The 288,358-nt window shown below is 42.3% G+C and overlaps 1 protein-coding gene across 2 annotated transcripts; it reads right to left on the minus strand.

The window, feature by feature from the left end:
* Nucleotides 1–814: 814 nt before the first annotated feature.
* Nucleotides 815–117,304, minus strand: CASTOR2 (cytosolic arginine sensor for mTORC1 subunit 2). Of its 2 annotated transcripts, XM_062506877.1 has the most exons (9): nucleotides 116,560–117,304; nucleotides 55,540–55,610; nucleotides 11,475–11,668; nucleotides 10,561–10,693; nucleotides 9,146–9,269; nucleotides 8,451–8,561; nucleotides 7,020–7,102; nucleotides 4,849–4,943; nucleotides 815–886 (listed from the first exon to the last, which is right to left on the minus strand). In XM_062506877.1, the coding sequence occupies exons 1-9, from the start codon at nucleotides 116,670–116,672 to the stop codon at nucleotides 821–823; spliced, it is 990 nt and encodes a 329-aa protein (XP_062362861.1). In that variant the 5' UTR covers nucleotides 116,673–117,304; the 3' UTR covers nucleotides 815–820. The 2 variants fall into 2 exon arrangements, with proteins under 2 accessions (XP_062362861.1, XP_062362862.1); XM_062506878.1 differs by lacking the exons at nucleotides 55,540–55,610; nucleotides 116,560–117,304 and adding an exon at nucleotides 14,817–14,875.
* Between the last annotated feature and the right edge of the window lie 171,054 nt (nucleotides 117,305–288,358).

Genomic DNA, 288,358 nt, shown 5'->3' on the forward strand with positions numbered 1-288,358 from the left:
GGATATGGCAGGAGAATAATGGAAGTAATGAGAAAGTAACTGGAAAAAATTGACCAAAACCAGACAAGCTTCAATGCAGACTCAAGTCTGGGTGACACCACCTGCCAGGAGCTGGCCAGAGCTGAGCTCCCCGTGCCCAGGCTTTCTCAGAGCAGCCAGCCTTTGACTGCAGGGAGAAAGAAAAAGGGGAACTGTCCAACAACTGGATATTTTCCCCTTTTCCATCACCAACCTGTTCTGTCAGGGGAAACAGGCCCCCATAGCATCCTCACTCAACAAAGGCAGTGATGGACAGCCCTCAGGAAGTCTGATGTCAGGAGACAAACCAGTACAATGCCATGTCTTTTCTGTTTAGTTCCAGATTTCATTTTCTTTCTGGTTTTCAGGGCTCTCTGAGCCAGTGGCTTGTCCATCTGCTCTTGGCCCATCCCACTGCTCCTGGCAGTGTGCCCACAGCCATCCCTGCTGCCAAGGGGTGTCCCTGGGCAGCTCCTTCCACACTGATAGCACAGCCAGGGTACACTTCACTGCAGAGCTGAGCATCAGGAAACCATAGGAAACCCTTCCTCCTGCCCCTCATTCATAAATTTAATAAAATAACAATAATAATAATAATAATAATAATAATAATAATAATAATAATAATAGTAACAAAGGCTTATTGGAGCCATTTCTGCTCAACTTTCCACAGTCTCTTTTCATGTCACTCTCTGTAATCAGATTTTTCAAGAAATACTGTGAGAAAAAAAGAATAATAATAATAATAATTATTATTATTATTAGGATAATAAAAAGCATCTGGAACCAGCTCAGAAGATTTCTAATGTTTTTCAGCTTGACTGACTTGGAGTGCATTGACCACACCATTTATATTTTCTTCAGGTACCTGCAAGAAAACAAAAAGAAAGGTCATGTTCCAGGAAAAGGGATGACAAGGAATAGAGAGGAAGGAGACGAAGCCAGAGCAGTCCCAAGGAGTCAGACACTTTGCTGCTTTTTGCTTACACCAGAAGTTCACTGAGAAAGGGCTCCATGTACAAGGACACCCCTGTTCACCCATGGTACCCCCAGAGCAAACACTGTAAGCCAGATGCAGATGGTTTGTTGTGGAATGATGGGTGCTGGTGGGGAGCCAACTGTGTTGGGGTTTCTCTTTCTCTCTCCTCTTCCTCTCCCCTCCTTTCCCTTCCTATTGCTGGTAAAGCACTTGCATGCCAGGAGCTCACTCATACAAGGTGTCTGTGCTGATGGATTTATGTGGCTGCCTAAGGGCTCCATGAGGCTCTCAGGGCCACCCTCCAGGTTTGGAACCTGTAAGTGTGGAGGGGAAGACCGTGGTGGGTGACAGGACAACACACCCATCTAAAGAGGAAGAGAGCTACCAGTCTGTGATGCATACATCTGGGCTTTCTTATCCAGTCTTGTGAGGAGACTTAACAATAGAAGTCCCTATTATTCATGGGTGTCTTTTCAAGCTTACTGCAAGAAAAACCTCTTGTAACAGAAGATGCAAAAAATCTCAGTGACTGTCATTGGCAGAAAAGGACATCAAAAGTAAAGTTACATCTGGCAGAAAAAGTACATCTGACCTCTACATAAACTCCAAGACACTGGCAGCTCTTGAAGAGTGGAAAGAGGACTGAGGGAAAAAATTGTCTGTAAGTTGCTGCAAGAAGTCAAAATAATTCATGTGAAGTAAACTGAAGAAGGAACTGTCTCCTCTACAAGGTATTTAAGGCCAAGAGTACAATACCTGAATTCACTGGACACTCTCAAGAGCTCAGACAGTGGAAATACAACTGGTTGTTCTGTAAGACTTTTAATTAAACTGAGGAAAAATCCCATGAGAAATAACAAGAAAAATGTTCAATTTTCCAATAGGAAGATGGAATAATAACAGCAGTCAACTCTGATGATGTGTGAACAAAAGTCCTTTGGAAAGGAAGAAAATAACCTTAAAACAAGCCTCCAGCAAACTCTTCTGCTTTAGAAGGAGAACTCCAGGATGCCTCCACCATAGGGAACAGGAGTTTGAGACAGGACTCTCCACTGCCTCCCCTTCATAATTTTTCTCAGTACACTGAACACTGCAGTGGAAGAAGCTGTTTGATTCTTTTCCTCTACATAAGATAACAAGAAAAGCCGTAGGAGTCAATTTTTGAAACCCCACTCCTCTAGTCAGCCCCAGCAATGCTCAGTGGTGTGGTCTCTTCATGTATGATGTATGCTTCATCAGCACTGGACAGAAGCAGGAGGAAGCAGCACTGCCAGCTCTGGCCTGCTGGCTTTGAGCTGCACAGACCCATCTCCTCCATGAAACACAATGGTCCTTCATTCTCTCCAAAACGGCACAGAAATCAGCCCACAAATGTTTTGGCAGGGTTTTCTCCAGGACAGATGTGCAAACAGTTTTGATTTGTAGGACCCATCCTGGTTTGACACCAGTGGAGGAGTCCTCCCCCTCCCTGCCCCTTGGAAATGCCCCTTGTCCCAGGGCAGCTGGTGCACCGTGTTCACTTCTCAGGTAGTGTGCAGATCAAAGCGCTGACCATGAAGGAAGAAGCAAAGCTCCAAATTCCATCCCAGACACAGCTCCAGCCTCTTCAGAAGCAAAATGCTGAGCAAGACACCTGTGAACATGAGGCAGCAAGAGCAGAGTACCTGGAAAGGCAACTCTTCTTCCTTGCTCTCTCTGGACCCAGCTGGTAACCATGACTCTCTCCAGCCCAACCCTACATCACCCAGGGGAGATGCCAAGGACCTGGAGGTTCCCATCTCAACACTGTCTCCCAAAGGGATTTTGTCTCAAGCACAAGTCCTGATTACCAGGGCAAACATCTCCAGCTACAACATGGCAGGAACACCTGAGTATTACACCCAGGTCAAATAAAAATCAAGCAACAAAAGCCACCTTAAGATGCACAGGAGAAAAAAAGATCAGATGAAAGGAACAACAGGTTTTTATACAGTACTCTAAATTGTTGATAACAGGTACTGAATTACCTTAACTAAAGAAAGAGAGAATTTAGGGGTTCAAGATACACTTAGCCCCTGAGAAATGTCACTAGAAGTCAAGGTATCTGGGTAGCAAAGTTAGGGAAAACATGACAAAATCTAGGTCAGGGTCTTGGCCAACGAAACCACCCTAGAGCCAACAAGCATCCAGCCCACCCAGAGCAAAGCCAGGCAAAAACTGCACCTTCCAAAGGGTGGAAGGGTTTGATAACCAGAACAGCACTGTCTAGGTGAAAAGGCTTTTAAAACAAGACATAAAGAAAATGGTAAGTAGCCAAGAAAAACAGTGAAATACTGCTCTGAGTAAGGAAGACCTGCAGAACTGCATGAGCCAGCTGCTCAGAGGCAGGATCTGTGGGGCCTGCAGGATGAGGCACTCTGAGAAGGTGGAGCTGCCTGCAGAGTCATGGCAATTATATGGCTAAATTTCCAGCTACATATCTATTTTAACTGATAGGGCTGAGCTCTCCAAGATATGGCTTGACATGTAGAAGCACTCTGCACCTTCTGCTTTCCACAAAAGTGCACACCTGGGGCCACACAATGGGCAGAAATGTGAGGCAAAGCTAACAGTATTGATTTTTAAATGGTGTTTTATTAGCTTATCTTATCAGCACAGTTAATATAAAAAAAAAATGAGACAAACATATATAACACTTTGACCTTTGCTATCTGAAAAAATATTTACTTTTACTCTTTACACACATGACCTATCAGCTGTGAATGGTTCACACCAACCGTGAAAAAACAAAGTAATTAAAAAACACCCCAAACCTGCTTTGATCTCACTAGAGCTTTTACAGGTTAAAAGTAGGACCTGAACAGTGAATTTGCAAGTGATGGAAAGAGAGGTATAATGCAATAAAGGGCACATTTAAGAAAAAAAATAATAGCATAAAGCAGTTGACTCCCTCCTTCAGGACCAGGGAAATGGGTTCCAAGACAAATGCCATTCCATTTGTGGCTACAGGCACAGCATTTTCCCTTTTTAGGGGGATTCCTCATTTTTAAGAGTGTCTTCTTCACAAAGGAAGAGCAGAGGCAGGCCTAGAAAGTAAAATAACCATCAGTATAGAAAACGAAGAGAACTCTCCAAGGATGGCAAGACTCTCGTGTTGATGATTGTGCTGCAACTGCTTATGGGCACTCATGAAAGCAAACATGGGAACAACCTTATCTGCTCCAAAATCACCTTCTCTTGCTGTGCTGGCAATTATTGCTTGTTTATCAAAAAATAGGAAGATGCAGGGACAGCAGAGCTAATAGAGTCTCAGAAAGCAAAGGTTAGGACAATGCAGACTCCAAGAGATGAAGGCAGGGGTCAGCTACTGGTAGACTGTCCAAAAAGTTCCCAACACACAAAGGCACCTGTGATGACCCACCCTTAAGGGGAAGGAAGCACCTAAGGAAGCATCTTCCCCTTAGGGGTGGGTTGTCACAGCACCTGCCTGAGAGTCTGGAGCCTGCAACTATTTTTGGAGGCAAATGGAAAGGTTTGTGGCTGTTTCTAAAAAGAAGATACAGATGCAGTGGAAGAAGCTGCTCAGGGAGGTTGTGAGGTCTCCACTGCTGCAGGTCTTTAAGGACTGAGACCAGCCTCTTTTGAGAACAACACTCACTAACACAGCTGTGCTTTGGGTAGGGCCAGGCTTGGTTCAGGAGCCTCTCACCCAGGGCACTGACAGCCAGGAGGCTGAGGACAGGAGTTTGCTGGGCTACACTGGAGCCAAGGCACTCCAGTGAGCTATCTGGATGAGAAGTGACATTCTCATAATGAGTTTTTTCCTAAGGAAAAGATCTCCCCTACACCAAAGAAGCTGTATTTGTACTCACCAAGGCGTGATCAAACTTAAAAGTACTGATGTAGTAGGCTGGGATGTCGGCCGCGGCCAAAGGCTCAGAAATCTGAGCGACAATTCCACATTCATCTGTGGGGAGATAAAAAATCAAACACTGTCTGGAGGGCTTGCAGAAGTCTCAGAGCTCACCAGCTCCATGCCTACATATGGAGAAGTTTGTCGTCACAAACTCCAATCAGAAGGAATAAAATGTATTCTTTCTCACAGAATGAAGGTTTTGGGCCACAACAATACATTGCACATTTAGTTTTACTACTTTCTTTTTGCTACAGGGAAACACACATTCTCCAAAGGCATAAAACCATTAGAACTGGAATGATTTAGAGGTCTAAAGAAATGCCCTGAATGATGTCCAAGAAGAAAGATGTCCAAAGTCCAGACCCATACATCCTTAACATCCATTTTTTTCTATTATTGAACGCTTGGCTCTGCAACTCTTTCAGAGGAGGTGCTGACCCATTAGTCAGCCCGGACACATGGTTCCTAGGCTGCAGCCCACCACAGCCCCTGAAACAGGATTTCATACCAATTTCACCACAGAATCATCATCAAATGTTAAGGGGTTAAAGTGGACCTTAAAGATCCTCTGATCCCAACCCCTATGCCATGGGCCAGAACACCTCCCACTAGATCAGGGTGCTCCAAGCCATATCCAGCCTAGCTCTGAACACTGTCAGGGCTGGGACATCCACAGCCTCCCTGGGCAACCTGGGCCACAGTCTCAGCACCCTCACAGGGAAGAATTTCTTCCTAATAGCTGATCTAAATTTCCCCTCTTTTACTTAGTACCCATTCCCCCTGGTCTGTCACTCCAGCTCCTGATGCAAAGTCCCTCTCTGGCTGCCCTGTAGCCCGTTCAGACCTGACAGGTGCTGTGAGCTCTCCACACAACCTTCTCTTCTCCAGGCTGAACAGCCCCAGCTCTCTCAGCCTGCCTCCACAGGGGAGGTGCTCCAGTCCTGTCATCAGCTTCATGACCCCCTCTGGACTTGCTCCACCATTTGCATGCACTTCTCATACTGGGGACACAGAACTGTGTGCAGGGCTCCAGCTGGGCTCTCACAAGAGCACAGCAGAAAAGCAGAATCACCTCCTTCAACCTGCTGACCATGATCCCTTGGATGCAGCCCGGGATTCAATTGGCCATGTGGGCTATTTGCTTGGCTTTCTGGGCTTTAAATGAAATTTCAATGGTTCATCTGTCTTGTTTGTTGCAGATCAATGATATGCTGTGATCACTGATTCAAATTCAACATTTGAACTTGATTTTAAATTAACATATTTAAACATCAGATATTTAGGGGCCAGGTCGATGTCCTGATGTGATGCAGTGACATATGCAATGACATATCAGACCATTTCTACATCTTTGCCTCAAAGATGTGTAAAGAGAAGGTACACGAAGATTTCCTTCTTGCTCCTTTTGGTGGTCTAATGTAGAAGTTGCAATTAAATACAAAAATTGGCCCAATGTTTTTCAGAAATATTCTTGAAGCTTGTATTTTGTAACTGGTTCAGAGCCCACAGGAAGGAGCCATTGCATCTCCTGAAGATCAAGGTTTTGTTGCGGTATTCAGATCAGACCCTTAAAATTGCAGGGGACATAGAAATAATAAGAACACTCCTGCAGACATGAAGCACTTGTTCTGTGCTACTTAGGACCAATATTCTTTTGAGTACAGAGAACATGTGCAGGACTGAATGTGAAACACATCTGTGAACAAGACTTCCACTTGGACTGCTATAAATCTATAAAATGTCTACCAGAATCACAGAATTACCCAAGCACTGCACTGGAGTATGACAGTGCTTTCTGACTACTGATTTCAGTAATCTACAATGAATTTCCATGCCAGCTTTTAGCCCAGTTTTTCTTTTTAACCAGAACCCCAGCTGTAGCCACCTCCAAAGTCCAGCAGAGGAATGCAATGGAGCTGGAACTGTTGAGCATGTAGCACTTTCAGTATATTCAGAAATCAAACTTAATAGCATTCAGGCTTTTATTTGAAAATCTGAGCTCACAAAGTCATGTTAAGCTGCTGGCTCTTAAAAAGTATCAGCCTCAGATGGATTTTTCCATACCCCTTGAAGGCCCTGAGGTCACTGACTGCCTGCACACCAACTGATCCTCCAAATGTTACTTACCAAAGCCAAGAGGCTGCCCACCAATCCGCACCATCTTCCAGAGCTCGCCAGATGCACTTGTAAACAACAAATTATTAGGAAATCTGTAAAAAAAAAAAAAAACAATTAAAACACAGCAGTGCATCAGATTCTGTCTGTGGGGGATCTGCTCTTCCTGCATCCTTGAGTGTTTGAAGCCAGCAATAACGGGGCAGTAGCTTGGGCAAACTGGGAAAACTCAAGGCAGGTGGGGTAGATGCACCTGCCTGGCCCTCCAGGTATCCTATGGAAAATCAGCATCTGCTGCTGGAGGTGGGCATAGGTACCCAGAGAGGCACAGGAAAAAATTCTAAGCAACAGGCTGTGTCCCAGCTTTACAAATGTTGAGACTGTGAAGGTTTGATTTGAGCTGCATTTGGAAACACCTTGGGATGGAATATATTTCCATACCTGCTCCCAGGAATGTGAATGGTAACCACTGGTTTTGTGTCTGAACACCATCAGTGCTTTTTTCCATACCATCCTGGGAGACCCCTGGCACCACTGCAGAGGTCTCTATTTCTTAGCAGGTGAAAGGACACTGGAGGCTAAGAGAGATGCCCAAGGTCAAGCAGGCAGCCTGTGAGAGAAGAATTGCCCCCCATATTTCCCACACCTCCAGCCCTCCAGCTCCTCTTAAGATACACAAAGGTTTACTCCAATAAGGTCAAAGAAATTTTCAAGAGGGCAATTTACTAATTTGAAAAACAAGTCCCTGGGGCAGGGGACTTGCCCCCAAGAACCAAAGCCAAACCTCACTGTATGTCAAAAGCAAATCTAAGCACTGCTGAGTACAGCATCCCTCTAGGCTCCAGCCCTCAGAGCCTCCCCTGCTGCACAGCTGCAGAAGCACAGACACACACACAGAGGCTGACTGCTCACCAGTTCACTCCTTCCTTGCTAGACAAACAAGTCACGGGCTCCTGCTGCACAGTGGTGACTTGGGACATCATCATCATAACAAGACCCTCCACCAAGCCCATCCGTGTCCAAAAGCAAAGCACGAGGACCCCATCACTGATATCCCCACCCTGATTTTGGCCTTTAGCAGGAAAACTCCAAACACCTACACCAGGTTTTCCTTTTGGCTTTTGCTCTTAGAAGCACAGCTGATGAACAACAGAATAAAAATGCCAAAATCACTTTGTTCCAGTATTCCTCTTTTGAAAGTGAGATAACCCTACATCACATTGATTTGTGATTTCACTGAGGGCTTGGACAGACCAGTCCCAAATTTAGACACTGAAACTAAAATGGCAGATTTTACTCAGAAAAGTGACAGCGTGTACAGGCCCATGACACCCATACAAAGACAGTCCAAATACTTAACACGGAGGAGTCTAAGCTGCTTCCTGCTCCTTTCAGAACATCCCTTTTTTTTGAGGTACAGGTTACTCTAAGACCAAAGCTCACCTCTGCTGTGTCTGGACATCCATGACCAGGGAGATGTAACCCTCAATGAGAGAAAAGGAGAAAAAGCGAATGTGTCCAGAGTCTTCGTTGCCCACCACTGAGTCCTTTACTCTGAAGAAACAGAAGAGAACTACATTAACTGCAGCTGGGAGAGCACAAGAAAGGGTTTTTAAAGCACATATACCAAGTGAAACCAGAAATGTTCTTACATTGACCTAGGGAAGTGACACTGAGTCCTCTTGTATTATACTAATTTGATTTTTTTAATTTGCAGGTGGAAAACTATCCAGTCCCCACAACTGACAAAACTCTCCATCCCTGCCTCAAGGTCCCCTCACAAGAGGCTGTGAGCCAGGAGCCACAGGGACCAAGGGGCAGCAATCCAGCCACCTGTACATGCTCCATCTCTGTGTAGATATGCAGCACACTGACCACATGGCTGCTCTTACCTTCACTCTGAAAAAGCTCAGCTTTCCAAAGCCAGCAGATGTTTTTGGGCACCCTCAATCACCTGTTTGGCTTCCACCTGTCAGGACAACCCCCTTGAGCCTGTGAAACCTCCCTCCCTCAGTGCAGAGCACTGGAGCAGCACAAGGCCACAGCAGATCCCCGGGTGCTCCAGAGGAGCCGTGGGGTCTGTGCCTGCAGACACTGGGCACACCTCTCCTGGAAGCCCATCTCCCTGCAGGACCTACCCATTGGAGTAAAACATGACATCCATGAGGAGTGTAGCAACAGTGGGAAGGGTATCTGGATCCAGGCTGGTGACGCAGAACATATTACTTGGACTGGAAAGAGGATGAATGACAGGCCTCTGAACTGAAAGAGACACCACAGACACACACAGCTGTGAAGCCACATCTGCAGCAGGCTCCTGTCCCATCAGCTCTGTTTATCCATGCACTGGCAATGGTCACAGGGAAAGCTGCCAGTATTTGTAAGGCAGTGTCTCATTGCTGAAGCCCTGTTGGCTCTCAGACAGGGAGTGAGGACTGTGGATAATGTGCTCCTGTGCTGGTCTCCCTAAGGTATGGGGTGGTATTACCCTGAATACCCTGCCCAGCTCTCTGCTCCGAGGGGCCTCCAGGCCATTTAGTGCATCCACATGAGACAAGGGGCAAGCTAAAGGAGGTGCCAAGAGAAACTGAAAAGTAGAAAAAAATGCAGGCTTCTACCATTAAAAGGCAGGGCTAAGGAAGGCATTTCTCCAGCTGTGGTTGTTGGCAGTCCATCCTCTTTTCCCTCGTTTCTGGGGACCTATTTTGCCATAATATCTTGAAAAATTAAAACCCAGCTGCTATGCAGTACTTTGTCTAACAGATTGCAGCCAGTGGCTTTTTAGGATTTAGCATCCAGCTTTTAGGCATGCAACCAATAAAGCAACACAGCAAACTGCATACTGGTGCATTATCAACATGTGCTTCACTGTGCCCTTTCTTGATGCTTTTTTTCTTTAAGACTCATTTTCTTAAACAAGGTGATTGTTAGCTCTTGAGTGATGAAACTCAGTGCCACTTCATAATAACTGATCCCTGTGTTTGGTTATGGGCAAAAAATTACATGTCTGTAGGTAAACATATGTATATAAGTTATTACTTTTCCTGATTGTGCCCTTTGGCTTGATACTTGTTTTTCTAGCCTGCAAACATCCTAAGGTTCTGTACAGCCCTGGGCTCATTGTGGCCTTGATCCTCACTAGCACTGAAATGTGAAAGTTGAAAAACAATCTTCTCTGTGCATCACTGCAATATTTAAACAATCTTTTAGAGAAGCCCTTTCCCTTTGGAACATTGAAACATGGAAATACGGGGTGCATACAACATTATTTTTGCAACTGCAACAAACTATAACATTCTGTCCTACCAAAGGCATGTCTTCTCTAGAAAAACTGGCATTAAAAGGTCAAAATTTAGCCAAACTTACCAGGACTGCTTAGAAAGTTAAGAACCTACTCAAATCCCTGGTTGCACTGGGATAGGCTTGTAAGATTATAATCTTACAATAGGACAAATATTCTCCCAAATGTTGAAGGAAGCTAGGAGGCAGGACTTCCACACCATGTGTCAGGGAGAACAAATCCCTGGCAAGCTGAGCCTGTGCTGGTCCTTACCTAGTTTTGGTTTGACAAATCCATTTGTTACCCCAAAGTCATCGGCAGCCACTGTCTCCCCGTTCACTACTCTGAGGATGGTGAACTCGGCAGCCAGCGTGTGCATCACGAAGGGCAGGTCTCGCTCACGCACCTGAAGGGGACAACAGGATTATCTGGTGGTGGTATGCACCAGACAAAAATATTATATGACAAAATATTGCAGTGGAGGGTACATATTCGTAGCACACAGCAAAGTGGACACGACTTCTGCTTGAGCCATGGGTAGTTACCATCTAGGTGTATCTTAAGAGAAGCACTCTTGGTGATATCACTGTGAGTATCAGTAGGATTAAGCACCAGAGTGCTTTTATGACTGTAAAAAGATGGTGGAGATTTCTAAGTGGGAGATGCTTCACCTCTTTTTCCAGCATTCCTTCAAAAACTCAGCACTGCCTGTACTTTAGTCTTGTTTCCTCAGGAAATAAGGCTACGTTGTGTGCATGCACACACACGTGTGTGTGAGACAGAAAAAGTCTGTCTAAAAAAGTCTGTCTGTCTACACCCAAAACAACTTTGGAGCCTCTTGGCCATCACCAGCCAACCTGACAGCAGACACTATATTCCTCTAACTTTCAGAAAACCAGTGAGTCTGAGTGATGGTGGGAATTGTTACCAGTGTCTCCATTTCAGAAGAGACTGTAGTGTGGGCTCAGCACCCTCATTAGACACCAGACAACCCACCAACAACAAATGATTCATCCCATAGCGAAAGCTCCTGAGATGTTAGAGGGCCTAACTACAAGGAACAGAGAGCTCTGGGGAAAGCAGACTTTGGTACTTCTGTCACTTCCAGACAACTTGTTCCCAGAATTGCTCAAATGAACTTCCATTTGGCGGCAATAACTCTGCCTGGTCCCCTCGTGTCCTCTTACCAAGATGAAGTCCGTCTGATAGGTGGAGAGCATAAACACTGAGATGTTTTGGTCAGCTAGGGGTGCTATGACTGACTTGGCAATTTTGGTCACTCCGATGGGCTGGGAGCTGGAGAAACCACCTCCACCAGACACCACGTTGAGGGCAAGCCATGTTGCATCGGCCACGCTCAAGTGTTCCGAGGAAGGAAGCTCTGCAGAGACAGAAGAGGAGGACAGAAGTTTGTTTTAGAGGCAGAGAGAGCCATGTGCCATACTGTGTGCCAGAATGTGCTTAGCACAGAGCTCAGTGCAAGGAGTGAGATGAGCCCCCTTATCCCGACCTCCTGGGCTTCCAATGCTGCTCCCCAGGCTCACAGTGTGACACTCTTTCGTGTATGGATTGCATCAATTTCCATGGCAGGATTCACACAGATTGTCAAGGACAACACAGGGAGCTGCTGGCGACTCAGCAATTCACTTGGATGCCAGTGACCAGTTCTGTGACTTTCCCAAGTAGAAACAGCCTGTGGTGGTTGTCCTGGTTACAAAAGGAGAGTGCCAATGTGGGTGTAAACAAACTGTGTATAGAATATATCCCCTCTACATCACTCCTGACAAATTGTTAATTATAGACCGTTTGCAGGAGCTGCCCATCCCACACCGGACACCCCAGGCTACAAGCTGGGTGTTAAGAGAAGAGGCAAACCCTTGGAGGCAGGGTGGTGTTTCTTCTCCACACCAAGGACCCGGCTGCCATAACTGCCCCCGGGGAAGCAGCAGCACAGTCACACCCGGGTGGTAATCTCTGAAATGGGTAATCTCTGCTAATGGGCCTTAATGGGCATCACCAGAATAGGAGCTGTAACTTCGATGAAGAACCCCCCAAAATATCCTGTGGCTCACACTATATGACATCATTCCACTGTGAAACTCCCCGCCCTGGGGGAGGTACTGAGCATTCCTGCCTGAACCTGGGTGTATATAATCTCTACGCCTCCACCACCACCACTGGGTGGATCCAGAGGAGGACCAGAACTTCCACAGGACCAGGGCTTTTGACTGCAACCATCACTTCAACAGGACGGTGATCAGCACCCTGACCAACAGGGTGCCAGGCTGTACTCTGTGCCAGTCTTCTGTGTACCACTGCATTTATTGCAATCTTTCTATTAAATTATAACTCCAACCTGAAATGTCTCTCAAGATAATTCTGTGGGGATTCTCCTGATGGTTTGCTTTCAAAGCAGGACAGTGGTCTTGGACTTAAATCTCTATCCTACAATTTCTCCAAATATTTAACTCAAGCTGTTCTGGACTGTTTTGTTTCTGTTTTTCCACTCTAATCTAAACCCAGATTTTGTACTCTTGGACTGGAGATGGAGGCTGACAGAGCAGCCTGGGGACTATCCCTAGTCTTTGAAGATGCAGAGCAGGCACCCTATGCATCTGTGGGCTCCTGCCTCCATCTCTAAAGCATAACAGCCACAGAGCTCTGAAGGGATGGATGGTGTAACACATATACTAGGGATCACAAAGTAAGCACTTACTAAGATAATGCAAATTACTTTGGAAATGGAAAATACTAAGAACAATCCCATTCCACTTGCCTCTAATCTGTTCTGGTTAAGTAATTAAAAATCTGCAGCTAAACCCTTTAATACGAATTATTAATGAATACATAAATTATTATTATGTTTTAAAAAGCCCTTAATGTATTAACAGAAAACCAGATGTGGACTCTGGAATGAAGGCATCCACTGCTCTAGGATTCTCTGGATTTTCGACTTTTGTTTGGCAAATTATAGAAACAAACAGTTCAGATGCAGACTGACAAATGCACAATCCCAGCTAAATCTACATGGCATAAAGAACCTGATCTCAGATGCAGATCCAGGCAGGAAGGGCACAGCAGATGTGCCAGGGAAGGCTTACACACCTAGTTCAGAGGTGAGATGCAGCCCAGGAGTCAGAAAGCATGAAGCCCAGCATCACTGCTCTTGCCATCAGCACTCTGGCACTTCAGGCAAGTGCTTGCATGTCTCCATGTCCACACTCCTGGCTCCTCCATGCAGGATCCCTTCTTTCTCCTTCAGTGAGACCTTTAGGAGTTGTTTCTGTACAGCTCCAGACACCGTGTAATAAATTCCTAACCTCACCCTCTCCAAATTCTCAGGCACCAATTCCTTGAGACACTGACAGCACTGAAAACCCAAAATTATCTGAACAACAAACACATTTGGCTCTCTTCAATAACCTCAATTGTGTGGAGCATGAAAACAACCCATAGTATACACACGGCAAACAGTGGGGACACTGAGGGTTCTGCTTCTGCATTTTGATTTTCATAAGCCAAAGTATTCTGGGTTTTTTTTGTAAGAGTTTACATGGAATGAAAACTAGACACCAGGGAGAGGGGGTAATTTTGTGCATTAATCAACAGCGTGTTATGTCAGAGAGACCTGTGCAAGTTGCTTGAAGCAAATTATTGCAGCAAAATACCATTTTCTAATCAGCCCTTTGCACCTCCATACCCAAGCTTCCTGCATCACGTGGCATGGAGAAGCTAGAGCTGAAGACAACTGCTGCTGAGCTACATATATTTCAGGGTCCTGTTCTTAACTACTGATCCCACCTGCAGCAGGCACATCCCAAGTGTGCCCAAGTCCACCAATAACTCACTACTGGCAGTGAGATCACAGCTCATTTCCTGCTCTATAAACAGAGTAGAGGATATTCCTGCTTTGTACAGGTGATAAGGATGGCAGTTCATTAAATACCAGTTTAAACACAATTTTGGGTCAGGGATGTGATGGAAGATGCAGTATTTCATGGTGGACAGAGGCATTATCCCACCTCACTCCAGCAGCAGCTGCGTTGGGTGAGCTGCCCCAAGAAGACCTCATCAAGCTCTTCCTCAGGGGGAAGGAAGGCTGATTTGCTCATTACACTTGTAATTACTCAGAAGTGTTAATAATGTCTGGGTTTATGTGTTTAACAGGCCCTATGAATTGTGACAAGGGCCATTGCATTTGCTTAAGTAACCTGCTTCTCATGATTCAATTAACTTGGAAAAATATATAGGAAGTGATTGAAATACCAATTTTGGACACTCTTTCCACTAGGCAGCCAGACAGAAAAGTACAGTCCAAATTTTAATGAAGGCTGAAGGCTCAACAAATTCATGTAAATAGTGTTAAATAAGCCACATGGGATGGTGATTTGCCCAGGAAGTTGTTGAATGCTATAAACCCAAAGAGAGCCATAACCACCAGTTGCAACAGCACAGACTTGATGAGGCAGAATAAGGTAATAAATAAAGAGCAAAAATAAGGAATTGCCCACATTCCAGTACCAACTCACCATTGCCACTTTTGCCACAGAACAGAGCTCCAGGCCCCCACAGCTTCAGCATTGCCACATCCTTTGTCCTTCCATCAGGCAGAAATCTCTCTGCTGGGCTCTCAGGATCCTCTGCTTTATCAGAGTGCAGTCACTCCCACTTCTGATCATGGGGGACATCTCAACTCTGGCTGAGAAAGACCTCTAAAAGGTCAGAGATTTGGACTTTGTTTATTATAATCAGGGTTTTCGTTTTGACCTTTCACTGGGATGAAGTCTTAAGATTTTTCTGGTTTTGCTGTGTAAGGCTTTGCAGGGTTGTTAGAGAAGGCACCAGGAGCAGTTCAGCTGCCTGCAGGCTCTGTAACCATCATTTGCTGCCCAACATGACAACTACCACAGTCTGGAAGAGCAGGCTTCCAGACTCAAGCTGTCATTCCATCCATGGTCTCTGGCATAGAACACCACCAGCCTCAACAAGATGTGATCATTGTGATGGTCCAGGATGAATTTTCCAGCTGGATGCCAAGTACTGGTGGGCTCCAAAAGCCTGTGGGGCTGCTCTCCATTGGTACATGTATCAAACTAATGCCAGTCCCTGTGCAAACCAAACCCAGCCAACATGAAAATAACATTTAGGGTGTTTAGAACATTGAGAACATTTTAAGAACTGCTTATTCACAGCAGAGGTGATTTACAAGGTGTGAAGTCTGTCCAGACCCTCACTGGCAGCCCCAGCTGAAGCACAGCAGCCTCCCCAGCACGCCCTCCTGAGATGTGAGGTGGTGAGTATCATATTGGCCATAACTGGCTCCAAGCTCCAATAATCAATACCATTTCCAAGGAGGACAACAAACATTGGCTGAAACCCAAATACGAGTGAACTGCTGCTGCTGGAGCACTATGCAATGCTGTAAGTACCGTGAGCTGCTGCTCCATGTGACTCTCCTAAAATATCCTTGGGAGGATGCTGGGATAATGATGAGATTCCAGCTCATGGGTCTTTGCAAGCAGCCAAGGAAGTCACAGAAAGCAGGGAAGGAAGATCTCCTAGTTTACAACCCTGACCCAGAGTCAGTCTAGTCTGCACAACATTAGAAAAACAACATTCTTTCTGCCTACATTTCCTACCCTGAAGACTCCTCAGTGTCAAACACCCTGCATAGCAGGAGGCACAGCACTGGGAGAGAGCCCTATCTCTCCAAAAGAACACTGGAAAATGTGCAAAATGCTCTGAGAAAAGGCAAGACCACCAGAACCTTTTTCCTTTTCTGTACCTCATTTAAATGGGCTCATGTTTCTCATGGAAAGATTATAGCTAAGGGGGAAATAACTGGAAAATGCACAGCTCCACAACAGAAATGCATTTCACCTACCCACACTGATAGCTGGGTGAGTCCTGTTTTACACACTGCTAACTCCCTTCCCCCCACAAAGACACTTCATGAGCTGTTACCTGTGGACTCTTCCAACTTTATGGCAATCAGACACCTCTCAGCTTCTGTAGATTAATTATCAATTTATAGTAGTGCTTGGAGAGAAATGAAGACCCTAAGCTGGTTTCCTCCTTTAGTGTGGTATGCTGGATCATCTCCTAAGCACTTATCTTCACTCAGTGTACAAACTTTTCCATTAGAGTGGAGTGCTCTGAGTGATGTGCTGCTCCCTGGTTTCCTCTGGTACTCTGAATGAACTAACTGCTTATTTGATTCATCATTATGAGACTTACATTTGCAGACACAGTTAACTCCAAATATTAAAAAATAATTAAATTAAGAAATATTGTGGACTTTCTGACCAGTGTTCTGGCTTTAGAAACTTTACATTGTACTTATTTCACCTTTTATAGCTTCCCTCTGGAAAAATGGCAGGTAGAGTCTGGCTTGCACTAAAAAGATAAAGAAGACTCCTGCAATAACAGGATCCCAATTGTAAGTCATTAAAAAGTGCTGCTAACTGCAAAAGTCATGATAAACTGGGAAAGCTGTTGCCCAGTGCTGGCAAGTGGCAACATAGTTTAAGTGTACACATGTATTTAATAGGATCTTTACGTTTAGTAAAGGGTTCTCCCCACTGCCCACATAGCTCTGCAGTTTTAAAATCCCATCTTAAAAAGAAGTGAGGGATTATCTGAGGTTGTAGAGCCTGATCCAAAACCTAGGCATCTTTCCAACTTCTCTGTCATGCTGGAGGAGCTGGAGAGGCCCCAGGGTGCAGCCATGGTTCTGCCCTGCAGAGTGAGCCATGCCCCAACCACCAGCAGGGAGCTGGGATGCCCAGGGCTCACTGCCAGCACCCAACTGCTGTGTTCCCCCTGACACCTGCATGAAACACACAGAGTGTTTTATCTCTGCTCCCGAAACATTCCAGGAAGCTTTGTTCTTGCAGGCACTGTGGAAACTGGCCACATGAGCTCAAAATCCTGAGGGGAGAGTGAGTGGAACACCTGAATCTCATTTCTTTTGAGAAATCAGGTAAAGTGAATATTCCTTTAATGCTGTACAATGGACTACTCCGTTTCTCACTTTCACACAAAGCTGTGTGAAAGGGGTTAAAGCAGGATAAAGATATTTATTTATTTATCTATCAGTTTTCACAGTGTGCTAAAATGGAGAAAGAGCTCTAAAGCTGGCTCTAATGGCTAGCTTTGTGTGTACTGGTCCTTACTAGTCTGGAAGTACAGAAATTTTTCCTGCAGAATGCTTTGCTCTGCTGCATGGACAAGCCAGTGATCCAGCACTGTGCTTCTTCCACAGGAGCCCACCAGGGCAGCAAGAAACTTCCTGGGGATGTTACACTGCAAATCATGACTTTTCAGAGGATGCAAATAGCCTCTCTTTTGTCCTCAAAACACAGGCTGCCAGCTTTACTCTTAATAACTGTGAGCAAAGATTTTTGCTGCAACATAAATTCTAAGTAAGCTGTCGTGGGCAGCTTGCAGCAGAGAGAGGCGGCTGCCAGGTGGAAAGTACTTGGTGTGAGTTTGATCTGAGTGCCACAGAGCACTGAGGCAAGGGACATCTAAGCACAAGAACCAAGCAAGATGAAAGCCCATCACTAAGCTCTGAACACAATTATTAGGTCTAAAAGGTTGTTGCTTATGTGCACAGGAGGAGAAAGTAAATCCCACAGTTCAAATCCAGCTGAAATCATCTCACATGCCAACAAGGTTGAGATCATCCTGGGGAGAAGTCAGCAAACCCATGACCAAGCAGCTTCTGCTATTTTTTCCATTTATGCTGTTTGGTCAGCTGTCGCCTTCCTCAGAGGACAATACTGGAGGTGATCAGAGAATCAGAATGGTTTGGGTGGGAAGGGACTTTGACAAGCCATCTAGTGCAACCTTCCTGCCACGGGTAGGGATGTCTTCAACCAGAGCAGTTTGCTCCAAGCTCCATCCAACTAAACCTTGAATGTGTCCAGGGATGGGGCATCCATCACCTCTCTGGGCAGCCAGAGAGGCTGTGCCAGAGGCAGGGATAGAAGTTAGCCCTGCAAACACAACTTGGGACATGAGGAGTGCAGTGCCTCCAGCACCACGTCTCTGCCTGCAGCATTCTTGGGCTTAGGCTCACCCACATGAGCCAGCAGCAAGATACCCAGGGCATGGCAGGGATTTTTAAAGCTCCACATGTTCATTAGATAACAAGTGCTACCAGCAAATGTGACAGCAGGTTTCTCCAAGATCACAGCAACAGGGACAGGAGACAAGGGAGTCCTCTAAGGCCTTTGCTGGAGGGAAAGACAAACACAGTCTTTATTTTATAAAAAATCAGTAGACTCAAACTTTAATTTCTTCATCTTTTATTGCTCCTTGTGCATCTCAGATTTGCTCCTGATGCACCTGGGCATCTGCCCAGGCATTTCTGCAGGACTGGACTGACAGCCAGGGAACCTTGCCACCTCTAACTGTATGCTTCTGTGTTTCTGACACTTTCTGCTAACAGAGCATGCAAAACTGAGAGGGTTTTTTTATTCCAAATACCCTCAACAGGGAAGCTGTGAAACCTGTCATCTCATTTGCAGATTTAGTATTATCCCACTCACACAACTGTCAAAAGAACATTAGGTCCATAAACTCACACACTCTGTAGTGAGGATGTAACAGTTTGACGTTTTATGTATCTGGCCTCAATGTTTCTGTGCCTCAGTTTCCTACCCATAAAGTGGGTACAAAGCCTCTATTACTTCTAAACTTTGTTCTCAAGAACCACCTGACCTGTTCAGCAGAGGTTTATATACATCTCACAACTGAAGCATTTGACAGCTAATGCAAGGCTGCATGGAAAATTCCTGCACAAATATTTGAATGTCTAAAAACAGGTTAGAATGGGAGGGACTGGGAAGTTTTGTTCTGACCTCTCTGAGAATCTTTTCTTTGTCTCTGAGGGACGAAGCTGTTCATGCTAGTTCTATTCCAGGGATAATCAGGTAGGTTTGAAAAGCAAAGGTCTCTTAATTCCACTATCAAGACCATAAAACACAGACAAACAGATGGAGGAAAGAAATAAAATGAAACAAGAAGTAAGCAAACAAGAATTACACTCTAGGTAAAAGCAAGCACCCTGAGCCTGTCAAAGTCCCACTCTGTGAGCACTGAGCTGCTGTCTCAGAGCATCCAGTACAGACCAGCTCTCCCCAAACTCACGTCTCCTAGGAGTGTTCCCAAAGCAATTTCAAGGAGTGCATCTTCCCTCACTTCTTGCATGACATTTATCTTGTACTAGTCCTTGTCTGCTGTTACGGATTTTCTTTCAATTTATGGAGTAGTTAACTCAAAAGGCTCAAAAAGGCTCAATAAAAACTCAAAATATATGGATTTATACTAGAATGAGTGAACATATCAAATGCAATTTTCTCATGTTGTCCTGACAATTCAATACAAGCTCTAGCCATATAATTACCTCAATTTTCAGCTGTTCATTTGAATAGGACAGGTTACATACACAGGGAATTACTCATGTGATTCTGGGTCCTATGTCCATTTAATGGAAACCACTGTTACTAGTCACACAAGGGAATCCCCTAAGCCCATTACTGGAGAGAAATGATAATCATTCATCCCCCTTTATTTTATAAAAATTAGTGCACTCAAAAATTTCCTTCTAAGAGCACTGAGGTCACCCAGGTGTTTTTTCAAGCCCTGTTCTCAAAGAGAGAGAAATTACTCCTAACTAGATACATCAAGGGATTTAATACTGGATATTTACAGCCAACTCAGGAGCTACAGCAGACACTACATCAGCTCAGCCATCTTCACTGAAGCTTCACTGTTCATGTAAACAATCTGCAGGGGCAAGTGAATATTCTGAAACAGATGGAAACTTTTAATGCAAAGTGCCTACTTTTCCTAAACTGTCCCAGCCACTATCCTCCGGATCACTATTTCTGCAGCTACTATGATCCAGCAGCTCCTGGGCAAGGCCTTTATAAAAAATTTAGGGAAGGGAGACTACACTGCTGTAAAGCTTCTCCACTGTTATACATCTGCCCACATATCTGCATGAGATAGGAAAGTCTGACAAAAAAGCACTGGACATTCAAAGATGGAGAAGTCTGTATTTTTACCACTAATGGTACAATTACAAAGACATCCCAGGCACAACATCTATGCCCTGGGATGATGGAGGACAACAGCATGGCATTGCTTCTCTTTACCTATCTGGGACTACTTTCCCAGTAGATGCTAAAGGATCCTTACCTCTGCTGGCAAGGACACACAGCCTTCATAGATTTTGAGGAATGAGGTAGATCCTGAGGTGTGGCACTGTCTTAGAAAGTTTAATAGCTAGTCTGCCAAAAGCAGCAGAAGTGGGAATGTATTTATGCTAGTTCCAGAGCTGGCAAAGGAGCATGTGCTGATTAAAATATTTTTTTCTTCTCAGCGTGTCCTCAACTATGTTTATACAGAGCAGAGATGACGCCATGTGGCTAACTGATCTATTTACACCTCTGGAGTCCCCTGCTCATCCCCATCCCTGTTTCTCAGTGAAGGGTGCAGACATGAATTTGGGCCACTTCCAGCAATCAATATGCCTGGCACACCATTGGGACTGGACAAACTAGCACCTAATATAAGCTGGACTTTCACCTAATATAAAGTGTTCAGGATCTCTCTACTGCCTGAATACAGGCAAGCAGAGGAAACTGAAAAGCCCATTTCTGGAGAACTAAAATACAGTGAATGTTATTGCTGGAGCCTGTTGTGAAAGCAAAAAGCAACAATAGCCAGAGTAATACTCTCTGCTGCTCTTGCTGACTGTAAGAAGCAGAGGCAAGAAATGCACTGCGTTCATAAATGCACTATTTCTGTGCAGCTTTTTTCTCTTTCTTCCAGTATTTTTTATATTCCTTGCCCAGCTGGCTTCTGGCTTGATGTTTAAGCAGAGCTGCAGGCTGTTTCACAGGTGCCTTGTCCCTGCCAGACAGACACTATCCATGTGCAGGAATGTTGGGGCAGTGGCAACAGCTGCAAATTGATATTGTGAGTCCATCACAGTGGTCTGGCCCCACAAGATATGACTTACCTGTCTTATTCTGTCACTAGCTTGTGAGCATATCACATCCTCTCCCATAACTGTGCTTCCTTTTCACATTAAATATTTGGTTGCCAGAGTCCTTCTCTCTTGCACTAAATAAGTATGTGAACTATTGAGCATCGTGGCTCCTGGGTGTTACAGTAACAGCATCAAAATAAAGTTCAGGAGGTGCGATCTGGCCAGCCACCCTAGTGTACTTAAAGGAAACAGATCTGATTTACTTGTGTTCTGGTATTTCCATTTCATGCCGTTTTCCCAAAGCCTCCTGTGTCTACAGCAGGGTGGCACCTCAGAGCCATCCCCAGCAGTGCTGGTGACAGTGAGGGGTCCATGCCTCTCCTACCCCTCTGAAGTGGGAAACCAGCAATGGCTGCAGAAATCCAAGTAGTTGCTTTTTCTTCATTAAGCTCCAACCTAAACCCAAAACAAATGACTCCTTTGGTCTTCAACCTGGACAGCAGTTGGATTAAAGAAAAGCCAGGATTTCACAAGTGGAAAGGAATGTGTTTGCAATGCAAGTTTCCCTTGCAGGAAAGATATTCAGCCATGTGAAACACAATATATTTCCTTTAAAATCAGCATATATTCCTCCAGACTTCAGCTTCCCCACCTTCAAGCAAAGAATTAGCATCCCTGTGTTGACTTGACAAAGGGCTGAACTCAACAACCACCACAGCTGCACTGCTATAGGCAGAGGCCAGAAACACCACCTAGAATCTCTGCCTATCCTGCACTAACCTAATACCCAAGCAGTGGCATGTTCTTCTACAGATCTACCAGACCTGCTACAGCTAAAGCTGCTTCACCAGAGGCACCCAGTACAAATCTCTGAAGACCCACAAGATCTCACGTGTCTGCTCCTTTCCCTTCCCCAGCTCAAGTATTCAGTACCCGATGAGCATATGCATGAGGTTTTGCAGAGATCTTGCTGCTATTGTAATTTTCTCCTGGCCTTGTGGAAGCCTTCTGGACTGCCTGTGGTCTTTCAGTTGGGACTGACATGAAGGTTGCAGCAAGCAGAAAAGTCAGGTGAAGCTGTGTCCTGGGTGGGTACACAAGACTGCTGTTCCTGTGTTCTGCCACAATGAGAGTCCTGTGTCAATCCTGGGTCACATCCAGAACCATGGGCAGGCCTCAGGCAGGGAAATGAATAAGGAATGCCATTTTTAACAGTCATTAACTTTATGTGAAAACACCATGTTTTGCTAGATGCCTGCCTACCTTTGTTCCAGTTAAAGGATGTGGAGCAGAAATCTTCCCTCCTGGAGATGTTCTGGATACACAACACTCATTCACCACACTGAGTCACACCAGAGGCAATTCCAATACTGCCCAATGACAGATGTCCATTACAGGTCCATTTATCAGGTGTTCCCATCTTGCTCTGAGACCACTGAATGGATCCATAGCATTACCCAAATAATTACATCAGTTTAAAAGGGACTTTCAGGACATATTTGCATGTCTTTGGACAAATCTCAGAGAAATCTGGGAGTGCTGGCTACCCAACCCATCACCACTACAAGAATTACTGTTGTCTTCCTGTCATCTGAGCCCATCTTCATAAAAAAACAAGACCCTTCTCAGCTGCCAGCTGTGCAGGCCAGCTGAGCTCTGATGTGTTCCCATCCCCCGATTATGCCAGGCATGCAGGTGACCTGGGGTGGTGCTGGGAAAAGGATTGACAGCAGCTCAGTTTCCACTTTATGAGATGTCTTTCTACTCCCCTTTTCCTACTCTATCTGTGAATTTGTGGATGGACAGAGGGGATATTTAGTAGTGTTTGAAATGAGAAAATCTTCCTTTGGCTAAGGTGCCAAACTAATCCCAAGGTGTCACAAATCTGTCATTTTTGAAAAGCCAAGCATACAGCTGTAAGGGCTGCACACACTCACTCAGGCAGATCCTCCCTTTCTATGGATGAAGTCCTTAAAGCAATGGCTGAGTCACTCCAGCCAGCACCCCTTCAAAGCCCTGGTGTGAGAGATGTTAGCAGGAGTGAACCTTCCTCTCCTGCCAAAGCAACAGCTCTGCCAGAGGGACAGGATCCACCAGTCAGCCTGGAAAGAGGCAAAGACTGCAAATAATGCCAAGGACTCCTTCTCCCATCCCACCCCTCGGCCTGGTTACATGCCACCTTAGAGCTGTCCTTCCCTTCTGACTCAGCCTGCAGCATTTCATCCAAAAGGGTCTGAGGCACAGGCAGCTTATCTGAGTCTGTGAAGGGGCTGCTTTTCTGGAGGGAGATAGGTGTTACATTTTTCAAAATCTGCTTATGATTCAGGGGGAGACAACTGCTACTCGTTTCTACTTACATGCACACATCACCTGCAGACAAGACTGCCTCCAGAAATGGGATAGCAAAGCTCATCCCACCCCTGCTCTGGAGGGGTTCACACAGGGTGCAGCCTTGCCAGCACCACAGGTGCTCCCTTTAGCCCCATCCTGCTCTCTACCAGTGCTGCCACACCAGCCTTACCCTGGGTGAGATAAACCACCACTGATTTTATTCAAAAATGAGAAAACAAGTCTTCCAGGTAAACAGAACCAGTGCATACAAGCTGGAGAGAGAAATGAATGCAGATGAGGTTTTTTTTACCTCACCTCCTCCTACCAGTGCAGCAGTTGGCAATATTACATCATCCCACACCCCCACCCCTCGGATCAAACCCTGCAAAGGCACAGCTTCTGCTGAGGCTGCTGGAAGCAATAGACAGGAAAATTAACTCTCTGCTGTGCAGGATGCACTTCCCAGGGGCCAGTAGTGACACAGTGCTGGATTTTGTGGTCAGCTGTTAAAGACGGGGATGTCTGAATCCTCAGAGATGTGCAACCCCAGCAACCTCTGCCTCCAAGTATTTATCTAGCTGAACAAGTATTTTTATAACTGGGCAAAGAGTCTGACTTGCTCCCAGTCTGTCCCAAATGCAGGACTAAAGATGGGCAAAGAAGCCACCTGATAGCTCAGGGACTAGGCTAACAGTTTTGATAGAGGGACACAGTATGAGCAAGCAGGATTATCAATTTCCACCCACAGACTTCAATTACACAGAACTGGGTACTGTTAGTGTCAGTTTTCTCCAGCCCCACGTGGCCTTACACAGCAGCTGCTGGCTGAGGCAGAGGCACATCTTATGGAGAGCAACACAAAAGCTTTTCTTTGCAGGAAATTAAAAAGCAAGGAAACAAACATCAGCACTTGCGCAAGCCCCAGTCTGGCTCAGACAGAAAATTACCTTGAGACTGTTTGTGTTCCAGATCAATGGATCAGCTGCAGTGCGGGGCAATTAGCACCTTGAAATTATTCAGCAAGCCGAGGGGTGGGAATTTTAAGGGAGATGGTGAGGAAAGGGTGAGAGCAAGTAGCAATAATAATACATTTTTCTGGACAGAAACATCAATGCCTGGTGCTGGCTGAGCCCAAGCTACAGTGTAAGTGCTCGCTGTTGGATGCTTTTGCAACCAGGAAAATGGGGGAGAGAGGGAGCTGGAGGGGCTGAGACTACATCCTGGGAATGGGTATATGGCCTGGACATGGAATGCAGAGCTCTTTTTCTGTCTGCAAGTAAAGATATCTCCCTAGTTACACTATAAGCCTATTTTCTGCTGTACCTAGCACTCCAAGCAAGGCAAAAGTACCCTGTAAACAGATCCTCCCTAAGTGAGGTGGGAGGGCACAAGGTGCAAACTGGCCACTCAACACTTCAGGCAGGCACCAGCTTGGTTAGGGCTGCATCCAGGTCTGTGACCAGGCTCAGGACCAGCTCCCTTCAGAGCAGTGAGCATCCTCACAGGGGCTGAGTGGCCATCTCCAATCATGGTCTTCAGCAGCACACATCCCTTTGTCATTTGGGATGTTATGAAGACACTGGTCTGATTATTCCGGCCGCTGCTCGGAGCAGGAAGATCTCATTCTTTCCTACGTGCTGACAGAGTGCTCACATATATGCAGCATGCCTTACTGTTGCTCTCAGGGAAGGATGGAGGGGGGAAGAAGGGATGATGGTGGCTGGCTCCAGTGTAATCTCTTTGACAGCTCTTCTTCACACCAATCACATCTCCAAACATCCAGGAGAAATGAGACAACCACAGGGACAAACAGGAATCCCCTCCTCTTCATGTGCTGGGGAAGCACATGTGGCCTTTGCTACAGGACATGGTGGCTTTGTCCACTGCTCCTGACCGTGACCTCATAAAACAGTCAGATATGAGAGACACAGCCAGGATTAAAGCAACTGCATGAGAAAACCCTTCTCCTTTCCAACAGGTCTCCATGTTTCTATTATTAATCCAGGATGAAAAGCATCTCTACACAAATAGTTTTCTGTTTTTCAGTTTTCTATTATTACTATGTCTGCATCTAATCTGAGACCAAGGCAAGCTACTGCAAAAGAGTTTGAGGCACTGATGCTCTTCACACTTTGAAATCATGCTAATCTGATAAGGCACTGAGAGAATTATGCAAGCAAACAAAGCTGGAGCTGATGAAGGACCATGAGAGATAGAGCACACCAGGTATTTAGTGCTGGGAGAGGGGAAGGCAGGAGCAGTGCCGAGCACAGCTCCCCACAGCCCAGTGCCAGAGCTGTGGTGAGGATTGCAGAGCAGCTGGCATGGGGAGGGAAGGCAAGGCAGCCTGCCCCAGCCCCTGAGCACTGCAGCCCGTGACAAGGAACGCTACATGGCAGGATGCGAGCGCTGCTGCTCACAGCTAGAATCTGAACATTAACATTTCATCACAGCACTTCCTTCGTCAGGATACAGAGAGATGGAGGTGGAGCACAGGCTAGAAACCACGGATAAAACCAACCAGGACAGAAGAGTTAGGTGAAAATGAAGCAAACAGGACACACAAGGATTTCTTCTTGCCTCTGCATAGTTGGATGAGACTTGGCAAAACCCAAGTCCTCTCTGCATTGCCTATGGATAACTTTGGTGCTCCTGAGACAGCCAGGCTTTTGAGTAATCCAGTGCTAAGTGCCACTGAAACACCACCATTACTAAGAATTAAAAATGAGATGCTTTCAACACCAAGAAGTGTATTTGGAGGCAGGCAGTTCACCCAAACAAGGTTATGATGGTTCAGGCTCAGGATTTTACGTCTTTCTTTCCACCCTGGGATCAGTGCAAACAGTCTTTGAAGAAACAGACCCAAAATCCACTCATGTCAAGATGGTTCTGAAGTAGAAATGTATTTTTCCCCTATTTCTCCAGAAAAGCCAAGATAAATACAAATATGGAAAGGGCCTGACACTGGAAAGCAGGAGCCTTCATTGGAATGGAAAACATGACCCCTTCCGTCAGAACGACATAACCTTGAAATTCAGGAGCTCTCAGGCAAAGATGCGAGACGAGGAATGGCAGCTCCTTCCTAGCACGTGTAACAAGGCCAGCAAAGAGCAGCAGCAGCAGCACAAGAGCAGCAGAACCCAGCGCAGCCTCGTCCCGCTGCGCGCAGAGGGCGCTTTGCCCTCGGCTGCAGTTCCGGGCACGGCCGGCAGGGGCGCTGCCGGCTCCCGGCGGGCAGGGCGGGTGCGAGGGTTCCCCGCGCCGGCAGGGGGCGCCGTGCGCAGCTCGGGCACCGCACGGTAATGGCGGCTCGGCCGAGATGGGAAGGGACGGAGGAGAGGCCTCGCTCCACAAACCCCCCCCCCGGGGCAGCCGATTCCCCGTGCCCCAGCGGGAACCTCGGAGCGGCCGAGCTCACCCCGGGCAGCGAGCAAGAGGCGTCGGGAACTCGGCGGCTGCGGCTGTAACCGCGTGCCGCCCGGGCGGGCGGGGAACGCGGGCCGCGGCGGAGCGAAATCTCGGAGCGGCGGCGGAAAAAACGGCGGGGGCCGAGCAGCGGCAGCCCGGCTCCCGAACAGGGCCGGGAGAGGCTCCCCGGGAGGGGAAAGGAGCTCGGGGATCCCGGGCTTCCCCTGAGGCACCCCAGCAGATGGTGAAAGTCCCTTTTCGAGGGAGGCAGGGTGTTAGTAAGGTCCCCGTGCAATGGCCGCTCTTACGAGCGGAGCTGCGCTCACGGTAGAAGAAAGACAGAGCACAGAACCCGCAGTGCTGGGGAACTCTCCCCACAGTGACCGCAGCCTGTCTCCCCTGGGAATGCTGAGAGAACAGGAGCAGGCCAGGAGCTGCATCCAGCCCCGTTTTTAACCCAGTCCAATTCTCCCAGTATCTCTGTCCTTCCAGGAGAAAATCCACAGGTAAGTAGGCAGGCAGCCACACCTTTCCTGGGAAAACTTCTGTCTCTCCTAAGTACCTGGTCGTTATTGTCTCTTAGCAACAAAAAAAATTGGAGAAAATTCTCTAAGAGAAAGAAACAAAAGGAGAACTTCTAAACCCCAACACCCACACAGACCTCGAACAAGTACTTTATTGCATAGGTGAAAATACCCTGCAAAAGCAGTTTTGTTCAGGGGAATGGCAGTGGTAAAGAACCTGACAACTTATTTGTGGGATATTAGTGATAAAACCAAAATATAAGAAGGAAAGCAGAATGGTTTAAGGGAAACCTCGTAAATATAAGAAGCAGTTGTGTTGTGGTAGTCTACTAGCACACAAACATGTAACATACTTGTGTGCATCACTAGACATGCTCCTCTAGAGAAGACGTAAGCACACAGCTATGCTCTCTCCTCCTGACCAGCCCCATTTTCAGGGAGTAGCTGGCTCGTAGGACAGACAGTTTGTCTTCAGGCCACACATGTGAGTTGGCATCAGAAACATTTGTCCCCTTTCTGACCCTAGCAAATTGGTTCATTCTATTTATGCAATTTTGATCTGTAACCCACAATGTGAGTTTCTGGCACTGCTGCTGGAAGGTCAGGGAAGGATCACAGAAAAGCAAGTCCCAGGCACAGAGCATTCACAGAGCATAATCCATCAGCTCCCTCCACCAGGAATTTGCTATGTTTTGAATTCAAAAAACCCACTCAGGTATTCATGCCAAGATGGCACACTGGCGGCCCAGAGCTGACGGAACAGCACAGGAAGGAACCCACGTTCAGACAGGGCAGCCAGCCTTACAGAGATGCTCAAGAGCTACAAGAGCTGTGAGGAGCTCTTGTGAGGCGATGGGGAGTGGGATGGGGTGAGATGGAAAAGGCAGATTCATGCATGAAGGAAAACACTCTTGAGAAGGGCTTTGCTCCTGCCTGGCACTAAGCACACTGCTGAGCAGCATGTTTAACAGCACCCCTGCCAGGAGCAGGACAAAGTGCCTACAGACCTGATAGGGAGCTAAGAACCATTTCCTGTATTTCCTTCTCCCTCCAAGGACCGTAAGATATTTCAAAACTTGGACTCTTCTTCCATGAGGTGCCAGTGAACTGATGATTTCTGGAACTGTTTTGCTGAAGGATTCAGTGGGAAAGTCCAGGGTATGTACCAGAAGACAGGAGGTTCAGCCAGGAGGATAACTTTGGTCCTGAGCCATTATGAAATAAATTAGATAATGTTGAGGAACAAGAGACAAATACATGAGAAAGAGCCACGAAAATCAACAGTATAGGGAAAAATACACTAGATGATGCTACCAAATGTACATTCTCTTCAAGATCTCCCAGGTAAACTCAAATATACATGTTGGATAGCCAAGAAGATGCTGTGGGAGAAGGTGGAGGAGAGCTACAGGGATGGGTTTTCAAACAATAGAAGAGCACCAAACTAGAAGAGATGGCACTTAAGAGTTTCCAGCAGTGGTATTTCTAAAGACTTAATCCCCAAATGTCTGAAGAAAATGAATACAGGGGCCCAGAGCTTCCCCTTGCACAAGGTAGACATATGTTTAAAGAAGCAATAGCAGAGAAGAGCTGGGTTGTATATTCCCCACTGGAGACAAACCATGGCATTCTGTTTTTCAGTGTTTAGGTTTAAAAAAAATCTCCCAAACATGACACTTAATCTCACTAGGCAGTACCAGGGGATTTTATTATTACAATTATTTCATCACAGGATCAGCTCTCCTGCAGCTTCACAGCCCATGGTGAAGGACTGCCTTCCCTGGAAAGGGATGATCTCCACAGGATAAAGGCATTTTGGAGTAGGCACACACCTCCCAATCTTCTCTAAGCACACTATTTACTGAACACACACAAGTGACAAGACCTAAGTATGATGGCGATTTTCCCTGGATGGTTAACAGCATCTTCTCCCCTCTGGAGGCCCATCTCCAGGCTGTGCTGGATATAAACAACCAGGTGCTCCTCTGGCCGTAGTGGGTGAAACATCATCACTCACCCACTCACATTCTGGCACGTGAATAAACTTCCTGCAGTTTGTGTTTCTCAGTAACCCTGCAATAGTAGTCATGGTGACAAAACTGGGGTCCTTGGCAACACACCAATGATGCTGCAAATCTACTATGACTAATCCTAAAAGCTTAATTTACAGAAGTCATTTAAATGCCTAAAGATATGCAGGTCACTGCAGGGGGTGATTTAATGGCTATGGAATATTTGGTGGCAAAACAGGAGAAACAGCCAGGGCATCTTCTGGCCATAAAATTACATGGACTTTTAATGCAAGATGTAGACTAAAGACATTTAAAGGAAAGCACAATTTAAATACAGGCACAGTAACAAACCCAGCTGATTTCCAGTCAAAGAGCTGGTCAGAGCTTCCAGATGAAACTGTTTTAAGGAACAATCTCACGCAACAATAGCACTGATACAGAATACTCCCTGGTTCATTTCTGCCTATTCAGAATGCAATGAATGCTTTCCTCAACACATCTTGCCCATAAGCATGTAATACCATGATGCAGCAGAGCCAGCTCCCCGTTAAAAGCACACTGAGGACCTCCAGTGCTCTGGTTTTGAGCTTTCCAAGGACAGCCAATGGTCCAGCATCTGCTCCGTGCTGCCTGCCCCTGTGCGTTTCCCACAGGGAACACATGCAGGACAGTGGATCTTGTTCCCTATTCAGCGTTTCAGACCTCCAGCTTTTTAGTGTTAAAAGATTTATGGTCATGTCTTCAATTAAAATGCTGCTGTTGTCACCAAGGGAAGTAGACCAAAGTGAGTGTATTGCTCTAACTGTGCTTGGCTGGCCCAGAAAGGCAGCAGTAAATCCACTACCTCTTTTTTCCACAGCTTTTACATTTTTCTTCTCCAACTGTCTGCCACCTGTGTTCCAAAACACAAGGAAATTGAGAGTGGTTTCTATTCACACACACCTCAGTAAAAAGCTTTTGTATAGACTCTCTCCCTGTCTTCATACAAATAAAGGAATAAGCACTGTACACCATTATTTTACCCCACAGAAAGCAAATCATGCTGGCCTGAGTCTGTAGAGTCCTAAATCTATCAGAGTGCTAAACAATTATGGCTCACCTAACTTGCTGTGATTTTGATCAAGCATCCACATCACTCAGCAACAATTACCAGAGACAAGCATCAACACACAACCAAGTTAAAACATCTGACCCCATATGATACAACTTCTACGTCCTGATCCACTACTTTAACCCAGTACCCATGCCCTACATAGGCATCTTGCAGCAGAAAGGCTTCCTGCATGTGACCAGGAGCTAGGATGTGAAACACATTCATGTGGCAGAAACTAGGCTGCTTCAGTTAAAAGCAAGCAGACAAAAACACTTGTTGGATAAAATCTTAGTTCTACTTGCAAGGATTTCCCCCTTATTAAAACTTGACACAACATAACTGCCCTTGTCATTGCAGCTGACATGTAGCCAGTGCATGCACAAAGCACCCTTCATTCCCTTCATTAGTTTGTCAACATTTCTGTTCCTGCAGAAGAAATCGAGTTTAACTAGGAGTTACATGCACTCCTGCTTCATTCTGTTGCTCTGTTCATTCTGGAATAATGCAATAACAACAGCAATAACTACGATAGGTACTAACGACTTCTTCTGCACCTTCAAGAACAAATTGTATCACTTGATGTACATGATGCTTGTGTGGATGCAATCACAAGATGCTTCTTGCCTAAATTAATGCAAAACAAATACTCAAAGTCTTGAAGACAGACTAAACCTTTGCTCTTCTGAAAAACAAAACCCCTTGCTGATCCCTTTTGGGGATTGAAACAGTGATTCCAGAGGGCTTGGACAGTTCTCTCCTCACCTGTTATACCTGCAATGGAGCCATTAGTCTCCTTGACCACTGTTCATTAACAGGATGCATCTACTGTAGCAACAAACCTGAATATTGATTTATGCCATTGCACAGTCTTAGTGCTTAGGTACATAACAGTACCGTGACTTCTCAATAATGAAGAACAGAAATGGCAATGCTTTACATCAACTACAGCACAGGATGGGAACCTAAACCCTGCTTTCTCAATCCCTCTGTGTGAAGTTACTTCAACCACAGCTCAGCTTCATCTCTGGTGATAACATGTCTACTACTCTCCCCCAGCACTATCACAAAGCTTCAATTAAAGCGCTCACACAATTCTGTGATACATCATGTTATTCACAATATTGTAAGGCTCTGTGCAGACTGAAGTCCTGGATATACTTTTTTTTCTCATAGATTTTTCAGCCAGCACTATCTAGACTTCTGTTGTCCAAATCCAGAAACCTCGCTGGGTCCCTATCAGTGATGCAGCTCACTGCTGATGTCTGGGTCACCTCCCTGCTGCTCCTCCTTGGGTCACTTTCAGCAGCCTGTCATGTTCCCTTGTATCAAGGGGACCACATCTGTCACACCCACCCTGTGCATGGCATCATAGCTGATGTCTGCTTCCCTCCCTGGAGAGGCTGCTGCTGCCCTCGAGCCCTGGCCAAGGCACTTCCATTGTGCAGCACTGCTCAACCTGGGCTGCCCACTCTGCTTCTGGAAATGGTACTCCAGGTTCTGCACAGCCATGTCGATGCTCTGCTTCAGAGAGGAAGAGCAAACCATGGTCTGCATCACACCGGGGCCAGCTGTGGGTATCTCGGGGTGCCCATTTCTGCAGTTGTAGCTGGACTGAGCATTTGGGCATGATGGCAGGTCCTGTTGGCAGTTCAAGGGGAAGCTTAAGGATGGAAAAGGCAAGGTACTTTTAGCTGCAGCTCAGCTACAGGAAAACAACCTCCTGTAAAACATTACCTACGAAGCTGTCAAGTTTTCAATGTCTGCTGCAAAATCTAATCCCTGCTACGCTTTACACCCAGCATTTGCCATAGATATTTAAAGCTTAGCTGAACAAAGCATTAGGAGAGAAGCCCTATGGACCAATGGCGTGGTCAGTGGGGTGTGCAGAGAGGTGACCTGAAGAGGGATTTACCATTTCTAAAACTCCAGTTAGAAGAAAAAAATCAAGAGTGGACAAGAAGAGGGATAAAAGACAGAATGGGTTGCTGTGCTTCCTAGGTGACTTGTCAGCTCTTCTCAGCATCTGCAGAAGGGGTTGAATCCAGAACCAGAAACCCTGGGATGATGCAAGTTAAATGCTTCAATGAATTGGAAGTTATCTTCCAGTATATTTTTAGTTGGCACCAACAGACATTACATAATGGCTATTATATAACAGCACTACAGCTACAAATACTGTCTTTTTGGGCTTTTTGTTTGGTTCTTTTTGTCTCACCCTCTTTTTCTTCTAGATCTTATCCTTAGTGGAGGATTGATCAATAAATGCACTTCCCATCAAATGAGGCAGGCAAATCCTTAAGAGAAAAAACAAATGGAGTAAAAATATTGCCACTAAACCTGTGAGTGCTTCTCTCTTGCCCAACCTTAAACAGAATTAACTATTCCCAGAATAGAAATTCCACTAAGGCTTCCCTGAAGATTAAAGGGACAAGCTGTGATTCTGTGCAGACACTAAATTTCTCAATACTGTTTTTTCTCTATCTCACAGTCATAGTTCAGAAGACAAAAATAAGAGGGTGGGGGAGAAGCACTACGTAAGAGATGCTTAGGAAAAACTGAAGGTTTTTTTTTTATCTGCTGGTAAGATCATTGCTTGTTGGTGCTCCTTTAAAATCTTCCTTGGCATATTTTTATCTTTTCTTCTTAACAGCCATACTGGCAGAGCAACAAAGAGTTCTGCTTCCAGACTACATGCTACATAAAAAAGAGAAGAAAGTTTCCAGAAGCTAGAAATATTTCCTTTCCAACACTTCCTATCTCTGAACCTATAAAGAGAGCCAAAGCAGGCACACTGCCTCTGAATACAGAAATAAAATCAGTTCAGTGGCACACAACAAGCTCCCATATCATATCGCCCTACCAGCTTCTGTAATTCCAGCACAGAACTTTCCTGACAAACACAGCACTCCCAGGACTCCTGCCTTTCTCATGCTGGTCCTCTAAAACAAATGAGATGATTCCAGGAAGAGTAAGAGACATAATCTGACAAATAATCTCTTCTTTGCTAGCAAGCTGCTCCCTTCTGTTTCTCTCTTCCATCTCCCTGAACCTGGAAATGCCAGTCATGCTCTCCTGACCTATAAATAAACCAAACCCTGGACTACCTAGATGGGAAGGCAGAGTGCTGTGCACTTCACTGGTGTCATACATAGGAACAGAAACAACCCTGGGAGAGCGGAGAAAGAAAAACACAAATGCAGCTACTTGGAGAGCACGGTGTAAGCTCAGGGAGAGACTTCTTGGCTTTAAAAGCCATTGCAGCACAGAGCAGACCCCACTACTCACAACAATGCTCTGAAGGTAACAATTGCAGCCTGGTGTGGAAGCACAGCCTGGCAGGGCTGCTCCTGTGAACACGAGCAAAAACCCAAGAAAGCAGGACAAAGAGGAAGCAAAGACATGAAAATGAGTTAGCTGGCATGACAGTGTTAGGTCTGGACTAAAGTAGTGCAGTTAGGGGAGAAGGAATAGCATACAAAAACTTAATGAATGTACTAAGAGATATTATTGCAAGGGGAATACTGCCTTGTTTTATGGGCTTCTGCCACCTAGGTATTATGATCTTTAACCATTAACCTCAGGAAGAGGAAATTTGACAGAAAAGCTGGATTGAGAAGTTTTGAGCTGTGAAGGCATGAATACATGAGACTTGTTCTGCAAGTAGTCCATGCTAACCACAAAGAATACAGTCCATTTGTCATTCAGGACTGAAAATATTAAGAGAAACAAGTGTCAAAAGCAGTAGGTTTACTTGCATTTGTCATAGATTTCTCCTCAACACAAACCGCTTAGGGATTTTACAATAAGTGATCACTGAGGTAACTGTACTCCACTGAATAACTGTAGCAATGAAAAATAGCAAAGACACATTCATCTGAGACAAAGGTTCATGCTTCTCAGCGGAAAGACTCCTAGCTCATTTCAAAGCTCCTCTCTGCTGAGCCTCCAGGCCCAGGTGCTTGGGATAAAGGCCCTTGATATGGCAGCAGTGGTGTTGCTGCTGAGTGCCCTTCTCAAGATCAAAGCTCTGCAGGCAAACACAGCCCAACTGCTAAATCCCTTGTTAATGAACCCTTCGGCATGGCTGTACTTAGACAGCAGTAGCTTCCTCGGCATGTATGCAAAGCAGGGGGAAAAGGCATCCTCAGGAATCCTCAGCTGAACAGATGGAGGGGCACTGTTTATCCAACACAACACCGCCTGCAGTTGCTGCTGCAGCACTGGTGCCAGAGTCACAGCAAACAGCCTGTCCCCAAACAGGGCAGCCACAATGGGAGCACGCCTGGGGGGTTTTCCTGCCTGGGGGAAAGAAAAGGATGTTTAATTTAAAAGGAAGGGAGCAGCATACAGATTGTGTGAACTTGTAAAAATCATGTTTCGCTCTGACATACTCAAATTTTTGGCCAAGGGAAACCGGCTGGACTTTGCAAGGCCATCTCAGTGGACCCAAACATGCATTCCCGTTCCCACCCAGCCTCTCTGCACATACCTTTGCGACAGCCTGACATACCAAACCTCTCTCCTGGGAGAGCAGCAGGGTTATCCCTCATAGCCTTGAGGCATAATGCACTGAGGTTCAGTTCCATGATGTTTCTGAGCTCTTTGGTTTCTTACTTTTAAGAGACTTCCAGGGAAGTGCATACAACGGGATTGTGAAGAATCCTACTAACCAGCTGCATGTCCAAGCACGAGCCTCTGCAAACATGCTGCTGCTGCTGTGCAAAAAAAAAAAGCCAACTCCACTGTAAAGATTGTTCCGCTGGATTTAAGATGGAATTAAAACATATTTAACACATATAAGTAATATGTATTAAATTTAAGAATAAAGTCTCAGATCAGCAAAATATGAACCATTACTCAAACAGACACTGTGAACAACTTCACTGTGAAATCCCTAGTGATTAGCTATGGGCCCTCAGCCAAGGAGGCCTGTGAGCTCTGTTTCACTGACATGTTTTTTTAAACAACCTCCAGCAATGAGGAGCTCCATTTGGGGCACAGAATACCAGCTTTGGGGGCTGGGACCAGTGTCTGCCACAGATCATCTTGCAAAGCATCTCACTGGATCCCAGTTTTCCATCTGAAAGATTATGCCCTGCTCCTAATTCCTACCTAGCTTTTAAAGCAGAATCTGCAGGGCATAACCACTTCCTTCCTATACTCTCACAGTGCACTTCTGTCCCTGTTTGGTGATGAGAGCTGTGTACATCTGTAATATACACCACGAAGACAAAAAACGCCACAGTCAAAAGATCTTCAGGTAAAATACAGCCAATCTATGGCAGTTAGCCCTATCATTCCAAATTGTATTTAATGCATTCTCTGAAATCACCCAGCAATAGAGAGCCTGCAGCCTCTTTAACAGCCTATTGATTACACGTATTGCACAATCCATGGTGCAAAGTGCCAGAAGGCTCTCTCAGACTGCATTAACATCGCCTGCCACTCCAGGTATGCCGAAATCCGCCTGGGCTAGGTAAAGACAGTCGACATTTCGTCAACCTAGTGGCCTCTACCTACTTGTGCTGAGTACGTTATGTATTAACTTCTCTGTTTGCAAATTGCCCAGAATGCTCCAGAGACAAGAGTTTACACTGGTAACAAACACAGAATTAAGCTGACAGCATTTAAAAATAAGTAAAATGTTGCTTTCCATTCAAATTAGGGGGAATAAATGATTATTTACAAGCAAAGAACTTCTCCCACAGAGTGTTTACTCTATCCTGGAATGCATCAAAAGGTATCTGCATTACTGCAGATCCTCATCAACAGAAATGTAAATGTTTAGAAAGAGGGAGAAACAGAGGAACAAGAGGATCCTTTTCTTCCAACCCAAACCATTATATAATGGAAAATAACACCAGTTAAAAGGTTTTCCAGATTGGTCTGTATGAAAGAACATGGGCAAGCAGTGTTCATCTAAACTCTGCACTTAAAAGGTGCAAAACCCCTGCAGCATGGGGGCCAGGACAGGGGCCCTGCTGGAGTAGGCTGCCCAGTGCTGGCCCCAGTGGGAGCCCAGCAAACCAACCACTGCTCGCTGGGAGCAGGCAGCAAATGCACTTCTCTGTTCTGTCAGAGCCACCACCTCCCTCCCTGACAGTGACCCTGGGGGTTCAACCCCACAGTCACTTCTGCAGCTTCGCCAGATCCTCAAGCACAAGAAGGCACAGCCCAAAAGATGGCTGGAAGGGCCAATTCTTGAGCCAGAAGCATCACTGTGGCTTGGCTCCTACCTGCCCACCCTGCAGCACGTACCAGATGGGGAAAAGAAAACTCTGCAGAGGAAGGTGAGGTGCTAATTATATCGAGAAAAAAAAAAGAGCAATCAGAAAAGCAGCATCAAGATGTTCAGCATGCCTCACCAAGTGAGAGTGGGTTGATAAAACATGCAGTTTGGTTTTAAATGCTTGCACAATGGAAGCTTTTAATCTAAGTTTTTATTGATCACTTGCACCAAATGGAGCAGAAATAGCCATACTCCAAAGGGCCCTGCACTTGTTCCCAAGAGGTGTTTCTTGCCCCCCATGAGTTTACACTTCCATCCAACCCAGAGAGACCAAAGATATAAATAAAAATGCATTCTGGCTGCTTTCAGGAGCTGAGAAGCAAATAGAGCAAAGAAGATAAGTAGAAACAAGAGTAGTTTAAATTCATTTCTGCAGACATAATCCAAGAAGTGTGAAGTGAAACTCCACTGTACATTGCAGGCAATCAAAAGCAAAAGTCAGTCCCATGACAGGGCTTAGCAGAATCTCGGCACAAGTTCTCAAGCAAAGAACCAAAACATGTATCTGCAGAATAAACACAAGTTCTGAAAGAACTGACTGAGAGAGATGATGGATGTCCCAGTGAAGGAGGTTTACAAAGTGATGCAGATTAACACCCTGCTCCCCAGCTTTTCCCCCTCTTTCCAAGCTGATCAATCTATGGGCAGACAGGCACACATCTTGTCAGGGACTGAAATGGTTCATGCCTTTGACATTGTTATCAAGGAGTTTTGCCCATTATAGCAAAAACGGTATGAAGATGCTACAACAACGAAAGCCTCCTTGAAGATGCCTGACTGGAACTTTGGACTGTGAGTTAAGCCACCTAGATAAGATAAAGGGGATACTATTGTTCAATCATCTCAGGTCTAGGGAGAGACAAACAAGACCGAGGGAAATGAATGTATCCACAAGAAAGCTAAGCCCAGCAGCTGCACTGAGAATCATCTCTGGCTGGGTTTGGGGTGGGGGGAAGACCACAACCCACAGAAGCCAGGTTTATACAGCCTCTCCCTGAAATGAGGGGGGAGAAGGAGGATTCGGGTACGTGACATAACCTGTGGTCAGTGGCACCGAACCCCCATTTTCCTTACACAAACTGGCCCAGCTGTGGAACCCCCAACCCCACAGGCCACATCCACAGGATAATCAAGTGAGAGGCAGGTGAGGGGGTGTCATAATACATCAAAGACACCCCAAAGCACTCCCCAGACTCATTCCTGAGGCTTTGCACCACAGGTCTGCATGTGATGCAAATGATGCAAAAGAGTCTGCTGCAAGAGATAGGGCCCCATGCTGGGGGATGTACCAGGGCATTCCCACCTTGAATAAACTGATTAATCCATTGGACTCTATGCTTTTCGGGGGACCTTCACCACCAAGAAGACCAGCTGGAGTGGATCAATGGAACATTGTTGAGATCCATGGAATGGTGATATTTTCTTTATTCTGTCTTCCTTTCTGTCCCCCCACCTCTTTTCTACTTATTTCTCTTCCATTTTCTCTTTTTCTCTCTTTCATATTTACTATTAAATAAAAGCCTTTATCTGATGTAATATTAAATAAAAATACTACTGACCTTGGCATATGGTCTTGTTTGGGCAGAGGCATTTCTAATAACTTTAAAACTGGATCATGACACAGCCCCAGCAGCAACCTCACACCTCAGCATGCCTTTAGCTTAGACTCTTTGCTTCAGGCTGTCCTTCCCAACTCTGTTCCCAAAGTGCTGCCTTGACACAGCTAACCTCTAATTTGTAAGAATTAGAACCAGACCTCCAGATCTGGGGTCCTAGAAATGAAAGGATAGATAACTTTTTCAGCTCTGCTGTGCCCCACTGTTGTTGTGAAATGCCATGGGACAGCATGGTATGAAAGAAAGCATAGAAGAGAAGCATCTTGCAGAACAAAGCTGTTGTGTTTGTACTGGACTCATATGACCTCTTCCTTAGAGTAAACAAATCTAGACCTCTGAACCAGACACAGTTGGAGATGACTCTCCACTCCCAGAACCCCCAACTGATCCTAAAGATGAAAGAGAGCAAGAAAACACTAAAGATGGGGTTGTTGCAGCCCAATATCTCCCAAGTGTGCCATAGATGGTCCTTCAAACATGTAAAAGCAATCTGGACTTGAGTTAATCATCAATGAACTACTTATTTGTTTGTTGAGCTTATATAATTTCCCTATATATATATGCCCTTGATGAAAAGGGTGATCCTTCTTCTCAGTATAGCTGGACATTACCTGTACATTTTCTCCATAGGATCAGTTTACTGCAGATCCCATGACAGCCTGGAATTTAGGAGCTATTACCTATGCTTGAAAAGCAGTACATTCATCATCGGTCAGGGATTGTGCTCCACAGTACTGGTCAGTCCCCAGGGGAAAAACTCATCCTGCAACTGCTGCAAACCAAGTAAAGTGCTAATGCAGGTGCCCCAGCCTCAATGAAGGTTAAAGATCCATTTAGCACCTGGTGCTGAAAATGGTGGTTCCTTGCTGACAACTCACAAATCATCATCCTGCAGCCTGCTTTACTCAACCACTCCGGCAGGGTAACTGAGGATTTATTTTACACACGAAAATGTTTAAAGTGGTGCAATATTGAGTGCTCTGCAGGTGGGAGGCTGCCAAACAGAGGTTGTCACAGGCAGGGACACAATCCAATTTATCATGAAACCAGTATTTCTATTCCTGCAATTTATTTAGTCTCCAGCTTCCCACAGTGGGAAGGACAGGTCTGTCTGCAGCCCCAGACACATTCACCACTGAGCCAGGTGCCACATCAGTACCAGAGCTCTGGACACTGTAACAGAGCTCAAAGCAGCACTCTAATGATGCAACTGAATGCCTCATGAGGCACATACAAGAGGAAGTAAATTGGCACAGGCAAACTGAGCTTTTTAATAACCACAGGCACTTTTAGTAATAGTTAAACAAAATGTTCAGAAACAAAACCAGTACAACTACCTTCTTGGGCACTGAAAGCTGTTGTCTTCCCTGACACTAGATCTATCCCCTCATCCTACCAGACTGTCTGTATCTCCATCACTGCTGCTCTCACAGATCTGTCCCCTACAATCTCAGGCTAACTATTCACACCTTTCTTCTGCTTCTTCTGAAGAGGTAGGGTAACACCAGGGTCAGAAACCACCCCTGCTTCTGAGCACCCCCAAGGATCTCTGTTCCCAACTGCACCGTTGAGGCCTCCCCCACAACCAGGGGTACAGCATCCTCTGCCAGCATGAGCTACACTACAGACTGCAAAAAACCCACCAGACTTGATGTCACTCCTGACACTGTGGCTGAAAAACTCTAAGGGTACACAAACCTCCACCTGGGCTGAATTGCTTTAATGAGGTTAAGGTACCTTCTCACACAAAGCCACCTCTGCTGCCAAGGCAGGAGAGGACTAGAGCTCTCCAAAAAAAGAAATTATGAATATTTTGCAGTATTTCCTTCCAAGCTACTCCTGAGAACACTTAAACAGAAAAAAAAACCAACCAAACAAACAAAAAAAAAACCACACAAAACCCCCAACAACAAGAAAAAATCCCCAACAAAACAAAACAAACAAAAAACCAACAAAAAACTAACAACAACAACAACAAAAAACTTGAAGAAAGCAATGGCATAAGCTCCTCCCAGGTTACTGAATCTCACAGAGATTTAGTCAAACACCATGGGCATTTTACTGGGAAACAGCTGTCAAAGTTACCAGAAAGCTGAACTGTCAGCCCCACCTAGAGCAAATGTTAAACTTTTGCTGACACAGTTCAATATCTTGCAAAACAAATTGTTCCAAGTGAACTGTGCCATTAATGTGTGTGATTCTCCAGTTGTACAGGCTATAAACGTAGAAGATATATTAGAAGTAAGGGTAGAAAATAGCTTTAGCAAAATATTTTTCAGACTATTAGTTGGCAGAATTTTCTACACAATTTCACTCTTGCATTTCTGAGTACAAATGCCTTCTCCTTATTAAGTGCTTCCCAACCTGCTAAGCATGATGTGTTTTCAGTGGTTGCATTACTCATGCAAAGTATATCAATGACTCCAGCTCCTACTCCACTATTTCACCCAACTGGAGAAGATTAGGTCAAATTAGGCTTATATTGACAAGCAGCTGCCTTGTTTCACTCACCTCAAAGGAAAAAAGGCCAAATCAGTCTTACTCTCTAATCCACAAGTAGCCCAAGTGTTAGAATTGAAGAAATAAGCTGGGAGAAAAACAGCAGATTATTGCATATCTATCCACTATAGAAATTATATTATTGCCACTATTTGGCAGCTGAACTTAGTCACATAGATCAGTAATGAAGCCCTTTTCTGTATGGGAAATTGGTCACATTAAGCCTCTCTGCCTTCTGCTCATCTTGGCAATAAGGACCTTCTGCATTTTTGTTCAAACCTTTCTTGTCACCTAGAACCTCTGAGCTGCAATAGCCACTTAGAAAAGAAGTACTTGGTAATCACGTAAGAGCCTTTCAGATTTTTGCTTCCTGGACCACATGACTATCATTCTTTATGCTGTGGCAGAGGCTAGTAGACCTAGTCACAGACCAGAGACCAGCTACCTTGAGCTCACTGCAGGAAAAAAAAAAAGAAACAGAAAAATTCAAACCCATGTAAAGCAGCAGATGAAAAGCAGTATTTAACTCTTTTCCTTTACCCAATTTTCCACTGAGTGCTTCAAAGCATCACCTTTCCATCTTCAAACAAGGAAGCAGAGTGCACCCTATGCCAGGAGCCTAACTAATCAAAACAGACAACAAAAGTGTCCCAGTCTAAAAGAGTCCATCATAAGCCTACTGAACTCAAGCACAGGAATCTCTATAGAACAGGCTGTTTTTTCCACAGTAAATTTCCCTCCAGAAACTTCTTAGCTGAAGCAACTTTTTAAAGCAGCTGGGTAAGGACTGAGAATTAGTGACAAATACCATCTGAAACCCTGCAGAGCTCTGCAATGAGTACCCAGCACATGCCTTGTGTCCAGCTCCAAATCCAGTGTTCTGCACTGCCAGCAGAACATAACACCCTGTGTCACAGAGCCCAGGTGAGACCAATGCACCCAGGGAGACTCCTAAGTGGAGAAGACATCTGCCCATGCCCTCCTCCTCCCCACTGAGAAGAGCCAGCCTCATCCAACTGCCTGCCTTTCTACTGGGGAGAGCAGGAATCTTTTGGATATTTAAGCCATGTTCAGCACACAAGAGGCTTGCTAAAATCCAGCTCAATAAGCTTAAAATGAAGCAGGTGCAAATGCCTTAAAGATGCAGCCATTATTCCACAAGGAGCTATTAAACCTCCTGTTCTCAAGAGGATTTTCCTTTGGTGTCAGTGAAGTACACTCTGTGGTTCCTTTGAACTTCAGGTTTATGAGATACACCAATTGCACTTCTGAAAGCAAACTGGTTTCAGTTTGTGGTTTCCTTTCATCCAAATGGGTGGTAATCTGAGATAACCTGGGAAGCTTTCATGGATTGTCCTTGATTCTTGGATACATAAATACAGTTCCTTGGAAAGAAAGGTACATACAAACCACTAAAATCAGGAACATTGTGGCATGCTGGGAGCACTCATCTAGGTCAATAATTTGTTTATACAAATTCTAAAAATGAATTCTTGAGGGAAAATTATATGTACTCTGTTTAGAGCATGAAAAGCCACGGTAAACATCCATCAGAGCAGGCACTCCTGTCTGCTGCAAACAGCATAGAGCTTGTTTAAGAGGCTACTTTATTTTTTTCCACTGGCTAAAATGCAAGAACAGGCATCCATCAGATGGTCCATACAAATTTTCATCCCACTTCTACAAAAGCTCAATTCTAACTTCTTAATAGAAACAAAATAAAACACCTAATTCACCTGAGGATTTCAGCAGTACAACAACAGTACTCAAGAGGTCAGGATACAACCTGTCATCTGGCTCCTGAAGATTCCCTGCTCTGCTGGGCTTGCCACACTAATGGATGTCAGTGCCTGTGTGTGAGCTGCTTTTTAAACTCACCAGCTACAGAAAAACTTGGTTTGGTCCTGGCAGCTATAGCAAAAATCCAATATACTTTTCAGTTTTAAGGTAGAGTTTAAGGGCAGGTTTCTGAAAAAGAAGAGCTAAAAATAATGCTTTCTCTCCCTGAATAAATATATACATATACAAATATAGGTATCTACAGCAACATACACAGTCTATATGTGTGTGTGTGTGTGTATATATATATACACATATATATATATACACATTATATATATATACATTGGCAACTCCTAAGCATACAAGTTCAGCTCAAAGAGTTTCAGTAAATAAACATCTCAACCAAGTCCAGCACAGAAGAGATAAACAACTGTGAAATAAATACCTCGGAGATACAGTTACTTTAGCAGGGCTCCAGAGACTAACAGTTACTTAGTGCTTGCAATCTTCTCAGCAATGTGAAAGACACAAAAATAAAGAAATCAGGTCTCTGGGGACCCTCCAAGGGCTTGTCAGCCACAATGCCAGTGCTGCTGACACTGCCAATCCTGGAAAAGTCATCTCTCACATTTTATCAACCTCTTCAATTTAATGTACTCCAAAACCAACTCAAACAATAAATGTGACTGTGGAGATACAGTTCTTTCCAAGTGTAAAAATTCAATAAATGTGGAAGTTGGCAAGTTGGAACTGAAGAGGAGTTGGTAAATCCTGCAAAATAAACATTAGAGTGTTTTGGTAGAACACGGTGATGGAAATCCTAGAGAGAGCAAACCCAAAAGAAAAATGGGCAAGTAAAACAGGAAACATGTTTACCACTGTGCCTAGATGGTCTTCAGAAATCTTGGAGAAGGATTATGAAGGAAAATAAACCTGAGTTTTTATGCCACTCTGAAGGAAGCTAATTACATCTCTGAAGAAGCATGTTGCATCTTACACCTAACTTTGATTGTAGTCAGGATTTAGGATTTATATACTGTATGATTCAAACTCATAAGCACATTCATAGAGAGAGGTAGGGGGAAAGAGAGAGGGAGGTATGAACTCAAGCATATGGTAATTATTTTGATTTGTCTTCTGGGGATGAAGTATTCTTATTTTAGAATTTTATTCTTTTCTATCACAAGAAAATCAACTGGATTTTTTCTGTTAAGAGTACTATAGCTGTAATACAACTGTCAGATATAGGATTTTAAAGGAAGATGCATTGTGAAACAGCTCATCAAAAGGCAGAATTTGTCTTAGAAAGCAAAGATCTTCTGCTGGACTTTTAAGAAAAATAACAGTTAGTAGTCAGTTCTCAATGGAGGGACATTTGCAGGATAACCTGGCACCAACCTTTGTTATTTTGTATTTTTATTATGACTCTGTTTATTCTCTTTCCTAAGAGTCCTGGAGATACTGTGGATAGTTCTTTGAGAAACAAGTTGATGCTCAAAGATCATTACGAACTGTTGGGAGAACTGAGTCAAACCACAGATATCATCATGCTGCAGTGCAAACAGACAACACCTGAAACCCAATGAAATTATCATGCTGACAGAGGATGTCATGGAGACCAAAAGAATGAAGAGTCTTTTATAAAGGGTCAGACAACTCTGGTGGATTGCTGTACTGGTAGCTATTAAATTTGGTAATCCAGATTTAACCTGTAATTTAGTGGGGAAAGAAGAATAAAAACTTCCAGCTCATCTCCTGTCCCTGCTGATCTTACACACAGGACAGCCCATGGACACTGCTCATACAGCCACAAGCCAGTCTGGGCCAACATCCACAGCTCCTTCAGAGAGACCAGCATCTCAAAAGAACTGGGTAAGGCCAGATTATTACAGAGAATAATTTTTCACTGTTATTTACACTGCAGTTGATGCAGTAATCTCTCTTTCATTGTATTATGGTATCTGAGCAGGATCAGTCACCCGAAAGCAAATGGCTATAGAGAATCCATACAGAAACCTTCTGAAGAGCCCCTGGTCAGTGGTACAGGACATGATGCAAATAGTGCTCAGCTTGAAGGAAGGGATATGAAAGGAGGGATAAACTCTAACTGCAGCTCAGCAAACACATAATTAAAGTTGCAAAACTTTTAAGAAGGCATTTGATTTATCAAAGGTGCAATTCTGCATCATGGTTATATGAAGAGGATCTCAAACAAAAAACTTGAAAGTCCTGCAATGGTAAGAAGTAGTTTAGGAATTGTCAGAATTGTGAGCTCTGGAAAAGAATTAAAATAGGGAGCAAAACAGCAGAACAAAATTACCTATTTTCTTTTCCATTCAAGACTTCATGGGATGTATAAGTATTGAAGGAGGTGTCAGACCTCCCAAAAGCCACTTTTTGCTGTCACAGGAGGGAATTTAGAGATCATCAATTCATACAGCCCAAAGCATAAACCTTCCACAAGCACAGATCATGTCAGGATCTAATCAAGATAACCTGATGCTAACACCTTTCTAAACTGAATGAATGATTTAGAAGAATAGCTGACTTGTAGGTTTATTTATATCACTGCCTGATTCTGTACTAAGTGCATGAGCCATAAAAGCAACACCTTGGCAGCTATGCAGTGCAATAGAACACCCAAGAAGCTTCAACCCTCAGCTACAGGTAAATCTCACCTGCTTTCTTCACCCTGGAATGCTCTGTAGCCTCAGCTATGCAAGTCATGATCATCCTGCTGTGCTGATAAAACATATTTGTGGAAGGTGGCTCCAGCTGAAAGGCAGATTTAGGGATGACACAGTCCAAAACAATGAGAGGTGGTTGAAGCTTAGGGGCAGAGGAGCAGACATGCCTTTAGTGTTACTCACTGGGGATCACAAGAGAGACACAGTTCTGCCAAAGGAAGCTGGAAGTCCAACTTGCTCGACTTTCTCATCTCCAAGCTGCATACAAAACATCAGTGTCATGGTCAAAATGAAACATTCTACCATTTTAGGCACATTGCCTAATTAGAAACCATTGTTATCTGAGAACACTGTTTTTGCAGCTGTCAGGAAATTAAATAACCCAAGGGTAACTTGGAATTAAATAAAGCTGTACAAACACATAGCCCAGCTCTGAAATCCTGACTCTGACAAGCATCCCCTCTGCTTTCCAAGGGACTCAACATTTAACTAGGGCATGCAACTATCATTTCCAATCAGGCCATAGGATAACAAACACTGGTCCTTCTTGAGGGACTGATGCTGAACTTGCAAATCCATGTATCAGAGGGCTGCCTTCTCTCCACTAAAAGCAGCAGCACCTCCTGAGGAAAGAGGTCCATTACAAGTGTCTACTAAGAGATCAATCAAGGACTGATTAAAGGAAATGCTTATACAGAAATCCCAGCTTTCATCTCACTTCTCCTCTTACAATCCTTGTTACTTGAAACTTTGTCAGCAATCTAAACGCTAAGCTGGTTATACTTTTACACTGACTTTTTAAGAAGTAAACAAAAAGGAGAAATGCATTTCCAATGAGATTGGTGCAGTCTGTGAAATGCACAAAAATGTCCACTTGGAAGATCTGTTTCTGGTGGCCTCCCTTCTTAGCTTTCTACTTGTAATTTCTGTTGCGAGAAACAAAAAACTCAGACTAATATCAAAGTCTGAGTTTAAGAGAAAGAGTCAAAGCTCTTGCCAGGCCAGACACTGACCCAGCAATAAAAGCTATTGCACAGGAAAGTCAAGTCTATGTGCAAAAGCTGTTACAGTGTGTCAACACAACTCCCACCCGGCCATGAACACAAAGGCATGACAGACCCACTAGGGACCATGTCGAGGATCCGGAGGAAATGACATTTTTCAGTAGTGTCTTAGAGCTGATATTCAGGTCGTTGCAACACAGTGGTAAATAAAGTCTGATTTTGAAGCGCAGATAAGTAGATGCCAAGTTTGGGCTTCCAGTTAAGGCAAAATCTGATTTGTCCTACAAAGTATGTATGAGACCTGTAACTAGTAATTTTGTCTCCTTTTTATCAGTTTCCTCATATGTGGGAGAAAATAATTCTTACCATACAGAGGTCACATAAGAGAGGAAGTATGAATACACTCCAGAAACAAAACATCATTATTATGTTTGGCTAAAAATGTGGAACATGGTAAGGTAGATTCCAAAAATAATCATTATGTCCACTCTCACTGGAGAGCTGGGTTGGGAAGACAAATCCAGGTTAGGCTCTGGTCAGTTTTCAGGAAATCAGGCTGCTCTCTTTCTTCCTCTTCACAGGATAGCACACCACTAACAATGAGCAAACCTGGAAAATTAAAACCGGATTCAATCTCCAAAAGCTGACGTTTGCTCATGAGAATAAAGAAGGGAGCAAAAATTAGCTTTTTCCTTTATTGACAAGCAGTGAAGACTAAAAGTTTGGCTCAAGAAGTGTCCAGAGCATTGCTGTGGGTACGTTTGTCCTGTGCAGGATTGCTTCCTGAGAGCAGGGACCTTGATACCATCTCTGTGCTGTGATCAAGAGCTAGGTCCTTCCCACCCTGTCACCCATGGCTTTTTGTTCCCAGCCAGGAAAGCACTGCCATGGGCAGCCTCTCCTCACCCTGCTTCATGAGCAAATGGGATCCACAGCCCAAAAGAACAGAGGATTTTGTCTCTGACAGTCCAGTAACAGGAACTGCAGAAATCAGCACATTTCCCACTTCCTGACAAAACTTCCCCTGTGTTTCAAAAACTCCTGGCAAAGGCTTTGCTCTCAGACTCTGCAAGCCAGGGGTGGGGAGGACCTAGCCCAGACAGTCGAAGGCAATGTTGCCAGCTCTGGTTGCTGCCAGCAAGGGGACACAGGTAGTGCACTCCACTGAAAAGCCAAACCCACAGAAATAAAAGAACATCCAAAGAAGAACCAATGCAGCTGGACTAATTTACAATTCCTCATTACATTTACAATTCCTTTTGCATTTTCAAACAAAATAGCAAGAAAACCACAACTTTTCTTCTTCTTTTTTTAATTTTTTTTTTTAAAAAACAGCATTACAGACAAGATTTCACTGGACTGACAGAGTACAGCAAATAATTACATTTCAAACAAGACTTGAAGATGGAGCCACTAAATTCCTAACTGTATGACTGTAACCTTGATGTTGTGAATCTTAATCTTGTGCAAGACTGAATCTAACATAGGATATTTTAAAAAGATTATGTAACTTTCCTCAAAGAGGGTATTTTTTTCCCACCATAATCTCCAATCTGTTTCACTGCAGACCTGATTTGTTCTTTAGGCTGCAAGTGCACCCATTGTAAAAGGCAATCCCGAGGGACAGAAACTCCCTCAATTATTATTATTTACAATGGCCCTTGCCTGTTACATTATCAAAGCATTTCCACATGTTTACTAATTAATCTTTACAAAACCCGTTATGAGGTGATTTAATTGGATTATCCCCGTTTCTAAGATGAGGAAACTGAGACACAATGAGAGACTTGTCTAAGGTCAAACAGAAAAGCCTACAGCAGACCTAGGAACTTCACTACAGTGCTCTGGTTCCCTGTGCCTTCACCCTGCCTCTGCAACAGCAAAGCTGGTCCTTGAGAAAAGTTTACTTGCCCCTGGAGAAGCCCCTCCACAAACCCAAGATGACTGTGACTGTCAGCCCAAAAGCCTGAAGATGATGATGGTTGGACACTGTGTCACCATCAGCTTAATAATTAATGCAAAGAAAAAAACATCTCCCTTTGTTTTAACTGCACAAGAATTAGCTCAAAGCATCCAGCAAATTCTCCTCAAAAGAGAACTGTAAGTTTGGAGTCATGCACACACAGTCTGCATTTCTAGAGTCAGACAGAAGGATTTCAAATTATTCTAATGAAAACCAAACAACTAGACATATTGCACCAGGATTATGAGTTACTCTCATACCCTCATCCATCAGTAGCTCTGGAGATTTTGTACCTAGAAAGCTGGAAAAGACTGATCACTGGCACCAGTAGAAAATAAAGTTGGTGAAATTTTTGGGCACAAAACCTGCAACCTCTGCTGGAGAGTCTCTGTCTGGGTACAGATAGGATTTAAGTTTGTTTGGTTTTCCAATCTCGTTTGATCAGGAGAATCCTCCAAGCCTGTCAGGAACAAAAATTTTCTCACCTTGCTGAATGACTGCTGATCCTTGGGAAACCTGAGGCATTTCCTACACTCATGAGAACATCTGGTGAATCTACTCAGTGACCAACCCTGTGGAGTGCTGCACACTGGAATTTTGCAATGATTACCATAAAAGAGATGTTTTCTCTGTTTGCAGATGATGAGGATACTGGTTTTTTTCCATGGGTTACTGAAGATTCCATTTCTAAACTGAGGCCACAGCATTTATGAGATGCCAAGGCAGGGGAAATCCACTTCCTTATCCAGGTCATGAACTTGAGAAAAGCATGGCTTAAACTTAAGCGAGCAAAGATTGGGAACTGATGGTTGAATGTTTTCAGCCATTGGAAAAGGGACCCATTTTTCTGCTGGTACCACTGATTCCTGAGTTTGTGTTTCACTTCTCAGCCTGTGACAGGGCAACAGCACTTACCCATCTCTCACAAGGTGCTCCATATAACATTCACTTAAAAAGTAGGGAAAGATGACAGAGTCTTACCAGACTTACAATATATAAATGCTTCAAAAGGTCTTAGAGCATGTGTTCAGCCTTGGTCCTTCCTTGCACATTTAGCAGCCTGGCATGTCTCCTCACAGCTGGCAGACTATAGCCAGCTCCAGTACAAACAAGGCAAGCCACCCTCTCCTCTCAAGCCCACTCTTCAGAAAAAAACAGAAATGCACCAGTGGAAGAACAAGCAGATGATCAAATGCTCTCCAGTGAAAAAAAAAAATAAATAAGGAGGACTGCCATTTTTCTGTTGAGCTGCATCCTGATCTTAGAGAGCAACATAAAAATTCAAATAATTGTTCCATTGTTTCAGTCAGAAAAGCTGTGTAGGTCCTGCATTTATGAGAGGGGTTGATAAAAATGAGCCCTGGTATCTATCTGCTAATTTATCTTGGACTTTGGAAAGTACTAGGAAGCAACCAAGATATAATAAATTTAAAGGAAGAAATCATGGCCAGTCAAGTGGTTCAGGAAGAGAAGTCTTGGCTTTCTCACCACTGGCTGTGAAATAAAAATAGATATCAATACACACCCATCTGCTGGAGGAAACAGTGAAAAATATGTATTACTTATGCAGTACTTCTTTAAATAGCAGAAATGAGCAGAAAAACTGAACCAAAAGACTTTATGTGGCAGGTTACAAACATAAGGAATAATATATGCTGTCAAAATTTGCAAACCCACTCACATACAAGCTCAAAGAAGTGCTCCTTTCCCCATGTGATGCAAAGCAGACCTTGGAACATTATATATTTCTCATTTTCCTCCCTTCCCCCAAAAGCTTTAACCATCAAACCCTACTGCCTCTTGGGAGGGGGCAGAAATCCCATGTAATCACAGACTCCCAAAATATTTATTGATCTATATCAGCAGAGATGCATTGCAGGAAAAGCCTTCCTAACCAAGCACATATTTCTAGTTAGGCAATAGTCAAATCTCCAAATTTTAATTTGAATTTAGGTCATTAATACCACATTACTTAAAAACCCAAAAATCCCAGACAAAGCATACTCTAGCCAATACAGAGATCAGAAGAGAGTGATTGTACAAGTGTTTAGTAGAGAAAAACATGTTCTGCCTAGCAACCACAGGCACTCCTGGCCATCCAGGGGAGGAATCTAGCACTGCAAATGTCAGCAAGCAGCTTATGCCACTGTGCCTCAGATACAAAGGTCTACTCATTGGGCAATTAAATATTAAAGAAAAAATAGATATTGAAGGAATATTCACAAAACCAGATGTAACTACTAGTTTGCTTCCCTCTGTATCTTTAAATAATGATTGCTCCTACCTGGATGGGTTCTGTGCTTGGACACATTTATAAGCTATTTTCTTACACAGTTTATATACAGGAAAAGAGAGAGGACACTGAAAGAACTGAAGCGTTTTGATGTTACTGAAATAGGAACTCAATGTGTTACTAAAGTATATGATGGTCCTGAATCCAAGGTCAGACAGGGTTGTCTGAGGATGACAGTTATCAAAACAAAGCACTGCCTGCAAGATTTTTTTTTAAATTTTTATCCTTTTCTTATTAGAATGAAAATTTTTCTGCCACTGTAACTAGGTGAGATTATTCAAATAGCTCCATTATTTTTAATGTACTGGACAATTTACTGTGAAGTATGAGCTGAGACTAAGAATTTCCTCCTAGCAAATGGGTCCATGAATGGACTTCTGGCCTTAGAGAAATTGCAAGCAGACAAAGAAGGTTTAAGGAAAGACTATCACACCCATCTTGCAGATGAATCTCAGTGTGAGGAGACCAAGAGTCTTGCTCTGTGTTCACAAAGTAGATCTGCACCTCAGAAGGACGTTTCTCACTGCTGCTTCAGTACTGAAATGAAATGGCTTTTCCTTTCTGATTCTGATCCAGAAGAGATCAGCCAGGACCTAAGGTCTGCTGACTGCAATAATCTACATGAAATGGGCATAGGAGAAAGAAGACCAGACTACATGAAGGTGATATGTTTCCCTCATCCCAAATTTCCCTGAACCTAGAATATGCACACTTACCAGTTTGAAAATCACAGTGATTCACTCCTCCCTTTACCCTAGCACTTGATTTCTTTTTCCCTTCTTCAACATCTTCAAAGTTCACTGTATACATGAAAGACTGCATGCAAGGGACACCAACCAAGTGCCGAGGTGGAGAAGCCAGGAACGTCACCTTGAAAACGTTAGCAACACGTTGCTTTACAATAATCCACCTTCAGGACAGCTTCACCTGCGTGACAGACTGTCCCAGGTCACATTTATGTGGTGCACATAAACAGGGTTTCCAAGATGATGGCCACCTCCAGGTGTGATGGCATGTGTTTCCTTTCAGTGAGTAAAAGCCAAAAGCTTTGATGAACTCAGACTGCTGGGACCAGCAAGACCACAGGCTAGAAGCTGTGTTCATGCAGCTGCCCAGAGCTGCAAGTCTGTCCTTGCTGCACTCTGAAAAAGGAACAGACTACATAGAGAACACAGGGGCTATGGCATTTCTGCACATGCACAAACAGCTCCTGCTCTCAGCCAAGCTTTGGAAAAAAGCAAACCAGCCAACAATTACTCCTGTATTTCAGGGAGCAGCAGCCACTCCACCTTTCTGCCATTGGCTGACTGTGCAGCAGAGGGATAAATGCCAGGACCTTGCATGGCTATCCAAGCACCCCACTAGCTGAGACATTTGTCTTTATGCAGGAGGGCCATGGCCAAACTTTTCCTGATAGCTCATCCCAGTATCAGCCAGGAAAAGAGCTTTCTGTGCACAGTTCCCTGTGTTACTTCCTGAATAAAATTATTCCTTGTTAGCAGGCCAAAGCCCAAGAAACAGCCACTGGAACAAACAAAGTTCTGTGCAAATATAATCCCTAGCTCGCCACCAATTAAAGCCAAGAATTAGTCTGTAGCTGCTCCCTTTCAGCATGATGAATGCTTAAACAGGTTACAGCTTTGCACTGTGGACATTTTCTGGGGAGAATAAATAACTTCTTTACCAGCCCGACCCACTGCTCTCAGTGGAACAAGACTAGGGATTATTTTTTGACAAAAATAGTTAAGAATGATTACTGTATGTCAGTATGTTTTAAGTGTTAACCTCAAGGATTGATGGAAGTGCTGGTATTTCTTCAGCCTGCTCTTTTCTAATCAGCAGCATTTGTGATGTAGAGGAGAAAGGGCCTGGCTAACATGGTAGATGCCAGCTAACAGGACAAGCTTCTCATTGCTGCTGCAGCAAAAATTCATACAGGTGCCTGAGAAAGAAAGGTTCTCATTTTCCACACAGAAAACCCTGTCCTTCAGAGACTTATATTGAGTTTGTTAGAAACCACAAGAAAAAAAGTTACCTGGAAAGAAAAAGGAAGTAATTTTCTGTTGGACTTGCCATCTGAACTGCTCATCAAAGGTGCAGATTTACCCTGCAATTCTTCAGCTGAATTTGGCACTTCAGTACTCAGGACAAGAGGCAGCTGATGCACAACTGGTGGTTTTGTAAGAAGGTGGGATGCTGCAGCTCAGAGATTTTGAATCTGTTCATATGCTGATGAAGCCCATGTGCTGATTACAGGCTATACAATGGAAAAGTGAAGTTTCTCTTCCTGAGACATTTCTAGCTAGGCTGTCACTTCTCCTGGACTTCTCCAGACGACGAAAAACTTAGACCACACTAACTGAGGAGCAGGGATGGAACTACACAGAGTTAACCCTGAGATGAAGCTGTGGACGTGGTGACAACAATTCAGAAAGAACACAGGCTGCACACAAACCCAAAGGATATGGAGACTGTGGTAGGAGAATTAGCAGGATGTGGTGTATATAGGTCTCACCAGCAGATCATCACTTACAAGGGAAAGCACAGAAAATGTGATGAAGCCAGCAGGTCAGTGACTACTATCCACACTGGGTTTTGCACCTGGCTTCCACAGCAAGCTGTAGCAGAGGATGATAATCCCTCCTTCCCATGCACTTCCTGGAAGCTGATCTTTTCTCCTGCAAAGTCCTGTTTTAGCATCCCAACTACACACGGTGTATTTGAAAAAAACAGGGTTGTTTCATGCCCAAACCACAGCCACAGGAAGGTACACAGGCACTGTGACTTTCAGCACTAAGTTCAGGAGGCAGAGAGAGCCAAGGTAACAGAAGACCCAAACAGAGAGGACTGCTGCTTTGAATTGCAGCAGTACTGCCTGGGTCACAGAGATAACCTGGGCACCAGTGGGACATGCAGCTTCTTGGGGACAGTGGTCATGCCAGACCTGGGATTTGCTCTGAGCACAACCAATGGCACACAGTGCAACGGTCCCTCAGTATGGACAAACAAGAAAACTGCTTGAGCTCACCTTTGTTTCAAGCTGATCTAATTTGCAGAGAGATAAACAGCAGTGTGGCTGCTGGAGACTGTACAGGGACTGGTGCAATTCAACTTGCCACCAGTGACTGAACTGAAAAATTTGTGTCATGCCAACTGGGCAGAGAAACAAGTGCCATGGATGTCAGATAGACATGATGCTGGAGATGAGCATGCCCCTGGCATATCCCACCTGAACCCATAGGTTCAGTGACACAAACTCCCTCCTAAAGAATGAAAATCTCTGGGTTTCTTGCTCTGCCATGTGCTGTGCCCCTTGGAAAATAACCCAGAAACTTTCTCCTCCTTTAATGAGCCTTCACTTAAAACAAAGCTCTTAGGGGGAGGTTCTGAATCCTACTGTTACGGCAAAACCAAATTAGAATTGATTTTCCTCAGTTGCCACTGATAACAAAAAAGCTGATACTGACAATAGTAGTAAAATTCTTGTGCATATGCCTCTTAAAAAAATACAAGGGCCACTCTGGGAGCAGAACGCTATGTCACCTCTTCTGGGATCAAAAGTACATGGCAAAGACTTTCAATCAAACCTCAAAACTCCCAAATTATAAACAGATACAGCTGTAAAGTTCCACTCAGCATTCTCAGCCTAGCAATTGATTTACTAAAATCTTCAGGTACCGCTCTACTGGTCTAAAAATGTAGCTTGTTCTATCACATGTTTGTGAGTATTCCTGAAGTAGAAAAGGGCCAGCTTCAGCAAGGCTACTGATCATAAAAGTCTGTATTAAATAAAGATGGTGTAGTTTCGAATTTTCTCCTTGTGGCTTGGACATTACAAAACCATTGAATATTACAGTGTCACAAGAAGGTTCTCAAGAGTTAATCCCTATTCAGGAATGAAATCCTCTTTTTTTCATATTTCAGTGAATTTTCTCTGACTTCAAAATGTGTAGATTTTAATTCCAAACACAGAAAGAATGAATAAACAAAAATAATAATAGCTGCCTAACACTTCCTCATTCCCCCACCTCAATAACACAAACAAAACCTCCACACATGATAAGTTATTACACACTATTTCCATCTACAAAGTCAAACCATTCTCTACACCAGCTCTTGCACAATGCCAAGAACCTGCAGCTTTCAAGCACATGCCAACCACTTTCTGTGACACTCAACCAACTCCACCTTTGACCCTTTCAGCCACCTCAGGCAAAGATGGCACACTTAGTACAGGGAGAGCTGGGTGTAAGAAAGGGGGATCAATCACAGCTTATGGTGATGAGCCAAAGGAGCCGAACCACAACTCCACAGCCTTGTGCTGGCTGCAGAGATGATACAAACTATTAATGTTCAAGTGCTGCTTCCAGAGGGAGAGGTTGACAGCAGCTGGAAATGCAAGATGTGGTAGGTATACTTACAGAGGCGTGGGGACTCCGCTCATTTTAATGCAATAGTACGCAGATGGTTTTGCTTTTTCAAACCTGCTTAAACTACTCTTTAAGACTCGTGTGTGATCCCCTCCCAGCATTCAAATATATTCATATTCCATGTCTGAACTGCCTTGTACAGCACGGCAGCAGAGACAGCATGCTGAAGTGATCAAAGCACCTCTCAGAGCTATACTACCAGCCCTGACAAACAGACTTGTATTACAAACATTTTGGTTTACAGTCTCAGTGAGATGACACGTTTTCCTTGTCCACCCCCATGCTGGATACCAAAGTGGCACATGCTGGCACTTACCTAGGAAGCCCTCTTCATCCACAATGATGGTGTAGTCCTCAGGGGTTTCTGTGAGGCTGAAGAACTTGCACCTGGCAAAGGCAAACAGCAGGAGAACATGATTAGCACCTGGACTGAGCAGAGCCTCATCTTCCACCTAAAATGGAAGTCCTTTCCTGTCCAAGCTGTGCTGAAGGAAAGAGTCACAGTCTGATGTTTATGGAGAGGCCTGAGGCATTAACAGACCTGGATTTTATTTCTGGGCAGCTCATACTGTGTGACCCATATTCCCTGCTGCCTGCCTGTGCACAATGAAGCTGGTAAAACTCTTACTATTTTTTTACTTAGTTCTTCGTTACTTTTCTTAATTACCATATCCCTTAAGGCTTCCCATCACATCCAGGACCTGCTGTGTTGCATGGACAGAGCAAAAAACTGTGCTCACTGACTGCTCACTCCAAAACCATTTCCACAGTTCATGCATACACTTTTCTGCCCACTGAAGTTTCTTGCTTTATCAAGGTTTGACATCCACCCTCTAAACCAAGCCCTCTTCTTGCTCCTTCAGAGGCTTTTGCCACCAGCAGACAGCATCCCAATTTCCTGTGCTGGTCCTCTTCCCTTTCTGGGGTGCTCCTGGTGAAGAAGAGTGGTAGCAGCCATCAAACCAGTGGACACAAAGCTGAGCTTCCCCCTCACCCCTGAGCCCCTGTGGCCTCTGTTCTGCTCCATCTTCTGCCATCACAGGTCACTAGCAGTGCAGCACCCCCAGCTTGCTCACCATCTAACACAATGTCACCTCTAACAGGAGATACAAATCAAATGTGACATGGGATTCTTCCACTGCAGACACACAAACAAAAAATCTTCAGCCTTAAGGCTTAACACCACATAGAATTGAAAAGGGCTTTTTTTCCCCTGACACACCAACATATGTACATAAACATCTACTGAAAAAAACCCAACTTCTATCTAGCTGGTCCCCAGCAATGGCAGGAAGGTTAGCATGACATTTTGCAAGCTCATGTTCACCTTCAGCAGAACATCAGCACAGTGCTGGTCAGCATCCTCAGGCTCAACACTCACTCACAGGCTCCCAGACCCTCCAGGAGAATGCCAGAGCACATAGACTGACTGTGTTTGTTTGCCTAAGACCAGGAGAAATTTTTCCCTGTAAATTGGGTGCAGCAGGAAGAGCATGTGTCTTTAAGAACCAAAGAGCAGGATTTCACAGTTACACTACAATACTCTCAAATTTACTTGAGACAACCTACAGAAAATAATTTAAATACTGGAAATAGAGAGATTGTTCTTCATGCTCCCAAATTTCACAGCATCTTCACAGAGTAATTTCTGCATAAAGAACAGTTCAGCAGGATTCAAGAACCAGGGACTACCAAGGCTTCTCAGCACTGCTGAGAATCTGGGTCCAAAAGTCTTCAAGAGTTCTGAAAGTCTGGAACTCCATACTGGTGGCTCAAGACATCAAAAAATGAAAGCATTCACTTCGTAAAGAATCAGATGAAAACCTGGCTTCAGCATCCTTTTGACTGGTTGAAAAGAACAAACATAGCAACTATCCCCTCCAAAAGCAACAGGGAGAAAAATGAGATGGATGCTGCCCTCCTCATCACCTCATCAGAAAACTGAGAGGAAACAACACACAGTTCAATTAGTGGTCTGCCATGTAACCAGCAGGATTTCATGGACATGGAAAGCATCTGACAACCAGCCTGTAGAGACCTGTCCTGCTTTCCTGGAAGCATCCATCACGACAATCAAGGATAACACTCCCTCCTAGCACAGACTCGTCATTATAAAATACAGACGTGGCCCCACCACAATAGAAACCACAACTTAATTATTTTGTGTCATTGGTAATAGTTGCTGTGACAGCCACATTTACCAACTCAACTCTCTCCAGGAATAGTGCCAAAAGAAGCAGAAAATAGCAGCAGCTCATTTTTTTACTGTCACTTCTAAGCTGCACGAGGCTGCTACCAGTGCAAGGGGTAATACAAGGTGGGCAAAAAGGACTTCTGGGATGTTGGTTCAGGTGAGTTCCAGGAGGCAGAAGTATTTGTTACAGTGGATGAATTCCTTAGAGAAGTTACTGAAATAAAACTCTGCTACTACTGCCTGACTGAGTCACATGCATGCTGACTAGGGAGAAACTAGAGGTCCTAAAGGAGAAAACATTAATATTAAAAACCTAACCTTTCGTCATCTGTGATGGCATTTATGGAAGAATTTTTTACTAGAACAGTAATATGTATCTGTGTGCACATGATGACCCTAGCAGAAGAAGGTTTGTGACAGATGCCAGTTTCTGGGCACACATCTAAATATGCTGATATTTAAGGGATATGTACACATCAAATCACATAATTACTGCCTCAGAACTCATGCAAAAACCTCATAGCTCTATATACCATCTCAAAGTTCAATCCCCAACTCAGTGTAAAAGGTCAGGACCACAGAGCCATCTGAATTTAAAAGCGAAGTCTTTCACCAGCACAGAGATCAGTGGTTCTTTGGTATACATTCACTTAGTTCAAGCCAATGATGCATTCTTTTCCCAGAAGAAATCTAAACATGAAAAACTGGAATTGCAAACCTTGTGTGATAGGAGAAAGGAACTCCATGTCAACTCCCTCTCCCATATTACACTACATTTGCCTCTTCCATTCAAGTTATTTCAATAATTTCTGTTTCCTCTTAAACCAGTTTTCAATAAGCTGAATGCCAACAGCATCTTCTATTATCACACTAAAGCCAAGAAAGGAAAAGAATTGCCCTCTAATAATTTTGAGACAACAGGCAAACAGTATTTCTCTAAGTACATGTGGAAACTGTGCATGTAGGAAGACTGTATTTTTAGTTTCCTAATAGCCAAACCTTGGATGGATTATTTTGGATTTCTGCCTTCTCAGTGTTTAAGCACATTTCCACTTAAGCACTGTTGCTGACTTCGAGTGCCTGACAACATATGCCTTTTTCTGGCAATGCCACAAATGTAGACCAATCTATTATTAGATTAGATCTTTGGAACTGCAAAGCTTACTCTGTGTATGGAAGAAATACTCAAGCTTGCACAGAGCAGGAGAGTGCCTATGGGATGCAGTAACAGCATCATTTCAGTTTGCAAACAGTACTCCAGTCTCCATGGGAGAAGTGAGCAGTAAAGTGGAGTGGCTGGCTGTGCTTGCAGGTCCACACCAGAAGTGTCTCCTCCAGACATTTGGTCTTCTAGGTCTGCTGAGATCACAACAGTGGTAATACTGGGATGCATGTGTCTCTTTTATTTGTTCTGGGTTGCACACAGAGCACAAGTTTCTGGGAATCTTCTGTGGATCATTTAAAAGTTCAGTACAGACAATGGTCTCCTTAAAGACCACAAATCCTACTTTGCTATTTATCAAGAAATTGCTTAATTAATTGTTATCTCAGTAGGGTGAAGTGCTGAAAAACTGTTTGCCCTATGGAAAAGATTAATTCCAGAAGCATGTGGGCAGCTGGTCTCCCCTCATGTAGGAAACCATGGGCAAATGCCACTCAAGGCAGTCAAATGTGAAGTCTGGAAGTAACACAGAAGTTTGCAAAGAAGCAACTGAACTGAATAGAAATTTAGAAGCAGCAGCAGCAAGTTCATCTGTGTGAATATGAAAGACATAACTTGTTGGGATTTATTCCAGGCTGTCTTCTCATTTTAGATGAGGAGGGATTTGTACACTTCACTCTGTATGTTATCATGACAACATATATTCTTATTACAGAATAAGACTTATGCTAATTATCTAATTATTGGTGATCTTTTGTGCAGTTTATAGACAATGACAAGAGGAAGATTCAATACAACATCGTGTGAGACATATTTGGAAAGCAGTAAAGGACACCTGTGCTGTTAATGATGTGGAGGCTGTACAGGACTACTGAAGGGTGAAGCAAGGCCTGCTGAGCACTCCCCCCCTTGCTCTCCAGTTATCTCTCTCTTTTTTTAAAAACAAACAAACAAACAAATAAACAAACAAACAAAAACCAAAAAAACCCCAAGACTGTCAACAAAAATTGCCAGTTACACTGTTAACTCCAGAAACTCAGATCGAATGCCTTGCTCCATTCTGGTCCTCCTGGCCAGCCTATGACAACTTCCATTTGTGATACAGATCTAAGCCATCCCTGCTGAGAAGCATAGGGATATAAAACCAAAATAAACCTCATCATATTCACATTTATTGTGCTAATGGGAATTAAATGAGCATCTCAGGCACGCAGCTCATGTTTTATTGCTGTTGTTCCTCCAGCATTTTTTTAAGCAACATATCAGAAGCAGCAGTGTCTCGGTGCAACATCACCCCAGGACAAGCAGCAGAGCAAGAGCAAAAAGCTCTAAATCCCTAAATTTCATCCAAAATTATAGAAAATATTTTAATGAAACTACATCTGATGCATTGTACAGTGCTGCCTAGATAACTGTATAAGTGCACATCACTTCTTAAAGTCCTTTAATATGTTCCTCTTGGTTTGACCCCCCCCCACCCCCAAAATCTTTAACAATATCATTTACACATTTATCATTGTTAATGACAGGAAAGCAATTTTTAAAATCTCCACAGAGAGTCAATGACTGTTTACATTGAAATGGCAAGAGCTCTTTGCTTTGGGAGAGAATGCTGTAATCAAATCTCTGAAGGGGAAGTTGGAATAGGAAATGAAAAAGAGGTTTAGTCTGTGTGCAATGGCAAAGAGTATTCATTTATTACCTAACAATTAACTAATTGATCCAGACACACCTTTTCCTCTTCTCTCATTGCTAGCCCTCTCTGCCAGCATTCTTGGAGGCCCCTCTATTGTGAGTCAATTTATTCACACATGAGATGCAAAAGCAATTATTTCCATTTGAACGAGCCCATCATTTATTTAAGCAGAAGGTAACTGTGCTTTGAAAACTTTTTCTGTACAGCAGTAATAATAACCCCTGACCACTGTCAGAGCTGAACTAATTTTCAGCACAAGAGAGAAGTGGAGTACAATATGGCATTTTCCTTAACCACAAAATTCTCTTCTACAACCCAAAATCCAAACTGAGAAACAAGTTACAGATGTGGGTGTAGGTCCTAAGGTTTACAGCTGAAAATAAAGTATGCTCTAATGTACAACAAAGGCTTGTGAACACATCATACCACCTGGATTCTGAAGGATTATCCTATCAGAGCAATGCAAACACTGAGAAAAGGAGTAAGTCCTGTTCCCTTTCCCCTTCCAAATCAGGCATTATACTATCACTCCTTTAATGCCCTCTGCTGCAGAACATTGACTTTTAAATCCTACCAACACTACAATACAACTGAGTTTCCATCAAATGCAATGCTGCTGTACATCCAAACTCATCTATTTGGGGTTCATAGTATCTATTATTGTGATCAGCCAAAAACCACCATTATTTTGTGGACAGCAATGAGAAACAGATTGCAGAGCACATCCTTTTTATTTCAAAGGGAGCGGCCCATGCTCAATGCACTGGGGGTAAGAGGTTCTTACAATATTGCTCCAAGATACAAAAGGAGGAAGAAACAGAAAATTTGTTGTGGACTAGAATGAACTTGTTTTCCTACAGGAATCATGAACACAATTTTCCCAGCATAGGACATAAAAGTTCTCCCACAAATTTCTAAAATATATTTCCAGTGCTCAGTATAGAAAGTTAGATGTACAAGAAATATTTGCAGCTTCAGTGCAGGCAGTGATTGAGAACATGTGTGCCTGGGGAATTAAAGGGGGAGGAGATTCAGCAAGCCATGCTCCATTGGAATGGAGAGGCAGGAGAAGAACATTTCAGGCCTCATCATTTTCAAAGAGCCTCCATTTGCAAGCAGACCCAACATCCCACATCAGTCTGAGGAGGAACGCTGTGAGGCTGCATGTCAACCCCAGATTTAATGCACGTTAACAATTTAAGAGCCTGAATAAAAACTTAAAAACCAGAGTTTCACCAACTTTTCTTTAAGTTCAGAGAGAAGCTTTAGCTTCTTGTACAACTAAAGACACCTTTACAGCAAAAGCAGCCTCTGACTGTTCTCATTCTCCTAGGCTCTGCTTTTGGCTCCTGCTCAAGATGGATACAACCCAGCCCAGTGATATTTAGTATTTCTGCACATTCTAGCTCATATTACATACAAAACAGTGTTGCAAATGTGCCTGTACCCAGCTTTCCATAAACCTGTAGTTAACCAAATCTACAACTCTCAAGAGGCACCAAAACAAAGCTTCATTTACCTCCTTCACTAATGAAGTAAAAGGAAGCTCCTCTTGTGCCAATTCCTTCTTTCTGGATAAAGATCCCTATATATATGAGCAAAGTAGAAAATGCATTTCAAGAATTTTAAGGTTTTTAAAGTCAGTCAATACTGACCATCCACAAAGTTTTAGCCCTGAAAATGTCAGATGGTATTATTTTTAACAGCACTCCTCCAAAACACTCACTCTAAATTGGTCTCTTCACACTGCAAAGGAAAAGCCCATAGTAAAGACAGAAGCATAAAACTTCTTCCCAGGCCTACCAGACCCAAGGAAAACATGAGATATTATTCAGCAAGTCAGGATTACATGGCTCAGATGGAATTCTGCAGTTTTGGAATATTGTTCCTAAAATCCAGCTGCCAAGTCAACACCCAAAACAAAAGCCAGAGCTCCTGAAGAAGCATGTATGTCATAAATGACAAAGCAGTGTGGGTCACTGTTTGGGTCAGAACCAATGTCATGGCCAGCACCATCCCACAGATGTTTCTTGTTGGTCCCTCACTCTGAAGGAACACACCAGTCACTCCACAGGACTGAGCTTTGCTGGGTCTGGCTCTGACTCCTGCAGGACCACCAGTGTGAGAGATGCCACATGAACTCAAAAGCAGCTCAAATCAGGGCCTCAAATCAATGCTCCCAAAGTCTCCAGAAGTTAATGGAGTTACCCATTGCCTTGCCATGTTATGACATTTAGGATAAGTTTTCTGGCTGAGGTAAGTGGCTGCAGTGCCTTCATATTTGGCTTTTGATCCTCTCAGAGTTTCAGCATAAGAACTCTTGTGCTCTCTGTGCAGCACTCAGCACAATGAAGTGTAGACATTTCTAGAGAGCAAAGTGTGCTTTAGGAACTTTGTAAGGCTGTTCAGCTTGCTCGGTGATGAGAAAACAGGTGTTTAGAACCAAGGATTCATAAGCTCAATTTCCAAAAAGCCTGGTGAGTGGATAATAAGATGGCAGGTGAAATACAAAGTCACTAAATGGAAATTAATGCATACAGGGGATAAATAAATTAAGTTCTGAATGAAGAATGACAGGCTCCAAACGAGCTAGTACCAGTAAAGAAGAAGATGCGGGAGTCTTCATGGCTGTTCTCCAAAAGGGTCAAGGCTTTCAAAGATGCTGAAAGAACTAGGATAAAATCAGGCAGGGAAGTGAGGCCAACTCATTGCTCTAAAGCAAAAAACTCAGCACATTCTCATCTGCCAAATACTTCATTATCAACCATCCCAAGCTACCAAACAGGCTGGAATTCAGGTGGAAGAAACACAGATAAGGTGTCAGTGGTGATCCAAGGTGTGGAAAACTATGCAGATGAGAACTGTCCAACTGTGGGATTATGGGAGGAATTTCTATGGCCAAGGTGGTTTAAGAATAAGTCACTGTTTCACAGTGTGAGAAAGTGGGGGATACAATGAAGTGATCTGATAACACAAAGTTTTCCATTCAAAAACCAGCATGACTGTGTGCCTGCATGAGAGGGATGGCCAGATAACAACACAAAAGCCAAGATGCACAAGGAAGAGATGGATTCAAGGAAGAATTAGAAGATCTTAAAGATAATCGCCAACTCCAGCCATTCTGGGATTCTAAGATGAGTTCACCAGTGAACATGGTACCTCTGATGGTATCTTCCCTTTAGGACATCTCTTGAATTCTGGCTCTGGGAGGATGCTGCAGGGTACATACACTGAACTCATTTTACATCCCTGAGCAGCCCAATCAGTGCTACAGGAGACATGGTGCTGGGAAAGATGGTTCTTGGGTTTGACCACTTTGCATTCCAAAGGACTGCCCAGCTCAAAGCACAGGTACGGCAGGAAGATACAGCATGAAATAAAATCCTGCTGGTCTCAAGCCTTTTTTTTTCCCCCCTCAGATGTTTTATTACTGCAGGGAGTACCTGTGCAATCTGACAACCTCTGACACCTACTATTGGTCAGGTAACTGGCCTCAGGGTCAAACAGCCCCAAACACATGCAGACACAGAGCAAAGCCCTCTCAATTGTTATTTCACCCTCTTGGCCCTTCTAGGCAAGGATCCTAGAGGGACTCTTCATACTGAGCTGCCACTCTGGGAAGAATGTGTCAGCCCCTTCCCAGGGTGGGGAAGAAAGAATTAGTAACAATAATCTGAGCTGGTTGTCTGGCTAAGAGGCTGCTACCTTAGACACAACCACAGAGAATTCCATGCTTCAAATCCTGATTCTCATATTTGTACCTTTGAGCCTGTACATCAAGGATGGGTAAAGGATGAGTGTGAGGTTAAAGCCAGGTAAAGCCTGTTATCATCACACATCTTCTGGCATAGATATCAGTTATCCAATGCATTTATAACACTTGGACAACTTTTCCACAAGCAGAGGTAGCATGAAACTAAGATAGTTCAAAGTGAGACCCTGAGGGAACAGACAACATCTATTTCCACTCATCTTCGACTGGACAGGTATTTTGGAAGTTAACAGAAATGTGATGCCCCGGCAGATTTTAATACTTTAACTAGCAGATTTTCCCTTGCCTTATGCTCTTTCATTTAAAGCATAAATGAATCAAGTGCAGCTCCATTTAAAATACCACTTCTCATGAAATTCTAATCCCCATTTAATTTTATGTCTTACTGCATTACCTGCATTATCACAGAGAAGGGGAGAATGAGAAGAGAGAAGAGATGCTTCAGTAACCAACAGAGTCCCTAAACACATTCTCTGGAAACAGCCAAAGACTGCAAAATGACCAGGGCTTACAAAGGCCCAGCAGGTTGTAATAATGTATTTATATCCTTTCCTCACCAAGTGCTGTGCTGGCTAAGTATTGAAATAGATTGAGAAAATTAAAGCAACAAAATAACAGGTGTCAAAGATTTACAGAAAATTAAAATTGTGAAATCAATAGCTAAGATTTAAAAACTACAACAAAACAACACAATCTTCCTCTTGTAAAAGCTTGGGGAAGAACAGATATTCTCAGAACAATATAAAGCTGATTATCAAACGACACCTCCAAAGTATGAGAATTTAATGAGTAATGGTCTTGGATCTTCTGTGTGCAGCTATGTTGAGGCCCACCAAAACCAAATAAGGGTAATGCAGGGCAATGCCAACACCCCATCCTTCCATGCCTGGAAATGCTCTGACTTCATTTTTCCTCCCAATCAGCAAGGGGCCAAGTGGACACAACAGGAAATATGCTGTCAGATGTTGGTTTTAATATTCATCAATAAAGAAGTTGAAACTGTCAGATGACTCAAAAAAACCAGAAGATAAGACACTTCCAGACATGTCCAGCACTGTGACACCTGTGTGCTCATGCCACACTGCCTGGGCTGAAAAGCCAAAGGGGATGTTCCCCTGCTGTGGAAAAATACAACCAGCTCAGGCACCCAAGAGTTCAAGCATTCAACATCAACAGTGTCCAGCTTGAAAAGAAAACAAGTAAAAACTTCAGTAAGCTGAGTTTACCATGTAAAAGGTTCTTCTGTCACCTCAATTCTGTACTTTATAACTGAATTATTTTAGCAATATGGGACTCCAGGATAAGAGACCTGTGTAAAATGTAAGAATCTACAGATCTAAGGGAAAACACTGCCTTGAGAATTGAGGGATATGGTTGACGTATGTTAACAATCTGTTTCCACTGAAGTCAGGATCTGAAACACTCTTTACACATCAGGGTTCTCATTCATTGCCTTGTATGAGTCCTTTCTCTCACTCTTAGTTCAAAACCCATCAAAGCATGATCATAGGAAAAAAACTTATTTATTGATTCATCTGGGTGAACACCCTAAATTTTGTTTAATGCTTCATAAAGACTCCAGTGAAAAGTTTGTTTTACTGACAAACCACAATCAGAGTAAATGACAAAACTTCAGATGAGATGCAGTCCTGGACTTTGGGTAGTGTAAGGCACAATGCAAAATGCAAACTCACAGCCTGACTCACCTAGTATAACACTCTCATCTCCAGAGCCAGCAAATACCAGTGATTAGCAGCACAGAATGACAGAATGGTTTGGCTTGGAAGAAACCTTCAAATCTCTTCTCTCTCAGTTTAAAACCACTCCCTCTCATCCTATCCCTATCTGCCCATGGAAAAAACCACCTCTATTTTATAAGCCCCTTTAAGCACTGGAAGAGGCTCTGAGCTCTCCCTGGAGCCTTCTCTTCTCCAGGTGAGCACCCTGAGCTCTGCCAGCCCAGCTCCAGAGCAGGGGCTCCAGCCCTGGGAGCATCTCCATGACCTCCTCTGGACTCACTCCAACAACTCCATATCCCCAGACCCGGACACAGTACTCCAGGCACTCACATGAGACAGGGAGAATCCTTGACCTGCTCCTTTCTTGATTCAGCCTAGGATGTGCTTGGCTTTCTGGGCTGCATCTGCACATCATTGGCTCATGCCCAGCTTTTCATCCACTCTAAGTCCTTCTCCACAGGGCTTCTCTCAGTGAGTTCTCCCTGTCTCATCGTCAGAAAGTTCTGTCTTAAAAATATATTTTGGTCACAGAAAACACTTGAACAACCTACAAAAACATAAAAACTACTTAAAATGTTGAACTAAGACAATAACAGATGGAATAAGAACTAAAGAACACCAATTCTTTAGATGGGCTGTGAGTGGACCTGACAGGGAGGTGAAAAGACTCTTCAGCACAATTCCACCTAGCTTCTGTTTGCTGCTTTTCACAAGACCTCAAAGCACTTTCTAAAGAAAGTCATTATCTATATCAGGTTTTATTGCATCTCATCTTTACAGGACAGAGCACAAAAGTAGAAGTTCACTCTGGCCTCACACAGCCCAGATGGGTCTTAACAGTCACTGCTCTTCCACTAAGTTCTCTGGTAGAATAAACAGTTTGGAACAGTTAAAGAGTATTTTTAAACTGTTCTGAGGATAGAGGGAGCACAGCCTTCAGCAGTATATGAGACTATGCTTTCAAGCAAACATTTGGCTTTTTTCACTGCACAAAACAACAGAAGCAAACCCACCAGGTATTGCCTGCACTCCCATTGCAGTGAAAGAGCAGTGAGGAGAGACAAGCACAGGCCCGCAGGACAGCAGGATCACAGTACCCTGCCAGCTTCATCCACAGATCAATCCAAGCAACAGCAGAAAACTGGCAAAGGAAATAATAAGATCATAAGATTCAGTCCTGTAGAGAGGATGAATATGAATAAGACTTTTGTAGCATAACTAGGGATCTACACCTAATTTGGTCTGACATGATGCACAGGTCTCCAGCAGGATCTCACTCCCAGCAATCAGAGTCTCCAGCAGCAGTTCCAGGAGGCTTCTGCAAACAGCTGCTGCCTGAGCTTCTGTCCCAGACAGCACTTGGAGGATTTGTATGAAAACTGTCTGAAACCAGTCCTTCACTGTCAGGGGGAACAGAGAGTGCAGGACAGCCTGGGAAAGATTGGATCTCTTATTTCAATATAGACAACTTCAGTATTATACATATATATAATATATATTATAATACATATTATATATTAAAATATTATCTATATATGTATGTATGTACACGTATGTATATATGAATATATAACCTTCTGCTGAGTCCAAGGCTTTATTGTCAAGCTTATGCTTGGAGATACAGTCTGCAGGCTTTGTTCTGGCAGAAATAATTCACTAAGTCACCATTTTTTTTTCCTGCTGACATTTATCAGTAAATAAACAACATGGGGGGTTTTGAACAAGGAGTGAGGGGGTGAAAACTGCTCAAAGAACAGAAGACAATCATAAATGATCCTGTGATCTTCAAAGCTCTTAGGAATTAAGAGGGGGAGCAACAGACAAGGTATTAGGAAATCCAGGGGTTATTGCATAAGGTCTCCTTCAGTCAGTGCCAAGACTCAAATCTCACTGGAAGGTCAGGAGCTAAAAAGCCTTCTCCACTGGGTTATGACAGAGTGCCCAGTGGCCAAGCTGAGAGTCTCCTTTGTTATTCCAGTGCATTATCACAGACAAGACCTCAGGCTCCAGTATTGTCCATCTTAGTCCAAATCTCAAGTGTTTGCTATTACTCTTGATGCAGCATATCTCAATACACAATCCTAGTCTGTTTGCCCCCACTCTGATGCCCCTTCTCCCACTGCTTAAGCTCTGCTGAACAGCCCTTCCTTCCTCACCACATTCCCTGTGGGGATGGGAAGTTGCACAATGATGGAGCTGCTAAGGAAGGTGAGCTGACACAGTTCAGATACAATGTCCTTGGGGCATGCACTATCTGTAAAGCTCAGCAGGAGCCTGTTCCATAATTAAACACATCTGATCTTGTGACAGTAAGAGAGATATCAAATTGGAACATAACAATACGATGATTAAACTTCAGGTGTGGTACAGGTCACAGTAGTGTGGCGGTGATGAATGTGACACCAGGGGTATTTTGGAGGGATAAAGTAACTTATTTTCACATATCTGTACAATTAAAATTTCCTTCAGTAGTAACACAAGAACATAATTAAATGTTTCTGTGTTAAACCACATCCTATTTTCCCCTCTAAGTTATTTCTAAAACCACTTACACAGAGCTTCATAAAGGCCTGCTGAAGGCATCAACCAAGCTTCCTAATGCAGAATGACTGATTTCTCTGGTCCTCAAGAATACATCTCTACCTCAAAGAACTGAATAAATTCAAGAGAAGGGAGTTACCATTCATGTGCCAGAAAGCTCTTTGCCTTTTTGCTCCACTGCTAGAAGAAGCAGTTCCATGAGTTGCAGAATGATCCTTTTATGTACAAAGCAGTCAAATCCTATCACATCAAATTGCCCAAAGAGCATTTTGCACCGTAAACTGCGATTTCAGCCATGGATTTAGGTGCTATTTCCTATGAGTGTGGGGTCAAGAGTCTGGTCCATGATGGAGCAGAGACAACAGTGACAGGAATGTCTTTTGCACTGCTGATCACAATGACATGAATGTTTTGGGAATGTGAATTTTTAATTTCTGTCTTCCCTGTAACTATATTCCCCTGGTTAACCTCAGTACAGGGTTCAGATGCCCAGGAGGCATTTGGAGAAATTGTCAGTGAGCAGCTGAAGCATGATCCAGGGTCACACGCCAAGGTGTCCCTCCAGTGATGTGGTGACTGCCAAGAGTGGCGAACTGGCTCTGAGCCAGGGAGCTGCTAGCAGGGAGGTGGGCCAAGCCATGAGTCACTGAAGCTGCCTGGAATGGAAGAAGAGCAGTGACCTACTGAAGAAACTAAGATATTATTAGGATGAGAAGACTACTTGGTTTTTTTGGCTATTCAATTGCTCAGCAACAAGTGAAACAGGGAAGAGATGATCACTCTCTTGCAAAGACAGAGCAAAGAAGATCTGAGAAAACAGTGCCAACAGATCTCCTATTCTGGGGCCTGTTTCAAAGTGGAAGGCAGTTTCAATGCAAACACACTATGCCACTTGTTCTTTTCATGTACGTTTTTGACCTATTGCCTAATTTCTGTTAAATGTCAGAGTTACAGATTTCAAAGGTACCAAACTCAAGGTTCACTGAAATGGGTGTGCTATATAGAAGAGGAAAGCCTGCCTGCTAAAGCTGTAGGGAAAAGGCCATAATGCAAGCACAAACCTTATTAGATAGCAAGGAAGCACAGGATGAACTAGGTTTGGAGAAGACCTTTGAGATCACCAAGTCCAACCCACGACCTAAGGCCTCCTCATCAACTAAACCATGGCACCGAGTGCCATGTCCAGTCTTTTTTAAACTCGTCCAGGGATGGTGACTCCACCACCTCCCTGGGCAGAGGATTCCAGCACCCGGTCACTCTTTCAGTGAAGAATTTTTTCCAGATGTCTAATCTAAATTTCCCCTGGTGCAGGTTAAGGCTGTGTCCTCTCATTCTGTCAGGGGTTGCCTGGAAGAAGAGACCGACCCCCACCTGATCACATCCACCTTTCAGGGAGCTGTAGAGAGGGATAAGGTCTCCCTGACCCTTCCTTTTTCCAGGCTGAACAAGCCCAGCTCCCTCAGTTGTTCCTCACAGGGTTGTGTTCCAAGCCCCTCACCAGCCTCGTTGCCTCCCCTGGGCGCGTTCGAGCGTCTCAACGTCCTTCCTAAACTGAGGGGCCAGGACTGGGCACAGCACTCAAGGTGTGGCCTCACCAGTGCCAGCTACAGGGGAAGAATGACCTCCCTGCTCCTGCTGGCCACACCATTCTGGCCTTCCTGGCCACAGGGCACACTGCTGCCTCGTGTTCAGTCAGCTCTTCAGTACCCCCAGGTCCCTTTCTGCCTGGCACTCTGTCCCCAGCCTGCAGCACTGCAGGGGTTGTTGTGGCCAAAGTGCAGGACTTGGCACGTGGACTTGTTAAACTTCATGTTGTTGGACTCATCCCATCTATCCAGCCTGTGCAGAATCCACAAGACACATGTCCAAATCACAGGAAACCTCAGAGCTCACACCATGCTAGATTCCAGAGAATCTCACTAGAGGAGAAAGCAAGAGCAAACCAGCTTTAATAGTCTGGCTGCTCATTTTCAACAGAGAAGTACAGCCTGGGCAGGCTTTGTGAGCCAGAATGCTGTCTGGTTTAGAAATCCCACATAAAGCTGTGGTGTTTTGTTATTGTCTGGAGAGGCTGGGAAACCCAATAGTGAGTGCCTCCAGCCAAGGGAAGAGCACATGGATGGCTGTACTGGATGGATGTACATGGTGGAAGAGAGCTGGTACAGAGCATGAGCTGGGGACCACCCTAAAAGGGAATCAGACCTGACCCAAACACAGCAGCCATGTATCAGGAGCCCAGATGTCCATGTGAGAAAGACTGGCATGGCTGAGGGGCATCTCTGGCAAAGGACATGGCTTGGCCAACTCTCCTGCCCTGCCAGGTCACAGCAGGCCTTGCTTTGCTCCTAGAGCTCCTCATTCATTCTGGAAAAACCTTTCCTCTGCTAAGAACCAGGGACACTTAAAGCCAGCTCTATGATTTTGGAGGAAAGAAAGCAAGCAAGAAAGAAAGCAAGTATGAGTTTTTGAAGGTTGAGGACTGCCAAACTTTCATTAAAGGAGTCCTAAAGTTTTCAGTTACTTCAACATCTGCCTGTATAAATAGAACATTTTTCTCAAAGTCAACAGTGGTCTGTTTTTATCTTCACTATCCTTTGATGTCTTTGCCCAGAGGGCTGGAAATGCTACTTAGCAGCATCACAACGAAAGTGTAGCAGGATTTTCTGCATCAATAGCTGATGACTCAGGAATCTGATACAATTCAGCCTTCACTTTTGGCTGTTTCTGTTAACCTGGATTTTCAGCACTCTGCAAAACCTGTACAGAATGCTCAGTATCTTCTCCTAGGAAATGGCCATCTGTTAGTCCTGACACAGCTCAACTAATTTCAGGTTTCAGCACTGTGTATTAGCTGTAAGGCAGCAGGCAAACAAGGCTTGAGGAGAACCTCCTGGAAATCACACTGGGGAATGGCACATCTTGCTCATTGATGTAAGGGGAAAACTGACTTAGAGCTGCTGCTTCTGCCTCACTGATAGCAGGACTTTTCTACCATCACCTGCCAGCCAGAAAACTTCCACACAAAAATTCAGTACCCCACCTTTCAAAGGTAGGCAGGATTGATTACTGTGAGGTTTCTAAAACACCCCTGCTTCAAGAGAAGTGGAAAAGGAGTCAGGCACTTCAGTACCTCTCAAAACCCATATGGGGAGCCAAAATGAACTGAGCTCCTTCACACCTGGGTGCCAAGTCTCATCCTGTAAGTGAAGGGAACTTCTGCTTTCTATCCAAGGTGCCACTGTACCATGGGATCTCTTCCTCAGAAAGATGAGAAAGGACTTCACTGGAGCTGTTATAATTTCTAGACCCAGTGAATCCCTGAGCAGAGGCAGTAGGTGAGGGAAGCTTCATCTAAGCAGTCCTTGCTTTCATGAAAGTTAAATATATTTGATAAAGTCTGAGTAAACCACAGATCATTCATGTTGAGTTAATCTCATTAAGGCACAGCTCCAGTTCTTTTCTAAGTTGGTAGGAGGCAGAAGACACATGAAATCAAAATGGGCTCATGGTGCCAAACGCTTTCATGTTACACATGGAACAATGTCATCCTGCACTAATTTGTGCTATGGTTTCTTATTCATTCCTCTGCATTGGTTTCTGATATATTCAAGATGGACTAAATGCTAAATAGAAGTTATGAAGCTGACTAACAGTTTTGGTTTGTAGCTTATTTAAAGACATGACCGAATCTAGTACTGTTAGTTTTCGCTCAGCACTCATGTTCATCATAAACAATTCCACTCCAGAGAAGGTGAGACAGGTAAGGAAAATTTCACTCATCTTCCTAAGAAAAGAATTTACTTCTGTCTTAGATAAACTTATTTAAAACCTTCTATGTAAATTCACATCTGCACCACTACAAAGATCCATCAAACTAATGCAAGATTTAGAATTTTCTTGCTTTTACTAGTCTCACAACCTTTGTATCCAACCAGCCATTTGGTAAAACCCTGATTGCCAAGAAAGGGCACTCTCTGCACCACTTATGGGCAGTTTTGCAAAGTCAAGCCTTTAGGAGTTACATGTACAATTGATCATGAGGAATCAGCCAAATGAGTCTCACTGGTTTATCCTGTTACTCTGCTGGCTTTGGAGAGGACAGAACTTACACAGCTTTAAGGTATTTATACAGAAAAACCCTAACAATAAAAGGAGACATCAGACACAAGGAACCTTGAAGAAGAGAAAATATTTTTGCTTAGTAAAGGACATGCTTCACTCCCTTGGATCACACAGGTGCTGCAAGATCAATCTGCTTTGTCAACAGAGGTCAGCATTCCCTTTTACTACCCTATGCAACAACACACATTTATTTCAGGTTTCACTTAGAGTGGCTTATCTTTTAAGCTGTGTCCCACAGCAGTTTCACCAACACTAATCCTCCAAAGATGGGTTTTGAGGGCTAAAAGGAGACATTGTCCTGGCTGATCTCTGTCTTACACACCCTCAGATTTTGACATCAAGTCCAAAACTTCCATATAAAGCAGAACCTCAAGTGTGGGAAAGCAACTGCACATACAGGTGCTGAGTTCTCTGGAACAAAGTCCTGTGGCTTTAGTGAGGAAAAAAGGGTCAAAGAATGTATTCCTCCATTTTAAGATGTTTTAGTGTGTGAGAGAGCTCTTGTTCTCAAGAGGTAAATGTAAAGGGCAGCCTTATTGCCTTGGGAAAAGGTCAGCTCCTCTACTCTAAGAAAACACCCCACAAAATAGGAATGCAGCACTTGCTCTTGCTTTTCTGCCCAGCTTTATGTCTATGACTGGAAAGGTTTTTGTCTCTTAAGCATAGGAACAGGCAAATTACTACATTCAATTCCTGCCTAGGTAAGTACAGCATGTCTGAGAAAGCTGGAGTGAAAACTGAAGCAGCCACAGGAGTAGAAGTGTGCATGTAGGTGCTCATGGTCATTCAAACTGCCAGGATGAGCCTGGATCTTCACCTGCAAGTAATGGAAGAAATCTAATGGAAATGGCAGCACTGGGACTTGGGGCTCCTAGATGCAGCTTATAGCTTCAACATGCATTTAATGCAGTATTTTGGGCTGTCTGCCATCCATTTTTTCAAGTGAGAAATCCAAGTACCAAAAAAACCCGGTATCAACATCTCAGGTACCTCTGGGCTTACCAGCTGTGGGTAAGCAATGTAAATTCACAGGCAAGTCTTTCACCTAGCATCAGTAAATGAGTGAATTTATTTTATTTTTTAGATGATAATTGATGATATGATCAATAAAAATGGCAAAGTACTAAAATAATGGAGAAAAGCCAGAAAACATAAAATATATGCAATTTGTGGTAACACACTATTGGCTCTGCTGCTACTACTACACCTTGGGTAGTAGTTTCTGACAACCTATCTATTCAAGGCTTTAATTTAATTTTCATGAAATTTTCAATCATCCTTAAAGTTCGATAAAATGAAGTGCACCAAAGGCAAGACATGGGGAAAGTGATAAGAGATAAAGAGAGAAGTGTTCAACAGTGGGCAGATGAGAGCTCATCTACACGCTCTAAATATTCACATACCTGTCCCTGAAGATGCAACTTCTTTATGTTCATCTGCCATTTAACTGGAAGATGTAGAATACTTCCATTCAAACACAAGCAGTTGCCAGTGCATATTAATGAATATTAGCACTTACAGCATGCTATAATACTGTCAAAAAGGGTAGCTTTGCAACTTGCTGATTTCCATGACTTTGGATCACAGAGGTAGATGGGTTTGTGCACATATTATTCAGCTGTCCAAAGAGAAAGAACAAACAACCCATTATGTCCATCTGAGAAAGAAAAAAAATCTGCTGTGGCAAAGACAAATCCATTTTTAGTGATACTGCAGGGACACTGGTGATTACAAATGCTTGATTCTGGCTTCAATTTGTGGGGTGGGAAGATTAAACGTGCTCTGCCATTTAATAAACTTTACACTAAGCTCTGCTTTTCTCTGCCTCACTCTTTTATCAAAAGAATGAAACCACTTATCAGATATTTCCAGGCATGCTTCAAATATTATTACCAACTTAAATAATATCAGTTGCCTCAGCTGCTAGAGAAAGATATAAAAGGTGAGAGAGACATAGGTCAGAAGCCCACAGTTTGGACCAAATACTGTCACCAACTTAACTCCTGTTACAAACACAAAGGTAAGATTACATATAAACAGTCATATTTTAGGCATCAGACACTTCCAACACACAGAGAAGAAGCACAGCCTTGGTGTATTATTAAACAAGAACCAAGTCCAAAGATATCCAGTTAATCATAGAGACTGCTGGCATTTTATTCACATTCCGTAGTGTATTCAGACACCTTCCATCCTGCCCCAACAACTCAGAAATTGCTGGCACAGAAATGAGGAAGCAGCAGTGAAAGCAGTGCTCCCCACTCTGCTTCCACCAAACGCCAGCAATTTGCTGTTGTGCCATGCTATCAGATTTGTATGGTTTTCTGATTATCAAATTACTGCCTTGATGCTGATGTATCTAAAAACAGATGAAGTTTTTATGTAATCACATGCCATTTAAAAAAAGAAGAAAAAGCCCTTTTTAAATGAAGCAGCTCAGCTAGACTTCACAGGTGTGGAGAAGGGTCCTGAAGCATTACTCCACAACTCAAAACCAGGATGGCAATTTCTGTGTGCATTGTGGAGAAAATTGCTTCTTGTTTGTATTCAACTAGAATCAAGTCTGGTTCAAAAGCCCTAATTCTTATCTGACACCAAAAAGAAAAAATTTACTGAAAGAGCAAGGAGAGGAGAGAGCAAAAGTTAATATATCCCCATGGAACAATTAACCCATTCCTGTGCTTGAGCACCCATGAGAATTTCCATGTTCATAGCTCTGCTTTTATTGTTTACCAAATAATTCCTAGAGGGACTATTCAATTAGCAGTGAAGATTCTGGAAAAGCGCTTGAAGATATTTTTTTCTTTTAAATGACCTGAAGGTCTATGAAGAAGATGACTCTCTTGATGGAAGGAACAGATCTCCACGAGCTGAAGTATTTCCCTAGGTAAGAGAAGACTGATGTGCAGGCCAGCTCACAGCTGCATGTGCTGAAAAAAGCCTGCAGAGAGAAATATGCACTTGTGTGCAAAAAGCAGAACAATGGCCAGAAAAACAAACAAGAAGGGGAGAAGAGATAATGGCAGTGGATGCAGTAAGTAGTTACAAGTATATTCAGTTATGTCTCTAAAATTTAACTATTGCATTTTGGAATAGGAATTATAATGCTCTATTGTACCTCAGTGTAGCGTCAGACTTAGCCTCCACACTGAGAATCATTGTCTTGTCCTCCAATACATCCAATTGTCCACCACTCAGCTTTCAAAAGAAGAGGAAAATAAGGCATATATTGTGGCATTTTTAAAGATACTGCTGCTTCAGAACAACCCCTATGATGTTATCAAGTGCTCACCTGTACACTTTCTGTCTTTCTTCGTACAGAAACGCCAGGAGCAGGCAGTGCTCTCTAAAACTCCAGGTTTCCTGCTAGCCCCATCTTGCTGATATTTGACACTGTGGTGGCAAACATGACAGTCCCAGCAGGGCAGTACCAAAGCAGTCTCCAGGTAAAAAACCCTATTGCTTTTTACAGTGAGAAAGGTTCACTGACCTGCAAGATCAGAACTGCCCCACTCCCTGATAACAACATGTTTTCTGCAGATCTGTGAATTCAACAGGGAAAGTCCTGTCTGACACAGGGGACCAGAATCTGGGAGTCTCTCCCTGTTCCCTATTGCAAACTCAATCAGAACAGTCCTTGCAGGATCTTACAAAGGTAAGAAAGGATACATTCTTAGCAACTTTATTGTGCATATGGAGAGCAAGATTTTTGGGACAAATGAGAAGATGATTAGGCCATTGTGGAGGTGGGGTGTTGTATTTTAGGAATGGTATTCTCCAATTTAGTGTTCCCACTGAAACACTCCAAACCATGCACTGTTTGCTCACACCTCTCCCCCAGTCCTGCAGGGGTCTGGAGAGAAGAATTGGAGGCACAATACAGGGACTAAGATAATGAAAATCTACTGAAAACAGCAGTGAAGTAAGGAAATGAACAGTAACAGCAACAATATTAATAACAATATTAATAACAGGGTATAAGGGAGGTGAATGCTTCACCTGCAATTTGGTCCCCACACAGAGCCTAGCAATACCTGACCCCCAGAGAACCCCTTCCGCCTCCCCGACAGTGGTGAGGTGCTATTCCAATAACCTCCAGGTGCTGACCATGCCCCCTCCTCCCTACTGCAAAAATTAACCCTGTCCTGGCCAGAAGTGGCACATGGGGGTAAATCAGAAGCAAAACCTTGTGATTCACTGGGCTGGAACAATGCCATCAAATAAGATCAATGCAACACCAAGCTACCAGCCAGCTACACTCAGCTCCCAAGCATCAAATCACCATGAGTGATTTAACACCACTGTGAGTTTGCACTGGCTGATTTGCTACTCTAAGAATTGCTATGAAGAAAGAGTTAATTTCCCACAACATTTATGGCTATCATGAACTTCTTCCTCCATCCTGCTTAATTTGTTGCTATTTATTTATATTCCTTTGCTATGGAAATTCAGGCCAGTATTTTCAACTTCACTGCCAAGAGGCAGTCATCTACATCTGCTTGCAAGTCCTTCAGCAGTTTCCAAACTGCTGAGCTACTGGTAATTCCTGTTGCAAGCAGCTGGAACTGCAATTGCTCAGCACCTCTGTAGAGAACAACCTACTCAGTGTTTCAGTGCTAACTCAGTGGTAATTTGAACATTCACACATTAGAATTTTATTCCTGATTTCAAACATTCCAGTAGATAAAACCGCTGCAACCCAGGAATGGTTGGCCAGGAATCACCTGGTTATCAACATTCCCAAATAACCCTGTGCATAGAATGGAACAGAGGAGCAGTTCACTGTGTTCATGTCCCTGGCCTCCCAGGGCTCACCCTAAACATGATTTAACTGTAGTGTTATTCTAAAAGGTGCAACAGATCTCCCTGTAACTGGCAGGGAGATCTTACTTTACAGAGGAAAAAGCTACTTAACAAGCCCTTCCCTCCACCCCCAATCATCTCTGAGTATTTAATTAATTTTTTTCCTGTACCTCAGATGTGGAAATCAAGTCTAAGTTACAAAGTAATCAGAAAACTTCAAGGTATTGCATACCCCCCTCGAAATTTCTTCTCTGCTCTGCACAGACCCAGAAGACAGTTTTGCTAGTGTGGTTAAAGCAGTAGCCTCAAACAAAACACATTTCTAAAATCCATCTTACTCTGTGATTGCAGCTACAGCAGACACACAACAGTTGGATCTTTTGAGATGATAAGAATCTGGGCAGTCTGTAGCATCCCCAAGCCTGGAATACAATGTGTTTATATGGTCATTAGAACAGAAATACCTTATTCTCTGAACTGCCCTTGATGCACTTACTCTTACAAGACTCAAGGGAGAGACTTCCTCCACTCTGTTTTACAGATCAAAATTGAGAACTCAAAGCCACCTACAGTATTATTCTAGGTTTTCTTGTGTGATCTCAGGCCAGTCTCTGCTCTGTGAGCTCCCTTTCACATCTGCCTCAGAAAAAAAGGTCTGAGAAGACTGGCATGACACCACCAAAAAGCACAGAAGCTCTGGTGCAAACTGAACAGGCTGAGCCTAGTCAAGGATGGGTTTGACAAAGTGGAGCAGCACAATCGCCAGAAAACAATCAGAAGATGTGGAAGTTTAATTAAAAGGCAGAGACACCACACTGCAGAGAAGCATGTATGCATGTACTGCTGGGCTCAGCCCCTGCTAACAGCCTGGCTTTTTCAGAGATGCCAGACAATGAGGGAAGCAGCAAGGACCAATTCAGTCAAACCAGAGAATAATTCTTATAATCCTTCAAAAGTCCAATTTACATAAAAAAAGAACAAACTCTCACATACACAGTATGTGCAACACAGCAACCTTTCCCCCAAGCCTGAAACTCGGACTACGGAGCAGAACGGAACGCACTGACAGTGTTCATCCTTCTGCCCTCCCCGCTTCCAGGGGCCAGAGTGAACACTGAGTACCTCAAGCCCACTAGTGAAAGAATTAAAGCAAGAGCCCAGACCTCTGTAACAGGTCCTTCCCCACATGCTCACCTTTCACAGCTAAAGTCACTGGTTTAAGGAACAAGAGTGCCAAAAGCATGAAAATCCAGGTTAAGCACTATCATGCATAGGAAAAGAGAGTGGCTGCGTTTCCATGGGGACAGCGGTGCGTGCACTGTGAGCAGCGTAGATGAGGCAGCACAAGGAGCACACACTCGTCCCGGACAGCACCACAGCCAGCACACCTAAAATCCAGGACAGCCACACTGTGACAGACGGCAGATCTCCCTCCAGCCTCTAATGTCCAGACAGCATTTTCCGCAGAGCAGGAGCTGGTGAAGGTTCCTGCTAGCTCATATCTTCAGATCAGACCAGCAATGCTTTGACTCCTCCCCGGATTTGCTGGTTATAGAAATCCCAGTGGAGGAGGCCTGCCACATCTAAGAAGTACAAGTGCCCTGACTCCTCCCTCTCAGTTCTAGAGTGCCAGAAAGCATCGCTGGGCCTCACAACTTACAGGTTAGGAGGGAAGGTAAATCACGGGGGCTGACAGGGGGACGTGGTGCAGGGCCCTGTGGCACACGTGAAGAGCCCAGGGCTGTGCAGGAAAGGGGGATGTAGCAGGGGACCAAGTGCTGCTTGCAGAGGACTCTGCCTTGCAAAGCACTGCTTTTTGGCTAAGCCCTCCACACTAAGCTGGGGGAAGACCCCAGATCAAGATGACACCTACAGAACCAGCAGGCAAACCTACAGAGCTGAAAAGTCCTGTGGCGAGAAAAAGCAAGCGAGTTTCTTGCTGACCATAAAGCCTGACAGGGCTGCAAGGCAGCAGCCATCTCCCAGCAACAGGAGCATCCCCAGAGCAGTCATTAAAACCTTCTGTACTATATTAGACCTCAGGTGTCTGTTCATGCTCAAAAGTAGAATAAAGGACTGCAGTAAAATCAATAAAAATAGAAAACTTTTCTACCAACTGAAATACTTAGAGGCCACTTCTGCATATGTTTATGTCAATGAACTTGGGCATGCTGAACAGCCTGGGGTGGGGATTGGGGGCTGGCCCCTCACACAGCTGCACAGTTGTGCTAATTCCTTTATGAAAGTGAACGAGCCATTTACAGGCAACCCAAATGCACACAGAAACAGCAAAAGCATGAAGCTATAGAGGGCCTGATGAAATTAAACTCTCCAATGAATTTCAATTCTATTCCTTCAACTTAATAAATGGCAAGCTGAAACTACAGAAAGAAACAAAGTCATTTGACTGGTCATTGAAGTACATTTCTATGGCTTATGTAATTATAACCCCATGGCAAAGCTGCACCATTTGAAGTACTGTTTAAAAAAAGGAAAGAAATTAAAACCCAACCAATTACTGCATGCCAGCCCAAAGATTTCAGCACAAGGCTCTATGTTGGAAAATACCCTGCAATCATCAGAGCAGGGAATAATTTGTGTCTGTTGTTGCCAGGGAAAAGGGGGCTCCAAATGCAGACACCTTGGCCTCCCGCCCCTTCCCCAAAAACAATGCAGCATCATGCACCAGGCTGTTTCCATCCCTTCCTGACACTCAGCAATTCAGGACATGCACTGTCTGCAAATGGATTTTACAAATACATCTTCACATCTCCCTGAAGCAAATAGGTGTAAATTATCCTTAACTTCATCACTTTCATCTTCCCACATGAAAACAGGTGTAAAACCTACTTCCAGAGACCAGATCAGAGTCAGGTTTAACATTATTCTAGATGCCACATCTGAGCTCAACTCAGACATCCCACCCCTTCATCCCATATCTGTTCCACAGAGTACAATGCTCCTAACCATAGTGCTGCACTTCAGCCACTGGAAATGGAAATGAGAAGCAGCTGCCAAGTAAATTCAAGGGCTCCTGAACTGGGACAGTGACCGTGGAAACAGTCATGAGACTTTATTATTTTGGTCAATTTAAGAAACAAAGCAGTCTTTACTGCAGAATTGGAAGAATAATAAATTATTAAAAGAATTCTGAAATTTCTAGCCTGAGATCCAAAAGACCGTTTAATCAATTAGTCCAGGTCTCTTTTAGTGCCAGTATCACACTGGAACTGGGTCTCAGGAGATGGAGGATAAAGGACGCTAGACAAGAAAATTTCTCAAGACCTTTTTCTGATGCTCTCCCACACTGGGCACCTAGCAGGTTCCTGTGAAACCAGCACACCCAGAATTCCTCAGAAACAGATGTGGGAAAACTACAGAACACATACTGACACACAACAGGCAATTTAGGACCAGGAATCAGGAGAGCATCACCTACCCAGAACTGCCCAAGCATTCATTTTGGGGGCACTTTTCACTATGGCAGACCCCAATCCTCAGGGAAGCCCTCTTCACAAATTCCTGGTCATTTGCCAGGTAGTTCCTGACACAGAATTTTTTTCTCTGTGTGTGTGTGTGTGTGTGTGTATGTGTGTGTGTGTGCTCCCTTTCAGGGTGTTATCTAGTGACTAACTCCAAACAACCTACAACCTTTTGGTGAACTGAAGGCAAAGGCCACACAGCTCTACCCCAGCTGGCAACAGGCCTTTGCTGACACACAGCCAAGGCAGCAGGTGGGTGTCAGCTGCAGAGCCAGCACTTACCACTCTCCTTCTCAGACTACAGCTGCTGAGCAGTAAATATCAGCATAATTATAAAGAAGGAGAAAACACACAAATAAATATAACCAACCAGGGACATCAGCAACACTACAAGAACCCTGTCCTGAAGGCAGCTGCCTTCTTGGCTTGCTGCTGATGCTCTAAGGCTGGAGGATTACAACCTGGCAAACTGAGAGAAGTGCCCGACATGTATACAAAGCCATAACTGTACCACTAGCAACCTTCTTATCTAGACAGACTCAGCAGGAAAGGGTAAAGATAGAAGCACATTTATCCTGCTTTGCAGATGGGAAAAGGAGTCACAGAAAGTAAGGCAAAAAATACCAGTATATGGCTTCAAGATTTTCACTGCCTAAAGAAGGGCTGTTGCTCTTAAAATCTGTGAAGCAGCTGTGGCATTACTGAAACTAAACTGCAGAAACCTAGCCTCAGCTCAAAGACTAACCCAACCCCTCCCCCCTTACAACTTACTTGTGAGTCCTTGTTTATAGCCCAAAGACAAAGCCCAGCTGTTGCCACCACCATTTCTCCATTCAGTCCAGACAAGTTCCTTGTGCCAAGGCTGCTGCTCCCTCCAGGAAGGCTACACAGACACCTGTAACTTCACACAGGTTTGTTTCCACTAAGTACATCTACTACTGTGGAACTAAAAATTTAACAAGAGAGAAAACAGGAGTCCAAGTTCTCATCCCAGGGAATACTAGAAGTGTCTCACTTTTTGGTGGTGGGCAGAGCGCAGCAGCAGAGCCTGGCACCATCCCCCAGGCTGCTGCTGGGAGCAGAGGGGATGCTGCACTCCAGACTGTGCCAGGGACTCTTCCTCCTGTGCTGAAAGAAATCATGGGCATGACAGAGCCACAGGCATCTCAGTGCTGCCTTTCCACCTCCAAATCAGTATTTAAAGCTACCATGGGAGAAAATGGCTACTTTTTGGTGCTGAATTGTTTAGTTATGGCAATAAATCCCAGCTGAGCCACAGAGAAGACACAAAGAGAGCAATTTTTCCTACCTGTGTAGTAACTGAACCATGTAATTCCCACTCCCCCCGCCCTCATAGACATGTTGTTACGTATTTAAGCAATGTTGCTACAGTCAGTGATTATGTCTCAAATACAGTATTTGTTTCTACTGGGGCACTTCCAAAAGCTGCACTGCAATCCACTCTGATTGGAACACCACGAACTACTCTGTGATTCGATGCACATGGCCTGTTTTCCCCTTGCACAGTCTGCAGGCCCTGCAGAGCAGCAGATCAGAAGGCTGCACGCCGCTTTGAAGGGCTGTGCATTAAGCATAACTGCAACAGACTGCCTGGTCAGGGAAACAGATAACATAACACCATAGCAAAGGGAAGGGATCACTTCTTAAAATTATCTAGATGCCACTCAGTCAGTCAGAGACTTCCAGCTGTCATCTGTGATACTTCTGTCTGCTTACACTTCACACCACCTCACTGTCCCCAGTAATAATACAACAGCACAGTAACTCCAGCTTTCTTGCAATTTGATCTATAAAAAAGCAGCTGGCCTCCTTCCCCTCTCCCAGCATTGGGAAATCTTACATGGTTTTTATCAAGCAAGTTGGCACTATGTAGCTCTTAACACCAGTTCTAACCATACCTCTCAAAACATTAATGTCAATATCTGTCACTATCCTAGAGTGATTTATGATGCTTGTATCCCCAATCATCTCTTCTGTTTATGCTGGATATTAAGTTCTACACCTTTAAAAGTGGTTCTGAGGGCAAAGGGTGGGAAAAGAAGCACGGTTTGTTTTCAGAAACTGCACTTGCTTCCCTGCATTCCTTCTCACCAACTGTGTTGTCTGCAGCACAGACAGCGGGGGAGAGCTCTCCTTTGCTTTTAGTTTTTGGGTTTTTTTAGCTAGCTGAGGCAGAGAAGCTCCCCATACTGTGGCTTTTCTTTTTCTTAGAACTGATCAGCCCTGCTCTGGACTGAAAACCCAGAAAAACACCAGGAGCTCACATCTGAGGTCCACCAGGGCCTGGGATGCAGCGTTTTCCAGTGCAGAAGGGACTGACAGAGACTGAGTGAGGTGAGCTACACCCCACAACAAGGACTTTCTGAGTTTACCATCTCTTCAGAACAGTGAGAGGTTTTATTATTTAATATTACTCATTTTTATGCTTGTAAATACTCTGCTTGTTAAATAAACAGGTTTTTCCCACTTTTCTCTAAGGAAATCTTTTCCTGAAACAATTGGGGGAACCAGAGGGGCGCCTGAATCTGCTTTCTAGAGGAACCCCTTTGGAAGTTTCCTTCCAAATTTGCCCTAAACCAGGACACTCACCTATCCTTCAGCCTGCCCTGCAAAACAAATAATGAACAAGCTTTCTTTAGCTTCTTTGGAATTTTTGGGAGCTATTAACCATAAATTTAAGACACCACCTACTTACATACTTTGCTTGAATGTGTTTGGCTCACGTGGAGGGAGAGGAATCATACTCAGTAGCCCCTGAATACAGCATCATCAAATAAGAGTAGACGTCCCACTTGCAAGCAAAATAGGAGCAGGCCAACATGGAAGATTCTTGATCACAAACTGATCCTTATCCCCTTCTTCTCCTCTGAAATGGTGCTTGTAAACCAGATCATTGAAGGCACCCCTTTTGGAAACCTCATCCTGTATTTCAGCAGGTCTCTCTGAGTCTGTCAACATGCATGGGATGCAAGAACAGTGGTTGTGTCTCAGCCCTACACTTTACTGCCATCAGACTGGGAGACAGAATAAAAGCCAACAGGAAGCAGGACAGAGCAAAAGGAAAATCTTGCAGCAAGCAAGGCATGAGGCATAGGATTAACCTAAAGCCAGCTGTGATTTTTGGAAGTAATGAAGAAAGAGTAGATTTCAGTACCAAAGTGTCTGGCTATGGCTGAGCTCTGACCCAGACCTTCATGCTCTCTGAAAATCTTAATGCTTACTCTGAAGGAGGAGGGAACCCTATACAACTGCAAGATTAAGTGAATACGTCTCATTTTCTCAGATTTTGTCACATTTTCATTTCTTGCTGTGTAGCCTCCTTTTTCCAGCACTTTCAAATCTCCTTGGATTAAGCTTTTCCTCAGACAGTTTGCCCTGGTTCTGGCCAAGATGGGGTCAATTTTTGCAGTAGCCAGGAGGGGGCATGGCCAGGACTCCGGGTTACTCTATACCATCCCACGTCATTGCCAGGGGCTGGAGGGAAGGGAGTCTTGTGGCAGAGGACTCTGTTGCCAGGGTTTTCCACGTGAATCGTGTGTCTCCGTTGTATCCTCTGTCACTACTGATGTTGCTGTTACAGTTCATTTTCTTATCTCATTGCTGTTTCCAGTAAAGCATTCTTATCTCAACCTGATCTTTACCTTTGATGCCTCCAGTTCTCCTCTCAATTACAACGAAGGGAAGGAGAAGGGGGTGAGCCAGCCAGTGGGAGCATGGTTTAAAGAGTCTCAGTGGGAGCCCTACACTGAGAAATACCATTTCCAAACCATGAAAATTTTACCCCATATTCTACACTAACACTAAGACTGCTGGAAGAGCCAAGGATCCTCCTTTCAAGTCTCCTAAAAGCTGCAGCATGCTAAGAAAACCTAGGTTTCCTCCCCACACTTTGGGTCCCATGCATTCTGGAAAGGAAAGGGCCAAGCACTGTTCTCTGGTCTGACTCCCCTACACTGGAACAGACTCGTTGAAGGGACCTCAGTCACTGTATGGTCCACACCAGACTGCACAGGCCTGGCAGGAAGAGTCAAGTACAGGGTGTTCTGCAGTAGCTTTGACCACCCTTAAGTTCATCCATTGCCTTGTTTTTAAAAATAGAGAACTTCTTGTTGTACTGGTGAAGAAATAGTTTATTATTTTTGGAATGTTTTTTCCAGGAAATGTATATTTAGGCTTTAATATAACTTTAAAAGTGGGCTGAGAGTACATCAGGGAGTAAGAATGAGTTGAGCTAATGGCTTGCTGTATTAGGTCTGGCTGAGATGGAGCTCATTTTCCCACAGCAGCCCTCCCAGCGCTGTGCTGTGCACTGGGAGGTGGGCAGGGGTTGATGACACACCAGGCTTTTGGCTGCCCAGCACACTGGCACAGCATCAATGCTGTCTCCTCAACAGTCCCCCGAACAAGGCAAGGTCCTGGGGGTGACACAACCAGGCCAGCTGTTCCAAATTAATCAAAGGGATATTCCAGAACATAGAACATTAGCTCAGATATAAAAGCTAAGAAAAGGAGGGGGGGACATTCATTATTTAAGATGTTTGTGTTTCCGAGCTACCACCATGTGTACTGAAGCCCTGCTTCCCCAGAAGGGCCCAGAAAGTGCTTGCTGATGCAAAGTAGGGAATAAAACTGATTTTACTCTTTGCTTTTGCACATGCACACTTTTGCTTTAGTAAACTGCCTTATCTCAACCTTTGAGTTGTTTTGCACCTTATTTTCTCTTCCCTGCCCAGCTGGGAAGGTGAGGAATAGAGCAGCTAGATGGGTGCTTTGTGTCGGCCAAGGTCAACCCACCACATTTGCTCAGACCCAGCCTCTGCTTTCTGTGCTGTTTATTGTGGGAATAAGCTGCTCCTACAGCACAAGTGAGCATCAGACCATTTAACTTGTACACATCATCTTTTCCCTGCATTTCACACACAAGCATTCTGGGATTTGTACATGGCTGTAATAAGAGGGAAGTCATCAATACCCTCTCTCTCCCTGATCCTCAAGGAATATTTACCCAGCTTTCAGATAAATGAGGCAAGACAGCATTGTCTTGTTCCCAGAACCAACTCCCCTCTATCAGGTGTTAGACACATTTTCTAAAAAAACCAACTATAGTGTGTTAAAGCACTTCATTTAATTAAAAACAATCCTCACAGTTATCACAAAGGTAAAAGTAATTCCATGTTTTTGTTAAACCCTGAAAATAGAATTGAATCTTGTGAGGTCAGTCTGTGCAGAGTGCTTTATTTTTAAAGGATACTTATGGCCATTTGAATTGGCTTTTTGAGTCACAAGTGATCCTGTAAATAACTATCAAATTCATCTGGACACAGATAAAGGTCAATGTAGAAAGCTTATTTTCATTGTTAAAAACTGGAAAAATGAATCATCGGTATTTTGAATATCAATGAAAAAGACAAAACGCAGAAAAATTCTAATATCTTCCATCCTCCAGGGCCTGTCTCTTCTCCAGCTTTACAAACAAAACCTTAAGTAAATACCTGGCTCCTTGCATGAGCATGACAGAACAAATCCACTGCCTTTTACAAAATGTGGATAAATTATTGATACAATCCAGAGGTGCCCCAAACTCTCACTTGTGAGCTCTCCCCACAACACAAAGATGCTGGGCCATATTCTCCCCCCGGCCAGCAGGAGTAGCCTTCAGTGTCCCACTGAAGCCTGACTGCAGATTGTCAGTGATCTCTGTGCTTCTCCAACAGGTAGTTCATAAAGACCTGTCAGGCACATCAACTGCTGGCTATGGGAAACTGAATGGAAAAGACAGAAACCCCAACAAAATAAAAGAACAGAAGAAAAATATGGAAGGAATTTGGTAGTAAGACATCTTCATTTAAAATTAAGTGCGGTAGAATAAGCCATCACCATGACTTTTTTTAACTTAACTGCTTTTTTCTTTTGGTTTCCTTCATGAGGCTTTCAAAGAAAAAGCAACATACAGCTTAACTTTTCCAAGACTAGGCTTTAGTTCCAACTCTCTTAGGAAGACACATAAGAAGTTGCTCATAGGAACAAAACAGAAAAACCAGAACCAAACCAAATCACTCATTTTTTGGCATTCAGATAATAGAAATGCTCTAGGGAGATTAAAAAAACCCCAAAAAATCACACCCTTCATTTTTTCACTAATGTGCCCCTGTGTAATAAGGTAAAGTCCACTGCTCTGGGCAGCTTTTACTCATTTCATTTTTACTGTTATAGTTTGATGATAAAATAAATTTTTCTCAAAGAAATATGAACTTGGATCACTAAAGCCAACATAATTTTTACCACTAAATTCAACAAAAGCAAGATTTAGGCCATGGTGCAGAGCATATCTATGTCCAGTTATTTTGAGAACATAAATTAACATTGAAGCATCCATCTGGCATAGCAGATTGTTTGGTGTACTTCATCCCCTGCTAATTAATGATTAGCTCTACTAGGTAACAAGAGAGTTTCCCACCAGGTTTTCCAGTTTCAGAGGATGGGGAGGGCAAACTGCCTGACTGCAGACTTGACCAGTAAGGGCTCATACTGATCTCAGTCCTTTGAAAATACCATCAATGAAACTGGATTCACTGCAGTAGGCAGCAAATTCCTTGGTGAGAGATATTTTTGAGAGTTGGTTTAATTTATGGGTTAAAAACTGTCTTTTTGTGAAAGATTTGGAGGTGTCAAAACTCTTCTGATTTGAAAATGTGGAGAAAAAGAAAAGAACCAACAAATTCCACAGATCCCCAGCAGCAAGCCCACAAAACAGCATAGGCTGAGCACACTGATTCCCAGTCTGGGTCCCTTGGACCAGATCACCTGGCAGCAGAGAACTGAGCCACTCAAGGCAGTGATGGCAGCCAGGCACTTTACCCCAGCCCTCTTCTGATGAAGCAATGCTTGAGGGACCTTCTCAGGGCCTTCTGCTTTAAAGCTCACCCTCATCCCCAAAGATAAGCTCACAAGAGTAACACTTGGGATGGAGGAAGGTGGCTCATGCTGCAAGTGCAGAGTGATCACACCTCAGGGGCACAGGATGGGCAAGGACATTCCAGTGTCAGCCTCACTTCTTATCCCAGCTACCAAGAAAACTTGCCAAAAGCTGAAAACAGAGTTCCATTACTCTGAAAATGCAGACAGCTCAAGAGATTTGTTTGATAAACCTTTGTATGCAACATGCCTTTGGAAGTACTTCAATAGGAAACAAAAAAGAAGCTAAACTGCTGAAGCTCACATGCCAGTGTATTTCCTGCAGTTTTGCTGGATTTAACCACTGCTAGATGTTCATCTGCAGGTTTTACCAAGTGCAAACTTGTGCTGCAGCAGGAGCAAACACAGCCGTGGGGAAGATGAAGAAGAGTAGAGCAGAACTTCCCTGCCCCGACTCACTGAGTGCCCGTCTTCACCTGCACTCACAGGGCCTGGGCCCACACTGGAGCTTTTCCAACACACACAGGAAGTCAAAAGTGCTTGTGTCAGGAGCTGGGGATTTAACTTACTTGAGACACTAACAATAAGGAAATTATTGCACATGAAAAGGCTCTTTAAGCTTTTTTTTTATCTCAGTTCAGCAAGGTAAAGGGATATAATGATTTTATTCCTCTGTCTGAACTGGCTTGTTTACATAAGCTAACAAATGAAAATTCAAAACAAGCTTGAGGATTAACAATTTTTCATCAAAATCCACCCGTGTTTTGTAATTTAACCCTGGACAGCAACTCCACCCCACACAGCTGCTTGCTTCCTCCACCACAGTGGGAAGGGAAGGGAATTGGAAGGGTAAAAGACAAAACTTGTGGGCTGAGATAAAAACAGTTTAATAATGAAAGCAAAAGCCACATGGACAAGAAAAGCAAACCAAATCAAGGAATTAATTCCCACTTCCCATCCTAGCAAATGTTTGGGCATCCCCAGGACAGCAGGGTTCCATCCCCTGTAGAGGTGACTTGGATTACCAGTGACAAATGCCATCACTCTGAATGTCCACCCCTCACTTCTTCCCCCTGCTCTGTGTGCTGAGCATGACACCACATGGTCTGGGATAGCTCTGGGTCCAGCTGTCCTGGCTGTGTCCTCCCCAAGTCCCTGTGCCCCCCCAGCCTCCTCTCTGGTGGGGAGAGGAGCAGAAAAGGCCTTGGCTCTGTACAAACACTGCTGAGAGGTAATGGAAACATCCCTGAGTTTCCAGCAGAAATCTAAAACAGGGTCCTATGCTGGCTGCTGTGAAGAAAATTAATCATATCCCACCACACCACATCATAAAAACATTCCAAATACATTTTTTAGGAAGTACAGCGTTCACAGAAACTACCTTTCCAAATTACATTTATCTCCTCATCAAAACTGCATGCTGAGACAGGTCTTAGTGATCTGCACAGTGCTTTAGGGCAGGGACCATCTCTCCCAAATCAGGCCTGAAGTTCCTTATCACACAGCAATGAGGTACAACAACAAACAAAACCCCAAATCAGCAAGACACACAAAACCCACCAAACAAAACAAAAACCAACCAACAAAAAAAAAAAAAAAAAAAAAAAAAACAAACCAAAAAAACAACAAACCCCTAACAACTCTCCAGAACCCCACAAATCAAGTGATCTGGAAAAATCACTTACAAGCCAATGAGATACTTGTCAAAATAGGAAGTTGATTACATACTGTAGTAATGAAATAAGCAGCCCAGTTCTTTGTCACAGGGCTCCCAATTCATTGCATAGGATCTGACTGCTGAGAGGGCATGTAGACAACTGTTCATTTTTGAGAAAAAGAAGCTGCTCTCTGTACCTATTTATTAAATATCCGATGTCAAAAACCAAGGACTTTTAGTCCCTGGGATCACCACAAAGCTGCCTCAGCCAACAGAGAATCTGTATAGTGCAGGATGTGGAAAGAAGTACTATTTGGCTTATATGTTCACAGATAACAGACAAATGAATTTTGAGACTCTCCTGAGTGTGAACTCTGTTCTCATGAGTGTGAACTCATGGCAAGGAGCCATTCTGATACGTGGATTGTGGTCAGCCTGGCCTCTCACAAGGAAAACAAGGCACCTATACTCATACTGGGTCAGGATCTTGAGCTTCCCACCTCTAACAGGAACCAAAACCTGAAGTACAAGGGAGAGGATTCATATTGTGTGTGCTGGCCAGCCACCAAATCAGGGATGTGATGCAGAAGCTGCCGGAAGGACTGAGTGTAACTTTTAAATAAATGCCTGTCACAAGGAAAACAACTGCAAAACAAAATGCCTTCATCACCCCACCCTCCTGCCTGTGCTCAGCCACTGAGGTATGCTGAACCTCAGCTGAGCACAGGTCTCCAGTCAAGTGATCCTTGGCCACGAAGTGAAGCCTCATGAATGACCAAACACTACTAGCACAAAACAACGGCCCAAATTTGCCTTCAACCCCAAGTATAAAGACAGAAAATAAAGCTTATGTGGCCTCAGTACCATCCTAACTCCTGGGCTCTGTTTTCTCCCCTGCTCACACTCCCCCAGCAAACACCAGGCAATTCAAGCTCTTCTGTGCTGTCACACAGCAGCACCACAGTTCAGAGGAGCATGACATGGGGAAAAGATCAGTCACTGCTACAAAGGGATGCAAACTATGGCTCGACTTATGCTGAGGCCGAACAAGCCTCCTGTGACTGCCAGACAAAACCTCCTGGAAGACAGAAATACAAAGATCAAGGTCAGGAAAAAAAGAAATTAAGTGTTGTAGAAGGGAGCTCCAAAGCTCCAAGTGCCCAAGCAGCTCCAAAGTGCCCCTGAATAAAACCTGCACATGTATCACACGTGCATGTGTCTGCTGGCTGGAGAAGATCCTGGTGCTGGTCAGAAGACCACAGAAGCCAGCCCAGCACGTGGCACTTACAGAAGGTGACCACTGGGCAACCCTGTCCATTATGCTGAAGGGCTCAACCTGGGAGCTCTTCCAAAGGGATTTCATGGAAGTTAATTGTTGATGGCACTGTAGAACTGCTGTAATACAAAGGTGTGCAGCCATTTACCCATTCAAGCACCAGCCAAAATGATAGGAGCAGTTATAATCCTTCAACTGTACAGGCTCAAAACTTGCAAAAATGGCTTTTTCAAAGGCAGAAAAAGAGGCTCCTTTCTCCATCATTTATTTAAATGCTGTTTCAGTTCCTTCTGCTCGTTAACCAGGGTCTGCCACTGTTCTTCCAAGAAGAGTTTCCAACAGATGCCCTTTGTTACTGAATCAAAGTGTTGCTCACCGTATTGATCCCATATCATAACTACATACCTCCAGTCTCCCATGCAGGAAATTCCAGACTTTGTCAAAAATTGGCTTGAGACAAGAAATGAAAGCTCTTTATATTCAGATGTCACATAAGTCTTGCGACCACTTTTTAATTAGCCATGAATATTTTGTTTAAATCTCTATTGTATGAGAACCACACCTTGATTATTTCTATCTCAAAGTCAATTAAACAATGCTTCTCTGGTATCCAAAGCCCCCATACCAGTTTTCTTCAGAGCTACATTCACACCTAGAGTTTAAATCAAAATGTTTTGGGCAGTGGAGAAAACAATGGGAAGCAGCTTGAGAAAAGGAAGAACTTTTTTCTGCAAAGGCATGGAATCACACTCAGATGAGTAATTTCCATAAAGCTAGAGAGGTCAGGAGCTCTAAGGTACTGCAGCTTTGAGGCAAACCTCTCCACTCATTTAGCCTTCTGCATAATCCTGAACTATCACTCATTGCAACATGATTAACAAAGCAATTATATTTTCTCCAAATCTCTACCTCAAATAACGTGATTATACAAGACAAAACTAATCAAATAAACAAACAAAAAACTAAACAAATAAATAAGCAAGCTTAGGCTTGTTTGCAGACAAATTTAAACTGAAAGCCTGGACACTAAGCACAGAAAGAAGTTTGCTTTTTAAAACCAGTCTTCCTGTTTCTTCGGGCCCAGCCTCATGAGGATTTTGGCTGTTTGGTTTGGCTATTTTGGCTATGCAGCACGTTGGTGCTGAAAATGTAATATCCAGCCAGCACCTACCTCATGCAGGTGTTCTGCAGCTTAACCACTCTTCATGAAATGCTGCTGTTCCTTTGACAATTATTTCTATTCAGAGGTTTTGGTAACACCACTTCTAAAACAGCTGGCCAGCTAGGAGAGGCCTGAGCAGTGTTTTCTCTGACTGTGCCTGGCTATTGTGCAGCACTGACCTTACACACTTGGACGAGTAACTCCAACCACCCCAGTACACCACATTCTTTCCATCTGGCCCCTGGCAAGCCCCTGATTGTTGAGCTGATGCCATCAGCACTTGTCCACGTTGTGCTGTGCTGTTTTTCTTCTTATCACACCTTTCTTCTTAAAAGCATAAACCAGCTTTTACAACCTGAATGGCCAAATATGGAGGAACTCCAAACCAGAAGTTTCCCATGCAGATCTCTCAGCACATGCCTACATTTCAGAGTTGTCTCCAACACAAGTGACACTATGCAATTACACTTGTGAAGTCAGGAGCAGCTGTTCCAGTGGTGCTCAGGGGCAATGCTGGTCCTTCACTGAGAATTTGGGTAGATCTGCTCTTCAGAAGTGCAACCAAAACCCAAAACCTTGGCTGAGAGTCATCCGAGAAGCCCTAAACTGGCTCAATCACTAAGTTAGATCTTTTCCCACTGTTCAGCTGAAGACACAGTCAGACACTCATCAAGCTTTAAAAACCAGTAATTTCTGTATCTTTTCTTTAAATTTCCAGCTTAAGACTGTCAAGGTACCTATGACATTGTGATTCCACTTGCAATAAAATTCAGGACTGATGATTTGTTTTACAGTCACTAATCCTGTGACATGAGTCTTTCTTAAAGCTTACAGAAACAATCATATGTATGTTAGGCACTTGAATAGAAAAAGAAAAATTAACACAATGCCTGTGTAACTGAAGAAGCTTACATTGGAACATAAATAAAACTAGCTCTATTTTTAAAAAATCTATATATTGTCTATATTAAGAATTTCAAAATTAACTGCATTTTTTTGACAATGTATGTATAGTTGATTTGAGTGAAAAATGCCGATTTTGTAATTTTTTAATGTATGAAAAATAGGCACAGGTGTGTGCAGACTGTAAAAATCACCCTTGGTACAAAGCTTGTAGGCACACAGCATTATTGTTTTTTAATATATTCTTTATGTATCTTGTCAAAAAAATCTTGAGAAATATCATAAGCACTTTCAAAAAGTTAAGATCTCTGTAAAATATTTATGGAATTGTAATCCCTCTATTTCAAGTATTTAAAATGGCTTAGATAGCCACAATTTTACACTCTGTCAGAGAGATTTAAAATTCATTTGAATTTCTGTTATTTGTGAGCATATAAGCAAAACAGTACTTCATTCCCACATCCTGCACTATACAACATTCTTCTTGGCCTGAGGCAGCTTTGTGGTGATCCCAGGGACAAAAAGGTGTTTTTTGTGATGCTCTACAGAGTTTAGTTGTTAATAAAGTAGGTTTGTTTGCTTTCTTGCCTTTGAATCCCACACGACCATCTTCAGAAGAATCACCTGACTTTCCTTCTGCCAAAGGGGTCATGGCCAGATGAGAGATTTGGGGAGCACTTCCCCAGTCCCTACTGATAACTTGCATCCCAGATTTATCAAGTCACTTAAGCATCTACCTAGCTAATAACATTTAAATGAGTGACTAATGTGCTTGAAGTTTTGCATGGCCTGAGGCAGCCTGATGAACTGGCCATGCTGACCCTTGAGCAAAACCAACCATCTGACTAAAAACAAGCTTTTATAAAAGCAAACCTTCCTGCCAAGACTGTTGGTTACAATGAGGCATTCCCAAACTATCTGGGATTTACACTGCACTGTGGAGTACTGCATTTTCTAATGCAGGGCTCCAATCCTTACTGCCTAGACCATGCAGAAATTTTATATAAAAGTTTAACAACAACTGATTTAATCAGAAGGGAAATATTATTCCTTTCAGCTTTGTCAGTCTTCTGTTACATGAGTGAACCCAAGAGCTGGTGCTCCCTTGGTTGTACTAAGTGGCACTTGGTAAGGAGCAATAACCTTTTTCTTCCCATGCTGCACAGCAGGCTGCCTTTAGGTTGGAATCTCTGTGAAACACTATCACACTTACACTGAAAATTCTACTAGAGCTCTGAAGTTTCTTGATGTAGTTTCTCCCTCTCTTATCAAATTAATGCAAGAGAGAACATGAAGGGAGAAATAGATAGGGAGAAAATATACAGTTTAATTATCTAGAAGGTAACGGATAATCAAAGCAAGTCACAAGGCTGAAACAAGACAAATACATACTTTTATATAAACAATAAATATCCATACCATAGCCCTAATTACTGAACATCCTGATGCACAGGTTAAATTGTAACTGCAAAATTATACCCAGTGAGGAACAACCAACCAAATAGAAAATTGTGTCCACACAGACAGAGCTGTGGAGCTTAGAGCTTAGCTCCTAATGTTTTGTTGTCATTACACTATGAAGAATAAATTCAAATCTAGGGACTTACCAAACACTTCTAGGCAGTTAAAATTTTTCCTTGCTTTTCTCTTTTTGAAAGATTAAGTCCCATGCTTTCTTACTGACGGGATGCCAGAAGGAAGTAATTAGCCTTCATATCGTGGCTGAAAACAAAGCCCTAAATCACACAATGCTCTAGTGTCAAGAGAAGGAGATTAACACAAAATGTCCAAAAAATTGCTTTATGGCTGGAACCTTAGTAAAACTAATGGAAAAAAACCTAGCAGTGTAGAAAGGAGTCAAAGAGCCTCTATTAGTTTTTGGGCTGCTTTAATAAAAATACTTAAGTCAGCCAGTGCACAACTTAGCCAACACTGGGCTATGTTTAAGTTCATCTTGAGATGCCAGTCCAGTGCAGTACTTGGAGAAGCACAGCAAAAGTTTTTTTCCTGGCTCCTTTCATGATGCCAGTTTTGCTGGGGATGAGCTTTCCTGCTCTTTTGTGGTGAGAAGTACCCAGGGCTGCTACCTTCTCGACCAAGGAGGTAGGAAGAAAACTGAAAGCTCACAATTAGTTCCAAGTCCTCTCAAGACAAGCAAACCAGCCAACTTACCCCAAAACTTAACCCATGCCTTGCCTGCAGTGGTACTGGTGCCCTCAGGCAGAACTGCAGCAAACAAGTTCCTTCAGACAGCTTCCCCTTCAGGGCAGAAGGGCTCTAGCAACGGAGAGGGAGAGAGTAGACAGGAAAACAAGAGACCACATACTTTCAGGAAGAGAAAACACATTTGGATAAGTATTAGAACAATATGAGGAAAATCTCTTTAAAGTACAGGAGACTGGTGGACAAGTGTTCCAAATCACAACCATGCAGTGAATGCTAAGGACAGTATGATAGATGGTATTGCTCTTGTCATCGTCATCATCATCGTCATCATCATCATCATCATCACCATCTGGGGTGGGAGGGACCCACCCAGCCCTAGTGCATCAATCTCAGTGAACACAGCACTGGGGTGGGACATGGGCATTCCTCGGGGGACTTGCACGAGGACCAGGAGTTACTAGCACTGGTGGCAGCTCCAGTCCACTGCCTCAAATGCAGACAGAGACAACAGGAAACTGTAAAGCTGGAGAGATACCAACCAACTGATATGCATATTTAAAATTACAGGCATATAGCTCCCAAAAAACTAGAAGCTTCTGACTATGGGCTACCTGTACTCTTCGCACCATTGCCCCTCCAGCTCCCAGAAATCATTTGCTGTGGGAGACAGGATAATATTTTCATTCACTCAAGAGAGAGGAAAGGAGAATGTTGTCCCAGCCCAAGTGGCACGAAAGGTAATAGTTCTGCTCTTCTGTCTCTTATTTTAACTAAATAAATTATTTATTCAGCAAGGCATGCCTACTTTTAAGCCCTATTTGTCAAGTATCTGTGAGCTCTGGGACAGCACTGTCCCTTCACAGGCAAAAGCACTACACTAAAATATTACGTACCTAAAAAATCCCCTACCAAGCTCTGTGTTTTCAGAACTAAGTTTACAAAGAGACTAGCCTTTCTGTAATATTATCAAGAATTCAACTGGCACAAAAATCTAGTTGTGTTTTCTTCAAGCTGATCTCCCCTCAAAAGCCTACTAACGGATTTCTGCTGACAGCTCTATAGATTAATCCACCTCTGTCCCTGCAGCAAGCAAATAAAGCCTTACACAAATCAGTAGAGCAAGATGCTGCACTCAGCAGATACCAGAACTGCACATGCTACAAAATACAGCACAGCCAAATGTAAAGGCAAGGAGGCTGCAGATTAAAGTACCTGTTTGTTATGCCCTTTTATCTTACAAGGTACTCCTGAAATTAACTCCTAGCCCAGAATGTTTTTCACACCATTTCATTTTCAGATTGCAGCTCAGATTATTTTGAAGCAAAAGTACCACAGAAAAATGAGCACTGCCATTCACCTTACAAAAGGGTGGGAAATTAATTTAAGGTCAAAAAAAGCAGAGGTCTCTGTAAGTATTAATTTCCATCTCGCAGAATTTATCAACAGTCATAGAATTCCTCAATTTCTAGCTGTGCCAGTAGCATAAAGAGAGAAATGCAGCAGCACTTACCCTGGCACACAAAGCAATTGAGCAAGGTCCACGCTACATTGACCCTGCCATCTGGACAGTGCAGAGGCACTTCCAGCATTATCCTGTATAATCATGTAAAATTGTATTCTGATGAGAGAGGCCAAAAATCCTGTGCTTCAGAGATCCAGCTCATAACAGCAATCAATCAATCTCCCTTTATGGATGCAAGATCACACACATCACAAAGTGATGCCCACGTCACTGCTTCATAAACATGAAAAAATTATCACAGTTTCTTGTATATTTTTCAATTCACCAGCTCTCTGGAGTGCAAGAAAAGGAGAAGTTAAGCTGATCCTCTGTCCCCAGTGAAAAACAGAAAGGACTTTGTTGGGGACTGCTGCATGTGCAGGATTAGGCCTGAACGATTTGCCAAAGGCCTTACAACAAATTGGTTGCTGAGCTAAGAATAGAAGCTAGGAATCCTGGTTCCTGGTGCTGTAGTTGCTACACAACCCCTGCCTTCCCCCGAAGAGGGCACTTGGGCACACAACTGGACCTGGATGTAGCAAAAGGACACAGTGCCCTTGTGAGGCTTCACTCAGGAATCTTCCCCCAGCTGAAATGCAAGAGCCCTGTGCTGGAAACGATTAAACAGCTTCAGCTCCTGCTTCAGCATTACACACCAGTGTTATCAGCTTCCTTCCTTATGCCAGGAATGCTGCAGGAATTTGCCTCTGGAGACTAAAGAGAAAGAAGAATGAAAAAGATGATTGTGTGTCTGTGTTTGTGTGTGTGTGAGTGAGTGTGAAAGAACAGGAGGGAGAGAGAAAGAGAGAAGATTAAAGGCTTTGTCATTATATAATTTAACCTTCTGAAAACAGATTTAGTAATCCTGTATCAAGACTCTGACTTTGGTGTGAGTTTTATCATGGCATTGATCTTGCCCACAGTCCTACCACGTATGTTGCAAATTCCCAGCCTGCACTCCAGCTCCTTGCACAGTCTCTGCCCCAAGAAGTCTGCTCAGCTACATCTGACAACTTCAGTGCTCCAGCAGCAAAGGCTTTAGCCAGCTGAGAACTTCTTTGAAACAACACATTTTGGGAAGAACCAAATACCTCCAAGGCCTGAGATACAAAAGATGAAGGACTCAAAATTAGATTCCCTCAACAACAAAAATATTTACAACCATCTCCCACACAACCTGACATAACAAGGCTCTCTCTACAGGGCTTGAGGGAGCCAGTAGAACAGTTATGGTATGTAGAAACAAGTACAAGACAAAGAATGAGTGGCAACAGACTGAGGTACAGAATCAGTACAGAATCAGTACAGAATCAGTACAGAATCTGCAGACTCCTTCAAAAGGCAGCGAGCTGGAGACAGTCAGTGATGGAACCAAAACTGTAATCTGAAAATGAGTAACTACAATCCCCAAAATCCCAAGCAGTTAGTTTATTTAAAGACTAACTACTCGGACCAAGAAAACCAGGTTAATTTTGAAAGAAAATTACCAAGGGACATTATGGGGTTCTAAGAAAGCCAGCAACGAACCAGTTAACTGGAATATCAGATAATTCCTCAGAAGCCAGTCTCCCACAAAGACACTTCCCAATTTGGATGCAGGTATTACATTCACTAGTTCGGTGCCATGTAACTATATGACACTGATTTTCTATAATGAATCAAGGAGGAAACATGCTCCCAGCCAGTAATCTACAGACTGGGGAGGCCAGAAACATTTCAGGAGCAGGCTCCTTGTGGTCATATGAACACATGGGTAAAAATACCAAAAGTAATGTTACAGAGCTTGTTGCTTCAAATCTGTCAATATACAAACCTGGACTGAAGCTTACTACTGGTTTAATAGCAGTGTTAGACATAGTGAAGGTATGAAGCTAAGGTGAAGCAGTTTTGACAGAATTTCTGGGAAGCTCCAGTGCCAGGGCACTCACTCTGTGGGGAAGGACGTTACCTTCATGGGAATCAACTCTCACAATGTCAAAGTAATAATTTTGAGCTAAGGTGAATAAATGGCAGGGAAGGGAAGGGAATCTTTTAGATTAAATAATAGGCAAGCTTTCATCACAGCAGAAATTCAACAGCATGCCAAGGTTTCCAAGCAAATCACTGCTGACCTGTCCAAAGAAAAGCTGAAGTATAATTTACTGGATTTCTGTAAAATAAGTTTCATTTTTGGCTGGGGCTACAAAGAGCAAAGCTACAACTGCTGTGGAGTTTCAGCTGGTGTGTGAGGCTTCATTCTAGAGCTGTGTGAACACTGGGCAGCATCTTCTACTTGAAGAACTGAAATGTACTGGAAAAAGCAAGTAACACCTGAATCTACCAACAGGTAGGTATACAGTCTGACATTTCCAAATACATTAATGTCAGTGTGGCCACTGCTTGTGACTGACTAAGGATTTCTCCTGTCACATGATAGGCTTCACTTGCTCACTGTCTATAAAAAAACATGTAGTATTGGGCCATGCTCCTGTTAACTTCTTCCTCAACTGAGAGTATTGCCTGGATTACAGTGAGCCTGTATCATTGCCAACTGCAATACAATCATACAGGTACCCAAAAAAAGGACAAAATGAGGCTCCAAAATGACCTGAAACTCATTTGAATCTTTATCAAATCTCTGCCTCCAAAACAAGGCAAACATTTGGCTAAGATAAAATGACTGGATGATTTTACCACAATTATTTGAGCAGTAGCAAAGTTCAGACTTTCCTGCTCCAAACAATGGCAGTGTAAAGAGGTCAACAGCACTGTCACCTGCACCAAAGGAATCAATCTCTTCACCTGGGCTTAAACAACAGATATCTAGAGAAGATGTTTATTTCCATTAAAAAACAAACAAACAAACAAACAAACAAACTCACTCAACCCAAAATTTACCTGCAGGTTTTTTTAGACCCTTGCACCCTTTCTGCCCTGCATCCTCACCCTCCCAGCATGGCAGTCCACTATTGCTGAGCAGTCTGAGAGCTGTTCTGAGGCTATCCTCCTCCGTGTGAGGTATCACAATTTCCTCCTGAGCAGCACAGACAGCTGTACAAGTATCAATGAAAAAGCCTAATGAAGGTGCAGACTCATGGTTTAAATGGAGTAAAAACTTCTCTTTGGCTAGACTCCCAGGGCAAAGGAGGTCCCATGCCAGTTACACTCCTAACCATCATTTTCATGCCTGAGAAACCAAATAATTTCTTCTTAAACCTCTCAATCAAGAGTCTGGTGGATAGCTGTTCTTTGAAATGACAGCACATGGATTTTTTTCTTCAACAAACCAGCACTGAACAAATCTCACAGCCACATAGGCAGCAATAAAAGAGGAAGAGGTAGCAGAGCAAGGCTTAGCAACCATCAAACCAAGTACTAGCATCTTCACACTCACACTTCACAACAAACAATAGCTTCAAACCACGGTGGAGCTGCTCTTGCAAAAAATGGGAGCACTGTAAGCAACAGTTAGCCAGGAGAACAAAGGAATGGAAGAGCCTTGGTAAAATAAAAGTTAAAGCAGCAGAAACCATATATATGAGTCTAGAATGTGATGCTGGGGAAAGAACCACCAGTAATCCTGTCACTTGCTGATTTTCCCAGGCTGAGAAACCAACAACAAAATGCCATGTTGCTTCCAGTCTGCTCGTCTAGATCCAAATGGAATGCTTTGTCCTCTTAGTGTGGGACTTTCAGTATTCACACATTTCACCACAGATAATCAAGACCTGGCTTAAATATAACATGAACTGTCCAAGGATCCCAGTGCATGGTACACCAAGCAAAACAGGCTATTTTCCCAGAAACCATAAGCATACTGATGGCCAATTTGCATGAACAGGGTTTTACAGAAACATTCCTTCTAATGTGAAGGAATATTTCAGCCTGGGCTCTAACTCATCAGCATCAACACAGAGAAACTTGCTGACTTTGCTGTGCAGAGAACTGGGTTATCAGGGCATCCCAAGCAGATTTGTAACAAAATCATTGCCTTGGATATTGGCATTTCTACTCTTGTATCTGTAGACAGGGCAAAGAAAGACCATAATTACCAAGACAGACATATTTCAAAACAAACAGTAACGTAAATCATTGAACAGTCATTGTGTTATGTTAAAGAACAGGTTGGCATTGTTTAATAGGAGGTTTTAGGCTTTCCAATTCAATTATATTCAATTCTATTTTTTCATCTGGCAATGCTTTTCAACTTTGTACAGTGCAAAATACAGTGAACTGGTACAACCTTGGAGTTTGGGCTGAATGCCACTTGTTGGCCCTACAACAAATGAAGCCAATAAAACAGGACTGACTTGCAACCTGAACAATTGTTTTTAAAGATGGTAAACTCCTAGAGAAGAGGAAAATATTCCCATGGAAAAGAGAAAGCCACACCTGTAAGATTCAGGTATTTCCTTATTACAGAACTTACCTTGGGGACATGAGATACCGACTCAGCATTTTTTTCACTTCTTGCTGCCAAAAATAGGTGATGTATTTGAAGTAGATGCAAAGGTTAGTCTCTGTAGAGATCACATGTAACAACCTTATCTTTTCTGTTTATTAACAAAGGCTGGATCTACATTTTTCAATACAATATACAAACACCTATATAATTTGAGCTATACTATTACTATAATTGACAAAAATAGGTGTTTTCTCATATGGTTCAGAGATCTCACAGTCAGACAGCATCTTCTCAAAACATGAAAGATGACACTTCATCAGACATAGATGTGCCAGGCAATAAATCTTGGAGCACTTCTGCTCATTTTAATTCTAGTCGTCACTGATCAAGAGACACAATTGTCTTTCCAAGACAAGACACAGGAGAGATGAAAACAAAACCACAAAAATGCTCCAGGTTTCATTTAAATCCTGGTGTACTTGTTCTGGTCTAGTACAAACAGCCGACCCCAGAGTCTGCACAATTCCTGAGATCAGGAGACACCATGCCACAGCTGCCTGCACTATTCGGAAGAGCAAGGAGGCACATTTTAATAGAATCACCATTTCAGTCCTAAGCATGGAACAGGTTGGAGATCTGCTCACGTGACTTGCATGTCTGTGCACTCCTGACCACAAAAAGGTGTCCCAACAGGTTTGGTACTTTGCACCATCCTAGCATCTGCCATATCAATGTCTGCAAATGAAGCTGTGGTCATTCTTCCTTCCAAATAGTCCAAGGCTCCTTCAGTGCTGACAGCTCAGAGCTCACAGATAACCCTCTGGTGAGAAGGCAGAACACATTCAGCACGATGTAATGCTTGCTGGGATCAGGACTCAAACTAGTCTGCTTCTCCTTCCCGTTCTACAGCTCCCTGTGTGGCTCTAGTAAATCATACTATCTCCCTGTGCCTAAATTCCACATTTGTCTAGGAGGGATAATCACTCTTCACTACTAAAGAGGGGCATTCCCAGCCTACACTCACTAGTGATTGACAGGAGCCCAGATACTACTGACAAGCACCCAAAAAAAAAAAAAAAAAAAAAAAAAAAAAAAAAAAAAAATCACCCCTCTGCCACAAATGTTTTATGAAAACAAATGTTCCTTAAAAAGCAGGTCTCAGATGCAGTTCCTAGTAGTTACAACAAAAAACCCCCACAATTTACATAGACTGTATCTATCTAAAAATATCCCAACACAATTTGACAATGTCCTTTCAACCAGACATTTTAAAAAATCTACAGGCACACTTGCATATGACAAAGATAATGACAAAACAAGAGAAGAAAAAAGGTAGGCAATATTGTTCCTTCTAGCTTAAAAAAAAAAAATAAATTATAGTGCACTCAGTTTGCTGGTTTAATAGGTGATGTGATGGGTCCTTAGTTCATCTTGGGATAATTTAAGAACAGAATGATTAGCAGTGTATGATGACAGTGATCACTAGCTGGTTCCTGGAGAGCTGATAAGTTATTAAGCTAAACAATGGATTGCTATTATGAGCAAGTCACTGCACTAACTGTAATTTCCTTGAAAGCTGAGTGGTGCATGATTATACTTGTCCACTCAGACTGCCTGCTGGCAGCTCTATATTCTTCTATTGTTCTGAACTGTAGAGTCTTCCCAGCGCCCAGGATACAGCCATAGAAAAATGTATTCTTCATATTCAGGCTTCATTGTGGCAGCTGTCATCTGAAGGACAGTGGAAGAGAGACATTGTTCTGATGCACAACTATTAGAGCTCCTAAAAACATGTGTTTTTATTTGCCAGCAGGAGCTACCTCCACTTTCTACCTGAGGCAATTTCCATTTCAAGAGAACTCTGACTTTGGAATGACACATGTATACAGCTACAGACATATTGTACACATGTTCATATTTATGTGGTTTTATGTGTATTTAAAAGCCCCACCTACATATAAGTAAATTCCTGGTGGTTTTCTTTGTGAGTTTTAGGAAGATTGCTGTTGCTACTGGAAGCTCATATGGACATCTTCCAACTCACCTTGCTCTCTTGAGGTACAAATAGAGACAACAGAGAACACCTCCATTAATGAGCCTACATAAACTAGGAAGAAAAAAACCACAAAAGAAAGCAGCAGCTGGATGACAAGGACATCTAAGTGGCTAATACACACATGGACTGAAAACAAGGGCTTCTTCTGTCCTGCTAACAAATGGTAGTCCTAGCGGTGAAGACGATGCAGGACCTGGAAAACAAGAGTGAGGTCCTAGTGCAGAGCTGCTGAGTGAGATGGGGAAGGCACCCACCTTCCTGTGTGCCTCAGTTTCTTCCTCTGCAAAGCAAGCCAGCAGGCTCTGCCCAGCTCCCAGAGGCACGTTATACTGGGTGACCTCTGAGCACTGGGGGCCTGGGACTGCAGGACCACAGCTGAGGCAGCACAGAGGCCAGCTGCTGCTGGAGACATGGAGTGAAGCCAGCCTCTGGCCTAGCTGGCTATGGGAAGAGACAAGAACAGAGATCCCCGTTTTTGATCCCCTATACTAATTCTCATAAATATAAATATATCTTCACTCTTGCCCACATGAGCAGCTACACTAAGCCTTTCCTTTCCTTCCCTTTGGTGCATTTTTACTTTACTCCTGTCCTAAATGTTACCAGCTAGTCTGAGCAGGAGGCAAAATTTTTAAAGCCCTTAAGCGTCTTCTCCTTGAACAGCAACAGCCACTTTGGAGTCCAAGCCCTGTTGGTTTCCAATGAGCCTTGGGGTACCCAAGTGTTTGCTTTTTATTAATGGGACTCGGGTGATTCTGAAAGTATTATCATGTACCTCACATTGATTTGATATAAAGTGAACATTAAGTGGGAAGAAAACCTGACAATGAGAAAATTTGACGAGTGCTTAAAAGGTAGGTCCTAATTAATTTTAAACTTTGTTTTATGTAAGGCTCATTTAAGGCACACATGAAATTTTTTCATTGTCCTTTTTTGCTGTGCTGATCCTGCTAGGAATATATAACCAGGAGTATGTTTTAACAGACCAAGGAAAAAGTACAAGTACTGGTCTATTTTGAATCCAGAAACTGTTCCTGTCACTGAATTTTTTCAAATCCAAGTGAAAGAGAAAAATTATTACTGTAAAAACACGAAGTGAGAAAATGTAATAGTTAAAATGGAATACTAGTAACCAGTACAGAGAAAGCCTCCCCTATCGTTCTGAAGAAAGGTTAACACCATTGCTAGTCACACACCTTATACCTATATAAATAAATAGCTTTTTCTCCCTACAAGATATAATCACCTGACCATTCATTCTCCTGAGTAAAGAAAGGCTAACAAGTCAAACATTTCCACTCCAAGTGTGAATTAACCAGCCCACAGCCACACTACTCCAACTGTGAATCTGCACCATAAACATAAACAAAATGAGGCGGCTTCAAAGTGTAGGGGGTCTGACATTTGTTTTTTTCTCTCCTGGACTTGGAACACACACAAGCAACTTCCAGAACACTGGAGGTGGAAACTATTGGATCAGGGACAGGAATTTCATCAACTGCTTTGCTATGATGCTCCAAGTACACCTTAAGGTACCCACCCAGTAGAGACTGTACCTAAAGATAGATCCATTCTATGTAGTGTGGCCATCCACACACACATCTCTAAGAAAAGCACATGATTATGGTAGTGGGAAATCTCAAAAACATAAACAGCAATAACCTGCCATGTAAGGCTATCAAAAATGGATTAACAGCCAATTATTCACCAGTTTAAATAATTCCTCAATGCTTTACTATAAACATAGAAGTAAATTAATTTCAAACGTATACTTATGTACACCTCAGGACGCAAATTCTACATGAAGCATATAATTTATACATGCACATATTATTTAGCATTTCTGACTTTGTTCCTCTTTTTTTCCCTCCCCAAATAGTTAGGTCGTTATCACCTTTATAATGAGATATCCATTCAAAACACACTGCTTCACAAGTTCATTAAAAACCAATAGGTAACTGCATTGTTTCAGGACTACTTCATATTTAAATCACTGCCTAAAATTACAATTCAACTACCATCTGAATGAACAAAGCCATTCAAATGGGTACAGAACACATTAATTTACATCTACATTAATCATTCTGGCCTGATTTCACAATCCTGTGCTAACAAGAAGTATTTCTGGCCTGTCACAGCATAAGAGCTACCAGAGGACAGCTCAGGGATTCCATGCAAACCCTTGCCTTATAAACTTACCCCTCCCTCAGACACGAGGCTTTCCCTACATAGAGATACAGAGCACTTGTCCTGGGATCAAACCTCCACAGACCCTGGAATACAGCACTGGGATGGGTAATGAGATAAGGCATAAAGCCAACAGCATGACTGTATGTACAGGAATTATAAGAACACTCAGAAATGCTTGGAGTAACTTGATACCAATAGGAAGAAAACAGAGAAAAATACTTCCTTACAGTAAGGCTCCATCACATGACCACTCTTACAGTGGATTTTCAGAAACTGCACAATAACCAAAGCACAACATTTACTGCAGGGCATGCAGCACACAATACTGCACATTAAAGTTAAACTAATTCACATTTGGACTTCATGTCATTCTAACACTTCCTCTTACTTAGGTCAAGGACACAAATGAAACTTCTGTGTAGAGGACTTGGGTAGAAGTAGCTTCATTAGTCTTGTGCATCTATCCAGCATCATTACAAATTGTAATTAAGTTGTCTGCAGCAGCACAGAAGTGAGTACATGCCCTTTCCCAAGGCAAGCTTTGCTTTTTACCAAGCTAGGGAATTTTTTTTGGCATCTAGTTTGTTTCAGCTAGTTTTTCACAGTTTAAAGGCAATAAGCAGTTTCACCTGAAATGCTCACGAAGCAGCACAAAGGACCAATGAACTACTGCAGTAAACAGTCTCTCACTCATACCAGCAGTTCTCTTCACAACCAAGAGGTTGCACAGTTTCACTTTAGAGTTAAAAACCACTTTGTCGTGCTGAGACATTAAATCACACATTATAATGCTACGTGGAAAGTAATGCCAAATGGAGCAAAGCATTACAATGTCAACAGGGTCAACATGTGAACACAGCAGAGAGCAAAGCTCCATGCATGGCTTTAAGCACAAGTTCCCAATGGACAAATCCTGAGCAAGCTGCTTGAGTAGCCTCTGCCATGAGCTGGGGGGGTGGGCTACATGGTCTTCAGAGATCCTTCTTGACCTCATCCATTCTGTGAAGATTTGCTATTTTCTAAGTTTGTGACAATGCACCAGGCTTGGACTGAAAACCGCACAAAAAGGCTTGAGGCTCCACTGCAGCATTAACCCTTAGTTCCACATGAGGCTCCAGGGCAGTCATGAGCCATCCATGCTCATTCACAAGGCCAGCTCTGGCCTTTATCACTTCCCTTCATCTTTCTCCCCATTAAGCCATAAAGCATGGTCTGGTCATGCCAAATTCTTGTTTACTTTTTTTGTGTTTAGCTGGCATCACACTGGTGTGGTGAAGTAGTTTCTGGCAGTCACCAACATGTTGTTATACCGTATGCCAGGAATATTGACAAGAAAACAATCACTGAAAAACAAAATCTGTCTCAAAAATTATGCTCTGTTCCTTAGGAATCCAGTTGTTCTGCACATCTGTACCTACTGTTACCTTGTCTGTAATGCAGGTAACTACATCCATTTTATTTTCCATAATGAAGTATTGATTTCGTTTGCAAAAAAATTGCTATTGCCACTCTACATTGCTGGCATTTTACCTGAAGAAAAATCTCTTAACAAACACAATCTATGTCAATTTGTTACCACTTAATTTGTGAGATGGAGCTACTGCAAAGCACATAGTCCCAGCACTCCCAGCAGAAAAGCATTCACCAAGTAGACCTACCTGCAGTAAGCTCAAGAGAGACTGAGCCACAAGTGTGTGGTTTCACACCTCGCTGGCTCAGCAGATACAAAACAAACTACACACAATAAACCCCTGCTTGGTTTACAAAAAAGCCAAATGGGTAATAATATGCAACTCACAACACATCAACTCAGTACATCAGAACTTGCCTGAAATCTATTCTTGCAGCAGTGAAAGGCCAATCCTAACACCAACCTTCTGCAACCAAGTAGTTTGAATATGAAAACAATTAAGAGCACAATTTTATTTTAACCTTTGCTCATCTGATATAAAGGCACCTGAAATCCAAACATTTTTGCAGTGACAATATTATTTTAGGTGTGAGATAATTTAAACAACATTTATCAAAATATGTTTGCTGCTCCAAGCTCCAAAGCAAATTAAACAAGTCAGCTGAGGAGGAATCACTGATAAAGCCACTGTAACCAGTCCACTTATGCAATACACCAGATTTTGACAGCATATTATCTTCCACAAGATGGATGAATATTTTCCTCATTTCAAATTACTCAGTTTCGTTCCAAATGATCACTAGTTAATTCCAGGTTGGAAACAAATTTGGAACTGAAAAGGGAAGTAAACTTGATTTTCTTCTTCCTGTCTGCAAATAAGAAGTAGGTGTGGAAGGCTGAGACCTCCCAGCTCCAATGTTTTGCCAAGAACAGTCTCAAGTCACCGTTGGCTTCATTTGTTTAGTACAGGTCATGTTACACTGCTTAATTATAAACACAAAATAAGCTGAGATTATTTTTCCTAAATACTTAGTACATTTAATAGTGTGTAGTAATTTAAAAAGAGCAAATGAAATAGTTTGCTTTCCATGTTACAAACTCTGCTTTCCAACCAAAAGCAGCTTGAAAAAGATCACAACTGAAAGACTAATCACATGATAAATTATCCATAATTTTCTTAAAAAAAAGCACAAAATTAAAGTCTAAGTAAATCTATGTAAATGTATACAGTTGCTTAGATGCATACAGAGTATATTCTCAATATTAAGAGCTACCTTTTTTTCCTTCCTGCCAAGACTACATTTACTTGCAAGTGAGTGCCTTAGAGGTTATCAAGGGAAGAACTTTCTTTAGGAGAAGAAATAAAAGCTACAGATGTTAAGCAAGATTAACATGGACCATTTCAGTATAGGTCTCAGCCTTAGCAACTTCTACCAACTCACCCTCTAAAAACACACATGGCATAAGAAAGGGCTGAGTACCATCTTTTAACCACAGAACTAGGATAAATAGTCAGATATTGCCAAAAACAGTGCGTATCATTACCCAGCTTCTCCTCATGTAACATTCTTAAAAACTGAAGAAGACAGGAAGAGTCACACAAACATTTTTAACTTTTCCACCCATGTCAAAACTTTCCCTTGTCAGGTTCAGAAATTCCCCCAGTATCAACTTTTTAAATTCATCTATATGAATACTTTGCATAAGACTTAAAAGTTGCATTTTACTCCTAAATAGGCACATCTTATGCCATCTCTAGTATCCTCTATAATAAGATCACTACAACTTCACAAGAAAAGAAGATGAACTTCCCCTTTACAGCCACATCTCAGTCAAACATACATTCAAACTGCTGAGAGGGTTTGATTCCTATTTTATAATCAATTTGTATTGAAAGAATTTGGGTCAAATACATCTTACCATCAATAACAGGCTATATCCCTCTACAATTACTGGCCAATGACTAGCACAAGTACTGTAAAAACATTTATTCCATCACATCACCAAACATTAAGTGGACCACAGGATTTCAAAAAAATCACTTTGCCTGCCCAGGCATCCCCACAAAAGCATACCTCAGAGGTCCTCAAAAGATTAGTGAATGGTTTTCTGCCACCAAGCAAACTTGCCACTTCTCTCTTCTACATGCCAACTCTGTGCCAAAGAGCAGCTCTGGTATCTGCTGGGAGATCTGGTATCTCTGGTATTACTGCTGGGAGCTTCCTAAAGCAGGCTGCAGATCAGAAGTAGGCTTTTTATTTTAATCTCTAGTAAGCCACATTTAACAGACCAAAGTAAGGTTTTTCTGGTTGGTGAGAAAGTTTAGGTGCTTACTGCATTTCTTCGGATGTGAAAATAAAACATTAATAACTAGTACATATTTTTTTATTATATATCAGACCACAAAAATGAGATCAGATTCTCCGTTTCAATGGTCAGCACAGTAAAACTTTGTGTAGTATATCTGGGCTTGTATAGTCATATTTAATCAATCTTAATTTCTTTTGTGCTATAATAGAACATTTTTGCCTATTGTTTTCTTTCTTAACAAATATATCTGATCTACACAAAACTAAGCTGAGCTGAGGGAGAGGAAAAGAGATCTTTTTACTTTTAAATGATAACAGCAGCTCAGAAGCCTTGGTCTGCTTATTCTGAACTATAATTAATGGAGATATTCCCTCACATTGCTGTTGGATAATTCTTCCTTTACCAGCCTTCAGTTACCAGAAAATCAGAGCTGGAGTTTACTCTTGAGTTGGCAGTAAACAAAAGAACAAACCTATACTGTTTCTGCCCTTGTCCAAATATATTAAAACTCTAACATGAAGGATGATTAAGATGTGTGTTGGATAAATGAGGTGTGCTAAACAGAATTTTTTAAAAAAAGTCAATGGAAAGACTTGCATGTTTATAGAGAACAACCAAGGCACTGTCAAAGAATTCAGCCATCAAATAGAGCCAAATTTAAGTTATAATTCAGTAGAGGGGTAGACTGTGGATTCAAACTACTGTGTTAATGAACAATTCAGCTGTTACTTCTAGATGACAAATGCACAGTGTTCATACTTTCCCTTAACAGACCTGTACTGGCCCTACTGCTGAAGCATACCAGTACCAGCTTGCAGGAAGAGCCATCTAACTTATTTTTAATTTAAATACTGACTTTCACCTCAAGATAATAATAAAAAATATTCATCTCAGGGGATTTTTAATGAGTTACATGGCAAAAGATGAATATTTTTCCTATTTTCTATTTCTCAGCTGAACATGAACAGGCACCATTGATGTTTCTTTTATATAACTGATGTTGTGCCTTATCCACAGGTGATGCATCTCATCTATGTGACAGCTTTCCCAATGAACTGAAATGTGGGGAAAAAGGATAAACAGCTATCCCACTACAAACTACAGGCAAACATCTGTTTATTTTTAAAGTACAATATTTAAACCAACATTTCTCCAGCACATAGTGCTGCCCAACATTACACTCTGCCTTTGATCCAGTACTTCCATTCCACCTTTTGAATCTCATTTAGTTTCTAAGCACTCCTATCAGTTTCTGACTTGGCATCAGCCTCAGCCTGATGAGACCACATGGTAGGTTGAGGACTGACTGCATGACAGAACTGCTAGGCAAAGAAAGAGAAAAATCAGGCAGTGCCCCACTGGTAAGCCATGTGCCAGAAGCAGAAAATAAAAGGGAAAAAATAACATTTGTAGACAAACAGTAAGAGACCATTGGGAAGGAAAATTGTTCCTTCCAATGTTTAACATGTTAAATGCTGCAGAGTGCTCTCATAGTCCAGCAGCAGCTGAAACACTCAGCAGCCTTGAACACAAACTGATGACATCCACAATTAAAGAGCTTATACATTTGCTTAGCCCAGACAAGTAAATTCTGTTCTCTCCACCTACTCAGCTGATTCTCACGAGCTCTACTCATCCCGAACATCCACCAGCATGTTCTGCACCATAAATGCCCATGGTGACACAAACAGGGCAGCAGAGTGCTCTGGGGAAGGGCAGGCAGGCAGCTTTAGCCATGAGTCTTCCCATCTCTGCAGCCTCCTGTGGTGTCAGGACATCAGCACTCAGTCCTTCTGTAACAGATGGTCACCCAATCAGACTGAAAAAGAAGTCCTCAAATCTCAGATATCACATACATATACACACCCAGAAAGCAAAATAAAATACTAAAGGCATTTGGGAGTCTTTGTCTCAACAAAAAAAAACACAAGCAGTGTGTTTTAGATGAGCAGATACGATCCTAAAACTGGCAAAAACCTTTGTGGTCTTCCAAGGATGCATGGGATGGCAGAAGCCATGAGACACAGAAAAAAAAAAAGAAAAGGAAAGGTTTCAACTATAGGAGTAACTTGCCTTTGCCAGATAATCATCCAGTGTTGCAGGCCGATCTGCTTCTCATATAAGGGCATAAACAACATGTGTTTGTCTGAGTTCATACCAAAGGAAACACACTGCTGATCTCAATGTCCTCAAATGATGCATGGATACATTTTAAGCACTTGTTTGTCCTATTATATTCTGAAGTCCAAAATAGACATTTTATTACAGTATCTCCAATTTCAGGACATGTATACAGTAAACAAGTGATCAGGGAATGAGAAACACTTATATTAATAGCAACAGCATGCTGTTCATAAGTCAATTATTACTAAGCAAAATGGACAGATTACCAAAAATACCACCACAAACTTAAAGACAATAAACCTAGTTTTATTTTTTGCTCAAAACTTAAAGAAAATCCAACTTAATCTGTACATTTTATCACCATTCACTTCTTGCTATGTTTTTATTGGAATGAATATTTTTAAGGATGTCTCCACACTAAGAATACCTTCTTCCTCCAAGCATCCCATTGTAGTAGCTGCACGACAGGCAGAATCAAACCCGAAGCAGAGCCCAGCATGGCTACACCATCCCATCTAGCTTGTCTGGAAAGTACCCAATTCACATGGACAGCTGTCTGTATGTAATGCCAAACCTGTAAGCATGCAGTGTCTGTAATTCTGTGACAAGTCACCAATAGACATTAACTGGAGCATCTTGAAAAAGAACCCAGAGTGACAGATGCTTTTGGAATGACTGTCTTCAACATTTCAAGTGACCAGGGTCTCATCCTTTACACATGCAGAATTTTTTCCTTCTCTTCAGCATTCAGAAATAATGACCATCTCAAACCAAAGAGTATCAAAAAAACCCTCAGAGATTTTAAAATTTGTCATGTTAGACACATGACCTACAATTACTTTAACTGCCCAGGTCTGTGAGCAAACTAACTGCTCAGCTTTATTCTAGTTATAATTTAATAGCTTTACAGTTTAAATAATACCTTTTTCCCTCAACTACTTCACTGCTTACCACCAAGTCTTTATATTAGATACTGGAATAGACAGGAAAGATTACTTGTTAGCACTGACTCCAGATGTTCAGGGGCCTACTAAAGCATTATCCAGAAATCAGGCTAACTGCATTACACAGACCTAATGCTTTGAAGAACCCTGACCCCACTTTATTCTCCTGGACTCTTCATATATTTTTATATACTCTCAAAAGACAAGGGTAGGTTCACCTTCCTACTATCTACTGCATGCACTGGTGGCTCAATTGCAAGCATTATCCTAAAGTTTCCTCCATTCAGATTTAATTCTGGTGCACTAAAAGGAATCACAGAACATGCTGAGTTGGAAAGGACCCACGAGGGTCACTGAGTCCAACTCGTGGCCCTGCACAGGACATCCCCAAGAGTCACACCCTGTGCCCGAGTATTGTCCAAACACTCCTTGAGCTCTGTCAGCCTTGGTGCTGTGAGCACTGCCCTGGGGAGCTGTCCCAGTGCCCAGACACCCTCTGGGGAAAGAACCTGTTCCTAACATCCAGCCTTAACCTCCCTCCCCTGGCACAGCTTCGGGCCATTCCCTGGGCTCCTGGCCCTGCTCACACAAAGCAGAGATCAGTGCCTGCCCCTCCTCTTCCCCTCACCAGGGAGGTGCAGACTGCAATGAGTCTCCCCTCGGTCTCCCCTTCTCCAGCTGAGCAGACCGAGTGCCCTCAGCAGCTCCTCAGCTTCCCCCCAGGGCCCTTCACTGCCCTCATGGCCTCCTTTGGACACTCTCTAGCAGTTCAATCTCTTGTTTATGCTGTGGTGCCCAAAGCTGCCAACAACACCGCAGGTGAGGCCGCCCCAGAGCAGAGCAGAGCAGAGCAGAGCAGAGCAGAGCAGGACAATTCCCTCCCTGGCCCCACTGGCAATTCTGTCCTGGTGCCCCCAGCACAGGGATGTCCCTCCTGGCTCCAGGGCACTGCTGGCTCAGATCCTGCTGGCCATCGACCAGGACCCCCAGTCACACCCCCTTTGTGTGGTGCTGCTTTCCAGCATCTCCTTCCCCAGCCTGTGCACACATCCAGGGCTGCCCCATCCCAGGTGCAGAACCCAGCACTTTTCCTTGTTGGATGCAGCTACAAAGTAATTTGCACTTAGGAAAAAAAAACATCCAGATAGCAATGTAGCAAAAGAGTATGTGTTTCAAGTCCTCCAGCAGGTTACTTGTGGCACCTCTGCCGGTATCTTGAGACAGTTTAACCAAGGAAGCAGAAATGCTTAGTTTTGGTGTGAGCAAAGGTGCTCAGTTTGCAGCACAGCGGGAGATGAAGGCAGGAATTTTCAGATGAGCACAGTTCTCTGCCCCAGAGAACTAGCACTTACAGAGGCACATAAAAAGAAAAATAATGTAATGGTGAAGCCACACACAGTTCTCATATTTACTTGCATAAACACACCGCACAACTTCTGAGTAAGTGAGAATCCTTGGCACCAAGGAACATTCACATCAGACACAGAGACACAGTATGCTGAGCTGGAAGGGACTCACAAGGATTGCTGAGTCCAACTCTTAGCTGAATGGCTAGTACAAGGACTGCATCCCCAACCCTGGAGCTAATAGCACCATGCCCTAACCAACATAACCAATAAAACACCAGAATGGTGATGACAGCAACAGCAAAAACGTTAGACACATGCAAATCTTCAGCATGCAACCAAAAAAGACATGGATCACTCCTCCACTGGGGTGCCTGGCAGAGCCTGCTGAAATCAGTAGGCCTGCACTGACAAAAGCAGAACACCAAGAGCGCAGTCCTCAGTGTAACTGCTTAGCAGTTCCACTATTATTCATTCCTAGATGATCTCTCTTAATGCAACTTTGCATAAAATACCTCACGCCTAACTTAAAGTTATGATTAACAGTATTTTTCTTTCAGCTCAGTTCAGCCCACTATTTCATTCACTATTGGTCTCACCACTATATTAGCTGCTGTCTTGCTTCTGGCCATCAGAGTAGTCTCAAAATTGCTGTTCTCTGTACAACAAAACTTTGCTATTGTAACAGAAGCTAAATTAAAACACTTGTGTCATGAACAAGGGCAAGAGTGTGAGAGAGTGGCAAAAGGCCTAATAAAAAGGGAGATTTGTTACTTTTCCTTTCCAAGATGATTAAGAAAAAATGTGCAAGATTTTAGAAAAACTGTTCCAGCCCTTTTCCCTGATGTGTGACAACATGAAAGAGACCCTCTAAATCACTGCTCACAGGAGGCTATGTAAAAACCTTAGTTTCTTGCATGACTAACATCAGAACACTGATGATGTCATTGTCACCCCTTTGGATCACATCTGTCCTACAAATCATTATTTCTTACTGGAAGCCTTGCAGTACCAGTAAAACTCTGTTTAAGGTCTCACTGGGAAAAATGTAGGTGATGTAGTAACTGGTATCTTTGCTATCTCATCAGAAAAGATTAGCAGGGATGTGGACCATCTCACTCTTTCATTCCCCTGAGGGGTTCTTTGCAGATGGGGTGTGTGGGAGAGGACATTTGTCTTGCAACCCTATAAAAAGTTGTTGACTTTTAGGCATATTCACTTTTTAAAGGAGGAGGAAAGAGAAACAGTGGGGTCATAAATTTATAGAGTTACATCACCCAGAGACCCTCATCTTTCTTATACATATGGTGTTCATCCAAGATCTTTGGGGCAGGAACCTTGTTTGCCACAGGGCATGCAAAAGCACACAGGAGAAAGTGTTTCAGTGCTGTCAGTTGTCTCAAGAATGACACCAACAAGCTTCCCTTGCATCTCTACTGTCTGCAAAAATAACAAAATGAACAAAAGGGAAATAAGGAGAAGTTTCTCATGCCAACAAATCATTCCACAAACATCTGTTGTTCCTGATCAGCGAGGTTCCATGGAAGGTAAGGAAAGAGTGATAATCAGGGTGTATATGTTAAAAGACAACACAGCAACCAGAGACAATACAAAACTGTCAGGTGCTGCACCCAAATGCTGGACAAGGGATCAAACCCCAAAGGGGTTATCTTACTGCCCTGACCCTTTCACAGCTCTCCAACACTGAAAATGTGAAATGTAATGTGAACCAAAAAGACAACAGGACTATCCCTGATGTTTTAAAAATAAAGAAATAAAAATAATAATCTCAAACAAACAGAAAAAGCCCCATGAAACTCCAGGCTATGCATGAAGAGTGACAGATTAAAGACTTCATTGTTGACAGTAAGAGTGATGTTTTAAGCATGGGAGAGGAAGCAACAAGACCTTCAAAAAATCAGCAGCAACTCTCAATTTCAATGAAACAACACATAAAAATAGAAGGTTAAGACTGAGGGCCCTTTAATGCCCTGTGGAGTATTCAGGGACAGCAGTAAACAAGGTGCTGATATACTTTACACTGAAAACAATGTTAGTGGCAAGCCAAATGGGACGAGCCCCAAATCAGAGTGGAAATTTCAAGGCATGAAGTTTAAGATAAAGGGCTGTAATCAAATTACACCACAAATGGGTCCATTCATCTGTAAGCATTTTATTAGAGAACATTGAATTACAGTTGGAAATGAATTAATTTGCTTTCTATTTCTTAAATATCTATTCATTATTTTCCTATTGCCAAAGAAAATTTCCCACCTTAATAGAAGACTGAATCTGGGGAGAAAACTGAAATACTAATTATCAGGCAGGAAAAACAAGAAAAGTTCGAATTGTGTTATTTACATTCCCATTCCTCTTTCTGAATAGCGTGAAGTCAACAAACAAAGTGAAGACAGAAGAATCTGCAGTTGCAATTCAAGTTGTTTTGTGCAAAAGGCCTAGCACCTTACATACATCAAATAAACTGGCTGTAGTATTTTCTTTCCTCACCTTAATAAAAAAATAAAAGTAGTAATTCTCACAGTGCCTTCAGTGCCTTCCACTATGTTTTTCTTTTTCCCGAAAGCTATTACAATCCAGATTACTTAATACCACAATTTTTAAGAGCAAGGCAAGCATTGCCCCTCATCCTGCCCCAGTTTGGCAGCACTGGCAAAGCACCTTTTAAACAAACCCGCCCGTGCAGGACCCGCTCTTTTTGTAAGCGCTGTAAGGAGCAACAATCCGGGTGGGGGGAAAAATATAACACCCAAAACCCAATAAAAACCAGAGAGAGCGAGAGAGGGAAAAAACCCCCACCACTCCTCCTCGTCCTCGGGCTGCTGTTGTTGCCTTTGTTGTCCGGCGGCCGCCCCGAGCCCGCAGCCGGGCCGGGCCGGGCCGGGCCGGGCCCCTCGGCCCCCGCCTGCTCCACGGCCGGACAGAGGGCAGAGCTCTGAGGGCTGTCCCGAACCGCACGGGACACGCTGGACTCCAGCGCTGATCCTCACCACCATCATCTCCCAGCCTTGGGATGAGCCTAGGGAAGCGCAGGTGTTGCCTCAGCCCCCAAATACCCTGCAGGGCGTCCCCTCCTCGCCCAGACTTCTTGCAAGGAGGGTGCCATCACCCACCCCAGCACCCTGCCCCTGTGCAGCAAGGAGGGTGACCCCCACCCCAACACTGCCCCCTTGCAAGGAGGGGTGTCCTCCATCCCAGGACCTCGATTTATTTTTTTTTTTTTTCCGCCCAGGAGGAGAGCACCCATCAGTCCACCCCCTTTCCAAGGAGGTTGCCCTGCTCACTTGCAAGGCAGATGCCCTCCACCCCAGCCCCTCTGGGAGGAGGAGGGTGCCCTGCCGGCACCCAGTCCCCTTGCAGCAAGGAGGATACGGCCCCAACACTCTGTCCCCTCCAAGGAGGACGCCCCCAAACCCCCGCTGCCCCATCCCCAGCACCTACCTCGTCTTAGAGGACAGAAAAGCAAGTTTGATTAATCCATAGGTAAACAACTGGATGCTCTCCTTGGCTATGCTAGCCACTCTGAGCCTGTGCTCTAGGATGTGCAGTTCCATCTTTTCCTCTTTCTCATTTGTAGTTCATCTATCCCTGGGGTTTATGTTGTGTTTTTGAATGGGGAGGGGGAGGGGGGGCTGTTATTGTCGGTGCCTTTTTTTTTTTTTTCTTTTTTTTTTCTTTTTTTCCCTCCCTCCCCGGTTCCGTCTGTCCCTTCCCGGCTCCGGAGGGGCGGGATCAGAGGATGAAGGAGCAGAGGGTGTAAAAGTTGGAGCGGCGGGGAGGCCAGCGGGGCGCGGAGCAGCGGAGCCCGGAGTGCCGAGCAGCTGGTGCTCGCTGGAACAAACAACTTGCCACTCAAGCCCGCCCGGCGCGCATGCGCCGCGCCCCGGAGCATGCCGGGCCTTGGAGTCCGCGCGCCCGCCCTCAGCGGCCGCTCCCAACACTCGCCGAAATAAAAAAAAAAAAAAAAAAAATTAATAACAAACACCAAAGAGGGCATTAAAACGGGAATGAGCGCCCAGCCGCTTAGGGTGGTGTTTTGGTTTGTTTCGTTTTCTTTGCACCTATCGGTGTGCTGGAAAATCTTTCACAACCCGAGGACTAGCAGGAAGGAGAACTTTGGAAGTTTTAACAGCAGGGAAATACTAAAATCTTACCTTGTTCGTTGCTTCGTGCAGCAGATGGGGAATCCTTGTCCATTCCTCTGTCGGCAAAAATAATGTGGAAAAAAAAGTTCGCTCTGCATGTGAGTGTTGCAGAGGTAAAATCCCAGCTGTCAAGAGCATAAAGCAGGCCCTGTACAGAGTGTGCTGTAATGCTGGAAGGGAGAATGGTCTGGGTGGAAGGGGGAATGGTCTGGGTGGAAGGGAGAATGGTCTGGGTGGAAGGGAGAATGGTCTGGGTGGAAGGGGGAATGGGCTGGATGGAAGGGGAAATGGTCTGGGTGGAAGGGGAAATGGTCTGGGTGGAAGGGGAAAGGGGCTGGAAGGGAGAGGGAATGGCTGGGTGGAAGGGGGAATGGGCTGTTTGTCCCCATTCCTACTCCACACCTCAGCATAAGGAGGTTGAACAGAGGTAGGAGGGGATGGGCCCCAAACCAGCACAGCAGCAGTGGGACTGCTCTGGCAGTGCCACACAACAGGATCCATGCTACGCTGGCTGTGAGCACCAACCCCGCTGACACCATGCTGGCCAGCACAGCATTTCAATTCAGTCTTGGGGTATTCATAAATCAGGCAATGAAACTGATTCAGGTTCTGTACAAGGGTCCCTCTGACTTCAGATCACACTGGTTCTGCCACGAACGCACCACCAGTGCCTAGTCACTATGGCCCTTTTCACCAAAAGATTTTAAATAAGCTTTATAAAGACCATCAGGAGAAACCTTTCTGTTCTGCACAGAGAAACTGAGCCATGGAATGTGTACAAGATGAGATGTCAGCCAGCCAAGCCCCACTCCAAGTGACTCCTCTCCCCTATAGAGCAAGAAGAACTGCTTAACTTACAAGTGAAGTTTTTTAGGGTCTGTCTTGTTGCGGAAATCTCTTGTCTGGAGACAAGCTTCCAAAACTAGGATTTTCAAGTTCTTTCTGTTCTGTTCTGTTAATTCCGATGGAACTGCTGTATTTTTCCCCTGGACATGTGTGTTCTTCCTCTATCTGTGGCCATACTCCTGAAAGGCTCTCTAAATTTTGTTATATCTAAAAAGGAAACACTTGAAATTAGAGGGGTTCATATTGATAGTTTGTCAAAATAATTTACAGGAAATGTAACCAACATAAAGTATCAAATCTCTACTCCATTTTTAAAAAGCCTTTAAAAACTAGTTTTCCTTCATGGTCTCACAGTTCAGATGACTCTAGGTGTTGCATTTTAGGAAGCTGAAGAGGAGTTTTAATCTGCTTCCACTACAAGTTGAAAGTCTTGGACTTCAAAGCTCTGAATGTGTCTGTGCCCAGCTACAAAAAATGCCTGCACCTGTATCTATAAATCACAGAGATACTTGTGTTCCTCTGAGGCAACGCAGACCATGGAGTCCAGGAGGAAGCAACCAGGGACAAAATATACACACACCATCTTGGTAGCTGGGATCTTCCAGAAGAAATCGGACAAATGTAGCCTGAATCATTTCTAGGAAATGCTGCAAAACTTTCTTCTTTTAAGATATGTTTCCATCATAATCAGGACACCATTCACCATATCAACTCTTCCCCTTCCCACTTAGAAAAAAACGTTGCCCCCCAGCAGAGCTTTCTCAACCCAGAGTCCAGACACTCCAGGAAGGCCACTCACCAGAGACTTTGTTCTGCCTGCAGGGAAGGAGAAAAGGAGGCCCTGAGTCAGTCATCTGTATTTACTAAAAAACAATAAAAAAAAAAAGAAGAATCAAGCAAACAAGCAAAAAAAAAAAAAAAATCCCCCACCCTAGCCTGAAAAACACAAAAATACTTCTTTATTTTGTGAGTTTACATCTGGTGCTCTCCAAAACTGCAATGTCTTTTCTGTGCCTCTTCATCTGCTACAATCTTCCAAGTCTTCCAAAAAAGGCCTAAAGGCCTTTGAACTAGAAACACTGACTTCATGGCTATTGTGAACCTTCACATAGTTGACTGTAGGAAGCAGTAGGAAAACATAAAGCCCTACCAACACTCACTAAAATTTTCTATGCATGAAAAATATGTCTAGCTCAGCACAGGCAAATTTTTGAAGAGCAGGCAACCTGGCAATTAGCCAAAATACTAATAAGAGCCCCCTCCTCCAGCTGACATTAGTATTCAAATCTCTCTCTCCCTTGTTGCCAGGTACATCTGGGAGATTCTACGCAGGGAGCAGCCTAGAATATGTTGTTAGTATACATAACATACTATTGTATTTTTTGATTAGTCAAATTTCAAATTTTCCTTATTTTTGCAGCTTGGGAGGACTTAGTTGGCCCAGCCCAGCCACAGAGCAAGGACCTGTTGTGCAAGATGATGTAAGTGCCCCTTTTTACTAAAACCAAAACTCATTCCCTGCCCATGCAGCTTGCAGTAGCAGTAACCACAGCACATGCTGGGCAGGCAGAACACAGGAATGGGGAGCTCAGACAAGAACACAGGCAGAGGGGATAGCAGCAAAACAAATCTCACCAGGTTCTTGGAGTCATCTCCTGCCTGGTGAGTAGAGCACTTATGAGCTGTCATAAGCAGATGAGATTTCTAAGTGCTCTGGGTCAGATACCACCCATAACACCAAGCAGAATTTGGGGGTTGAAGCCTTGAGGCCAGAGGTGCTGGGGTTTCTCCAGTAAAAAAACAGAGACTGTGCTTCTGTGCAACAGGGACTTCTCAGATATCTTGTTTTCTGCTCATGATCACAAGGACCTTCTAATCGATGAGCAGTGCAAGTGCCATCTCCAGCTTGCCCTGGAGCACAGCTTATCTGGAAGTGAGGTTCTCAGAAGGAAAGGATTATTTTATGAAAAATTTGAGTTCAAGGAGACGGTCTGCATTTTTGCCTTGAATGTTTCTCTCAGTGGCAACCAAGGTACATTTCACCAAGAGTTGTCTGGGAGACTCTGCTCTTCTGAGTCTGAATTTTGTCTGAGAGCAGAATTTCTCATAAAGCACACTGAAGTTCACCACCCAAGTGTCTGCATGCAATTTGCATCAAAACCACACTGAAACACTCAACAACAATCAGTTTCGGCAACCAGAAATTGAAAATATGTAGGAATGGTTTAGGTGAAAGGAATGTAACTACACACTGTGACAAACTGTTCATGAAGATCAGCACTACACACAGAGGAAAAGTAAAGGAGAATTTCTAATCACACGAGTCATCATGTTTTTATGCAGTTGCTACAAACTACAGCAGATATTTCAGTATTATTTTATTGAGATGGTGGAAATTTGTGCTTAAATCATTTGGAGACTTTTCTGATATAATGAAAAAGCCCCAAATTATCTTATTTAGTTCTCACAGATGAAGGTATGGTAGCCTTTTCCAGATGGAATTTAACATGCAGTATCTAACTTTTTGGCAATTAAACCTAATTTTTAAAAATAAATAGAATTTAGATTAAATTATTTTTCATGATTTATATGACAGTACACTGCTGCAAATCTAACGTTGTTGGTAGAATTACGCTCTTCTTTCAGAAAGATCTGAAGTTCAACAGCATCTTGACCCCTGACTAGAGCTTGTAACATCTGCTAAGACCTAAAACAGTAGAAAATAAAAGCCTAATGTGAATGACGTAATGGCAATACCCTAGATAAATATGCCCAAGGCAAGATGAATCCAGTGTCACAGTTGTTTGTACTAGCGTTTGCTTTTCTTCAGGAGACAGAACATATTAAGTTCTTAGCACATCTGTAGCTCTAGTGTGAAAGCAGGGTCAGTGTGCATTTCTGGGGTCCCTTTCAGACCCAGTACAAAAGGGATATAACAATTTGTTCCAGCTCCTAAGCTGTATTTTGAGTGCAGACTGTTCAAAGGTTTGAGAACTGGAGGTACCTTCAGGTCAGTTGCTGATTTTGACCAAAAAGGCAGGCACAACATTTCTTAGCAGCCTCAACCGGTTTGCTCTGAGATGGAAGTTACTAAGTAACTATAATTATCTGGGAACTCCTTGCTTTAGTTAAACAGGCCTTTTTGACCCAGGGACCTTAATGCTTCTTTAGACAAACAGGTAAACAAAGGCACAGAAAGGCAGGCAACGATCCGAGGTCACACCATTAGTTATTATCATTTTGGAAGTGCAATTGATAGGCCAGTGCTTGAGCACGAGACCACTACAAAGTTTCTGAGGCAGACAGATAGGATGGGTTTACAAGACACTTATACTTCAGTGACAGTGAATCTCTTAAGGCAAAAAAATCAGTTATTCAAGAACAATCATGTGTAATATATTAAAATGACAATAAAAATTTTTAAAGGAGGGGGGAAGCTTCCCAAGTGATAGCTTCTGAGCTTGCTTGTGGAAAACTACTCATTTATTTAATAGAAAAGAGCCATTTATTTCAGACTAATTTCCTTCTAGCAACAAGAGACCTTTCAAAACTTGATTGCAGTTAATATACCAGTGTTTCAAAGCATTTTATTCAACTATCAAATAAGAGAATGAAGACTAATTTACTGTTGAGGTACGAAGTGGGCTGAGTAGCTCAGACACTTCGTGCTTCCAGGGTAGCAGGGGTGTGGATGAGCCTGTGCTGTGCATCAGCTCCTTGGAGAGGCCAGGTCCTGTGGGAGAGCTGAGGGAGCCACAGCAGCCAAAGAATGTGCAGAGGCAGCTCCTCCCGTGCACAGAGCCACATTTCCCCTAACCTGACCAGCAGCAGAGAGCTCCATGAAACATTCACACCCCACCTTGCTAATGGAGATTGTCCAACTCAACAGCGTGGTCAGGGAGGACAAAATGTCACAACTCCCCCGCTCTTGTTCTGTGCTGTGGTGATAGCTCACAGCTACTGCCCTAGAAGAGCAGAAAACAATGGGACTCCCAGTACTGGCCTGGGGAAAGGAAGCTTTGGCACTTGTAAGCAGTGTCACATAGCCTCTGGATAGAAGGGAAGAAATTGCATGTACCTGTTATGTGTAGCTGGACATAGCAACTCCCAGATTCAGGACTCACTCACTGCAAAGTACCTTGCCAAAACTCATGTACCATAAAATGGCAGGTTTGTACTGCCACCCTCTAAGGTAAGCAATATTTACTCAACTTCTGCCTGTGAGAAGCCAAGCATAAATATTTGGTCTTGGTATTTTTATTCAATTCCTCCTTCTCTTAACTAATGTCTGGCAAAGCTTGTCCCCAGTCCTTGGAGATTACTTGGATACAGCCATTCCTATGAAGCCCTCATTTTCATTTAGCTCCTAGGTGCATCAAGAAGCCGAACCTTGACTTTACTGGAAACATTTAAAGTCTAGAAGGTAAAATGATTGTTAACAGAAGGAGGAAAAGTAGTGCGTGTGTTGCTGACCTAAAACATCACACAAGATAAAAGCTGGTAGTTTCCTAGGTAAGATGCTGATCCTGCTGGTTGAGCAGGTGAACTACTTACAGCTATTTGCTGCAATAAGCATTATTGAAACAGACCCAGTCCAGCTCATTTTCTCTACACAATTCCAGATGAAATTACTAAGGTCATGTTCACTTTATGAATGCTGACAATCATTGTTGATACAAAACTGAGAAAGCATGGCTCAGGATGTGGGAAAGACAACTTCACAGCTACTAGGAGGTGTTAAAGATGACCTCATCTTCTCATTTAGTTCTGATACTGAAATAAGCAGTGGAAGAAAACACTCCCTCCCCCCCTCCCAGCCCCAGACTGCCAGCCTCCTGAAGATCAACACATCTGCAAATACATTCTGCAAACCTCAGGGAAGAAAGCCAGATTGCAGCCTGCCTTATCTCTTCTGACTGGCTGAATGTATTTCAGGCCTCAAGCATCACATGACTGTACATAACATATGAATACAATAACTAACATGGCTTTTATAACACATCAGCAGGGATCAGCAGTGTTGAACAAACACCCTTATTTGCAAAAGCACCTTCCCAGCCCATGAAACAGGTGACCTTGTCTCCCAAGGGTTACACTCCAGAGTTAATGATCCACATATTAAGGATCTGAAATTTATCCACAGCTCCCCTCTTAACTGCTCCATTTTGCACCAAGTCAAATAAACACTGTCACTGCTCTATAGAAACACAGTGCTGTAAGAGAGGCCAGAGTTCAGGAGGCATTGGACAGTACATTTTCTGCAAGAAGGCATCTGCTGGTGGGGACAAGATCTCATGAGAAAGCACAGATCAGCATCTTGTTGAATGTCCTTTGTTGTACCTCCCACTGAGGAACACAGTGTGTATCAAACCTTCTACTCTGTGACCAGGTAGGGGTCCACAATGGCCTGGGGACTCCTAAAGACCAGTCCAACCTATAAACCATTAGTATTTTCAAGAAACAGGTTTATACACACTGGAAAGATCTGATTGTACAGGACAGAATCCTTTATGCTCTGCTGGATCACAGGATTCACAAGATTTATTTCTGCATGAAAAACCATATGGAAAAATCCCATGTATATGAAAAAATCCCCTTGCCTCTTGCATTCTCAACTACATCCCATATCTTGATGGTGAGAAGCCTTATTTGTTCTATATTTATAGAATAACCTAATGTGCACAGAAGACAGTACACTTCTGACCAGACTACACTTCCTTTACAACTGGTGTGGCTAAATTGAGCTCACAGGGTCTTGTCACTGCTATCTGAAGACCCCCAGAATCTGTCAGTCAATATAACCTCTGGATAAATCCTGTGCACTTTTGACTTTGTGGGCCTGGAACACCATGCTCTTTCCTTGCCAGGGAGGTTTTGGCTGTGGCAGTGCATTTACTGCTGTTGAAGCTGGGTTTAGCTGTTGCAGCCTGCCCTAAGAGATTAATTCCTACACATTTGCTGTGCTAGTCAAAGCTTTTGTCTGGCCACAGGACAGACAGGGAGCTCCTGTGGTAGAAGTTCAACAAAGAAGAGGAAACTGAACATTTTAAATCCACTCTATGGCCTGCCCTCGTTTAAGAGAAGCTGAGGCAAACAGGCAGGAATCACAGTTAGGCAAGGTGGGTTTGCTCGGACAAAGTAGGGCCCGTTGGTCGTTTGTCTGTAAAAGACAGCAAGCCTGAGCCAGCATGTCCAGGTCTCTCTTGGCAGAAATTCTAACAGGGAAGCAATCTAGTCTGTCTAACCACCTCCATTTCCTCCAGCACTTTATCAATATCCATTTACTCCTGTTTGTCTTCTTCAGCACGGTCTTTTTAAGATGATTGCTTTGATACAAATGAACCCTCCTGCAGCAATTTAGAAAATAAAACCCAGTTCTCACAGATTCTAACATGGGATCTTCCTTTAAATATCTCAACCCTTTTGATTCCAGACGGCAAATTCCAGCAAATACTTGAAAATACTCTTCTCCTCTTGCTTCTCATACCAACATTAAGTTTTTAAACCATTGTTATCCCTTGAAAACAGGCTACAGCAGCATGGACAACTGTTCTCATGCACTTCATGAAGTTTAGTAGTAGACACAGACTAAGACCAAAATGGAGGATATACTAAAGAGACACGAAAACAACAAAACAATTAGGAAATGTACACATATTTGCATATGTGCAGACCTACTCAAGACCTACTTGAGAATCATGTATGATAGTTTCAGGTTCCAATTTGCAAATGCAAGAATCCTAGAAATGTCATATCTATCAACAGGATACCTCCACAGAGAACTAGAAATCTGTTTTCACATCATCAGATTGTGTGTTCCACCATGGTGACATAGAAATACTTTATACTTGGATAATACAGTTTATTTGTAGGTTCATAGATGCTGCAAGGGAGGAGTTGCTGAAACAAATTCAGCAGTGAACATAATGAGTTGTAGAACTGGACCATCTTGCCTTGAATCCTGTTTCACACAGTAATTCATGGCAGAATGTAAGAATAGAAGATTTTTGTAGCCTCTCCTGCTGCACCCAGTCTAGCGTCTAACATGTAGAAAAGCTCACATTCTTTAAAACATTCAGACTTTATTTAAAGAGCAAAATTTTAGTAGTAATAATCTGAGTGCCCTGAAGAACTAAAACTGAATTGAAGAACAAAGTCTGTTAGACAGCAGAGGAAAAAACACTGAAATGTTTTAAAATGGAATATTACAAACACTGAAAACAGTCTAAAGAAATGGGACATCAAGACACACAGGGAAGCAAATAGAAGGAGGCAGCTGCACTTATCTGTGAAGAAAGTTTGCTTTATAAGAAACAATTCACTGCTAGGTTAAATCATGGCTTTCCTCTGCCACTGGCCACAATAAAAAACAACAGCAACAGCATGAAGAATTGTAGCTTTAGAGATCAAAGGAGAAATTCAGGCATACTGTTGTATAATATGGTCACACATATCCACTTTACAACTGTTTTCTCTCCCCCTGTTATAACTACCCATATCTTTGTCTTGGGAGCTGAGAGGTTGGACTAGTGCTTATAAAACAGGCTGTTTTCAAAGTCCCATTGCTGCCTGTATCAGCCAGCATGTAACACACTTCTTTACACTCAGAGGCACTTTTCAAATCTCAGTTTTGATTACTTCAAGGCTGTGTTTCACACTATGCTGTTACTTATTTTAATGAACACTGCCTACTCCATCATTTGGTTCAAACTGGGAGATCTTTGGAGCTGTTATGCTACACACAAATACAGGATGATACAGCAAAGTAACCTAAATGGAATGAGGCCAAACAACATGTAATCATGTCTAACAAGGAGGGAGGGCAGAAAGTGCAGAGGGGGATGGGTGGGGAGAAGTGAGATGCAATAAATCCTTGTGAAGAAAACCCATGCTTCTTACTGTACCTGAGACCTGGCAACTAAACAGGAGGACAGCTCTGGCTGAAGAGGAGGCAATCGGGTGGATGGATGGTGAAAGCCATTTACTGCATTGGCAACTGATTTTTTTCTAGTGGCCTGTTTTCACAAGGGTAAAAACATAGTTCTAGAGAAAAACCTCTGCAATAAATAGTTCTTAATTATTTTTTTCATTGCCATTCATGACTTACAGAAAGCAGAAAAGGGAAAAAAAGTATAGTTGCACTAAGAAGACTGTCTCCAGACAGTTACCTGTTTCCTAATCTGCTTGTTACCTGACGACTAAGCCTTCTCAGTTTTTGCATTAACTAGAGTCTTTTTTACCTCTCTTCCCATAAAACTCATATTAATTTCATACTCTTTAAGTGGAGTGAGCAGGCAGTGATTTTATGATGTGCTTCTTGGGCAGAGCTGGAAACAGGATAAACTTCTGAGGCAGAAATAACACAAAATTTGTTTCCAAGTTTGCAGAACAAATAGATGAATTCAAGGGAAGACAATATGGTCACAAGAATATTTTACTGCCTGAGCTAAATAACAGAAAGTTGTCTGCACTGAAGTAATTTGTCCCAAGGGGAAATGATAATGGTAATTAATGAAGAAACATTAAACAGTATTTGTTTAACTCAGGAATGTGCAAAGAGAAAGAAGAGCAGGAGATGATGAAGCCTAAGGAAGAGCTGAAGTCCAAAAGGTTTTTACCCCTTCCTCATAACAAACCTCAGTCATGGAAGCACTTTATCTTGTTCTCCGAATTCTTGGACATGAACCTCTAACTAAGCATACCAGAACTCCCCCTACTGAGGAGCCATCACAACCACAACGAAATGCTTGGGGAATTTCTTTGGCAAAAGACTTCTCTGTTGGAAAGTGCTGATTGGTTGAAAACAAAGCTTTCTGTGGAAAACTGTCATCTTCAACAAAATATTAGCTGGAAGATGTTCCTCTGCTCACAGTACAATTGCTTGGCAAGACCAGGCAGATCTAGCATCCCTCCTGGGGTCCTGCTGCCCCAGCCACACACTGCATGGACAGACAGACAGACAGACAGACAGACAAGCACAACCCAGAAAGGGCAGCTTCTTTAGTGCAGAAAGCCAGATTTAGAAGAAGTGTTTGAACCTGGCCCTTCCCACTGGGCTGCTATTATATGGGAAGGGAATTGGTTCCTATAGCAGTCTCTTTCTCCAAAAGGAAGGCCTTTGTTCTTTTTTTTCAAGAAAAGAGCAAACAGAAAGACAAAAGTCATCCAACTTTTCATAAAACAGCACTCAGTTTCCACTCTTTAATTTTAACACAAATGATACCATTGCACTCACACTAAGGATTGATAATTATTTTAGCTAAAGAAAACTGAACAAGGGCAAGATCTTGCAAACCTTGTGATAGCACTACATTTTGAAAGATTAAGCAGAAGACTTAAAATTAAGGAAACCCTCCATTGCTCTCTACCTCCCCAGCCTGAGACTGGATCTCCTTGTGTGCAACATTTTGTTGTCAGCACCGTTTCAACACATCAGTGGAACAAGGTGCAAGCTGGGCTTCTTTCTAGGGAAACAGTGTTTTCTGATGATGCTTAAAAGACCTAAAAAGTCTGTCTAAAGTGCCAGATACTCCTTTTAAATGATGTGGCTACAACAAGAGTTTGTTTCCAATAATATAACTACAGGATTTTTTTTTTCTTTTAAACTCAGAGCAAAGACAGAAAGGCTCTTTCTGGTTCTTAAATCTTTCATAAGCAACTGCATTGTTGAAATCTGTTCCCAAAGATCTCAGACAATATGTATGCCAAGGACTTTTAAAGCACAGCTCGGCTACTTGGCTAATTCTTAGTGAGCTCAGCCTGGGTGTGTGCTTGTCCATGCTCATGGCTGCACTGGAGCTGTTGCTGTTGGGGCCCAGGGCTGAGAAGCTCAGTGTGCTGCACTGTGGTGCCTCTGCTCAAGGCAGGTAATGAATGTTTCACTGTGGTTATCCTGAGTCTGAAAAGGACTGTGCCCCCTCCTGATTCTGTATTGCCAAGGCAGCACTTTCATAGAGCTTCATGTCCTATCAAACTTAGAAAGAATTACCTTTCGAGTATATATATGTGTATGTGTATGTGTGTATATATATATATATATATATATGCTACCAAAGAAGACACAATTTAAAAATATTTTTGGTTGATTTTGCCATGGAAACAGGATATAGACAAAGTCTTACAGACATTACTTGCTGGAATACAGCTGAGTGTAAATTAATTGAGATGCCATGCAACAAAGAAGGCCTGTCCACAAAATAGCCACAGGCACCTTGACCCAAATCTAAAGTTAGGAGTAATAGCTGAACCACAGCCATTTCAAACACCATGACATTATCTCACCTTAAGTGCTTTTGCTGGTCCAAAATAAGGTTTATTTGTGGATCAGTATTTTGTGACTGACATTTTTATGTACCTCATTTTCAGTTGTGGCAATGACTGTTGTGACAACAAGTGATAATGCCTTGTCCTTCAGAGTTTGCTGATGTATAAGCTACTCTAGAGGCAATTGCCCAGGGGGAAAGTAGCAATGAGCCGTGCAGTAGCCATAGGGAGAGCATTGAGAAGAGTCAGAGCATGCTGCTGTGCCACCAATCTTCTCAGCAATTGGAAAAAGAAAGGTTGGCAGAGATACTTGGTCCCCAGCGGTGTTTCCTGTCAGGTTTTTGAGCTGTAAAACTCAAGGGCTAGAAAAAGCAAAAAAGCCCCAAGAGCCACTTGGTGAGAAGAAGGGGCTCTTTGCCAAAGCATGGGTAAATGTAAATCTGCTGTGACCAAAAGAGTAAATAATACAGAGATTGCCACCATGTCGCAGTGTCTATTATCATAGTGACTTCCAGCATCCACATCACCACTTCTGACTGATAAGGTGACCATGATTCCATCAGCAACGTGTACACACCCTGTTTGGTACTGTCACAGATGTAAAAAGGTAGAGGGAGAAAGGGAATAGCAAACCTATCACCCCAAATAGCATAAAGAAATTATTTTCCTATAATATAGATGCTGAATGTCAGTTTCATGCCAATCACTGGTTTTTAATATTTTTTAAATTGCTTCACAAGTCTTTTTCATGCAAATGCTAAGTGTTCCAATTGCTTAGCAAATCCAGTCTAAATATGTAAAGACTTTGTAGGAAATTGTGCCTTGCTTACAGCTTTTGACTAATGGTAGGAGAAAGATCCATAATAAAATCTTGTAAGACTTAGCTCAGTCAGAATTCGAAATCAGATTTTGGCACACTTGTCATCTCTGTATTTAGACTCTTTGACACAGATTTACAGCTTTTAAATCTGTTTCTCCCCAACTTTCAGTCTAAACATTTCCTTGGATACACAAAAATATCCACAGCAAATTAAAATACATGCATCGACTAGCTGATCACAGAAGACTTCATCTGGTAGGCAAGAAGAATATTCCTGTTACACTGCTGTTGACAAATCCAGAAGCAAAGATTCTTTATGAGAAAGATATGTTGCTAGCAGTGTGGGCTTGCCAGAAACTCAAATTCTGTGAACACAAATGGCTTGATACTAAGGAAAAATAGTTTAGGCCACTATTGGAAAGCTGAAGTGTTGCTTTTCTTCTTTTTTATCACTCAAAAGAGAAAAGAAAAAAGAACTTCTAGTCAGGAGTCTTTGCTGTAAGTTATAAGAAATTATTACAAGGAATTTTTTGTTACTTTGGTTTTGTTCTGTTTGTTTTTGTTTGTTGGTTGGTTTTTGGTTGGTTGGTTGGGTTTGTTTAGTTTCTCCTTTATATGTTATCTATCTGGAGAGAATGGCATGGATAAAGTGTTGAAAAAATAGAATGCAGGCTGCCTCCCATAGTCTGTATATTACATCTGTTTTTATCTGCTGCAGCAGCAAGAGGAATGAATTCAGGCAGCCAGGATGATATCACTGTCACTTCTATGGTACAATCACTTCTGTGCAAGTCCCTCTTTGAAAGCAGGTACAACTCCACCAGACTTCACTGGACAGCACTAATTTACACCAGCTCTGAGTTTGAGGCTTGTTCTCTAACTACCAGTCTGCTGTGTGGAAACAATGATAGGAGGTTTAAAGAAAAGACCAATGATTTTCTGTAGTCATTTCAGATTTTCTTGTACTGTGCTTTTCCAATTTACAGATGACTTGCTTATTAACCCAGTTTGCCCTTATGGTATCACAAATAATCGAGGTGCTGTTTCCTGCTCTGCTAATCTACTACTGTGTGCAAAAGCTGCATCTGCAATTAGATGACAAAACCAGATTTACTGGTTTTTTTTTTTAGCAGCAAGCAAGCCTTAGTATTGACCCTGCAATCTTTACCAAATTGGAATTCCCATGGAATTTTGATTGAGGTGTGCAAGATTCAACTTTAAAGTTCATACAAGAGCAGAAACATAGCGAGGACAAACATGAGTGGGGACAGTCATAGTCCTGAGAAAGCTAAAATGTAACATCATATATTAATGCAAGGATATCAGGAATTAAAGTCCTCCTACAAAGAGCAGGAATTAACTATTATTTTGTTTTGTTCATTTATTTTCGACTAGGTATTTCCCCATGCTTTTACTATTTTAGAATATAATGAGAAACACTCTTCCAAGCCTATATGTATGTGATATTTCAAAAATATTTTCCCAGTGAAAATTAGAACAAAAATATCAACTTCATTGTTTCATTGTGACTATTAATTTTGTCTTTTTTCTTTCAGTTTAAGCTCCCATTTATGTGTTTCAAATACTACAAATTATAAAATAATTGTTCAAAGCAGATGTTTCAATGTCAAAACCTTTCCTGTAAAAATCATTGTAAAAGAAAATTTGATAGGATAGGCTCAGGACAAGCTTTCCCCTGAAAAAAAAATTTGAACGAATTATCATTTTACAGCACAGAAATTTTGATAAGAAATCTGTGATTAATTCCTTTCAATAACCTCTCAGGAAGGAAAATCCTTTTATTATCTGTAAGCCTGGAATTGCTATGTAAGTGTGCTGAAGAGTGCTAGAGACAGGGGACAGGTGTGTACTCAAAGCCACCTGAGTACTTCTCCTTCTTGACTCACTCTGCAAACCTCAAAGGAAGCACAGAGAGTGTTCCTTTCCAAATGACAATGCAACAGTGCAATCCCCATGCCCTTGACAAATCAATTCAGAACAAAGCAGGCTGCTTCATTTTCTCTTCTGGCTCCAATATTCTTTTGAATGCTCTTCAACAAGACAAGAAGAGTACATTAAGTGGCTTTCCCCATTCCACATTATCCTGTTCTGCGTGTGCATTGATGATACATGCCCATAAGTTAAATTCTTTCCTTAGAGCATGCCTGTATATGAAGTTGTGTTCTTCAAGAATGGGAGCAGGAAGTGCATTCTGAATCTTGAGATTCTCCTCATCAATGGAGTGTGCTGCCATTCTAGCACTAAGCTGCCATAAAAATAATAGCTTGATTACATTTTCATGATGAGAAATTTCCACTAAAACTGATTCAGTAATGCATTATACTATTTTCTATGCTTATGCCAATTACCTGGAAACTTGTAAAATTGTAAACTTTTGTGTAAGAGAATAAGCCAGACCTAATTGCAATGTCCAAGTGTCAGCCCTGCATTTTCGTTTCTTCCCTCCCTATCCCTGCAAATTTCAAATCCATAACCAGTGCCCTAATATAAGACTTATTATTCCCTCCTGCATTTATATTTTTGTTGGAACCCTATATCTTTTGTCTATCTTAAGTACTGGTTCCTATTGTCTTTTAGCAAATTGTTACCCTCTTTTCAACAAATGGGAAAAAAATTCCCTGAGAGAAAGAAACAAAAGGAGAAAACCTAATCCCCAACAAAAGTTTTGCATGATCAGATGAAACTAAGATGAACATATTTAAAAGGTTCATCTCTGTAATTTAAGTAAAAAAATATCCAAGTTACCTTTCAGACCTTATGTTTATCACTTCTATTAACCTGTGAGGAGATAACTTTCTTTCTTGCACAGCTAGCATACCTTATAAACAAGGTTCCTTTCAGCTCTAGAGCTAGAACTGACATGGGCTACATGTTGTACTCTGCTGTTCATTAGAAAGAGAAGGGAAGAAAAGCATGCATGACTCCATGAAATGAACACATCAGACACATAAGGCCACAGACTACAGCAGGAATACAGTTGCTTCCATGATCTGCTATGTTTTGCCTTAGAAAGCATGTTAGGAACACACTTAAGGAAATGCTACGTGCCCACTCCTGTTGAATGTATATGTTTAGCATTTCTTAGGGACAGGCCTTAAAGACTATAGTTTCTATAAAGGAGCAATGGAAAATCAGTTATTTAGTTTCTTCAACCACAATAAAATTAATTACTGTTTCTAACACCAGTCATACTGGAGCATGTCAGATTCTCCCCTCTCTTTTATTGGGCAAAATCCAACCCCAAAAAACTAAACAAAGACCAGCTTGTGGTGATTCCTACAAAAAGTAACAAGATACTGCTGAAGTTAAAAGCATTTGTTTTCCTGGATAACAATGCAGGTTTTTTCTACTGATGTTAATGTAATTGACTGTTGTGGGTCAAATGTAGCCTTCCAGGAAGTGTGTCTGTTTTGGAAAGGTGTGAGTGGAGATGGGGATGGATCAGCAGAGATGCTGTGCAAGGCAAACACTCAGCTTTGTTCGAATAGCAGCAGAAGAAGGCTTCAGTGAGACTAAGAACCACAGGTTTGGTGTCTTTTTGACATGAATATTTATGCACAAATACCTTTCTTTTGAGACAGATGTCAGCATTTGCCTGCAGAGGGTCACCATGGGTTTTCTCCCAACCCAACTGGATTTGCTGAATACTCACAAGTAGTTAAGAAAAAGATAAGGTAACAGTGGAGCTCTATAAATCCAAGGCCATTTGCCAATCATTCATTCCATTGCTTCCAATCTTGCCTCTCCTCCCATTTGCCTGGGGCCTCAGGCTCATTTCATCAAATACTGAAACGCAATAATCTTGACCAAGAAGGGAGGAGTTAATTCTATTGCTGAAAAGACCATGTGAATAAAAATCACACAAAGAAACCCAGCTAATTGGAAAGCTGAAGAACAAATACCTTTCCTTTCCCTTCCTGCGAAAACAATATATCCCACCATGTTCTACCAACAAAAAAACAACATTGACCAAAGCCAGTGTTCCCAGGGAAACGCTTTGCTCCAGGCACTGCCAACCAGGTTACATCCCTATCTCTGCAGGCAGTTTCACCTCATTGCCAAGGGTAATACTGTCTTTGTAAGTGATGGACACAAGATCTGGGCAAATGCAATATCTGGTTTTAAAAATTCCTCTGTAGACATTATATAAATGACAAATGTGAAAACAAAATATATGTCCTACCAACCTCATGAAAGCTATATTTAAAAGGAAATACAGAACTCTGGCATTGTATTTATGATGCTGGCTAAATCTACTAGGCACTCTCAAGGCCAAGTTATAATCCTGGGACCAGTATTTAGCTCCCAGAGCACAAAGTACAAAGTTGTGGCCAGGCAAGCTCACACAGCCAGCAGCAAAAGAGGAAATGCAGCAGCAGTACTGCCAGTGCTTTGCAGAGGCACGGGAAGGTCAGTGTTCCACAGATATGCTCTACACATAGACATGTGTGCATGCACTTGCCAGGAGTTTGTTCCCTCCCCTGACGTGCTACATGTTGTACATGTACATGTTGTTTTGTACATACAACCCTCTGTTTTCTGATGGCAAGCCTTAAGGAAGTACCATTGGAATAAGCTCCCTGGACATGCGTGAAATTGTTTGACTTGTCCATATTCTACTTTTTCAAGCTTTGACACAGAAGTTTCGCTTCCAGAATAAAAAACAAAGGGGGCTAAGACATAGGGAACTGATTTGGACCCCTGTTTTAGTTGTCAGCACACTGTTAATACCTATATCTTATGCTGCAGAGACTTGTTTCTGTCACTTTCTATAAGAAAAACAATATTTAAGTTGACATGAAATTCCCTATGTCATTGACAATCTCATAGTAGTGGAATCAGGTGGACTTTCGCTGTTTCATCTCTATTCAGTTGTTTGCTTTGTAATCAGTCTATTTTTAAAATTAGAATAATCTCTCATGGATATTTGGCTGTGTCTGAGTGCCGCACATGAATTAACCTTCAAATGTGCAAATGTAACAGCCTGCAATGATTGCAGTCATCTTTCATTACAGACCCTTTTACACAAATATATTTTTTCCACGTAGGATAAGCTTCCCTAAAATTTGCAAAACCAATACCACAGGCATCAAAGGAAGGAGGCACCAGAGGCAGAAACCAAGAATCAAGGTGAGCCCTATCTGTCAGCCCAAGGCAGGGACAATGTAACTATCCTCACTGTCCTCCCTTGAACCCAGCCAGGGGTGCCATCTCTGCACTGGCCCCTGAGCAGATGCACATCACCCCTCAGCACCTGAGCTTGAGCTGCCATTACAAACTGCTTTGTTTCCAGCTATGGCTCAGGATTCCCACATAAGTGGTTCTCCTGCCATGCCAAAGGATTAGCAGCAGCATCTGGCCAAGAAGTGATACATACAACTAAGAGAGGTGATATCCAAAACTCTGACAGTAATAGTCATCTGCTTCCCCCTCTGTAAGAGTGTTTAAGCACATGCTCACTATTCTTAAAGCCTTCCTGATATTAGAGGGACTCGGCATGTGCTTGAAGAGTGCCAAACACATGAATTGAAGCACCTGCCTAAAGTGGTCAGATGAACTGTAACCTCCAGAAACTGAAGAGCTGTTTTAGAAGGTGGCCATGAAAGACAAGTATTTTCCAGAAGGCTTAACATAACCCTGTCAAAAATAGGATGCTTGGGGGTCACTGTAAATGCACCATAAACCCTGGATTTACTGGGATCATATTTCATTAGAAATCAGGGTGTATGTGCAGCAAAGGAAATACAGTAGAATGTTCATAGAATTTAAATAATATTTTCTGTTATCTAATACAAAATATTTTTAGATTTCATGCTTCATCACAGTTTTTACTTTTTGTTTTAAAATGTGATTACTTACTGCTTGTAAAAAGGATTCATAACACATTTTAATTGGTACTCAGGCATACACTTTGGTTTTGATTCTTTCCCCAACATGCAATAGAAATACATATTAAAGTCTCAAAATAGGTGATGAAATCTTCTTCATGGCAATTAACGGCTTTAGAGACCGTTTCATCAACGTATTCTCCAATAAACTGATTAACATATTTTTTAAAAGGCAGAAACTGTTTCCTCTCTGGAATCTGGGAAAGAAGTTCTGTTCTCCTACCTAAATGTACTAAAGTGATGGAACACTGCTATCTCATCTTCTAGACACAAATAGCACAGCCATATTCTCTGGTGGGCCTGTCCCCAGTTTGTTTTTATTTCATTTAAAACAGAAAGCTGGAATTTGTTCTGGTTTACACAAACTGCAGAAGATTCTCAGATATATGTTCTCTTCAGGACAAGAGTAAAGTTTATTCAGGGTCTATCCCAGAATTATCAGCCAGACACATCACTGCCTGCGAGCCCATCTCAGATTCAGGCATAGCTCCAGAAGCCTGAGACTATTTTTGCCATCTGCAATGCTTGTCACACACTGGCAGCTGAGAAGTGCCTACACTGCTGCTTCCTCCACTGGAGGTTTGGAAGCAATACAGAGGGAACAGAAGGGAGCACTAAGAACATTTTGTATTCTTGTGTTTATGCTATGCAGAATAACAGGCTGTTTAGTGGTTTGTTTCAGGCACCTGCAAAGCAATTATCCTTGAGCTAGTTCAGGTTCTCACATCTCTGTGAGTAGATCACCCCTGTATTGATAGACTGACAGTGACTGCTGGCACTAAAATGAGCAGGCTGTATAGCCAGTGTCTGCTGACCTAACAATTTTTTCTAAGTTTACAAATAACAATATCAGCAGGCATTTCTGAAAGGGTTTGTGGGCCTCAGTGATACTAAAATATTTTGTTACACTGACCTTGGGGCTAGAAACACCACCCATGTTTAACTTAAAAGACTGAATTAAGAAGGAAAACAAACGATTTCTCCTGTAACATGCCAAACAGCAAGAGGACAGATTGCTTATTGACTTTCTTTTGCTCTCTGTCTTTCAAAACACAGGTGCATGTCATGTGTGTCTGTCCCATTGCTCTGTACCTTGTTTAAGCAGGGGCCACCCTGACACCCTCTTTCTGGTGGTCAGAAACAGTCAACAGCAAAGTAGACCATGGGATTCCACAGCCCCATTCTGCTATTCCTGACCATGCACTGTGAAACTTTATTGGGAAAATGCCCATTTGCTCTCCACTTGGCTGAGTAACCTCTTATTCTAAAAAAAAAAAAAAAAAAAAAAAAAAAAAAAGAGCAAGCTGAATACTCAGACAACCTAATATCTTAGTAAATTATATTAAAATACTTTGTTTTCAGTCCCTAAACTGAAGCTTAAGCATAGCAAATGAAGCTCAAGGTTTTAAGTTCAGTATTTTGTGCAAAGGAACTGCACTGAAGAGTAAAGAGAGAAACATTGTATTCCCAAGGCTCTCCCTCTCCAACAGGGTATTGAAAGAAAGTAGCACCCATTTTCAGTGTAAGAATCAGCTGCCCTTTCAAATGCATGCATTCTACAAAGACTGCAATAACCAGCTTGGTATTTGGTCCAAAGGGCATCAATGGGCAGCATCATTTTGTGCCCCAGGAGTGACAGTGGGGAAGGCTTTAGGGTTGCTGAATTAATTAAGGTTGGCTGGCTAAATAGACTAATGCCACTTTCCTGGCTTTGACAGGGCTGCTGACTGATGCTGACTGCTAGACATACTACTTTGCAAAACAGAGCTGCAATAGACTTCTTGCTTTTGGCTCAAGGCCACGGATGTGAAGATTTTCATGGGATGTGTTGTATGAATCTATCTGACCATTCTCAATCTATTCACGCTAGCATTCAGGCACTGAGAGTAAATTACATGAGTAAATTACAGGTTGATGATAGCTTAAATTGGTTGGGACAGCTCTTAGGAGATTGGGGGGTTAGTGGCTGGATAAGGAACTTGGTTAAAGTAGCCATTTATGCTTTGTGTGTTATTTTGTGCATACATGTTGTAGTGCCTTGTATTTTGCAATACTTACAGAGACTGATCAATAAATCAATAAAGAAAATTTTATTGGTACAAAAGGAAGGGGGACATGTGGGAAAACAAATGGGAGATGGAACAGAGAGCACAGCAGAACAAGATATTATGGCCTTGGTGGGTTATAAGTCCTGGAACAGGAACTTGTAGATATAAAAAAGTAGAGCATATGCAGCTAGGGAGGTCTTTGAAATGATGTGGTTTTATAAGGATGCCAAGTAGTGCAAACAATAGGCTATCTGTGGTGAGAAATTTTCGCTAGAAGCTGTAGCCCTGGAACTGTAACAGTATGTAAGGCTGAACTGTGAGAACAATAAATGACTTCAATGACTTCAATACCCTGTACTTCTATGCTTGGACTTCAAATGCTCTGTCCTCAATAAACAACTCCAACTTTTGCTTCTTTTTGCTCGGGCTTTGGCTCTTTGCTTGGATTACTTTTTGCACCCCTTCCTTTGGAGTCCCATCTCTCAGTCACTGGCACTTACCTGCCAGTGCTTCCTCCTCCTTATCAGGTGTTTACAGACAACAATAGTATGATAGGGAAACTGCTGCTTGTGCTGCATTAGAAAACAAAAAGCAGCATGGATGTGTACAAACACAACTCAACCCCGCCAAGCTCCAGGTCTTCATCTGCTTGTATGATAAAAAAGAAGGTAATCAATAATGAATACTGAATATATCAATCAAGAACCAACTGGGAATACATTTACCTAAACCTTCACATTTAAATTGTTCTCTTGTCAGAATACACACCTACAGAAGACTTGATTAGCTCCCACTCCAAAAAGGGCAATACAGCCTTTCAATACCTTTTCAGTTAATGAGCACAGGTTACAAAAATACTTTAAATATTATTCAACCATGAGATGCTTCCCTTTTTCCAATTTGTAGACCCTACTTGTCAAAGAAGAGGTCACACATCACTTAGAAAGGAAATATAGTTCCCAGAATGATGATAATTGAAAAAAACACAATCTGCACATGCAACTTCAACCACATTTCAATGTATGACCACCTAAAATCTCAGAAACAACATACATAGAAAGTCAATGTATTGGGTTTGCATTTGGTGGCGGGGAGTTACAGGGCTGGTTTCTGTGAGAAGCTGCTGGAAGCTTCCCCGTGTCCAACAGCCAATGTCATCTGTCTCGAAGATGAGCCTGCCACTGGCCAAGGTCAAAGCCATCAGTGACAGTGGCAACACCTCTGGGATAACATAGCGAAGAAAGAAAAGAGAAAGTTATTGAGCAGTTGTACCTGCAGCCAGAGGGGACAGGAGTGAGAAGGTGTGTGAGGAGCAGCACACCCAGGGCAGTGCAGGAGGAGGGGCAGGAGCTGCTCCAGGTGCCAGAGCTGAGATTCCCCTGCAGCCCACGGCGCAGCCATGGAGAGGCAGCTGTGCCCCTGCAGCAGGGAGGGCACGGGGTGCACAGATCCACCCACAGCCCTTGGAGGAGCCCACCAGAGCAGGGAGATGCCTGGAGGAGGCTGTGAGCCCCTGGGAAGCCCGTGCTGGAGCAGGGGCCGTGCATCCATGGAGAAAGGTTTCCTGGTAGGACTCGTGACCTTGTGAGGGAGCCACACGGGAACAGGCTGTGCCTGAAGGACTGCGCTCCTTGAAAGCAGACCCAAGTTGGAGTAGCTAGTGAAGAGCTGTTGCCTGTGGGATGGACTCGCCTTGGAGAAGTTCATGGAGAGCTGTCTCCCATGGGAGGGACCCCACGCTGGAGCAGGAGGACTCTGACTCCGCTCCCTGAGAAACAGCAGAAACAACCTGTGATGAACTGACCATAATTCTCACTGCCATCTCCCTGAGCTGCTGGGGGAGGAGGTAGAGCTGGGAAGGAGGAAGCAGGGCAGAGAAAGTATTTTTAAGGTTTGTTTTACTTCTCATTCTCCTGCTCTGATGTTGATCAGTATTAAATTCAATTGATTTCCTCAGGTCACTGCCCTTGACAGTGATCAGTGAGTGATCTCTCCCTGTCCATACCTCAATTCACATTTGTTATATTTTCTCTCCCCTGTTCAGTTGTTGGGGGGAGTGATAGAGTGACTTTGGTATCTGGCTTTCAGCCAGGGTCAACCTACACAGTTAATAATGTCTTATTGTTACCTGTCTGCAGCTGCTTCTCTTTGCTCTGATGATGGAAGGTGGGGTCTACAAGTACCTTAACAACATTTGCCTAAAAAGTTATCTCATTATTCTCGACAAGCATGCTGTGCATGGCTGGTGTAGAGCTGTTCCTGGGCCCAGGGCAGGCAGCAGAGCTTGTCAGTGTGTGTGCTGCATCCCACTGCAATGGCTTTAGCAGAGCTGATCTCTGCATGTGCCTGCCCTGACCCCAGACCCTGTTCCAGCTCTAGGGTTTCCAGGCTGTGCTGCACTGCACAGTACAGCCCAACCTCTGCACTTCCAACATCAAAGCTGAGCTGAACCACTCCCAGACTGCTGACCACTGCCTGGAACCAGAGTTTTAAAAACAATGTGCATTTGAATAGGTTTTTGGTGTTCTCTTGTATCCCAGAGTTCAGCAGCTCCCTTAGGTGCTACTTTTAACACCAGCAGGAAATTAAACTCCAAATAAGCCAGTCCCCTTCCCCCTGCTCCTTCCAGCAAGGAATAGGAAATAAAGGAGACACCATGGGTTGAGATGGCAATTTACTAAAAGCTCAAATTAATGGAGTAAGACATGCATTAAAAACGCAATAACAACAGCCATATTAATGGCAAAAGTATATGGAAATAGAGATGTTTTGCCCACAAAAAGTTGTTCACCACTGGCAACAAATACAAGACAGAAGCTTCCTGTAGATCACAGTTATGTAGTTTCCACTGGCAAAGGCAATGTGGGGACCACTTCTGCCTTCTGTGCCACACGATCACTGGGAAACAAAGACAATATGATGGGGGAGCTCCCATAGTTAATGTGTCCCACATGCCCAGCCTAAACCCCAAAAAATTACAAGGACAAACAAATGCCTTGGAAGCTGGGCCATCAGGGCAGTGGGCTTGCAGCTGGGACTCAGTTCTGCACAGGTGCCTGTCTCAGTGTTTTCATCACTTCACTGTGCTGTAGGTTGATCCTGGAGGTTGCTGCTTCCCCCTTCTCACCACTCAGCTGCACTTCCCTCGGCTTGGTTTGCCTGGGTTTGGCAGAGCTTCTTTCTTCTTGGCTCAGTGAGCTCAGCTGAGTGGGGGTCACCAGTCCATCCCTGCTGGCAACTGCCCCTCTGGAGCTGTCAGTTCTGTCACAGCACAAGCTGGCTTGTAGCTGGGCAATTAATTTGGCCATTGATAAGAAATCCAGTTTGGTCAGCCTGGTTGGATAAATAAGCCCCTAGGTGAACAATGATAGGATATATTCAAACCCAAACAGGGACTTCACCCAATGAAGCATGAGACACTTCCCATTTTCCCTGCCCAAACTACACCCCAATGATGTGGGTGGTGTAGAATAAACAGCTTGGCCACACTGGCCTGATGCTGAACTGTACCATCCTTTTCTGCAAACAGGACACCTCACCTGTTGAAGATGAAGCATGCTGGAAAACTATTGAATTTTATAGCAACTGATGAAATAATGTTAGAAGAGTAGCCTCCTCAGGTGCCCTGACCAGCTTCATTACTATGTTTTACTCTGTGTAGAGACTGACAGCCAAGCATGTATAAATTACTGGGATCTTTGTGGGCAGACCTCCCTGATCTGCAGTATACAAGACATGGTCCAGAATACCTTCATTTTCAGTTCCAAGTTTGATGTGAGGGAGATTTGCTATAAAAGTATAGTGTACTTCAATGTATTTCTGTTAGAAATACTGGGTTCAGTTCTTTGCTTCTGATAGGAAGATCCAGTGCCTAGAGCTAAGCTACATCCTCACACTAAATGGCCTCCTGAAGACCTGAGAGTGTCTTTAACTCCTCACTGCTGGCTGAAATTCAAGGGAACCCAGCCTGACAGAAGCTGATGACTACCCTGTAATCTCTGTGTCAACTGGTATCACATAAGTCATTACAATTTATTCATCTTACTGTCCACATGCTTTGGGATGAAAAAATTTCCACCATTTCTCTGGGACAGAAATGGTTAAAGTTACAGGGATCACAGCATGACCCACATCTTTTGGGGACAATTCATACAAAGGATGGCTGTGCATATTTGAGCATTCCCCCCAGTTTTATCCAGTTATAGCAACTGATGAAATGTTTGCTACTGTACCCCATGATACCACTCAATAGGAGTTAAAGATTATATTCAAATAGTTGTTCATGAATTTATGACAATAACTGAAATGGGAAAGCGTAAGTTGTCTTTCTTGCAATGGAAATCTGTGTTATTTCTGTTAGAGCTTACTGGTTTGGATCCAGAATTTAATTTCTTTTCTACTGAAGCAAATCAATTTTAAGCACTAAGGTATTTTGATGTATTCATTTATGTCTGATTTATTTGTATAAACATGACAAATTTAAATTCTAAACACCTTCAACCCTTCACCCCTCTAATGGTAATTAATTCACAGTGTGTTCCAGTACCACTCAGTGCAGGCTTAATCAGATCATCAGCAGTGGATGTCAACCACAACATCTGTGACATTTGCATCAGACCAGAAGGAGTGTGCTGCTGTATGAAACCACTCTCATGACACAGTTAATTTTGAGATTGTAAATAGCCATGCTGCTTAGAAAACAGGATTACATTAAGTATTCTATTAGTGCACTTAATCCATAACTGAAATAATATTCATTACCCTTATCCCATTGTAAGAAACAAATGTTTTATTTAAGCTCAGAATGACCTATCTGAACAGGACCTATGTAGTTACATTATAAAACTGAAGTCTGTAATGCAAAAGATAAGTTGGAGCTTGTAACACAACAAAATTGTGCATCAGCTAGGACACTGCTGTGTCAGAGGTGCCACCATTTTGCCAGCGTTGCTCCTTTGCAGGTGGCAAGGATAAAATTGTGATTTTTTCATTTAAGTACTGTGCTGTGGTCTGTATTGGAGAGGTCCAACCACTATGCCTTCCCTGGATATATCTGAGCAAAGCATTAACTTTTCAGACCACTGACTGCTGGTATTTCCACAATATCTGTGTTGCAGCCATGGTTTTGGCTCAAACTCCAGAAGTGAACTGGAGGACTCCAGACTACAACAACGAGTGCCGACAGCTCCAGTGCAGAGCCAAGCTCCTGTCTTGAGTGGCTGTCAGAACACATATGCTTTGTGTGTGTGCTAGAGGATGGGCTTGAACAGAAACGCTGTGTTTTCCTGCAGACACAAAGGCTGTCTGTAGGCCCTGTCAGAACCACTTCTTCTGGACTGGACACAGCTGCAGGTCTTTGCCAGTGAGCACTCTCTGGAAGTGTGGGGCTGGTGTCTGCCTTCACCTGAAGTGAGCACAGGACGCTCACTGGGGCTGCAGTGCTGTGCTGAGGAGCTGCAGCTGTGTGTGCACTTACCTGACTCGAGACTTTTCCTATTGCTATGGTGCCCAAAGAGGCTGCCTAGAACAGAGGCTAGACAGGAATAAAGGAGTAAAATTAAAGGAATAAAGTAGATACTTGTTAAAAGGCCTTCAAAGGATACACCTTGGGCAGTACAAGAGCCTGGCTGTGGCTCCACCATGGACCCAAGGTGGATTCCAAGTCACAAGTTCTCACACTTTTATAAATTTTGGTCCATTTCTATCTTGGGGTTCATTGTCCAGTTCCAGCTCCAGGTTCTGCAGTCCCATCTCCCCCATTGCTCTCCTCAGTTCCCTGCTGGTTGCACTTTTTTGGGGCTGAAGCTGCAGGGGTGTCCTTGGTTCTGGGGCTGGACAAGGATTGTTTTGTGTGACTGAGCTGTGAGGAGAACTTGAAACACTTTGTATGGAGGTCAGAGTTATACATGAAAGCAGTACAGAATCTGGAAAATTTGAAAGCTAAAATTTAAGGCATCAGCTAGACCTAATTTGGAATAACAAAGAGGAATTAAATTTGTTAACAAAGTATTAAAAGTTTTCTATGTCTGGAAGTATTTTAACAGCCCTCATGTACTTAGGTCACTTGAGACAGTCTTGCTGGAACAAAATGAAGCTCTACATTTTTCACTCTGCTCTGGAGAAGTGAAAATGGGTTTGTACTGGGGAGAGGTATGCACATTTGTGTCCCTTAGGGGGTAGCCACAGCATGACAGATTGGGTGTTTACTTTCTGTTCTCACTGATTCAGAGTAGACTTTTTTCATCCTGCATAATTCCAAATGATGAGGTAGGGACTAAAATGAGAATTGCCCTGGTCAGTACACCCTGATTCATCTTGCCCAACTTCACTTGCCTGAATTCTGTTTAGAGGACACTGAGGATAGTGGAGGGGGAGGGGGGGGGATGGTGGGTGGTGGAAAGGAATAAAAAAATAATGATGAATTACCAGAAAATAATGATGAATTACCAGACCAGGTAAAAAGATAGGAGTAACAAATCTGAGGTAAACTAACTACTGGTTGGTACAGATCTTTTAAATATACATAAACTCTTACTGAATGACAGTGTCTAGCACAGAACAGGGAAGAGAAATGGAGGGGAGGTAAACATCAAACAATTCTGTAACAGTTTCTAGGTTTAGGGTTGTTTGGTGTTTTTGTATAGTTCTAAGAAAACAAAAGCAGCAGAGCAGCCCAGAATCTTCTTTGGATATGGAACATACCTGACTGTGGCCAATCTTTTGGTCAGATAAGACAAACCAAATTGTACATAAGGGGATGGCCAAGTCTGTGAAGCTTTCTTTGACAATGAATAGAGGAGCTTTCAGGTTTTCTTTTCTGACAGTGAAAGATTTTTTGAGGCAAGAACCATAGTGGACAGCCATAAAACTATATATTTTTTATATACTTTTCAATGTCTGTTCGGAGTGAAGAAAATCTGGACACTCTCTTGTTGCAGACCTTTAAAGTGGTTAAGAAATGAAAGTCTCTGTCTCTCTGAGAAAGTTTCCTTTATTTTCTGGTTCACTAGTAGTATTATTTTTTATCTCTGGCATAGCACTTTTTAATGATTTTAAATATGTGAAAACATGTTTGCTTTTTTGACAAAGTTATATATTTTATATTAGTACTCACTGCTGTGGGACAACAATGACTCATATACTTTTAAAATTAGTTTTTAGTCACAATTTATCTCTCTTTAAACATCTTTCTCAGAGACCAGTGTAGCAAAAATCCCTCCATAAGAATATGACTTTATTCAAAATGTGCTTGAGCATGGAAACAAATAAACTTTGCCAGACCAGCAGTTCTTGTAATGTAAGTTGTAGTGTTTAATGGCTTAAATGTTTCAGCCAGAATCAAACCTTCTGATTACTGTCAATAAAAAGTAATTGTGTGGGCTGCTTGCCTCTGGTTGAGCAGGTCAATGACAGCCAGACCACCTTGTAGGCACTTGTGATGAGCTTCCTCTCATAAATAAAAAACCTGTGTGATCTGTACCACTGATTAGTGATGATCAAGGAAAGTACCAAATCATTGGTGCCTTTTGGTTATGGGGGACTGGGGTGACCTGGCCCTGTGGATGCTGTGCCTGCAGCAGTCCTTGGCTCTGGGAATTGGGGTGACCTGGCCCTGTGGATGCTGTGCCTGCAGCAGTCCTTGGCTCTGGGAATTGGGGTGACCTGGCCCTGTGGATGCTGTGCCTGCAGCAGTCCTTGGCTCTGGGAATTGGGGTGACCTGGCCCTGTGGATGCTGTGCCTGCAGCAGTCCTTGGCTCTGGGAATTGGGGTGACCTGGCCCTGTGGATGCTGTGCCTGCAGCAGTCCTTGGCTCTGGGAATTGGGGTGACCTGGCCCTGTGGATGCTGTGCCTGCAGCAGTCCTTGGCTCTGGGAATTGGGGTGACCTGGCCCTGTGGATGCTGTGCCTGCAGCAGTCCTTCGCTGGACTGGGAGCCCTGGACTTCTGCTCTGGCTGTGCCCTAGGCTGTGGAAGGCAGTGGAGCCAGCTCAGTGCTTTGGGCTGGGCACTCTGGTGAAAGGCAAAGCTGGCCCTTTGCAGGGAGTAGGGGCTTTGCTCACCCTCTGTCCTGAATGTGCCAATACTAGTATCCATTCTGGTTTTGCGGTTTATAAAGTTTAAGACAAAAATAAACCCCTTGATTGCAGACATCCCTTGTAGCACAAGATGGCAGCAATGCTCTATTATTTTGCATTCACCCTCCTGCTGCTGAACAGATGAAGTTGCAGAAGCAGAATGCAAAGCTGAGATTTTTACCTTGGATGTTACTTTATCTCCCCCTTCCCCCAACTCCTATTTTTCCCTGATATATGGGAGTGGGTGGGGTGGAATGGAATGAGAAGTGTTTGTGCCCTGAGTTTCAATCGGGGGTCTCCTACCTCAAGAACACAGAGAATGGAATCAATTAGAGGTTGGTGCTGCAGGGAAATGGCAGGGAGTAAGTCCGTAGTGTTGGTTAAATTGTGCTCACTAACCCTACTACCACTGCAAAGCCTGTGCTAATGGCAGGGCCCATAGAGCCACCCAGGATAGCACTGTAGATCTAGCACAGGTTGAGATCTAAGAATAAAGTCACGCTCCAATACCCAGTCACACTACAATAAAGAGCTAATTCTCTGTTACTTACTGCTCAAAATTATGTTTTTCTTTGCTGAACTGTCCAGAAACCTTCAGAAGTGGATATTGAACTTCTCATAACCTTTTCTCAAGACTGGCACCATGTTGACAACAAACACATCATTTTCAGCTGATGAAAGTTCCAGCAGTTTTTATTATCCTTGTGGCTGTGTTCTCTGTTTCACTTCTAGGGTGGTATCAGTGTGCCTGAAAGTCATATAGGACAGGTGTGGGAAGGATTGCCATGAATGCCTTTGACCTTTCAATCTCTGTTCTGTGTCTCCTTCACTGCTCTGCAGGACTCATAGTAAAGGACTCAGTTGTCCTTTATTCCTCACACAAACGTTAAGTGCCCCTTTTGCTGCAGTTTGGATGCGGTGTGCCATCGCTGTGGTGTGGGACGTGCTGTAGTTGGTTCAGAAGCCTCCGGAGCGTGTGGATTCCCCCGAAGGGCAGGCAGTGGGCTGTGTGTGCTGAAGCCACCAGTGCTGTCGGTGCAGGTCGGGCTCTCCTGCCGGGCTCTCCCGGGCTCCCCGAGGGATTCCAGCCTGGATCCCGGCAGGTGTCACTCCTGGCTGGCTGCAGGAGCCCTGTGTGACCCTGCCTCGCTGCCTCAAGAGCTGCTTTTCCTTGCTGTGCTGCTCTGACCCTGCCTCACTGAGCTGTCCTGTGTTTTGGTGCAAAGTTCTGCCTTGGCTGCATGTATTATGGGATGGAGACAGGATGGTGTTCCCATGTCCGAGTGTGCGACATGAACCTGCCCAGCATTCCTGCCTCTGGGGAACACTAATTCAGTACAGATTGTGGATATAGCTGTTTCAGATGCAAACCCACAGTTAAAAAATGTCTGTGATTTCCCTGTAGCTGCACTTTTAGAGTAAGCAACTACATTTCTGCCGCTGTTTTGGTGCACTGGTAACAACTCGAAGCATTTCAATATGCAACACCTTCCAAATGTGCAAATGATGTCACCCTCATCCTTCTGGGTGGCACATATTGAGGATTAGAACTTGGATTTCTTGTCTTGGGTGTTATTTTCACTAAGTATTAGCCAAACCTGCCTTGTCTAGTTAGTGACAGTTTTTTGACTAAAACACAGATGAAAAATTGCCCCTTGTCCTGCTGTGTTCTACAGATCTTTACAGCTGTATGGGTGTGAGGGACATCTGGGTTATGGGGTGATGTTACAGCCATACTATGGAAGGACCAGAGACTTATTGGACTCTGGTTAATTTTGGAATAATATCTTTCTCATAACTGATTTTTGTTACCGTTGTTGGGTTTTTTGTTTGGGTTTTTGTTTGTTTGTGTTTTTGTTTTTGTTTTTGTGCTCTTAGGATTTTCTAGGTTCTGAGGAAGTGGCACTTTTTTACCAGCTTATCTCTACATTGTTTAGTACAGATTAATGTATGGTTTGACCAAAGATGATATTATTGTCAATGATAATGTGTTGTTGATTAATATAAAAGGCTACATGGGTATTTTTGACATATATAAATGCATCCATGTGTGTTTTTCTATACAGTAGGAAAGTCATATCATTGCTCAGAAAAGCACACTGTAGCTATTAAACACATGCTAAATCTCAGAGTTTCCATTAATTTAATATACCATGAGTAGCTGGAGAATAGACTGTACAAACAAGAGATGCCTGCCGTAAGTGAAATTAGCATTCAGGATCTCATGTGTTTTGTATCATTTCCTTGCCTTGACTCCAGCTTAAAAGTATTGAAGTTCTTTTTGATGAAGTCTCTCAAGTTGCTTTTTTGCTTCCCCTCCAAATACTTTTGCAAATTATTAGCTTCCAGATTGATAGCATGGTCCACCTAGTGCCAAGTGAAATGGAAAAATGAGATTCTCCAAGGTGTTGGAGTAGTTTGTGCTACGTGTGCATGGCATTCTTTGGTATGCAGTCTGACTTGAGCAGGTTCCTGAAAAGAAGACCCTACTCAGATCTTTGTTTTTTGGACCAAGACCTGTTTGGGTGGTCTGAATCAACAGTTTGGAACTGCAAAGCAGAGAAGTGTTCATTGGGGTGTGCTGACCCTCAGCACGAGCTATGGCTTCCCTGGAACCACAGATCAGGCTGGCTCCCTTTCTTTGGAGCAAAGGCATCAGGGCTGTGTCTGTGCCTTCAAAGGAGAGTCAGACTGCAGTGGGCTCTGGAGAGAGCAGAATGTGCCTGCAGCAGAAAATGGGGAATGTAGATAGAGAGGAAAGCACTTCTGATTGCTCTAGGGAATGTGTAGCCACGTTGTTGGCTTGTTATTGTCTTGTCTTTTGCTTTATTGTTTTCTAACTGGTCAGATTAAATGAGTTAACCTCGTAGATGAACCATATGCTAAGAAATATAAGTGCTTGGGGCTATCACTACGCCTTTGTTTCTTTGTGAGGGCATACCCTGGGAAATCAGTGCTCCAGGAATCTTCAGGCATGTGTGTGGCCCTTTGTACCTAGCACTGTCATTAGATTGAGCCTTTTAGGTCTGAAAGGCATCACAGTAACTCTGTTTCGTGTTGTGCATTTGACAGGTGGGACATTTTCTCTCATCCCTGCCATGAACTGCGAGTGTTACTTCCTAAAATGCTTGCACCATTCATTGAAGACATAATTACTGAGCATGTTGTTTTAGATAGACATCTTTGGTACATGCACTGTCAGGGCAAGACAAACTGTTCATTCAGACCTAAGCATCCCTTCCACCAAAATAATTAAACTCTAGAATGCATATCACAACTGTGGCATCAGCCAGCAATGTCAAAATCTGCTGCATAGCAGTGGGTAAACTGTTCTTTTCTCTTGTGACTTGCACTTGTGCTCTCTCCCCATTTCCCTTTTTCTTGGTGGAGGCTTAGAGCTGGCTACTTGTCAAATGCTATAATGTGAAGTTAATCATGTGGCTTGGGGAGAATGACACATTGACACTTTTCATAATAATTGCTTCTTACACTGGAAACCTGCTGCTGTTTTGATGGAAATAATGTGATGTGACTGTGACAATACAGTCCCAAAGCCTGCAGACTGAAAATTTTAGCCCAGTTTTAGTTGAAAAGTATGTTTTTTAATCTTTATGACACTCATCATTGATGACTACATATGGAAATTAAAGGAATCCCTAGAAATTTCTCCTAGTTGTTTCCAAATATCTGTAGGTGTTTGTTGAATGGCTTTATGGATAAGGATTACTTTTACGTCTTTGCAGCAATAAGTGCTAGAAATGCCCTTTGAGAGGAATAGATTTTGGTTTTGGAGAGTTCAAATAGCAAAGTCTGTACTACAAATCACTCTTTTCAGTTCTGATGCTATGCTAGTGTGGGCAGCAAAGAAATTTTGGAGGCTTTTACCTTGCAGGAAAATGTATGACCAGTCCAAGTGGAAGGAAAAGTCATGTAAAAGTTAGTCTGTAGGGAGAAAAATCTAGAGTAGCTCTTCATCCTATAAGCAAAACTATTGATGTAAATAACAGTCATTAAAGTTAGAGCTGGATGAGGAATATTTATTGATAGCATTTTTTACCCACATCAAACATCAAAGACTGGACAATAAGTACACTTTTAGTGAGACACATAACTATTCTGTGAATGGATGAATATGGTCAACTATATTACCTTTCCTATTTATTTGGAATTAATGCTTCTGCATGTCCTCCCCCCCCCCCCCCAATAATACTAAGATGAACATACATCTGCCAAATCTATAATGTCTCTAATGGCCACTTGATCTTTTGAATTTCAGATCCTGTGATCTTGGAACATGCTGCTGGTTGAAGCTGAAGGTGCTGATTATAATTTTTTTTTTCTTCCCTTCATTCAGCCCTTGGATGGAACAGATAAAACTGCTATGATTCTACAGGAGATTCACTGCTGAGATCTCAGCATCAAGACAGTGCAAGTTCTGCTTAATTACATTCTAAAGGGAATGCATCTTTTTGCATCTTTCCTTTTGATGACAGTTATTCTAAGAAATCATTAAAAAAGGCATTTCTTGAAGACTGTGGAAAGGCAGGTAGGCAGTACTGCAGAAGTAGTCTTTGCCTATTGTATTTAAAAGATGATCCCAGAAATCTTATCATGTAACTTTATCAAGAGATGGATTTAAAATCCCTCAGGTTCCTTGTGTTTTGTTAGTGGTGGCAGATCCAGTGATGCCAGAAAAGACAACTCATGGGACTGAAATAGGTTATTAAACCACAGTCTGCTTTTAGAAAATGTAAAGTACAGGCACTTGAGTGTAATTTAGGCTGTGTGAGTATGGCCTTCAGAGGGACCTCTGCATAGAAGAAGTAACTTTTTTAACCTGCATCATACTAAGATTAGTTATGCCAAATGTCACTAAGAAATACAAATCCAGGGATCACTTTACAGTAGCCTAGTTCTGGATTCTCTGTGTCTGACTGAAGAAGACCTGGAAGGTAATTCACTGCTACAATTGATTCATTTCGACTTTTGCCAGTCACTGTGTTACTCTGCTTTCAGTTTTCAGTAGAAATTGAACTTTCTTTTCTTTTTGTTAGCTTTGTGTGAGGTACCTTAAAAGAATGATTTTCTTTGAGGCAGACAAACAGGGCTGCAAGTCATTTTCAAAACTGTAGTTATTTACATCTAGAGTTCTTATCTTCTTGTAGGAATACTCATAGATACTGTGGTTGACAAATTTTTTTCCTCCCAAAGCAGCAGTTTTTATCTTTCTGAGCTGTACCCAATTCTGCCTCACCTTTCCTGAGAGCCCTTCCATTGTTATGTGCTATGTGTTATGTGTTACGTGTTATATGTTATATGTTATGTTATGTTATGTTATGTTATGTTATGTTATGTTATGTTATGTTACATTATATTATGTTACATTACATTATATTACACTACACATAAATATATATTTCATTATTTTAGATTAATTAATGTTGAAAAAGATCACTAAGATCATGAAGTTCAACTGTTATTTCCACTCTTTCATGTTTCAATGAGTGTAAAGCCATTGAAGACTGAAACTGGTACATATCCAAAATAAAACCCCTACTGTTGTTGATGATTAAATACCAGATAAGTAGATATTAGATTTCAGAATTTATAAGTTGTAGTTCAAAGAATGCAATAACTATAATATATAATGCTATATCCCCTATTTTCCAGCTTAAAGAGTTAGACTGAAATGAGCACTTTGCTGCTACATAGGATCTTTTTTCTGGTGTGATGATTTATAACTCTCAATAGCTTTCTGTGTTTAGACACAGCATTTTGAAGTGCAATGCCAGCTTTTCTTCAATCTCTTTTATCTTAGGGAAAGATACCTGTTATTTACTGCTCACTGTCACTGTCACTTGCAGTTATCACAAATTGCTATTCACTGAATTACTGCAGGACTATAGGTAGATTATTCAAGCACCTATTCACAGGTTTGTGTACTTATGCCCTTGTCTTCTAGAGCAGGTGTGTATGCTGATTCTTAACCTGCAGCCTTGATTTTGCTGCCAGTGGCAAGAAAATGGTATGTCTGGAATCTGGCAAGGATAAGTTATATATCCTTGTGCATGTCTGCTTTTCATCCTTTGAGAAAACAAGAGCTCATCTGTGATGGCTCATGACATCTTTGTTGTTCAGGGCTATGAAGTGATCTGAGCATCAGGGAATTTGGATGCTGTAAAGCTCCTCTTTGTTTTGTTTGACCCATGTGTTGGAGACACAGTTATATAGGTTGAAAGTGGCCATCTGCAATGTGACATAGAGGGAAGCATCCAGCAGAAATGGCCACAGTCATGAAAGGTGTCTGCATTTCCTCACTCTAACTTAAAACCTGGTGATTCTTTGTGGTGACTTGATAGCAGTCCAGCATACCTCTTCCTCTTTCCAAAGATTTGTTCTTGTCTTTCTTGAAGGTGACTGTTTCTGAAAGATGTAAACTGTGTTTGTAGTCTATACAATATTCGTTTTGCAACTCCCACTGGATTTTTACAGTGCAGTTTCTTTGCAATTACAGTTTCCTGGCTATTGTGTGTCTTAATTCCACCTGCAGTTAAGTATCTGTCCAATTCAGCATGAAGCTTCATGGCACCTTGTGTTCAGTGTGAGTTTGTTCATGTACAGGTGTGGTCAGGGGTTGTCTTGTGTATGATGTCAGATGCTAGCACAGGGATGAGGTATTAGAGGTGATTTTGAGGGTGTTCTGAAGAAGAGTAGTTGGCACTTCATGAAGACAGAGGTTTGTTAAGGTGTTTGACTATTGACATGAGAGGATCTGATAGTCCCTAGATGGGTGTCACCCCATGAATTTCATCCCCATTAAAATCTGAAGGACAATAAATATTCTTTCTCTGTAGAGACTGTAGATCTTTACTCTCAGCAATATGAATGTGGACTTGCTTTGTAAAAGAGCTCTGCTTTTCTTCCTCATACAAGACTAAAGGAAAAAGTGTTTTAAAAGGATAAACAGAGGCCAATGATCTCTTAGTGTAGTTCTGGTTAACATTGTCTGCCAGTTTTTCTCAAATGTATCATCACTTCCTCATTTTAGAAAAACTCTTCAGATCTGAACAGCAATGCAGATGAAACAGAGACCATTTAATACAGAAATCTGATAGTTTTCATAAATTTTACTGCTTCCAGAATCCATAATAACAAAATATGGTCCACAAGACCATACAACTCACCTATTTTTCATCTCTTTTTGTGTCTCTGTTTCTATAATAACCTGGTTTTGATATACTGTATTCAATACTTCAGTATTTAAGACAGTCACTTTATTATTATTACTGAGCAACTGTACTCTAGAGGGTTTCTCTGATGTAGTACATCTTGCTCAGTCTGTTAAACCAAGACCTTCAGAATGCCTAACCACAGTAATCACATCATTTTTTCATCCCTACTTCCAATCTTTAGTTAGTGACTCCTACCATACATCATCACCATACATCCTCATTTGAGCAGTCCAATTTACATACTGTTGTGATCACACTGAAACTTCTAATAAATTTCCCTCGGTGGCAGAGATCTATGCAAATTATGGCTGTGTCTAAAACTGCCATCTTAATACCTTTGAACATGTCATCTTCCTGGAGTTTATTACTCAAGTTTTACCAGTGCCCTGTAACTGATGTCCTGCCCGAGTGACATCTTTGAAAACACTGTGAACTTTCCATTGCCTGTGGTGACACTGCAGGTACTTGCAGTCCTTTAGGTCTTATGCAAGCAAACTGAAAATTACTCTTCAAGTGTGATGTACAAGGTGCTGATCACTTTCTTCCGTGCCTTCATAAACCTTTACAGGAGAGAGCTTTTGCTTTTGTTGTGGATTTTATTACACAGACTCTCTTGGAGCACCATATCATTTACAAATCATTTATGAATAAGGTGACATGAGGCTGGTAACTGGTCACTAGTGGGATTTCACAGGTCTCTGTCAGGCCCAGAGCACTTCAGCATCTTCATAAATAACTTGGACACAGGACTTGAAGTGACACAAAGGACATTCATAGATGATAAGAAACTGGGAGGAGATGCTGACTCCCTCAAAGTCAGAGAAGCCCTGCAGAGAGACCTTGACAAAGTAGGGGGCTGGGCAATCACCCACCATAAGAAGTTTAACAAGGAAAAGTGCTGGGTTCTGCACCTGGGATGGGGCAGCCCTGGATGTGTGCACAGGCTGGGGAAGGAGATGCTGGAAAGCAGCACCACACAAAGGGGGGTGTGACTGGGGGGTCCTGGTCGATGGCCAGCAGGATCTGAGCCAGCAGTGCCCTGGAGCCAGGAGGGACATCCCTGTGCTGGGGGCACCAGGACAGAATTGCCAGTGGGGCCAGGGAGGGAATTGTCCTGCTCTGCTCTGCTCTGCTCTGCTCTGGGGCGGCCTCACCTGCGGTGTTGTTGGCAGCTTTGGGCACCACAGCATAAACAAGAGATTGAACTGCTAGAGAGTGTCCAAAGGAGGCCATGAGGGCAGTGAAGGGCCCTGGGGGGAAGCTGAGGAGCTGCTGAGGGCACTCGGTCTGCTCAGCTGGAGAAGGGGAGACCGAGGGGAGACTCATTGCAGTCTGCACCTCCCTGGTGAGGGGAAGAGGAGGGGCAGGCACTGATCTCTGCTTTGTGTGAGCAGGGCCAGGAGCCCAGGGAATGGCCCGAAGCTGTGCCAGGGGAGGGAGGTTAAGGCTGGATGTTAGGAACAGGTTCTTTCCCCAGAGGGTGTCTGGGCACTGGGACAGCTCCCCAGGGCAGTGCTCACAGCACCAAGGCTGACAGAGCTCAAGGAGTGTTTGGACAATACTCGGGCACAGGGTGTGACTCTTGGGGATGTCCTGTGCAGGGCCACGAGTTGGACTTTGATGACCCTTCTGAGTCTGTTTCAACTTGAGATATTCTGTAATGATGTGTGATCCAAGCACTTGTCAGTGAGATTATAGTCTGGCCTTTTTTAATTTTTATTTTTACTTTTTTAAATTTAATTTTTAATTTTTTTTCTTTAACAACTTTTGCGATTCAATATCTATATATTGTGTATGAAAGGTAGTGGAAATACTGGTGATGGGGGAAATAACTGGATCCATATGGAAGAACTGAAGTGCTATTTAGATTAAAATTTTCTTTAGCTAGTGAGGGAGATGCTAGTAGATTATGACTCAGGACTGAAAGCTGCTGAAACTGTGTTGGGAACAGCAGTTATGGGAGTGTGTATGTGACTGGCAGTTATTGCAGGCTCCCTCTTTTAGTCAAATGCACTGTAGGTGCATTTAGAACAAGAAGTAAATAGCTGTTTGTTCTTTATTTTTCTTATAAGTATGCAATCTATCTTAGGCTCCTCTGCTACTTGGCCTTTATTTGTTTTTACTTGCCACATTTGAATGTGTCTTTGCACCCTCTGGCTTGACTGATTAGAAGAAGTGTAGAGAAAATGGAAGTTGGGGCAATGCATTGCACTAAGACTGTTTTATGGAGACAAACCTCTTGCGTATAATAGATGTCTTGAAGTTTTTCCTGTTACTGTCCTAGATGAACTAGCTCCTATATAGCCAGAAAAAAGGTTATTTTATTGTATATGAGGAACATAGTCTTTGAATGGATCAATAGACAGAAGCATAGTGCAAATGGATGTGACAAAGCACAGTACATTGCTACAAGGCTGACAAAATTGTTCATGTGGCCATGCCATAGTTGGAGGAGTGTACTGCATATTTGTTGTATGTGGAGTGTAACTATTATTAGAGTGTGATGGTGATTTTAAAGCTAAGCAGTCTCTAGGGTCATGAGAGATTGGAGAAGGAAGACTTTAGATTCAAAAGGGTTTGGTTTTGGGCTTATCTGTTGGCAGTTTTTCCCTATTGAATGAAGAGTATCCAACCTAGGGCAATAGCTGCTAGGCAAGCAGTCTTGCTCAAAGGCTTGGGAAAGCTGCTTAAAACCTTGCTTCAGATGGGTGAAAGCAACAAGTGAAATTTGATTTCCTATTTTCCAGGTTTCTATCTTACCCAGAAGCATTTAGAGAGAGGCTTCTCCTCTGCTTTTTCTTGTGATTTTAATTTTTTCTCTGATGCAGAAGGAAAGCAAATATTCTGTCTTGCACAGTGGCTCTCAGATTTTTTGTAAGTGGTTAGGACCTAATGTTGTGAAACAGTAGGGATGTGGCCCTTTCACTGAAGGACACTTTTGTTATTAAGGGTCTGACCCAGTTTCTGATGAAATTGCTGTGCATTTGGCCTAGGGAGCCAGTAGGAATAAATACACAACATGCTGGGAAAATATGTGCCATGTTGGAGACTGGGAAATTGAGTTCAGCTCCTGCTTTCTCTCCTTTCTGTCCCCAAGCAGAAAGTGAATGATTGCATGATAAAAATACCCAATATGCTTTAAAAGAAGAAGAAGAAGAAGAAGAAGAAGAAGAAGAAGAAGAAGAAGAAGAAGAAGAAGAAGAAGAAGAAGAAGAAGAAGAAAAAAGATTTTAAGATTTCTCTTATGACGAAAGAGTTGCTCAGGCTGCCACCTTAGCTCTTTGCAAAACTGTGGAACTGAAGCCAGAGCTCACCTGGTGTTCTGGTCAGATCCTCTTCATTTCTTGGGAATTTATTGATTCCAGAGGAAGTGAGATGGTTCCACCAGTTCTGACTCTTGCTCCAGATGAGAAAAAGCCTAATTAAACCTAGAAGTCATCTCACTAATGTTTCAGTAATGCCTTGAAGAACACACATGAACAACATGCAAACTCACTTTCAGGACAGATTGCAATTTATGGGTCTTTTTGATCATGCTGATGGAGGGCTTGATTTCTTTCCTACTCTCTCCAAGGTATGCTGAAAATAAGACTTCTTTAATGCTCCTCAAATTACGCAGTTCTGTACGATGTATCAATATGGAAAATGGTATTTCGTTTCAGTGCTTATTATTTATGAAATAAGGATGTAGACTCCCTTACAGATGATGCATTCACATTGCTCATCGATTGAAAACAAGTCTAGGAAATGCCAAGGCCATTGCCTATCTGTTCATCTCTACTTCTCAGCCACTAGGTATTGTTTTTTGAGTTGCATGTAGAATTTTATATCCTAAATGTAAATAAACAGATGCCTTGGTTTTAAAGACGGAAAGGAAAAGAAAAGGAAAGGAAAGGAAAGGAAAGGAAAGGAAAGGAAAGGAAAGGAAAGGAAAGGAAAGGAAAGGAAAGGAAAGGAAAGGAAAGGAAAGGAAAGGAAAGGAAAGGAAAGGAAAGGAAAGGAAAGGAAAGGAAAGGAAAGGAAAGGAAAGGAAAGGAAAGGAAAGGAAAGGAAAGGAAAGGAAAGGAAAGGAAAGGAAAGGAAAGGAAAGGAAAGGAAAGGAAAGGAAAGGAAAGGAAAGGAAAGGAGGATCCTTCATTGGAATGTAAAACATGACCCCCTTCCGTCAGAACGACATAACCTTGAAATTCAGGAGCTCTCAGGCAAAGATGCGAGACGAGGAATGGCAGCTCCTTCCTAGCACGTGTAACAAGGCCAGCAAAGAGCAGCAGCAGCAGCACAAGAGCAGCAGAACCCAGCGCAGCCTCGTCCCGCTGCGCGCAGAGGGCGCTTTGCCCTCGGCTGCAGTTCCGGGCACGGCCGGCAGGGGCGCTGCCGGCTCCCGGCGGGCAGGGCGGGTGCGAGGGTTCCCCGCGCCGGCAGGGGGCGCCGTGCGCAGCTCGGGCACCGCACGGTAATGGCGGCTCGGCCGAGATGGGAAGGGACGGAGGAGAGGCCTCGCTCCACAAACCCCCCCCCCCGGGGCAGCCGATCCCCGTGCCCCAGCGGGAACCTCGGAGCGGCCGAGCTCACCCCGGGCAGCGAGCAAGAGGCGTCGGGAACTCGGCGGCTGCGGCTGTAACCGCGTGCCGCCCGGGCAGGCGGGGAACGCGGGCCGCGGCGGAGCGAAATCTCGGAGCGGCGGCGGAAAAAACGGCGGGGGCCGAGCAGCGGCAGCCCGGCTCCCGAACAGGGCCGGGAGAGGCTCCCCGGGAGGGGAAAGGAGCTCGGGGATCCCGGGCTTCCCCTGAGGCACCCCAGCAGATGGTGAAAGTCCCTTTTCGAGGGAGGCAGGGTGTTAGTAAGGTCCCCGTGCAATGGCCGCTCTTACGAGCGGAGCTGCGCTCACGGTAGAAGAAAGACAGAGCACAGAACCCGCAGTGCTGGGGAACTCTCCCCACAGTGACCGCAGCCTGTCTCCCCTGGGAATGCTGAGAGAACAGGAGAGATAGGGGCTGCACTGAGCCCCATTTTCCCACTTCAAAAATCTGGCAGTATCTCTGCTTTCCACAAGAACCCCCAGTTAAGGAGAGAACCCCCAGGTAAAGAGAGAGTATGAGCTGCACTGCTCCCCTAAGCTGTGACAAAATCCTTGTCTCTCCTAAGTATCCAGTCATTATTGTCTAGTAGTAACAGTATGAGGGAAAATTCCTTTAGAGAACAACAAACAAACAAACAAACAACAAACCACTAAATAAAAGGGGAACTTCTAGACCCCCCCCCAACACTTCCCTCTTGAAAGAACAGGGAAAATAATTATTATTGGTATCTGTGTAGCTAATCCTTCTCTTCTAACACTTTTCCATGGTGTGTTTCCTGCTGGCTCCTTCTGTTTTGCCTTGACATTTAGACTTGAATCGTGCATAAACAACACCGGATGGTGTCAGTGGGACCACTGCATACATGAGTGTCCTCACAGTAGTGCCCTGCCAGCAGTGATGACATTCCAGCCCCGAGTTTGACATTGATACCTGTTCCAAAGGCAGCGAGGAATGGTATTGCATGCTTGTAGTTAAAACCACATGTATGTGATTTTAAAGTGTTTTCTTTTTTATTTAGTATGTATGCAAGTCAGCCTACCTCACCCCACACTGTTGATTGAATTCCTGACTATGAAACCATATATGTATATAACTGTGTGTACATATAAGAAAAAATTATACTTTTTAATATTTAATATCTGCATTTGTGTGTTCCTAAACTAACCTTTGAACTTTTTTTTTTTTGGATGCATATGCTATTTTGATGTATCTATTTTGTTGGCTTTTCATACAAATCTAAAGAAATAATTTTACAGACTTTTTTCCTTGAGACGTTAGACACTTTTTTTAGCTGTTGTCAAGATAAAGTTTACATGTACCATCAAGAGATGTCGTGTGAAAAGACCTTTCTTTTGGGTCTGTGTGAAAAAAATTGCCCATGTGCATAAGTGAAGTCTACTTGAACTGGATTGCTGTATTTTGTTGAAGTTCTGTTACAAGTGAAATCCTTATGAAAACCTACTCTTAAAAATTCAGCATTTGAATGTTATGGTATATATTGAGACAGTCAATGACTGAGCAAAACAGAATTAGTTTTATTGAGCAAACAGTGAATAATGATTACTGAAGGCACAATTCTGCATCTGCTGGAGCCCTACAATAGCAATATTTTTCATGTTTGATACCTTTTTTCTTCCTTTTGAAAGCATTTTAATAAGAGAGGAAGTGTGTTTTAACATTGGATTTGAGAAGTAAATTTGATTTATTGTAGTTATTAGTTGGCTGGTCGCTTAATTGCCTGAGGTGAACCACAGTGTAAGTCACACTGATACTCTGTCTTTCGTGGCCTTATTGTGTGAAAGGTGTGTGGGTTGGAGTCATCCCAGCCTCTGAGGTGCAGCAGTGCTAAAATCCAGAAAAGCACTAAGTGTGAGCAGAAGAAAGATCATTCGTTTTCCTTTTAAGCAGAAGTGCTGCTCTGGTAATGCAGGGTAGCTCGACAAGTGATATTTTGTAAGACTTTTGGAAGATCTCTCTTCTGCAACATGCTTTTTGGAAAAAAAAATGATCTCCCTCCCACCCCCCACCCCACCTATCAGGCGTTGTAGCAATAATATGTATAACATCTTACTGCTCATGGCTGAGAGCCACTGTAAACAGCAGCTGAACAGGCAGTTGGAAACTCTGACATTCAGATCCCTCACATGCCAAGAAATGAGCCCGGCAGTTACTTAAATAGACCTTCCACAAGTCCTTGCAAGTTCTAGTTAGTGGTATGGGATTTACTGTCTGTTGCATCTTGTGTTTCATCCATAAAGTTCTGTTGTAGGGCATCAGTTTAACAATTTTGTTGAGGATGTGAGGTCAAGAGGATGGGAGTAGGGGTAAGAGTAACTCAGTTGGTCTGTGCAGTTTACTTGCAACAGAAACTGGAGCATTAGGGAGGGAGTAGGGCATGCTGGCTACCTTTGTGTACCTATGGATAGCTCATTTCTTTGCTGGTTGCTTCCATAAGGAGGCAGCCTAGTGGAATTTCTGCCCATTCTAACGCTGCACTTTGGGGAAATTGTATGTGGTGTGTCATAAAATGAATGAAATTTGGCAATTGGCACATTCCTCTGTAGTGGGGAATAACTTTACAATCTCATTCAAGTTGGGCATGTCTCCTTTCCTTCTCTCTCTCCTGGAAGAGGCTGCTAATGATTAATTTGCAGTTTTGCAGTTAACTGCAAAGTCATAATGTTTTGCTGAAGTTTTATGAGCCTTAAATAGAAACTATTTTGAAATTAATTTCTTAATATAATGTCCCCCTTGGAGTGTTGAGGATACTCTTGGTTCCAGCTTTTTTTCCCTTGAAAAAGAATATCTACTTTCCCTTGAAGAATATCTACTGGCTACTCAGAAAGGGGAATTGTAAGGTAAAATGTGTTTGCCTTAAAGCTGCTGCACCTGAGTAAGATGCTGCTAATGCTTTTTGGACTTTGTTACTATACAGTATCAAGTTCTAATTTTTAATAAACTATATAATGATTTAAAATAGGAAAATTAATTCCTGATGCAACCTTGCCCACTTCAAAACTGGTTTTTACTGTTTGTTGGACTACAATTACTGAATGATGAAATGGTAGGTTTGGGTCCTATTTTAGTGCTTTCCTCATGTTAGAAACATCTTTTTCAAAAGAGTAAAATTCTTCCTCACCACGTAAGCCCATGGGAAGAACACTCACAAATCAGATGAGCATTATGATAGAATCATGAATCTGGCTGCAATGTGTTTTTGTAAGTCATCCCTGACTGGATTGTTCTGTAATACTAGCAAGGACTTTGAAGTCTTTTTGAAGTAGGCTGGTTTTGAATTAGTACATTTAGGAACGACCGCCTGTTTGTTTTACTTTAGATCAAAGCAACAGTCTGTAGAAGTTGCAGTGGGTGTGGAATGGAAGAGCCTATGTGACTTCTTCCAGGTCTCTGGCATGCTCTGGGCAGCTGGAAATGCAAAAGTCCATTAGGAGCCTTGAGCTCTAACCTTAATGCAGTGCTGTCTCTCCTACCAGGCTGCCATTTGCTAACAGCCGAAGCGCCAGGTTTGGAGCTGATACTAATTACATATCAGTATGAAACACAAATGAAGCCTGTGTTCATGTAAGAGCAGCAAGATGTGGGTCTGTGTGAACAGAAGTAAAGGAGGCAGAGATGGTAGCTCATCTGGAGCAGAATTCAAAATACTAAGTCTTACACACACATCTAGGAGCAGAGAGAACAAGCCATTAAGTTGCAATTACTTGCTTCCCTTTGCCTCTGAACCATAGAAACAGTATGTACATTTTAATAACGTTGTGGTATGAGTAAGGGCATCACTGTGCACAATTCTTTTGCTGAGTCTAGTAATAAAGCATTCTGCCCTTTATTTATAGGACTGCCTCAAGGATCTGACAGGGGGAATTGAGTGTGCTGCCAAGATATTAAATGAAATTCCCCAGAAAGACATTCAGTGCACTAAAAGAGCCTCAAAGGCAAAAAGGGAAGGAAATGGGCAAGGTAGGTCATACATAATGATCTCAGTTGGCGTCCATTGATCTCATCCAGGATCCTTTGAGAGTGGAATATCCATAAAAGTCTTTTAAAAGTCACTTGGATATTCTGGCTAGTGTTTGCACTCACAGGGATGCACTGGGCAGCAGTAAGGTTAACTTTGACAAGCCATTTCCTTTTGACCCAACTAATTAAAATATAAAAATAATATTGTTGCCTTAGTCCATTGCTGTTAATCTACAAAAATCAGCAAAGTAATGCATATTTTATCTTTAATAACTTTAGCTCTCTGTTAAACATTTCCCTGGAGGAGAAGCATGAAAATGGGACTGTACTAGAGGTGATGTAAAGTCCTTTGATTTTGGGCTCCAAGGCAGGACAGGACAGTGAGGGACACCTGGGGTGAGTATAGGACTGTGGGAAGCACTTAGTGATGTGTGATACAATGAGCCAGGATGTAGATCAAATCCAAGAATTACCGTGAATCAAAACACACCTGAATCTTTTTGGTAGCTTGTGGTTCTGTTAACCAACATTATGGTTGTGCATTACATTTTGAATCCTTCCTGTTCCCTCTTCCAGCAGAAGTAGAAATGAAAGAAAGTTTTAACATATTCTTGAAAAACAATACTACATTATGATGTTGATGAAGTACTTGGAGCTATGCAAAAACTACAAGAAATATCGATGTTTTATGTCTGAAATGTGGCAATTTAACTTTGCTCCAGTCACTGTTTGGGTAATTAGCAGAGGAGTGATTCTCTTAATTTCCAACCCTTTAATCCTCTTCCCCATTTATGTAAGGTGGTGTATTGTATGCACTTTATTCACAAGCATGAGATAGCATTAGGCAGGCAGATATAAGCCTTATGTTTAGAGACTCATATTTTCACTTATTTTTTTCACTTATTTTTTCACTTATTTTTTTTTCACAGATTGCTCTTGTGTACAGTAGCAAATGGAATTTTCTGATTTTAACAGTCTGTGTCCTGTTCAGCAGGAATCTTACCTGCCTGGTGCAGGTTTAGTGATTAATGTTACTGCTGAAAAAAAATGAATTTATCTGTCCCTTTCATTTCATTTTTAAATAAAGAATTAAAACTACAACTTTGAGGGATACTACCTTCCTTGCTAAGGCTAAGGACTGTAATAGTCTACGTTCACACTTTCCTGGGCCAAAATTATACTAATGTTGTATGAATTAAGCCTTTATGTAAATACCGTTCAGATTTCCCTCCAACTGGAAAACAAAGTAGCATTACTGTGCAAGATACTTTGCACACAAATCTGTGTAGACCTGTTTAAAAGAGCCTAAAGCTCGTAATAAAGCTTAACATAGGGTGACTTTGTTCATCACTGAAGTGACACTAGTTGCTAAGCAGGAAATAAAACAGGCCTCCTGCACCAAAAATTAGACTGGTTTGGAGATCTTTATTCTTAAAACTGAAACAATTCTGTCTGCTTTGAAAAAGCACAAGGTATGGCCTGATTGGAATTTGGCCTGGTTGGAGCTTTGACTGAAACCCCGGTTTGACACTAAATTAAAAAATTCCATGTTCTGATGACCAAAAGATGTCAGTGCTTTCAAAACAAAACAAAAGAAAACAAAAAAAAATCACTTTGAACCTGAACAAATACTTCACCCTGTTCCATGACTTTTAAAATAGACTTTTTATTGATTGCAGAGGGAGCTTTCAATACTGGCTTTTCTAGAGTTGGACCTCTTCTAAACAGCTGCACCTAAGTTTTAGCAGATGTTTCTCTAATTTAGGTTTTTCAAAACCTCTTTTTTTTTTTCCCATTTAAGTACATTAGGACCAAATTGTGAATTATTGAAAGTCAAAAAAAATTTGCTTTTATCATAAAAGTGCTTTCTAATAAAAGAAAAGGTGATATTAAGGCCTTTATTATGGTCTTCTGGATGAAATTACTACAAATTAGCCCATATTTAGTCCAGTAAAAGAGTTCTGATTACTTTATATTGAATATAAACTGAAACGAAGTGGCAATTGAATGAGCTGATGAATTAAGAAGGAGAATCTTTTACAGCTGGGAAGTGCTTTGATGTGTCATTTATTATTTCCATGCTGCACCATGTGCTAGTGGTAAGTGTGGCTTATTGATTGTCTGCCTGTATTCGTGTGTATGTACTCAGACTACTTCTGTTTTGATCCTGATACCAAGATTATGGGAACCATCACTTAGAATGAGTGCATCTCTTAGAAATTGGGGTTCAGAAACAGGATTTTTATTCCACACAGCAAACAAATAACTGAGCCTGGATAGCAGCTCATGCAGATAGGTGAAAGAAGTTTTGATTGCTGTTCTCATATTGCTTTTTAAAGAAATATATCAAGCAAGCTCATGCTTTCAGTTGTTTGAGTAAAAATGAATGCAGTGAGCTTTCAAACCCTACTGGTTTTTTTAGGGTTGCCTTTTCTTTTTGTTCCTTTGCCTCCCTCATGCTGCTGTCTGTAGGGGTGGCAGTGGTTCCCCATCCTCAGCTGTTGCATGCAAGCCTTACACTACTCCTGACAAATTCTGCTTCTTGGGTTGTTCCATCCTGTGCTCTTTTTAAAATCTGTTTATTGACTATCCAGGATTTGTAACCAAAGTCAGTACCCTGCGTTTAAACTGCAGGTATGATACACTGTTGAATTGGTGCTGCTTTGCAATGTGTCCTCACTTTGGAGACCAGCTGGCCTTCCCTTGCACTGACATCCATGCTGGTATTCCTTTCCTGATGAAAAACCACTTACCATAGTGGCAGTGTAGATACAAAAGAATATCTTTAACTTAGCAACCTTTGTGTGTCTTTCAGGTACCTGTTTCTGAAAATAAAACTCCATGTGAGAAGAAAAAATGTGCCAAGAAGATTTAGATTTGCTGTTAAAAGGAAACAGCATTCATTTCTATCCACTCTGCAGGAGACTATGAAAATGCTCCTTCTTTGAAGTGTGGACTGACCTTTCCTAGCTCTGCAGCCAATAGTCTGGAGCTGTGCTTTCCTAAAACTTGCCATTTTATCTTGTTTCTTAAGTTGAGATAGAGGGGATCAGATTTAAAGGAGAAAAAATGCGGCCATAGAGTTGAAACCTGTGGCCAGTTCATGCTCCCTTCCACATCAGCTGTATGTTTTAGGTTTAGTTTTAGTGAAATGGCTGAGGAAAAGTTTACCATCCAGGAGTATCCCCTGTTACAATGCATTTCTCCAGTATTCCTAGATGCTGGCAGCATCCAATCAGTTAGGCACAGGCCATGCTCACATTGAAACTGAGCTGGCAATCCATGCTCAGAAGACGAGGGCTGTCAGATGGTCCTCAGTGCCAAGTTCATAGCTCCATGCTTTCCAGCTAGCTTGGAGCATGGCCAGAGTACACCTGGGGCCTGCTCACAAGCATGTGTGCCTACCCTTGTTACAGAAGGTGTAAATTGTATTTTATTCCCTAATCACTTACAGCTTAGGATCTGATTTTAAGTCCTTGAAGAATGACTTTGCTCTCTTGATCCATGCTTAGATTTCTATTTTTCTATGAGGGGTGCTAGATATGAGGAGTCTGTGGGGATTATGGAGTCTGATGTTATTCAGCTGGATTAAATACCTTTATTGTTTTACTTCATCTACCTCTTTGCAACTTCTGCAGCTTCAGCACATGCCCTGAAAAATTGGTAGAAGACCTTTGTTGTAGTTTTTGATTTATAACTAAAAGACATTACAGCCATTTATGTGCTGGCTGGCGCCCCGGTATAGGTTAGGTCGAATGGAGCATGAGAATTTTTGTCACAAATGCTGAATATCTTCTGGTAGTTTGACTTTTCCTCATCTGTACAGAATTAAGGAATCTGTGTATGTGGGTATGAAATACCCACTCTGCCTCAAAAGAGCTAAAGCATGTTCTTCCTGGAGGAACTGCGCATCCTTGAAGGAGGAAAATCTAAGATGCAGAAGTAAGGAAGATAAAGAATGGAGCTGTGTATGCAGAGTAGATTATGGCTATGTGGGACCAGTGTCTGACAATTCACTAAGCATTTCCTGGGATGAGACAGAACTTGATTCCCCAGAACAACCAGTGATGTGGCCCCTGGGAAGCCACAGAGCTGCTACCTTTTTGAGGCCATTCCTGCTAACATCCTAATATCTACTATATCCCTTATGCGTGTCTCCTGTTTTCTGAGCCAAGAATGGCTTTGCTTGGATGATAAGGAGTAGGAAATACTGATGATTTAATATCTTTAGATTGCTGTAAGGTTCCCTGAGCTCTAAAGACAAATGAGGCAGTCATTGGAAGAGGCTTCTGTTGTTCAATGGCATATATTAAGTTCACATGGTCTTGAAAAATAATCAACTCAAAAAATGAAATTTTGACCGAAACAAAAGAAAGTAAATGGATTAGCAGCTGGGGAGAGGCCATTGCAGAAACAGGGAATGAAGGATTTTGTTTAAGACACTCAGCTGGTAATTTATGTTTGGCTACTTGTTTCTACTTCTGTCATATACATTAGAAAATTTCCACAGAATTTAGGAGTCAATGTGTGCAATAAACTGGTGTCCTGTCTCACAGAATAAGCAAATGCATTTTGTTCATTAATCCTTCACACTAGTACCAAATTCTTAATAAGATTTTTTGCCATCATTTTGGGAACAAAGCCTGTTAGAAGAATGTATTTTAAATGGAGGTAGTATTAGGAAGAATATGTATGAAACGAAGAAACTATAGTAGTGGCAGAATGATGATTATTTACTTCCCAAAATAGTATAATTTCAGACCAAAGGCTGGTAAAATTGGTGCCAATTTCTGTAACTTGTTTCAATTGGAAGAACAGGAGAATTCAAGCTTTTTCCTATCTTGAATATTATGCTATTTTAGATTAAGTAAGTTTAAAAATGAAAGCACCTGAAATTTATTTTTTTCACCTCTACATTATGGCTTTTTCTAGATACTTTATACAAGGTTTTTCCAGCTACATAAATTTTTTTTTAAACAAAGTTACTTGTGATTATAGTTGCTAAATTTCTACTTTCTTGTTCAACTATTGGGTCAAGCTGGAAACTGTTCAAAACTGCGAAATTTGATTTGATTTTTAGGCCATTTTAAATGCACCAATGACCTATACAGTTCTTAAAATAAGGAGAAATACAAACTTAATTTTTGTATTTTAGAAGGAAATTTGTATAGTAATGTGACGATTTCTTATGCCAACTTTGTGCAGTTACTTATGTCAGCACAGTATTACTGTAGTAATATCGATTTTTCTCATATTAATGGTTTTGTGATTACTGAAATGGTATTCCCAAGTCTAAATGTATCCAGTGAGATTGGATGTATTTAGTTAGTTTTCAGATTCTCTACAGGAAAGAATGAGGTGTGTAAGTGAAAATAGTCCTTGGAGATAATACTTTGAAGGAATATTTTCTGTATATCATACATTAATTTTAATTTTGGCTAGCTGTCCACTCTTCATATTAGGAATTTTCTTTGGAGAAAAAGCTGCAAAATCCAAATCATCATAGTAAGACAGGAACAAAATTAAAGGCAGGAACTGTAGCAGGTTACTGTGCTAAGTAATGGCACTTGGGTTGTTTCATTAATACTAGGGGGAAACTTTAGATTTTATTTCTGTTATATTTTTATATTGTCGGTTACATACAGGAAGGTGAAAATCATTGTCTAATTTCTAATGAGTGTAAGAAAGAGCAAAAGTGTTTAAAAGCATAGGCTACAGAAGTCACATCCTTGAGTATAAAGATACTGTTGTTAGCACAACAGTATCTGGGTTTGCTGCAGTCATGGGCCCACAGGTATTCCAGTGACAGCATGGGAGCTGCTGCTTTCTGTGGTACAATGTGCCATCACAGTGCAAGGCTCTGGGGTCCTTTCTGGTCTCTTAAAACACAGATCTGCAGCAAGTGCCTTAAGTCAGACTGCCCTTTGTCAGTTCTGTTTGCAGCACTGATGCAAACTGCTCTGAACAGCAAAAGAGCAGCTCAGTCATACAGGTTTTCTCTCTTTTTATTTTTTTTTTTGTCTTTGAGAAAGAGAGGAAACACATATTTCTGGTCCTCCTAGGTACCTGTTATTCCACTGTTAGTTGGGTGTCATGTTTGGAGCCCTGTCTAGATTCAATAAAAGCTCCTTGCACACAGCATCTGCTTTTGCACAGCTTTTAACTATGTCTTATATTGAATTGAAAGCCAGGTTGAATTACTGGCCTTCTCACTACATAGTGGGTTTAGTTCATACTTCAATAATTGTTTATCAAAACTTTTGAAGAGAGAGAGTCTTTTTACATCCTTTTGAGTGACTTTTTTTGCCCTCATCCTTCTGTTGTCAATGGGTACACTGGATAAATGTCTGGTTTGCAATAGTGGCAACTTCTGCACTCTGTAAAGTTGCCTGCTATCATACCAGGCTGTGACATGCAGCTCTGTGTAACTTACCACTGCCTAATTTGCAGCACCAATGTGACTTTGGTCCAGCAACTCTGCTTGTTAAAATTGCTTGTGATTTTTAAAGTTCACAGTACTAACCCTTCTGAATGACATCACTTGACAGAAGAGTCTGATTTTCATACAAGAAAACATGTCTAGAAATGACACTGGATTCTGGCATTTGTTCTTCCTGGGCTTTTTTTTATTGATGTCCATTTAAATTTCTAGTTTGGGTAATGTGACTAGTTGCTTTTTCAAAGGTTTATGCTGCTGTGACTTGAGACTGAATTGAGATGTTTTTCTGTTCCTATGTGCATGCACAGCATTTCCTTTTCAGAGAGAACCTTGCCAAGCTGTGTCAGGGTATGGCTACATGAAGGGATATGCTTGGTAGGGTTTCTGAAGCTTTTGCTTAAAAGTAAGACAGTCAGCTAGAGATTAGTGTGCCCTGGGTGATGGGAAAGGCATCTCCCTCCTGTAGAAGGAAGACTGAATTGTTCAACAAACAGGAAAGTGAAATTATCACTCAGGAGCATATATAGCTCAGTACCTGCATGTCCTGGGACTACACCATTAACTCCCAGAGTAGGGATGTTTCCTTCTTGTATGGATATAAAAGAAGGAAGGTGTGAATGAATTTGTTTGTTTGTTTGTTTGTTTGGTTTGGTGAGAGTCAGGGAGAGGAATTTTTAAAAAAAAGCTTAAAAGCTCTCAGAGGAAAATGGTGGGATGTTGTCTCTTTGGAGCTGAGAAACATAATTGAGCAGGGTACCAATAGAGAGCAGCACTGGAGTCTCTTGTGCTTGCAGAGAAATGTGTCAGCTGAGATTACAGATACTCTGAGTAGGAAGGGACCTGCAAGGGTCATCTAGTCCAGCTCTTAAGTAAATGGCCCATACAGGGATCAAACCCACAACCTTGGCATTATTAACACCATGCTGACCAGCAGAGCTAATCTCAGTGATCATCCAAGAAGCCTTATCTCATTTGGCTCCACTATAATTATCTGTGTTGGAGGCTCAGAGTACCAAGGCAGGAGGACTACAGATGTTATCTGCTATGTGATGGAAAAACAAGCCCTTTAAAACCAAATAAACATGATGGTGATAGTAACCCTCTTTCCCCACAATGGTTTGCATTCATGCAAACAAGCAAATTCTACAGAATTCTGAGCAAGTCTAATCTGCACCCATTCAAATAGAGTGGATTGTTGCTTTTCACAATTTTAGCTTGTAAAAACTGTAATGTAATTATAGTGTAGAAATAGCAAGAATGGAAAGAATTTATCTTAATGTGCATCAAGTTTTCCAATGGGAAATAAATACAGATATTGGCAGAAAAGCTACAAAAATAGATTAACACATACACTGAATGAAAGAAAGTTATGACTTGGAGTTTTGCTAATTTGGAGTTTTGCTACCTCGTTATAAAAAGCCAGTGGAGATCCCATGACTGACTTCTTGTTAGAGGTGGGGTGGGGTAAGCTCTGTTTATCCCTTCAGAGATCCTGGAGCAGAGCTGAGAGGAAGGCTGTGGGGCAAAAGCCATGCTTTGCTTTCATTATCCTCAGACTCGAGAGTCCAGTTTAGTACTGGCTGCACATTAGGTGAACCTCACCTGCTCATGGCCCAGGTTGGCTATTGAACTACCTGAGAAAGTGCCAGAGTCTTTGCTCTGCTGGCTGCTCATGCATTGGTCCAAAACAGGTGAAGAGAGTTACTGCTGTGCCAGTGTCTTCCCCTGCTCTGTTAAAGAACAACTAAGTTGCTCAATAAGGGCATGTGCACATCCCTTTTCTGCCAGTTGCAAAGGATTCTGTAGAGGACTGCACCTGACTGCATGAAAGGCAGAGCCTTGGGGATGCTCTGGGAGCTCCAGTGCGGGCACCATGCCTGGTGTTATTATACTTGGTGTTAGTTTGTATACTTGGTGTTAGTATACTTGGTGTTAGTATACTTGGTGTTAGTTAGTATACTTGTTGTTAGTTTGTATACTTGGTGTTATTATACTTGGTGTTAGTTTGTATACTTGGTGTTAGTATACTTGGTGTTAGTATACTTGGTGTTAGTATACTTGGTGTTAGTATACCTGCCCTCATGCCCAAAATTGTAAACTACGATGGCAAGACTTGAAATGTTTTTTTTGACTAGGGCTACAACTACAAATACATTTTTCACAGTAGCTGTCACAAATAAATTATCCTATAAAGTTCCTGTCTATTGAAACATTTGAGCAGGGCTAGTTAGTGATGCTCAGTTCTAAGTAGGAAAGAGCTGAGATGCATTCATAAGTAATGGCAACTGCCGTGGGGCACAAAGAAGATATTTGTCTTGTGCATATAGTCTGCTTATAGACCTAATAATACAAATGCCAGATAGATTGTGATTTGACATGAAATGCTCTAATGTGAAGTGTTGTCCACTCTTGTCAGAAGATGGAGGCTAGTTCAGCTGGTGGAATTCAGTGTTGTTCTGTTCTTGTGGTAAATCTACTTGGGAGTTTCACAGAATTCAGGGAACTTATGCTCACTGATGTTTTAAAGTCTGGGCTCAGGTCAGTGTTTTTCTGGTGCACAGATGTGGGAGCTTGCTGTACTGACTTGAAAAATATAGGTGACTGTGTTTCATGACTGGTCTTCATTTATCTGAAAGCTGTACAGGAGTGTGGGGTGGGTAGAGCAGAGAAGAGATCTGGAGAGAGAGAGAACAATGAAGTCATAAGGAAAAGTGGAGAGAGATAAGTAATTTCTGCTGTCTGAGCAGAATATGAATGAGATGTTTGGGGTTTTTGTGGTGTTTTAATATTTTTTTCAAATGGGCTTTGTCCAAATATGGTAGAATGCTTAGTTCAGGACAGGAAAGCAGTTCTGTTGTACTTAGTGTTCAAATGTGTTCCAAAATTGGCACCTTTGTATGCCATATAACTGGGGAAATCAAATGTATTTACAAAAATCTTTTGTCTGCCAGAAAAAGGTCAGTCGTATTTATATGTGCTGGCTGGATCTCACCTCCTCAGCGGAACCCTGTATGTGTATTGGAACTCCATCAACTTTGCTTTTTAGTGCTGTGTGATTTGATCTGTCCTGTGTTGTCGCCATTAGCCTTGAGGCTAATTTTTAATCCCTGCTCTGCCTGTGCCAGCAGTACAGAGCCTGGCTGTCAGCTGGCTTGGAAGCCAGATGGGCACACACTGGGTAACACGCTCTACCTGGTAACCTGCAACTTCAGCAGTGGCATGAAACCTGGCACCAGGGCAAATCCTTCAATCCTATACTCTGCAGCCTCTTCATTGCTCTTTCCCTCACCAGCTCCTTAAGCATGAGTGGAAGGTGGTAAACAGTCCTTCCTGATGCCATGGAGGTCCACCTAAAGGAGATGGCATGGGCTGGGGGAGCTGTGGGAGTGTGTCCTGTTCTCACCACAGGTTGTGTGACCTCCCCAGTAAATAGGTTGTCTACTCATTGCAGTCTGGTAAACAGGGACAGGCATGAAAATGAAGTACTAGGATTAATTTTTCAGGATTTTAACTTTCACAGGAATTAAGGTACAAAAGAACCAGTTGTGTTTACATCGCTATTAATGATATTCAGGCAATAAAATAGTTCAGTTTAAAGCTTGTCTCCATTGTGGAAATAAGAAAACACAGAAAAAAAGTAGTTTCATATTAATTTCAAATGTGCATTAAATACAGACGCTGTGTTAAGGCTGGAGTGGCTTTAATTTACTTTACATGTTTAACAGCATTGAGGCATTTTCAGTTCTAGATGACAGAGTTCACTCCAGGGTTTATAGCATTTTCTACAGATTAGCCTGAATGCATGTTTACAGCTGAAATGCTTCCAAGCTTTTGATGAGCAGGTTATTTTGTAATTGTTCAGCTCTTGGTTCTCTTGTTTCACTTCGAGGCATGCGTTAATGACCTGTGTCTGGAATCAGAGAGAACTCTGGATGGACTTCTTGACACTTCTTGTATGGCTACTCTTGACTTCCTTGAGATAGTGGTTGAAGGGCATTAAGACAAGATGGCAGTGAATTAATGTGCCATTTTAGACCACCTATTCTTGGCATCTCTGCCCTAGTAAAACTGGCACATCACCTAGCCCACAGGCAGTGTGCCATGCAGACAGATGGCTGTGGCAGCAGGCAGCCAGGAGGCAATAGATGAGCATCAAATGCATTTGTTGAGGGCAGGATATCAAGCCAGGAATGTCGGAGTGGTTTTCAACTGAGAGCTGCTGAACTTGTATACAAGAGTAGATCATTGATACTTCAGCTCAGAGCTGGATCAATTGAGTAAAGGTAAAGCTGGTATTCCCAGATCATAGACAATGAATTTCTGGAAAGCCTTACATCAAATTTTGTCTGCACAGGGCATAAAAGGAAGAAGTCTCTAGCACTGACCCTTGTCTCTATAGGAGTGACAGTAGTAAATTCTGATATGGTTTTGTTTAATTAGAAAAAGCTGCTGGGTACCTCATGGGTTACTTGAAATTTTTTTAAACCTGAATGATATTGCTGTGATTAGAATCCTTTGGCAGCCTCACATATTAATACTAAGATATTAAATGACAGTGATAATGGTCCATGTTTAATAGTCAATTAAACTGCTGATCAGCTTTGCCAAGGCAATAGAGTGGGACTTTAGATTTCCATATCCAGCCCTTTGTTGATGGAGCACCACAATGCATGGAATTGACTTTTCTTCATCTTTAAAATTGTTAGCTTTTAATGGATTGTTCTCATTGGAAAGCAAATGGTGGGAAAGTTCTTCCAATTCTATTTATATAATTGAATTTTAAATAATTTGAAACCAATGGATTTTTTGAAAAAGAACTTTCATAAAACTCCAATTTAACAAATCTGAAACACAGCTGACACCTAGAAAAGTATTGTCTGTTATGATCTGTGGATCTACAGCATGCACTTTTAAACAGTGTAATTACACTGATTAGCTTTATTCAGACGATAAGCAGATCAGTGTCTGGTAAAATAAGGGGGTTTTATTTTGTGACATAAGAAGATTATTTTCACTGAGCAGGTTTCAGAGTTTGCTCGTGCCAATATGCTAAAAAAATAAAATTGCCTATAGTCATGCGGGCAGTTGGAACACAGTGAGTAAATCTGTGTTCAGACAGGAACAGATCCCACAGGGAATGCTCTAGCATGGATTGCTATGCTTTGCAAAGGAAATAATGGTCTTTAAAGCTGTCAGTTACTCACCTAAATACTTCTTTCAATTGCTGTGATACCCAGAGGCACCTCCCAACAGGGAAGGGATTGCATGGGAAAACAGAACTGGTGGCACAGGCAATGATAACTTCACACCTGGGCTGAGCTCACCTCCTGCCTGGTACAGCAGGGTACTGGGAGATCAGGATTTCCCTCCATTGCATCCCCTCCCTATACTAATCTGGTTTTCTGCATAGTACAGTCTAAGAAACCTAATCTTTGTTTTCTGTACTATGATCTTACATTTACCATTTTATATTACAGAAAACCAAAGTCTGGAAGAGAGCCTTGGAACTTGTTGCAGTACCTTGAACTTTCTGTTTAGACAGCAGTTCTGATTCTCTGCTCCCTTTTCCATTTGACCTATGATCTGTAGATCTATAACAAGATCTGTAATTTACATAAGGAACTTGAAGATGCAACAGCCCCAATGATATCAAATTAGAATTTAATCTTCCTTTTTTTCTGTTTGTATTATTTTAAATAAAATAAAAACTAATTGGTAATCTTTAATAAAAATAGAGTATTTTTTGTCAAACACTATTTTAGCCGTATTAATTCAGCCAAGGTTCTAGTGTTGACCTGCTTTCTTAAATTTTATTACATATTGTTATGTTTCTATAGTATTGTGACTGAGGGCTGCTATTGTGTGTCTTCCAAAATTCAAATAACTCAATAAATTTCTCTCAATCCAGTAATATGTTAATTAAAAAAATGTATTGTTCATGCCTTTTGAACACTGACATTCATTATTTTGCTTGATGAAGTGACCTTAGCAAGAATCTGCTCATGTCCAAAGGGGTAAGCTTGTAACCTCAGTAATATGGTTAATTTTAATTAGTCAAATACATGCTCAGGCTCTCTGTAGGTTTGAAACATTTGAATTCAGTTTTGATAGCATTATTCTCAGGGAGCATGAAACAGATGCATGTAATTCTTGTTAGCATATTACTTGAAGTTGACTTCAAACATGTTCATTGTAAGTTGTTAGACAGCCTTCGTCTACTGGGAATCCAATCTGCCTATTTGCCCTTTTTTTTCTTTAATTACTTCTATAATTATTGTTTGTAACTCCCACTTGAGAGCCTGTGCATGTGGTAGGTGGGCCCTTTTCATACTGAAGTCTGTATGGAAAATATATCTTTTTGCAACAATTTATAGTTTAAAACTCAGAATTTCTTTCTTGATTTTTGTCTTACACAAAACTAACTTCTCTAGAGGAAATATTTTATTTTTATGTCAAATTAATTTCTTAAACTTTTAATTTTTCTGTAACAGTGACAGCCATCTGAGTATATTCTCACAAATTATAATGGGAGTACTAAGGTCACCTGCTGTGCACAGCTGTCATCTTTGAGGTCCAGTCTTGTGTGACAGTTTGCTTGAATGAAGAAGCTCAGGTTTTGACTCTGCAGTAGAAAGAGAATCTCTCACATAAGGCAACCTCTTTCTTTTTCCATGCTTAAAAGTGTAATGCCATATTTGTTGCATATGTAATGCAGTATTAGGTAATACTGTGTATATTCAGATTCATACATAGCCAAAAGGATTCACTGCTAACCCTGTAGTTATTTTTTAAAGTTGCTATTAAACATCTAAAAATAAAGGCTGAAGAATTAGAGAGCCTGTAGGTACCTTGGAATCTATTGCAAATCTCTGCACCGGTTCACCATCTCACTGTGGATTTATGAGCTTCATTGTTCAAAATCTTCCCAAGAAAATGAGTCTCGAGTATTTTTGCTTATTATTTCCCATGCTCTAAAGACAAGAAATGCTCTAAATAATCATGTGACACTTCCTTATGCAGAGCACCATTGCTTCAGCGGAGCTCCTTGGGTTTATCTTTGATCATTATGTTGTGGCATCCCAGCTGTAGACTAAGACCTTGATTTTTGGACAAAAGCAGCCTATTTGTAGGGTAAGAAGTATGTTTGCTGAGTGTGTAAGATGTGGTTTTTTTCCTAGATAAAAATATTTTTTGTTTATTTGTTTGATTCTGGTAGAATAGTGGTTCATTAATTGCCCTATGTAGTCACTGGTTGATATATTTTTGAGGGTTTTTTTAAGAAACAGGCAAGTTGAAGTTCTTACAGTGTTTTGTGTCATACCATAGTAAGACATTTTCTTGCTAAGCTGAGATGAAAGAATTGGCTGAGTGTAGCAATAATGCAACCTTGCTAGGTTGGACCTGTTTTGCAGTCTTAGCTGTAGTTCTCTGTCTCCAAAGTCTGGAAGGAGCTGTAAATTTAACAGTCAATTCTCTGAAGAATTGACCTCCCTGCTGAAAATGTTGGATAACATTCTCAGGGTGATAGTGAGTATTAGCACCTCTTTAGCTGGGAAGAAATAAGGTAGGCAGCCAATATCTCCTGCTGCTCTCAATTGATTCATGGTTTGTATGTATCTTATTCTTGAATGCTTTCAGTAGGTGTTGTTTCTAGTAATATTCTCATTAAATGTAAATAAAAGGTTTGAATTTGGTTATGTTCTCAATAACATAGAAACCGGATGCAAAATACTGTAAGACGTGATGGTAGTAGTGAATAAATCCGAAGAAAAAAGATGTCAGCTGAGTTTATGTTGTGTCCAGTGACAGAGGACTTGAAGTTCAGAGAAGTCTTTGGCATCTGGACTTGCTACAGTCTCCTCCAGCATGCAAATACCTTTAATTTCCTCATGTGGTCCTTGAAGGTCCTTGAAGTGCAATCCATGGTCCAGTCCAATGTCCTTAGGAGAATCTGCACTCCTTAAAGTCTTGCACTTGTACTTGAGACAGAGAAATGAACTCTTTAGGGTCATGTGTTGGTCACTTGGCACTGTCTTAAGATCATGTGCACTGTTTACCCAGAAGTGACACGACAGGGACTTCCTTAGCTGTGATTTCTCTGTGTCTTGGCAAATTTCTTTAAACTTGATTACCTGTCTCAATGGTAGCTATACTTCACAAGTGATTAGTCATTTGTTGTAAGGGAAGATGGTCCTTGTTGTGAGGGTCCAGAGCTAAGCAGAATCCCCAGGCTGGTGCAGAGGAAAGCCCTTTATTGCCAAACCAGGCCTTTATCAGCAGTTAGCTCATTATCAGATACATTCCATTTAAGCACAACAAATGTAATTCAACCAAGCACCATAAACCAGGGTGTGAGCACCTATGGTTATAGAACTTGTTTTTCTACTTCCAGTTCAGCTGAGTCTTTTTCCCACTGTCCTTTTCTGCTTAGCTGAAGTAACAGGCCTGAGCCATGGTTTTACAAGGCCTTCCTTTTTAAAGGTTTTACCTATATGCAACAGCTTGTTTCCCTGGAAATACATAATTAAAGAAGAAAAATAGGGGTACATTTGTTGTAGAATTAGAGAAACTGAGGCAAGGTGTGCAAAAGACAATGGCAGAGATGAGGATGTATCTCTGTTTCCAAATCCAGAACTTAAAGGGCCTCCTGTGATAAAATGGGCACCCAAAGGTTCACTTGCCTTTGGGGTTTTTGTTCTGTGCTTATGCATGGCTGCAAGGGCATCAGTGTAAGCCATGTTGTTCAACACCATATGAGAGGAAAGATTCATCCCCTGCAGTGTTTCTTCCTCAAGGCAGAAACCTACATATTTTTCTCTAAGTGTCCATGACACCCCTAGCCTTAACAAATGACTGTTGGTTTGTCCAGTTCGCTGCTGTTAGATTTTAATCTGGCCTAAGGGTTATGGGAGGAAACACTCTACTTCTGAGCATTTTGTGTTTTGTTATGAGCCAGAAGACGAAGTGTGTTGAACCATCAGTTTCCCCTTCTCTCCCCTCCTGCTTTATCTGAGCAAGGTGATCAGCTCCATCAGCTCTCTGTTCCCCTTCCTGGGTGATTTCAAGAAATTCCATCTTGGTCTAAGAGGGTAGAGAGACCAAGGGAGACCAGAAGCACTGATAGCATAGATAGAATTGTTCCTTCTGGGATCAGGACCAGGGTATAGTGGGGTAATTACTGAGGGACCTGCAGCTCTGGCATCACTCCCTGTTCTGTGCTGAATTGCAGGGAATGTGTAGATGCTGCTCAGAACAAATAGCAAACTGTGTGAAACAGCAACACTGTTAGGGACAGGAGGGAGGGTATTGTCCAACACATCTCTCCATGCCAACTGCATGGATAAACACAGGACATCCAACCTCTTAGGTGAAAAGAAAATACAAGACTTCAGAGAAAACAAGGGCCTTCCTGAGGGTCAGGTCAGCCCGAGATGACATTGCACAGGTCTGTTCATTGTGCTCTCAGCCATGTATGTGGCTAGAGAGTGTGTTGTGTGATCTATCAGATGAAAAAATGGTTGTGCAGCAGTATCAAGTGTAGACCTCTGTTTAACCATTCCACAGCTAAAAGACAGTTCAGTGACTCAGTTTGCTGCACTAGAGAACTATTAAAGACATTGCTGGCTTTATTTATTTTATTTCATAAACAGACTTCTGGGGGCATATTAAACTTAAAGAGACGCTTAAAGAGACCCTTCCTTCCTCTTTCTTCTCTGCAGAAGATGAAAAGTTTTCCTTATGCATATTGCTTTAGGCCCATATTTCAAAATGACATAATGGTACCACAGACTGTAGAGCTGCACACATGGCTCATGATGCATTGCTCCCTATCTACAGAGTTCCTCCACTTTATGATCAAAAATAAAACACTTGAAATGTTCTAGTCTGCTGGGTAGGAAAGACAACAAAATGCTGGAGGGGAACCTTTAAGTAGTATCTCTCTGGACTTATTTTTAAGATTATACTATTTTTCCCGCAACCCGTTCCATTTCTCCTCCTCTTTTCTGTCAAAAATTCTGACTGGTGTTGACAGAAACGATTATAGCTTATGAGTGATAATATAATCCAGTTTTCTTCAAGGAGAGATGCTATCAGAGAACATTTTTTAAAAATATACTTGTAGAAAAGAGCCATCTTTCTTCATAGAATAACAGTTATTAATCTCTTACTAGTACATTTTCATATCATTTTGGACATTTATTTCCACACTGAGATATTATAAAACTAGGCATTTGTGTCAGTTTTGATGCAGTGCAACATGCTGGAACATGAAAAGCCGTAATTACCACCATGGTCATTTGAATTGCTAACCAGATCCTGACATTTTCAAATCAGACCAGTTTCTTGGTGATCTAGAAGTAAGCCTGGGTGCAACACAAGCTGCATTTCAATGAGGCAACTCAACATTTTAAAAGAAAATGCAGTGCACTCACATCCCCAAAGCATTGCTGAAATGAAGAAGTAGTTTGATGGTTTTCTATTGCCTCCTCTAGACTGTTTTGATTGTGAGGATTTATTGATAAAATTATAGTCTCTGTTAATTTTGATGCATTTGAAATGTTTAAGAACACCTCTTTAAGAAACTTTTTCTGCAACCTTTAACTTTTTCTGGTGGATAGACTTACAGCAACCTGTTCTGAGGTTTGTGTGTGGATGTCCTGTGTACCCTCACAGGTGGGAGCTCTCAGTTCTCCTGAGGGTTTGGGTCATGGCCTTCATTCTCTGTGCCCACAAATCCATTTGGGTTTGTTGTAGTTCAAGTTGAATAACTGAGTTTCTATGGTGTCTGGAGAGCTTAATTTTAGCTAGTGGATACACTTGTCCATGCTGCTACTTGCTGGCTGGTGTTGCCTGAAGGAGTTGTTTTGTTAGAGCCCTGCAGGTGCATGGGCTGGGAGAAGGGAATGTGACAGAACAGAACCATAGCAAGGGAAGTGTTCAAGTGATCATCAGCCCTTTAGATGAAGGCTGTGACACCTGTGGCAGCGTAAGCTTTATCTTTCAAAGAGTGATTCAGAGGCTCTCAGCATCCCAAACCAGTAGAGTAAAATACATGCCTTTATTTTCTTAAAAAGAAGACTCATGTGCTTTTAGCTTATTGGACCTGGCTGATATAGAATAAATAGGTAAAACCTTTCAGACTTGAGGTTGGAGAAAACCATACAGCAAATCATCTTACAAATATGAGGAGGAAGAATGAGAAGAAAGATGATTTACTTCTATTGTACAGAGCTGTGGAGTGGAAGCTGTAAAAATATTTTCCACTTCAATTCAGTAACTATGGAAAATACTAGACTAGATGAGGAAAGAAAGCAGGAAATGAAATGTATTTGAATTAGTGGGAAATATGATTACATCTTATTTTCTTATTTACTTGCAAAATTTTGTAGCTGAAAACCTAAAGAGTCTGATTTTTATTTCTGCCCTTCTCCCTTTTTTCTTTAGAGGTGACAGTCTTTTCCCCCTAGAGAAAAGGTGAATTCTTGGTTCAGTCTGGGAGGTCTATTGTTCTTTTTCTCCAGTGGACAAAATTATGATTTTCCTTAAGCTGTGGGTCTGCTTATGGAAACAAGGAGAGAAAGAAAAATGACAGAAAACAGCTGCAGGCTTCTTTTAAAGATCAGACTTCAACCTTTCATGTATAGGAATTTCACCTTTCCTGCATGAAAATATCAGATTTGCATATATGTCATAATATTTTTGTGTATTGAACTATGAAAGTGGAGCTTTAGACAAATGAAGCTAAAAACTGCCTTAAAATAACAGTTGTTTTCTCTATGACTGTTTTTGCTTCTTAGAGGATTGAGAGAAGTGCTTTAATCTATTTCTGTGGAAGCATTTGGAATACATAATTTATATATTCCTAGCATGCAGTGTAGTAGTTGTAATATTGCTGTCAAAGCCACCATTTCTAGTTTAAGTCCATCTCTCCTCAAAGTGGATTTTTAGATGTGTTTGCATGTCAAGTGAGTTTTGGAGTGACTAAAGCAGTGGTGATGATATTGAGGGGTGTGTTGTTTAATGTAGTCTTTTAGGAGGTAAAGTTATCTTGAGAACACAGATAATTCAGACATATTTTGCTTTGCTCTCAAGTTGGCAGTGGATAATTTTCATACAACAGATGTGTTTGATTATGGTAACCTGGGGCATGAAATGTCTTCTGATGCTAAAACTAGTGGATTCAATACAGTGCTGTGCTGTGCTGTTATTTCTACTGCAGAGATGTCTAGACATCTCAGCCAGGGAGCCATGCTCCCAGGTGCTGAGCACTGTGTACCTGGGTAATAAAAAAACCTCTTCTAGACTCTAACAGCTTAAAAATACACTTGAAAAGCATGTTGGTCATTCAACAATCAAAACAACAACAACACCACCAACAAAAACCACCAAACAAAAAAGTCTGTTCTGGTAATGAAAATCTTATGTGAGAAAAGATAAAGAAAATTTCTGTTTGACTCGTTCCCTCCCTGGGTTTGCTCCTTCTGGCACATCTCCAGCCTGCACAGCCCAGTGTGGATCCCAGCAGCCACCCATGAGCCTGTTCCACTGTAGGGCACTGAAATGTGTATATGATGCAGAGTTCAGAGGCCTGGGTTTGGTAATGGACTGTCCCTGGCCTGCTTGCTTGACCTTTCATCAGCATTCTCTGCTCGGCATGGGATTAATTTGTTTGTTTTAAAGAAAAACATGCGAATTAGTAGCTAATAATGCCTATGTTTGGATCTACGAAGTCTACAGTCCAGGATGTGAAGTAATGAATAAACTTGTTGCCATTGGTTTTTGTAGCTTCTAGCATTTCATCTGAGCCAAGCCAGCTGCTTCTGCAAATGCTTTCCTAGGCATGGCCCACTCCCACGTGAGCTCTGCTGCTCTCCTGAATCAGCGCTGTGCTCTTGTGACTGGAGCACAAATTGCAAGTTTCCTCAGGGCATTGCTGCAGATGGGGTTCTTGCTGCCAAGAGAAACAGACCGTGTGTTTGTGTATGTCTGCAACGTATTATGAAATGGGAGTCCCATTTCTGTGGTATTTTACTAACCTACTAGAGAATATTGCCATGGATTTTGTTTTAAGTTAAATGTGATAGAAAACTGGATGACTCTGAGCAAGCCTGGAGAAGAGACAAATGCATGTGGCCAGAGCAGTGGCCACTGCCATCCATCACTTCTTCCCTGCTCTGTCTGACAGGTGATAAGGTGAACCTGTTCTCATCCCTTCAGGGGCACTCTGCCCCTTGTCATCTCTCCATCAAGAGCAGTGTCACCTGCAGTGACAGCACTGACATGAGTAAGTGGCTTGCAGGGATACAAGGAAGCATCACAGTGAAGAAAATTTGTCAGCTTTAATTAGCAGTGTTGAATGATGTCTTGAAAGCCTGTAGGTATAAACAGACAAATAAGCTGGTAGAATTAAAAACAGATGTTAGAATTTAACTCCCCTAATAACAAAATCCCTCATGTCCTTCCCATAAAAAAAATCTAATTGTCAGTTAATGCCCAATTCAATTTATACATTTCTCATTAACATGAAGATTGAGCATAATATATTCAGGAAGATAACATGCTTTTTATTTGAATGGAGGTGGCTGTTAGTATTTGTCAACTGTTTCTGCTATTCCCTTGTTCCTAGCCTCTTATCCAGACAGAAGGGACTTGACTTAAAAACTGGCCTTGCAATATCTCAAATTCCATAAATTTTTGATGCTTCAGAAGAAGGTAAAAAAATTTCTATACTAAAATCCTAGAAAAATGTAATCCAGAGTACTAGAATACACTGAAAACTCATAATGTGAAACTCATTCAGTGTAATGGAGAGATGTTTTAAAATAAGAAACCCCTTCCAGATGTGCTGTTTTCAGAGTCCCTGTGCTTTCCAAAGAAAGATGGTAATCATGACCATATGTAACTGGAAACTGGAGCAGGTCCAGTACTCATCTGAACTGCAGGATTGCACAGCCTCTGACCATGGCTGTGGCAGGGGATGCAGCACAGGCAGTGCCAGCTGTGTGCCAGCTGATTTAAAAGGGGGGAGGAAGTGGGAAGATAAAATATCATGGTACCCCTAGCCCTCAGGTGACTAATATCCACTTTGACTTATTTTGGAATTTTTTAATTGGAAAATGCTCTTTGAAATGCAACTTGAAAGTGCTCAAGGCCAGGCTGGAGGGCTTGGAGAAACCTGTTCTAGTGGAAAGTGTCCCTACCTGTGACAGAGGGTGCAGGTAGATCATCTTTATGCTCGTTTCCAACCCAAACCCTTCTGAGATTCTGTGAATGATTTGTGTTGCTCGAAGTCTACAGAACATAAGGAAATTTAGGCTTTAATTTTTCTCCGATGTCTGGATTTGGGCTGAAGGTGCACAATGTCTTGGAAGGAGGATTGTGGAGATGAACACAATCCTAGAGCAAAAAGCTTGTTCAGTAAACCGAGCCTGGAGACATGCACTGCTTCCTGATGGAGGAGAGGTTTGTGTTTTCTAGTCTGTTAATCTAAGGATCAACACTCTGTGGCTGGGATGCCAAAGATGACACCCAAGGAAATCCTGAATGGCATTTGGCTGGGCTATGCTGTTGTGACTGGGAAGAAGCTGAGAGAAACAGGGTCTTCTCATTACAGGGGTCCTCTTGATTTAAAAGGTGGCCAGAGTGGGGTTCTCATCTTGCACAACAACTTTCCCGTGCATCTCCTGGCTCTGCTGTTTTTCCATATGCTTAACACTGAAATTTGAAACACAAAATACAATCTGGCACACGTCTTCTGAAACAGAATGAGCATGTCCCAGTGGCAGGAAGAGAACTCTGAGCACAGCTTTCCTCACCAGCCTTCTTAAGGAGCTCATACTTTTGGGAACTTTTTAAAAGTCTACCTACTGGTATGCACTGGGAGAGAGAATCAGTCTCTGATCCAGCAGCTATTGCTATTTGAAAGCAGGATATTCTTCTGGATGACATATTTGATGTCAGACTTCCCTATTGGAGTTTACTGGCACCTGAGTACCAAGCAATGAGCATGGATGTACCTCCCAATGGCTAATTGGAATGCTGTCTTTCAACTATTAGTCATTGTTTTTCCTGCAGGCTAGACCTGTACTTATGTCATGAGTGGCAAATGCTCCAATAAATTATGAATAAGCATGTAAATGTTTAAACCTGTGTGTTTGAATGAGAGGCAAGACTGGAAAAATGAGAGAAATTCTTGATCCACTCTGACTTTCACAATATGACAGACTGTCAAGGTTGAAAGGACCTTCACAGATTTTTATTTGCTTTTATATTATTTACTTGATGTAAAATGTAAGTGGCAAAGCAGAAGAGAATCAGGGTGAGATGTCAAGTTATTATGACTTAATTGGTTCTAGAGAATACACAACTGAACCTGTAAGCACTCTGATACAAAAATAAAGTACATTTAAAGAGATAGCTAAATATGCAGTTTGAGGACGCATCTCCCATTTTTATGTTTTTGGCTTTTTAATGCTTGTGGTTTGATAAGACATGATTAGTCTCTGAAACATTAATATGATACTGCTATAAAGCATTGTTCCTGTTTTGAATAATTTTACTGAAATGTATCCTGCTGTAAACAGAAGAATGGGAAGTTGCTACTGAAATCAATAGTGCTTTTTTTTTTCTCTTCCAAAGCAGTGATATGGTGAAAATAAACATCTTCAGTATAGATTTCCTCTCAGAGTTATGAGAGAAGTTAGTTATGGAAGATGTCTATACGTGAGAGTCCCACCTTTGTATGAAAATTACATTTTGACTCTTTCTCTCAGGTTTATTTGCATATAAATCTTTGAGAATTAGTCTTGTAAAAGGAAAAAGACTTTCTGGGGACCTAAGGGAGGTGGTAAACCAAGATTTGCATCACCTGGGTTCAAGTAGATGTACTCAAGCAGCACAACCCCACCTGTGCAGGTAGTTGTGTTCTTCCCTCAGAGGCATTGCTGCAAGCTGGACCAGTTGGATAACTGCTTTTTTGATAACTGGAAGATGATTTTCATGCTTTAAAAAATAACAACCACCATCACAAACCAAAAGAATCCCAAAAATCCCCCCAGGGAAATATAGGTGCTGATAACCAATATGGCCATGGTTCTACTCCTAAAATAGCTTCTGCTGTCACCTTGTCATTATTGGCCTGTGTTTTCAGTGACATGGAATCTGAAACTTGTTGTATGGAAACTATAAATTTGGTATGAAATTTTATCACCAAAATAGTTAACCTTTAGAGTGACATCCCTCTATACAAGTGGGATCCTTCACTGAAGAGTTTAAATTACTTAGTTTCTGAAAGAAATAGTCATATTGAACCAAAAGTGGTGCTCCTGTTGCAGGAATACACTTTTTTTTAGGATTGGAGGGTGGAATATCTTCTTTTCTTTCCTTGGAAGCCCTTCACCTTTACCTGCCAATAAGGCAGTGATGTGACTGCAACTTCCCTCTTCTGTTATGAGCACTTTCTTTTAAACAATTGTATTTTTATTTTTCATTGAAAAGACTCTGATAGTTTAACATTTCCCCCTGTATTATTTAGAATTTGGATAAAGATTGGCCATGATAGCACTTACTGTTCTCTTAGTAGGACCTTAACTAAAGCTATTATGAGCTGTCATTTGAGAAAGAGGAATTCAGACTGGGGCTGGGGAGAAGGACTAGAGCAGTGACATGAGGAAGGAAAAACACACAACAGGACACAGAATGAACTAGCTCAGGTGTCTGCTGTGTGGCATACCCTTGTGCTCTGCAAGCTTATTTTTAGATAAATTGGTTTCTCTCTTGCCAGTCTAGTCTCTCAACAGAGTCCATATTTCTCAAAAATAAATAATTGTGTTTAAAAGTGTGAAGTATATCCTATAGTGATAAATAACTGCTACCTCTGGGAATGCAGGAAAGCCAGAAAAGTCTGTCTGAATCAGGTTTTCCACACTGGTGTCTCCTCCATACCACACTTTCTGGCCATACTGGTGAAAAATTATTATTGTGAAATGCAAAACATTACAAATAATCCTTACTGGATTGTTTATGGCCAATGATGTTGAAAGCTTTATTATATTCCCCTAAAGCTTGTACAGTTTTGCTGCCAGCTTGCTCTTTGAGTTTGTGTGTTTCTCATTCATTTTCAAGGAGTTTAATACCATGGAATGCAAAGAGAAGGATTGGGACATCAGATTCAAAGAAAATAGTCATGAGAGAGGAAAAAAAGACTGTAATCTGTAGAATCTAAAATACTGCAATTTTTTACCCCTAGTTTTGGTTTTTAATAGTTGGTGAATTCCTTTGTCTATTTCCCTAACATTGTCTAGGGTTTCTTGTTTAATTTATTTAACATCAATAGCTTCAAAATCAACAAGAAATGAGGGAAAAAAGCCCCAATCCCCAAGCTTGTGCCTCCTTGGCAGAGCAAGCTATGCTACACATGTGCTCGCTGAAACTTGAGCAGGCTCTGTGTTCAGACCCTGAGCTGGAACCTGATCTGTGTCCATTTATGTGAAAGAGCCTTGCCGTGAATTCACCGGGCTTTACTTCATGCTCTCTTTCTGTAGCAGAGCTTTATCAGTCACTTTGAACCCATGTGGGGTTTTTCTAAAGACTTCAGCTAGCTCATCCATTTGCTTTGTGTTTAGAAATCCAGCTGTTAATTCCTTAAACCTTCAGTCCATATTTTGGCAAACACACACATCTCTGCAGTTAACATCACATGGATACAACTGCTTTCCTCTGTAACAAAGCTGGCCAGAAGGTCTGCACTATAAGGGAGATAGAAAGTATTGGTTAACGTAGAGAAAATAGAATCTCCCGAAGATTTTATTACCCTGATCTTGGAAAAATTTAGCTTGTCCATGGGGCTTTTAAGACTTGCAGCAAATTTAACATTAGTAATGATGGAAGACAAAGTGTGTTTGAATTTTAGTTTTTGTTTGGAGGATTTCTGCTCCATGGGCAGAAGGACAGGCTCACATCTTTCAGTGTTGCAAACCACCTGGTGCTTTGTAGTCTGATTCTTTCTCTCCCTTTGTAGATAGTGTTCTCCTTTGGAAAAACTAGACAGAATACCATCCAGTCTGGTACTTCCAGTAGAAACGCCCAGAAGACCATCTCCAAAATACAAGTGTGTATAGACTGTTAAAAAGGACTAAATAAAAATATCTGTTTCATGCAAAAATATGTGCTGTTTGCATCAAGGAGGGCAAGATGATTACTTTCTCTAGGCTGTGGGAGAACAGTAACATATGCCATCCTTACATCCACTTAGATTGATGAATACCAGATGGAAGTCGTACAGAATGTTTTCTGTAGTATGCATAAGTATTGCTGGCAGCTTTTCAGTTTTTTGATATAGCAAAAGACAGTTGTACTTGCTTTACTGAGTTGAGATAAATGCCTGCAGACTCTAAAATCTGTCTAGGAGAACCATTGGAACTCTGAAAGTTCAGTGATCTTTCATTTATTGTTGAAGTACTGAGACTGTGGATATCACTGAATACAAGTGCTTGGTACAGACAATCTCTTAGTAGCCATTAGTGCAGATGAGTGGCTTTTTTCACATCTTTATTTTTCATTAATTTTTATTTAAATCTTAGATGTTCATTCTGGTTTTCCTTCAATAACCAGTGATGAATGTTGAAGTGTTCACTAAATAGCCTTTCATTAATAACACCTGACTGCTGAATTTCATTCTTCTGTTTCTTTTCCCCAGCACTTTGTCCGTCTTGTCCTTTTGAGTCTTGCAGCTGCATTTAATTTGCATCAGTGGAGTCGTCAGTTGTGACCTGAAACAATGAGCTGTGCAGTGCCAGCAGAGTCATCTTGTGAGCTTGCTCGTGATTTTGCTTTTCTGACTGTGCTCCCTTACTAAGTGTGCTTTGATTAGAGTAGCAGTAATAAACCTGGAGGTATTATAGAGTGGGGGTCTATTGAGATACCCTCATGTGCAGCTGTTTTGTCACTGCTTTTGATGGTCTTCTTCCTCAGTGGTTTGTTCTCAAGGGGTTTAGCTGACTGTTATTTTGTGACTCCAAGTTTTTAAGCTGGTTGGCAGTGATTCCTCTTCTGTAACCTTAGCCTGGGATCTGGGCCTGGTTTTGGTGTGATTTCCATGTGGCTCTTACTTGTTTCCACCAGGACCATTTGTGACTGACATAATTCAGTTAAGACCAGTGTGACATAATTTCAGGTGAGACTAGAAATAAATAATGGAAATTCATGCTGAAAAACTGGCTGATAGACTATCTGTTGTGGCCTGCTTGTGCAAGGGTTCAAAAGAGACTGTGAGCCATGTGGTGGTTTAAGGAAAAACAGTTCTAAAGCCCATTTCCTTTGGGAAAAAGGAGTGTGATTATTAATAGCCACAAAGACTTACTCTGTCTGGGGAACTGCAATGGTCTCCAGTTGCTGAGAACAGCCCAGTCTCCCAAGGCAAGGGAAGTGTGCATTACCTCCCACAGTCACCAAATCCAGCCAGTTCCTTGCCATGGAAGAGCTGAGCTGTTGCTGACAAAGGAGACCTCACAAAAGCAGAGTGGCCAAGGCAAGGAAAGGTTTTGTTTTAACATATTTGGGAAACACGATGAAATTGCTTTTCCCCAGGGTGCCTAGAGGAATAGGATAATAATTTAGGGTAATAACTGCAGCTGGTTGTGTACTATTCAGTGACTGTTTTGCTTTGGAAAATGCTGGCTTATCAAAATGAGAAAACTATTTTCTTGAAGCATGTTTGCTTTTTTAAGACTTTCAAGGAAAGGTCCTAGTATGAGTCTTCTGAACATGAGAGAGATACACCCCTGTAAGAGCCTTGATAGTCAAAATCATCCAAAACACTTAGAAACACAAACCCCCTGGTCTTTGTCCAGAGGGACCTCTTAGCATTTATTCCTAAGATCCTGATGAAGATGTTAGAGCATTTTAGCAAGCAACCTCACAGCCAGACTTCAACAATTGACCACGTGTGTGATCCTGGCTGGAAAATATGAATGGTTTAGCTACCATCATGTTATGAGATTGTAGTAGAGAGTGTTTTCTTCACTAGTTTGTAAGTGTTCAAGTGGTTGTTAGAGCACTCCTCTGAGTTGGAAGATGGACTTCTTCAAGTCCTTTCTTTGCTTCATTGTAATGGTCCTTAAATCCAGCTGGAGTCATCAGCTGGGTCTACACAGAGACTGCAGTGCCTGCAGTGACTGACAAGTTTACTCTGTGTAGCATGTCCTGGCTTCCCAGGGACCAGGTAGCTGAGCCACTCCCAAATGTGTCATTGAAGTGCTACATTTTGCATGGAAATCAATGATGTTGACTTTAAAAATTGCTTGATAAATGCCTCATTACGACTTCATTAGCCACTCAAAGCTAGGCAGCCCCTGATCATCCGTTCCAGTGCTCTGTGATTAAAACTCAACAAGCTGGATCCTGGGCTGAGCTCTGCAGTGATGTAATTCTCACTGCCCTGTGCTGTGCCCTTGCTCTGCAGCAGTCTGGGGTCATGTGAAATAAGGCAAGCAAAGGAAGCTTGAACAGTTTTGTGTCCTCATCAGGCCTTTAGAAACAGACCTGAACTAGGATGATCTGATACTTCAAATTTGTCTCAGCCAGATATCAAAAGCCTGCTGCATGGTTTGGGTGTGTTGTGTTGCAAGCAGATTTCAGGAGCTTATGGCCTGTTGGGCAGCTAGAAGGCCAGACTGCTTCTAACCTGTCTTTGTATTAAAATTACTTCCCCTCACATTGTCTCCAGCTCTGTGGCAGCAGTAGCATGCAAAACTCAGGTGTTGTCTAACTTTTCTTAGGCAGAGTGGTGGGGGGATAACAAGTCCCAAGTGTAGAAGACACGTAATTGAGTTAATGTGCTGTATTTAGAGAATGGAGGCACCCCAGTGGATTTGTAATGTCTCAGATATTGAGGGGAATGACTGATATCCAGTAGCTGTGTGAGCTGTGCCAGCTGCACTGAAATGCTGGTCAGGGTGAGCTCTCTGATGCCAGCATAAAATACACTGAATATGGTGTGCATGCATGGTGTGCTAAAGCTGAGGCTGGGAGAGTGGACTGTAGTAGTTCCTCTGTGTTCTGTTAGTGCAGGAAGGGAAATTTCCCTAGTTGTCTCTGTCTCCTGATACACAGTGTGTGCTTGAGTGGGGAAGAGGAGAGGGAGCGTGAGGAACAGGGCTGGCAGATCAAGCTATAGAAGTTGTAAGTAGTAAGCTGCTTCATGCCATTCAGGGCAACAAGATTGCAGGGCCTTTATAATTTGATTTCCCAGCTTCTAGCTAGCAATGTCTGTTTTCAGTGTTCTTTCTGGGGAGACCTCTGCTCTCCACTGGCAGGTTTATAGGGTGCCTCAGAGAATGAGGAATTAGATGGAGTCATCACATCCTACTTGACTGCAAGGGAGGCAGAGATAAACCTTCACCAGCAGAAATATCTCTCTAACTCAACAGTTAAGAAGCATCTTAAATTAACAGTACCAGTAATGTGCAGTAAAGCAGCCATCAATCTTCCTTTTCAATAGACTTTTAAGCTGGTAAAAGACTGAATTTGAGTTATAGCTGGATTTATGCTTATCTTTCTCACTGTACTAGCAAACAGGTTAGGGATTTATTCGTATTTTTCTGGATGAGGGATTTTTCCAGAACTCACTTGAAGATCTAGTGCTTTTGAAAATCCCTTTCTGTGAGATTTAGGGGAAAGGGAGAATTAATGGAACTGATACTAGAAAGATAGTGAAAATCGTGGTAAAAAGGTAAAAATAATTCGGAGAAAAATGACTTTAAAAAAAAAACCCCTCTGATCATAATTCAGGAAGTGTGTAATGATGTAAAGGCCGTGCTGCTGCTGGAGGGAGAGTTTCGTGCTGGATGCTGCGGGTGCAGGAGGGGCAGTGCGGGCAGGGCATCCTCGGCTGATGGCGCTCCGGCTCTTCCCTTTTCCACAGGCTGCTCCTGCGCTTCCCGTGCAGCGACATCCACCAGCAGGGCCGGCCCCGCGCTGATCTGTCACCTGGAACTCCTGGCCAAGGCTTGCAGCCATGGGCAGAGAAAACTGCTCCCTGCTCCACAGTGAGACTCGCAGTGAAGAGTGGCTGCTGCTGCAGCACCAGCTCTTAGGGGCAATTTGGGATATTCTCAACCTTTTGAGGGCTCTATACTGCTGTGCTGTACACATACAATCTGCTCCAGCACACGGAGCCTGTAATATTGTTTGTTGCTCTTCCTTTTGCCTCTGCAAGCCTCAGTGTGTTGTGTCCAAGTCACATATTGAATACCACAGAGGCAAATGAGTGTCAGGAGGTGGGCATGGTACAGTGCTAGGATGTAGGGCATGCTGTCAGAGAGTATGAGTACAGGCATTAAAAATATACATGGTACTTTTTCTTTGGGGAATGATGGTGCACTGCAGTTCCTACTGAGGCTTGATATTTGAAAACATCCAAAACAATTAGAAACACCAACCTCCTGGTCTTTGTTCAGGGGGACTTCTTAGCATTTATTCCTAAGACCCTGAATGAAGATGTTAGAGCAGCTTAGCAAGTAGCCCCATAGCCAGACTTCAACAATTGACCATGTGTGTGATTCTGGTTGGAAAATATGAATGGTTTAGCTACCATCATGTCATGACATTGTAGTAGAGAGTGTTTTCTTCAGTAGTTTGTAAGTTCTGCAATGGCACTCAGTAGCTGTCATCATATTGCTTTTAGCAGAGCAATGTGAAAAGCTGCATAAGCAGAGCAAAGTCTTAATTGGTTTTACTTGATATATACAAACAGGAGAGGCCCTGTGACGTTTTTTTACCATGTTCCTTTTTTTGAGGTGTGATCCTTAAGGACAGAGCAATGATAGAGGGATGTAGGTAATTAAGGATATTGCAGACCCGTGTACTTGAGTAACTCAGTGGTAACTTAAATTTTCCAGCTCAGCTCTTTCCATCCCTTCTGAATTCCTTTAATTGTTTTTAGTGGCTAAACTGTGAGCAGTCAGTACTTTTTTAAAGTATCTCAACCACAGTTGATTGTGAAGGCTGGAGCAGTAGTCAGGTTTTAAGAAGGTTGCAGTTTAACTGTTGCAGAATGATTTTTTTCTCTTATTTGAGACACAGTGGCACTGTAACATCAGTTAAATATGTCATCAGATGGTCTTGTCCAGATGGGTTTTCTTTGCTGGGGGAAGGGCTGACAAGGGGTGATGTTTGAATACTTAGCTGCTTGGTTTGCCCCAGCTCAGGGGTAACCTTGCTGTCAAGAGAGCATATGTTACCAGTGGTGGTGAGTTCAGAGCTTGGACAAAAGGCATTTCCATCAGACAGGGTTTCCTCAGTTACAGAAGAGCTGTGTGAAATTTTGGGTGTGCTGTGGTAACAAAGAAGCATCACATGCAAATTGCTCTGGTTTTCTTTTCACTGGTGAAATCTATCATCCTTTCACTGTCTTTATCTTTGATATGGGACTTTCACTTCTTTGGTTGTTTGGCTTATTGAAAGCATAGCCAGGATGGCACTGAGAGGGCACACATCTGTCAGCTGATAGTAACAGGCAATGAGACATGTTGGGGACAGATCCAGGACAAACTGAAGGAACTTTACAGTGGGGTGGGAAAAGAGGGTGAAGGTGGAGTTCTGTCTTGGCCCTGTGTTCTGAGGTCACAAGTGCATTTAGTGATGCAGCTACTTGCAAGTTGTTTACAAATGATTGCCTCTGTGCCTGACATGATACACATTAGCAGACAAATGAAACTTTAAAGACACTTTATTTAATAAACCTTTAATTCACTTTTAATGACTTGCATGGGTTATGCTCTTCCTCTTCTCAGAGCTTTCTAGCATCATTATGTATCCAAGCTATGAAAATGTATGAATTATTACAATAGATATCTCTAACAGTTATGACAGAACACAGAAGTTTGTTTTAGCTTTGATAAGCATCTGAAGATGTGGATGCTTAATTATTCAGATTTACAGGATATTGGTTGTTTTGATGCAGAAATTAAAACCTTACAGAATTCCAATTTTTTGCCAAATGATCCTGTGTTTCCCTCTTGCCAGGCTACAGACAGCAAGATATAAGCCATTTTTCTCCCTTCTGCTGCTCTAGTACTAAACAGGGTATGGAATTGAAAACTGAAAATACAAAAGCAAATGGAGAAAAAAGAATTAGATATTACTCAAAAGTCAAAGATCATGGAGAAGATTCTAAAAACATAGTACAAAAATACATACTTGACTTCTAAAAGTTTGAGAGTGGTTTTTTCTACTAAATTCTTGTGGTGGATGCAATTTTCATAAGAACTGCTTTTTGAATTGCAACAAGAATGCACTCCAATGGCTTAATTTTGTAAAATAAGAGAAAAAGAATTAACATGCTGAAGTTCATGAGTATGATCTCATCAAATCACAAATGTGAAGCAAGCTGTCAGCATCATCTGGAGTGTCACTGCAATGAAGGCAATGGGATGGCAAAAAAGGGCAGGTAAAGCCATGACTGTACTGTAGAAGTAGAGAGGACATTGTCCAATTCCATCCAACAGGGTGTGCTTCAGTCACCCCTGGGCTGGGACACACAACTGGTGCAGTGTGGGGAGTGAGCAGCCCGGGTGTGGGGGACAGCAGTGACCCCTGTGCCAGTGTCAGAGCTGTCCAGAGCAGTGACCCCCTGTGCCAGTGTCAGAGCTGAGCAGAGCAGTGAGCCCTGTGCCAGTGTCAGAGCTGTCCAGAGCAGTGACCCCTGTGCCAGTGTCAGAGCTGTCCAGAGCAGTGACCCCTGTGCCAGGGTCAGAGCTGAGCAGAGCAGTGACCCCTGTGCCAGGGTCAGAGCTGTCCAGAGCAGTGACCCCTGTGCCAGGGTCAGAGCTGAGCAGAGCAGTGACCCCTGTGCCAGTGTCAGAGCTGTCCAGAGCAGTGACCCCTGTGCCAGGGTCAGAGCTGAGCAGAGCAGTGACCCCTGTGCCAGGGTCAGAGCTGTCCAGAGCAGTGACCCCCTGTGCCAGTGTCAGAGCTGAGCAGAGCAGTGACCCCTGTGCCAGTGTCAGAGCTGAGCAGAGCAGTGACCCCTGTGCCAGGGTCAGAGCTGAGCAGAGCAGTGACCCCTGTGCCAGTGTCAGAGCTGTCCAGAGCAGTGACCCCTGTGCCAGTGTCAGAGCTGAGCAGAGCAGTGACCCCTGTGCCAGGGTCAGAGCTGTCCAGAGCAGTGACCCCTGTGCCAGGGTCAGAGCTGAGCAGAGCAGTGACCCCCTGTGCCAGGGTCAGAGCTGTCCAGAGCAGTGACCCCTGTGCCAGGGTCAGAGCTGTCCAGAGCAGTGACCCCCTGTGCCAGGGTCAGAGCTGAGCAGAGCAGTGACCCCTGTGCCAGGGTCAGAGCTGAGCAGAGCAGTGACCCCCTGTGCCAGGGTCAGAGCTGAGCAGAGCAGTGACCCCCTGTGCCAGGGTCAGAGCTGTCCAGAGCAGTGACCCCTGTGCCAGGGTCAGAGCTGAGCAGAGCAGTGACCCCTGTGCCAGGGTCAGAGCTGTCCAGAGCAGTGACCCCTGTGCCAGTGTCAGAGCTGTCCAGAGCAGTGACCCCTGTGCCAGGGTCAGAGCTGTCCAGAGCAGTGACCCCTGTGCCAGGGTCAGAGCTGTCCAGAGCAGTGACCCCCTGTGCCAGGGTCAGAGCTGTCCAGAGCAGTGACCACTGTGCCAGGGTCAGAGCTGAGCAGAGCAGTGACCCCTGTGCCAGGGTCAGAGCTGTCCAGAGTAGTGACCCCTGTGCCAGAGTCAGAGCTGACCAGAGTAGTGACCCCCTGTGCCAGGGTCAGAGCTGAGCAGAGCAGTGACCCCTGTGCCAGGGTCAGAGCTGTCCAGAGCAGTGACCCCTGTGCCAGTGTCAGAGCTGAGCAGAGCAGTGACCCCTGTGCCAGGGTCAGAGCTGTCCAGAGCAGTGTAGTGTCCATGTGTGGATGAATGTAAGCTGCTCTGCTCCCACCTGGCAGCCATCTATGCTCTTGGAAATGCAGGCACAGGTTTGAAGAGGCTCCTTGCAGGCTCACCTGCTCATCTTGCTGTCCTCCACAGTGCCACTGTCATGCTCTTCTGACAGTTGCAAAACCCTTGCTGGTGGGTTTTTGAATTTTTTCAAAAATTTCTTTTCCCTCTTTTTAAATTTTCCTGGTTGTTACCATGTCTATTGCTCCATAAGAAATGACTTTATTTTTCTGCAGATTGGGTTAATCCACCAAATGTGTGTAAGTGTGTTGTCTTTGTTAAGTAGTTTGGGTGCTAAAAGCTGTGGGATGCTGAGTGACAGTGCTGCAGCTTTCTGTTTGGTGTGTTCTTGGCCCATGTGTAATAGGCAGGACTTTCCCAGGAGGGTTTGAATGACAGGAAGAAGCAGGGAAAGTTGCTGCTTCATGGCAACTTGTGACTTCTATATAAAACATTTTCTCAGAACTATTTAAAACTTTGAGAACTTAAATGAATCAGGGCTATGTAACTAACAGCTTATGTTGAAGGCTTTGAACAAATATCCACAATGTATCAGTAAACATGCAAATTACATTTTCATGTTGGGATGTGTCTTACTGCAATGCTGTGCATTGATAAAAGGTTTCTCTGTGATTGTACTTTCCATACTTTTAAGTTTATTAGTTTTTCTAACCTCTGTTTCAGACCTTTTAAGATATGGAGAAACAATCTTTAAAATGATTTACCAAGCAAAATTTGCTCTGCTTCAGCAATAACTTGCAGTTAACAAAGTGTGTAAATTAAGGACTGAAACAAAACAGAGACTGGTTACTATTCAATCATATCTGTTTACTTTAGTAATCTCCTTTAAAGGAAATTATTGCAGAGATAAAGTATTTCCCCATGGTTATGGAGACAGTTGTAGGTAGAGAACATTCATGACTTGCAAAATTTTGTTGTTCTGGATTTTTTAACTGATGCTGTAAGTTAAACCTCACTTTGGAGAGGCAAAGGAGGAGTGTGGATTGAATCCAGTAATGAAGATAATTACAGGCATGGGACTCTTTCTCAGTTGATTCTTTTTCAATTAGGTTTTTGTAGGAGCTGGTGGTTGAGATGCACTCAGAGCTCTCTATATTCAGGTCTTGAAACTTGCAGTTTATTACATAGGGCATGGGTGAAAAGGGCCTTGCTGCCAGACACAGCTCAAAGCAGGCCCAGAGGAGCAGGATAACAAAAGGGGTGAAAGCAAGGGTGAGGGGTGCAGGGACGAGGACGAGGGAGTGAGAGGGTAAGCGCAAGAGAGAGCAGAGAGACAAGAGCAAGAGAGCAAGACAGAGAGGTCTCCTTTTCCAAATTTTAAATCTCCTTCTATGTTGAATATTCTACTTTTTCACTGACCAATCTAGTACAAAATACAAATTTCTAACATTAACATACAACCTATAGGAATCACTACATTACCATGTTTTACCATTTTCTTATCTCTAAACCTTATTTTGGGCCCTTCCTGTCCTGCCAGGAAGGGGTCTCTCATGGCTCTTTGGTATGTTTGCAGCAACAGGTATTTTCATAACAAAAGGAGAAGAGCGTCAGGCATCCATACTGCTGCACTCCAGACGCTCAGTCCAACACTGCTTTCATTTCAATCTCACCTACAGTTTCTATAGTCCCAACTTCTTTTACTAAACAATCATATCTATAAGGCATTCCTATTTCTTCCTCCCCAACTTTTTTTTTTTTTTTTTTGTAAGCAAATACCCTCTCTCGCTTGAGCTGTTTCTAACAGTGATGATTTTGGGATCACTTCTTACCTTCTGTCTGTATATAGTGCAATCTATGAAGCAATACCGTTCTGCCTTTGACTTGTTGCAAGATGGTTAAAGCTCTGCAAGTGCTGCCTGACAGATGCTGTTGGCAGAGAACTTTTCATTCTCTATGGACTTCTGCAGCTTTTCTAGAATCCATTTGTGTTTGTCACCACTTAGCAACTCTTTAATCTTGGTGCTTTTTGGTAGTTGTGTGTGTAAGAGGGCAGGTCAAGAATGACACATCTGATACTGAAATCTTCATTTGGATTTTCAAACTCAGACTGTCAAAAAAATTGTGAGCTACCAGACAACCCACATGTCCTAACCCATGGGTGTCATCCTGGTAATGGACTTGGGAGGGTTTAGTCTTGGCCCTTTGTACTCGAGTGTGAACTTTGGGAAGGTGGTGACTTGTACAGTGCTGTTAAAGAACAAGCTGATCATACTGGATTAATTTGTTAAGCCCCTGCACCAGCTCAGAACAAACCAGGACATTATTAATGCAATGGTACATTATGGACACTGATCCTTGAGTTGTGTTTTGTGCAGATCAAATCACTTTCCAGGTCAGCATTTGCTGCTTTCACAGTGTGGTGTTTATGGAGCTGCATTGGAAGCAAATAAAATAACACCAATATTGTTGCAGGAATAGTGAATGATATTCCAAATGATTTCAATGATGAACATTTATCACAGCATGCAGTTATATTGGTACAATTGAAGGAAAGAGCAGAAAACTGCTGCATTTTAATAAGAGCAAGAAGAGAGAAGTGGAGTGGAGCAGGAACTTCTCGTGCTGGCTTTGCCACAAAGGAATACACATTGTGCAACTATGCTCTGCAAATTAAATGTTCTGCTTTCATGCCCTTCTTATTCTGCAGGCCATAATTAAAACCCCATTTCCTTTGATTCATGGACTCAAAACTGGGTAATGATGTTAAACAAACAAACATTTGACTAAATTTCTATCTACCAGTTTAATTTTGTAATATTTTAGTGAATAATGGCACATCATTTAGGGTGGGTAGTGTAATTAAGAGCAAATAAAGACTTTGTCAATGGAAGTGGCCATCTTTCTGGAATATTGTGGATTTCAGCTTGCATTTCAAGAAAAACAAAAGAAGGTGCATTTTTCATCACAAATTATTTAAATTTTGCAATTATCCCACCACAAAATGTGCATTGGTTTCCCAACTACTCGAAAAACAAAAAACAAATGTGGAATGACCATATTTCTGAATAGTGAGGCAGACGAGCTGAAAATTTTTCATATGCTTCAAAAGTTGATTATGAATGAGTTCTTCATCCAGGCCTGCTTTCAAGAATATAAACTGTATCATACTTAGGATAAAAAGATCAGTGGCTGATGTAAACGAAATTCAGCTTATTAACCCAAGATGATAGCATTTAACTTCTCAGCTGTTTTCTGATAGCTTGTTGGCTCTCCATTTGCCTGACTGGTGCCAGACACTGTTGCAGCCAGTGCTAAAGCAGAGCTGCAGGGCATGCACAGCCCCTTTGCTGTGCGTGCCAGGCTTTGCAGGTGAGTGTGCTGCATGGGGGTCATTTGCTGATGGTGTTGGCTTGTTTGCTTCATGATCCCTGCTTTTTAGCTCTCACGAAGAGGAATCCTCAATGTTAGTGTCATAATTAATTTTTGTTACATGGAGAAACCACCCCTTCTCCCAAACAGGCCAGAGAATAGGGAAGCAAACTTTGTGACACTTAAGCAGAATGCTTTGTACCAAGCTGTATTTGACACATGCAGCTCTGGGGTCCCCAGCACAGGAAGGACATTGACCTGCTGCAGCAAGGCCAGAGGAGGACACCAAGCTGACTAGAGGGCTGGAGCAGTTTTATTAGGAAAGGCAGAGATTGTTCAGCCAAAGCTTCAGGATGACCTCATTGCAGCCTTCCAGTTACCTGAAGGTTTAGGTTAAGGTATCAGGAAGAAATCCTTCCCTGTGAGTGTGCCCAGAGCAGCTGTGGCTGCCCCTGGATCCCTGGCAGTGCCCAAGGCCAGGTTGGACATTGGGGCTTGGAGCAGCCTGGGACAGTGGAAGGTGTCCCTGCCCATGGAAAGGATTTGGAACTGTTAAATTTTTAATGTCCCAAATAAATCTGGGATCTTGCATTTTGGAAGGAGTCCTTACTTTTAGGTTAGGACTTCTGCATGAAAATAAGAAATATGCTGTGCTGGACACTGCATGAGTTGATCATATTCCTGCATGCTTCTGTATTAAGTATTTGAAAGTGAATTTGTGTATAGAAATGGCTGTGGCTTCCTTCTAGGTGTGTGGGAGCTTGATGAGTTGGCTTTTGTAGAAGAAGTGGAAATAGAAAAATATTCTGTTTCCCAGAATTGTCTTAATTGCCTTTCTTTGGAAACAGATTCATTTGAATGAATTTAGCTGGTGAGTCCAGGTAAAATGAGGCATAGCAGAACATCTACACAGAAAAACATTGCTCAAAGAGTGATTGCATGCTGTAAGAATAACATTGTGTTAGACTCTTAATTTCCTTTTAATTTTAGAATCAAACTATTGGTTCTTTCCATAGTTAAAAATCTACTTGTTAACAAAAACTGACTTAATCACTTGATTCCAACATCTGAGTCCTGACACAAGTGTTGCAGAGAGCCAAACTTATGAATGAGCTTGCCAATGTTGATATTGATGCTCTGGTTTCTGCAACACCTGTGATAATAAAGGAATCTCCCAGTACCAGTCTGAAAGACTTCCAGTGTGAGATTTAGCAAAAGATTGTCCCTCTGTTCTGCCAGAAGTCTTTGCACTGAGAAGACTACTGGCCTCAATTTTCAGGCCCAAACCCAAGCTACATATATCTCCTCATGGGGCAGGATGCAGCACACCTTTGATATTTTACTAGGTCAGGCTGCTTGTATGTGTCATGTACCCTATGCAAAGTGCTATTCCAGAAACAGAACTTCTGTGCTTCAATATGTGTCAACTTGTCATGATTGTCAGTTCCCAGCTTCTTTCCCTCGCATTACACTGGCCAGCTGGAACTCTGATAAAGGAGTTATGTACAGTGATGACAAGAATTGATTTCCAATTTCCTGTAGAATGACTCTATCATTGCTTGTGACTCAGGCAATTTAGTTTATATTACAGTGCTGTCTGGGGGCTATAGATCACCCTGACAGTCGTCTAGTCACAGAGCATGCTGATTTTGACAAGATATTGAAAGGAATTTTACAAGATTTTCCTTTGTGATACAACTCAAAGTGCCATTTTCTATTGTTGGATCACATGTAAAGAGATTTTGTATAGGTAAAATAGAAATATTAGGCTCAGTTTGTCCAATTTTCCCTTAATCTTTGTGTTTGAGAGCCTATGAAAAACTGACCAGTTTTCTTGTCTTGGAGCTGGTTTAGAGCATGTAGTGTCTGTGTTAGGTCAGACAGAAGTGTCAGGATCTTTTCTGGAGTGGAGGTAGCAGATGCTTAGGGCAAGAGTGTAAGAAAGAGACAGGTAAGAGTGGTCCAATCCTGGTTGTGCTCTGGAAGATGCTGCCATCATGATCTGGAGCCTTGCTGGGTTGGTGAGCAATGCTATGCAGAAATAGAGGCTATCATTGCCCTCATTCAAGTTTGCTTTTGCTAAATGATGATCTGATTTGCTCTGTCAATGCTGGAAGCTGTAGCACTCTGCCCTTTGGTGACCTCATCATCTTCTGACACCGCTGGCCTGTACCTGTTTGTGGAGCTGGTGGGAGCCTGGTGTGCTGCTGCTGCAAACACTGCCCCTGTTCCTCTAGCCTCTGCACAAGGCCCTGTGACAGCTGAGGAGAGCTCTGAGGAGCAGTGAGCAATTTGGACCTCTGTGACATTCAGTTTTAAAAAGGCAGGAATGGATTTGGGCTGGGAAGGTCTTCCAGGTTCCCAGCCATGGCTGAAGTACAGGATGTGATGGCAGCAAGCCACGAGCTATGGAATGGCAATGGAGCTGAGAGCAGCCTGTGCTCTGAATGTGCTCTCACAGACACAGAAGTGCCAGTATTTTAATGATTATCCGCTTGAGATCAAGAAAGATATTTTGGGGCAATTTGTGCCTGTTCACATGAAGCAGCCTCTTTTGCAGAAGGTGCTCTGCCAAGCAAGTACATTTTCATGAGGTCTTGGACATTCGTGTTCCTCGTCATTAAAATCAAATTGCCTTGCCCTTCATGCTCACAGATGCATCTCAAATGGGAGATGCTTATATCCTCACGTTGCTGGCAAATAGAAAATAGAGAGCAAGAGCTCTAGAGATAGGTAGTCATCAGAAGGTGCACAGAATTCTTCAGAAGCTGAAAAGCCTCTCTCCTTTTTTTTTTGTCTTTAGATATCTGAAAGTGTGAAAGTTTTCCTATTTCAGTTAAGACTTAAGTACTTTTGAGAACTAGTCCATGTGCTTTCTCAAACTTTCTGAAAGACCTGGTGAGACAGGGAATTAAAGAAGGAGTTCTTAATACCCTAATTTGTCTCCTTGGTTTAAATGGAGCAGATGTAGCCATTGCTTGTCAGTTTTTCTTACAAAATGAACAAAAGGGTAAAATTAGAATTCAGACCTGAACAACCCTGTACAAAATAGGGCATTGGAATGCTTAGCACATAAAAGCCTTAAAAGTATGAGTCAGACACCACTGTCCTCCCCTAAAGTGTCTTCCTTAAATTATACTAATTCTCTTTCTGTTTTTACATGAGCGTTTAGGTTTAATTTGTTTCAGATTATCAGGCAGGATGAAAACTGATGAGATCAATCAAACAGTTTTGGATTTTTAATTGAATTTCAAATTCAGCATTTATAGTAAAATGACAGTTACAAAAGTAAATCATACTCTCCCTCATGTGAAGCTTGGAAACAATTTTTTTCAAAGTATTCTTGAGAGCCAGGATGAAGACTCTATGGAAGAGGGATACTGAGTGTGGCTGGTTCTGTGTATTTATAAACTATCCATCACCATGGGATTCAAACACTGACAACAACAAAAAACTAATTGCAGTTTGGTTTTAGAGCTTCCACCTTGTTGAGAAGTCTGTGGTGAGGAGCTCTGGGTGAAATTCCTTTTGCTGGTTTCAGTATCAGTTTAATTCCATTATAGAAACTATTGAAGTGCTGCCTGGATTTAGATGAGCTCTGTAGAAACCTGAAAGATTGAGTTCTGCAATAGGCTTCAAATTTGTTGTCTCAGTTATGTCTTGTGCCTTACTGGGGTCATACCAGTTGTAACAGACTTATCCAAGGAAGATGATTCTGAGATTTGTTAGCAGTTTCCCAAGAAAATAAAACTCCTTACAAGAGGTCGATTGAGCTAATCCATATAAAGATGAAAAAGAAAACTGTGAAAAGTGGTGAGAAGTGTTTGGAGGAGTTATGAGTGCCTAAGTATTAGAAGTATGTTTATTAATGGTGGAGAAAAATAAAGGTTGTTCTCTTTATTCTCTCATTTCCCTGATAATTTTTTTGGTCTGAAACAATCAGTATTTGATGAAGTTTTCACTTGTAAGTTTTCTGATCAGATGTCCTTTTTCTGTTACACTGTCAGGACACTGGTAGTTTGATGAAAAATGGTAGGTAGTATGGCTTTTAGTACTTCTAATTATTTCTAGGATTCTCAGTCTTGATTAATTTCAAAGCATTTGTTTGGATAGTTAGAAAAAAAATCTGAGTATAGGTTTCTGCTTTTGGAATTAGTGATTATGCAGTGCAAATTGTGTCTTTGATTTGTGGTATGGTCTGTTGAGGTGGAAAGAACTGTGTATTGTCTCATTGTTCTGGAAACCTGGGGAAATTTTTTTTGCTATGATGGTATTTTAAACTCTGGGAAATTTAGAATGTAGGTCTCTGGAACTCTGCATTTGTCCAAGTCTACATTAAAATCAAGTTTGACTTTTAGCTTACTTCCTATTGTAGAACAATCCGTATTTGGCAACTTAGCCTGGAAGTAAGTAAACAACAACAACAACTAAACAAACCCCCCCCCCCAAAACAAAACAAAACAAAACAAACCCCCCACAAAAAAACAAAAACAAAAACAAACCAACCAAACAAACAAACAACACCAAAAGGGCTGTCTGCCCCTACAGCAGAGAATAAGTTAAACCCATATGTACCCTTTGGTTATACATATGGAAGGGCTCAAGGAACTGAGATACACAATAATTAGTGTATCACAACATGCTTATTTTTCTACATAATGCAAAGATATTTCCTCCCCTGCCTTAATTTTTAATTAATGTTTAGAAAATATGTGAGAAATGCAAAGCTCCCAGAAAGAGGTAAATACTATTAATTGTAATTACCAAGTAGATTATTTCTTAGATTTCACATGGTTCTGTTCCCTCTGATTAAACACTGAGAGATGTTTGCCTTCAGGAGAGCTCCATAACTCCTGTTCTCATTGTAGGGCTGAGATAATACAGTTTGTGCTTGTTTTGTCAGCAGGAAGAGGCACCAACTACTGTGCTAGAAGTTTTCCAAGGATTGCTCAGATGTCTTTTAATTATGGTGGGGTAAAAATAACTTGTCTGCAAAACATGTCCAGATTGCTGAAATAATATCCCAGCTGGGTGTCTAACCTGAGTGATCACCACACCTGCATTTCTGCAGATTGCTGTCTGGACCTGTGCAGAGAGTGTTTCAACTCAGCTATCCCCAAAATGATGTTTCACCTTCATTTTGCTGTGTTTCATCCCCTGTACACGACTAACCCCTGACACTGTGGCTCATGTTGTGCTGCATTAATGGCTTCAGAGGAATGAATGTGACAATATAATGGCTCTGTTCATACCTGCCAGGTATGAGCTGTATTAAACAGTGCATGTGAGGCATTTTTAGCCAGTGATCAAAGGGATTGGGGAAGATATACCCCAGGGATCTTATTTAATTGCTGTTTAAAGGATTTTAACAGACAAATGAGGAATTGTTGAGACGACAGCATGGTGGGGGAGGTGCTCTCACTTGTGGATATTATATGTGCTGCCTCATTGCATCAGAGATGAGCTAAGAGATCCACACCCCCGGACTGCTGCAATGGGTGATACCAGCCCTTCAGGAAGGTCAGGCTGGGGGTTGGCAGCACAGTTTGCCCTTTGTGTGGGAGAGCAGCAGGAAAGCCTGGAGCTGTGCTTTGAGGTGGATGATGAGCCAGAGGAGAGTTTCAGGTCAAGATTACCAGGAGGACCTGTGTTACCTGTGGGTGTCTGCCATGGACTTCCTGATCAGGAAGAACAAGTAGGTCAGGTTGTCTTGAGACAGCTGGAAGAAGCCTTGTGTTTGCAGGACCCTCTCCTCATGGGAAACTTTGGCCACCCCATACCCCCTCAGCCCAGCAAGACACAAGCAATCAAGTGGTTTCTCAAGTGCATTGTTGAAAAGTGATCGAGGAGCTGAAAAGGGGAGCTGATAAGGGGAGCTGCTCTGCTCCTCATACTTACAAAAGAGAAAGAGCTATTTAGGTGTGTGAGTCTGGAGAGGTGATCTAGAGACAGCAAGGTTGAGATGGTCCAGAATCCTAAGGGAAAGAAACAAGGCAAGTTGTAGGATGGCAGCTGTAGGCTTCAGGAGAGCAGACTTGCACCTGAGGACATACTTGGTTAATAGTTAAGAGTTATATTCTCCAAGCTCAGGAGTGGGCCAGCTAGATGAGCAGGAAATTAAGCACGAGTGACAGAAGGTCTGCAGGGATGAATCTGGAGCTCCTGACCAAACACAAATATTAAAAGCATGCAGGATGTGGAAGCAGAGTCAGGTGATACAGGGGCAGTGCTGGTTTCACACTGATGACAAGGATGGTGGGACAGAGTGCATTCTCAGCACATTTGGAGAACATACAAAGCTGGGAGAAGTGGTTGATTCTCTACATGGTTGTATAGCTGTTCAGAAGCACGGGGCCAATGGGAGCCTCATGAAGTTCAGCGAAAAGTTCTGCAGCTGAGAAGAAAGACCCTAATGTATGCTATGATAAGCATGAAAACAGCTTGGTGGAAAAGCCTTTAGGGGTTCTCGTGGAGCAGAAGTTGAGCATGAGCCAGCAGGTTGAGAGAAATGCCTGGTCCTCTCTGCTCCCTAGTGCCAGACAGACAATATGTCCTTGGAGATAGTCAAAGCCTGAGTGGACTGAGTCCTGCTGACCCTTCTTGAGCAATCTGGAACTGAATAATGTCTAGGGGTCCTTTCTAACCTTGACTGTTCTCTGGCTCCATGATACCTGTAGTATCTTCAGAAATTATTTGTATGCAAAAGACGCTTGCACTCTCTTTTTTAACGCAAATCATTCCTGAGCAACGTATAGTTCATAAATTTTAGTAGGGGGTTATAAAATGCAGTTTGTTATTAAATTTGGCTGTTATGACATGGTTACGTGATTACTGAGCTGCACATGATTTATAGGGTTCTTATGCTGAAAAAAGGTGGTAACTGAAATCTCTGCCAAAGACAGATTAAGGAGATGGAACTGAAATCTGAACCTATTCTCACCTGTGCACTGAATAATTGCAAGAGAACTTGAATTTTTTGCTTTCAGTGCTGGCATGACTGGCCTTTCGACACAGTAACAGCACCTACAGTACTTCAATAATAAAGTGTTTATTCCTGTCCTATCTGTGTGCTATAAAACAGGTAATCTTTATGGGGATGTTATCTGAGGCATTTCATTGGTAGGAGGAAAGCAAAGCCAGCTGGAATGTATTTCAAGTCAGAAGTAGAATTGGCAGCTCTAGGTTTTTTTTTTCAATAAGCTGGAAGGACTTCCATTCATAGACTCAAACTGAAAAGACAGTATTTAGAAGATGGACAAGAGCTCTGAGAAATTGAAAGAATTAATGTCAAAGTGTTGCTTTATAGTGAGTAGTGTCAGAGTAAAAATAGTCTTGTAGAAGTAGCTATTTCAAGAAGGAGCAGGTAGAGAACTGATTTCATCTCTGCTGTTTCTGATGAGTAGATGTGTGAATGCTGGAGCTGGCTGGCAAGTAGCAGATGGTCACTGCAGCTGCAGGTGTCTGCCAGAACCTCAGGTATGTGCTGGCACAGCTGCAGATGAACTTCCTCAGGACCTGAAGTGAAAGGGGGGAGCTGGGCACGTGGGGAGTTATGGACACACGCTCTTGCTTGAAGGGATGGCTGCAGAGTCTGTGAGCCCTGGAGGACATCCAGAGCCATGAAGAACTGCTGATCCCTGTGTCCTACTGGCCTTTTCTGACTGATCTGGGTGTAAAGCTTTGGGAACAGAATTACTGGTACATGGAAGCAGCTGTCAGTGCTCCTCCTCTGGTTGTCTCCAGGGCAATGGGTGTAGGAAATTCCTCCTTTGCAATGAACTGCATGGAAATTGAGTTCTCCAGCAGAGTGCTCTTCACTTGGCAAGTTTTTTCTCTAGTGATATCCACTTAGTTCCTAACAAAAATGTTTTCAAAAGATTAGTGGCAGTACACTTGGAAGCTGGAACCACTCAGGACTAATGATATAATTACTCTCTAAAGCCATTTGTAAGGCAATTATGTGCTATTGTTCTCTTTTGTTCTGTGTCTGTACAAAAGTGAGCCATCTTGGCAGGCTGTGATGGGCATGTGTTGAGCTGGCTGTTATGTAAGAATACAAATAATTTGTGCGCATATTTATAAAGAAAGCCAAAGCTTTTGTAGTGTGACTGAATTGTTTAGATGTAAAAATCTTTGTACAGGAGCATGTTGCTGTTACAATTTCTGATGTGGATGGTGTTTTTCAATACATAGTCTTGTAACTTCTGTAGAAAATTTTGTGGGTTTATTTTGTTTTCCTTTCCAATGAAAATGTTATTTAACCTGTTTTTCAGGTGCTGGAGGTAAAATATAATTATTACGGATAAGAACTCTCATAAATAAATTATGGAGGGGTTTTGCTATATTGTTAACAAGCCTTTTCTTTTCTAGGTTCCATGAGTTCTGCTGAAAGGGTACATGCACAGTGACAATCTGGCAGTACATGCTTGGCTTTGGTTTGTAGTGGAGGTTTCCTTGGGTGGGCTGGGTGAGCTCACCACTGGAAGGGGAGGCTCTGCTCAGGCTCCCCTGGGCAGTCGTGCCTGTCAGCCCCTCTGTCAGCCAGGACAGCCTGGTTAAAATGGGGGAAAGCTCAGCAGAAACAAGCTGGTTTTCTGCAGGGTTGGAGAGCTGGACCAGCTCATTGAGAGGCTTGGTGGATGCCAGAGCCAGCACCAAAGTGGGGATGTGACAGCATGGGGCAGAGGGAGCCAGGAATAGCAGGAAGCAGCAGCAGCATGGGTTTAGGTCAGTGCTGCATCTTGCTAATGTTCAGCCTGAGTCTGATGTAGCTGGGGTTGAGCTCTGTTTTGTCTTCTTACTGGTAATGCAAAATACTCACAAAAAAGGGCATTGTCCACGAAGCAGTTTTCCTGGAAAACATATGGAGCATTAATTGTCCATGTCATCAGAGTGGAACACTGATTCTTTCAGTGTTACACTGCTATGTGGTCAGCACTGTACTTCGTAGCCCATAGAAATAGTAATGTTAGTTTTGAATCTCATGTGAAAACCTATTTCTAGTCTAATCTATACTGAATGTGGATTTTTTTTTTTTTTAGCTTAAAACTCCTAACTAAAACTGTTGCAATGCTATGCCCAATACTGTGTGTGGGCAAGAACAAATTAATTCCATGCTGGCTTTAGGCTGGAAAGAATTTGCCTAGTCAGAGGTAATGTTTCAGACAGTAATCATGTATGTCTGTGACATCAGTGGTGCTTTTGGCTTGATTTGACTGAAAACCTGGTGATAAAGGTGTGTTTTGTGTGTGCTGGAGCTTGCTGAATTGCTCTGGTTATGATAGAGAGAGCAGAGTGCAAAAGAGAGGGCAAATGGAGGTAGGAGACTTGCCTGCAGAAAACGTTTGAGCTGAGTAAACTGTGCTTTGGGAAATGTATTCTGCCTTCCTAGAGTTTCCAAACAAGCTGCAATTCTTTAAAAAGGAGTGGCAGAAAATGTTGAGACCTAATCAACAAGAAGGGAGATTTAATCTCTGAAACAGATAGCAGCAAACAGGCAAGCTCTAAGTGATATCCATGTGTTAGAAAAACAAATTAAAGTTTAGAGCTTGACATGCTTCGTTGATCAGACCTGGAGCAGGAAGCTAACCTAAGCTTGGGAAAAAGGATGTTCCACTGATAATAGACACAAAGAATGCAGAATTTATGGATGTAGGACTCCCAAGATAAGGAAGAAACGCATAAAACCAATTCAGTAATTGTGCAGAAATGAGCTCCAGGTGAGCAAGAGGTAATCCTGGCAGGGGCCTGTGACCACTGACTCACAGACCACCTGCCCAAAAGAAGAGAAACAGAGCACGTGGACTAATTAACACGAGACAGAAGAGAATCATTAAGAAATACAAAATAAAATAGTAATTGATAAGAGAGCTATTTAACTTGTAGCCAATGAACATTAATTCTTTTGTTTGCTAAAACACATAAATAGTTAAAAGTTTTGATAATTGGGGTACATGTTTGGTGGAGCAATCCCCCATTTAGCTTAGTGCTGAATAAAATAATGCCAACTTTCTAACCTGACAAACTGGTTGGAGAGTTTATTTCCCAGTTTTCAGTGACACTAGAATGAGTAGTTGAAGAACATAGATTTATAATGGGCTCAGTTTGTTGGGCTGAATTTGTTGATGTTAAAACTTAAATGGATTGTAATCTGAATTTATAGTACAAGTACTCACAGATTTCAGAATAAGCTCAAAAAATACTTTTATTTACTGATATAACATGTACAGAAGTCTAGAAGTGGCATAAGTGAGCAGGCAGAGGTGAAGTTGAAGTCTGAAGAGAACTTCAAAATGTTCATGAAAATCTCTGATGTAAGCAGAGAGGGGCAAATATTACAAAATATTTCCTGTGATTTATTTTTTTCCCCACAGATTTCATCTAACCAAGGAGGGGGAACAAATGTAAATTAGGGACTTAGAGCAGAGAACCAAATATTTTCTCTCAGAAGACACTTTTGTGCAGCCTGTGCTGCCAGCTCACTGGAGAAAAGCAAGGAGTGGGGCTCTACTGATGATAAAAACAGTGCTAATGGTTGGGAATCCTTGTGGTCTGTGGCAATTTGTGTTTCCATGGAGGGAAACCATTGCTCTCTACAGCTTTGAAGGAGGCATCATTAAATTCAATGCTTACGTTTAAAGATTTGCTCTCATTATTTTCTGTTGGCAAAATATTCTTAATAATGTGATATCACAACAGTTGCACAAATGAGTGTGAAAAGAATGATCTTGGACTGCAGCAGGGCTGGAGAAGTTGTCTTCATTATATGCTAACTACAACTTGGCTTCCTGTGGATCCCTGAGTCCCTGCTACAAGAACAGATTATGCCCTCCAGTCATTAATCTTCTTGAAGTTTTTTACATATGAGTACAACACGGGATACAAAATGTGAATAGAAATCTCAGTTTCAATAAGGGATCATAGGAATTTGTCCAGCTTTATAGCATATGTGATTTTCCATGTTCAAATCTTGTATCCAAACCTTGGAAATCCCTATTAGGTTGTGCACTTGAATTCCCAGGAAATAGTGAATAGTCTCTAATGTGCTGTGTTTCCCCACTCCCCCCTTTTATTTTCCTTCTAGATAGGCTACATAGCTGGCCTTAGGTTGAATTTTCACTTCTGCTACCCAATGCTAATGCAGACAACTTCCAGTTTTGTTGTCTGGGATGCTCTTCACTGGGAGCTCAGGCTGTTTCTATGCATGTGCAATAGTGTGGGGAATGCTGTGCTTATTTCCTGAGTCAATGTTAATTTGTTTCAATTTTTCTCTCTTCAGTTTTTTCCTGATTCTGCTTACCACAGTGAACAGGCCTGATGATGAAGTCTAGCTAGAAATTTTATACATGGAATGAATTTTTTTTTCTCTTGAAGTCTGAATGCCAGATGACTGTGACCCAAAATATTAGGAAGCACCTTCCAGTGGATATTGCTGAGCTATGTAGAAATCCTTCTGGGAGTATTTCAGGTGTATACATGAGAGACTGCTTGTTGAAACATCATAAAATTCTTTGAAGTGGAGGTGTCTGCAGCATTAATAATACAGCAATTTGGCATGATAGCAGGAAAAAGCTGTCATGAGGTATTGTCAGTTCACCTGCCAAAGCCTTTTAAGTGCCAATTTAGATATCCACACCAAGCTTAGACCAGAGCTACTTTGCAAATCTGAATTAAGCTAGTCCAGAAAAGGGAGTTTCTCTTGTTTAACACAAAGGAAGAAGGTAACAGGTAAAGAACACACAAATGACATATGAGATTTCTTCTTTGTTGGCTCATCCTGTCACGTTTCATGAGCGTACGTGTTTGCTCTTTTTGCCCCCCTCAGCCTGTAACATCTCAACCAAATTTAACCAGATTTGGAGAAAAGCACTCAAATGTAGTGTTCCTGCAGGAGAATAATTGCTCAAAACAGTCTGTGAGCAAAAGCCTGGGGTGTGAGCTGACTTCTTGCACTGGGCCCCCAAGGGAAATTGTCCTTTAGTGTGTCTGAACTGTGGGAAAGCGTTCCCATGTCAGGGGGCAGCAAGAGCAGACGAGCAGGGAGTCAAGGCTGGTGACAGCACAGAGTGGGCAAAGGCCACCAGAGTGGCAAGGCAGAATGTCACAGCACCTGGGCTGGAGGAGCAGAGCTAGGGAGTGAAGTGTTTTTTCCAAAGAAACCCTCAGCAAAATATTTTTGAGTATGCTGTTTCTGATGATGTAGATCCATGATAGTTTCTTAAAATGGCTTGTCTTAAGGAAGGGATTCTTGCCAAGAATGAACATCAACATTTGTTACAGCAAACACTGGTTGCTTCCTGTCCAGTCTGCATGCAGACTTGGAGGGAAAAGCAGACACATGGTATTTGCAAAAGATGTATCTTATTTGAGCAAAATTCTGCCCACATTTTCACATACGATGATTGAGAATGACAGTGAATCCACATATTTGTAAGTGGCTTTTTGGAGCTGATAACATCTACAGCAGGAGTGGGAGTAATTTATACGCAAATTATTTGCTATGTGTGTCTGTTGGAGCCATTTACTAAAAAAAAGTATTAATTGTAATTAAATTAATCTGGTCCTGTGGAAATATAATTTTGACAAAGTGTGTTTCTTACTGCCACGGACTGCTGTTAGCTCAGAGTTTTATGTGTTGTTAGTAATTTAAATACTGTACCAGTCAAAATAACTGCGAATTGCTGGTGCCAGATATCATCAATGTAGAAAACAATTTCTCTGTCCTAACTTTATTTTCAGTAATGTAATGGAAAATATTGAAGATATTGTGCAGTTAATTAGGACATTAACTGTTACCTAGTAATCTTACATTTTGTTTTCTAAAGAAAATGTTTTCTTCTGTATGCAGCTTGGGGAACGAAGCATATCATTGTTATAAATTCCCTGACTGGAGGAACTGGTGGGGAATATGCAGATAACTTGAAGTCAGTCTTTCTATGTACCAGCTTATGTGTGTGAATTAAAATATCACTGAGGAGATGGGGAGAACTGGGCCAGCTTCCAGTGGAACTCCTGGCCTTGGAAGTACCTTGATTTTGACACTGAAGTTTGAGGCTTGTAGGATATGAACAAGCTGAGGCACCTTGGACCTGTTTGCACAAATGGTGAGGAGTTAGTGTGAGGGCTGTGGATGCAGAAGGGGAGCCACAGGGATGGACTGCATCCTCATCAGTTCCCTCTGAGTGGTAGAAGGGCTCCTAAGAGGAATACAGTATTTTCACATGGAGCAGACACAGTGTGATAGAGGGTGGCTTAATCTAGCTCAAAAAGCATGAGAAGCAGCTGCTACAAAGTGAAATCTGGCTGATTCAAATTAGGAATCAGTAAGTATCACTGCAAGCATCCTTAGCAGTGAAGCAGATGACCGGGAAAGAGGTGAATTTTCTCTTCTGAAATGTCTTTATGTCAGTATCCTCTTTTTAAATGTGGAAACGAAAGCTATAGGTAGAGGAAGACTTATCCACTCTCCTATTTAAGGTTTTGAAGAAATGGATCAAGCCTTTTCCACAGACTGTGCCTGGAGCTCATGCTCTCACTTTACCACGAGCCCTAGGTCGTTTCCAGTACTATTTTTCTGAGTGCTTTTTCCTTAGCCTTGAAAGCAGGAGCAGGGAAGAAAAATGGAGCAAATGGTTTGTCATGAAGAACAAAGGGAGGGAGGACGAGCTCGCAGGTTATTGCAGGGACGGGGTGTTGCAAGGACAAACGTGCCTCTTGCTTCCAGCCTGCCAGGGACTGGCTGAGAAACAAATGGGATCTGAAATTGCAGCTGAGAACGCTCTCCTCTAGATGTGACTTTTTCAAGACTGGGTTTACTTGCCAGGCCTGTGAAATCTCAGTCATTAGAGATTTTCAAGAAGTTAGACAAATAGCTGTCTGAATGTCTTAGATCTCAGTAGGAAGATGGGCTTAGATGATTCATAAAACTTCCTATTTGGAATTTCTAGGATTTCCCCCCAGATGAACATTTTTTGTGAGTTTTGATTTAAACATATTTTATTCAAATGAGTCTGATTTCTCAAGTGAATCTAATTTCTTTGTCAGTAGTCTCATCTCTTCCTCATTTATCCATCTGCAGGTAGTTGTAATATCAATTCCCTCTGCTCAGTTTGCTTTAGTTAGTTCTCATTGATGGATGTGTTTCTTTGTAAGGTGTTTCATCCCAATCCTTTCAGGAACTTGCTAGTAATGGTGCCTCAGATGTCAAGTGCCCATTGATGTCTGTATTTTCAAGCTAGGGAGGTATTTTTAATCCATTTGATGTGTACTTTAGACGTGCTGAATTCTCAGGTGCTAGTTTAGAAGTCTTAAACTAAGCAATTTATGCTATTGCCCTGACTTAGAATTAACAGGACCAAAAAAATCAGGCTTGTTAAACAAGAGCTAATCTACAGCAAATATTCTTTCCTGACAGTTATTATATTCCTGGTTTTATGTGGCTTGCATGTTATGCTAATTTTATTTACCTGCATTTATGAAATAAGGGTGTAGTGATACAATTTTCAGTCTTTGGGAATGTGCAAATTTAGCTTTGACCCAGGAGTTAGTCTCACTTGAAATCAATTTTATTACCTGGAGGGAAAACCCAACAACCCTGAATGTTGGGACAGTGAGAAAATTTTCACAAATTTTCATCCAGATGAAAACACAGAAAGCAGATGTACAGAACTGTTTTATATATTAAAAGCCACCTTTCTTTTTTTATGCGCCATCATTGCTGGGTTATTACGCTTTTAGTGAAGCAAATAATTTCACTTCTCCTATGGAGGGGACTGCATGGCTCTGGCCTGGGGAAATGGGAAAGGGCAGAGTGTTCAGCAATGCCCCCCAAGATGCTGGCAGGGCTGTCAGCAGCCTGGGAAATAAACTTGGAACCTCGGAAACTGCAGTGGGACAGCTTTCAGAAGAAACGTATCAGCTCTGAGAACATATCAGGAGCTGTCAGCACAGCCCAGAGACATGAATATTTAATTTATCTTGACCCTTTTGATGTTGCCAATCAATGTTGTTCTCTTCTGCTGCAGGTCTGGGACTATTATGCTGACAGTGATACCAGTCAGTTTGTCAAATGGAATGACACTGTCTCTCCAGATTCTGTTCTTTGTGGCCATGGGATTCTGTCAGAAGCCTTTGTACACAGTACATAGCCCGTGTGAAATTTATAGCTGCAATCCTGCTCGGTAGAACACACCAGCTTAATAAGGTAATATATCTTGTTAATGATAGTTTTGTGCAACAATGTACACAAAGTTAAATTATCTGCCTACAAAACCCCCTTATTAACTAATGATGAAATTCTGAATTCTTGTAAAAGTCAAATATCAAATATTAACCTTGCAGTTTTGCTTTGCCACCAATTTCTTTGGTTATCATTGCATTAAAAATATTTTAAAATATTTAAACTGAAATAAAGGTAATATTTATTCGTAGGAACTGTTCTATTTTAGATGACTTTGCTGGAGAAACAGGATATAGCTGTCCAGGAATTACACTGGCACATTGATTCCCTGAGTCTGGAGACTATCAGTGTTTAAATGGAGTGTTTTAATGAAACAGGTAAGTCAGGTGAGGTGAGGCAGTTAAAATGGTTGGTGGGTTCAGCTGCCAGAGAAAAGGAGAATTATGCCTAAGGTAAATGGATGATTATTGCTCATCAGAGCATTGATAATTTTTAATGTAGCACATTTCACACCAGTAGGAGCTCAAAAGCATAAGGTGTCCTGTGCAGCCCTTCAACATCAGGTTTGCTGCAGAGTTTGGTTTGGCTTAGCAACATTTACACAGTTATAGGCTGAAAGTAGAGAAGGCTGATAGAATAAAATTTTGTCTTCTACCGATTTTCTTAGTTGAGAGCACATGCTTTTTTATTTTTTATTTCTTTTTTTTGTTTTTTTTTGTAATGTTAAGTCCTGGTTAAAACTGCCTGCTGTTTTCAGGCTGTGACAGAACGCGCCAGAGGCAGGTGATGGGCTGAGCTCTGTCTGTCACTGAGGTGTGTGCCCTGTCTGGATAAGCACCTGCTCAGTGCTGGCCTCTGACATGATGTCTGAGAAAGGCACTGAGCAGGGGAATTCAAACAAGTTTGCACAAATGCTTGTCAGTGAAGTTGGGACCCATCTCTAACAGCTAGCTGCGGAATCACAGCAGTCAGGAGCAGTTTCCTTTGGTTTGTAATTACCTTTGCTTCAGAGCAGTGCTCTCACGGGCAGCTCTGGGCTGCAGCCAAGCCCTTGGGACAAGACAAGGGGTCTCTCTTACCCCGCGGCTCTGGGCAGGTGGAAGGAAGGAAACCTGTTCAGTCTGGGGTTCTGCCTGGGGTTCTCTCTGTGCTGGGGTCTCTTAGGAGGGACCCTGTGTCCAGAGAAAAGCAGCATGCCCTCTACTCAATCTCCTCCTCAAAATGTGCCAATTCATTTAAAATTTGGAGACACTTGTGTGAAGGGACCAGTTTGGGGGGTTGACTGGTTTGAAAAGATGAAGATAAGGGTATTTATTTCTCAGAGACGTTACACGTCTTAGGGTTTTTATAGTTTTCCATTTAATTTGTAGTGGATAAAGCCAGTATGATGAACTATAATATATAAATAGGAATTTGGTTTCTTTAAAATAAACTATTTAGCAGTTGACCAAAATACCTGAATTAGAATATAGTGGGAACAAAAGCATAAACATTTACCAAGGAGAATAATCAATGGATCTAAATGTGGCGTCTTGAGAAAACACCCACAGAAAATTTGTTCTTAAAGAAATCCTGCCTCAGAGGATAATAAAAAAAATATAACTAAAACAAATAGGAAAAAAAAAGGGTGTTGAAACATCCTCATTCTGAAGAAGGGGGAAATGCTGTGTTGCTACTGTGTGAGGACTTTGCTTTAATTTAAATGCATTTTGCAGCAGTCTTGGAAGTTTTATGTAATGGAACATGAATATTTCAAATTATTTCCTGAGAATTTCTTCTCACCTGCGCACACATCTCCTTAGAATTCAGATAAAATTTTGGTTTTGTTAAAACCAATACTTTCTTTGAAATCTACTAAAGCATTCAGTTCTGCTATACAGCAGTTTTACTTTTGTGCAGATTTTAAGATAGGATTTGGGTTTTGGCAGTATGGACTAGATGATACTGGCTGGATTTAAACCCACTATTGCATTAAAGCAAGAAAGGTTGTCTGTGTAAAATGGCATGAGCTCCTGCAGAGAAATGTTGTATTTATTTTGCAATTATTTCTATAAAGTTAACAAACCTGTTAATAAAAAGCATAGAGCAGTTTGTAATCCATTTAGTAACATCTTCCCATGCATAATACTTCCCAAGTGTCACACTCCAGCCTCATGAGGGAAAGGACAGTTTCTGACCCACAGGTCCATGCAGAAGCCTTGGTGTGACAGCAAAGTGACAGTGGCAATCAGCCAAGATGGGAATCGACAGAAAATCCAGTGCTAGTCTGATGGATTTCCTCTCCCCTTAGATGCATTGCTGTCTCTCAGTTGCACTTGGGGACCAGAGCGTTCACCCCAAGACCTGCTTTTTATGATTTTCCATAATTTTTCAGTTCTTTGTCATCAGCTTGGCTTGGATTAGTGCAGTCTGAAGACTGCTCATGCACTGCCTGCAGCTCCTGGAGAGGCAGCAAACTGAACACTGCAAAACTCTGTGCCCTCATTTCCCTGGGCACACTTGGCTCTCTGCTCTGGTTGGTACCTGGCTGCTCTACAATTTTCTGCTGTGCCTCTTGTGAGTTGCTGAAGTGCTTTTAGCTGCACTTCACTAATGGGAATTTTGCTGCTCTACAACATGAGGAGATGAGCCCCCTTCAGATGCTGCAATGTGTTTTACACCCCTTGCTTGAGAGATGAAAGAATTAAGTGATGAATTTCCCTCTGGACATACCCTCTTTTCTGTAGAAGCTGAAGAAAACACAAGCAGCTTGCTCAGACTTGTGCAATTACCTGCTAGTGACTGTCTGTCTGGAGGGATGAGACAGGGCTTTCATTCTGATTTGGGCAACAGAAAAGCAGATCAAGTGAACATCTAAATTGTGTGGTTTGGGGAGGTTTGTTTGCCTGTTCAGGAGATGACAGATGCCCTGGCCAATGCTTATCCATCCTTCCTATTCCACACCCAGGTTTGTTTGCTAAAGGTTCTCCTTTCAGAATTCCCTCTGGTAAACTTTCTGGTGGACACTTTTGCCTATGGGTAGCATGGGTGCTGGTATCTTACGTTTCTGCTGTTTAGTTGAAGCTCTGAGGCTTCATTTGTCTCATCTGTTTGGGAACTTTGGTTGGGAAATTCTGGTTGAGGACCAGAATTTAGGTACGGTCAAACAAACAAAACTCCCGTATCTGCATTCTGAAACCATGCAAACCTTCACCCCACAATGTTTATACTTACATCAAAAACTTGTTAAGTTACACTTGGGTTGTCTTGATCCACCACAATGTTTTGCATCTCTCTGTCATTGTGTCTTTATAACTTGCAGGAGGGTATTACATCTGTAAGTGTATTATCCAGTACAAAACAATTGTATATCACTTAAATTTCAGGTTTTGGACAAGTTACTTGTTAAATTGAAAGAGATTGAGCTGATGTAATGATTCCTCAGTTTAGGAAGGTAACTGCTTGCAAACAACATTTATGCCAGATTACTGAAAATAAAGGTTTATAACCTCAACAGAATACTGACTTGTTATAGTTTAGCCAGGAAACAGAGGGGATTATTTATCTTTAGGGTCCTTTGTATTTTGTGCATAAAAGCCTTATTTTGCACATGAATAAAAAAAGTGTGTCTGTGTGGCAGATGTGCTGAAATTCTTTCCTCTGCGGAATCCTGTTTGCAAAGGGAAATGTGTATTATGCTTTTGTTCCTTTCTTTAAAGTTAGGAAGAAAGGAACTGTACAGGAACCTGGGGAGATGTGTTCATGAGGTACTTATATGGACTGCTGTACACAAGAATACAGAAGTAGACAATGTTTAAGAAGAAATAGGAGTTTAAAAGCCCCTGTGTGTGGCACCGAGAAGAAGACACCCCAGATGGTCAATCTGTAGCTTTATGGGGTGACACACCTTCCTGGGGCTGCTCACAACACAACTGATGCTGAATGTTCCCATTGTGCCAGGTGTTACTGCCCCCTCTGCATGGCTGGAACCCAGAGAGAAACAGAGCCCTTGCATTTTCCCTGTTTTCACACTCCCCATATGGGAGCAGGCTGCAACATGGGTATATTGAATTGAGTGTAGTTTTTTGAGTTACATTCATATGTTTGCCTCCATTCCTTGTTACAGCAACTGCTGATAATTCAGGGCCTTTTAGGCCCTGGTTTAGTTTGCCAAGGTAGGCATCCAGAAAGGCACAGCTTCAAAAGCCTTGAATATGTAAAGGGGTATGAAAAAATTTTGAAATGAGAATAGATTTGGGTTTTATGTGAAGACAGTATTGTCATGTTTGGGATGTGTTAGAAGATGTGTGAGCAGATCGTATGAGACTGAGAGGTCCTTGAAAAGGAAGGTAGCAGGAAGTTTTTCCCATTATGAGAATAAGGACCAAAGAGCCACAGCCATGAAGGGAGTCCTGTGGCAGTAATTCTTGGATTGGAGGTAGAGGGACAATCTGTCCGACACAGGACAGTCTGTATATCAAAAGCAGGCAGTGCAGTTCAGTGTGGAATGTGTTATTCCAGGAATATTGGAGGATACTGCACTTATTTTCAGAGCTACTGCTTCCCCTGGCCAGTTGATGCAGAGCTCTGTGGCTGGCTGCTCTGCAGGTTGTCTTTCTGAACCACGTTTGGAACAAGGTTTCCATCACGTGCAGTTCTGTCACAGCCCTCACCATCACCACGTACACGGGGGAGAGGCTGCAGCTCCTGACAGACCAACATGTGAACAGCACGTGGAAAGACTGAAGTCAGCCCACACGACTTACACCTTACTGGATGTGGCCAATTGTTTTGTTTGGATGATGGGACTGAACTCATGATCTGCGTGTTTTTCACCCTAAGGCAAATTGCCATGCTGAACTCCAGGCCCATCTGTCGAGAAGGTGGCTGGCAGCCCTGGGGCCAGCCATGTGCCAGGTGAGATGCTGGCTCTTCATGCATGGACAGCACAGGACAGTGCTTTCCCTGCTGATTCAGCTGTGCCCTTTGCATAGAAGGTGGGGTGAGAAAGGTGCTGCTGTGCCACTGCAGCTCTCAGCACAGGATGAGCTCCGAAGCTGCCCACGTCTCCTGATGCTACATGAGCAGGTGTGCTGGTCCTTTCGTGTCCTGTGCAGGGCACCCAGCAGGGCAGGCAGGGACACGCTGTCCTGGGGTGTGCAGAGCTCTTGGCAGACACCTGCCTGTCCACGGGCCAGCACACAAATCAGCAGCCTTTAAATCCAGCTTTCTGTGCTGGGGTGGGACGCCTAAAGGTGCTGAGTGTTTACAGCTAGCGGGAGGCACATGGGGAGAGTGAACCAGACTTGCTACTATTATTAATAATAATATTAATAAAAAAGCTCCCAGAGATCAAGGACTTGAAAATTAATTGTTCCTGGTTACAATGTGCAGCATGAAAAGAGGCTGCCTAAACCAGTAATGGAATTCCAGTCCCTTCCTTATTAAATTAATTTTGTTTCAGATCTTCAGCATTTTTCCCCGTCTGTGCAAATTTTTAATAAATGTTTAAAAGAATTAGAAAGGAAATATTAAGGAGAGTAGAAGCAGCAGTGATCCAGCTGAGAAAGTAATATGGAAAAGCAATAATTTCTGAGATATTGAAGCATTTTTGAATAAATATCCTTACATTTTTATGACTATTATAACTTGATGTCAAATATCCTTATGTCCAGATCCAGCATTTCTTCTGCATTTAAATCTCCCCCTAACTTCAATGCCAACATATTCAAAGGACTCCATCTTGCCTTCCACATTTCCAGTGGGCTATGGATTTGTGAGGAATGAAAACAATTATCATTTGTGAGTGTGTTGAACACCAAAACAAGATCAAAGGATGGAAGATCTGCTCCAGTTGCTTGGTGTTACTTTTTGGTACAACTCTGCATAATAGCATGATTTACATGTGGGTTTCCATTGTTGGTATTTTATTTATACCACATTTTGAGGTGACAGTTTGAAAGCTTGGAATTTCTTTTGACAATATTACTTAAATAGATAATTTAGTTCTTAGCAGGGAGTCAATTTTTCCCCTGCAAGAAGAATGACATTATAGTTGCAAAGTGTATTGCAATTAAAAGGAATTGATTTGATCAAAGGGAGGGAGGAATAGAGAAAAAACATGGGTGTTACTCTTCCATGATTCTGTCCCTTCTCCTCCCCTGCCCTTAACAAATCATAGGAATAGTGAAATCATGATTAGCTTCTACATACTCAAAATTACAGGAATTTTACACACTGGATAGTGTTCCTCGGGTTCCTGTTCAATACTACCTGAAAGCAGCTGGGAATTTGCAGGGGGAAAGTGCCTGGGGTCCTCTGACAGAAAGGGTAGTAGGAGTGGAGTCAGTCCTGCCTTTGCCAAGTGAGTGGTGTTAAAGGGCTATTACAGTCCAAAGTGTGAGCTGCTGTGGTATGAATTCACCCTGAAAATAGGGAGCTGCTGTGAGCCTTACTGAGCAGTCTCTTGTCCCTGCTGTGAATCTCACTGGGAATCTCTTAAGTGATTCCTGGCTATCCTTTAAAAAAAAAAAAAAAAAGTGTCAAATCTTTTCCCATTAGTTGAAAATAACTGCCTGTTGGGTAACTTGTGCTGAACTGCCTGCGTACCACCCTAATACAGTCTGTGTCCTAATTTCTCTGTTCATTCACTTCCCAGCAGAGTTGTGTGCATGGGGCAGAATGCCTGCCAGCAGTGTTTGCTCAGGTCTCCCTGGGTGTTGGAGGCAGCTGTACCCAAGAGCAGCTTTCTCAGGTGCTTTGTGCACTTGAGAAATTGGTTTCAGTTAACTCTCTCCTCAGGTCTAGTTTTAATATCTCTCACTTAGGGGAGGAGAAAATCCCCACCTTTCTTCCAGTATACCATCTCTGTTTCTGTAGTTTTTGCTGACTGTGGTCTGTCCAGTGTGCCCTGGGTTCTGGTGGGGTGTGGAGGGCTCTGGTGACCCTGCAGCTCATGGGGAAGAGGTGCTGGGAGGGACTGCAGAGAAGTTCTCCATCAGGAGTTGCAGCAGAGGATTTGATTGCCCCTAGGGCTCCTCCTGCTGTGTCAGTGAGGGAAGCTGTGTGCTGCAGGCTGGACCGTGTGCTGTCCTCTTCCCTTGGACATTTGATCAGGCACAGACCTTCTGTTCTTGGCACGCTGCGAAACTCCTCGATAAACCATTCCAGCTCTTGTGATTGTCACCAACCTCACGGGAGCAGACTAGACTTGGTCTGGGTCCCCATGGCAAGAGCTATCACGTGCCATCCAACAGTACTGAATTGAATGTTTCAAAATTACTTTTTTTATAACATCACTAATTTGAGATATTTGATTTAATTAATCTGTGAATATTATAGAAGCCTGGAATTTTTTTCATGCATGATATGGGAATTACGTTTTTTTCTATTTTAACACTAGTAGAAGTTAACAAAGCAATTAAGAAAATTACCCAGTTTAGAAAAATATTTGACTGTGTAACCTATTATTTCTGCAACTTCTTCTTTGTACTTGTTGCTGAAGTGCATTTGTTGCTTTTTAGTTTTTCTCCCCAAAGAAAAAACAATTTTATTATGTTAGCACTGTGTTTTATACCACTGTGCAATTTCTATTTTATTATTTGAAAGTGGAACAGCCCTAGAATCTTCTTCAGGGCAGAAAAATTAGTTAATAGAGAAAAGGCAGATGGAGAAAAAGAAAAGCTTAGCAGGGAGTGGGGAGATGTGAGAACTTCCAGGGAAGCCTGTTGAGTATGTTTGAGAGGAAATCTGTGCATGCATGGCCTTGTTCCTTTTGTCCTTTGGATCCATTTGGTTCGTAGCCTTCGTGAGCATGGTGAAACTCAATGACATTTAATGTATAATAAGAAATTATTTTGCTGGTCTCACTTGGGGATATGAATTTATTACTAGACTCAGATCCATTTATTTTCTTCTTTTCTAAGGCTTTTTGGGATGATAGTCTCTTCCTAACAAAACTGAAGAATTAATGCAGAATTATTTTCTTCTTTTCTATTCTGCATTGGTAGTTAATAATAACAAAAGAAAATAGGACAGTAAATAGGACTAAATTCTACACAATGAGAAAAATGAAGAATGTGAAGGACTTGCCCTTTGTAAAGTAAAACATATATTGTACTTGGGGAGTTTTTTGTTTGTTTCATATAAGAAACTAGTGTGGATGCTTTTCTTCTAATTGATAACTTTAAATTAACAGTTCTTAGCATATGTGATAATCAGTTGAATTTGCATTTCTGAACTTGCAGTACAGTTTTGCAAGGGTCCTCAGGGAATGTGTTAGTTCAGTTCCTCACTGTTCCTGGTAAGTATAAAATTACAAGCCATTTTTTTTGAAAATATGTGATAAGAGTTTATTAACATCGGTAGGGTCACTTTTACTGTAATTCTTTGTTTTCTTGGCACTTCTAATCTGCTTCTAGAATGGCACTGGAAAGCAAGGAGCATTTGTAATCCACTTCTTCATCAGCTCATATGAAGGTGATGCAATTAAACATCTTTTTGACCATTATGGCAAATAATAAATGACCCTGACCTCACTAAGGAACAACATTGATCTGGACTACTTAAAAGCAGCTAATGACAAAAAGTCTTTACAACTAAAAGCCTCTTGAAGATTGCCAGGAGTTAAGAGAAACTCCCCAGGGCTGCAGCTTTTCATGGTGTGCAGTATGTTTGATCACTGATCTGTGCTGGCTGGTGTGATGTGGGTTTGTAAATCCTAATGGAACTACCTCCATTCCCCTTTGGTACAGATAATGAACCCTGGGATATTTAGTTTAAAGAAAAGTCACTTAAAAAGAGAGGTTTGATTAAGGTACACAAAATAGGTGTTCAGTGGGTACAAACAGAAATACAGGAAATTCGATTTAATCCTAAGGAAAAGCTGTTTTACTGTAAGGGGGTGATCAAACACTGGAGGAACAGGTTGTCTGAAAGGGATGTCCTTGGAGATACTCAAAACTCAACAAGACATAGTGCTGAGCATGCTGTAGGCTCTGAGCAGGGGATTTGGACTAAGTCATCTCCAGAGGTGCCTTCCAACCTCGGTGAGCCTTCTGTGAAATAATGGTGGGGTAAAAAGATGAGCCACAGTCATTTGGCTTACCCTTTTTCATACCATGGTTTTACTAATCTCTGTGTTCCTCTTTCCTATCCCAGAAGGAGTGTGGTATAGTTCAGCAGAAGAAGGAGAGGGTGTGAAGAGAGAGGGAGTTTTACCAAGTTTTTGATTTCCATTTTTGTGGAGTTTTACTCATTTAATACTTGTTTATGCCTTTCGTGCTGGGTGGGAGGACAAATTCTGGATGAATTAGCTTGTGCAATAGTGGTTGTACAGATCCACGTGTGGTCTGTGCGTTCTCTGTTCCTACAAATGAGACAAGGCTGCTGAAAATTCTAAGGAAAAGAAAAGCATGGGACTGGAAGGGGAGATAATGGTCTTTGTGAATGACCTAGGAGTGTATGTTCATTCTGAGCACATCCTTAGCTCAGCAGGTGGCTTTATTTACTGACCAAAGAGCATCAGTCTGCATGGCAAGCTATGGGCATTTCAAATCAGAGAAAAGCATAATAAAAAATACTTCCCCTGATTGTATAGCTCCTATTTTTAATTTATTGTCCACAGTAGGTAGAGAAGATTGAAGTTATAGTGGTGATTAAAAATGAGCAGACAGAAATTTGGCAAAGTAGCCTTGAGGGTTTAGAGAAATATCAAGATCTCACTAGAAGAAATCTGCAGTCACTGCAGTGCCTCACTGAGCACCCAAAGCACAGCTACCAGTGTCTGGGGGTTGTGGCTGGGTAGTGGGAAAGGCAAGGCAGCAAAGATTAATAATCAGAGATTAATGGTATATTATCTGCTTGTCTCCAAATGGCTTGTGAATGAACACGCTTGGAGAGACAAAACCTTGTTTTTTGGGATGTGTACTAAAGTTTCAGATTCTTGAATCTGGTATTCAGTGGATACAAAAGGTCATTCTGGGTATTTATAGAAGACAGTTCTATTTTGTATTGAAATACTAAAACAGTTCTGTAGGAATTGCTATAAAATCTCAAAAATTAAGAAGAATGGGTCTCTCATTATTTCAGGTGGTGAGAGGAGATGAAGAGATGATGAGATTGAGTGTTTGGAATGCTGGGAAAACTTGACATGAAGTAAATATACAGCATCTCTGAAAACCAGATGTGTGTCTTCTGCCAGTGCTTCCTGAGAGGAGAGGATTTGAAGGAAAAGAGGTTGTCAGTGGCTCAGATTCTATGGAAAAGTTCTGCATGTTTGGGAGGTCAAAACACATCACTGGCCCTGCATCAGGAGAGGCCTCTAGGAAAACCTAGAAAGTAATATTTCCAGGAGCTTTTCAGGAGTGTGCAAGCGTTTAAAAGTCTGTGACATCTCAGTACCCACTAAGTACTCAGGTGTGCTCACTAGGAAGCAGGTGCTTAAGTAATGAACTGGAGCAGAAATGCCTCAGGGTCTTTTGTAAGACAAACTGGGTCCTTGGTTTGTCTGTAGAGGAACTGTTTGGCCTCACACAATTGTTCAGGGATTTCCATCCAGTATGCACCCACAGAGCCTTTGTCAAGTGCAGAGTATTAAAACGAAGTTCTTCATTAATCTAAGGTTTACAATTCATGATTTTCATCTCAATGAAAGGCCTATGTAAATGTGGACAGTAATAATTCTCTAGCACTTTGACTTAAATCTGGGACCTCCCTCCATTGCCTGAATGCAGAGTCATGCTACTGTACATTTTTCATTTGGATTTTTCACAACCATTTGTCTTAACCTGCTGCAGAGCATTGTCACTGAATCCACATAAACTGACAGTAACAACTCTTCTGTTAGTTCTGTAGATTGAGACTATGGAATGACAACTCTCAGTAGTTAGTGCTTTGTTGGAAAGCTTGATAGGACTTAAAAATGCATTGATTTCTCCCTGGTGGACTGCAATTTGTGATCTTTAAATCTGGGAATGCTTTGCCATGCAATGAGGTGCTGCTGCTTTTCCTCATCAAACACAGAGTGAGAACAAACATGACCTCTTCAACTTAAAGTTTGAAATTTTTCAAGCACTTTTCCCCCTAACTTTTTTTAATGCTGTATGGGTTTAATTGCATGTGCTCTGAACAGGCAAAGATTTTTCCTGTAGTGGCGGAACTCCTGTGTTCCCAATCTTCCTTATCTCTCTCCTCCTGACTTAGCTCTAACACAGCAAAGTGACACATGGCATCTCTTGCTGGTGCCATCTCAGCCTTGATTAAACTAAACACTAATCAGCATGGGGGTCCTAGCCTGTAGTTCCTTTTTGCTTCACATTGCACATTCCCATAAAAAGTGTTCAGTGTCTCTATTTCTTCCAGTTTCACTATTGCTTAGGTTCATGGACTACTGAAACCCAGCTGTGAAGGACAACTTTTTCTGAACTTTGGATTACTTTGGATTCCTAGATTCTAATTAGGTGGTTAATTACTTATGACCATATTGTATCATTGATGACATTTTAATTTTTAAGATAATTACACAAGTGTGTGAAGCTAAAGAATTATTCTTTACAATTCTGTAAATCTTGCTGTTTTTATAACACAGGTGAGAAATAGAGCATCATCATTCTGAGAATTTCAATTTCTGTAAATTATGTAACTGTTAGTTGTTTACCAAAGTTATCTGATGTTTCTAGAGCAACTCAGCAATATAAAATTAATTGTGGGTTCTATACAACCATGCTGTGGTGGGCAGACTAAACATTTACTGAATTATTTTTAATTTAGCTTCGTGTGACACTTTTTTGGGTCAAATTACATTAACTGTGGAGCGTCTAAAGCCATGTAGTAGCAACTAGAAGTGGTAGAATCAAAGAAATAAACCAAAAAAAGCCTACCCCCACCAAATCATAACAACTTCCTCCCCCACCCCAGTTTTGGATTATTAGCCAGGCTGTCTCTGAAGGTGTGCTGTATCCATCTGTGCTCTATCCCTTGTGAGGGAGAGTCTCATTAATCACTACTGAAGAGCATATGCTGTTCTGCAGCACCACAGTTGCTAATCCAGAGGCTGGGGAGGTTGGGGACCTGCCCAAGTGTCTCACACTCTTGGTGGGGATGGGGACTGCAGCTGTTTTCAGCTGGTGACTTCATGGCAGGAGTCAGACCATGGGCAGGATGGAGCTTAGATGGTGTGAGTATTCTCAGTTTACATGGTACTGAAGAGCCAGAGCCCATTATATTTCAACACACGAGTGTCCTGAGATCCTGAATGCTCCATTCCCAGCTCCAGGCCTGCCTTTCCTTCTGGTGCCTCATCCCTTCTTATGTCATTGATTGTTTCCAGACACTTGCCTACCTAATTCTAATACAGGTGAATTATTCTGAATCGACTTCCACTGGGTCATGGCCTGATGATGTGATTGTCACTCCAGCTGAAGGACTGAAGTGGGAGAAATTAAACATAGTGTGCATTGCAAGCTTAAACTGAACTTGAATTGTTGCTGTCTGAACATCTGGGAATGCAGCTTGGTTGAAGTGAGCCCAAGCAGTGATGGAGCAGCTACAGCACCTCATGAATGTAACCAGGTGGCAAATCAGTTTAAATATTTTCAGTGAACTGTCAACACATGGTCTGCAAGCGTGAGTTATTCGTGAATACTTTTGTGTAATGTATACCTGAATAATTTTACAAAATATTCAAAGAAAGATGAAAGGTGAAATGCAGTGAATAAATTATTCATAACAATTATTCACTTAGCTCTATTAATCACTGAGATGAGACAGAATTATTGACTGGACATGGAAACAAAATTTCGTTTCAGAGAGAAGATATTGAAATAGCAGTGTGTTAGTGTAATTATGCTGTGACTGTGAAGACTTTACTATTCTGCAGTAAAATATACCATGGGCATTGCTGCAAGATTGATATTCTCCATGGTTAGTACACTGGATTTTTCCTTTACTACATAAGGAAGTATAGGTACACCATTGATCTCTTCCCTTATTTCCTTTGATTGTAGTTTGCTGACAGGCAAATACTGTGCATATCTGGATGAAATGGGGACTGGTTAAACTGGAGGTGGTAGATATGTGGGCTTTAAGCATTTTTCCTTGTGCTTGGATGCCAGTCTGCAGCTCCTGTGATGTGGGCCTTCTCTGACCACTTGTATGTTCAGCATGTGATCATGGGTCCTGCTCCAGCTCTGTGTGTGTGAGTATCTGCACTGGCATGTGAATAATCTGGCCAGCAGGTTGGGAAGGAGCAGTTAAAATGTTATCTTTAATTCCATTTTAATAAATGGAATTAAAGATAACATATGACAGTGGATTTAAATGGTTATTGAAAAGTGTATTCACGTTTCTCCTACGTAGGGAATGCTACCTTTAGTCAGCTCCTTAGGTTTTTGAAACCTTTTCCTCTTGATTTGCTTCACAAGGTACAAAATGAATACTAGCACATCTGGTGCAGCACATGCATGGCTGTTTATTATTGGCATGACCCTAATAATCCAAAGTTTTATAAAACATTGATATGTCATTGTGCTAGGAGCTGCTTTTCTGAAAAAAAAAAAAAAGGTGTTGTATTTCCTGGAGCTGTCCTGTCTGTCCATGGGCACTTAACGTTGCAGTCCTCATAAGCCTTTGGTGTACTGAAGCATAAAAGATTGCTCTTCCCTAAGCCATCCTGTTGTCCCTTTGCTGTGAACTCCTTGCTGTGTGGTCTGTCTCCTGCAGGTGTACTGGGATCGCAGAAGGATCCAACTGGTTTTGAACTCCTTGCCTGAGGGACAGAACATGAAATAAAATGAGCTGACAGATTTTAGCACCACAAATTGAACGTTGAGTCAATCCAAGCAGTTAATTTCAGATCAGGACTGGAAATCACTTTAATACTTCTCTGCTCTTTCCAGTTGTCCTGGGCTTATTTTCAAAATTATATACTAGAACAGCTGTTTATCCATTGCAGAGGAGCACATATTGGTTTGTACTGGAAGGCCCAATTTGTTCCACCCCAGTTAAAGATGTTGGCCTAAAACCAGGAAAGGGTCCCATGGACTGCAGCAACACGTTTGAGGCTGCTGTATTAGCTGTGGCTTTGGCTGTGGTTACTGAATTGCTTTCACTTACCCGTGGTAGAGAGTCTTCCAGCAAAAAAAGGGGGCTTTTTAAAATGCTAATAAAAGCTTTAGTGCTCCATCATCATAATCTTGCAGAAAACAATGTCTAGATCAATCTATCTCCTTCTAAATCTTTAAAGAAACAAAATTTAAACTCATTTTGCCAAGGCCAAATGTCAATCATAAGAAAAAAAATCTATATGAAATTTTAACTGCAAGATGTTCAGTGCAAATTTAATGAGTGAAATAAGAGATCTGAGAATTCAAGCATGCTCAGCTCATGCATAATGTTGACTTAAATTGGCTCTCTAGAGGTGCAGGGAATTGCGTTTTTAGAATTTACACACTGATAGAGCAAATGTACTGGGCCCTGTAGGTTAAGGTCATAAATCAGAATCATTTAACTGCCTTTGAGTGATTGCTACAGACTATAATGGTTGGGAGAACTGGCTTCATCTACAAGTGATCACTCTGCTTGGATTATTGAAATGCTACTCAATATTCATAAATCAGTGATCATTAATCCCCCAAATAGTTCCTGTCAGCTTTCTAAATAAATTTCCTACTGGCTAATTGAGATTGAAGGAGACTAGCTTGCACTGGTTCAGAATTAGGACAAATGAGTGCTTTGCCTACCTAGGACCAGAAAAAGATCCAGGGGGGAAATTGAACCATACTAGGTACATATGTGGCTGCTAAAATTGTCACATTTAAGCTGTTAACTGGAGAAGCCTTTCCTAGCAGGTGTTGCTGTCATGAGTTACAGTGACTATAAACAGACTTCTTTATTTTTTATGATGAAGACATTTGTGTACTAAGCATCAGAAGCAGCTAAGATGTCAATGGGTGGCATTCCTCATAGCAGAGTGGGCAGGTACAGAGAGACAAGGACCTGCAGCCTCAGAACTGCATTGGTGCAGCTTGTCAGCAGCAGATAAGAAATTAAAGTTCATAGCTTTGGTCCTGGGATGTACTTGACATGTTCTAACTGTGTTGAAGTTTTTATTAGTGACACATATTAGGGTAGTTTTTTTAAACAACCTATTTTTTTAAACAACATATTAATGTTGTTGACCACTGTAGCTGCTTATATTTGAATGGGAGGAGTATTTTACAGACAGTAATGATCTGTATTACCCCTCTGTCTTGGTTTGAAACACAGTGTCTGCTGAGGAAGGCAAGAACCTCTCTTGAAATGGAAAATGTAAACTCCCTCTCTCTGAATTATTATAATTTTGAAATTAAGTTGCTCTCAGGCAACGATATGGAAATAGGAATAACAATTCTTTACTAGGAAAATTAAAATAAAAATACAGTAATACAAAACCCCAAAACACTGACAGAGTGAGAATCCAACCTGGCACCCCATCAGTCAGTCCGGGTGTTGGGAGCAGTCCCATGAAATGGTGACTGCATCCTCCTGCAGTGACAGATGTGGTTCTGTTGAGGAACTGATCCTGTAGAAGGTGCAGTTTTCCTCTGAAGGTCTGGTGGTGATGAAGATGGGCCTGGTCTTCCTCTGGAATCCAGTGGAAAAAGGCTGCTCTGATGTTCCAAATATAGTTTCCATCTTCTCTCTATTTCATTTATGTGTGCATTTACTTCTAGGAAAAAAATAGAGGAAGAAATTGAAGTATTTAGTGAAGAGCAATAGGAATATTGTAGAAATATGGCATTTATAGGTACTAGCACTGGCAGGGATGCTTCTCCATTGGCATGATGATGTGCAATATCAAAAATCACTGAGGAAAGGAGGGATGTTCACACTTCGTTGGAATTATCTAAGAATATCTCTTGTTAATAGGATTTAGTGGAAGATGAGCTTGAGAGAAGGATTTATTTTTTAATCTATTCCTTAAATGCAGAGCTTAAACCAGAACTGATGTCTATCTAGATTTATTTCATATCAGGACTACCAGAGCTCCAGGTAAAAAGTTTATTGTATCAAAAAGCCGTACTTAATTTGACAAAGAGCAATTATTTTTGAGATATGTAGGAAAGGATTAAGCAATGTATTTAGGAATAAGTGTTACTGCTGCAGCCTGTGCTTTTATTGCTCTCAGCACTGACCAACACTGACACTACCAGCAAGTCCTTTAAATGCACTACACTAATTTCAATTAAAGTTTAGGATGCGATGAAGAAATCTGAGGGGAAAACTCCAGCTTTTTTCTCTCTTTCATTGCTGTTCCACTTGTATTAATTGCAGCCCAACCCTCCTCTGCCTGGCTGCTGTGCTAAAATATAAATGGCCATCCTGTTAGGCCATTTATACATCTTGGGCTGGAGCACTTCCCCACATTCACTGCCATCAGCTGAAGTTCTATTGCCCTGAAATAAGCTTTTGAATTCAGATGGTCAAGGTTGGACCTCCTTCTGCTGTGAAAGTTTTTTCTTCCTATTACAGGTGCTTTCACATAGCACTTGTTTCTAATGGAGAAATGTTTATATTTCATTCTGTTTTACTACTTAATTATTTTGCTTGGTGTTGCAGTTCTGTTAGTGATAAACTGTAAATACCCTTGTAATCTCTTAGGCTTCTTAAGCCAGAGCATGACAAGTCTGCTGAGATTCCTGCCTGCTCCAGGATTGCTTGCACAGGCTTTGGGAAGCACTGCTTCACTGCTGGGATGGGCAACCAGCCTGGGATGAGAAAGCCCCCACATGTGGGCAACCTTGTGCTGGTGAAGGATTTTAACTGACTGATGTTGAGTGGTCCCTCCAGAGGTGAGCTGTGACTTCCACTGTACCAGATGTTGTCTGCATTTTGATCAAAAAGCTGCTCTAAACTTTAATTTGCAATTAAAATAGAAATGAAAACACACCTAGTAGGCAGAGTGTGAGAAGCGACAGGTGAGGTGCTTTTTTTCTTTTTTTCTTCCTTGCTGGTGCTGTAGAGGTATAGCTCCGTGTGTAAAATACCTGTAAAATTCTTCTACAGAGCCGGTCAATTAATTTCCTTTCTTTAAAACCAAATTGTTGTATCTGACCAGGCCCTCACGGCTGATGCTAGGAGGAGAAATAAGCTGGTGATTATTAAAACTGCATTGAGTTTGCACTGGGATGGGACCAGATTGCATGGATGTGTGTGAAGCCTGTCTGTGTCTTTGCTGCAGAGAGCAAGGAGATGAGCAAGGAAAGACTATTTGGGAAAATGAGCTTTGTCCAGGCAGTGTCAGGTGGCTGTGTTTGTGGCACAAGAGGCAGTAAGAAGGAGAGCCATGCACAAAGACCTCTTTCCACTGGAGGAGCTTTGCACAGTGTTTCCAACTCTGGCTTCCCTGATGCAGGAGCAGAAGGTGAAGGCGTGTGGAGAATTGGAACAGAAACAGGACAAAAGGACTGTTGAGCTCCAGGCTCAGCTTCTCACTGGCCTAAATCCCACCTAAACCTCTTGTGACCTGTCAAGAGTTGAAGAAATGCATCCCTTGGGAGCTGTGTGGGGGCTACCAGCTGGTAGGGAATGGAACTCAGTTCATCCATACAGTGTGTGTTGGTGAACTCTGTTGTCATTGCTGTCTTCTGGTTTGACATAAACTTGAGATGCCTTTGTCTTGGTCACCCCTCTTCAGTCCCACAGGCAATCTGTCAAAGGGGGCAAGCAACAAAGGGGATTTTTGGTTTTAGCCTCGTTTTCTAAGTATTTTTACACTTCATGTGTTAGTGATAAACAGTAAATACCATTGTATTCTAGTCTCTTGGGCTTCTTGAGTCAGAGAATGACAAGGTGGAGAAGACAAAAAAATGACACTGTCATTGCAAAGTTTATCCAGCTGCTTAATTTTTTCACATAGCTCCAAACTTTTTTTTTTTTTGGTAATGATTTATTTACTTTTTAGCCTTTTTGTACGCCTGAAACTACCAGCACCTTGCTGTAAGAATTTTGTTATTTTTATTTTTGTTACTATGCCTCTTGCTTGCTTTTGATATTGCAATGGTTTTTCTCAAAGAATAGACTGTGACTCTGGGGAGCTTGGCATCAGTAGGGAACACACACTGAAACAAGGATATTCTCATATCTGCATTTTTCTTGCTGATTTGTTACTGCTTCTTGTACTGCAAAAATTGGTTGTGAAATGATAAATAGCCAAACCTTGTTATGTCTTGTAAATAGTCAAATCCCATTGTCATGTCAGATCCTCTAATCTTGATCCAAGTTTTTTCTGTTGGTCTAATTAGGTTTTTCATTTGTTCCTGGCAAATTTCTGGCTCTTGGAGTTACTGGGCTGGCTCTTGAGACTGCTGAGGTGGAGTGATCCATACGGTTCCTTGTGGTTTTAAACAGAAACATCTGTCAGAAACAAGCAATTCATTGGCAGAGTTTAGCAGGGAGTAAACTTGCATGTCACAGCACTGCTGCTGCTCCAGAGTGGCTAAATTTGGTGAGATATTCTTGGGGACTGCAGAGCCCCCAGAGATCAGCCCTCCCTGCCAGAAGAAGCTGTAGGAAGCACTATCCTCTCTGGTGACCTTCACAGAAAAAGAAAAATGGATGGTACTGACTGATTTTCATTCTTTGTTCATGTTCCCTTCCTTTCCTTTGTTAAAGAGGAGGTTTCAGCATTTTCTTCTTGAAAAGTCATCAGGGACTTCTGCTCAAGTGTAGAGCTGTGAGTTCAAATACTGTCCTGAGCAGAGATGATCTCTGTAAATTAGAGCCTAACTTAAACTAATGTGGAAGGAGGGTACACATCTGTAGTACATGAGAACGATATATGTATGCATACATACATAAACAGCCCCAAATTTCAGTTTATTTTTGTCTCTTTATGTTGCATTGTGCCAGCCATCCTTAAGCAGTGTGGTTTCAAAAGAGGGGTTACTTCCTTGGCACTGAGTCTGCCACCATTTAAGCTACCAGAAGCACTTCACTGATTTAAGAGAGCGGCACTGGGGCAGCGAGGGAGTTTGTCAGTGCCTTTTATTCCTTAGGCCATTGCTCCCAAGGGAAAACCAGGAATCACCAGGCAAAGGACATTAGTTTGCAGATGTTTTAAATTTCATTGCGGTCTCAGGCCTGCTCATGAACCTTCAAGGCAAGGCAAACATAATTTCCTTGCAGTCCCTTTTCTGCAGGCACATTGCAGAGCGTTGCGCCCAGCTGGCGCAGCAGCTCTCCTGTGCTGCAATGGCTCGTGTGGAAGTGATGTGGGAGCATCTGCTGTGTGCCCACACTGCCAGGGCTGCAGGAAAACAAGATGCTGCTCTGCTTGGGCTGAGCCACGAACCCATAGAGAGCCTGGAGACCGGAGACAGGAGCTGCTGGCACACGCGTGGCAGCACAGGACTTCCTGCAGGAGGACATTTGGCAAAGTGCTGACAGGAGACTGACAGGATTGCTGCCAAAAGGTGCTCCTAGTGTTTATGTAGCTGAGTAGTCTGCTGTGGGTTGGAGTAGTTGTGCTGCATCTTCTACTGATTACAGGCAGTGTGAATTTAGGTTGGATGGGAGCTGTGACAAGTGAAGTGCATGAACCGCCGGTGTTGCCTTCATCCTGTTGGGACAGGGCAGGGCTCCATGTTGTAGCTGCTGGGAGTCAGGAACTGCCCGAGTGTGTGACTCCAGCGTGGACAGAACTGCAGGGTAATGTGCTTGGGGGCTTTTCCTTGAAACCAGGGCTGGCAGCCTACTCTGGGTTGGTGACCCAGTGCAGTCCTGGGCAGTCCTGGTTTCCTAGGGCAGCCTGGTGCTGAGGTAGAGCTCTGCCCGTAGGACCACTGATGAATGTGATGAATATCCACTTTCTGGTGTTTCAGCTGGCAGCTGGTTATCAGTTTACTCATACTCTTTGGTCTGCCTTAACCTCAAGTTCTCAAAATCTTGATGAGCACGTATTAAAAAAAAGCAAACAAACAAACAAACAAACAAAAAAAAAAAAACCAAAAGAGCCCAAAACCCCAAAGTAAACCAACACCACCCTAACTAAAAAACTCAAACCAAATCCTTGATGAGTGGAATTGTTTTCTGATTGAGTCATGTATATAGTACATAGAGCTTATTCCAGTCCTCTTTACTCCAGATTCATAGGTAATAGGAAGATGTACTTAGTAAATATTTCCTGCAGAAGATGTGAATTTTGGAGATTACAATGATGTGTGAAGCAGAACTATGCAGTTAAGTTAGCTTTGGTCTGCAGGGAAACTTAGGTACAGTTTAAGTGTGATTCTTAAACATTTTTCTTTGACTCATAAAGTTGGAAAGTTATCCTTGGAAAATGGAAACCATGTTTTGTTTCTGTTTTGATTCATGTAATACTTGGATCAGTCTCTCCTGAGATAAGATTGTTTTGAGCTGAGATGGTTTGAGTTATGAGGACATGAATTTTGAGTGGAAAAAAAAAATAATGGAAGCAGTAAACTTGATCTTTAGTAAGATAGAGATTTTCAGTTGAAAGTTTTACGTGTTGCAGAAATCATGCAGTTGTTCACTTTCCAGCTCTGTATCCAGGCACACCTGGATTCCAAGTTGGATTTAAACTACCTGTAGTTAACAAGGAGCTCAGTTGTTGTTTGCACCACATTTTTCAGTCCAGGGAGTGATTTTTACCTCATTCTACACTAATTAAGCATGTTATCTCTAATTTCTGCAGCTGTCAAAAAAAAAAAAAGGGAAGGAAAATTAATGTATAATACTTATAGGTTCAATATTAGATTCTCTTTAGAAGTCCAGTTTTCACTTGAGGGAGACTGCACATGCACAAACAGCATATGTTATTTTAATGTGTAAATCAATAAATGCCTTTTTTCCCCTGGTTTTATTCCAGTACTGTTGGGGTTTGTAAAAGTCTTCTGGGAAGCAGCATCCTGTCTGTCTTGGGTTTTCAGTAGGAAGGATTGATCAGTTCTTTGGGAAAGTTTGGAAAGACTATAAACCAAACAGATATGATCAGTGATTCTGAAAAGCAAGATTAACCCAAGAATTGATGTTTTCCAGCCAGGCCCTTGTTTGCTTCTGGAATATGTGCTGAGCCAGCTGGGAGCTGTGCTCTGCTTAAACTCATCAGCCCCTCCTGAAACCGAAAGGGCTGGGAATTGCAGAGTTCAGCATGGTCAACCCTTCATTCCTTCTGACTTGAAACCTTTCCTGTCTTTGACTTTTTATTTAGGAAAGAAGGAAGGAAATAACAGTAATATTAAAAAAAAAAAAAGGGTAGTGGGAAATAGGAAAAAAGCCCAGTTTTTTTTTTTATTACTTTTTCTCTTGATACTGCATGATGGCTGATTTTGCTGTGCAACAACATGACATCCTCAGAAAGGAAAAGGAAAAAGAACATCTGTACAGAGAAGCCCCCAGGATGAGTGTGTGTGGGGAGCTGTTCTCTGTAAAACGGACTATAATGATTATATTTCTGAAGTGATTGAGGCTAATAAATGTTGATATGTAAAAAGAAATGATCCTTTTTTATTAGTCCACTGAGGTGGGCTATAATTTTTTTATGCTCAAGCTCTGATCAGAAATTGAAGTGGCATATGGAATCAGAATTGAAATACAGCTCCATGGAATACTTTGTCAGTAGGAAAAAATGCATATGATAAAGCTGCTGAATTTTTTGGCATCAATTACACCACCAGCTTGTGAGCACTGGTTAGAGATATTTAGGCCCAGGTTTCAGCAGCATTGTTCTCTGAATGAATGGAGAATTTCAGATAACTGCATTTCCCTTTTCTGTTCCAAGTATGTGTGGGTATTCTGCAGGGTTTTTATTAGATTGAATTGTAATCAGGAGCAGTCATTACTTTGCTGCTTGGAAGGATAATTCCTAAGAATCAGAAATTAGAGTGAAATTCATGCTTTTACAAACTTAGAGGATTTAAGCCTGCTAGATTTTTCAGAATGTTTTTCACAGCTTGGTTCCAGTGCACATTTGAGAAGTGCAAATACTCTCCAGCCAAAACAGAAATGCCCAGGGCTAGAGCCCAGGGGACTCTGAGTTCTGTTCTCTCTTGGCTGGAGCTGGTGTTAATGGTGTATTTTTTTTTTTTTTTTTTTTTTGGAGGGCACAATGTTGAAGCCAAAAGATCTCACAACTTGCCTAGGACTATGGTGAAATACAATGACTGATAAAATAAAAACCTTGATGATGCATAATTCCACCTTGGAGGACATTTTTGAATTGAATGATCCAGTGATACTCACTGAGCCTGGCACGTTCTGCAGGGAGGATCACAGGGTACAATAGTACAGGGACACCTCCACCCAGAATGGCCTCCCAAGAGCTCAAAAACCTGCCCAGACCAAAACTTCCATGGCACTCCAGCATGTCACAGTCCCTCTGGGGTCTGAAGGTGTAGAGTGGGTGTCATGGGTGTGAGTGTGCCCCTCCTGTCCCATTTCTTGATGCTGAGTCCTTTCTCTTCCAGGGTGACTCTAGTACAGGCACTCGTGGTGGTTTATGAGGAGCTGTCTTTCAAGGGCACACATACGTTACAGTAATTTAAATTTTTTATTTTCTTCTTACTCTGTAAAGCTCATTCCAGTCTCTCTCCTCTAAGTTTAAATGTCGTGTGCCCTGTGCTATTCCAAGGTTTTCTTTTGGCAGGGAGAGAAAGGCAGGCCTGTTGTGCTGTAATAATAGTCACCCTCATTCTCTGAGGGTGCCATGTGCTGTGTTTTTGAGCCAAACATATTTCTGATTGTGTGACACCTAAATCTACTACCCAATATTTCCCATGCTTAAATTTCAATATAAGGCCTTCCAAGTTGCCTGTATTCCAAACAGAGTGTGTAATCTCTTTATTATGCCTGGCCTGGCTTGCTGGGCACATGAATAAACCTGGCTGTGTGTCATGATGACTGTTTGTATCGCCTGACAGTAATTGGAACAGAGGCAAAAAAAATCAGTGTTTGGTCTTCCCTTAGATTGGATTCATCAGCAGATGGGGAATGCTGCCATCCTTTTTTATTTTTGGCAAGGACCTGCATAGCTGACAGACCCCTGCTACAATGGAAAGAGATGGTTCAATAACATTTAGGGATGAACTAATAATATGTCACTTATTTCTGCAATGCTTGGGATATGGTTTAATTTGATCATTTAAATGTATTTTTTTAAATCTTAAAGAAACCTGCTTTATTACCTGCCTCCTGGTTTGACATCTGTGTAGCAAAATGTGAGCATTTGGAATATGCAAACTGAAATCAAAGTGCAGAATTCCCTTTGAAGCCTAGTTTCTCACTCTTTTCCCTCCCCACCTTTTAATATTTGGCCTGCTGTAATTTTATTTCTCTGAAATTTTCTGCGTAATTGAAAGAGTGTTAAAGGAACAAAGCAAATATTTACATTGCACAAATGCCACTTCATGTGATTAGTTAAAAGCAATATATTTAAAATTTAATATGTGTATTAAACATATGCATTCACATGCATGCACACACAGGGAAGCCAGTGGAATAAATTCTGAGTTTCAGTAACCTAGATGCTTCTAGGCTCTGAAACAGTGTCTGGATAAAGACTTTTGGCAGTCTGGCCTTTAGGTTTAAGAAGCAGAGCCCACTGCAATTCACTTCAGGGCAGCAAATGTAAAAGGCATTTACAGACTGTGGTGCTGCCTCTGCCTTGGTGTGTGTGGTCCTGGCAGGAGCCTCCTCTGCAGCCCTGGGCTGCTCTACCCAGTGCTGGGGGCCAGATGTTCACTGGCTCCTAGACCTGTGTGGTTGATTCAGACAAACTGCTCTTTGCTGTGTGCTGCCTGTCCCTGCCTGGTGCAGCAGGTCCCAGGATGCTGGGATTTGTAATTCTCTTTAAAAGAGCTGAGCAGTTGTTAGCTGATATAATAAAGTTGTTTATTGTAAAGGCTCATCAGTCTCAAAAGGCAAAAAAGTCCCAAGTGTTAAAGTGCACGCTAAAAGCTTTCAGTATAGAGTTCCAAACAGAAGAAGAGTCCTGGTCAGAAGGAGAAGCAGCTCCTGGTGCAAGGCCCCAGGAGGGCTGAAGCTGCAGCTGCAGCTCCTGTGTTCTTCTGGGCCAGGATGATGGTGGTGAGGGGAGAGAGGAGGGGACAGCGGGAGAGCCTCTCCCCAGTGCACATATTCTTCTTTACAAATTACCCAATAAGCTAAAAACATCAATCTGAAGCATTTCTTCTTAACCTATTAGAATTCTATTTTCTTAGTACAAAAGTTTACGTATAATTTATGCATATGACCTATCTGTTCTATCTGAAAAATGTAAGCAACACTCTTACTATATTTTTATTATTTCTAAAACTATGTTTTGGAGCTCTCACTGAGATTTGTTTTTGACACTTGTTTTCTACACTGATATCCAAGACTTTTACTTTTTAAGGCACTTAAAACATATTCTTACTTACTTAAACTTACTTACATACCTAAAACTTAAACTTACACCTCTATTTCACGTATGAGCGGCTTAATATACTTCAATCCACCCAAAGTTTTTAGTGCAATTCCTGCACTCTGATCTCTCTCTGAAGGATTCAGAGAGGTCTCTGTTTCACACACTCCAACATCAGGATGGCTGCTTGCCTCTGAGCAAGGGGACAGCAGGGATGGGCCCTGGCTGGGTAGTGCCCAGTGTGGGACCTTAATGCACCTCTGTGCATTGCAGAGCAGGTCAATATTCCTTTCTCAGGCTATGTCTGCACCTCCTGTGCTGCTCAGGGATCTACTTTCTCTATCATCTGTAGATCTCATGAACCAGGTACTGATGCTGCTGCATGGCTTGAGCAAATGGGTGGCAGTCAGAAGTTCCCTTTCCTGCTTTGCCTGAAGCTTGAGGAAATGTTGCTTTAATCTATTCTCTTTTATGTCTGAGATAGAGATGGATGAGTAGGAGGGATGTGAGGAAACACACAAGCTAACTCAGCCAAGTGATCTGAAATATAAGTCCTGGACGTGGAAAAGACATTATTTTCCAGAGACCAGCTGATGCTGAGTGACTATTTGAAGAGAGGGACGATGCTTTTCAAGCAGGTTGCATTAGCCTCTTTTATTTATAATTTAAAAATGACTTTGTGAATTGTTTTATGGCAAATTTAGATAGGATAAGCAAGATATTTGATTCTTCCTTTTTTTTTTTTTTTTTAATTTCCTTGATGTCTTTTACCAGCAATACTAGGGTATGGAAAGCAGTATTTAACTATTCCCAGAAGAGATTAAATCAATTAAAGTAAATGGAAGAAAGCCTCTCCAGATCTGCTAAATCTCATGGTTTGTGCAAGGCTCTTGCTCAGCCCTTCTTCTCAGTACTTAGATGAAGTACTACAGCTCCTCCACTTCTGGGCTTCAGACCACTTTTCCTGGTCTCTGTGGTCCAAGAGGTGGTGAAGCTTGAGCACCAAAGAGCACTTTAGGGGGCAGTTCTGACTGTGCCTCACCCCTGTGCTTGGGGAGGTTGGAAACAGCAGCAATTTCACCTTGCCATGCTCTTATGTCACCCATAGGAGACCTTGACCCGAAAGAAAAGGAGAGCAGGACAGATGGAGAGCCAGACAAGCTTCAAGAGGCAATCAGCTGCTGAGATTGATGCTTTTCTGCAAAATCTCCTCATTCCATTATTTCAGAGTCCTTGCAGCAGGGGTATCCTGAGATGTGTTTTGTGCCAGCTGCGGTGGTTTGGGGAAAGACTTTGCTTGAGCACATCTTCAGAGGTGACACTGAAATGTCAGAGATTTGTGGTTTAGGTCCCTCATGACAATCACATTGTGCATTGAATCTCTCAAACCATCCACCATCCAAAAAAATAACTTATCCATCAGGGGAATAGACATTTTTATTATGGTTTTCACAATATTCTTAACACTTTTGTAGCAGTCTAATATGGCTTCTGGGGAACTGAGGGGTCAAGATTCACCAAACCTGATCTGTCAGTTAGAGGAGGCAATAATATTTAATATCTATTATAAAGCCTGTTGCAGTAAATGGCTGCAATAAAAGAGTATCTTAACAAAATCATGGAGCACAGAGAAGGAGCCATGTAGTGTTTTTGTACTGGGTGCCTCTTTTTCTGATGATCCTCTTTTAATGTGGCTTTGAAAATTGCCCAGCAGTACAGCATTATTTGGCTTTGCTTCAAATGTTAAGACACATTTTCTTTTTTTTTAACCTAAAGGAGACCTTTATATGGAGTATAAAAATCACAATATCACAAGTAAAGGACCATTAAATAAGTGTAATGCTGGGGGGATGTATGCTTTGAACATTGTTTCTATTATTCTGAATAGATCAAGTTTCAGCCCAAATAAAAAATGAAAGACTATTGAGGAAACATTGCAAATACCTGAAATTCTGACTTTTACTTTGCTCTTGTTAACTATGTATGATTAAGGAAGAAAGGAAAATTGTTAAGAGGCTGTGCCATTGCAAGTGATATAACCATAACCCTGTCTTAACTATCAGCATGTGTGAAAGTCCATCAGTAGTCACAAAATTCCCTGAACTTTTAAAATATTTTTCTTTGATACATCAAGCTAACAGGAATAACATATTCTTGAAAGCACAAGAAAACTTTGTGTGTTTGCTCAATATTAATCACATACGGGGTTGTACTTCTGCCTGATGATAAAATTGTGTCTCATGGAAAATGGTTTCTTACCATGGTGGGATTGTTAGATTTTACAAATTCCATGCTGCTTTTGATTGGTTTGGAAGGTGAAGGAATTATAGAGATGTAAAAGTGTAGCCTTAGGCTTCATAGCGCTGACTTTTCAATTCCTGCTACCTAGGGGCTTTATTTATCAATTTTTAGATAGTATACTGGCAAACTTTTGAACATCTTCCTTCTTTGGTGGTGTTGCCAGGCTGTCTGCTCTTTGTTCTAACCAAATCTCACCCAGAGCACTGGGCAGAAACTTGCTTCGTCAGATTAACTGGAGATAATAACGTTTTACTTTATTTTGGGAAAGTTCAGTGCTCAACCATCAGATAACGGCCATTAGATGATGTTTTTGGAACACTAGACACTTGTTGTTATTCATGAATGTGTATGTGTGGGGCTGGTTTTATGAAAATTTAACTTAGTTTATGGTTTGCCAATTGGCTGTCCACAAACTACAGCAAACCAGCAATTCCTTTGGGTGCAGCATTCCAGCACATTCTGCTACCATTTTTGTAGAGAAGGAATGCTAATATTTGTTCTTCCCTTAGTATTTCTAGAGAGCAGATGTTTTGTGCTTTCTCACAAGACCATTGTTTTCAGTAGCTATTAATTTTTTTCTACTGTGATAGTTTAAAAAGAAGAAAAAGTGGGGAGGGGAATTCTTATTGGTTTCAATTCTTGCCACAGTTTTGTATTGACAGAGAAGAAAATGCAATAAAAGAGGTGGAGGTGGGAAATCAGAGATGGCTTCTGTAATTGCCTACTCACATCATAAGGGCTCTTACTCTGACCTAAGGTATTCTTAATCTTTCTTTTCAATGTTGCTCACTTAAATGAATTTCAACTGAAGCAGAATTCTCTAATTGGACAAGAATAGTGGAGGAATTGACCATTATCTCCAGTTTTGAATTTTCAGGCAGCCTGCATGAGCAGTCATGCTTCTGTCAGCTGATCTTTAAACATAGAAATACTGTATCAAGAGATTACTGTTCAAAATGATTTTCACTAGTCTAATAGCTTTTTAATTTTTAAAATAACTTAGATACATCAGCAAGGGGCAAAGGTAATCAAATTTACTCAATCAACTCAGTTATCTCCCCCCTCTTAGCTAATGACAGGTTGTATTGTGACATTACTCCAGCAGGGAAGCTGGGATTTTGTACTTTTTTTGGATAATCTTGTCAACAGTAGCCCATGCAGTCAGTAAGTTAAGGCTGTGGAGTATAAGAAAATGACCTTACAGGACTGAAGGATGTGCAGCGAGTTGGTTTGGTTGGTTGTCAGTGTTTTGAGTAATTTTGGCTATTTTTCTTTACTGTACTCTTGAAGATTCATCTGTGCAAAGGAGCTACTGAGCAGGGTATGAATTCTTGGTGTTTTATCTGTACTGTGCTTGGGTCCTTTATGCTGTGCAGGTGCTCTGAGGACAGGATCCAAGAGAGCTGATTTCCTCAGAGGTGTCACAGCTGTTATTGGTGCAGGGGCTGTACCTTTGATTTCTCAGAGGTGTCGCAGCTGTTTTTGGTAAGCATGGGCTGTATGGCTGTCTAGCAGCTCTGTTATCATGAAACATGAGGATGTGCTTCACAGAAGGATCAATGAGGGAAGTCTCCAACTTCCACAGCCTCCTTTGCCCTGGTAAAACATCCCATAACTCACTCTGACCTCTCTTCCCTGTGTAAACAAGCTCTGGATGTTAGCAGCTCTGCAGTGCAAGATTGAACTGTCCAGCACAACAACACGCACGCATTTCAGCCCTTGACTGGAAGAGAAACTTCTGGAAATACAGGGGAGTACCCGGGAGAAAGGTGCCTGTGGAGAGGTTTGGGACGCACTGGGGTGGGAGCTCTGTGTCCAAGGGCTGAGGATTCCACACTGACATGCTCGAGGGGAGGAGCAGGTGCTGCTCAGAGCCAGATTCCTCCTCTCAGTTCAGGGACAGAGCTTTGTGTCACCCTAACAGGTGAGGAGGAGACTGACTCTTCTGTGCCAGTTCAGGGTTTCACTCGCCCATCACACCAGCCTGACACTGCTGCATATTTGTCTGAAACAGGTGTCTGGGTGATTCTATAAAGTGTGTGATGTGATGCTGTTACCTGGACATCCCCTAGGTTACAGGTACAGCAGATACTATTGCTTCAGCAGCTCCAGGCTATTTTTTCTCTTCCAGATCTCTTTTTTGTGGGATAAGCGCTAAACTGAAGGCTCAGGTAAATAAAATCAGGGCATCATAAAATGCAGAGCTCATAAAGGAGGTCATCAAGAAGAGTTTCTACCTGTAGTTTCTGTACCTGTAATTTCTTCAAACAAACCTGGATGGCAGATGAGTCCATCCAGCTGTTCATATTTACAACATCACTGCCTAGGAACTTTCCCACAGGGCCTTCACTAACTTAGATTTGTGAGTTAAATTAATTGATTATATACAGTTTTTAATTGCTATACAGGAAATAATTTTCAGCTGTCAGATCTGGGCCACAGAACTAGAAAATACATTTAAACAACTCTAGCTATGAGATTAGGTGCTGCAAGTCTGGGCGTATTCTACTTTTGAATAGGTTTCTGAATCTCAGCACTTCTGGAATGCTGTTGTTGGAGTAGTGCCCAACCCTGATAAATTAGCTTGGTAAAGCAGAGATATTCAAGTCTGGCCAATGGCAGTACAATGAGTTTATATGTAGAATGCCCATTGTAGGTTGTAATGGCTGTACAGACAGGAAGATATTAGCAAATGAGGCAGTAGTCAATAATTATTGATTCTTTTGCAAGCCCTAATGTATGAAATTAGAAGAGTTAACACAAACGAAGATGACTGTGCTGAAGGATAGTCAATGTACATGTTAGGATGTGAACTCTGATGCCCTTTGCTCTATTTCTAGGCCTGGGATAAATCCTTATCCTGTGATACTCCATGGTTAAATAACATACAGTCAGTCTGTTCTAGAGTTGCAAAGTTAACTCTTTTCTCTGGCATTTGTCTTGGTATCATCCTGTCTGGGTCAGTAAAACACAGCAGAACCATCAGTAGCCTGTGAGTAAAATACTCTGTACCCCTTGGGTGCTTGGAACCAGCCCAGGGCTACCTGTGTATTGCAGGGTGTTATGGAAAGGATCCCTGGAGCAGAACTTAGAGCAATGATGGTGCAAGTCAGCCAGGTGAGACCCAGCACTGGCTCTCTGCTGCCACTCCTCTGGCTCTGTGGCCAAGGTGTCCTGTGCTGGCTCTGGGATCCCTGCAGAGCTCTGTCACTGCAGTGATAGGTGTGCTCCAGACCTGTCCTCCTCTGTAGCTGGGCTGGTGTGAAACTGTGGGCTGGATCCTCAAGGTATTGAGATGATAGGAGACGTATTCCAGTTAGTTAAATTTTCCGTGAAATTGAGTTTCCATTGAAAAATACTCTGTTTCATTGAAGTGCAGGGGATAAAGGTTAATAATTTTTGTACTTAATAAGTACATCTTTTTATTTTATGAGAGAAAAGTGATTGACTAGATACCCTTTGTTTTTCATCCAGAAATCCCAGTTGTCTGAAATGAGTTTGCATGTGAGTAAAGGTTGCTTCAGTCCACCTTCAGTATCTGGTTATAACTTCCTCATAGAGATTCTATAATCACTTTCTGGGTATGTTTTATCCATGGGAATATGCATTATAGTCTGTGCTAGCTCAAGCTTATGTACTGTCAGTAGTTTGGGGAAGACAGTCATGAAACAAAAAAAAATGAAGAAGCTCTCTTATTCCAGTTTTGAAATAAACATCATAAAAGTCTTGCCCTTTTTGATGTTAATTGTATTGGAGGAGAAGAAAATTGAAGCTGTCACGTAACAGGTTTGTTCTGGCTGTGGGCTGTAAGTTGCTGCTATGGCTGTGCTGTTTCCCCACCTGTTACCCAGCCCAGAGAAACCTGGGGCAGGGATGTGCAGGAACCAGGGGACTCACTGTGGAACAGGTCACTGCTGATCTGCTCAGTGTTCAGCTGTGTCACAGTGAGCACAGGGATCAGCAGACTCACTGTGGAACAGGTCACTGCTGATCTGCTCAGTGTTCAGCTGTGTCACAGTGAGCACAGGGATCAGCAGGATCAGCAGGCTCACTGTGGAACAGGTCACTGCTGATCTGCTCAGTGTTCAGCTGTGTCACAGTGAGCACAGGGATCAGCAGACTCACTGTGGAACAGGTCACTGCTGATCTGCTCAGTGTTCAGCCGTGTCACAGTGAGCACAGGGATCAGCAGGCTCACTGTGGAACAGGTCACTGCTGATCTGCTCAGTGTTCAGCCGTGTCACAGTGAGTAAGCAGCAACTGAAGCTTTGCCTTTCCATCTGCATGTGTTTCTTGCCTTCTGAATAAAGAACTAGAGCAATGTGACCTCTTGTCTTTTATTCTGGACAGCAGATTACTCCCTGGAAATAATAAGTCTGATCTTTTATATCTTTTAATTGGAAGTTTCTTATTCCTGATGTCATGAAAACAAGAAGCATTGAAATATTCTGCAGAGTGGGAATGCTAAAAATTACCTTTTCAAATACAAAGATTCTTTTAATGGATGTATACAGACTTTCACCAAATTTCTGGAGTGCTTGAAACCCTGAAGACAGAGAGTCCTGAAGCCAGGCTTGCCTATGGCTACAAAGTCTCTGAGGAGCTGAAGACTTTAGAAGCAATGAAATTTCTGTAAATTCAAGGCAGTTTGCCTAGTGATATACCAAGCTGGCAGGAAGCTTTGTAGACTTGGCTTGTGAATTTAGGATTTTCTTTATCCCCAGATTTCCACAGCTGAGGCGATTGCTCCAGAGCTATGAGGAAATGAAGTAACTTTCAAATGGAAACCTGCCTGATTTTTATCAGAATTTTATCCAAATTAATAAACTGTTTTGATGAACTTGATTTTTAATTTTTTATCCTAGTAGAAAATATTCCATTGAAAAGTTTCTGAGTGATCACAGTGACCTGTGCATCTTGTTACACCTTCAGTGTGGTTGCCAGTTGTTTCAATTTCTTTGCTTGAGATGATCTGGATAATGCAGATATGATGCCTGCCGTCATCAAACACAAGAGAAAATTCTTTTACAAAAATCTGTAATGTAGTTTATGCAGTGATCAGTCAGCAGATACATGCTGTAAGCTGTTGTACTCTGTCTTACATGTGTGAGTGATTTATTAGCATTGATTCTTTGTTCAGTTCATAAATGTAAGGAAATTACAAAAATCCGCACAAATGAGTGTGTTCCATGAAACTTCCCTACAATGAAGGTTGTCTATTCTTGCCTTAGTAGTAGTCCTGGTTCCCCTGTAACAGATAGCATAATGATATTAAAAATATTTTTTGTCATTCATGTTCTGCTGCTTATACAAATAATTCTAATTCTTGGTACAGAAGGACCAACTGTGCATTTTAAAGGATGCCTTCCAGTTGCACTGGTCTTGAGTAGGGAAAGATTATTGGAATGGATTTGGGGAAGAAAAGGAGAGGGAGAGCAGACATGAACAGTGGCTGCCACATCCAGGAAGGGCACGAGAAGAAGAATTGAGGACCTTGGATTCATGACTAGGCAGATACTTTGGTCAGAGCTGATGGGAATGGAGACTGAAATGGCTCTGAGACAGCAGTAGCAGCTGCAGAAAATGTGGCCTGGGGAGAAAATGGAACACAAAGCATGCAGGTGTGTGGAGTTGAAAGAATTTTGCCCTGCAAAATTCAGTTAACAATTTCACCAGTGCTGTACAAACCAGCCAGGATTCCAGCCCTTCCTAGACTCTGGAGAGGATCAACATACAAAAAATGCCATAAAATTTTTTTAAATTAGGGATGTGTGGCTGAGTACCTACTGTGCTTAAATGTGTTCAGCAAGAAGGAGTGATTTCACGTGTCTTCAGGGACAGCTACTCTGCTCTGGAGCCACCAGCCCTGAAGAGTCTTAAATACAACTTTGTACCTGTGTAGTGAGAACTGCAATTGCCATAGAGCTCTGGAAACTTCTCACAACTTTTGGCAAAGGTTTTAGTATGACTTGAAGGAATTTTACTATGTGAAATCAAACATGTAAGACCAACACTTCACAGAGTTTGGTTTCAGTTGCTGGTGGAATTTCACACACAAGTTATGATATCACGGTGCTGCTTGATATTTTGGGTGCTGGTCACTGGGGATGGGGTATGAGGAGGATAATACATGGATTTATGTTAGTGCAGCCACTGATTAGTGGAGATCACTGCTGGCTGGGAGGAGCAGAACTCCCTGCTCTGTGGCTGAGTTACTGGTGCTCAGAGCAGTGCAGAGATGTGTCGCTTTGCTTGCCCATATTTATACAGCTCCTGTGCCTCAGAGTCCACCTGACCTGGGCTCCAGTGATGGCATTTTCTGCTTTTTATCCCGTGGCACATGGAGAAACTAATCCTTCAGTGGTTTGATCTGCTCTTGAGAATATTCCTTGGTGGTGAATGAGCTTTTAAGTAGTGTCTGAGGAATATACTGCAGCTGGGCTGAGTTATTACATCTTTGTTGACTTGCAACCTGAAATCTATATCCTACTGAGTCTTGCTGTGTAGCCATCATCTCTTTACCTTGGGATTATTGAGTGCATTAAAATGCTCACTTTGTACTGCACTCAGACATAGGGTACTGATTATTTTTGTCCATGTTGCCACTTGGAAATGTTATTGATGTGGGATCATTTCCAACATGAGTGCCAATCTTGAAAGCAGGATGTTTTATCTTTATTTATTGAAAATCTTTATACAAATAAGTTGCTTACTGAGAGAAAATACTAATTCAAAAGAGCAACTTGCTCTCCTTATTTATTTATTTTGGTGCATCTTCTTCAAACGGAGAAAACATCAATATTAAATGGATTTAACCTTTTGTTAGTTTTGCAGAATCTTTTGTTCCTAATAAGAGATCAACCAGTCTAGATTTGTGGCAGAACATTTTTAGTCATACTAAATGTGTTTGCAGCGTTGTGCTTTCACATATGTGGGGGTGAATATAATGTTATATATACAAAAGACATTCCATGCTTATTCCTTTAAAGTTTCCTTTTGTGTTTTCAGATCACAGAAACAAGCTCCTTTACCATGCAGGTTATCCCCTTCTTTGACCTGTCAGTAAAACATGGACTTAACCATGCAATTATATCACCAGGATTCTGAATGTTGGTCTACTATATCAGACCTAGGAATATCCTGTTGTATCAGTTTACACAAGGTTTTGGCACTCATACCCAGAGGCCTTTTCCTTCACACCAAGCTATTTCCTTAAACAGAGCTCACTGGAGTTTCCTCTGCCCATGTTCCATAGGGACCAGTTCGGATTATGCTGGGACCAGTTTGGATCATGCTGGGATGAGTTTGGATCATGCTGCCTATGACCACGGACCACAGGGCACCTCAGACTGAGGAGAGCTCCCTGTAAATGGATGTATTGTGAAGTTCTGCCTTTACAGCTCTTGGAGAAGTTTCTGCAGTGACATCCTGACTAGCACTAGTAAGAGCTCTTTTACTCACTCCCACAGCAGCTGGTGCACATGGGGTGGCACCAGCCCCTGGCCAGGCAGGTTGGTGTCAGTCCTGGGTCTCAGGTGTGCCAGTGCCAGGTGGTGCTGGCCAGCTGCTATTGCAAGAACTGCAACAATGGGCAATAAAAACGACTTCATGACAACCCTCAAGGTTCTAAGTTAACTTAAAACTTTGGGGTGTTTTTTTCCCAACGCTACTGAAAGAAAACTCACGGAAGAAATAAATAATTTGGTTTGTTTTTAACTGATTTCTCACCTCAGTCTCTAAGATTATGTAAGTGCAAATATATGTGTTTTCAGTGCAATATAATTTGAATTAAGAAATTAAAGCATTTCACTTATGCAGTGACCAACAGAACTAAATATCCTTTCAAAAATAGGTGAGTAGGGTTCACAGATGCCAAGCTGATATTTTTGGTAGATTAGTTGGGTTTTTTTCTGTGGGGGGAGGAGTGTTCCTTATAAGCCTCCCACACTTAATTTGCACAGGCATTACTGTCATCTCTTGCTTTCAATGACAAAGCAAAATTTGTTTCCAAATTCTGCTTTCAATTCTGGGCACATTAGAAACACAGAACTTACTGAGGCTTGGAACCGTTTATGCTGTTGGTATTCTTATTGTAACCAATATTTTGATTGGAAATTAATTTCTTAACCAACTGGAACACAAATACCAGGTAGTGTTTTATTTTAAGTTCATAATGGTGGCAAGGCAGAAGACAGGGGCATGAAACTACAGCAGCTTCATTTTGATAGTATGCATAACAGAATCCATTAAGTCAGTCTCAGGAGTCAGGCTCAAGGACCTCTTGATTAAGAATTAAATTACAGGTATGATTTACTAAATTTGTGCTTGGGGAAAGAAGGATTTTGATGATGATATGATTGGTAAACTACACATTTCCTCAGCAACATATTAAAGTTAATGGGAATAGCAGAATGGGAAATGCAAAATACTTCACAAAACTTAGGAAAAAATTGTCTTGTAAACTGAGCCAAAAATCTGTGTCAGTAACTTCCTTACTGAAGTAAACCCAGGGGGAATGTAATGCTGGCCCCCACTCTGCTCAGACTGAACTTTCTTCTGCTCTTGAGGAAGATGTAGTCAGAAGAGCTGTGGCATCAGCTCCTTTGTCTGATTGGGTATGATAATTTTATATGCTTGTTTAAGAACACTTAAATGTAGAACAACTTGAAAGCTTATTTTCCAATGGTTAGGTGTTTTTATTAGGCTAATTTAAATTGCTTTCCCATTTCTTTCACAATTGCTTGAAATTATATTTGTGATATCTTCTTGTTCTTTGTGGGTGAATTTGGCACAGTAGGATCCTTAACCATGTTTTGGGTGCCAGGATGCAGTTGCATACAAACAATGCACTACAGCAGGGTTTGGAAAGAGAAGTAATTCAGCTGTTTCTGTCTTACATGTTTGCAGGGAAACAAGGGACCGTGAGATCCAATTTTTGTGCTTCAAGTCAGAGCTCCTGGTTCAAGAGCTCGTGTATCTTTCCCCTGCTCTGTTTGTCTGAACTGTGTGTGTCTCATAGCCACATGGATATGGTGGAATTGCTGCTACGTGGGATGCAAACTAATAGGTGGGACATCAAAATATCCACATCATACCACCCAGAGGTGCATTAGTCCAGCCCAGCATCCGAAGTCTTTGCTCTGACCTTTTTGTTTGGCTGTATAAAGGTTGGCAAGTTAGACCAGTGCTTTGTACAAGCACAAGTTGTTGGTTATTTCTCTCCTATGGATGCAGGTATTAAGGAACTCAGTGCATGTGAGTAGGAGGAAGAAGATGGGAATGGTCAGAGTTAAGTTCTTGAGATTACACCAGTTACTGTGATCAGTAGAGGCTTTTTGCTTGCAGCTCCAAGGGATCCTGCAACTGCCAGGATTTGAGAGAATGGGCCACAGTCACTTCCATTCTATCCATCTCTTATATTTCATTGGGATGGACAATTGCCCTGTTTTTCTAAAACCTTTCACTGGCAGTCACTGCATCTTTGGAGCTTTTGACCAAGAGCAGCAGAGCTTTGAAAGCAGAACATTTTTCCTAGTGGGAAAAAGGGTTTTATTTGCCTCCAGCCTATGCTTGGGCTCCCTCACCTGCAGACCCAGGATTCATTAAGGAGAGAGCACCACTCTTATCACAAGAGCAGAGAAACATGTAAGGCTGCTTTCTTCTAATATGCAACAAAGCACATAATCAAAATAAATAAAGTAGCATTAACCATAAGTTCTTGCTAGAATTGTTTTCAAAGCCATGGAGGGATTTTGGAGTATCTAAGATCTAATCTGTTTATATTTCGTGATGACATTACCTACAAACCATGAGAGAAATTATTAGTTAAACTAGAAGTTGGAACAAGAAACTAGCTAGAAAACAGCCTCATTTTGTGTTGGTGTTGGGCTGGGGGCCCATTGAGTTAGAATCCCTCCAAAGCAGTGAGTGACTCACAGATCCCAGCAGGAATGGCTTGGAAGTTGCTGGCATTCCTTATTGGCCATGCAATGGTTGGGAGCTGTGTCAAATAGACCAGAACATTGCACTGGTAGCAGGGGCTGGTCTTATGGACTGAAATAATAGACTGGTAAATATATTAGTATAAAACTCACATGAATCATAAAGGGCTAGTAATAAGGATTTAATTTTTAAAGTGGGTTTTGTAATTTTGAAGTATCTGAAGAGGAACATCAGAGCAATTCTACCATACAGCAAAAAATGGATGGTATAGTCATGGCATTTATTCTGCTGTTGTGTGAAGCAGGAAGGAGAGTGTGCTGGAATCCTGGGCCCGTGTCAGTTCAACTGTATTCAAGACAAATTAATTAATATAGGAGCAACTACAGTAAATACAGAGTTCAGGGTTGAAGCTGGAAGGCTGAGCTTGTTCTGCTCAGCAGAACGAGCCCTGGAGCAGGGTACAATTGTGTCTGTGATGTACCTGGAGAAAGGGCTGAAGAAGGGGGGAATACTTAGGAAATGCTTCATTTAGAAAAAAGATTTCTAGCCTTTAGGGCAGTTTATAGTAGAATTTTTGGAACAGTTTGCTGGTAAAGTCAGTGGCAATGTAGATATTTTGCTCTTACAATATGCGTGTTGTTTGGGAAACTGTAAGGTACAGTTATGTTTTTCTGTGGCTCTTGGATCTCAGTGGACCAGGAGAACATTCTTCCTCCTTTCCTATTAACAAATTGATGTGAGTCTGGTCTTGTGGAGATGTTTTCCAAATGCTCATGTCTGTGCATGTACAATTGCAAGGATACTTTTTCTTTCCCCCCGGTGTAAATATTATAATTCCAGGACTTAGTTGTAAGTATGCTCCTACAGGTATTTGGAATATTTCATGTTTAAGCCATGGCTATAATAAAATTTCTTCTTAATTCTGCTCCACCTCATTTGAAACTGAGACACAGCAGCAGTAGGAAACACCAGCTAAGAGCACTAATAAAGAATCAGAGTGCTTTCAATAAACTTGTGTGGCAATGAACAAATTAACTGTTAAGGGAAAAAGACAATATTGTCCTCAAGGGAATGTGCTGACACAGAGATAACACTGAGTAGATTTGGAGGAAACTCTGAAATATGACTTTGGCTCAGTAACATTTGTGCCTGGTGTGTCAGAAGGAATAACACTAGGAAGTCATCCCTTTAGAAAACAACAACAAGAAGCAATCCAGCAAAGGAAAATGCACACAAGAAAAGCAGGAGGAAACCTGAGCAGAGGGTTCTTGCAGTGCTGGCCTGAGCTGTCCTTAGTGCCTGAGGCCAGAGCTGTTTGCAGCCATCGACCAGGAGTGCACCTGTGCAGGTGTGGGGCAAACCTCAGGCACCTCCAGTTGGAATGCTTGTTTTAAAATGATATCCATATTTTGCAGTGCAAGTGCCATCTGCAGGAAAGAGAGCCCCTGCTGCTCTCTGAGGGCACTGTGCAGGGCAGGAGAGGTTACAGAGGGGCAGAAGCAGGAGTTGGAGTTGTGTTTAAGCAGAAGCAAAAGCATTCAAGAGTTGTTTCTTTCTTGTGCTTTGTGGGGTTTTTTTGACTTTTTTTTTTTTGTTTATTGTATGAAAAAGGCAATATTTTCAAGTTGTCATAGAACACATCCTTGTGATTTTGATTTCTGGCTCTGTTTGGTATAGGAATGTTTTTTGACACCTTAGAATTCCTGGTGTTTTGGGAGTTTTTCCTCACATTTTAAGAAAAGTAGTATATAGGTTTTTCAGTATGAGTTTCTGGGTACTGACAGTGTTGATGTTCCTCCCTTCACAAGCCCCTGAAATTACTAATTTATAAGTATTTAACTCATTAGGATGAAAATACTAGGTAGGGAGATGGTGGTAAGGGCTTTTTTTAGCACCAGCAGCAGTGCAGCCCTTGGCTCCCTTTGGTAGGTGGCTTACTTGTGTAAATCTCCATTTACAAAGTCTTTTAGTTGAAAAACAGTTTTGGATCCATGGATTCTGGGGTTTTGTCCTCCTGATTTGCAGCTGTTTATGTCAGATTGCAGCACCAGAGGAGGGGTGCTTGTGCTGCACGTGCAGTGCCTCCCATGCTGGCCCAGCAGGAACTGGGGAGTCCTTGGCTTGCACAGCCTGTAGCTCTTCTGGCTTGGGGAGCAGAGAAGAGGCTTCATTTGCAGGGTGTGTTTAGCATCATCCTTGAATAATAAATCCTGTCCTTCAACAGACAAGAAGAGAAAGGGAGAAAAGAAGGAAAGTAAAGGGCAAGCAGTTCACATTGGTCCTCTGCCACTTTCTGTTTTCTTTTTGTTTGTTTGTTTTTGTTTTCCAAAGCCTATAAATTGAGGTCATTTTGGGATTAATTGAAGCTGATGTCTTCACTTCAAAGCAGCACAAGATCTAGCCAAATGTACATGCACAGCAATTAAAGACCTGGCAAGGTATCGTGGGTTGGCTTCTCCAGCAGCAGCTTTCTCCCTGTGCTGCTCCACTTGCCTTTGATGTGCTTCAGAGCACAACTAGCTGGGCCTGGGCTTAAACAAAGGAGCATTTTACCACTTGATTCTACAGAGAGTGGCTGGTGTGCTATTGTTAATATTTTTAACTGTCTGTAAAATTGGAGAGACTATGAATCTCTAGTATGACTGGCTACAGGAGAATTCTGTGGATAATGAAGAAGATTGCAGGGGGCAAATTGAAAGACTTCTCTTTTATATTGTATAACATCAGTGTTCCTTTAGTGCTAACAAAGATGAGGCCAATTTAGTATAAATCTTCAAAGCAACATGTGTGAATTTATCTGTCCAGTGCTCATTACAGTTAATGGGAATCATGTGGCTGGAACTTTGCAAGTGCTTTGAAAGTGCTCATTTTATGGTTACATTATAGACCCCCATGTTAACTGTTTTGCTATTATTTTTAGATTGCTCCATTTGTTTTCTTGTCACTGAAAAATCAAAACACTAAACTAATTAAAAACTGCATCACCCCCTCCAGTGCTGAAATAGAGCAAAACACCCATTTTCTGAAGTAAGTAAAATATTACTTATATGTAAATCAACTTGAGACACAACATGAATCTCTTCTGGTTTAAATCCCAGTACTATAAATCCTGATGATTTTGCATGATAATTAAGGTGAGCATAACTGGAAAGTCAAAATGTTGGTCCACACATCTGTGTTTCAGTTCTGATCTCACTGTGCTGCTAATGACCTTGTGTGGTTCAACACCTACATTTCTTCATGGGTATCCTGAAGGGATATAATCTTCAGGGAATCTGTAGGGAAGAAAAAGACATAATGAAAGCAACTTATAAGGCAGGTGATGAGCACAAAAGTGCACCTACACAGATGAAAGAGTAAATTGATGGAAGTTTGGTTTTAATTAATTTTTGGTTGTTATCCTGTAAAATGCTATGAATAGCCTATATGCCTTCCCACAGTACCCTTTAGTTAGAAGGTAACCAGTAAAGTGTTTCAAATTTTTTAAAAAATCTATTTTGTTACATTTTTTTTCCCCTAGATGTCATTTCCACTCTTGTTGTTCAATCCAAAGTAGTCTTGGTGGACGTATCTGGCACATTTGAGCTGTGAAGTGTACTCTGCAGTTTAGATGGTTAGGCTTATTATTGGTCAAAATTTATGGTGCCAATGCTATTTTTAAGAAAGTTTGGGATTATAGCTGATGTGTGATACATATTGGATTTGTAGAGAGTGCATATGTGTAGCCAGGACCAAGTCAAAGCAAGACTCCCTCACACCTCTCAGATTCTGTGTGACACACTGAGCCATGGAGGAGAGTTAACACGGGATCCACTCCATAGCCTTCCACAAAACAATTAGGCTGAATGATAAATTCTAAATTTTTAAAATTTAATGTAGTTACTACTAGAAGTCTTTGCACTTTTATCAAAGAAAATTAAATGGCTAATGAAATCCCTTGACCCCTTTAGTCTGTGTTGCCAGCATGTGCTGATTTTCAGGCTTGTTTTTGCTGACTTGCTGCCATGGGGACGTGGGAAGCATGCTGGCACAATGTGTTCTGTGACCCTGTGAGCTCTGTCTTGTCACACATGTTAAGGAACTGCTTACAGAAACAGAATTCAGATTCTCACTCTGATTCGCTGTCTGGCTATGTCAACAGAATGAAACAATGTTCAGAGAACTCAAATCTGCTCCAAACTGAGGTAAGAACATTGTACTAACAGCTACTGTACTTTTTTAAAATTTAAAGATTCAGGCAAATGATTACTTTCTGTGGAAAGTCCCTCTCTCTCATAACATACTTTTAATAATGTTGTAGCGTTGATATAAAGTTTGTCATAAGGGATGTTGAGGACGATTTGGTTGTGACTTTGTCTTCAAGCAAACCAAACAAAAGCCATCCAGCTTGAAAAGGATCACTGTGTTTACCTGGTTTAAAGGCAATTATTAATAAAGGAGAGAAAATTGGAACTGAGTGAAGCAGTAACTGCAAAAGCATAGAAAAGGTTGCACTGGTATTTTTAATCAAATCTGAACTTCATATTTTGTTTATTAAATATCTGTTTTAGGGATGCCACCTTAACTCAAAGGTTATAGCTAGGAGAAACCAACTTAAAAAAAAAGTTTTAAAATATTTGAAGATTTTAAAAATGACAGCATTAATGTTTTGAATTTCTAGGACAAAGGGTCTGGATGGAGTCCAGTTAAGGTTTAGAGTGGGAGGTTTTCTCCCTTCAGTATTTTGATAAGAGATAATTGGTTTTGAAATGGTTGCAGTGTGCCTCTTAAATCACATATGTTCTGATTTTGCTTCCCTGTTCTTTTTCACGGTGCATTACATATTCCCATGGGATCAGAACCTTAGAAGCAAGGAATCTGAGCTTGAGCTGGAGCTTGATTTAAAACCCAAGTTTAAATATTTTAATTGAAGTCAGCTAACATATAGCTTCCAATCCCAGGGTAGCTTTCAAATGAATGTTGGCTTTTCAAAAACCATAAATACGCTCGCAGTCTCTAAAACTGAGAGAATTCCATCCACTGGTAACACGGTTTGTGGTGACAGTCACTGGCCTACACAAAGAACCCAGTTCTCATCTGCACAGAATGTGTTCTGGTTATTCTTTTCTGGGATGATTTTTATTTTGAGTTCAGAGGAATTAGACTAAAGCTGGCTGATGGCCTCCATTTATGCAAAAAGGGCTTTTTTTGCTTTGAAAAAATATTGGTAAACTAAATAGCAACTTTCACATTAACCTACTTTGTTAACTAAAATAGATGTTTTTGAAGTAAAATAAAAAGATATTATATAACAAAGGTTACAGAATTACATTTTTTAAAAATTAGGTTAAATTAGAAATTGTGTTTTTTCTAATATGGATGTAGTTGAAAGTTAAGTTATAAAACAAGTCAATCATACTAATGCTGACAGTTCCAGACCACTGATTTCTAGAATTAGACTGGAGCATAAATATTGCTCCAAATGCACATTTGATTAATAAATTCCTGTGATGTCAAGATTTAAAGATGAACACATCACAGGTTCAGTATTGTTGCCAGATTTCTGACTCCAGAGGACTCTGAAGGGCTACTGGGAAGCTGGAATGTTTATTGGTGTTAACAATGAGCACATCAAGTGTGCTGTACCCTTCACTGCAGGTTTTTTGCAGTGCATCACAAAAGTTTCCTACTAGTGCTGGCATTTCTGCCAACTAACCTGCCCCCAAGTAGTCCTCTCCAGGAGAAATCAGAAAGCACTTTCCCTGGTTTGAAACTTCTTCAGTGAAGAATGATTGCTGACGATGGTGGATTTTTATTAGTTTACCTGACCATATTTACTCTAAATTTTGATCTTGCAAAGCCAGCCCCAGATATGCCAGGAGTGGAGCAGGGTGAGCAGCAGCTCTTCTCTCACATTCTCAGAATCACAGAACATGCTGAGTTGGAAAGGACCCACGAGGGTCACTGAGTCCAACTCGTGGCCCTGCACAGGACATCCCCAAGAGTCACACCCTGTGCCCGAGTATTGTCCAAACACTCCTTGAGCTCTGTCAGCCTTGGTGCTGTGAGCACTGCCCTGGGGAGCTGTCCCAGTGCCCAGACACCCTCTGGGGAAAGAACCTGTTCCTAACATCCAGCCTTAACCTCCCTCCCCTGGCACAGCTTCGGGCCATTCCCTGGGCTCCTGGCCCTGCTCACACAAAGCAGAGATCATTAGAAGCAAAAGGACTGATATTTATATCCATCCTCTGTGCTGCAATTTGGACCCTTTGAGGTTTTGTTTTAGTGTGTTTCTTGAATATCGGAATGAGGAGTGCTTTCGAGAAAATGAGGGGTGAGGTCTTGTTAAATAAATGTTGACAGGAATCCCAAATTGTATTCTCTGACCCTGGGCCAGCTGTCAGGGTCAGTGGCTGCACTGAAGTCAGTGATTTTATGCAGAAAGAAAATCTGACCTGATTGTTCAGGAGCTAAAAAACTTTAATACTAAAAAAATAACAAAGAGCGAACTGAACAGTTTGTACTGAATGAACTGGGAAAGATGGTACAGGGAGGCTGGATCCATGCACGAGGGCTCATGGACAAAAGCAGGTGTTAGAGCATGGCAGGGATATTTATAAACTTGGAGGAGGGGAGGAATTAGAGTGGAGTTTAGGGAGGGGGTCCAATAAGGAAGAGCAATTAGGAATATTAAAATTATTGGAGCAAAAAGGAACCAATGATAACAAGGGAAGCAGAGAACTTTCTGGCAATGATCAACATACTAGAACTGGAGGATTCTGGGGGTGATTTTTTACTCAGTACTATTGAAAGGGTTTTCCCATGGCCTTAAGCCATGGTCATCTGCACTTATATTGGAGCTAACTCCATCACCACATTAAACTCTTAAAAAAAAAAAAAAAAAGGCAAGTTCTATTGCTCTGCTGCCAACAGTGCACTGGAGGAGTGCTCCTCCCTCCTCTGGCCACTTTATGATCAAAATGTGTGGGTTATGCTAACCTGTTGGAACCCTGAAACCCGGGAGTTTTGAACTTTCTGTGCTTTCTGGCACTGACCCTCAAAGGAACACTGCTTTTTGACTTGAGGCCTTGGAGAAGGCTCCCAAAGTTGAGTGATGGAGTTGGAATCACTGGCGTGTCATTAAATAGAAATGTGCAATATCACATGGTGAAGGGTTTGAAATTTGGGGTTTTAGAATATAGTAATGGGTACAGGACAAGATGGAGGTTCTGGGGCATTGCTCTTCTTCCTTCTTGTTCCTTCTCCTTGGTTTTGGTAGCAGTTTTTGGTTGGATAGAAAGCACCACAGTGTGGGTCACAGGTGTTTTGTCATTGGGTTAAAACTATACATAATATAGATGTTAGTTTTTAATTGGATAGTTAGGCGTTAAAATACCTTATACTGAGTGAGATGCAGCTCTATTTTGTAATTTTTAGTTTGTTAGCTAGAAGTGCTGTAGAACTCACTGTACTTTAGATAAGAATTAATAAACAACTGAGTCTGAACATGAAAATCCATCTCTCATGCTTCAATCCTGACTCTGACTGAAAGCAGAGTAAAAAAAGAAAACGTCCAGTAATACTGACTGGCACCTTACAGGATTCTTCCTGCTGCTGCCCTGAGCACGAGGGTGATGGAGCAGGGGAGAAGTGGGGTCTGGTCTGCAGGAGTGAGGGTGATGGGGCAGGAGGTGCAGGTGGTGATGCTATTGAGCCAGCAGCCTGAAGGAGAGGTGCTGCTCTTGGATAAATCCACTCTGAGGACTTGTCCTGCCCTGAGCACACACCCCTGTCAGAGCCCTCTGGGTCTGGGGTGCTGGATCCACCTCTGCAGGGTCCCAGAGCTGCTGCTTTAGCCCTTCTGACAGTGCAGGTCTGGGGCTCCTGACAATACAGCTCAATATTTAGAGGATGTTTGTAATGTTTTGTTTTTTTTTTTTTCCCCCCTCAGCTTGGTTTCTGTTTGGTTTATATTTAATGCAGTTTCTATTCCCATTCTAGCAGTTTTCCAAATTATGACAGGAGTGAGCTAACAAGGAATATTAAAGAACAGTGATAAGATGGTTTCTGCTACTTTGTGCTGTTTGGAAAAGCAGCTATACAATGAGGAGTAGAACTGTTCCTGATGAGAGTGCAGTAGTTTAAATAGAAAACATTTCATGTGTCTGTGCTAATTATCCAAGCTGTAATCCAAAAGAATGGGGTTTTGCCCCAGGGCCATCCAATCTCTGTTCTTAACTGTTGGAATCACAATGTCTCTTGGATAGCTAGGCTGCTGTTTCTAGCAGAGTGTGTAGAAACAGAGGATTTGGTTCCAGTGAAGCTGGTATTTAACAAAGCTGAAAGTTAGTCTGATCCCTTTTGTAGCTAGCACTCATATAAATAATTTGGACAATTTTGTGCAAGGCCTGCTCTTTATCCTGCATTTACCCAGTGCCTACCCCCACAGTATCCTGATCCATACCTGCCATCTCCTGCGTTAGTTCCTGACAGTGTTTAATCCTAGTGATGGGCCTGACACATTTCATAAGTGTACAAGGCAGATCAAACATTTAGAGCTGTTCCAGTGAACACCTGTGCTGGCAGAATTGTATCAGCTAACAGTAAATGAGGTGTTTGCCTGGTAAAATGCAGGTACTTGTTGAAACTGCACTGTGGAGAACAACAAACCAACCAAGTAAAACAAATGCAGGGAAAATAAACAATAGTTCATGCTGTAGTGAAGATGTATCATAGAGGTGTATACAAACTTAATTAGCGTTTCAAAAGAATAGTTTTGAATGTATCTTTTTACTTTCTTGCATAGAAAGATGGTAATGCAGATATATAAATGCAGTCTTTTCCAATATGAGAGGGTTTATAAATAAAAGCATATTTAACCGTGAAATGGTTTGTAACAGTGAGTGTTTGAGGCAAATTTCCCTTTCGTGTCATAGGAAAGACACAAAGAAACACAGACACTGACTGGCAGTTTGTGCTGTCATGCTGCAAGCCATGAGCACAGCCATCACAGAGATTTCTCTTCTGGAGTCCCACTCCATGAGCAACCACTCCACAAAAGCCCATTTAGATTTTGGTAGGACCAAGGCTCCTACAAGATATTGACAGCCTTGTGGCAATGCTGTCTGGGCTCTGTGGGGTGCATTTTGAGTTAAAATCAGAGCCAGATCCCTCAATTGCTCTTAAAACCTCTTCCAGGAGCGACTGCTCAAGTGTGCAGAGTGATCCCCTCTGCCAGCCTGAGTGTCCCTGAGGATGGAATTGTTCCGTGTGCTGGCCACAGGAGAGGTGCCAGGGAGTGCTCTGAGGCTCTGAGGCTGCAGCACCAGGGGTAGGAAATGGAGCTGAGGGCAGCAGGGTTTGGATGCTTACATGTCCTTCAGGTCCACGTTTTGGAAAGGTACCCCCCTTGTTTTATTTCCAATCTCTCGTCTGCTTAGATATGAAATGGGATAGTGACATGATGCTTACCTCATCCAAAAAGTGTTTTTGGCTTAGTAGATGAAAAGCCTTTTGTACAACTGATGTATTAGATTTTTTTCCTGGGAAATCCTAACTAAACCATGAAATTTCACTTTTTCTCTGTTGCAAGCCTCAATTTCTTGAGCTTTCCTCAACAGGAATTCTCTTTTGCTCCCCATGTAAAATAAACATAATTGAAAGTCACTTTGTCTTTCTGAGTTTTAGAGTTGCATCTCACCATAGCAGTGTCATTGCAGCTGTGATTCAGAGATGTGTTTAAAGATGTAAGAATGGCAAGTTTTGCATTTACACTTAGCTTTCAAATTTAGCAGCATATGGACAAATAGAGACAGTAGCTATGTTTTCTGAGGAAAATGAGTTATAGAATTATTTTAAAGAAAATAATGTTTATAAATTCTGCTTTATTTTATTTTAATTTGGAAAATAGTGTATGTGGTGCATCTAATATACCAATAGAGAAATTTATATTCCTCTCTTTTTCTCTCTGTATTTTAACCTACCTGAGGATATTGTGTGACACAGCCATAATAGCACCAGCATTATAGTCTTGTGTTAGCAATGTGTGAATTAAAGCACCCCCCAGCAAGCTCTTAATGTGATGGATTTTATCAGTGCTGTGTGGTAAAGGGGTGCCCCATGAGCCTGGGATCCAGAGTAGTTTGGGAAATCTCTTGTCAATGATTTTCTGGAGGAAGGCTGGAGGGGGAGGCAGGGGTGGGCTGTGAACAGCAGCTTGAAGCTGCTCTGGCCAAGGTGAGTGCTGCTGTTGGAGATGGAAGTCTGGCAGGAAAAGGGTACCTGGGATGAACCAAACAGTGGAGCATGAGGAGTTCCAGGGGAGGTTGAGGGTGCTCATGAGATTGCCAGGGAGACCAAGATACTTAGAATCCTCTTGACGAAGGAAAGCATAAATCCCAACATTAAAAATAGATGCGTTTTATCTTGTATATGATACAAAATCTCTTGTGATATGGTATTTTTCTATTACACTTTAGCAGCTCTGAGGAGTTGTGGATTAGGCCTGTATCACAACAGTAATTCACAGGAGGCTGTGTTTTGTCTTGCTATGACACCAGCTACTATTGTTTTTGATCTGCAGCCTCTGAAGAGGGATGGTGCATCTTCTGTGGGAGGTGTTGTGAGTGCAGATTAGTTAGACAAGTGCTGGAGTGAATGCATAAGTAGTGATTTTGCATAATGAGGTATGTGAAATCCCAGTGGAGGTTGTTAAAACAGATAGACAGCCTGTGGTAAACAACAAGGAAGGTAGGCTTTGAAAACAGATGGCTTTGAAAACCTGGCAAATGACTGTTCCATACTTAAAAATCAGTTTTGTTAGTGGAAAAATATCTTATTTAAAAAAAAAACCCAACAAAACAAAACAAACAAACAAAACTGAAAATGCTTAGGCTGCATATTTTCACAAACCTGAATGTGTTAATAAAGTTCTGTGGGGAGCCATGGATCATCTGTCCTTCCTGCCATACATGTGTGTGAGCGATGCGATTCCAGCTCGGAATGTTCTGGATCCATCAGCCTTCCCCGTGCAGCTGCCTCTGCCTGCTGGCTGTGCTGCTCTTCATTATCCCTGGGACTCTCTCTCTGTGGGTACTTTTCACTGGGAACTTAATCGTGCACTCAGAGGCACAATTTGTCTTGAAAGACAGCATCTGTGAGTGAAATGGGAATTTCTGCTAGCTGGAAAGCACATGGAAAAGCCCATTGCTATTTAATTACTACATTGCTAAGGTTGGGGCTGGCCAGCAGATGGGATACTGTTTTGGAAATTTAAAATGTAGCTGTTTTCCATGTCTTTTATGCCTTTGGCATAGGCAGTAGGAGGTGTGAGACTGACACCAACCTCCTCTTCCCATGTTGCAGGCCCAGTGAGACACTGTCGTTCCTGCTGTCACCTGCCTGGGGATCACACTCCTGGACTGGGACAGCCTTAGCTCCAAACAGAGCAGTTCCTGCAGTGTGCCAGAGCTCAGGGGCTCACTCACCAGTGATAAAGCCTTCCCCATGGCCCAAGCCTGAACATGAGACCATTTCAGAAACATAATGCTTTTTTTTTTTTTTTTTCTCTTCCAGTGCAACTCCTAAAAGCTTTCCTTTGTTACTGTAAGTTACTCTACAGCCTGTGGGTAAATCAAATCACCTGTCATTTTCTTAGTTGTTTTGGTGCTCCCTTTGAATAAGGGAGGCCCAGGGCTCTGGGGACTTGACTGAAAGATAGTGCAAGTGGTCCAATTCCCTTTGGAAAAGTTCTCAAATGCAAACAGGGGAGTCCTCAGTACCCATCTTTTTCTGGAAAAAAGGCAAGTTCCTGTGATTTGAGAATGAGAGGTGGGTCGTCCTGTGTTCTGAGAAAAGTCAGGGACTCGTCTTCCTGTCGGACACTTGCCCTTGCCCACTGAGGCTGCCTCCTCTGGCCGTGTTAGGGCAATGACAGTGACAGCAGGACTGCTGCTCCAGGGATGGCTCTGTGTGCTGTTCAGTCCTGGCGTCTGAGGGCACAGAAGGACAGCTGCTGTCCTCTGCTCTGCTGGCTCCCAACTCCTTAGAAACATGTTGAAAACGGGATGGCACCTGGGAGATTGGCACAAACCGTGTTTGGCACGTCTAGCACACGACTTGTGCCAATCTGCAGGACAGAGAGCCAAGAGATGCTCTAATGCTGGGAAGGGTCCCTGTTCCCTTGGCTTGCAAGGCCAGTGCTGGGGACAAACCCACTGAGAGCAGGGCTGGCAGCAGAGCTGCGGCAGGCAGGGAAGCACGGGCTCTGCTTTCGTTTATGTCGGGGGGGAGGAAGAAAGAAAAAGCTGTTTAGAAAGCAAGAGAAGAAAATTTTAGCCAGTTCATCTTTCTCATAAACTAAAGGAAATGCTTGCTGAGTAGCTAATTTCTTAAGGTACCAACTGCAGCTCTTGAGAATTTTTTCCATTATGTTGTTTTTAATCAAAACCCGCTGATTATAAAACTGAATTTGTAGGCATGAGAAGGAAGTGGATTTTCTGCAGCAATTTCCTTTCTTGATGTGTTTCAATATGCCCTATTTTAACATTCAAAAAATGACAATGTGGGCCTTGTTATTATCTGACATTGTTATCAGCATTTAAAGCTAGAAGTGTTGGTTTTGCTTGGGAAAAAAAAAAAAAGAAATAACAAACCTGAATTTTTTTCCCTTGAGAATTTTTTGATTCCTTGTCAGGATTTCAACTTTAAGCTGTGTCTGCAGATCACTGGGTGAGCAGCAGCTGGAAAGTCTGGCAGGACAGGAACCTCCTTTTGCTTTCTGCTTGGAGAGAAATCTTTGCTACAGAGTGGTTGATCAGACCAGAGACTTTCTGCTGCCTCTGTGATGAGTTATCTGGGTTCTCTCCTACTGGTGTTTGTACTGACCATTAAGGTATTTCCAGAGCTTTTCCATGCCCTGGACCATCCTCAGCATCATGTCTAAAAGCTCCTCCTTTTTTTTTTTTTTTTTCCCCCAAAGAGCCCTGCTCTTCGTGAAGTAACACTTCCAAACACATTTTTCAAAAGCACTTCTGGTAATGCACTAAAAACTTCCAAATTTTGCGTATTTTTGTACCGAAAAAAGAGTTGAGCTTATAAAAAAATCTCACCCCAACTGTTTCAAGATCTGCTGTTTCCTGTGCTGCAACAAGATTGTTACAAATGTATGTCTCAGATCTATGAAGTTCTTACAGAATAATCGAGAAGGAAGAGCGCCCTGTCATGCACAGGTTAACAGCCAGTCATCCCTGGGCTGAAATATTCCTTGGATTTTTCAGCTGCAGGGTACCAGGATGTTTCCTCTCAGTGAGGATGGAAACCAGGGCAGCATTTCCCAGCTCTGGGGTCGCTGTTAGGAATTTATTGCACACGGGGGCAGTAGCACACCACAGAGCTGCTCGTGTGTGAGGATGGATGGCTGCACGCCCTACTCGGGGATATTTAGTGTTCCTTAGCTGGTGGTGGCTTTGACAGATATTGGCAAGAATTATTACCTTACATCTAAGTTTGTCTTAACTAATAAGTGATGAGCAAAGATAACTTTGTATATGACATCTTAAAATGATCTGGGAATCTTTATCCCGCAAAGTTTTTTATTGCAGCTTTGACATGTGGCCCTTCCATCTTTTTAAATGTCGCAGGTGCCACCAGAAGCCAAAAGTAAGAGGACTACCCTGGAGAGCAAGATAAAAGCATTCTTCTCATCTTTGGAATCAGCACGTGTCTTACATTGCCCTGCTTTGTCTATGCTCCTTTTTAAAGCTTTTTTGAATATATTCTCTGTGATACAGTTAGTGGAAAAGTTGCTCTACTTTTTAAAGGGATAACCAAGTGCTTAAGTGCTTTCCTGGATCCAGGCCAGAGCTAGCATCTTGCAGAATAGAGCCGATGACAACTCATTTCATCCCAAAAATCGCAGTTTTCTTCACAAACTCCAGTAAACAAAGTCTCCTGATAGCCTGTGAGTCCTGGAGCAGTGGCAGTGTCCTGGCTCTCCAGATGGCAGCGAGCCTGCTGAAATGGCTGGCTCAGGGGAGCTGGTGGATGAGTGAGGCTGGGCAGATGCAGGAGACGGGCTCTGGGGAGGGTTTTGCTGACTGGCTTTATTACATGATTGTTGTATTCATGCTGCTGCCTGGGTGGTGTGATTGGGCCACGTCTGTTCTGTGAGGTGTTTTCTAAAAGTACATGCAGGGTTCCGGGGAGTGGCTGTAGGTGCTCCCTTGTGGGGGATTGGAATGACACCACCTTGCTGCAGGAATGAGTGGTCGAACTGCTGGGAGTGAGGAGCTGCAGAATGCTACAAGTGGTGCTTTGATCTGCCCAGTCATCCATGAGTCTGGATATGCAAAGTGGAATAATTTGAAAAAGAGTAAAGCCAGAAAATGAACAAACAAAACCACTGAGTAACATTTTTTTTTATCCTTGTATTTACAAGTCATGCTAGCATTAGTAACTCTGGTCAGGAATTCATCTGAAGCAATTATGCAGGGACTTCCTAACAGTATTTCATAATAACACAGGTAGTTACACAGGGATTATTTTAAACTAATACATTCTCTGTATTAATCATTTCTTGCTATTGACTTGGTGACACATTGCTGTTGGTGAAATGAATTGGGATATAATTAGTAGCAAATAGTGCTGTGCTAATTATTTTTATGTGAACCCAATTAATTGCTAATATAAATAGCAACACTGATCACAACAAGTATCAATAGTTATGCAGCATGCTTCCATTTAAGTGCAGCTTGCACACGCACCAAAGTGAGGAGTCAGTCTTTTCAGTCACACCTTGATGTGTTATGTCCATCCCATGACAACTGCTCTGTGCTTAGAGCAAACAGTATGGGACAATGCTCCAAGCTGCTTTTCTGCAGAAGCTCCACGTCTTCAATAGCTGCACTGAACTGCATGCAGAGGACATATCTTTGTATCTGATCATTTTTCCCTCCTCCCATTTCTAACCACACTGGCTATAAGCACCTCTTGGCCTGTGACTTGAAGAGCTCTAGGGCACAGTGGGTGTTCGAGAAGATCTGGGTAGGAACAAGAAACATGTTCTGCTCCATTTCTGTGGAAATCTCGCAGAAGATGAGGCTCATTTGAGTGAGTCAGGGTCATCTGTCTCTCAATTCCTCATCTTTAAAAGACAGCTGTTACACAAGTGGGAAACAGTGTCAAAAGGAACACTCAACTGCCCAAAGTGAGTTTTCATCCTGTTAAAGAAAGCCAGGAGAGCCTATTTGGATGCCAGTGTCTGAATGCATAGACCCAGCTGCTTTGCTTGTTCCAGTGAAATCTTTCCTCTTATTTAATGGTTTTCCCAAGCTATTGCATTAATGAGTGTCATGGATTTTTTCTGGTTTAGCCTTATGCTGACTGTACACGTGCTCTGCAAAAAGTCAGATTGGACTGTGCAGGTGAGTGGTGGGAACAGGCTGGCTCTACAGACTGCAGCAGTTGTGGCACTTGGAGGAATCCCAGGCAGGGGAAAGCAAGACTGCAGATTGGCATGTGATCCTGACCCTGGGCAGGGATGTACACTGCCTGCTGCAGGAGCACACTCAATAATTTAGATGATGATGTATGGCACAGTACATCACATTCTTGAAGGCAAGGCATATATACTCACCAGATAATGTGGAGCATGTGAAGTATTGAATATATCAAAGGAAGATTAATCTTCGTCTGGGAGTAACCCTGCACATTTTCTGTCTAGTTGAGTCAATGCAATATAATTTAAAATGTGAAGGAAGAGTGTGTGCATCTGTATGTGGACACAGGAGGAATATGTTTGTACATGTGCTAGTGGATGGCAGGGTACACATCTGTTTCTCTTAATATTAAAATATTTTTCCCCATTAGTTTGCAGAAGAAAGTGTTCTCTTCACATCTAAGGTCCCTTTCCTAAATGAGGATTAAGTGATCTTCGGGACAAGTGCTGCAGGACACAGAAGGTGCAGAATGTCCTATCCCAAAAAAAGTCTGCAGACAAGTGAGTTTCATTCTATCACGTCTCACCACAGGAAGCCATGGCTGCAGTGTGTGCTGGGTCACCTGTACCCTTCTTGACACTGCACCTGGAAAATCAAAGAACAGAAACTGTCACAGTGTGGCCACTTGACAAGTACCTGCTCAAAAATGGCTGCGGTTCTTTGAAGGTGCCTGGGACTGAAAGGTTAGCTGAAAATTTCCCATCTGTGTTTTGTTTGTGTTTAAGGATTGATAGTTTTTAGAGTTACAATTGCTACAACTATTTTCAACTCAAAAATTTGCATCTGCTATGTTAACATGAAAATTTAAAACCTTGGTACAATGTATGAAATGATGATTAATTTACAGCATTTATCTTGGCTTACTAATCATTCTGTTTTTAGCTGATAATTTTATTTGTAATCTCCAGAGTTAAATTGCCATAAAATACCATAGTTACAAAGACATTCACAAGGAGTTGAAAGGATATGACACATTGTAATTTAGGAATTAATGCACACGTTTAAAAAAAGCCATTTCGTGAAAAAGCTGCTAATACATGTACATTGTAGGAGAAACAAAGCAGGGGGAAAAAAAAAGCTGCAAACCAGAAGATAAGCACATGAGTAGTGCAGCTGTGTCACTAAGTGACAGTTTAAAGATATGGTGAATTCCATCCCACCATCTCCGAACAAAGAGCAACAAAGAGCAGAGAAATGTAACACAATCACCCAGCCACGAGCATGAGCAGAACCAGCTGGAAAACATTCCCTGTCCGTGCCTGATTGAGCTCTGCCTTGCTGTCTCTTGTCATGTGGGTGCTACAAAACTTTCCCCGTTCAATGACGCTCAGGTGCAGCACTTCCAGGGCAGGAGCACTGGGAAAGCTGTCACGGCTTTGTGGTCTCAGGTAATGCACAGCTGTGAGCAGTGTGCTCTCTCTTCGCAGTCCCTAATGATAAGAGCATAGGGTGAGTCCTTTGAACACTCTAGTGGTCTCCAAAGCTCAAACAAAGCTCAATCTGCTTCTACTTAGGTTTCTCAGCCCATCTGCATCCCAGCATCCTGCTTCTGGCCAGGACAGGGTTAGTTTTGGCAACAGCCTGAAGGGGCATGGCTGGGACACAGAGATTATTCTGTACCACCTGACAGAATTGCCAGGGGCAAGGGACAGGAATCTTTATCCAGAAGAAAGGGCTCTGTTGTGGGGCATCCTGGCTGCAGTCAGGCTGTGAGCGCTGCCGTGAGCATTTTGGCATGTCAGTCACTCTCCTTTGTACATTTGTGTTATTAATATTTTTGCTGTTACTGTTCATGTTCTTATCTCATGGCCCCAGTAAATTCTTACCCCAACCTGTGATTTTTGCCTTTTGTGCCTCCAGTTCTCTTCTCCATCCTGCTGTGGCAGGGAGGGAGAGGTGGAAGTGGGGGAGCAAGAGAAGAGCATGGTTCAACTTCTTGGTGGAGTCTCTGAATTGGTGAGGACCATTCCTAAATCACAGCAGCCTTATTTAGCACCCAATGTAGGGATCCAAGGGTTGAGAAAACACCAGATCTGTCCAGAGCAAGTTGGAAACGAATTTGATCTAAGCCTTTGCTGTATTAGGTCCCGAGCCACTGGTCTCAGTGTTGCTTGGTCTGTTCATATGGACGTGGTACCTCACCCTGTACATATTCCCTTATGTGCTCCTTGTTGTGCTCTTTTGCAGAGCAGGGAGAGGGGTCAGGATTGCTTTGTTGCTGTACTGTGGGATATCAGTTTATGGCATGATAATACAAAGGGCAATTTGGGATGTGTTCAGTGTTGATCTCTGCCCTTGCCTTGGGCCCTGTGTTTGGGAGTCCATTAATAATTGTACCCAGTCTGTGGGGGAAATAGTGGAGGGTGGTTTTCCCCAGCTTTTCACCCCCTTTTCCTTTTTTAGGCCTGCTGCAAATTTGAATTCCCTTTGGGTTCCTGTTTGAATTCCCTTTTTCACAGTGTGCGCAATCCATGGGACAGGAGTTTGTACATAGCACGCTATCATCATGTGCCCACTCGTGGGCATTGATGTCAATGAGAGGAGGAGAACAAACACTGCTTCAGGTAGCTACCCAACTCTATGAAGATCATATTTTTTTTTTTCCTATTTACCTATGCCTTGGCTGTGGAAAGACTGTCCAAGACTCTGGGCAGATTAGAAGGAGTCGAGCAAATAAAAGAGGAAATGTCCTGTGCCCCACCAGCATGGGCCAGAGCTGTTGGGGAGCAAGTGCCCCTGCTTGAGACAGAGGGGACACACCACCAGGTAACCTGTGCTTTTTCCTGCATGGCCACAGAGAGGACATGAGGAAATGGGATGGAAAACCCACCTCTACCCTGGCAGCTCAGGTATGTGAGTTGAGAGGAAGATGGGGTGGGGTCCTGAACAACGAGAAGTTTTTAAAAAAATTGAACATGTTCAGGCAGTAGCCCTTGGGCCAGTCAGGACAGGACAGGATTCCAAGAATGTGCTCTACACCACAGCTGGGGAGAATGGTCCTTCCTGGAACCTCTGGCAGGAGATTCTCTCTGGGGAGACTCGAGACCAACCCCTGGGGTTCTGGACTTGGGAACATGAAGTACCTGAGGCCAGCTACACCCAACTGAAAAAGAGACACTGCCCGCTTATGAAGGGGACTTGAGCTGCTTCACAGCTGCTTTTGGCACCCCAGCTAGCAGTGCTGGGCTGTATGGTCAAAGGGAAAGTCCCTGCAACACACACTGAAGCTACATGGACTTAGAGGAGAGCACTGATTATACAGCGAGCTTGAACAGGAAATCCCAGTTGCCCTGGGATCTTGGGAGTCATCATGAACTGGCCTGATGGCAAAAATTTTCAACCATCATCATCCTTCGAGACTAGAAAGTGACATGTGCTGAGGAGGCCCAACCATACAACCAGAAAATGAAGAGTGGTATCATATCCTCTCTTTACTGATGGCTCTTGTCATGCTGTAGGGATCCACTGCAAATGGAAAGTTGCTGTGTGGATTCCTGTGTGGTCAGTGGTAGAAGCTGTGTGGTTCAGTCTCAGCAGGGGCACTTGTCTGGGAAGCACCATTCCTAAACCACAACACCCACCAAAGCGTGGCAGTGGGTTTGCTGCTGGATGTAGGCTGGTACCCTGGGGGTTTGCTCAGTGCCATGGTGCTCAGTGTTGCTTTTTCTTCTACAAGTGCTTCTCACACCACAGTTATCAGTGCTGGGTATGGGAACACCAGCAGTATCAGCCCATTCCTATTCATCTGCATCCTTGTTTGTGTGACATCGTCCCTACACAACAGTGTCACAGGAAGGAACACGCCATATCTACAATCTATAAGCAATATGAAATAAAACTTTCTTTTCTTCAGAAAGATGACCTGAGACTACTTTTAATAGTTGTATAATAAAGAGGCTTAGGAAAGGGTGTAGAAATGGATGAAATATTCAAGATAATGACACAGACTTTGGTGCATTTCACATGCACTTAAGTTTGTGGTAGATTCATTTATTTAAATCTCTCTTGTAGTGACTGGTCATTCCGAATTGCAGAGACAAGAGTATCCACTGAAGATCAGTGTAATTGCAGGAAGGAGAAATTTGGTGTTATGTTTTTCTTCTCTTGAAGCTTAACTGTAGAACTCTTCTAAGGTGCACAGGGAGAGATCCATTTTCTTCATGGCATAAGGCAGTCATAAATTATATGAAATGAAGGAAGTTTTTTTTCCATCCTGTACAGACAACCCTTTGTTATGTGTTTATTCTTCATAGAAAGCAGTTACTCATTAATTATATGCAATACAGTAGGGAATCTTATGATCAAGAAATCAAGAGTTCAACCATACTTTCTTTGAAGGATGTTTTTGCAAGGCATAGATTATCCCATGGCAAAAGTAATCCTTTGGAATAAAGAAGAGAGATGAAGGTGGTAGAGGCAGAGTAGCAGCAACTCTTTGCTTACTTTTAACTGTCTTGGGAAATTGCAATTTATACCTGGGAAGTAATTGGAAGAGGTTGAAGATTTCTGTTATAATCTGAGCTAGGGCCTGTATGTTAACAGATTGCCATGTTTAATGGGCTCCTGGTTTGCAAACTGACTCATTTCCTTTCACAGCTCTGTCCATGGAAATGCACGTGTCAGTGCAGGTCACTGCTGTCACTCTGCTTCCATTAAAACAGCCACTCTAAATAATAATGACCATTTTAGAACTAGCAGATATTTTTTTAAATTTAGCTCAATCCCTCAAGCACTACTATTCTGTGTATCCTGAACACCCCAAATCCTTTATTTTCTTCTCTAGCCTTACCTTGATAATACACATGCTGCTATGAAGGATTTACAGTTCAGGTGCTTTAAAAACCATGACTCTTAACTAAATTAGAATACTAAATGCATTTTAATTTAACACACCACAATGAGAATAATGGGTCAGTTTTTCTAAGTTGATAATTTTTTACAAGCTCTGATAGGGTGGTACCTGGCTGGGTGACTTCTGTGCCATTAATTGTTAGATGATTGAGTTGGTTATAAAAAACTACAAGATAAATGACTGTTGTGTTCCACCAACCTTTCCTCCAGCTTTCTGCAGGTTCCTGCTGCCTGAGTGGGAGAGAGACCACAAAGGAACACTTTTTTTACCTGCCTACATCAAGCTGAGAATGTGTGACCCTCCTGCCTCCAGCTCTTGGCTCAGCTGGTTCAGTCTTCACATCCAGTAGGTTTTCAGCCAGGAACTGTTAGGGTTAGAGGTGACAATAGAATGTGGGATCATCAGAATATCTCACAGGCTGTTCACAGGATTGAATAGGAGAGGCAATGGTGTTATTTTTTAACACTGTGGGGGTTTTTTTTGTAAAACACAAAACCCTTACCAGTAGCTTCTGGGCAGCTTTTCCATTTGTTTGTAATGTTCTCTCCATTGATGCTGTCCCCCAGTAATCAATAAAACTTGATTAAGGATAATAGTGAAAAGCAGCAGCCTGCAACCTCATTAGATGTAAAAATTCAGTACAGAGAGTGGTGACTAGGGTCAAATAATTGTGACTCAAAGAACAAATATGTGGCCACAGAACAGAAGAATCCAAAGCTGCTATTGCTGTAGTTCTTTTTCCTCACTGATTTCATCCCACAAGCAGAAGCTGTGTCTTCTGTGAGCTGGCCATGGAATTACAGCAGGACAGGAGGATAAACCCTGCATGAATAAGTGTCTTTTTAAAAGATCAAAGAAATGGGTTGGTTTAGAATGATAGAGAAAACAAAACAAAAAAAAAACCCAGAAAATTTTGGTTTTAAGACCCAATAAATGGTTCGTCTAAAATCAAATATTTAAAACTACTCAAGACAAAAATTCCCTTCCCCCTTCCCCTTCCCCCTTCGCCCTTCCCCTTCCCCCTTCCCCCTTTCTGTTTTTATCTCTTATCTGTTTTCTCTTTCTTCTTCTAAATTATTCTTCTCAGAGTCTGAGCAACTTAAAATTGGATGTGTTGGAGTTTGCTAAATTGAATAGTCTTAGAGTTTGCTAAGTTAATGCTTTGTGAAATGCTTTATGATGATTGAGCTTTGCTTTAAAATTTGCTGAAGTTCTCTGATTTTTTGGTTTGCCAGTAAAGATTATTTTCACCTCTTGAGGAGTATCTAGTCACTATTTTTTCCTGTGTGTCTGACTCAGGGTACATAAAAGAATCTTAAGCCCTTTTAAGAGATTTGTTGAGTGAGATCTGGGGCCTTAGAGATGGCCAGCAGGTAAAGGTGGCTGGCTGCTGCCCTTGGCCCCAGCAGAGGTCAGGACATATCACAGTGAGATTTTCCTTGCTCACATTCTCCATTTCTCACCCTTCTCTCTCTTCAGCTGCTGAATGTTGGAGCTCAACCATTGCACAAACATTAGAGACTCGTGCTGTCTAAGGTGGTAGTGAAAGAGGTAACTCTGGCTTTCAAATCCATTGTACCATTGAGGTAATGCTCCAATTATCACATTTTGGGGGGCAAAATGCAGTGTTGAGATACAGGTACCTGGTGAATGATAACTTGCCTGCTGGTCCCTTACTGTGTCAGTGCAAACTTGGCATTGTGATTTACATTACCCAGATAATTGAGGCTGTCTCTGAAATAGCTTCTTGTTTTCTGTTCCCCTAAATGGAAAGTTAAATGCAATCCACTTTCTAGAAGCTGTTTTTAATTCTGACCATCAAGTAACATGCTCCAGTAATGAAACCTATCCCTCTAGTTAAAGTCCTTTGTGTAATTTATAACCCCTCTTTTCTTTCCTCATCAATTCCCACCCTGCTTTCTCGGGAGGTGAAGTGCACTTCAGCCACTGGCAGGAGACTCCCACACCGTGTGTGTGACAGCTGTGAGATAATACCTGAGCTGCTGGTGCTGAGGGCACTCAGCTGCCAGCACTGTGCACAGTGGGGTCCTCACCTTGGCCAACAAGGGGCTGTTTTCTTCCAGGCAGTACAGTTTTGGTGTGTACTGTTTTCCAAAGGACTGACTCGGGAGAGGAGGAGCTAAAGAGTTTCCTTTTCCTCTATTTATTTGTGAGTTCCTGACAAGAATGCTTCTTTGAAGTGTCTTTAAGATGCTGTAGGGCAACTATAGTTCTCATTTAAAAATATATTTTGAATCACAAAAAATTTTAGATATGTGTGTATTCATGACAGAACATAGCAGAACTCCACTGCTGACACACAGAAAGTCAGCTTCATCAAGTTGCACCAGAATTGCCATTTCCCTTCAGTCCTGTGGTTGGGGACCTTTTGGATTAAATTCATTAGTTCATGGTCGTTTTCAGATGTAACATAAGCCTCCAAAGGCATCTTAAGCTTCTCTTTTTTATTAAAATTAAATCTTCCCTTGGCATTTCTCTAGGCACTTCTCCACTCACAAATAAAAAGGACATTGCTGAAGGATATTCTGCTGCACACTTAAATGCCAGCAATCCAATTAAAGAAATGTTTAACCTTTTGTAAATAAAGCTATGGCTTGTACTGGCTTTTGGCTAAAGGAAAAAAAAAATAACTAATTTATTATTAAGCTTCTTGCCCAAGACTGATGTATGTATTCATGATAAAGTTTATAGCATTATAAGGCCAGAATACTATTAATATTATTCTGTCCTAGAAGGTCAGATGGCTGCAGATTCTAACACTCTGCTCTGGAGTCAGCTCAGCTCAGTGATATCCTTCTTCAAAGCCACCTTGGAATCTTGCACAGTCTCTAGACACAGAAGTCCTGATCCAGATGTTAGACATGTCACAACAGTTCCTTATATTTATCTTTTTTTGCACATTATCTTTGTTAAAATGAGCATTGGTTTCCCATTGCAAACAATTCATGTGGATTTTGATAGGGAAGTGCTCAAACTCTGATGTACATTGTTCTAAGCCTTAGTCTAATAGCATTTTTAAAGCTAAAAATTTGATTCGATATCTGGATGCTGACTTTGTACCATTTCTAAACAGCTTAACCCGTGTAGAAGACAATGTTATTATTTATCTTCATTGCCTCTTTTGCTGCTACTCAGACACTTGATCTGTTGGGATGTTTTTGCCAAGAAGATTTGGCAGAGACAACAGACTAGGCCTAGTAGCAAAACTGATAGGAGCTTACACTGGGAATGGAGAGGAATGGGAAAATTAATTTCCCTGCTTTTCAGCATCCTGAAACCATAGTGCTTTTCTGTGAGGGTAGGGAAGCCCATGAAATATTTCTGGTGGTGCACTTGCACTAAGAAAAGATAACCAAGTAGAAACTGGGTCTTTTACTAGGCTGGCTGCTGTGCTTAAGGCATGGAAGCATGCTGAATTTGAATCAGAAGCAGCACATTTCCAAGAAAGATATAACTGGAGAGCAACCACACAGTGAGGATTTCGAGTTTTCTGCTTCTGTTTCAGATCTGAAAAGAAAAGTCTTTGTGCCCAAAAGCTTGTATAAGTATTGCAGCAGTAAGAATAGGGTTATTCTTTATATGGCCTCTATATACCAAGAAAAGTTAAGCCAGGGTTCACATATTTCTTACTTTCCTGCTTCCCAAATATTTGATAAAATAAAACTCCTTAGCACCAGTGTAGCACTAATAAGCAGGCATTTTTTATTTGGCACCGTATGTATGAGATGATATTTCCTCTGAAATATCTTGATACTGAGTACAGACAAGACTTGTGTTTATATGCTGTAGTTTGCATACATATTAATTGTTTTTCCCAGAAGAAACATAGATATGATAATCCTTTCCCCAAAGTCATCAGCATATTTCCCCTCCCACTGGCACAGATCTTTTGTTGTCCCAGGGGTCCCTTTGGAGGTCTTTGGTGGCTGCTGACCACAGAGTTATACCTGACTGCCTGATGAACTCAGTGCTGCCTTCCAAATGTAGAGGAGAGTTGGCATAACTGGTGTGATTGATTAATTTGATCAATGAATTAGGGCTTTTTGTTCCCTTCTTGGCTAATGTTAGTTGTCATTTGATTGTATGGCTAGTGAGCTAGCTAGTCACAATCTAGTGAGTTTGAAAAATTGTCCTTGTCTTTTCCTGACCAGCTAATAGTTCACCTGGCAATACTTCACCCCTTTGAGGCTTGTGTAGCTTGTTTTCCCTTCTAGCTTTCTTAAGCCTCACTTTGCTTCTTTACTAACTTTGAAAAAAATGTTAGGTCAAACTTCAGGCAGAACTGAATCACAGAACCACAGAATCATAGTATGGTTTGGGTTGGAAGGAACCTCAAAAACAATCTTGTTTCTACCCTCTGCCATGGGCAGAGAGACCTTCCATTAGACCAGGATGCTCAGAACTCCATCCATCCTTGGCCTTGAACTCCTCCAGGGACAAGGCATTCACAAATTCTCTGTCTTGTAAATTATTGCAGGATGTATGTTTTGTGCTGTCATGCAGGTTAGGGAATCTGGCTGGGTTTTACAACGTTCCACTTTTTTTACACAGAGTGCACAATGGAGAACAGTTCTGCCTTTGCATGATCTTCTCTATTATTATTTTTTTTAACCAAACGGACAGCTTCTTTCTCTTCTATCCAGTTTCTTGAAAGAACAACAGTGCAGGAGGATTCAGGAAGAGCATCTCAGGGTTGAGTCCTTTTTTCAAAGGAAAATGATATGTCCTTTAATTTTCTGAGTGCCATGAGTCCCAAAGGACAGTTTTGATGGTGGCATGACATTGTCATTGCTGGCTCCAGGCCTGGTGAATCCCTGCTGCTCTGGAAATTCCCCTGTGCTTGTCTCACACTCGCCCCAGCGTGCTGCAGGCTGGGCTCCTCAGCACCTGGGGTTGGGGACAACACAGAACTCCATGTCTGCACGTCTGCTGCACTTGTGCTTTGTCAGCTGGTTTATTCTTCTCTTTGTATTGCTCCTGCTTGCGACTTGGCATCGTGTCTGGGAGCCGGGTTTTGATTTTTGATTGCTTTTTTAAAATGTTGCTATCAAGGCAGACATATTTTCTTTTCCTTGTGCACTATAGAAAAACCTAAAGCTTCTTAAAAAAATTTAAAGCAATTAAGCTTTTTGAAACTGCATAATTGAAGAACTCTGAAATAATTGGCTTATTATAGTGCACCCATAAAAATGAATTTGCATTTCATTTATGAACTATTAGATTCCTTATTTCATGCAACTGATTGTTCTTAATGTGACTTGCATATAATTTAACATTCTTTACTCATACATTTTGTAGCTAAAAATGGGGGAGGGAAGTTCATCCCAAAACTGTGGCACCAGAATGTAGATTGTGGAGCAGCCACAGACCGATCCCGCATGGGGTGCTCTCAGTTTGTCTCTCTATTTCCCTCACAGTCCTGTGCTGAGGTAAAGAAGCCCCAGATCAGCCAACTGATTTTTTTCCTGGCCTCTTTCCCCCCAGCAGGGCCTGGCCATGCTGCAGCAAGAGCCAGGATTGCAAATGACAAACCTGAGCTGCAGGTACCCAAGCGATTTCCCAGCGCCCGCGCACATTCCACACAGCGCTGTCAGAGCCTTCACTGTGACAGCCACCCCGGCCCAAGGTGACAGGGACATTGCTGTGCAGATGTGCCCCTGACAAAGTGCAGCACAGGCATGATGCTGGGATCCCCTCTGAAGTCCCCACCTCAGCACTGGCCGGGGGCTCTTGCCCAGAGCTCCCCAGTGCTGCCCCTGGTCCATCTGCTGTTGGTGCTGGTGACAGCAGTGGCAGAGCTCAACCTCGGTGTGCTCTCACCTGAGCTCACCTGCGTGGCAGAGGGCTGCAGGTGTTGGCAGGGAAGTGATGCTGATGGTCAGAGCCTTTGGATGTGTGTGAGGATGGCTGAGCAAACACTTCCCAGCCGCTGGGCTGGGAAATCCTCATTTTCCAAATGCTGGAAACTCCCCCTGTATTCCTACCAGAGCATTCCATGACCTCAGAAACACCAAGCACTGCCTGCAGTGTGCTTCCAGCAGCATTCCCTCTGTCTGAGCATGGCTTTAGGTGCTCACAAAGCCCAGGCTTGGTATCCATGACTCCACTTTGACTCGGAGGAGGGGCAAAACGGTAAGAACAGAAATGAAACAAAATGTGGGGATCACCTTGTGGAAAAGGATTCCTGGTGAGTGAGCGTAGAAATAATATCATAGGGTTGAAGGGAAAGCAGCAAGCAGGCACCTTGATTGAAATTCTGAAAAATTTTTGAACAGCAATTTCAGAATACTTTATTTACTGTAGTGAGTGGAAAAATAAATCACAAGTTCATTTCAATAGATACAAAAAATACCGTGGTCTTCATAAGAGATGTTAGTCTCTCTTTGGGCACAGGCAATTTTGATGCCAAGTACTCAGCAGGAGCAAGTGTAGTGAGCCCTGGGTCATGGGTTGGAGTATCAGTGGTTCCCAAGGTACCATGATACTCCTGTAGGCATTTTGTCAGAAAGCACATGGAGAACTGAGATTTCCATCGATCTTCCATTTGGCTGATGGATCATGTGGTTTAATCCAGTGCCTGATCCTACTGCTTTTTTCAGGGTAGCAAGTGAGTGGGACACCAGGTAAGGTAAGGAGAAGAAATTAAGGACCAAAAATTGCACAAAGAAATTATGATCCTTCAGACAAAATATAATATGTACAATTCTATTCTGTTCTAGGAGAAACTAGTGGTGATGACAGCAGCAGCATCAGAGAAGTACTGACATGCTTTGTGTTTCACCTGCCTTTCTTCTGGATTGTCAATCTTCTCTGAATCTCTGTTCAGCAGCACAGTAAATACAGCCAGAAACACATGAGCCACTGTCGGGGTTTTTGTTTTTCAATACTTATGGCGTGAGACTCGAGGGCAGTCTCCCCGACCAACCTCTAAAGGTCCCCTGATATCAGGGCTAAGGTGGCGAAATGAGGAACGGGTCCACACCACAACTCTGCAACTAAAGACTTTAATAATCATAAAAGAAAATGCGGACGAGGCCCAAAACACCTGTACACACTGTAAGAGCTAAGGGTAGAAGACAAGGGTGAGGGAAAATCCAGGGTATTTATAGGGGATGATGAGAGGTGGGTCCAGGGTGAGAATCCAGTGGGTAAAGGGAAAAGTGGAGCAAGGGAGGAGTAATATGGGGCAGTAACCAGTAAGGTAGGATGGGTGGAACAATGCGGTGAACATAAACCAGTGGGGGTACAAGGATACAAGAACTTTCCAGAACTGGGAGGAGAAAAGGGATGACATAACTGGGAATAGAGGCAATCAATGGGAAATGAGGGTTAGAAAGCTTTACCATGAACAGTTTTAAAACCTTTGACAACTTTCTTAGGAACTGTTATAAACTTAAACAAATGCCCTCCAAGGTCTGGGGCCAAGGGGCAACACACCAAAAACACTGGTCTGGCTTCGGATGTCAGCCAGCTCGATTCCCACAAGCCACGAACACCAGGGAGGCAGAAATCACCCCTGCAGTCTTCTAATCCTTCCCTTACAGCAGTTTTGAAGAGATTAAATGTGGGTACAGATATGAGGATGCACTGCACCTTCCAGAGCTCCCATTTTATGTAGGGAAATGATTCCCCTTATATATCAGAGCAGGTCTGAGTGTGTCCATGCCAGTGCAGGGCATCTCTGGGCTGCCAGAAGCTGTGAGAGGAGCGATTACTGCCAGCCTGAGTCCAGCCTGACTTTGGGGCTGGAGCTGCTGCAGTACACGGTGCAGCAGAGAAGGTTCTGCATCCCCCAGGAGCCAGGCCGGTCCCCTGGAGCTGCTACCTGAGCCTATTTCTGCCCCTTCATCTTCTCACTGGCTGGCCTTGTGGTCCTGTGCTGGTCAGAGGTGCTTCTACACCTCGGGGCCCATGAAAGGTTGTGGTAAGGTTTTGGAGTTCATGGGTTAAGCAGAGCTGATCTGTGAGCTTTGCCAAGGCAGGTGCTCTGCTGCCCTGGCCTTTGAAGGATAAAAGTGTTATCCAGACAAATCCATGCTGCTTTTCAAAGCAGCAGCTCTGTGTGCAGCACAGCTGGGGTCTGGGAGCAGGGCTGCTGCCAGGGCAGGGAAGAGCAGCCTGCTCTTTTCTTTGGGAGGAAAGGTGGAAATACATTTTTCAAAGCAGTTAGTTGTTTTGTAAATGTCTGGTTTTAATGCCCAAATAAATGTGTTTTCAGTTGGTTTCCACCTCAGAAGGTAGATTCTAGGTGCAATTTAAAAGATTCCTTTCAACTTTCACTAGCTGGCAATCAAAAGTGCCCATGATCCCGGATCAAACATTCTAATTCTCTCCTTCTATGTCAACTTACAGTTTTGAAGGAAGAAGAAGTCAATGTGGAGTCGAGCTGTAAGATCTACTCCCTCCCTCCCCCTTCTATTTTTGGTGCATGTGCTTTGCTCATGGTTTGCAAACACTGCTGTTTGTTTTTTAAAGCACACATTGAAAGGACACACAGTGATTACCAATTAACTAAATTAAAAGGGTAAAAGCTGGAGATAGTAGAGGGAAGTTCATATACCTGTCACCATGTTCATTACTCAGCACTGTGTGTGCTTTTCACTGCTCCAGATCACATCCAGACACAATGCTGATTATCTGTGCAGGAGGTCGCTTCTGCATGCTGAAGGAAAACATTGCTATGTCTTGCTAATTTGATTTTAATATCTGTACCATGCCATTCTTTGGCCTAAAAAATAGCTTGCTTTTTACTAATATAATTGTCTAATTAAAACATCTTCTGTAGGAGATGGGGAGATAACCCACAGTCCTTATGGGACTTGGAACATACTAAAGTAAACAGACGACAGTTCCTGATCCAACAGGAGCTCATTTAGAGCACAAAGAAAGGAATATAGTCATTGCAATTTTCTTAATAAGTTTTTCGAGGTGGTTTAGCATCCAGTCTTTGGAATGGAGATGGAGACACTGAAACTTAGAAGATGCAACCCTGTAGGACTTCCGTGGCAATATGGAACAGGTAATTAACAATCCACTCTGTAAGTTTGCACTATCTTGTGCTTTGTGTTTTACATTTCCCTGCTTGTGGCCAGTTATGAAGATGTAAAGGAACAGAAAAAAGTTGTACCAAAACAGTCTCCCTTGGTCCCAGTAACTAAAACATTTTAGGTTTTGCTACCTGATCATACAGGTTTGGTATTTCCTTCTTGCCTGCTACCACTTACCACCTGGAGCGAGTCCCTGGGAGGGAATTAACCCCGGCTAGAGCCACTGATTTCCTGTCTCCCACTGCTTAGAGATGATAAAGGGTAGGCAGGTGAGGAAGGGACAAGTGCTACCTCTGCCATAATGGTGAAGATGGAGCAGTAACTTTCAGTAAACAGATCACCTTCCTGTCCTGGATCCCAGCTCCAACAGTCACAGCCTCCTTCTCCCAGGATGCTCATTGGATTCCATCTTCATACAGTATCCTTCAGGAAGAATTTGAGAAGTCCTATCCTAGACAATCAATTGAGCCTGGAAAGAGTTTGAGAGACTTATGCTAATCATATTTAATTAGTACGTGCAAATTATTCTAACTAAATGTAGACTTCCCTTAGTATCTTCAATTAAAAGCTCTGGATGTACTCCAAAGTTACAAATTCCTTCACTAAGCCAGTAGGGAATGATAATGAATTATTGCTAATATAGTCATAAAGCTTTTATTTGCATAAGTAATATGAAGCTAATGTGTGGATAAAATTAAACTTGAAAATGAAATATTATTAAAACAAAACTGTTAATGAATTTGGACACATTACTGAGCAGGTATACTTGGCAGCTGGCTGGAACAGATAACTCCAATAGAAGTCTAGCAGAATCAAAATCAATATTGAACATTGTATAACACAGTGAAGATAGTTTATGTGCTCAAGCTACATCTGCTCATTGTCTCAGTTCTGATGTGCTTCATCATTGTTCACTTTTACAATCATAAGTTAACCAAGAGAAGGTGTCAATGCAGGAAGGAGAACCAAATCCTTGGATTTGAGTATTTCATTCTGTTTTGATTAGACTGGCTTGAGAGAAGATGCTCTAAATTTTCACTAGTGTGGAATAAATATTAAAGACTAAAAATCATGTTATAAGTAGATGGTGGTCACAGATGCTGCTTATACCAGGAGGATTGGTTATTACCATATCAAGAATTGTACTACCAAGGCTGGATTTTTTTCCTCTTGAAATATTTCACCGATCACTTTTTACTCCTTTTCATACTGCAGAAGGCTTTCCTCAACCCCCTGTGGACATGTTAGTGCTGGGCTGCAGCAGTTTGGATTTATTTTGTTTACTATTTTAGTTTGGAGGAGTTATTCTGAACGAAAATAATCTTAAGACCAGAACAGTATCAGGTGATGGAACTTACTCAGAAATACTAAGTTCTGCCTCTGTAATAACCTGTAGAAAGATACAGAGTGCAGTAATTTTCTAATTTTTTTTCTTTATTCCATGATCACACATGAACCAGAATTTGAGCACCATCTCTCTGTTGACTTGGAGTATTGTTTGCTTTTTACTGTGGCTAAATGACAAAACCTGCAGAGCAATTGCTGTGCTCCACTCACTCTGGACCAGCCCTGCTGCTGCCTCTCACACAACAATCCTTCACACGGGCTCAGCTTCACTCTGGGTTCCTCTGCAGCTCCTCCAGGTGCAGCAAGGTCCAGGTGCAGTCCCTTTGCTGCCTTGGGCTGCCCTGCTTCTGCACAGCACCAGACACCAAAGCAGCCTGAATTGTGGTGAGCTCTCCCAAGGCTCCTTGCTTTTGTGCAGACAGACATTGCTATCCAGACACCTCTGAGACAGGAGGGGCTCACTGAGTGTGAGGATTAGCAGAGGGAGAAGCATTTTCAGGGCTCAAGGTTTCATTATCATGTCCCAGAAACTAATTGGTTTTCTCTTTTGTGCAGGAAGGTTATGTACTTCACCCTTTTGCAGAGTCCAAAGCTCTGACACCTGAAAAGATGAAAATCTATCAACTCCCAGCTGATGTTACAGCCTGAGTGGAAAGGCCTGTGTTGGCTTTCACTACCTCAAAATTTGCCCATATCTCTGTTCTTCCAGAGTTGGTGTTTCAGAAATTATTCCTCCAGGTTGCATTTTTCTGGGGCTCGTGTACCTGACCCACCTGTACCACTTTGAAAATACCAATCTTTAGGAATCCAGTATTGCTTTATGGTGCAAAAAGCACATTAGGTTTTCCTTTATTTTTCCTTTATATTCCATATGAATGGTTCAGCTGGGAAAAAAAAAATCAGACATATCTCCTCCAGTGTTTCATTTCAGGTACTTGTACTGTTTCTTATAGAGAATGAAGTTAATTTTCTCTCAGCACTAGGAACAGCCTGTTCCAGAGCCCAGCTCAGCCTGGGCAGTGTGGTAAGTCAAATTTGCTGAGTGGTGACCTGTCACACTCAGTGACTCTCACACATGCTAGAACCTCACTGCAAGGGATATTGGTGTGTTTTGTGTCAGGAGCAGGGCTGGATACGTGGGGTACCAGGGATTATCACTGTTTTGCAGACTTCTTTCCATTTCTGCACATATGTGTATTACATTTAGCATTTCTACTAATTTTTATGCATTTTTTTTTTAATACTTGACAAATTCAGAAGTTACACCTTTTCTTTTTGTGATGTAATTTTCTCCTAACTCAGTGACAAGGGGAAAGTAGTAGTAGCAAGCTGCTTGTGTTCATCGTAAGAGTGTTTGCCCCAGGAGACCAGATGCAGACTTGATGTTTGCACCAGAGAGGAACAGGAAGAATGGTTCCCATTTTTCCCACCTCCCTGGGGCTTGTTCTGTTGGATTGTACCAACTCAGAGGATTCCACCATGGTCATCTGTCTTCAGCACAGCTGCAGATGCCTCTTGCTGTGTGCCTGGGCAGGAGAACCAGCCCCCTTGGTGTGGGCAGAGACTGCTGGCTCTGGCACTGCCTCTCCTCCAGGAGCCTTGAGCCTGGAGCAGGCACAACCCCTGGGAGCTGCACAGTGCATCTTACAGCTCTCACCTGTTCCAAGAGCTTGACATAATCAGGTTATGAAGTTTGGTGCACCCTGAATTACCATGCTTTGTGTCAAAACTAAGTGAAGAGCTCATTCTGTTCCCTGGAGACTGTGAACAAACAGGAAATGATGGGAATAAGCTTGAGTTTGTTGGTGGGGAGGTGTTCCTAATGCCCTTCCTGAAACACAGCTCTGCTTGCTTTTGCCAGAGGAGAATTTCAGGTTCAGAGCATGTAAGTTCTGAACAGCTGAAGAGGAGCATGCAGGCCGTGGTTTACAGATCTTCAGCAATAGTTGTGTGGATTTAAACTGCTTTTATGAATAGATAAGAACAAACTGTGACTCTGCTGATAACTTGTGCAGTTGGAACTGCTGACTTCTTAAACCCTAGAAATTGGGCTTTATAATGGAAATAGCAAACCATGAACCTTAATTGCAGTTATAGTGCTGGCCGTGGCCACTTTTCACACACAAGAAGAATTCAATATGAGAGGGTGACCACAGTAGAAACAAGTTGTCATGAATTACATTAGTTGTGAATATGGACTTTTGTCATGCTGGTCACCTTAGCCAACCTGAGCAAAGTTATTGAACTGAGTGTAGGCTGGGTCAGCACTGGGAAAATAAAATGGAAATTATGATTACTCTTTTCTGTACTGTGTTTTCAAGAGTCACTTTTAATATCTCTGTGTAAATGCTCCTATTGTATTGCTTTGTTATTAAGGAAGCTTGGGAAGATTTGACAAAAAGCCAGAAGTTAAATCACGAGTAAGTGTTCAGATGTGAGTTTCCTCTGTTCTGCTTTCATTCACTATCATGCCTCAGGTTTAGAAGAATTCAAATACTGAAATGGTGTATCATCATTTTGAAATGCTCAGAAGACAAGGCCAATGTTTCATCAATTTATGTTTGTCCCAAATGGCCTCTATATCCAAGAGTGTGCTTGGAACTCTAGATTACAGGCATAAAAAGATGAAGAGAATTGTAATGATTTGCTTTAAAAGAAGACTAAGATTTGGGGAGTATTATGAAAGCCAGCTACAGCTTAAGCATTTTTCTTCTGAGTAGTTCTTCAAAGGAGTACAGTGTCAAAATCAAAAGAGATGGCAAGAGTATGTTGTCTATTACTATACATAAGCAAACAGATGGTTTACTTTTTCTCCTCTTTTAAATATGTAACTACTACGGTCTCATTATGTCTCTTGGAACGGTTTCAGATATTGATTTAGTTTGCAAAACGGAGTTGATTGAATAATAGCTATATCACAATTTCAAATCCATTACAAATACCACTTGCCAGAGCATCCGATGGTTTGCTTGACTGTCAATAATAAAATTGTATAAGCCATGAATCACTTTAGACTCTTTAACAGTTTTGCATTTCTCTGTACCAGGGACAGTGCTGCCAGTACTAGCTGCTGGGAGCTGCAGGAGCTTTCCTGGTCCTTTTGAGGGAGTTCCATTGTCTCGTGGCATTTGTGGGAGTGAAGCACCAGCTGCTTTTAAAGTTTGTCCTTCTCCTCTGTCCCACTCAGCACTTGGTGCCAGAAGGAGAAGAGATTTGGGTCCTTGCTGCTGGTTTCAGGTGTATGCTCATTGGTGCTTTATTTTTCCTCCTCTTTTTTTGGTCTTTGTTATTTAGGCTGTTGGTTTCTCTTCTGCTTCAAGGAATATAAAATACAGATAGACAAATACTTTCTTTTCTTTTGCTAACTGTAACTAACTGTTCTGCCCGGAACAATATCTTGTAACCTGGTTTGTCTCTCACAATGATGTATTTCATACAAGCCCTTCTGAGAAATAAAACTATCCCTGAGAGCCTAATTTTTTAAACAAAGGTTTTAATAAGGTGATATTTGTGGGTTTTAGAAACCCAAGTGAGACACAGTGTTATCAGTAGCCTTCCTAGAACACTGACAATTGGTATCATGTAATCTGTTATTAGTTCAAAGCATGATTGCTTCCTTAATCTGCAGTACACAGCCCCGTTGGGTCCCCTGACACAAAAGCACTTGCTTGAACTTGTTTGTGTTTGATGAAACAGCACTTCTGTAGCAAACTCTCATGGAAAATTAGTTGACCTCAAATGTCTACACAAGGTGTTGCCATTTCTACAGAGTGTGCACTGGGGATGTGTTCTTTCTTCCTAATTAATCACAATTTTCAACACAATGCAAAGAACCACGCAAAGAAGCCCAAAAGGAGCACAGGCAGTTGTCCCACTGTGTGACAGGACCTGTTCCATGGACATCTGAAATGCTCCAGTTTGCAGCAGCCTGGCAGCTCGGGGGTTGAGCCACAGCTCCTGGCTCTTCAATAGTAATGGAATGCTGGACTCAACTCACGTGTTGTGGCATGATAAAATTGGCATACATATATAAATGTTACCTCTTTCCAGTGGGATCTGAAATAGGTTATATATACTTCAAATCTGAAATATAGGAATTGGGTTGGGCTTTACACACAGGAAACAAGCACCAGTATCTGAACTGGGACCGTGGACTGAGGACAACCCTTGGCTGCCAGGAGAGGCAGCTCAATTTCAAGGTGTAGATTTAAAGTTGGTAGATTTAAAGTTTTATGTCAATGGCAGCTGCTCAGGATGTGGGAGTGCCTATTTTTAATGTGGAATTGTGGAGAAGTTTTTCCAGCCTCCTTAGGGGTCCACCTCCTCTCACTTCTCTAACAGTAACAGGGGAGGGGCACGGAACAACACAGCTTAGCTCATCCTAGGCCCAAATCTTCTGATAAGGGGCCACACTTGTTTCAGGACCCGGAGTCTCGAGCAGGTCTGGCACACGAGTGCCTGGAGACTGCACACATCCCTGCTGGCTCTGCCCTAGGCTGTCGGGAATGCTGGCCAGCTGCATGGGCACGGAACTGCCTGGAGTTCTGCCTTCCCCTGCAGCCCCAACTGCACACGCAGCGATCAGCAAGCTGAGAAGTGGCTGCTTTTGTAATTAATGTGTGTCTTCTGCTGAAATGCATGCGGGGTCACCAGCAGAGACACCCTGAGTGGCAGCAAATCCAGCAGGCTGTGCTGTGACCTGGGTCTGGCAGGACAGACAGAGCAGAGGGGCTCGCTCTGTTCCCTGCCTGTTGCTTTCTTCAGGGTGATAATAACACAGTGTGGTATAATCCTGGACACAAAATGATGGACTTTGGCCCCAGACTAAAACCAAGAAGAGTGTTTATTTTAGTATTTAAGGTGTACTGATGACTGTGATTCCGACTCTCATCCGTCTTGGATCACAGGAAGATGCTTTGGGCTGCAGCAGAAGGGAGTTTCTAGCTTGGTATTTCCAAGAACTTCTTATACTTCAGTGGGTGAAAACCTCCCTGGCTGAAAAACTGGTCCCAGAGAGGAGTGGTGAGTGGTGGCTGGTCACTAGTGGAGCTCCCCAGGGCTCAGTATTGGGGTCAGCTGCTTAATATCTGCAGCAATTATTCGAATGAGGGGATTGAGGGACCCTCAGTAAGTTTGCAGATGACACTAAGCTGGGTGGGCAGGAAGGCTCTGCAGAGGGATCTGGGCAGGCTGAGCAATGGGCTGAGGACAGCTCAGAAGGTTCAGTAAGGTCAAGTGTTGGGTCCTGCACTCGGGTTGCAGCAATACAGGCTGGGGCAGGGATGGCTTGAGAGCTGCTCAGCTTAAGGGACGTGGGGTGTTGGGTGACAACTGGCTGGAAATGAGCCAGCATGTGTGCCCGGGTGGCCAAGGAAGTGAGGGGCATCCTGTATCAGCCACGGTGTGGCCAGCAGGACCACAGTGACCACAGTGACCATCCACCTGTACTGGCAGTGGAGAAGCACCTGGAACTCTGGGTTCAGTTTTAGGTACCTCACTTCAGAAAGGACACTGAGGTGCTGGAGGTGCTCTGGTGTCCAGAGAAAGGCAATGGAGATGGGGAAGCCTAGAAAACATGTCCTGTGAGGAGTGGCTGAGGGAAGTGGGGGTGTTTAGTCTCAGGAAATGGATGCTCAGGGGGTACCTTCTCATTCCCTACAAGTACCTGAAAGGATGGAGTAGCCAGTTGGGACTCAGCCTTTTCTGCCATGTCTCAAGTGAAAAGAATAGAGGAAATGACCTCGAGTTGTGCCTGGGGAGATTTAGATTAGAAAAAAACCAAAAAACCTGCTGTAAGAGTGGCCAGACACTTGAATACGTTGCCCAGGGAAGCGGTGCATCACCACCTCTGGGAAGGCTCCAGAGGAATTTGTGTGGCACTTAGAGATATGGTTTAGGGGTCATGCTGGTTTGAGGGCTGGATTCAACTACCTTGGAGGTCTCTTCCAACCTTGATGATGCTGTGATACCACTGAGCTGCCACTGGTGAGGTCAGCCTGGGTGTCAGGTTCTTTGGGCCTTGATGTTTTGTTTTGTTTTGTTTTTATTTGCTTGTGTTGGCATTGATCTCTGGGAGACAGTAAAAATATTTATTCAGCACAGGCAGGGTGACAGATATCTCTTGTATGAAGAACTATTTGATGAGCTGTTAGTTTTGAGTGCCTTTCCTATTCATTGAACTAATTAGCTCTACAAATCTTGCTGTCAACCAGTCATATAGCCACTTATTTATTTCTCCATGTGCGGAATTTTTACTTTGCTGCATATACACAGAGCTCTAAAACCAAATGCACCAAAAATTGTCTCTTAGTTGGATATAAATGGAAACAAAATACACTTGGAATTATTATTACATGTGCCATTAGTTTTTATTTGAACTGTCTTATAAAAATGCCAAGCTGCTTTCATTGTTTTTCACTGTTGCACTCATGTAATGACTGTAATACTCATTTACTGCATTACTGGGAGAGTATGAAAATGCCTGTGTCTGAGACAGGGAAGAATAGAGGCTTTAGTGCTGACCACATGAGCACCTGGAGACTCCAGCTGTCACTGATTGCTATGGTCCTTTAAAATTACTACTGGGTTTTAACCTCCTCTTGTGCTTTCTCTCCTTCTGCAAGCTTTGCACATTTTTTGCAGCCTTTCAACCACCCTAGTGAGTGGAGTTAAGCATTTAATGCAATTAAAGCGTTTCAGGCTCATGCCAGTGCAGGCTGTGCTCAGTCACAGCAAGCCTGGCTGCTTCTGGTAGCGACAGTGCAGAGGGCATTCCTATAAAAGAGATATAGAGAATGTGCTTTGTGCGAAAGAAAAATGTGAATTATGTGATTGCTGGCATGAATATCTCTGGTGATTTGATTGCTGTGGCATTTCTGATTTGGGACAGTATCATGTGGGCTCTGGAGACTCAGCAGTATCTACCAGCAAGCAGGGCTGCTCATGCAGAACTCTGAAGTGGGACCCAGGAAGTGAATGATCACCCTGTGAAATACAGCCAGATGTTTTATAGCTGCACAGTTGCCTTCTAAAATTGCCTGTAATCCCTGAAGTTTTGTAATGTAATGGCCAGCTGAAATTTTACTGTCTGATGGAAAGAGATTTTCCATTTTGAAAGCTGCTATCTCCTAAGTAACCACAGCCAAAATTCCTCTTCATCATATGCAGCATCCTCTGCCCTCTGGAATGGAGCTCATGGAGACTTTTGCCAGTGCAGAGCTATGACATCAGTGGTCTGGTTTGTAATGGAACACAGATTAATTTCTTTTCTCAAGTTATGCAGTGGTTTTACCTTTTTTAGTGTTGATGTCTTCCCTTGTCCCCAAGTAGTAAAATCTGAAAAACACCTCATTCTGGAAGCAGAAGTAATGGAACTGTGTAGTATCTACAAATTAAACTACATCTAAAAGAAGGCATTTACATTATTTTCCTTCCCACCAAAGCAAGCCCACTTCAGATGAAGGACAGACAAACAGAATGTGTGCATCCTAACAGAATGGGATGTGTAAAGTGGAAAACTGATCCATAGAACTGTTCTGATTAGTTTCCAAGTGCTCTTATTGGGGTAGTAATGTGTGCCCAAGTTTGATGCATGAGTGCTGGCAAATTGGAGAGTGTTTGGGAAAGGGCTATAGAGAAAATTTGAAAATTATGTAATGTAAAGAGATACAGTTTCTTCCAATCTCTTTACCTTGCTTTTGAAAAGAAGAGCAAATAATTACTTGAAGAAGAGATGTGTGACAAGAAACTCTTTAGGCATCACTAGAACACGTTGAGCAGCTGTAGCCCAGTGGCTCAGTGGCTGAGGTGATGGTTTGGGCTCTGGATATAAGTGAATATATGAGCAGCTTCAGAGTGTTGGGCACTTGCTGCTGCTCTGTGGTCACAGCTGAATCCTCAAAGCTGTAGATCTGATGAAGCTGTGACTCAAGTGTCTGGTCCATGTTGGAGCTGTCCATGTTGGAGCCATGGCAAAAGCAACGTACTGAGGTTTCAGATAGAATTTGACAAGTGCACCAAGGCAATGTGGCTGCCTCTGGTATCTGTGGAAGGCACTCAGTCATCAAGATGATGACAATAAAACAAGAATTGTTAAGTGAAAATTGTGAGGAAGACTTTAGGCCTCTTCTCTGGTCCGTTCTCTGTTGGTTCTCTTGATGTATTATGAAGTGTTGAGAGGATGTATAGATATTAAAGGAAACCTGATCCCTTCTCTAAAGTGTGTAATACCTGTCTTTGGGGAGAAAGAATTCTGCAGATGATGGAAATATATTTAAACCAGGACAAGCCTGAGAATTAGAACTCTTCAACATCAAACTCTGCCTAAGAGCTGATGAGGTGGGACTCCCTCTGTGCAGCCTGTGGACATGCACTTTTGGAAGTGGGATAGTAAAAATAAGAAGAGTGTTTCAAACACTTGAAACAAGAGACTTTGAGTTTCATATTTCAGTGTTGCACAGGCACTGATTTACCCTGCACAAATTACTCCTTTCTCTCCGTGCTGTTTATGTAACCATAATGCATCCTTTGCATTCTGTCTCTTCTTACATTTCCTTCCCATCAGCCAGACCTCACCTTATGGAAGTTCTCCATTCAGAGCACTTTTGTTCAGGAAATTTTTATTTTTTCCTTCCAGAAATGTGCAGTTATCACAAGACTTTTAAACCATTTTCCAGTTGGAACAGAAACTAGACAGGATTGACTTCTACAAGAGGATTTGAGCTGTAACACCCAGACAAGGTCAGAGGCATCTAGAACTGGGCTGTAACTTGGCCCACACTGGGTTATTGGCAGCAGCTCAGAGAGGACACCTCTGTTGATGTTAGCTCACTGATCCTGCTGCTCAGAAATGTCTCCTCTGTCTCCTCTTTGCTGCTGCAGTCTCTCATGGCCACCAGGAGAGCCCAATGTCTAACTTCATTTTCTTTCTTCAAGCATCCGGTCCACACCATTGCTTCCTCTGAAGTTTTCCTTAAAAGAAAATGCTGTTATTGTACCCAGCTCCTCACAACTTCTGAAGAGAAGAATACACAGTTTGTTGAGGTAAATGGAAAGATTCTGCTTGAGCTGTGTGGGCTTTTGACCCAGAGTTAACCA

Source organism: Cinclus cinclus, chromosome 22 (assembly GCF_963662255.1).
Source record: "Cinclus cinclus chromosome 22, bCinCin1.1, whole genome shotgun sequence".
Classification (NCBI taxonomy): domain Eukaryota; kingdom Metazoa; phylum Chordata; class Aves; order Passeriformes; family Cinclidae; genus Cinclus; species Cinclus cinclus.

What these genes read in the sequence shown, in the direction of transcription:
- CASTOR2 (XM_062506877.1), bottom strand. Translation starts at nt 116,672, where the DNA reads ATGGAACTGCACATCCTAGAGCACAGGCTCAGAGTGGCTAGCATAGCC. An exon ending in ATCAGACGGACTTCATCTTG is followed by an intron (nt 10,694 to 11,474) that starts GTAAGAGGACAC and finishes TGTCCCCTTCAG; the next exon opens with GTGCGTGAGCGAGACCTGCC. An exon ending in TGGGCAGCCTCTTGGCTTTG is followed by an intron (nt 4,944 to 7,019) that starts GTAAGTAACATT and finishes ATCTCCCCACAG; the next exon opens with ATGAATGTGGAATTGTCGCT.